This window comes from Microtus pennsylvanicus, chromosome 8 (assembly GCF_037038515.1).
Source record: "Microtus pennsylvanicus isolate mMicPen1 chromosome 8, mMicPen1.hap1, whole genome shotgun sequence".
NCBI lineage: Eukaryota > Metazoa > Chordata > Mammalia > Rodentia > Cricetidae > Microtus > Microtus pennsylvanicus.
Window position 1 is genome coordinate 103060565 of NC_134586.1, and position 288358 is coordinate 103348922.

General features: G+C 42.8%; 1 protein-coding gene and 1 pseudogene across 4 annotated transcripts; both read right to left on the reverse strand.

Annotated features, from left to right (window-relative positions):
• Positions 1 to 15550: 15550 nt before the first annotated feature.
• On the reverse strand, positions 15551 to 215506 carry Sntg2 (syntrophin gamma 2). 4 transcript variants are annotated; one of them, XM_075982095.1, is made up of 17 exons: positions 215349 to 215506; positions 151154 to 151291; positions 147281 to 147337; positions 147124 to 147181; positions 129510 to 129553; positions 129365 to 129406; positions 118905 to 118992; positions 111745 to 111836; positions 102759 to 102886; positions 89548 to 89677; positions 87821 to 87859; positions 73992 to 74111; positions 66071 to 66142; positions 63000 to 63206; positions 35996 to 36088; positions 28984 to 29094; positions 15551 to 16303 (listed from the first exon to the last, which is right to left on the reverse strand). In XM_075982095.1, exons 1-17 carry the CDS (start codon positions 215418 to 215420, stop codon positions 16172 to 16174), a joined length of 1623 nt encoding a protein of 540 aa, XP_075838210.1. In that variant the 5' UTR covers positions 215421 to 215506; the 3' UTR covers positions 15551 to 16171. The 4 variants fall into 4 exon arrangements, with proteins under 4 accessions (XP_075838210.1, XP_075838212.1, XP_075838213.1 ...); XM_075982097.1 differs by having other exon boundaries at positions 147281 to 147332; positions 215349 to 215488; XM_075982098.1 differs by lacking the exon at positions 215349 to 215506 and adding an exon at positions 214456 to 214521 and having other exon boundaries at positions 147281 to 147332.
• LOC142855731 (small ribosomal subunit protein eS6-like) lies at positions 195787 to 200056 on the reverse strand (annotated as a pseudogene).
• Positions 215507 to 288358: the final 72852 nt, after the last annotated feature.

Below are 288358 nucleotides of genomic sequence, written 5' to 3' on the forward strand. Positions count from 1 at the left end.
ATCCTATTAAGTAGCAAACAATCTTTAAAAGCCACAGAGCAGTCTTCCTGCCTAAAACCCTTGAACCAATCAACTTTAAAAATGTCAATACCTGTCACAAGGATGGTACTTGGTGAGCAGAATGTGCTATTTCTCTGATGCGCAGTTTCTGGACTAGGGTCAGATGGATGTGAGCTCCTTTGCCAAAGAGATGTGGATACTTATCATTTCTTTGACTCTATATTGGTTTGCATGGAAGCTGGTGATAGTTTAGACAAGGAAAACCTGTACCCACCTGTCAGGAAGAGAGGAACTATGAGTAGCTAGCTATTCAACTGAGACCATCTATGCATCCTTTCCATGTGGGGGCATTTGTCCAAGCACAAAGTTATCCTGCAAGGCTACCATTCCCAAGACTCAGGGAGTCTAAAAGGCCTGAAATCTGTGCACAGCCCTCGTAGGCCTCTCCTTAGGTTAAGGACAAAACATATTTAGGAGGTTTACAACACTAAGCTCTGCATGGCTGGTCCAACATTGGAACACAGTTTTGACACCCTATCTAAACACTCAGGTTAACACTACCACCAGGAAAGCTAGGACAGAATACCTACACTACTTCTTTTGATGCAGGAGACAATTCTCTGAGACAAGGTCTAATCTGGAAAAAATTAGCCTATCCAGGTAAGCTCTTAGACATTTTAATTGCTTTGAATAGAGAATTAACAATAAATTCTTTGCTCATGTATAAAATTTATGACATGATAATTTTGAACCATGTGGTTTACAAGGATAGCTTAGCAACCTGGGACCCCTATACACACACACACACACGCATGCACGCACGCACGTACGCACGCAAATACACACACCTGTCCAAACAAAACAAAACAGCTGATCACTACTCCCTAGTTCCTTCCTAGCATCCCATTAGGCACCTCCCATACATTCATTTATTTACTCATTTGGCAAACATCTGCTGGACTACATCCTGGAGCTAACATTTGTATGCCATTCAAGCCTAGACTTGTTGGTGGTATGTGCCCTAAAATGAATTCTTAGGGGAGGGATAATCCCCCTATTTCCACTTTATGCCTATGCACAATTGGCCACGCACATTATTAAAATCAGATGCATCTTGGGAAAGCCTATGAGCAGAGAAAAAAAGTCTTATGTAACCTGTCAGTCAAAACAGAAAGCTGCTGCTTCTTGTGACCAATTCCTCCAGGTCCCATGGAAAGAAGGCGTGTGAAAGGAACTCAGAGATCTTGAGCAAATCGCACCCAGGGCCTGGAGTCCTATCGCAGTGGTATCTCCTCCTCTTTTAGGCTGCTTCTGAATAAAGTCTCTTATTACTTTGCTATTTCTGTGTAATATTTAATTCTCTGAACTAGAATTAAGAACTGGAAATATTCATTTATTCAGTGATCACTGGGTAGCATTTCATTCGAGAGACACAATGTTTCAACCCATGATACAACACTGTGACACATGACGCCTAGGGCCAAGTTACACAGCTATCTCAAGGAAGTGATGGGCTAAATGGAGCTTTCACTGGGAAAACTAATCTTTTTAAATGTTACTAGATAACATGAGGAACAGATTCCCTTTCTTTTTATTTGGATTTTTTCTTGAGTACTTGTCAAAGCAGAATGAAACAAGGAGACAGATGACACATGTCCCTAAGAAGAAATCAACGTCTATTGTGTTAGCAACTTGTCTACGGAATGCACAAACAATTGAAGTAGAAGCCCTTTTCATTTCTTAAGGCAGGGTCTCACTAAATGACCAAGGCTGGCTTCAAATATGTAATCCTCCTGCTTCAGCATCCTAAGTGCTGAAATTATCAGGCACTGCCATGCCTGGTTTCAAAATTAAATTTTTAAGGAGTCAGGAGAAAATATTTCTCCAAGTTCAATAAAATAATAAATATATAACATGGCCAAAAGTCTTCTTATGGACAAAGTCAGAACCCACTTCATATAAATAAATTATTTCCAAGCTTCAGTATTTCATGCTACACATATAAGCAGAGCCATAAACATATCAATAGGAAGAGCCCTCTTCAGGTGGACATTTTTATGGAAATTCTAGGGGTGGTTTCATGCATAGTGACAGAAATCAACAGCAAGTGCAAAGAGCCACTGAGAGAGTTTCTGCAGCTTGGGATTCTTGGACTAGAAGGTAAACACATGTGGAAAGGACAGATAATCAGGAGGAGGACACAGGTTGATACAGTACCCAGTTGCAGGGCACCTAAGACCTTGCCTCATCATCTCCTGCTAACCCCTATGGCTTCCATTAACATCTTGGAGTTGGGATCCCAGGAAGAGGAAGTTATAGCAGTCCTGTGTATACTGTCCCCTTCTCCAGATCTCATCTGCCTGCCCTCACTTGGCTGGATGTACCGTCTGTGTGGAGTTTGAGCCTGTTCTCTCAGGTGTGATGGCGTGGACACAGGCATCATTTTCTTTTGGTCAAATACCTATCCCTTCTGCAAACCTGAGTGTACTGTGGATCATGGGTGGGGTTATATGTCATCACCTCTGATTCTTCATCAATGGCTGCATTCAAGCTAGCTGCCTGGGAAACCTTTTGCAAAAAGAAGATGAAGCCTGCACTTGAAAATCAATGGATAGCACACATGCTGATAGAACATGAGGTGCAGAGGCATCTGGGAGATGCAGAGATAAAGGAACATGGCTGGGAGTCTAGGGAAGGGATCCACAGAAACAGACAATAAAAGCAAACATGGCTCAGCACTGCGCCTTACTAATGTTTGCTACACCCTTCACACTAAACACATGGACCAATTTAAAATAGTAGACACAGCCATACAAGTGATGGGTGTCCTAAGTTTAAAGTTGGCCCTAAGAGAGACACACATGGATCCCCATGGGAAGGGGAAAGAGACAAGATCTCCTGAGAAAATTGGGAACATGGGGGGGGGGTGGGAAGAAGGGAGGGTAGGGGGAAGGGAAGGGGAGAAAAGAAGGTGAGGGAATGGAATGGCTGAGATGGGGGAAGGACAGAGAGGAAAGAAAGAAAAGAGATATCTTGATTGAGGAAGCCATTATGGGGCTAGTGAGAAACCTGGCACTAGGAAAATTCCCACAAATCTACAAGGATGATCCCAGCTAAGACCCTAAGCAATAGTGGAGAGGGTGCCTGAACTGGCCTTCCCCTGTAATCAGATTGATGACTACCATCATAGAGCCCTCATCCAGAAACTGGTGGAAGCAGATGCAGAGATCCACAGCGAAGCACTGGGCCGAGCTCTGGGAATCCAGTCAAAGAGAGAGGGAGGAGTGAGAATATATGCACAGGTGATGGAGGAAGGTCATTGGTTAAATAAAGAAACTGCCTTGGCCCTGATAGGAGAAAATTAGGTAGGCAGAGTAAACAGAACAGAATGCTGGGAGGAAGAGGAAGTGAGCTCAGACTCGATAGCTCTGCTCTATGGAGTAGACACGATGAAGCTCCAACCCAGGATGGACGTAGGCTAGAATCTTCCCGGTAAGCACACCTTGGAGTGCTACATACATTATTAGAAATGGGCTAGTCCAGGTGCGAGAGTTAGCTGAGAAGAGGCTAGATATAATGAGCCAAGGAGTGTTTAAAAGAATACAACTTGTGTGTTGTTATTTTGGGGCATAAGCTAGCCAGGCAGCTGGGAGCAGGGTGGCAGGAATGCAACCTGCGGCTCTCCTCAACAGAATGGTCCCCAACGTGTGGACGACTGTATCCACAGACAGCCTGAGAAGGCTTGGGAAAGAATGGAGCACAGCATGGCTTCTTGGTGGCAGCAATTTCTTGGTTCTGCTCTGATTGATAGAGGCAGGCAAGTGCTCTCATCTGGGAGAGGCTTCCCGACTCAGCTTTAGCTGCAAAACCCAGCAGCTGTTTTAACAGGTCCTGCCACGAAATACTTAAATGGTGTTGATAAAAGCTGACTGAATGCTTGTTTGTTTTCAGCTGTAGCAGGAAAAAAAGTTGTGCTGTTTTAAAATGCTGGAGTTCTGATCTGTCCTGCCAAGGCAAACTCTGACTCTTTCATGCAGGCGGTTCATGTGGTTTGCAAGCACATGCTGCTGAAGCTTGTTTGCTGGCAAGGACCTTGAAAACGCCATAGAGTTGTGGCAATAAACATGGCTACAGCCGGTACCTCTGCCATGAAGCTGGAAATCTAAGGAATAGGCTGGATCCAGCCGTCAAAGCCACGGCTTTAGTCCTACGGAGATTGCTTGGTAAATTAAACACTCATATGGTCAGAAAAACAGAAAGAGATACAGTAAAGAGAGCGTCAAAAACAAAGAAAACTTCTAAGTGATTTACAGTGTGTTAAAAATATATGCAGGCTAAAAGTTAAAGTTCTTAAAGTAAAAAACAAAACAAAAGGAAGAGAGTAGTTGGGTGTGGTAGGACACACCTTTAATCCCAACACTTGGGAGGCAGAGGGAGATTGACCTCTGTGACTTCTAGGTGTGGTAGCACACGCCTTTAATCCCAATGCCTGGGAGGCAGAGTCAGGTGGATCTCTGAAAGTTCAAGGACAGCCTGGTCCACAGAGTTATTCCAGGTCAAAGATATACAGAGAACCTGTCTCAAAAAGCAAAAAGTTAAAAGTAAAAATAAACAAAATAGAGGTTAAAACAAAGCGCACAGAGATGGAAAAAATACACAGAGAATCTTGATACTGTATGCTATTATGCTCTCTTTGAATTGTTTGAATGCTGAGGAAGGAGCAACAGCTGCTAAAAGATATTTGTTTAAAAATGCTGCTGAACTAATCCAAGACATATTTCGAAAATACCTTGACTTCAGAATTTGGATCTAAGGATATGATACTTTGGAAAAGAGATTCTTCTTTTGTTTTTACAGAGGATGAGACCCTGTGTATTGCTACTATTCCAATATGGTATGATAGACCACACCCTCCTGAACGGTTGCTGTGAATACCTTCAAAAAATTACTTCACTTAACTGCCGACTGAGATGAACCTGGCACACAGGTTATACCATGAAAGACCTAAATTACAATGCCCCCATTCATCAGGAAGAAGTTTGGAGAGAAATAACTGTGTCCATGTTCCCATATATTGTTTATAAATGTTCTTTTACATTTAAAGGGGGAGATTATATAGATGGGAATAATTTTCATTGATATGAATCTTGGTTTACTGATATTAATATAAGATCAATTTTATTATATGTATTTCTGATATTGATTAAGGTATTGTGATTGTGTAGTTCATTTAAAAATGTAATGTATATAGGTTGTTAATAGATAATCATAATAGTCAAGTTTGTAGTCATGTTAGTTAAGATTTTCTAGATGTACATAGATATATTTTAGATAGGCATTCTTCATATCTTTCAAAGATTATAGAATATGGCATTGTAAATGTTTTAATAACTTAGGGTTTTTCATGACAATGAGATACTCTGCTCCTGGCAGAGTATCTACTTCAGGAAGAAGATGGGCATCAAAGAGGATCCTTATGGAGTTTGATAGCCATTTAGGCAAGAAACTGCTCTTGCCTGGACTGTTGCATAAACTGGACACAAAGAACCTGCAGCAAGAGGACTGCTGAACTTGCCTAAAGGTGAGATGGTCTTTTGGGGTTTCTGATTCATCAAGCAGTCTGCGAGACATTCTGCAGGACACAGCAGATAGTGACTGAACTGCCTTTGAAATTTCCTGCTTTATTGAAATGTCTGCTGGAAACTATGGGCCTGTAGGCCGAAGATGGATGCCCCAACGGTACAGAGGAACTTTGGGTGACTGTCCAGGCAGCAAGATGTCTCTGTGATTTCTAGAGTTTTGTAAGTTGCTTACTTCTCATTTACTTAGGTCTTTGATGGAGTTGAAAAATAGATCATTATAGTTTTCCTTAGTTATGATAAAGATAAAATAGATATAAATATTGTAATTCTTACTTGATAACTGTTTTGTTATATGTAATTTTGCTATGTTAAAGTTAAAGCCTTCCTTCCTTTTTGTTTAAACAGAAAAAGGGGAAATGATGGAGGAAGGTCATTGGTTAAATAAAGAAACTGCCTTGGCCCCAATAGATTAAAATTTAGATAGGCGGAGTAAACAGAACAGAATGCTGGCTGGGATGAAGAGGAAGTGAGCTCAGACGCCACGCAGCTCTCTCCAGGGCAGACGCGATACAGCCAGCCACCAGGTCAGACATGCTGAATCTTTCCTGGTAAGTGCACCTCGTGGTGCTACATAGATTATTAGAAACAGGATAAGAGGCTGAAACTAACGGGCCAGGCAGTGTTTAAAAGAATACAATTTGTGTGTTGTTATTTCAGGGTATAAGCTAGCCAACCGGCCAGGAGCCGGGCTGTGGGAAGAGGCCCGCAGCTCCCACAACACACAGAGGTAAAGACCATGATGGGGTACCCACAGAAACAGCTGACCTGAGCTAATGGAAGCTTACTGACTCTGGACTGATTGTGGGGAAACCTGCATAGGACCAAACTAGGTCTACTGAATGTGGGTGACAGTTGTATGGCTGGGGCAGTCTGTAGGGTCACTGGCAGTGAGACCCTAGTGCTTGTACTGGCTTTTTGGAGCCCATTCTTTTTGGAGGGATACCTTGCTCAACCTAGATAAAGTGGGGAAGGCCTTGGTCCTGCCTCAAAGTGATATGCCAGACTGTGCTGAGTCTCCATGGGAAGCCTTACCCTCTCTGAGAAGTGGATTGGGTGGGGTGGGGTGGGGGAAGGTGGGGAGAGCAGGAGGAGGCGATGGAGAGGGAATTGGGATTGGTATGTAAAATGAAAAAAGATTGTCTTACAGAATTAAAAAAAGAGGTTTTAAATTACAACAACAACACAAAGTCAGTGGGGAAGGGTCCAGAGGGATTCATCATTTTCTCAGACTGTGCTGAAACAGGGCTAGCACCCCCTACAGCTACAGCTCCATATCTGCGCCTCCTTCCAGATGGGCTGATCTGGGGCAGTGAAACCTTTGGTAGCTTTGTTGCTTTTCCTGTTGCTATAATCAAGCACCCTGACAATAGTATCTTATGGGAGAAAGGGGCTATGTTAGTTCACTGTTCTTAGTTTATCATGGTGGGAAGGGTAAAGCAACAGAAGCTTGAAGAAGCTTGCTAGCTGCCAGGAGGTGGAGAAGCCTTTGTCACACATCCCTACTGCTGTGTCCAAAGGCATAGTCTAAGTTATCCTAGGCTAACCGCCCCCCCCCCAAACTGAGAGCCAAAGGAATGACCTGATTTTATGATGATTATACCTAGCATTTTTGGTCATGGCTATGCAGATGTCACTAGCTCCTCTCCCCTTGCCCCAGGATTCTGGGAGGAGCTATACACCGTCCCCAAACAGCCTGCAAAGAAAGCCTGCAGTGCCACGCTATCTTCCTTCCTGTTGATCTGCATGCAGAGCTGAAGAACAGCCCCAAATCTACCTGGAATGGGAAAGTCTTCCCTCTCTGTTCTGTATGCCAAGCCTCTCATTTGCTCTGAATCTCAGTTTTAGATGAGCAGTTCATCACAAGAGAAACATTCTTTCATGGTGGTAAATACATGCTGTTTAAATTTCCTAGCTGCTACTCTGGTGAAGATATAAGAGTTAGGAACCAGTAAAATCTTCATCCTTCAAGCAGCCCAAATCCCATGGAATGTATCTTACCATTTCCAAATATAAAACAGTTCTTCTAAAAGTCAAGTGCTCACCAAAGCTGTCTCCACGGTCTCCCATGCACTGTTCTTTTAATACTGTTGTCATACTGCCAAAGCTGTTGGGAGACTTATTTTTAAATTTATTTTTAAAGATTTATTTATTTATTATATATGCAATATTCTGCCTGCATGTATCCCTGTGGGACAGAGGAGGGCACCAGATCTCATTACAGATGGTTATGAGCCACCATGTGGTTGCTGGGAACTGAACTTAGGATCTCTGGAAGAGCAGCCAGTGCTCTTATCCTCTGAGCCATCTCTCCACCACCTATTTTTAAATTTAGAGATATGAATTTGGCTTTTCACTCACTTCCAGAACCTTTTAAGTTTCTTCAGTTTCTTAGAACGATGCTGATGCCATTATGTCAAGAGAGGCAGTTTTTCTGTTAGATATCTTCACTGCTGGATCAGTCAGGGTTCTCCACAGGGACAGCAACAATAGAACGAGTACATATTACAAAGAGAATTTATTAATTTGCCTTATACAAGGGCCAAGTAGGTCAACAAGGATGGGCTGTATGCTGGAAAAGCTGAGAACCCCTTAGCTGCTCAGGAAATGAGTCTCCTGAGTCTGGTACCTCAACTGTCTGGTCCCAAAAGATGGAGATTCTAGAGAGCCACTGGTCTTCAGCTCATGTTTGAATGCTGAGTCTGGGTTCTGATGTCAGCCAAGGGTGGCAGCCATGGTGCGGAATTGATTCCTCAGAGCTTCCTGTCAGGACGATGAGTCAAAAAAGTTTCAATTGTTTTGTCTTTTTCTGTTTCCAGTCTTTGTTGACTGGGGACGATCCTCCATGATCCAGATCAAAGTACCTGGACTTGGCCGCAGTTTGGAAGTGCTCTGGGAAGTGGGGTCTGTTGTCCTTCTTGAAGGTTATTCTGGCCCCCAGTCCTGAACATAACTAGTAGCAGATGGAGTAGAAGGTACAGGGCAGCAGAAAGGGGAAGGTGTGATGAACCAGCACACCAAGCTCCCACAAAATCAGGCTTATTGAAGAATCTCTTTAAAAAGGGATTTAGTGTGTGTGTGTCTATGTGTGTCTGTGTGCCTGTGTAAGTAAACATACACAGGGGTGCCAGAAGAGGCCAGAAGAGGGTGTCAGATCTCTAAAACTGCATTTACAGACAGTTAAGTACTGGGAACTGACTGCTCATCCTCTGAAAAAGTAACAAGTGTTCTTAACACCGAGCCATCTCTCCAGTCCCTACTTAAGGTTTTTCAAACACATCCTTCCTTTTTGAGGAGAAAGAAGTCTTCTACCATAGGCATAGGCACTCTATATCAACCATGCTTAAAAAGATAGCTGAACATAGAGGACAATGAGGAATACTGAGAACTCAAGAACAATCGCAGTGGGTTTTTGATCCTACTGCACGTACTGGCTTTGGGGGAGCCTAGGCAGTTTGGATGCTCACCTTAGGAGACCTGGATAGAGGTGGGCGGTCCTTGGGCTTCCCACAGGTCAGGGAACCCTGATTGCTCTTGGAGCAGATGAGGGAGGGTGACTTGATCGGGGGAGGGGGAGGGAAATGGGAGGCGGTGGTGGGGAGGAGGCAGAAATCCTTAATAAATAAATTAATTTAAAAAAAAAGAAAAAAAATGTAAATATAATGCAATATTATTAACAGCATAATATGGAAATGTATATACTATAAAATAATTCTTAAGAACTAATTAAAAATGATGAAAGTATTATTATTAAAATAACTCTAAGAATCCAAAAAAAAAAGATAGTCACAGGATGGAGCCCTGCTCCTACACTCCATGATTCAATCTAGTCTAAGAAGCCCTGCCCATGCCTGCGCCTTCCCAATCTCCAGGCTTGGGACAGGAGACACATCCTGTACCTGACCTACACACTCTGTCAGCAATTTTGCCCTAATAAACCTTTGTCATATTTACATTGACCAGCACAGCCCAAGCCAAGTGAGTTCATCTTCCTAATCCCAAGGCTCCTGTGCGTACCCCAATCCTCAGGTGGAGTCCAGGCCTCACACACAGTGCTTGGGTCTGCTTTGAGAAGCTGTGCCTGCCAACGATTCAAGTTTGGGCCAGGATACATATCCTGTGTGACATTCCAGCCTGTTGTGTCTACAACGGAACACAACTAACCAAAAAGTCCTCATGCCCAGGTCTCATTTCAAAAATACAGCTGCGTGAAAGGTCAAAATAATATGAATGAACCCACAAACAATCAGTCCTATAAAAAGTTCCTCTAATGAAAATTACCCAGGTGAATTTGAGGACACAAATATTAAAAGAATAGCCATAAACTTTATCAAAGACTTTAAGGGGTTTAAAGAAAACACAAACAACTCAACAAACCTACGGAGAATGAATTCAAAGAACGCCTGAGTGGTTCTCAAGAAAACACAGCCATAAGATTGGATGAAATGATAAAAGCAACCCAGGAGCAGAGGACTGATCTCGATAAAGAGATAGGAACATTGAAGAGAACTCAAGTTGAAATGAAGGTAGAACTGAAAAGATTCAATAACCCAATTAGAAACTCAGGAGAGTGGATCAAATAAAAGACAGAATATCAGGTCTCAAAGGTAAAGTAGAGAAATTAGACCACACAAGCAAAAAGTATGAAAAAAATGCAGAAGAGAACATTCAGGAAATGTAGGACAACATGAAAGAAAAACAACTTTTGAATTGCAGGCATAGAAGAGCAAGAAGAATCCAAGGACAATGGAATAGACCAGAACTTAGCCAAATTTAGGAAAGAAATTCCCACATAGATACAGGAAATACACAGAGCATCCAATAGATAAAAACATAAAAGAAACTCCCCAAGGCATATCGTAGTTAAAATACTAAGTATACAGAACAAAGAAAGTATATTGAAAACTGCAAGAGGAAACAAACCAAAAAACAAAAAACAAAAACAAAAACAAAAAAACCAACCCAGCAAACCATATGTAAAGAAAAACCCATGAAAATAGCTGATTTCTTAATAAAGACTCTGAAAGTCAGAAGAGACTGAAGCAATGCACTCCAAGTCCAAAAAGTCCATGCCTGCCAACTTAGGCTACTGTAAACACCAAAAACTATCTGCCATAGTTGAAAGAGAAAGAAAAAACTTTCCATGCTACAAAGAAGCTAAAAAAATTCATGTACAAAGCCGGGTGGTGTTGGTGCACAACTTTAATCCCAGCACTCGGGAGGCAGAGGCAGGTGAATCTCTGTGAGTTCAATGCCAGCCTGGGCTACAAGAGCTAGTTCCAGGACAGGCTCCAAAGGTACAGAAAAACCCTGTCTTGAAAAACAAAACCAAAAACAAAAAACAAACAAAAAACAAAAAAAAAATCATGTACACCAGAACAACCCCATGGAGAAACTTGGAATGAAGAGAGGAATAAACAGAGCCAACATTCCTAGAAAGAAACAAATGAAAATTACTGAAACAGTATGTCTAAGTAAATAGCAGAACTTAAGGCTTATTAAAAGGTACTAGTTGATTGAGTCACATATTCAAAAAGATGTTCAAAGCAATACTGAAGAAGTTTCTGAGTGACTTGCCATCATTCTCAAGATGATTTTTCTTTTATTTTCTGTAATTAAAAGCTATGAAGATACCAAAATGAATTCATAGGTCACCAAAATTCAGATCACAAAAAGAGAGTACTCATGTTGTATCTTTAAAAACCTATCACTATTTTCATCCATTTGCATGCAAAGTTCAAGACGTCATTGTTTTTTACCACTGAGTAGTACTCTAATGTGTATATATTCCACACTTTCTTTATCCATTCTTCCATTGAAGGGCATTTAGGTTGTTTCCAGGTTCTGGCTATTACAAACAATGCTTCTATGAACATAGTTGAACAAATGCTTTTGTAGTATAATAGGGCATCTCTTGGGTATATTCCCAAGAGTTTTATTGCTAGATCCTGGGGTAGGTTGATCCCAAATTTCCTGAGAAACCACCACACTGATTTCCCAAGTGATTGCATAAGTTTGCATTCCCACCAGCAATGGATGAGTGTACCCCTTACACCACATCCTCTCCAGAAAACACTATTCTGAGTGAGGTAACCCAGACCCAAAAAGATGAATTTGGTATGTACTCACTCATAAGTGGATTCTAGACATAAATAAAGGTCAGTGAGCCTATAATGCATGATCCTAGAGAAGCTAAATAAGAAGGTGAACCCAAAGAACAACATATAGTTATCCTCCTGGATATTGGAAGTAGACTAGATTGCCAGGCAAAAATTGGGATCTTTGGGGTGGGGGTAGTGTGGGGTAAGGGGAGATGGGGAGATGGGGAGAGAAAAGTGTGGAGAGGAGGATGGGGAGACGCTGGGGGAATGGGATGGTTGGGATGGAGGAAGGGTAGATATGGGAACAGGGAAAAGATATCTTAATTAAGGGAGCCATTTTAGGGTTGGCAAGAGACTTGACTCTAGAGGGGTTCCCAGGTATCCATGGAGATATCCCCAGCTAGATCCTTGGGCAGCTGAGGAGAGGGAGCCTGAAATGGTGCTATCCTATAGCCATACTGATGAATATCTTGCATATCACCATAGAAGCTTCATCTGGAGATGGATGGAGATAGAGACAGAGACCCACATTGGAGCACTGAACTGAGCTCCCAAGGCTCAAATGAGGAGCTGAAGGAGGGAGAACATGAGCAGGGAAGTCAGGACTGCGAGGGGTGAGCTCACCCACTGAGACGGTGGGGCTGATCTATTGGGAGCTCACCAAGGCCAGCTGGCCTGGGACTGAAAAAGCATGGGATCAAACCAGACTCTCTGAACATGGTGGACAATGAGGGCTGACTGAGAAGCCAAGGACAATGGCACTGGGTTTTGATCCTACTGCATGTAGTGGCTTTGAGGGAGCCTAATCTGTTTAGATGCACACCTTCCTGGACCTGGATGGAGGGGGAAGGACCTTGGATTTCCCACAGGGCAGGGAACCCTGACTGCTCTTTGGACTGGAGAGGGAGGGGGAGGGGAATGCGGGGAGGGGGAGGGAAATGGAAGGTGGGGAGATGGTGGAAATTTTTAATAATTAAAAAAAATAAATAAAAGAATTATAGTGAAATATTTTGACGATGATTATGACTAGAAAAATATTTATCTGAGATATCAATGCCTAAAAGTTTAACTCCAAAATTAAAAATAACATATATTAATTATATAAAAAAAAACCCTATCACTAAGTCAAGTCTGATCATGCAGGCAATAATATCAGCTATTTGAGAGGTCGAGGCAGGATGAATGTCATCCACTAGGATGACAGAGTGAATTCAAGGCCACCCCGGGAAAATTTAGTAAGGCTTGCCTCAAAATAAGATGCAAAAAGACAGCTGAAGACATGTTCAGTTGTTGGGTGCATTCCTAGAATGAACAAGGCCATGGGTTCCATCCTGAGCATCCCCCACTGCTCTGCAAAATTTTAAGTGTTCAAAACTATTTGCAGTGTATCTCATTCTTACTAAAATTTAACCCTAATGTACCAAGTATCAGTTATCTGAACCCACTATGAAAATAATATATTTCTCTCTTTTCAAATCTAGTTAATTCTCACTGAAACTTTGGTGTGGGAGGTCCTTCTGTCTATGTGTTGCTTTTATTAGTTAATGAATAAAGAAACTGTTTTGGACCTATAGCAAGGCATAACTCAGGTAAGCAGGGAAGGCCAGGCTGAATCCTGGGAGAAAGAAAGCAGAGTTAGAGAGATGCCACCAGAGGTAGATGTGCTAAAACTTTGATGGTAGGCCATGACCTCATGATGATCTACAGATTAATAGAAATGGGTTAAATTAATACAAGAGTTAGCCAATAAGAAGCTAGAGCTAATGGGCCAAGCAGTGATTTAATTAATACAGTTTATATGAGATGATTTTGGGTCTAAGCTAGCCAGGCAGCCAGGATGTACAAGTGACCCCTCCTTGCCACAAAACTTATTTACTCCTTGACTTGAGTGTCAAACTGAAATTGTGTCTTAACTGGTCTTTTTTTCTGAAAGAGGCAGGGTCCAGGAATATTTTTTCACTGTGACAGTGTTTAGTCACAGTCACATCTGCTAACTTCACTTTGTTAAATTCCAAGGTGCTGTGCATGAGCCACATCACCCCACTCTGACAGCAAGACACACAGATGGGTTGGCTGCCACCCCCATGACACACACAATGAAATACTTGTCACTTGTCATCTCACTTATTTGCCTTTTAGGGTCACTGGCATTCCTAGTCTTCCTCATTAAGGCTGTGAATAAAAATATCAAGATCAACAATTATCAAGAAATGCCACTAATGGGAATTATCTACTTGGAATAATCTTCTGACCATATTTGAATTGTAAATTAAACATGGGTTGATAATTTGGATTGAAATAATTTTCAAAATGAGATTCTTCACTATTACTCGCATTTCATTAATAGAAAGCTTTCTGTTCTTACTATTCAAATGAGACATAATATGCATAAATGATCATGTTTATAAGATAATTGCCGTTATTATTTCAGAGTCTACATGTTGTTTGGTAGAACTACAAACACCAAGTGGGCTGTGATGGGCACTGGGGATTCTGTTTTGCTCATTGCCAGCCTCATAAGCCTCAGTGTGTTCACCCTGGCAACGAGAGCCCAAGACTAATTTTACCTTCACCTAAGTGAGCTGTGAGCTGCAAGGACCCAGTGGGAGACCACAAATGGCCTCTACAGAGATCACAGCTGATTTTTGTAATTTTCTAATAGAAATATAGAGCTGAGGCCATCTTAAGATTAACTATATAGCCCAAATAAAAAAATCAAACAATTTCTGACCCCTTCCCCTTTGTGAAGGGCTGAGCGGAAACAGATGCTAAGATCCTGGAGGCATCTTCTTCTGAGAATGGTGAAGGGTTTGGCACCTGGAGGAGCCTAGGCTTACAATGTGCCTGCGGCCATTTCAGGGTGCAATACTTGGCACCTGTGTGATGTGCAGAAGACAATGAGCGTCTGCTTGTTTTTGAAAAATGGGCGTCTTTCAGAAAGAGCTGTGTGTTCACACAAATGTGAAAATATACTTCAGGGTATAATCTGCTGGGGAAATGCTGGGAGCTTCTCTGGTATCCAGTAAGGTCCATTTTTGATATTGAGATTTTTTGGTAAAAGCAAAATCAAAAATATTCCCCATTTCATCAATTCTAGTCCAGAACACTTTTTTAATTTTGAATGAGTTTGGCTTTTTTTTTAATAAAAAAAATCTATTCAACTCAGAGATTATGTCCCAAAAGAGGATTTGGAGAGAGGGAATTTATCATTCTTTTTCCCAAGTGAATGTTCACAGAACTCTTAACTATTGTTGCTGTAGACATGCATACTAACAGAAGCTTGAGTAGGAACATGAGAATCAACCTCTACATAGACAATGCTGTCTGGTCCTCCATGAAAACCACTTTTCGAGCAGAACGGGAGGACAACTCCACTTCCACTTGCGTCTGAAAGGAACCTACAGTGTTCAGAGGGTGTCAAGTATAACACATATTCTAGTTATGTGATGGATATACATTGGGTAAGGATGTTGTAATTTCAGCAAGAAAAACAATACAATATTTGATAAGTTAAAACTTTTTTGTTCCTCCCAGATGTCAGATAAACATGGGTGAAGGGCAGTCAGGGGGCTGTGGCTGGTTGCTGAAACCTTCCTTGCTTCCAGGTCTGAAGGATAGCTAGACCCCTGTGGTGTTTCACTCGGCTTCTCACAAGCCCGTGTGTTTCCTTAGGCTCCTGTGCTCTACAGTCTCGTGGTTTATGTGCACCCTTTTCTAGAAGCCCTGAGAAATGAGAGCACAGTCACACCTTTTCCTAGCCACAGCCTGAATTTCTGAAAGGAAACTCAATCACTCCATTAAATTGTTTTTAATAAGAAAATAGAAAAGTCCCAGATCAGAAGTTATAAACAATATGAAAGACAAGAAAACCAAAGCATGTGCTGTATTTGATTAATTAGGAAAAAATAGAATTCACATTTAAATGACATATAATTCAATTACATAATAAACATGTAAGCATTTAATATAAAACTAAATAATTCAAATTCCCTCATCCCCTAAGCCTTTCTCAACCCAAAGCCAGTCCCACCTGGGGCAAAGGGAGAGTAACCAACCTGCCTGTGGGAAGCCGTTCCTTCTAAGAAAGACTAAGCGGTGGCTTCTCACTCTTCTATCAGGCTCTTTGCAAAAATAAAATTTGTATTTCACGAACGCAAGCAGTAGACTGTGGCGTCACATCACTGTCTGTCTGAGACAGGCTGGATGGGACACTTTCCGAGGACCCTGAGTTCCCATCACCACTGCGGCTGGTCAGAGTTGTATCCCTTTGTCAGATTCAACAGTCTGACCCATCTGTGAAACTAGTGATGTCTTTATTGGTATCACAACTATAGGCTCATTATAAAACCACACAAAGTTGCAACATTGTGCAGGAAAGATTGGTTCCTTAAGAAAATAATTTAATTGCTTGTAGCACTCTCCGGACTCATTTTAGCTGTTGCACAGGTATCTCCTTGCCATACTCTGGCTGTCCACGAACCCAGGGTCCAAAGAGGCCACCTTGGCAGCAATAAAGGAGTGGATACAGTGGAGGACGGCCGTCAAGTCCTGGAACTCCAGCTCCTGAGGAGAAATGAAATGGGACTGTGGTCACTGGGAAGATGCCCTGTGGCAACATTTTAGCAAACTCAGCTCTTTGCCCATTCCAAGGCTCTTTCTCCAAATAAGCACAAATACACATTGAAACAGGCAATGTTAAAATTAAGGCAGCATAGCAGGATCCACACAGATTTAAAAAGATTAAAAACTGGGGGCTGGAGAGATGGCTCAGTGGTTAAGAGCATTGCCTGCTCTTCCAAAGGTCCTGAGTTCAATTCCCGGCAACCACATGGTGGCTCACAACCATCTGGAATGAGGTCTGGTGCCCTCTTCTGGCCTGCAGACATACACACAGACAGAATATTGTATGCATAATAAGTAAATAAATATTTAAAAATAAGATTAAAAACTGTCATTTGTATTGATACTCTGATGATGCAGGAGGTGTTTCCTTGATCTCCATACAGGGTGACATGCAATCCCTCTATTTGAATTCTTCCTTAGTTGTACTATGTCTTAGGCAGACCTGAAGATCAGAGTTATGATTTCTGTCTTCACCACAAGCTGGAAATGCCAGGGCTAACAGTGACATCTGGATGAGGGTTTCATGGCGGTAGGGCTGGCTGTTTGCTTACCCTGGTTGCATGTGTGCACGCTCCCATGTGTGATTTGGAATGGATATTTTTGGAAGAACAACTAGAGCCCTGCTGTGGGAGTAGCACACATCTGGAGAGACCTTGGTTCCTCTTCACCCAGTTGTCATGCCAATGAAAGGAAGAAATGATACTCAAGACCAAGGTTCTTTAGGAGATTATGGACATCACCACCATAGAGCATATGAAAAGTAACAAACTCCTAGGTCTTACTTCTACACCTTAAAGCTTTCAAATACCAATGGAGATCAGAGGACAAGTTTATGGAGCCAACTCCCTCCCTCTAGCATGGTATCCGGGATCAAATGCAAGTCTCCAGCCTCGGAGCCTTCCACTAGTCTCTGGGATTTCCTTTCCTTACATACCTCCCCAAATGAAGTCCCCAGCCCAAACCAGCAAAGTTGGCAATGAGTTTTTAAGGCTCAATGTAAGTTGAACAGTCTTCAAACGTCATGATGTTATTGGGAAAATTAATCTTAGTATCTTGGAATACAAATACATCCCAACCTGCTATCCATCCAACAGGCAGAGAAGACGTTCTGAACGCATCATTGATGCTTTTTTATCTCTTCTGTATTGGTCCAATGTGGTGAAGAACAGCACAATGCCCTTAAGATGACTTCATGTACTGATACCCTATTTATTCAGTTTCAGCAAAATTCTATCATAGTCTAATCTGCCGAGACGACACCACAGATTAAGCTTCTTCATTTCAGGTGGACAGCCCCCCAGTTGTGCTCCTTGAAGCCTGACCAGGCAGCACCTCTGGGATGGGAAGTCAGTCCCCTTCCCTACAGGAAGGATGGACGCTCTCCACAGGTGCTGAAGACCTTCTACTGCCACTGAACCTCTGTGGGTTTTACTCAGGCACTTCTCTCCCTAAAGCAAGGATTCCAAATGGCGGGGGGGGGGGAACCATCCTCTACCTTCCTTTACAGAAGACTCCACCCAAAGGCTGCTCTTGTTATCTTTTCCATTCCTTTTAGAAACTGCTCCTATACTGGGGCTCAGGACCTTGAAGCAACCAGAGAAAAACGGGAGGGTGATGCGAGAAAGAGGTAAGGAGATTTCCCTTGGAAATAACCAAGAAGTTGGGCTGATGGCCCATGGAGAGAGTGAACCAGCTGGAAAATGAATCCCATGGTGTCATCCCTGGCCAGAGACAGAAAGGACATGGGGATGGGGTCCCTTATACTTGAAAGCTGTCCTCTACTCATTATACCTGTGACCAAAAGGTTCTCTTTTCTGTCTGCCAATGTAAGAGCCTCCTTTGCATGCAGGTGAAGCTTAATTTTGATTCTACCTCCACGAAAGAATATGTTACTTTGATCTCTTTTTTTTTTGTCTGAGTAATTAACAAGACGCTTAGGGTTCCCTTTATATTCCTAAGGTTGTTTCACTGTGAAGCCCTGTACTTGCTGCACAGTGCCGCCATTCTGAGTGGTGCAGGATCCATGAGTTACCAAGTTCCTTTGCCCGACGCCAACCATGCAGAATCCACTTGTTCTCCACACACCATGAGATGGTGGTCAGGATTTTTTATTTGTTATGATTTTTCGCCAGAAGAAAGATCAAGTAATAGTCTAGAGCAAACACAAGATTCTTGCAAGCTTAGCAAAACTTGTTTTCAGTCTGTGCCTGCCTCCTGGTAGTTATCACCTTCTCAAGGGGACAAGGCGAAGGACGGAGCCACAAAGCCCACAGCATGTGCGCACTAGCAGCTGGGCTTTATGTATGGGAGCTGAAAATTGCTTTACAAATTCCTACAATTTACTCAATAACAGCACGGCACACTGGAAGCAGCAGCCAGATGGCCACTGGCATTGAGACACAGATCCCAAAGCAGACTTGGTATTTTTCTGGCATAGTAAATTGAAGCCACATCAAAAGATTTTGAGAAGGCTATCACAAGAGAGTGGCTCCATGCGAAATCTCAGTCAAGAGCGTTCCTATCCAGGAATCAAGTGTAAGCTTCTGGAACAGGAGTCAGTGTTGATCCAAATATAGAATCTGAACATGTCACAGAACACCCTTGGTTCAGCCAAGGGACAATCATGATACCCGCCGCTCTGCTTAGATCCTAAGCAGATGCTGCCAGCAGGGCCATCCCGAATTGCACCTTTGTAGTGTTGTTAGCCAAAGCCGTGTTTGGCTTCTGTTGAATACGACATCAGGGTGATCCCCGAGCTATCTCTGTGACTGCCTCTCCCTGCTGGCCCTCAAACTGTGTCACAGGTGGTGGCAGGCTGCCACCTTCTACCTGCGGAGGAAGAGAATCTGTACACTCGAATAGGAAGTCGGACAGCAGGGATATAGCAACCTCCTCCAAATTTGTCTGACAAGCCTAAGGTATATATGATAAAGATACTTCTTTTTTCTCTTAAAAAAAAAAACAAGTTTGGAGAAAAGCAGGGAAAGCCAGATAATATCTGTAACTATAGACTGTTGTTGCCCCTTCCCACATCAGCGAGGCTGTCTTCTCCAGGAGTGACATAAGTACTTTTCAAACATACTTAACATTGTAAAAATGGGGCCTCCAGATGACCACTGACCACCAGTGCAATGCAGCCATGAGAAGCCAAGATTAGACTAAAACCTCCTGATTCTTGGTGGGGTGTGATGTATTATACTGTTTTAAATAAAGGTACTTCTGCATTTAACCATAGCTCGTTGTCAGAGCAGCCCACTCTTCAGTATTGTTCAGTTTCCAAGGTGAAGAAGGCGAATCTGAAAAGAAGCCCTAACTGATGACTTGTGCCTGCTTACCTGTGCCAGGACAGGCTGGAGCTGAGTTGGTGGCTAATGTCTCTGACACAGAGATGTCACCTTGGAATTCAGACTCTGATTCCTCCATTGGCTGGCTGTGCAGGCGTGCAGTGGGACACTGTCAGTTGCTCCCAACGTTTCTGACTTTGGTTTCTTGCTCTGGTGTCAAGAATCTTACCATGATTGTCTTTAAAATATAAATGACTTACCACATTGTCTGCAAATTTGCTCAATGACTCTGGTGTGGTTCTGACTAAATATAGCGCATGGTTGAGCTGGGCAGCCAGGAGACTGTTATCCCTGCTAGTGAAACCGTGACCCCACACCATCCTCAGCATCCCTGTGCGATTAACTAAGATGGCAGAGAACAGAGGACCGTCACTAGAGCAACATCAGTATGACATGGATATTATTTCTTTGTCAGCATAATAAAATAATCAGCCTCAAAGCTACAATGTAAAATGAGATAAAAGTCGGAGCCTACCATTTCCAGTTTTCAAATGAGGAAATGGAGTTTTAAAGCAATCTTCCAAAGTGACAGGGGCAATTAGTTGCAGAAATGTCACTTGTGTCAGGGATCCAAGAAGCCCCATGGGCTTCTGTGCTGTCCCTGATAGAGTTTTAAGAATTTGGCACTGTAGTGTCAACATTACAAGCTGTCTGAAAATGGGAGATACCACAAGCAACCCTGCATCTCCAGGACTCCTGCGAGTGTCCCAAGGGCAGAGTTTCAGCTTTACTCAACCTCCTCACTCTCTGGCTGTCCCTGTCCTGGAAATACCCTGAGGACTGGATGTGCTGTTGAAGGGACACTCAGATGCCATCAAATGGGAGGAATAGGGAACAGGGCCAGTAACCCTGCAAAGGTGCCGAGGAATGGAGGAATGGAGGAGGTGATTTTGATGGTACGTTCCCATGCATATCAATCCTTGAACAAACAATTCTGCATTTGGGCAAGGGTATGGATGGAGGCATTCCAGAAAAAGACAGGAACTAAGGACCAAAAGCAGGTGGTAACTGTGGGTCTGTGTATGGGTAGCATTAGGGAGAAAACGTGCTGAGTAGGTACTGGATGTCCCTAAGCTCATAGCACAGAACCACAAACACCACTCTAAGGACAACCCTCCAGGAAGCACAGGAAGCTGTGGATGGAGGGTGTTTAGGAGAAAGACAGAACCGTGTCTGTAGGGCAAGGGCACTGGAGACAGAAGGGAAGGCTTAGGGATAGGAATTCCCTTCAGGAAAGGACAAGTGTCCACGAGAAACGATGAGGGCATGAGCAAGACCTAGAAAGGAAGGAAGTCAACTTGGAGAGGGCAGATATGCACAGGGATGGGGTTGGTGTTGTTGACACAACCCAGCTGAGAGACCCCCAAAGGCACCAGGACTGCACTGAAAGGGGTGTGCTCCAGAAATGATGAGATAACCAGTGGAAGATAGATAGATAGATAGATAGATAGATAGATAGATAGATAGATAGATAGATAGATAGATAGATAGATAGAAGATAGAGACAGACACAGAGACAGGGACAGAGAGACAGAGATGCACAGAGAGAGACAGATACACACAGAGACAGAGAAACAGAGACACAGAGAGTCAGAGACAGAGAGACACAGAGAGACAGAGAGATACACACAGAGACAGAGAAACAGACAGAGACACAGAGAGACAGAGACACAGAGAGTGGGAGGAAGGAGCAGGAAAAGAAGGGAAGATCAGCTCAAGGCACAGACTGGAGTTGGAGGAACTAATAGAGAGTGTAAGAACAAACCACTCTCCTTGAATGAGTCTCCTCTTCTCACTGCGTTTGGAATTTACTTGCCTCAGCTTGGGTAGACTGTCTTTGGTTTTACTTTCTGAGTCTTAGCTGCATGTGGTTCACTGCAATATAAAAATACTAGAGATTTCCAGAAGTGAACAATTGGTAAGTTTTAAGTTGCCCACTGATCTGTGTAGCTGGATGGAGCCATACACTGTTTCCTCTGTCCTAGCTGGGATGTGAGACATCTCTCTCTCTAGTGTCTACACACTGGCTACACTGCCTGCTGCTAGTCATTTAGGAATCATCTGTTATCAGATCAACTATCTTGGTACCACAGTGACTCTTATCATTATGTAATGGTGACGAGAAAGTAGAAGAATGGTGGAAATTGGCAATTCAGATATGACAATAAGAAGTCATAAAGTGCTTCCCTTAAACAAAATAAATTTAAGTTTATCATAAAGTTGTATAGAAATACTTGTATGCATGCACAGGAGGAAACACAGGTACAAAGGTTTCAGTTTTAAATTAGTTACTTCTCATCACTGTCACAGGGTATCTTCCAGAAGGAAGCACTCACATATATGGGCATAGATTCAAACTATCACAAATATTTTAAAACCAAGTGTTCATTTGTCAGGAATCCTAACACCTAGTTTTAAAATATTTGCTGTCACCTTCAATGTTGGCTCTGTATCTATGTCTTCTAGACTTTCCCTGGTCACATCCTTTTCTAAAAGGATGTTTATTTTTATTGTGTATTGTTGTATGTTTTATATGTTTATGCTGGGGTATGTACATGTGGCTACAGATACCTTTAGTGGCCCAAACAGGGAAACGGATTCCCTAGAGTTGAGTTATAGGCATTGCAAGCTACAGAGCATAGGTTCTTTAAATTGAACTTGGGTCCTCTACAAGAGCAGTTTGTGTTTTTAACCACCAAGCTATCTCTCCAGCCCCTCTGGCTCACATTCTTAATCTTTCTCCATTAGCTAATAACAGAATTACAAATTAATGTATTTTATTGACCATGGCAGGATGTTAAATAGTCAAACAAACTGATTTCTACCAATGACCCTGGCTCCATCACTTTTGCTGTTTCCACACATTTTAAGATGAATGACAACCGTTGGCAAGGCTGTTTTTAACTAATTCAGTTTTTGCAGTTCACAGGGGATCCAGAATAACTCAGACACATACTGAGAGCGCGAAAGCTGGGGAGGAAGAGTGCCCGCAGTTTCACAATTTTTTTCTGTGCTGGTAAATATTTTATTTGGAAATTTCCAAGTTCTGACAAAGATAAATAACTCTTGCCCATTTTATTCAACCAAGGTCAATATCTTGAAGGACAGTATAGAACATCTCTCATTTTTAATTTAATGCTGAAGGGTAAAATATTGATAAAGATGCACTGGAAAGATACCTTCGGGTTATTGGGAAGTTCAAATAGTTTACAAATGCAAGAAATCGGCACTTGCTCACGCCCCAGTATGTCCTTTGCCCCTGGTACATCATTAACCTCTGTAAGGCTGCTCGGTACAGCCCCTATCTTTCTTTCCTATCCTAGTGAGGACAGCAGGGTGATAACCTCCACCCCCCCTTTTTTGGGGGGAGGAAGGCATACCAGCACATATGCGTCTGTTTCTCCTTTAAAAACATAGTGCTCAGATTGACTTTTCGTTCTACCACTAACATGGATGAGGCTTCTCTGAACCCAAATCTTCAGCCCTCACTCATCTCCAGGGCCAGCGATCAATGAGAGCCACTGGCATTCCAACACAGGGATGGAAATTGGGTCCAGCTGTCTCTGCTTGTACAATCTGTTATTTAATAAACTATAATTAGAAGAAAAATGGTTAATAAAGTGGACGAGGAGTAGAAGGTATAATCTAGGCGGTTTCCTTGGATACAGATAAAGTGAGTCTACAGCACATGCCTGCAGGTGCAGCGAGGCCAGCCACGCTTCTGGGTGTCCAACACACGCATGTGTTGTTTGTCCATGGGGACAGGGTGGTCTTTGTACGTGGAGATCAATCCTTTGAAAAAGTTCCCAGGAACTCAATTAACTTTCTAGATAGTGCCTATTTCCAGGTGGAGCCTCATCTCTGTGATGCTTCAGCTTACACTCACTTCCAGTGATGGGGGTTCTCTGCCTCTCCCCAAACCGGACTGGTACACAGAGAGTGGTATCTGTCCTATAGAAGGGACCCTGGACATAAGAACATGACTAAGGGAACTCTCAGAGATTTCTGATAATCTAGCTGGGTAGCTTTTCCTTGTCACTAGTAAATTCTTTAAATTTTGATTAAAAATTAAATTTTAAACAGACAGCATGATTTATCATTACCTCCAAAAAGCTCATAGCTCATTTTTGATTTTAAAAAAAGAATCATTTCCAAAGGATGGGGTGTGCTGGCCCTGACGCACACTGTATGTGTGTCCTACTGAGTTTAACTGAAGGTGATGGTTACGAGCTCACCCTATGCTTGCCCACAGCATAGGCTTCTGCCTTGGAAAATGATGTCCATGTCAAGAACCAGGCGCGTGTGTGTGTGTGTGTGTGTGTGTGTGTGTGTGTGTATGTGTGTGTGTGTGTGTGTTCAAGGCCTCTGGACCTTGGCTCCAGTCGTGATTTTCAGCAGGATGTCAACTAGCTCTAAATGGCATGACCAAAAAGAAGCCTTGTAGTCTCTAGTGGGCCATCAGTCGGCTTGTTTCTTCACCTTCCTTATCCATCAGGCATGGTGATGAGAATCCCACTTGGCCATGCCTTGCTGAGTAGGGAAGACAGGCAGAAGAAAACAGAGCTCATCTGAGATTCTGTGCTCACCTCCAGTTCATGTCACAACCTAGACCGCTGTGATAGATGAACATGTAGGAGATGGTGGGGGTCACATGGATGGGGACCACATGATGGGATTTTTGTTCTTGTTTAAAAAAACCTTCCACTAAGGTCACAGAGAAGGTGGTATTTGTGAACCAGGAAGCCTCAGATACCAGAGGCCAGATCTGACTGGACCTAGGACTTGAAGCTCCCAGGACTGTGAACCAAGCAGTCCTCAAATCCAGCTTCATGCTGGCACATACCTGGTGTCCTCTGGTGCCTCGCTTTAGAAAAGCATCTCAAACCTCTTCCTAGTGTCTAATTATGCCAAGCGTTTCCTGATTTGGCCTTTTTTCTTCCTCCTTATAGTTCATGGGCAGAAGACTCATGGATTGCTTTGGGAACAGGTTCCGCAGCTGCTTGCTACCTTGCTGCATGAGCCACTTGTTCAGTTAGCTTGAGCTATGAACATCCACAGTGTGCCCCCGAAACCCCCATTGGTGACGTCTTAGATGGGGCAAATGTATCCTGTCACCTCTTCCGGTGTCTTCCTAGTGGAAGAAGACTTGCACACTTGCTTAGAGATCACATTTAGCTACGTGTTTCTGTTAATATGATAATTCTAATTCCATGGACAGACAGGATGCAGTGATTCTAATTCCACAACAGACAGGGCGTACTCAAAACAAAACAGAGCTATAGGAAGCCACGTGATATTGTGTGGTGGATGGCTAAGCTGTGTGAGCAAGCCAGACTGGGAACACTGGGGACTGGGCGCTGTACCCGAGGGGCACTGGATCTCAGAGTCTCTACTCTAATAGACCATAGAGGTCTCCACTCATCCTGCTGCAGACGGCACATTCAGCTCTTCCTGATTCCAGCTCATGGACTATGTTCCAACCTGTCCATGGTTCGGTTGGGTCGTCCGCCCCTCTTTGCTCCTTCTGGCTTCCCAGAGGGTTTTTCATTGTTACTAACTCAGCAACAGCGTCAGCGCATGCCTGGCATTGGGCTCTGCTGGAAGGCAGAACGGCAGTTCTGTCTGCTGCCTGCTGCTCTCAGCTCAGAGTTGCCTATGCCCGGTCTTCCTCACTGCATCTGATAGGCTTCACTGACTTCCTGATGATACAGGAATCGCTCTTAGAGGGTGAAAATTAATCACAATTGTTTCTCCCAAAGACAAAATTATTCTTCATTAAACTGTGCTTTGTTGCAGGGATACAGATGGGGATATTAAGAGTAAGAAGAGCTCACTGGCTGCAGTGGAGAAAGGCTTTCAATTGCATCATGGGAAGTGTTTCCTCCTGAGAAACCTGTAAAACTCTGGCAACCCTCCCTTTCATTTCCTCTCCTCCTTCTCCTCCTCCTCTCTTCTCCTCCCCCAGCATCTCTCTTCCTTGAGCCAGGATCTTATTTTTTCCAGGGTGGCCTTGAATTTGTACATAGTCAAAAATGACTTCCAACCCATGATCCTCCTATCTCTACCTCCCAACCTCTGGGAGCACAGGCATGTGCCACCAAGCCCAACAACCGACAGTACTTTGTGTACTAAGTTTCTCTTTCTTTCAGTGTTAATATATTAATTTAAAACATACTTATTAAACACACGTGCAGGGGACCTCATGCTGCAGAATAACCCATCTAACCTCCTCTGAGAAGCTCAGCCTCAAATGCAGAGGAAAACATAAGAAATTTAAATATAGCCAATGCTCCCCCAAACAAAGCTAGGACAGAGGGTCACAACACAGCAGGCGCTAGCTGCGGGGTGGGGCTTTTCTTCCACCACTATCCTGTGCTGTGTTTCCTCATAATCTCACTGTAAGTCACATAACTAGTCAGTTGAAGAGACCTCCGGGGAAAGCAAATACTTCACTTACGAAGGCCTTAGAAGTGGGAGAGGCGCCTCAGTTGGCAAAGTGCTAAGCAAGCAAGAAGACCTGAATGAAGACACTCAGCAACTGCGTGGAGCCAGCATGAGCCACCTAGCACTGGACAGGGGGAGACAGGTAGATTCTCAGAGCCCACTGCCTGCCAGCATAGCCGGATTAGTGAGCTCCAGTCCAGAGAGTCCTCATCTTAAAAAATAAAGCGGAGAGAAACTGAGAAAGATATCAAGCATTGACCTTTGGCCTTTACACACAGAACATACACATGTATGTACACCCACGTGCACACGTACACACACCTATGTAAACACACATACATGAACTGCATGAGAGAGAGAATGAATTGTGGCTGTGTGCTAATTCCAAGAATACCTAGGGGTCTAACTTGTTTTGCTGTTTCATAGGCTCTAGCAGATGCAGCTAGGGAAATTATTTCTGAGCTGAGCGGGCTATGTGAGCATCATCCCCGTGAGCTCTGGTCTGTACCTGCAGAAACCTCCAAAGCCCAGGAGGTGCCCCTGGCTCTTGCTTCACTTCAGTTAAAGCCTCAGCCTTTTTCTGCCTATTCCCTGCTTGGGTCCCAAGAGAAGCCCTGGTAGTCTGAGATCTGGGAAACATCAGGGTTGGGCTGCAAGTTTGTGCACTTGATTTTGTTGAGATGTATCCACACACCTCCCAAACATTTCTATGAGTGTATATTTCTCATTTTTTTTCTTAAAAAGAGCCTCACAGAATGTTTAAATTTTAGCATTATTGATCCAGTATTCATTTTTATAACCTATGTAAACCTTAGATCTTTCTCATTTATACCCACTAGGATGGAAACCCATATAATCTAAAGGCCACGGGGAAGTTAACTTCATTTCAAATTGCTACACACCAATTCAAATTCATCTCACACTGATACAGCCACCCCTCTCTCAACACCTTTAGCTGACACTGTACCTGCTGCTAAGGGGCATCTCAGACACCAGGCAAGCACATGCTGTTCCTTCAGCTTGTGCTCCAGGGAACAGCAGTGCCTTAAGCATATTTTGAGCTCAAATCCTCAGGGCTCTGTGACTCCCAGACTGGAGAAGTGAGAGTGACAGGACCCATGTGGGGAAGGGTGGCAGGTCCCTCCCAGCCGTGGGTGCCCCATCAACGCACAGACCTGGGGTAAGCAGAAATCCTGACTTGCATGCATTGCGAATTGATCTCTACTCAGTCATTCCCTCTCAGACCACAGAACATAGCTCATCGTGGAGCGGCAGGATGCAGTGTGCCGACAGTCTCATCTCCCCAACTTCTTTTTTTTTAAATATTTATTTATTATGTATACAATATTCTGTCTGTGTGTATGTCTGCAGGCCAGAAGAGGGCACCAGATGGTTGTGAGCTACCATGTGATTGCTGGGAATTGAACTCAGGACCTTTGGAAGAGCAGGCAATGCTCTTCACCACTGAGCCATCTCTCCAGCCCAACTTCTAACTTCACAAGAGTCTGCAGCCTGTCGTGACCCAGAGCTTCACAGTTTGCCCCACCCCCACAGTTTCACACCCTTCTGCCAGCTCAAGGCTCCACACTTCCTTCCCAAACTCAAGGTTCCACAATCTGTCTCCCTCAGCTTATCACCTCAAACCTCCATAGTCTGCCTTCACCTCAGGACTCCACAGCCCATCTGCCTACACTCAGAACCTAGAGCCTGCATGTCCCATCTCAGGAGCCCACAGCTTCCTACTTCCCTTCAGGGCTGTATATCCGAAAGTGTCCACAGACTACCCAGTAAGTATATATCCCACCAGCCTTGGCCAATTCTATCCATAAAAGTGTCAAGCAATTCTGCATAATTTCTCTTCTACTTAGAAAGCAATTCTGGGTTTCCCTATTATGGTCTTGACCCTTTTGCTCATAACACCACTGCTTCCTCTCTTTGATGGACTCCAGGAGTTTGGCTCAGTGCTCCGCTGTAGATCTCTGCATCTGCTTCCACCAGTTACTGGATGAAGGCTCTATGATAACAATTAAGGCAGTGATCAATCTGATTATTGGGGAAGGGCAGACCATAAGGGGAAATCCACAGAAATAGCTGACCTGAGCAAGTGGGAGCTCACTGACTCTGGACTAACAGATGGGAAACCTGCATGAGACCGAAGTAGACCTTCTGAATGTGGGAGACAGTTGGGAGGCTTAAACAGTCTGTGGGACCACTGGCAGTGGGACCAGGATTTATCCCTAGTGCTTAAACTGGTGTCTGGGAGAACATTCTCTTTGAAGGGATACCTTGCTCAGCTTAGATATAGGGAAGGAAGGCCTTGGTCAGACTATGTTGACTCCCCATGGGAAGCCTTAACCTTTCTGAGGACTGGATGGTGATGGGGTATGGTGAAGGGTGGGGCAGGTGGAGGGGAGGAAGTGGGAACAGAGATAGCTATGTAAAATGAGAAAAGATTGTATTTAAAAATTCTTAATAAAAAGAGAGAGAGAAAAGAAAGAAAGGGATAGGGGACTTTTTCTTATATTGTTTCTATAGGCATTCCATCAGACAATGCAGTTTGGAAAACTCTTCTATTAGATTTTGGCTTCTAGAACATTTTAAAGTACCGACTCCTTGCTACTATTTACTAAGCAATGTGTAGGTTTTGATAGAATTAAATACTTTGTGTCATCTGTCACCATTTCAGGACACAAACTCTCAGTGGAAAAATATTAGTCCTAGGTTTGCTGAGTTGACTTCCAGGTTTAGGATGAGTTTGTTTCCTTCTCATGCCTCCTTACCAGCTGACCCCTCTCTCTACTTGTCTCTGAGTACAGAATGTACAAGTTTTACCTTTGTCTCGATCTGTTTGGTGTCTGGATTCTGAAACAGCAGCTTTACTCGAGTTTTCCCATCGTCTGAAGATCCCTTAAGCTGAGAAAACTTGAATCTCCAGAGGACGTTCTGCAGAGAAATGATATGAATGAGTGATATATAAGCAATATTATATTCACTGAATGTCTCATAACGTAAAGCACATATCTGGGTAAATGCCATTTTTTATGACATGTCTGCCTTCTGTGCCCAGCCAGCTCAGGGTCGCATGCTAGCCTTTCTAGTCTGCACCCTGCTTTTACCCTCCTTGTCTTCCTGAACCTACCCTACAAATTTTTCAAGACCATTGCTTCCTTATTTGCCTGCAGAACTGTAAGTTCACGGAAGGCCAGTCTCTTACCAGTAGGATGCTGGCCACAGTTCAGTTCACATAGGAAGTTTGGATCCCGCCTGCATTACCCCACCATGGCTATATACTGTCATTTAGTCTCAGGTTCCCGAGAATCAACAGGACAGAGTGGGCAGTGCTGCCTTTCACGACGGCTTCAAGCTCGCTTAGCACTTGCTGACATGTTTCAGAGGCAAAATATCACCTCAGCTCTCAGGAGGTTGAGACAGGGGGATAACCACAAGTCTGGGGCGAGTCTGGTTCACATAGTGAGCTCCAAACCAGCCAGGGAGAACCTTCCTCACAAAACAAGAAAATAGAATCCTCACGTCCTAAGCATGGCAGTGCCCTAAGCACCTCTGGATGGTCGACACTTGTATAGCGGTTGTCTTTAATAACCAAGAGTCATTTGTTCCAAATTTATCATGCTTTCCCTCATGAACTCTAAATGTAATTTTACTTTATTTTTTTAAAGAAAACTATTTCTGAAAACCATGAATGTCATTTCTGCCTGTGGTCTAAATCAGCTACTTAATTTCCAGACTCTGAACCCCACTCAATAGGGGATTGAGCCTCAGTACACAGGTCAGGGTGGACAAGCTGGGAACTCAGAGCCCAGACTGGCTGCCGGGAGAGCATGGCAATGGCGGTGCTTGCTCGCTTTAGTTAAAGCACCAGGAGATGAATTTGAAAGGGCCTTGGGTTTCCCCCTGGAGTAATAAATACTGAAGGATCTCAACACTTGGCTCTCCATCATGGAGCTGGAAGGCACCTTTCTGTGGTGTTAGTGACTAAAGCCCAGATCTCCAGCTACATGGAACACATATATTAGACATAAGAGCTTCTGCTTTGACTTCCTCATTCGCAGTTTTGCTGACAGCCACTTCTCATTCAAGAACACTTTGGGCTTTTAAGGCACTGCAGGTGAAACATGACACCAATACTCTCTTTGGAGTGCCTGGTGGCATCCACAGGCACCGTGACACTGGAATTCTGATGTCTTGTTTCTAGCAGAGTGACCTCCGTATCTTCCTGTCTACCATTCACTTCCTTCTTCTTTTGAATTTGGTCTCTCTGTGTCTCTATATCCTGAAGTCTTAACTCAGCCTCCTAGAATTATGGGATTCCAGCCTGGGGATCAGACTGCATAAGCGCTATCACAGCGTCGAGCAAACTGGAGTATCGCCGCTGTGACGGAGGAACATCCACGAGGCGAGGAAAAGCAGAACTCCATCACTCTGAAATTCTCCAGTTAGTAGTACCAGAAATATTTGCCTCCTTTGATCTTGAGTAGCAGAAAATTCCACAGTGTGGCTTCTTTCAGAGAGGGATGAGAGCCCCGGTGTTGCTGGAAATCTGAGTGACCCAAACTCCAGATTCCTAGGCCCTGTACTGCTGCTATAATTTTACTAGAGACAAGGCTGGGTGTTCAAACTGTTCACAATAGCTGGTAAAGGCAGAAGATCTCCTTGTGGTTTGGGTCTCCGGTTGCTCATTTTTCCACACAGCCTATATCAGGAACTTGGAGTAAAAAGCAACAGTCTCTGTTTCACCTCTTCATTTCCAGCTCCTCTCCTACTTCAGCATACCACGACAGGACCAGAAAATCAGCTAGCATCAAGTCACAGAGCAGAAGAGAGCTGTAGTGGCTGTTCTAATGCCAGCTAGCCCGGAGACATGTCATGTGACCAGTGTTCTAACCCCAGCTAGCCCAGAGACATGTCATGTGACCAGTGTTCTAACACCAGCTAGCCCGGAGACATGTCATGTGACCAGTGTTCTAACACCAGCTAGCCCATAGACACGTCATGTGACCAGTGTTCTAACACCAGCTAGCCCATAGACACGTCATGTGACCTGTGTTCTAACACCAGCTAGCCCGGAGACATGTCATGTGACCTGTGTTCTAACACCAGCTAGCCCATAGATATGTCATGTGACCAGCATTCTAACTTCAGGTTTAGGACAAAGGCCATATATCTAGAATGGTGTTCTAGCTTATTCTCACTTTGATGATTTTGAAATGTCCTAGAAATGAACAAATGTGCTAGATTGTGGTCTTCTCGTTTAGTGTCAGGGCAGGAACTATGTTTGGACATGTGTGTACTTGCGCATGTGTACATGCATGTGTGTACTTAAGCATGTGGAGGCTAGATGGGTAACCTCAGTTGCTTCTCAGGTGAAGTCCACCTTAGTTTTAGAGACAGGCCTGTCATTGGCCTGGAACTCACCAAATAAGTAAGGCTGGTTGGACAAGAAGCCCCTGAGACTGACCTGTCTTTGCATCCTCTGGCTTCCTTATGCCGTTCTGGGACTGGATCTCATGCTTGCACTATATTGACTGAGCCATCTCCTAAGCCTTACACACCCAAATCTCAAATGTCCAGTCCATGAGTCTATTTGGTTTTCTCCAGTGACTTGGACAAAATGCACAGCTATTCATTAATATTTCACATTTGGTCCTTATTTAGATTTATAACCATTCAGTGTGCAGTAATAATTTAAAGCTCCTTATACGAAGCTTACATTGCTGCAGTTCTTTAGGGAATGAAGAATTGTAATTACAGTCAAGAAAAGTGTGCTCTGTGGACTCAGGACCTGGTCTACTTATTGCAGTTGTATTGGGGAAATTTTCTTGTATATAATTTATTGAAGAGGTGTCCATGAAAATGATGCGAAGAGAGGAAGGGAGTTCACCTTTAAAGAAGGCACAGTCAGGAGGTTGTGGCCCAAGCTCAGGTTTAGATAAGCAAAAAGAATCTTAGCTGGATCTTCAGGAAAACTCGTCAGCTATGGGATGAGGCAGTGATCAGGTGTGAGAAGCTGGATGAGGTAGTGACCAGGTGTGAGGATCACAGGAGAAGCTGGATGAGGTAGTGCTCAGGTGTGAGGGTCACAGGAGAAGCTGGATGAGGTAGTAACCAGGTGTGAGGTTCATAGGAGAAGCTGGATGAGGTAGTGACCAGGTGTGAGGCTCACAGGAGAAGCTGGATGAGGTAGTGACCAGGTGTGAGGCTCACAGGAGAAGCTGGATGAGGTAGTGACCAGGTGTGAGGCTCACAGGAGAAGCTGGATGAGGTAGTAACCAGGTGTGAGGTTCATAGGAGAAGCTGGATGAGGTAGTGACCAGGTGTGAGGCTCACAGGAGAAGCTGGATGAGGTAGTGACCAGGTGTGAGGCTCACAGGAGAAGCTGGATGAGGTAATGACCAGGTGTGAGGCTCACAGGAGAAGCTGGATGAGGTAGTGACCAGGTGTGAGGCTCACAGGAGAAGCTGGATGAGGCAGTGACCAGGTGTGAGGCTCATAGGAGAAGCTGGATGAGGTAGTGACCAGGTGTGAGGCTCACAGGAGAAGCTGGATGAGGTAGTGTTCAGGTGTGAGGCTCAGTAGTGGTGGGAGTTGTCTCCCTCAAACAGAGAGCCTCTGAGAACTGAGTTTAGAGAAGGCCCTTTTGGGTCTCATGGAAAACTATAGGCCAACCCTATCATCACCCAGAACATTCTGGGTAAAGAACAGCCCGTTTTGTCCAGCCCAAGTAGGTAATAAATGACTGACATAGATTCTAATGCTTAATGGCCAAAGTTTAATCTAATCTAATCAAAGGTCAACATCCAGAAAACCTGAGGTTAGCCTTCATGCCTCCACATGCAAAAGTACACACAGTCACCAAGAGTCCAGGTCCCAAAAGCTCATAGCAGTCATGTACAACATTAAGAAACAAATGATAGTATTTAAAAATATTTTAAGAGTAAATTTGAGGAAAAGATGGTAGATTCAATGGCAAGAAATATCTTCAGAGCCACACTTGAAACCTGCATTGGAAATCAGGGACATTTTCTAGGGAAAAGGAGAGAAGGAAGCAGGCCAGGACTCAAACGTGTAGGAAAATAGCTGATGTATGACTTAGTTGATAACGTAACATCATCAATTATAGCTGTCCACAAGTTCTCAACATCCAAGAGATCCCAGCACCCACACTAGAGGGAAAGTTTGTCCACTGTGGGTTCAGCCCTCTCACAGGAAAGGGGGCCATGTAACCACAAGGCTAAACACACTGATGGCAGCCAGTGTGGAGAGCTGAGAACATTCCACAGACCCTTACAGGAACAGGAAGGATGCAGCAAGAGTACTAGCCCCTTCTTCCAGGTAGCCAGGAACCAGAGTTAACATCCAAGACCTTCCCCGGCAGTGTTGCCAAGTCCTGGCTTCACACTGGACGGGGGTAAACATGGTACTAGCCTCTTGTAGTCACAAAAGGCCTCCTGCAGAATCTTGTGTGGACTGTGCTGACCCTTGGATTGACAGGAAGACTGGGTGAGTAGGAATAAACCAGAGACAGAAGCGCAAGTGAACCTCAGTGGGATCTCCAGCAGGCAGCAGGACTGTGCGCTGTTTTGCTCTTCTTTGGTAAGGATTTTGGATATGATCTATTCCAAGATGTTGCCACGTGCAGCAGAGGAGACACCCGGAGACCCCTACAGACTCTATGGAGGTAGACCATGAACACCTGCCCTGAAGGCAGGAACCAGAAACTCTTCAGATTCGTCATCCTGAAGCACCAGAATGTGTGCATCAGAGAGGAAGCAGCAGAAACGACACGGAGTGTTCTCCTTCCTCCAGGGTAAATGCTATGACACCCCACTCATCCCAGAAGGACATGTGGAGCAAGAGTACTCAGGTCTGGTTTCTTGTTATTAGTAGCAAGTACAGGTCATGTGACTGTGTACGTCCCATGGTCAACAGAAAGATACAATGAAGAGAACCTTGCCAAGGATCGGGAAGTCATTTGCTCACTGACTCTGGGCTAGAAACATAGTTGACCTTTGATGATGGATGTAGACTTAAAATCCATTCCTGATATTCAATTTTTATGCAACTACATTTTGTTATTACTGCTATCGCTGTGAGTCCGTACTGGGAATCATCATGATCATTTCCCTGGGGGGAAGAGAAGTGATAATGTTTGTATAAGGTGTTCAGGAGCCAGGATTGTGTAACAGAAGCAGCTTCCATCTCTGTCTCAGGATTTCTCCTCCTCTGCACACAGAGAGCGTGGACATGATAATTCTATATGGTTTTCTTGCCTATTCAAGGCAGGGGCTGAGCAGCACTCCGGGCCTCCATCATGGACTTTCCAGATGTGGCAGAAGGGCCCTTCCAGGTACTGGAAATAAAAAAAAAAAATCTCCAGACATCTCCATGTGTCCCCTAGAGGGCGGACTTGTCCTAGCTGAAATCTTTGTTCTGGCAGAATGACAGCAAGGAGAAGACTTCTAGACAAAGTCACCGTCTGTAAGTACTTATTTGGGTCACAGAAGAAAGTGGCCCAAGGGGCTTAGATATGGTAGTTGGGAAATAACTATGAGAAAGTGATTGTTGATTCTTGGGAGCCTTCCATGAGACTTCACATCGTCACGGTGGATCTGGAACAGGGACAAGTTGAAGCTGAGCCTTCATCATATATGTGGAAAGCAGGTTTCGGGAACTCTGGTTACGGTTAGTGATAGCACAGCAGACATTATCATGTGTGGGGATGAGCCCAAGCATGAAGACCCTAAGACCAGACCAGAGCGGCATCCCTCACGTCAGCTGGCCCATCACCAAACAGAAGCTCCCCAGCAACCCAATTTTCTTAAGTATGGTTTGGCAGCCATCAATCTGAAGGGATTCGGCTAGCCTGAATGGACAATAAAGACTTCTCTTCTGCTTTGTTCTGCAAAAGAAGCCGCAGGAAGCTGCTCCAGAGGAGCCCCCAGGTCCCATTGCTTGAGGCCCCTTGATCCTGCTCAATCTTCTCACAGACATCACTCTTCTGCCTTGTGAGTCTGCACACAGCCGGCTGCCAAGCTTTGCTCTTGCTGAGGAAAGCCAGGGAAATCTCTAAACCAAATCTACAGGCATCCCCTGTTCACAGGGACATTCATCTAGGTGTGCTTTCTTAGGCGTCACTCATTCTTAATTAGTGAAGCAGATTTTTATAAATATTACCCGATGAAACATTGGCTCTTCACTCCGGCAAACATTTTCTTATCGCTGACGTAATTGGGAGAGCCCTAAGATGAGGACGGTAATAACCCAGTGAGTTCCTCTGCTCACACAGGTAGCTTTAATCAATAAGGCTGGACTCGAGGGCAGCTTCTGCGTTTGGGAATACATTCTACCAACGTGTGGAGCTTACTCTCAGCAAAGTACTCAGGTTCTAAGGAATGGTTGGGATTCTTTTTACTGTGTTTTAGTGTTGCTTTTTCCTTCAGAGGGACCAAGAAACCCCATCCTGTGTTTTCCTTTCTTTCTTTCACCTCACGTGTGTGTGTGTGTGTGTGTGTGTGTGTGTGTGTATGTGAAAGAGAGAGAGAGAGAGAGAGAGAAAGAGAGAGAGAGAGAGAGAGAGAGAGAGAGAGAGAGAGAGAGAGAGAGAGAGAGAATCTTATATTTGCCAAATACTATTTTGTTGGAGTTTTCTACCTGGGCTCTAGAGATTGTGAACACCCAGGGACCTCAAACTAGCCAGAAGGAAGGCAGGTTATATAGGCAGACCTCTGACTCTGTGCACAGCTGGTGGGAGCCGTCTGCTCTCAGATTTCTCTGAGCAAGTGCAACGTGACATGTATAGTACCTGTAGGGGTTCTCTGCATCTTACCTTTGTTTTGCTGTCAAAGCAGGTGAATCCCAGGGCAAAATCCACCGTGAAGCACAGAGTCTCCCCTTGCCAGCTGCACAGATATGTTTTTGACTGGAAAAGAACATTAATTTTGAGTAAGTGCTCTACAATAGTTCTGTTTAACTACAGGAAGGTAGTTGGCAGATTAGCTACTTTAGCCAAAGTACACTGTTTTAAGTCTAAACACACACATTATGTAGGATAAAAGAAGGTTTGGGAGTTGCAGGGAACACTTTCTCGCTTTTCTGTTTTCAGACAGACAAAGATGTCTTTGAAGGCATCAATTAAACAAAATCGAATCATTAAAACATTTCAACAGACATCTGTTCTCCAAGGACTTGGTTTTCTGGCTCTGACATGTGTGCACACACACTCACATGTCCAACACAGGGAAGTCAGGAGGAGCTTATCACTCTACACAGGGTGCCCTGGACATCCTCTGCACGGATACTGGTTCTGCCATTTATCTCTTGTTATCTTAGATTCTTTTCTTAGAACTAGACAAACGCCTTGAACATCACTGAAGTGTGTCGAAGATCTCTGAGGAGACTGTCACCACGTCTTGGCTCTATTTTCTCCTTTATTTTTCCTAGGAAAACAGAGAGCAGGCCCAGGAAGTGAGGACCCTGTCCAACACGACTTGACAACTCTTCCTTTTGCTCAACCCTTGGTCAGCTTCCTAACATTGTCAGGAGTCCAGAACTGTTCACCAAAACCGTGCACAAAGCAGATGCCCACTGCATGCTATGCAGACTGCTTTGATGCTGGTGGGAATTGCTAGTTCCATCCCTGCCCCCAGGAGCTGTTCCCCTCGCTTGCTTTTTCTAACTTGACCCAGACCATAAGAGGTGCTCACATTCCTTTTACAAATCCATGATAATGGGTGCTCTCATTGTGTGGGAATCACTAATTTCTGGAATTTAAATGTAGTGATGATAAACTATGAGCAACAATTTCTAGGAGATTATTGTATTCTTGGAGCCTCGGTCTCTGACATCATGAAAGCGGCAGAACTGTGAACCCCGGTGGGGAGTGTCTGGTCTTTGGTGTGCAGGAGAGCACTGCTGCAGTGTGTTAGATACTCATGTGCTCAGAGACACAGCTGGGACAGGAGACAGGAGTAGAAAGTTTGGGCAGAGGCTGAACCCTGCAAAATCTTGCAGCAGAGTCTTCCCATTCAAATCTTCAGACTCTGGCATGTGGTGTGTGTGTGTGTGTGTGTGTGTGTGTTTGTGTGTGTGTGTGCATGTGTGTGTGAACTATCAGTACCCCCCATTGCACTGGATGTTTGCTCCTTATTTTCCTTAATATGTTGGTGGGAAAAACCCTCAAGTTGATGCCTGTTTCCCAATTCTCTGAGAAGAGACTGCCTCATGGTCCATTCAGTGGGACAAGGGTATCATAGGACTTGTCACAAACATGACCATGTTAGAAGCACCCATCCTCATGGACTGCTTACATTTCAAAACAAAATCAACCATTTAAACATTTCAGTGCAAATGACAGGGGAACTTATTATGGCACATTCTTGAAATTGCTGAAGATACGGAGGCTATAAGAATGACTTTCTTAATCACTTCTAGATCTACTGGTGAAAGCATGGATAAAAGTTACACACAGAACACCGCGGAGGAGTAAGATATGTCTTTTCTTGAGAGACTCTATCTGAAGCATGTCATACAATGACCCACAAAACAATGCTTAGTGGTTGACCGTGGCATTAGACACCTAACAACGCTCTGTGAATAAATCACTATGCTCAGGAAAGAAGTACTAAACGCCTCCTACAACAACTGCCCAGCGTTCAGAACAAATTTCCAGAGCGTTTTAGAAAATATTATATGGAAATGTCAGAGAAGGCTTAATAATAGCTCAGAATACATGGCTGTGAAGGTCAGCTTCAGAACAAAAGCAAAGGCGGTCAAAAAAAGAGCAACCAATGTTTAAGAAAAATATCAAAAACCTCAAGCACAGAATCACCTGGGGAGTTAAAAAAAAACCCAACAACCTAAGACAAAACCAAACGAGAATACTAATGATCATAAAACGCCTTCTCAACTTTGTTCTGGATAAAGAGCCTTGTTGCTTAGAGATGGTGCAGAGTTAACCCCAGAGCAGTTGCTCCAGTCCATGGAGGAAATTATGTTAAAACAATGAATAGTCAGTTGGGTTTAGTGCTTGCCAGATTTCAGGAGGCTGAGGCAGAAAGGTTAACCTGGCCTACATAGTCAGACCCTGTGATAATAAAAATGATGATGGTGGTGATGATGAGGATGGTGGTGGTGGTGATGATGATGATTATGGTGATGAAGACATCAATACAAGCAACTTGAAGAGGTCCAGGACTCCAATAATGAAAAGCGAGGAACAGTTCTGATCACATCCACCTTGGAGTGTTTGTGTTCATAAGGAATGTGACATACAGTGTCTTTGTGCCTTCCACTTCCTCGTGTGTGCAAGTGTGCTCACACATGTGTGCATGTCTTATCTGTCTCCCTATCCCTCTTTCCTTCCTTCTCCCCTTGATTATGGGAAAGCGTTTTCATTTTTTTTCTAAATATTTGGTAGAAATCTCAGGTGGAAGCCTTTGCACCAAATATCCCTTTCTTGTGGGAGACGATCTGCCTCACCTTGATGGAGTTCCCCTTGATTTCTGCCATCTACTCAATGAATGCAGAGTCTCTGTCTTTCCTCGTGCTGGGCTATTTACGTCCTTTCCTCTTTCTCTCTTGTGAGTCTTTTTGCTGGCTTGTCAAAGCTAAAGATATTTACAGAGAGTCAGCTTTGTGATTTGCCTTAATGCTTCTTTGACACATGGATGGCTTAGAAATTGCCGCCTTCAAGTATTTAAGTATGTTCCCATTATCTTTCAGTTGTTGATGACTGTTTCCAGTTTGGCTGGAGAACATCTTTGGAATGGCTTCAGTTCTTATCAGTGTGTGGTGGTTGTTTCATAGTCTTGGTATGGCTTACTTTGGCATATGCCCCACAGGCCTTGAAGATAATCTCCAGGAAGCTACTGTTCAGTGGAGCGCTCCGTAAACGCTTCTCACACATTGCTGTTGGTTCGTTTCCCTTGGCTCCGTCAGCTTTTACCATGCATATCTTGCAGTTCTATGTCTGGTGAACACATGCATTTGGCCAAGTCTCCTTGGCCAGGGAGTTGGCTGCTCATTCTCCCACAATCCCTCCTGTTGTAGCTTTCTCTTTTTTGAAGTCTACTAGATTTGACAACAACTACCCTCGCATTTCTTTGACCTGAGCCATATGGTGCAGCCTCTTCTGTCTTTTCTCTTCACACTGTGTGGTGATATTTGAGGTAGCCTTTCAGTAGACACTGTATGGTACTTGCTCTCTGGGTAACTCATTTATCAGTGGTATATTCACACAGCTTCCAATGGGTAGGATTTGTGATGTCATTACCTTCTATTTTCTTTTTGTCCTCTTAATGTCATATTACTTGGGGGAAATGTTAGCATTTTGTATTTGTCTGAAGGGTTTTGTGTTTTGTTGTGGCTGTGCTCACCCTAGAGAAGAACAGAAGCCTCACCTGTTTCCCCATGGCTTTTCCTCCTCATTATTGCTCCCTTGGTTTAAGCATTTTCTCTATGTACATTTGGATTCATATTGGACAATGGTATAGTTTTTGCTTCAACCATGAAATATGACAATCTCCTACCCCCTCTCTTCCCCTTTTCCAGAAACTTCTGGGTTCCTGCTTCTGTCATTTACTTTTTGTTTAGATAAAAGTCTCCATCTATTCCTTCTAGGTATGTCTGCCAAAGACAATTTATCTTAATCCCTCTTAATTAGGAAATGGTTTGAAAGACATTTTTCATTCCTGAAAGGTATTTTCAATGGCCGTGGGATTCCGTAAGCTAATGCCTTCCTTCTGGCATCAGTGTTCATGAGAGATCTCATCTAATCTGAATTATTTTGCTCTGTAAGCTTCTATTCTTCCTCTCTGACTGATTTCAAGACTTTTTTAAATTAGGTTTTCCGAGCCGTGAGAACCATGAGAAGTCTTGGGATGGCTTCCTGGGACATTTGTTTGTGGTTTATTCATTTCTCAGATGCACATGCTTTGAGCTTTGAAAGTTTGAGCCATAATTTCTTTGGGTATATTTGTCTTCCCTCCTTTCTCCTCTTGGGACTCCCGTTCTGGACACTACACTTCAATCTGTGGTTTGAGTCTGCTGTCCCTCCAATCTGTGTTCTCTCCATTACTCACAGAGACAATTTTTGTTGTCACGGATTTGACCACAGCTCCTTCCTCTGCCCTTATTTTACCTCCATGGCTGAGCTTTTAATTTGGTCACAATAGTTTTCACATCTACTTTTTCATTTTCTTTATTTTTATCCTGTTATATTAGATCTCTTTGTCTGTACTTACGATATTTCCACTTGTTAGAATATATTCATACTTGCCTTTTGAATCATGTATTTTAAAACTGCAGCTGCCCTTAAATCATTCCCAAATAAGTTTAACATTTCTGAGTTTCAATGTTGGCACCTGAGGACTGTCTGGCAGTCTCTAAGATTTTCCTGGTTTTTGGCATGACAGGTGGTTTTCTTTCGCAATCTGGGGAGTTTTGTATTATGAGATTTCTGATCTTAGGCAAACATTCCATTTTAAACAATTTTCTTGACATTGTTTCAGTAGGGGAGGGTATGTCAAATATGCTAGATACCCAGTTTCCCCTCTTGGCTTGCCTTGTTTCCCCTGGATGAAGGAAGATATCCTGGCCATGTACTTGGCTGCCGTGAACCCACTGAGGAGGGATGTTTGGACTTGGCTGACAAAGGTAGAAATTCTGACTCAAAGTAGAAAGACAAAGTCAGTGTCTCACTTAGCCGTAGTCAGAGAAGCTTCCTCCTTTAGTAGATGTGATCTGCTAATATAGAGGCCCATAGCTGGACGATATGCAGAAAGCAGGAGACCTTGGAACGCTCAGCCCTAAGTGGGGTGTCTCCATCAATTCCCTCCCTTCAAGGCTCAGAGAATCCTAGGGCAGAGGAAGTGAAAAGTTTTTAAGACCCCAAAGGGATGAGGTACACCAAGGAAACAAGGCCTTGTAAACACAGCAGGACGGATGCAGAAACAAACTCACAGAGACTGGCAGCACACGGGTCTAAGCGAGAGGGAGCCAGTGCTGAGAGGGGATGTGGGCATAAGCACCCATTCCTAACTTAGAAGCCATTTCCAATTGATAACTGTTCACAAATGAAAACTTAGTTTTCTCCAGTGTAGTCTTACTGGGTATACAAACCAGTCTTAAGGCCAGGTCCCATGCTCAGCAGTCAAGGGACAACACAAAATGAATTCAATGGCATTTTTGAACATTATTTGTCTCACAACGCTTTATCAAGTTTCTGGTTTTGTGTGTTTATGGTATTTGTGTGTGTGTGCAATTGTATGTGTCTTTCTGCATCTATATGTGTTTTATAGCTTTGGCTTTGTCTCTTTTTCTTGTTTACTTGCTCGTTTGGTCCTCTTTTGGTGTCTTTGTATTTTATCTAGTTTTTTAGGCACCTGTTTGTACCCTAAGGAGAGAAAGGAAGAATATGGACTTGACTGAGTGAAGAAGTGGAGAGGATCTGGGAGCTCAGGCAAGGGAAAGTCATAATAAAATACTTTGTGTTAAAAAACAAAAGAAATGCTGGCTCAAGAAATTTCCCCATATTGAAACCAGAATCATAAAACAGGTGCAAGGCTTCAATAAACCTGTGGCTCAAGGAATTCTGGTAAGCAGGCCGTACCCATAATGTGCCCTGGAGCCAGGGGTTGCAAAACAGCCTGAATTGTCTCTCACCTTGCAGCTCATAAAATAATAATAATAATAACAGCAGCTGTCATTTTGGGTCTGGCAAAGCCATTCCCTCTTCTGTACTACTCTCTGCACAAAGACTGATTCTCAGATCCTGCATGGCACATTCCCTGTACCCTCAGATACTGAGCTGCAGGTTTGTGGTCACCGAACTCTTAGGCCAATAAGACTCTTCTGTTTATAGCTGAACAGTCATTATATAGATGATTTCTGTTATCCAAGCTACTCTATATATTATGTGCAATGTCTAGGGTTTTAGGTCACTTAGTGGAACCAGAAAGGGGCCCCACAAGACTTTTTAGAAGTAGTAGCTTCATAGTAATATTTCCAAACATTTTATTTTCAGTTTTTGGTCACAACATAATACAACATTTAATAAAAGCATTGAAAAACAAATGTACTGTTATTGAAACTCCAGTGTTGGTTTTCTGTGACAATTCCCAGGGTTCTAAGTACTACAGGCAGTTTTGTCTGGAACAAAGAGAAATCACATGGCATGGCTTTCCTCCCTTCCCAGAGGCCACAGTGATTCTCTCTACTGTGAGCTTACGCAGGAGCCCAGGAGAACACACTAGAGCTCGGTGCATGGTGGGCTGCAGAGCCAGTGAGCTGGGCATGATTTTTTTCCTCCGAGTTATAGTCTGGGACAGTCCCAACCTCTTCCACCTGTCTCTGAGAGGTGTATGAGTCCTTTTCCTTTCCATTTCTCAGTTACTGGCTCCTGTGAAGGATTTACAGAGACCCTGCCACTCTCAGTGTGATAGGGCAGACCCTGTCCTCATAAAAAAACACAAGAGCCTGGATTTGGAGCTGGCATGGTCCTCCTTACTAAGTGCACATCAATTGCTAAGGCTGTGAGGACCCAGTGAATGGGTGTTTTCCACAGACAGCACAGCATGGAGAAACCAAACTGCAGATCTTACGATGCCCACTGTGCAGAACTGCAGGCTTTAACTGCTAGCTTTTCTTGGCACAGAGTGCTTTTTGCTAATCAAGACTTAAAGACCCTGGGAAGGCACAATTAGAAAGCTTCTGAATACCTACCTTTGCTTTCATCTCTGAACGCCACTCCAGAAAATTACATACGTGGTAGTAGCAGGAAAATCAAGATAATTAAGATTAAAATAGCTCTTTGTACGGTGGTGGGTAGCAAACTAAATCAGACTGTGCTAAAATGTAGTTTTAAATAGCACATTTGGGCTCATTTTCACATATTAAAAAATATTCACACTCTGGTACCATTAAATAAACAAAGGCATGAATATTAGCTTTTGAAATATCATAGAGAACATGGCAGAATGTTTAAGTGGCGGCTGATAAACAGCAAAGGAGCTGAAGCTGAGGCAGCAATTCTTTTCATTGAGAAGAGCAGGAAGCTGGGCTGTTTAGAGACACCAGGGCAGGGGAGAGCTCGAAAAGCAGCTGCAAGAGAAGCACGTCTCTGTGTGAGCAGAGACCAAGCCTGCACTCCCTTAACCCCGCTTCCTGCTATCATGGTAGAATGACACTTAATTCTGCACAAGCAGCCTAGGAAGTAGGTACCTGAATCACATCGAAAGGTGCACAGCTTGCCCACAGTTCAAGGAAATGCCCATTCTCCTCCTGCAGCAGGCTCCTAATCATGCTGCTTCCTGCACCAGAGATAAGAGCTGCAGCCTAAAGAGTTCACACCCTTATGAGGCTGCAATGTGGCCCACTGTATGCTGTTATCAGACATCAGGGAACACGGTGCTAAACGGGAGGTTTACAGTGACGAATGTGAAAGTAAAAAAAAATACATATTGCAACATAATATTAGCTTGGATGGACTAGAAAACGAAGGAAAGCATGGAATCAAGTTCTAGAAGAGGGGAGAAGGCAATCAATAGCAAACAAGGAATATAAGATAAAGGAGAAAATAGTAAAACAACATAGAACATTTACAGACTCAACATGTGACCTTAAAAAAAGACTTTTAGAAACTCCAAATTTTAGCTATATTGATGAAATATTAAAAAAAAAAACTCACATAGCCCAAGTCAAAAATCAAACAGGGCACATAGCTCTGATTTTGCAGAAAAAATACTGGAAGAAAACTTTAAATAATTTTGCACAAATAAATTAGATAAATTATATGAAATTGATGTGTCCTATGAGACACACAATCTGCTAAGGCTGAATCATTATGATGTAGCAAGTGGGAACATTTATTTACTTGCTAAGGTGCTGAGCAACAATCAATACCCCAAATCCAAAGAAAAACAACAGATCACATATTCTACTGGTAAATTCTACCAAATATCTAAGGAAGAATGAAGATCGCTGCTATGGGACAATGGCCTTGTATCCTGAAAGGATTTGTCACTTGTATTGGTTTAATAAAATGCTGATTGGCCAGAAGTCAGGCAGGAAGTATAGGCAGGGTGGCCAGAACAGGAGAATTCTGGGAAGAGGAAAGGCTCAGGCTGCAGTCGTCACTCAGATGCAGAGGGAGCAAGATGAGAATGACTCACTGATAAAGGTATCAAGCCACATGACTAACACAGACAGGATTTATGGGTTAATGTAAGATGTAAGAATTACTTAAAAAGAAAGCCTGAGCTAATAGGCCAATCAGTTTATAATTAATACAGACCTTTGTGTCTTTCTTTTGGACTGAATAGCTGCAGGACCAGGCAGGACAGAAATCTCTATGAACAGATCTCTTAAAAACTTAAAATTTGATGTTTTCAAACTGTTCTCTAAGATCTACATCTCTTAGTGCCAAAGCCAAAGAGACCCCCCAGGAAAAGAAAAGTAAAGATCAGTATTTCTGAAGGATACTGACCAAGTTCACCACAAAATGCAAAACACGAACAACCAGAACTCAACAGTGCATTAAAGGCACTGTATGCTATGACAAGTAGTATTTATCTATGTAAAGAAAAGATAACTTGACACCAGAAAATCAATCAATGCACTGCACTTTATATAAAAGGAAAGGAGGAAATTTTTTTCATTTTGACTGATATAAGAAAGGTCTTGGCAAAATCCAACACTATTCCATGATTAAAGCATAGAAATCACTGAGAGAAGCACAATGAAACAACCCCATGCATGTGAAATCCCACTGCTAACGTCAGTGAGAAAGACTGAAGGTTTTGTCTCTAAAGAAACAAAAGGCATCAAGCTGTAAATAGAAAAAAAACCTGTAAAATGATCCTTGCTCACAAATTACATGAGCTTATGTAAAGAAAGTCTTAAAAATTGAACAGAACTGAAAAGTATTTGAGCACAGAAAATTAGTGACAAAAGCAAATTATGCTTCTACATGCCGATCATGAACAGCCCAAGAACGGTGTTAAGGAAATAATCTCACTTATATCACAGAGGATAAAATAGATAGTAGAATAGTCAACTAAGTAACAAGATACTAACCAATGAATAAAACATTTAAATATTTAACCAAGGAATTAAAAGAATCTTAAACTTAAAATTTCAAAAGTGATCTTGTGTTCCCACATCAGGAGATTTAATGTTGAGGTGTCAATACCACTCAAAATTACTGATGAACTCGATACCAACTCCGTAAAAAACTCCAAAGACGTTTTCATAAGACTAGAAAAGCTGTTGCCATCAGGCTGTGCCCTGCTTTAAGTTATTGCAGTTGTGCAATCCAGTATTTTTCTTGCCTACCTTAGCAACAAAACAAGGTGTGCAACTTCAGTGCAAACACCGAGGCAGGGGGACTCCGCGCCTTGCTGTGAGCTTAAATACCATCCATCTACACACTCCAGGAACTGGCTGAGGATTTTTACATGATAATCATTGACCAACAGTGAAATGACCCTCGGGGATTAATTCTCTTGGTGCCATATTGTAGACAAGGAAACCAAAGCAAAGGCATCATTCTAAATTTGGTCAAAGTTGTTTAGCTGTTGCATAGTGAAGGCTGGTGTCCTTCTACAAGGTTCTACAGCTCATGGTGATGCCTGACTACTGAGTGAGTTTAATCCAGGGCTACGGAAAGGAAACTCCTGCTAAGACCATCCCCCCCCCCCCCACACACACACACCATGGAGTTAACTGCTATAAAATCCCAGCAAAGAAGATAACACTGCTGCTTTTCTTTGTCCAGTGGAAATGTCACAGGGCCTTTTCTTCACTTCACAGATGTTTCAGCTTGGCCTTTGAGGCTCAGAACAACAGACTGGTACTATGAGTATATGTATGGTTTTACTCACAGTGACCTTGGGCCTTCTTTTGAGTATCCCAAGTAATGTCTGTGAGGACGGTGATATTAATAGTGTTCTCATTTAGCTTCCAGACCAAGAGTATTTTATTGCTTCTATTTTCCATCCCACACTGATCACTCAGCCAAGAGCTGCTTGTTCCCGTCCCACTGCCTAAGACCATAGGCATTGTGGATACTGCAGCCTGAGCCTCACAGAGCTGAGTTCTCCAACACTGCTCTGTTGATAAACATTGCTATGAATGGATCATAAGCAGCACGCCCTATGAGAATAAGGTACATTGCTGATCGCCACCTTCTCTTGCTGCTGACTCCTCAGCAGAAGCCTGCACTTCCTGGAAGTACGCTATTCATGCTAACCAGCCATCGTACAAAATAAAACGTGAGAAAATTTTCACAATTTAAAATATTCTCCATGTTCTACACATGTGGAGAACAGAAGCTTGTTTGTAGATGAAGAATTGGAAATCAGAGGCCATGGACTCTCCCTGGTATCCTCAGTAGGAAAGGCTCATGGTGGCTTCAATGTTCTCTCATCCCAAGTGAGATTTCTATGACCTGTGTCTGTGGATCCCAATAATTTGGGTGTGGCGCAGTGTGGGTGTCTACTGGAAGGCGTGACTTTTGTAGCTTTTCCAAGCCCATCCATATCTGAAGCCCCTGACTCTGAGAAAGAAGAGAAGCCTGGTGAACAGGCTCGGGAGGAAGGGAACAAGGAAGGACAACATCAATAATAAAGGTCACTGGTTGACCCAAGCTAGAGTAATCTGAGATAATATTCTACACATTTTGTAAAAAATATTGCTGTAAGTAAACATTGAAAAGTAAACCATTTTTTTGCTTCATTCAGAGAATACACAGCATATTATTTTTTTTAAAAAAAGATGCACATACAAACTACAAAATATCACAGCTTGGAATTTATTACAAAAGAAAATGTAACCGCTTTTTTGGTTGCTTTGTAAGTTTTGGGGGTACCTGCTTTGTGAGAGAGTCCCTTGAAAATTTGGAATTATAGTGACAAAGAAAACAGGATGCTGGTTACCCTGAGATTGTGCTCTGGAAAACCATCTGGACTTGACATACTACCAGGTCAGTGGCCATCCCTTCCCACACCATCCACCAGAATGCGAAAGCTAAAACATGGAGGGCAGAAGCAATTAATAAAAGTTAATTTGGCAAGCTCTTCTGGAGATGGGAATGTTAATTGAAGGGTTGGATTAAACCATGAGATAAATTAAGTTGCAGAAATAAAAACAGTACCACTAGTAATCTAATTAAATTAAGCTATGATGGACTTTAGAGAAATGTCATGCCAGCTCTAACCCAATCTATGCTCCAACAGCTTTTTGGATACTATTCAGAGAGGCTGATTGTGCCAAGAACACTAAGAAGGAGTTTTTATCACCTCACATCATAATATATTTTGCATTTAACCACTGAGGCCCCTTACAACGACATTACCCTAGACTGACCTCAGCTGCTAGGCATCTGGAGTAGGGAAGCAGCGTGTGATGTCCCCAAGTATTGGCAAGTTGTCAGGGAGTATAACAGGGTCCTGAGCAAACAGGGAAGACTGATAAACATAAAATGTGATGAGTCTAACCTGCTGGAACGCAGGGCAGGACGGACTACCGAGTGGTATCATGGCAGAGAGGTCTTATCAGAGGACACACTCTGCAGGTCTGGCTTTGATCTTGGAAGAGAGCCTCATGGAAGGATGTTCAATGGCTCTGCAGGGACTCTGGCTCACAGATGGTGACATGGACTACTGAAATTCAGTTTGGAGTGGACAAGAGGCATACACCAGAGGAAAAGGTTCTTAGACATTGCTCAGCAGTGCTGATTGACGGATAAATCGCACCACACACATCCTGATCTAGGACATAGCTGAAGGTCACAGGGTCAACCAGTGGCAAAGGGGCACAGGCACAAACATGTCCTCCCTATTTTGCCTTTCTTCCTAAGAATGTGGGCTTCAGAATGGATGCTGTGCTTGTTGACTTAAAAACTGGCCCATTTACCTCTTCCTGTCTTCATGTCTATGTTATATGCCTCTTGATGATGCTTTGAACTTAGCACAGATAGTATATGCGCTTGTCTGCTATCACAGGATACCATCATGTGCGAGGGGAACTCAAATGGCTTCAACGAAAAGAACATTGTGGCTATGGGAAATGCAGAACTCTATTCTGACTCTGTCAGTGGCATTACAAATGGAGAACAGTGCTCTTGAAGCAAGGACCGAGGAACAGAGCAAAGCAGAATGTGTTGACTTAGCATGAAGGACAAGAGATGCCCCTGAGCGTGTGTATCATGAAGAGAGAGGATCATAAGACACAACAGATGGATCCTCTTGTTGGGTACATCAGCTGTCTATTGCTGCGATAACACAGAATGAGAGGGCAGCTGATAGAAGAATTTATTGGGGTTTATGGCTCTAGAGGGTTAGAATCCATTGTGATAGCATATTGGTGACAAGCATGATGCCTGGAAAAGAGTTGTGAAATCACCTCTTAAACTTTAATCAGGAGGTCGAGAGAGGGAACTGGGAATGACGGGTAGCATGGAACCCTCAAAAATCTGCTCCCAGTACATACTTTCTAGCAAGGCCCCCACCCCCTACACATACACAAACAGCACTACCAATTGGGGACCAAGAATTTCCCACCCAAGCCCATGAGGGACATTGTCATTCAAATCACTGGTGTGGGACAATTCTGTATTCTGTCAATCATATTTTAAATAAACACTGATTGGCTGATAGCCAGGCAGGAAGTATAGGCAAGAAAACCAGACAGGAAGTAGAGGTGGGGCAAGGAGTACAGGAGTATTCTGAGAAGAAGGAAGCTCTTTCTGCAGTCCTGCCCAGATTATGAAAGATGTGACCTGCCCCTCTGAAAGAGGTACTGAGCCATGTGGCTAACATATACTAGAATAATGGGTTAATATAAGTTATAAGAGCTAATACGAAGCCTGAGCTAATGGGCCAATCAGTTTATCATTAATGTAGACTCTCTGTGTGATTTTCTTTGGTACCTAAAGACTGTGGGAATTGGGCAGGACAGAAACCCCAACTAGCAGGCCCTCATGTCACCACACTGACCATAGCTGAGAAAACCCAACTTGGAGGCACTGAGCCATCCTGTATCTCAGCATTTTCAGAACACAGATAAATCTCTGATTTCAAAGCATGCAATATTCTCAGATAAACACCACTTCAAAGGAGAGAGTTGGAGTGAGCTCAAGAATGATGAATGAAGAATAAATTGAAAATGCTACCTTCATCCAATAGGATTACAAGAAAAGATACCTATATAAGTATATAATGCTATAGTAGCTACAAGTGAAAGATGGAACTTTTATATTTGAGTGTAATTCAGGTACAATGGAACTATATATTTTTAAAAAATAGATCCACATTTATATCTTTGTAAAAGAGGATCATGGGATCCTTCATAGTGACCAGAATGGGGTATGAAGCAAAGTTACTGAGGACATGTCAAGTCCAGTAAGTTGGGTGCACACTCTGATGCATGCACCTGTGAAATCATGATCATTATACTCAGGTTATTGCTGTAGTACATTTATCATGGTCTTCACTCAGTGCTACAGAGTAGTAACTAATAAAGAAAAGCTTTTGTATTTTTATTTTTTATTCTGTGTATATGTGTGCATATATGTACTTGTGCTTCTATGTTGGAGACCAGAGGACAACTTCAGCTGACATTCCTCAGGTTCTATCCACCTTCTTTGTAGATAGGGTCTCAATGCCCTGGGACTTACCAAGTAGTCTAGCTTGATGGAGGGAGCACCAAAGATGTACTTGTCTGTGTCTCTGCAGGGCTGGGATTATAAGCAAATGCCACTACACCCAGCTTGGCTTTAATGTGGGTTCTAAGCATCTAACTCAGGTTCTCTCATGCTTGTGATAGAGGTGCTTTTCATACAGAGACATCTCCTTCCACCAGAAAGGTCTGTAGAACTCATGATTTTGGAGATCTGCTGATCCAGGGATGGGGCTTATCTCAATGATGTGGGTGTCACAAACTCCCATAACTGCATACAAGCCACTGAGACAGTCTAACTGCTTTTCCCAACAGACCCAAAATCATATAAAGCATAAACCTCCTAACCTATCAATTTATTAATCCATGAACTGATCTGTAGTGATGAGGAGAGCAGGCCTGCTTTTCATACTGCCTGGCTCCCGCATGGCTAGCTTAGCCCCGGAAATAACAACACACAAATTGTATTCTTTTAAACACTGCTTGGCCCATTAGTTCTAGCCTCTTATTGGCTAATTCTCACATCTTGCTTTAACCCATATTAAGTAATCTGTGCAGTACCACTAGGTGGTGGCTTACCAGGAAGGATTCTAGCCTACGTCAGTCTCAGGTCAGAGAATCATGGTGACTGACCCCATGGTGGCTGCCTCATTGTCTTCTACCCAGCATCCTGTTCTGTTTACTCCACCTACCTAATTTTCTGTCCTATCAAAGGGCCAAGGCAGTTTCTTTATTAACCAATGAAAGTAACACATAGACAGATGACCCTCCTCCATCACTGATACTCTAATTAGTGCAGAGTCCTTATGACTCAACCACCTTTTAAATGTTCTTAGTCTATCTTCTTAATACCTGCCAAAAGGGATGATATACAAGACAAATTTTTGACTGCCCTACAATCCAGAAATAGAAAGTTCCAGCAAAGCTGTAGGATTTGGAGTGTGTATGATAACCAGATTGTCAATGGTTGGAAATCTTACTCCTAGAGAAACAATATCAAAAAGGGCAGCAAAGTCACAAGGCTGAGCCGTCTTGTGCTGGGAGTTGAACATCAAGGCTGCACAGGGAAATGAAGCGCTACACACCTGTTGCATGATTACATTTCGTCTACACACTTGCTCCTGAAGGTGACATATGCAGGACAAGCAAAGCCCCTGGATGGTGCTGTCAGGGCTTGGGCCAGAGAACTAAATGAATTTCCACTTACAAAATAACACCCTTCCTCAAGGTGCAATTTGCTCCTTAGTAAATGTAGACTGATATTACTAAGAACATGTTTGATTTCATAGCAGCCAGCATACTTGGAGTGCTGTGTCCTCGGGAGTTCTGCAGGACACTGTCTGGTGACCTCAAATAGCTATAATGTACATTGCTTTCACCCCATGCCCTCACGGATACAGAGTCCCAAAAAGACCTGTGCTTTTATGGTTTGATGACATGTAACAGCTCTCAGATGAGAACATTTAAATACCTCAAGAATGACTTCATGCTTGAATTCAGGAGAGAGTAAGAGGCAAGGGCCATAGGTCAATTTCCCTGCTCAGGTGCTATCTTGGGATCACGTTGTGCTATCAGACTTCGACCTGAAATGTCCCCCCTGGAGAAATACAGACCCCCAGCGCAAGGTGATAATTCAGTAAGTGTCTGCTGTAAGGAAAGCCTGCCCTGCCCACTGCAAACGCCCTGCTGTCTCTTAGAAGGAGGTGGATCTTGTGTAACTACCAAGCAGGTGAAAGACAATGAAAGGAAAATCAGCTTCTTTTCAAAGGCAGCAAAGACAAAGCAGGCACACTGTCCTCTGTCAGGTTGTAGCGGTCACTGGTCACTTGCTTCTCTGCTTGCAGCATGGCATCTGCTCATACCCCTTGTCTGAATGTACCTCTTAGGGCCTCCAACTGCAGGGGCACCATAACAAGATATCTGAGGATGAGGGCAGCCCTGTGTGTCTCTCCTGACTGACATGTGCCCAGAGTCAGGTTAGAGCCTGAAGATATTCGAGTTAGTATAGACTCCAATGCTCTTTTAGGTTACTCCCGAGCACATAGCCAAGAGCATCCTGCCAACCCTGGAAACATGTGGCAAAACTAGTGGCAAAAGGCAGATGAGAGTGCTGATTCCCTGAGGACTATTGGTTAAGAACGGTCCTGTCTTTCCAGTCTGATTCCTGTCATGTATTCATCCAACTGCTATGTTAAGCTACTTTGCCCATCCAGGACATCTGAAAGCAACCCTTAAATTCCCAGATTTCTCCTCTCTGGATAAAGTGCCTCTCAGGAATTTCTGTCATTACGCTTTAACCTCTCGTGTAAATGACAATGACATCCTCCTGTAATCTGTCCTTGAAGGATAACTGAGCTCAGCTTCCAGCTATCCACAGAGCACTGCTGATGTTGCTCAGAGAGAAGGCTTGCAGGAAGGACGTCGGAAAGGAGGTGGTTCATGTGCTTTCCTCCCCAGAGGCTCCTCTAATTCTCTTTAATGTAGTAAATCATTTTATGAGGACTCTGGGCCCCGTTTTAGGGCAGTGAGGTGACATTTAATGTGAACACAATCGTGATACATGGGGAAGTAGGACAAGGGAGGCAGAAGTTGAATCAGATCAGCCAGCGCTAGGAAAAGAAGGTCCAGGTTTCACTCAGCCCCGAGACTGCACGGACAGAAGCCACTAGGACAGATAGTATTTGGCAGGCAGCCAGGGAGAGGCTGAGGATCAGTGGTCTAGGAGAAAACAAGGAAGCTCAGCAGGGCTTGATCCAGACACTATCTTCCTACATCTGGAGACAGGGGCATGAGCTTCGAGAAGAGACACATTTAGATGAGCAACTCCAGAAGGGAAGGAGCGAAAGGGCTGAGGCAGCAGAGTAAGCAGAGGTGATGAGGGCTAAGGGACCAGAGACCTGAGACAAGCGATGATGGTACACTGAACTGAGGGTGTTCTCACCACAGCACTCAGGGTGTCTTCTGAGTCTCGCTGGAACGTGAGGGGCTGGGGCACTTTCTGGCTGTGGGCAGTCATGAGGCAGCCATGGAGCTTCCTAAGCCTCTACCAACCAAGAAGAGTCTAGGAAATCTGAAGAGGGGTTGCATTCAGTATACTTATGGCTAGCTTATTAAATAGCATCCCTGCTGTCTTTTGCTCTTTATGCTGTGCATGCCCACATGAGAGGGGACAGAGCAGGAAAGGGGCAGCTAAGCGTTAGTCTGAATGAAAAACTCATGTCTGAAAACAGCAAAAACTTAAAGATGGCCAATCAGCAGACAAGTGAAGTTTTAGAACAGTTAAAACTGTACTTCCTTCTTCAAGTCAGGTTCACGTTCCCATGGGAGTGGAACATCACCATCCATCAAGAAGCTAACACAATAACTTTGCTCAAGGGCCAAGGTCTTCTTAAAACTACTAACTTTGCTTCTCCATAAAGTTATAAGAAAAAATGTTCCAAACGGTTGCTCACTGGCACCAAGAGCCCAACTTGGTCACTGTATACACCTGGTTGGATCTGTGTACAACACACACACACACATCCAAAAGTATATATACACATATATAGCCATCTATCTACAGACACATATCCGTAAATATATATACACATATATCGCCCCCCTCATCCATCCACCCACACCCACCCACACCCCCCACACCACACACACATACACACACATCCAAATACTGGGTAGCCTCAGTCAAGCCTGAAACAATAAATACAGTGATAACCAAGCCTGAGAAGGTGCTCCAGCTACTGTCATGGTCAGCAGCACCATGACCTCCAAACATTCATCTAGCAACGCCTCAGACAGACTTCGGGCTGTTTGCTCCCTGAGGTGACTGAAAGGGTTCTACAGGCATGACAACTGAAAGACTTTTAGATCAGGAAAATAACCGGTCATCAATCAAACTACATGAACCCTCACCATGGAAAACCTTCTGCCAGAACAGACCTCTCCCTAGATTTCCAGATAGAGCAGAGCCAGTCCAGGAGTGTGGGGTGGAGTTTCTCTGCCAGTAGTGGGATGTGGCTCCATAAGCCCACCCCAGACCTCCAACCTACGGAACTATGGGAGAGAACACTCTAGTGCCAGGTAAGCCACAAAACATATGATAATTCTTGTGGCAGTCATATGAAGTTCTCGTGCCCAGCCTGTCTTGATAATACCTTATTTTCTGTGATTGTTAGCAAACCCATTATCCCATTTCACTCTTGAAGCTGACCCCATTTCCCAGGCTAGAGCTCTGTTGCTTTACATTTAGTATTTACCTTTTCCAAATAGTTTCCAAGGAGGTATTTGTGTTGGGCAAACATAAACACAATCCAAGTCTAACTTCTGTGTGCAAACATTAGGCAGGACAGCCACTGGTAAATGTTTTCGTAGATATGCATTCCCACATATCTCGCTACCCTGACAGGAAGAGCTGGTGCTGGATTCAGCTTTCCTGGGCTTTTCTTTCAGGAGCTATAGTCCTAGCCATCTCTGATGACATGACTTCTGAGTTAAGCCCAGCTGAATACAGACTGTCCAGAGAATGAGTGTGTGGTGCTAAAGGTGTGTTCAACATGAGGTCCTACATATCTCTGCCTCTTGAGAGTCTATGTCTCTCCAGGAGTGTGCCAGATAGCTGTGAATTGTAAATACCTGAGTTTGACCAGTTATCTAAGCTCTAAGATGCTTAGCGGAGACAAAACACTAGTGGAATTATAAAATTCAGCTATGTGTTTTAAAATCAAAAATTGTGAATTTTTGTGGGTACCCATGATGCAGGTTTGTGAACGTGCATATGCAAAGACCTACATTCAGAGACCAGAGGACATTTTATACAGTTAGTTCCTTTAGGTGGTATTTGGGGATTGAACTCAGGTCCTCAGGCTTGCATGGTAAGTGATTTACTCCTCGAGCCACCGAGTCAACACAGATTTTAAGGAAAAATTTAAGTGAATGTATTGAATAACATCCATATGAAGATACTTTTGAATTTATTGAAAGTCAATATTCCCTTAGTGGCTAAGAACATCTCACAGAGAATGTTCAAGCAAGTGAGCAGCAGGAAAAGCTTACTCTAACATGAATTTATATGGAAGAAGGAGGCAATCTAAGTGTCTGTCCTGTGCTCTGAGAAGCAACAGGAGTCTGCTGTCTTAATCTGCAGTCGTGACCCAGCCACAGAAGAAGCAGGGTGTCACTGCCTCTCCAAATAAGGTACCAAGCCACGTGGCTAACATAGACAAGAATAATGGGCTAATATAAGTTTTAAGAGTTAATAAGAAGCTTGAGCTACTAGGCCAATCAGTTTATAACTAATGTAGACCTCTGTGTGATTTCTTTGGGACTTAACGACTGAGGAAACCGGGCAGGACAGACTCAGACAACAGAACAAGATGCCATTTCAAGAGTAATGGGCACCACATTGATGGGTTTAAATTAAGATAAACCTGAATAATAAGCTATGTCTGCCAACATCTCAACAAACCAGCACTGTGGTTTGCTGTGTTGTGCACAAAATTAAAACAAGCTAAAACTTAATCTCTTCCGGTAGCAAAGCAGCAATGATCTTTTAATTCATTCATTGGTCTAACCCAACACTACTTAAAATTCCATTCGATATCTCATAGGTTCTCTGTTCTTTCAGAAGAAATAACAAACCAGTTGTAGTAATCAAACGGCATTCGGAAATCTCTCACTAACAGTGATTTTTGAAATAACTCCAACATTGAGATTTCTCTAAAAATTATCTGGAAAATTAACTGAAGCACTTAGGGAATTATGTTTTGCATATTTCAATGGGAAGTGTATTTTAAACATTAATTAGTTAAATTACTGGTATCACTCAAGAGATAAAACAGCAATCTCTTTGGAGACAACAAGCAAAAGGAAGGCGGAGATTGATTTCCTTTTCTCTGACAAACTCAAATGAACAAAGTAAGGTCGGCAACGATTCATTCACCCCAAATACCTCCATAGCAATGGTCCACTCACCCCCAAATACCTCCATAGCAATGGTCCACTCACCCCCAAATACCTCCATAGCAATGGTCCACTCACCCTGAATACCTCCATAGCAATGGTCTACTCACCCCCAAATACCTCCATAGCAATGGTCCACTCACCCTGAATACCTCCATAGCAATGGTCCACTCACCCTGAATACCTCCATAGCAATGGTCCACTCACCCTGAATACATTCATAGCAATGGTCCACTCACCAAGAATACCTCCACAGTAAAGGTCCACTCACCATGAATATCTCCCTAGCAAAGGTCTACTCACCCCAAATACTTTCATGGCACACTCTCTCACATATAAAACTATGATGTGCAGAAAGTACTTTCTGTGTAACCTCATGTTATTTGTGGTTATAAGAACCAGCCCTCTCTTGTCTGCACCTTTTGCTTACAAGGTGGGAATGCCTTTGATGGAGATGGTTCCCATCAGCTGCTGATCACTGGTATCCTAAACAGTGGGTAACTCATCAGGCAGAAAGGATTAAAGATTTACCACAGTACTCAAGACAATACAAACCAGACAAGGAACCTAGACAAACTAAGACTCCAGAATTAGCAGAGCAGCTCACACTTGGAACTCTAATTCCTGTACATCATCCACACTCAGATCTTCTGGGGTTTGTTTGCTCATTTCTGAACAATACTGACAGGTGTTACTGTTTTGTTTTGTCTGGTGATGGAAAATATGGACATCTAATTAGGAAGAAGAGGGTGGAAACAAGAAAAGAATTCATGCTTGAAGAATGAACAAGGACCTAGAAAATCCAAGAAACAAAGGGATGAACCAGGCAAGACATTTGGTGTTAGGTAAGGGCAGGTTTCACACCACATATCCAGTGTATACGGTACACATATCCCTGCCATATGGTACTATGGTTATTTTAGGAAGTTTCCCTAACTGAGAACATTTGAAGTGTCATAAAGGGGTGAAGAACATAAGATATTTGGAAACTTATCCATAAAAAATGTAGCTCTGGATTTGTTTAGAACAGAGATAAACGTCCTCTAGATTTTAGAAAGCTTTGACAGTCACCTGATGACATCATGGCAATGGTTGAATGATATTGAGGGGATTTGATGCCTCACCAGCATTGTCTCTGTGTCTTTCTTATCAGAAGTCTTAAAATGGGCCAGTCACATGTCCTCAGCAGATCACCTGATGCCTGCCTTGGTCCTGAACTCCTGCTTCATGTCTTCAGAAGAGGGGTTTCCTCCTCGCAGATTCTACTGTGTGCTACAGCCAGCTTCCCTGCACAATGTGCTTGGTGGCACCCAGCATGAGAGGTCACCATCTTCTCTCTTTGAAGGGAAGTGCCCAGTAACCCACCGAGTCTACATGAGGGACTACAATGAGGGACATTGTCAGATGTCATCTAATAGAGGAATTCTCTTTAACCCAAGAATACAGATATGAATTATCTCACATGGCTTTGGAGTGTTTGCAGATTTCAGTTGTTATAAATGCAGCTGTTTTGAGTGTTTTCCTGCACACGGAGGTGACCTATGGTAGGTACGAGTCCACACTGAAGACCCTGACACGCCTGTGGTGCTTTGCACTCTGCTAACAGAGCGGAGACTCCCATTTCTTCAGTCTTATAGGTAGAACCTATGCTGCCCACCTGCTCCTTCTCGAGTCAACTATTTGCCACCCACTCTCCTCTGAGAATTCTTGACAAGTGAGCTCGTGCTAATCACTCTTCCCAAACCAGCCTGCCCTGCTCTTAAATAGCTCTACAGTTAGAACACATTATCTGGTCACTGTCACAATGGCTTGGTCCTTTCCTGTGTACTGCTTGTAGAAGAATGGACAGGATGAGTAGCTCACTAATCTCTAGGCTATCCTCGCATGCCTCTCTGGCTCCACAGGGTCAGGTTTTATAAAGGGAACCACCCTCAAAGCATCTGCTGGATACAAAGGGGCTTGCTGGTCTCTATGCCATCCCTATGCCCTATCTGCAGGCACCCTGGGAAGAGTCATTCATCAATACAACTGGAGTTATGTGGGTCCTCAGAGGATGCTGAGGAGCTCTGGGAAATATGTGACCTTGCATTATGGGACCCACAAAAGCCACACTCCTTCATATGTGGCTGGCTATTTTCTTCCTGTTTTATATGGGACCACTGAGAACGGCCAAGTCCATGTAAAATAAATGACCCCATTCATCACATCACCCCGGTGTGGTGACACTACTGAACGTTCTTTGAAAACCAAGATGGATACACACAAATAATGTGTAAAGCACTGGAGGTCTGGGAGACCCGCAATGGCCTCTTCCAGAAAATCCAAAAACTGACCCCATGCAGTCATTTCCCGTGGGCAGCATTAAATGTCAAAACCAGGCCTTTGATCTTCCTGTACCATGAGCCTTGCTGCTTACTGTCCAGCGTAGACAACACAGAGGATCCAGCTACCCTCCATTCATTCAAAGGTGAGAGAGGTCATCTCCAGCAGGGAGACCTGGAGATTAGCCTGTTTCATCTGCTCTAGCGGGAAGGGGGCTATGGTGCAGGACACAAATTCTTTCTCAAGGGCTCTAATGCTGAGAGAGGCTGTGTGCTCTGAGTGAAGGCCGGCAGCTCAGTGCTGCTCAGACAAACCTCTTGGGCCTGCATCTCCATGCTAAGTTTCTCTCCTAGAGTCACCGGTCACTCGAGGAAACAGGGTCCTTACTGGCTATTCATCTGGCACTTATCTAGTTCCTACCCGCCTTTTAAATTGCTCGCACACAATTAAAAATAATTCCCTCTTTTCTTCAGTTTTCTTTTCTCTAGACTTAGTTATCTATACTCACTGTGGTTTCAAAATATTAAATAGAAAATGCCTGAAAAAAATTCACGAGTTTAAATGTATTGTTCTGAGTGGTGTAAGGAATTCCAGTCTCGTGTCACTCAGTTCAACACAAGACATGAATCCTCTCCTTATCCAGCATGTCCACACTGTGTGTCCTACCCTCCAAGTAGCTGAAGTGGTCATGTCCTCAGGTCACTGTTGACAGGTCATATTTCTTGTTTGTCCAAGTCTTTTATGGTAGCCCAAGCATACAACATATATTGCAATGGCTATGTTGGCACTGCCTTGCCTTCCATCATGTAGGCATGGCATCAGCTTACAACATCACTAGCAGAAGGATGAAGACAGTAGGGGAAGATATCGCAAGAGAAATGGGTCTCCTTCACACGACCTATGACATTGTCATTGCTACATGGCCTTGTGTGTGTTCATGTGAAGGCTAGTCCCCACAACTCATACCTTACCATAGGTAGACATGTACAAGTAAGCATCCTATGCAGGATTCAATACGTCCAAGGTTATTGGTACCCACGGGGGTCTTGGAACATAACCACAGATCTTGAATGTACAGGGGATGAGAAATGAAGACACAGCACTGTTTTCCCATTGGCTCTGAGATGGCATGGGTTTCAGTAATCTCTGGGAAAAACAGAGATTATGGTACTCTTGTCAATCCCCTTGTCCTTCAGAAAGTCTGCAGTGGTCCAGTTGTCTGACAGATATGCCAGAGACCTCTCTTCCTATAGGCTCTCAAAACTGAGATGCTTCCATACTTTTCCCACTGTGCTTCACAGGAGCGGGTGTTTTCCTAGTTCCCAGAGTGCAGGCTAGTGGCAGAGACCCTTCAGCAGATGGTACTTTCTATATAGCCTTTGGTCTGATGAATTCCTATTCTAAGCTGTCAGATCAGGCTGAGGAAGAGTCCTGAATTTAACCATTTGACCCTTGCCTACTAAACATTCATAAGAAAACATTTTGCTTTTGAGAGGTGGTCTGTAACCAGGAGGTTAGTTACCCAACAAATACATCCAAGTCTGAAGCTTAGCAGGGTGAAGTTTCTGGAGCCACCTTTTTCTGCTTACTGTTGATGCCGGTTTGAGTCCTGCTATTTGTAGCCAATCGAAACCTATTAGATATTTTCCACTTGCTGGTTCTATGTTATTATGAAAAAGATATTTTATTTCCATTTTAATTGCTAACCCAATACTGATGGCATAAATAAAACTTTGGAGAAACTGATGTGGAAAATACATAAAAATATTTCATACTTCAGAATAACATGCATAAAGTAATGGATATATGGTTTAATAAAATATTCAGGTATATATGTCAAAGCAGTTTGAAAGCTATGCACTATAATCTCAGCATTTGCATGTTATGGTTGAGAGGCAGTAATGGAGCAGGTAGATCCATGGGAAAAGTTAGATTTTTTTCTGAGTGACACTGAGATTTTAATAAATTTGGATATCTGTGATAAAGATATTATTTAAAACAATATCACACAGGACTATGAAGACTGAAGAGACTGCCCAGTGAGAAGCACTGGCATCTTTGCTTTGATATCTTAGGATTTTTCTGCACAAAGCCTTGGCCGCGTGGGCCATATATGGAGAATCTTATCTGTAGAAATGTGTCCTGAGTTTGAGGTAGAGTCCATGACACACAGAGGGCATCACTCAGATGTCTTTCCCTAGAGGTGACCATGCAGAAACTGAGCTCACACCTGCCCCAGGGAGAAAGAGCCCATGCTATCAACACTACAACCACGCACATCATCCAGCTTTAAAATGGTGAACCTTGTGTTAAAACAAGATCCAAAGTCAGTAAACATAAACCCAGCAAACAAGAAGTAGAAATGGAAGGTGAATTGAATAGACACAGCTCTGTTAAACAACAATGAAGGGTGTTATTGATTGTGTCTGAAAGACACCAGTTGTGGGGTGCTCCCCTAGAATTTCATTCTCTCTCCAGGAGGCTGTATGTTGTATTAGAATAGGACACAGAGTGAAGAAACTCTTAGACTATGACACCATAATGTCTAGATGGCCGTGGATAAGTCATAGAGCCCTCATGTGCTTATGAGAGGAACAGAGAGGAAATCAATGTTACCCACTCCCCACATTTAGAGGTCAGGTGTGGTGGGTGGAAAGGGAAGCAGGGAGACCAGCATGGCTTCCAGGACGGCTCTCGGACGCAGCTATGTTAGAACCTTCCATTTCCAGGAGCCATGCTGCAGTTTGGAGAACTGCCTTGAACAAGTCACTAAAGGAGGAAGCAGGAGTCCAGGATTGGTCTTGCCTGAAATCGAAAAAGCATCCCCTCTCCTGTCTGGGGGGACCATGGGAATGCAAGGACTCTAAGTCACTTTCTGGATAGAGCCTTGAAAATAGCTCCAGGGCTCTTCCTAGGTCTCTAGAAGGATCAAAACAGAATGGAGCCCTTGCCCACTGGGAGGAGGGGGAGAGGGTGGGTGAGAGGAGGGGTAGGAGGAAAGCTGTGGTTGTAATGTAAAATGAAACAAAACAAAACAAAAAACAACAGCAAAAAATAAGAATGAAGCCTTCAGACTCTACAGAGTCTCTCTCTCTCTCTCTCTCTCTCTCTCTCTCTCTCTCTCTCTCTCTCTCTTTCTTCTCTTTCTCCCCCTTCCTCTTTCCCTCTACCTCCCTCTCTCCCTTTCTCCCCTTCTTCTTTCTTCCTCTCCCTTCTCTCTTTCTCTCCCCCCAGGTCATCAGCTCCCATCTTGATCTCTGATTCTTCGTACATGAAAGGAAGGAAGGACTCCACCTGCTCCCATGACTGAACACTGTCAACCTCTGGAGAACAGATGTTGTTTGTGACGGTTCAGCTCCAATCCCCTAGCCGCCTCTGCCCTCTTTTAGAAGATGACACTTCTAAATAAAGAAGGACTTGTGACCTCTGTGGGAAACAGTTCTCCTTTCTATCAACACTACAGACACACTTATCAATCAGACTGAATCACCCACAGTGCCCACTATTGAGAGGAATGGCTACCAGCTTCCCACCAACCCTGAGTTCTGTGATGGAGCTTTCTCTTTATCTCAGGACATCTCCTGATTGTCCGTCACTTGTTTTTCAGGGAGACTGTGCTCACCTGACTGCATTGTCTCAGGTGCCCGACCTGAGCTCTGTAGAGCATTGACCGTGGCCACAAGATGGGTACCATCCTTGTGTCTCCAGCTTCCATGTTGGAAGCTGAATGTATGCTAAAATTCTCAGAGCAAAAATAGCTCCAATGTCTACTTCCTATAAAGGCATCACAAAGTTGCCTTCTGGTGGCATGGACTATCTGTTTAGATGATGTCTAGGTGGCTACAAGTCATCATATCCAGTAAGTGCTTGAGGAAGGATAGCCAATATTGTGAGGTTTCCTTCCAATGTCAGATCCTGAAAATGTGACCTGGTATCTCAGCTCCACGATGCTAATGAGGATCAAGGAATAAGTTACTTCATACATATATAGTGGCTAGTTCAGAGGAAGACTTCAGGGGATGGGTGGAGCAAAACATTCAGTTTCTGTGGACATCTGGATGTCAGGGCGTTTGGTGGTCTAACAGACTTCACATGCATTCTCAGGGATGATCAGCAGCCAGCGACAGCTCAGCCCATTGCAAAGATCACGTGGCTGTGCTGGCAGCCGAGAGACAGGTAAATGAACAGAATCTCTTCATACTGAAAATGAAGCAACCGTCTTTAGTTTTTATGCTCACGCTCTTAGAGTTATTACCGCCAGACTAGCCATGAACCCAGACTCTTGGCAAGGGGACAGAGCTCGTCTGACGCATTGCTTCATTGATTTTCCGCCATTCTTTTCCCCAGCAGGACATATCCTGTGACGAGGCCCATATTTACGATAACAGAAACCACAGTGCACCCTTCCTTATCCGCTCAGTGGATATGCGTTTAAATCTGTGGATGATTCATTTGCTGTCTTCAAGAACAGAGAAGTGATTCAGACACATTGCTGTATCATATTCTCCTTAGGACTATTAAGTCTGAGAGGAAAGCCCGTGACGCGCCATAAAATATTGCACATCCAGGTGATTCAGAGCTGCCCTGTGTCTACAGCGGCTGGTGAGTTCCTCAGCAGAAGGTGATTTGGCCCCTTTCTCACAGTAAATATGAATGCATATATGAGCTAGATGCACGATGTTGTGACAGACAGCTCCCCTCATCAGTGAAGGCCCTGCTCATCATGGAAGATTGCTCTGACACGGTGACTCAGATGAAAGACGTTCACCTTTCACGATTCGCTCTGCTGGAATCAACCCTTATTTCTACCCCTTCCCACAGGGGTCAGATGTTGCCCAAATCTGATAGTGAGAAAAGCGTGCATCCCATAATGCACTCACCCCAGTTCTCTGGACTTCCATGAAAGTTGCTCTTTGGAATGACTTCTCCCACACGGCCAGCTCACTGCCCAGCTCCACACTGAAGACATGGCTCCTCCCATGGCCGGCCAGGACACTGAAGCAGTATGGCCTGGGGTCTTCACAGTCAAAATCATGGAGACCCAGGTACAAGTTTGCCTGCAGCCAGTAGTTGTCCGAAAGCCAGAACTAAAAGATAGCATGGATTGGAAATGGGTCAGGATGAAGGCTGGGCCTAGAACCTAGCCTACCACTGGGGAAGAGGGTTGCATTTGCCTGGTCTGGTGCAGGTCACCTCTTCCTCACAACCACCAAATGGGATGAATAATGAAGCACAATTAATAAAAATTCAGAGACAGAAATTGGGTTTTAACCTGAAGGTCAGAAAAGCAAAATAGCCAGCTCCTGGATCTTACTTCTACCTCCGTCTGAAATGGCGATCATGCCTCCAGGAATCTCAGAAAGACACTGACCTCCAGGAACCTCAGAAAGACAATGAGAGTGAGCGCCATCTCCTCCCACTTTATAATCCTCTCTAGTTCTGGGATTAGGGTGTGTACCACTTCTGCCTGGTTTCTATGGCAAGCTAGTGTGGCTTCTGGGATTAAAAGTGTGTGTCATTGCTGCCGGGGCTGTAAGGCTGGCCAGTGGGGCTGTTTTACTTCTCTCACCCTTAGCTTTATTTGTTAAAATACAAATGAAATGCCACTACACTGGGCTTCAGCAACATTTTCAGAACCACAGCTGAAGCAAACAGAAAGAAGGAATGTTCTAGATTACATCACAGAATCACCTGACTGTCCTGTCCCCACTGAACAACTCGCAGCTGTATCTTCCAAATATGTTTCTGATGTGCTTGTTTAGGGGCAGCCGTACCCTCTGGGGATTTTCCGTCAAGGTTAGTTACAGGGACCAGATGCTGGCCACCAGCTGTTGTCACTTTCAGAGGAAGGGCAGAGAAGCAGGCAGCAGGGAACATTTGGAGGAATCTTCTGGTATAGGCCAGGGTTCTAAGAAGGAGTTCAGGTCCAGGGCTGCAGGACGGTAGCTACTGTAAAAACTCTCAGTTTTGAGGTGAATTGTTATCCAACAATAGGTCTCTAATGCAGAGGCAAAAGTATGCTCTTGTTCTTATAACTATTTTTCAATCATAAATTGTAGCGAAGGAGTTCATGACTGAATGAGTAAATCTTAAGTGGGGGGCGGGGCGAGGGACCGTACTTGGGAAACTGAGCTAAGCGATATGAATGAAGAGCACAATCATCCTCATTAATAGGTTTATCCCAGCAACTATGTATTTAAACTGTCTGCCCCAACAGCGCTGAAATGACAGGAACATAGATCACTAAGATGCATCTAGCCTGCTATCTAATAACTCTACACAACCGGCGAATAAAATGCAGTTTATAAAGGATTGTTTCAGAATAGCCTATGAAACGCTGCACAGTAATTCACAGATCTGGCCACATACCAACATCCCCAGGGACGTTTGTGTCAGGAGAACTCAGTTGTGAAACATCTCACAGCATGCAAAATTAGAGCTTTCGCCTTTGGTGAAGCTCCCTCCAGATGATCACAAGACAGAGAAGGTTGAGAATCCCTGCAGGGCACACCCCTGGCTAGAAAGACATGGAAACCAGAGTCCATGTCACAGGAACATGAGAGGTGTGGTGGCGGCACAACTAGCAAGCTTTCCCCACTGCACGGGCCCTGCCATCACCCTGCCAGATCTTGGTTTGAGACCAGTCTGGGCTGTGTAAGACTCCAGTAAAAAAGAAAAAGAAACCAACAAAACAAATAAAAGATCAAACAAAACTTGCAACAACATGACTAAAAGAATTCCCTCTAAGCCAAGCGCCCACAGAGTGGCTCATCTTGGTGGGCTATGCATTTACGGATCCTGTCCGTTATTCCAATGACACCTTCCCACTAAGGGGAACTGACTTCCTGCCTGTGGATCGGCTATGTCGAACTGTGCAATACACTGGACAATTCTGACAGCTTCATGTGATTACTGTGGATGACTCCCCCTTCATTATCTTTGAATACTTCCATCTAATTAGTTAGAATTACTTTACTCATTATTCTGGCCTACCCAGTCCAGGCTTAAGTAAGAAATCATTTTAGGTCACAAATTTGAATTTGATTGCTAAAATATTCCTCTACAGGGCGGAGATGGTGGCTACACAGGTAAGACTGATTGCTGCAAAAGCCTGCGGACCTGAGTTCAAATCCTCCATATGTGTAGAAAAGTCAGGATGAACCTGTGTGCTTGGAACCCCAGTGCAGTTAGGACAGAGAGAGGAGGATGGCTGAAGCCTGCTATCGGCCTACCTCCAGGTTCAGTGAGAAACTCTGTTTCAAGGGAATAAGGTGGAAAAAAATAAGAAACCTAGCAAACTCTCCTTGCCTCTGCATATTCAAGGGTGTAAGTACTTACACATGTATGCACCACACACACACACACACACACACACACACACACACACACACACAAACACACACAATCCACCGCCACCATCCACCCTAAATACCACCCATCATTTCATCATTCAGTCACCATCCATCCATCCACCCACCCATCCATCCATCCACCCACCCACCCACCCATCTACCCACCCACCCATCCATCCATCCACTCATCCATCTATCTATCCATCCATTTGTCCATCTATCCATCTATCTATCCACCCATCTGTCTATCCATCCATCTGTCCATCCATCCATCTGTCCATCCATTTGTCCATCCATCCATCCATCCATCCATCCATCCATCCATCCATCCACTCATCCATCCATTTATCCATCCATCCATCTGTCCATCCATTTGTCCATCCATCCATCCATCCATCCATCCATCCATCCATCCATCCATCCTCCTCAATAATCAATAGCATGATAACACAACTGGACTGGAACAGCTGGTGGAAAAAGAAAGGTTGAAGTTATTTTTCTATCTCAAAATATCCCTCAAAGAACATATTTCTCCTCATATGCTGTCAGCTGAAGGACATCTTTTCTCTTTGAGGCTTCCTAATGTCCAGGATACCCACCTTGTGAACTTTAAACAGCACCTCACAGAGGTTATAGGCATGTTCTGCTCGTCCCCAATCCAGTGTGCTTACCTGTGGGAGACAAACAGACGCATTGGGGCAGGAAGAGGAAGCTCCTTTAGCTATGAGCTCCAGCACTTACTGTTTCCACAGGTCTCAGTTTAGATGCTAAGCTTCCCTTGCCCTGGGTGACAATGGAACTTTATATCCTCATGTGGGTTCTGATTCTGTGTCCTCCTCTAGTGTGTAACAGGGATACGAAGGATACTTTATTGAGACACACACTGGTAATATGAGAACTTTATACTCCTGAGGATGGTTTTAGGGATCCATTTTTTTGTGGATTATCTGTCAATTAAATTTTAGTTTAAATGCAGAAAATGTAGGAAGAGTATGCACGTGGGACAGCATGACAATCAAGCAGACACACTGTTGACCAGCTGTCTGGTACTCAGCCCTCAACTCCCTAGACATTTCTGTCTCAGAAATGACAGGAAAATTTACCTCACCAATTTACCTGAATGTGTTTTTGGATGGTTAGGTACACAACAGCTCATAACTATTCATTTTTGAGTGATGTGTTATGATTTATAATTTACACTCACACATATGACCTCTGAGTTAAAATGCTTCTGGCAAACATGTACACATGTATTCTCAGCAGAGTGAGAGATTCAGGTCTCCTCTGTGGACTATGCACTTAGTCTTACAATCAGTAAACTTGAAGAAGAGTTTTCCGTGTTGTCTTTGAGGCATGAATCCCGATGTATTTAATCAGTAGGTGGTTTCTTAGCCATCATCCCACCACATAAAACGTTGCCAAGGTGCTGCTGAGGTCAGAGAACTAGCCCACAGTGAACGTGACATAGAAACAACGCCGACATGTTACCGCTTAACCTGCCATTGCTCCAGAACCCACTGCTACCGGAACTGAACAACAAAGATACTGGAAAATTGCACCTTGATAGAAAGCAAGTAGGATAAAAGTGCTGACGGGAAGCTGGCTTTTGGGTCAGCCTTCAGGCCTAGCATGGTTTCTGGGATCCGCAGATGCTGGTTGTTCTTACTGCATCCTTCAAATCCAAAATGTCTAAGACTTTTACACCCTTTTCCAAAGCTAACATGTTCAGGGGGCCCAAGACAGCATTGCCCTAACTCAAAGACAATGCTCACTGAATCGGAAGCTGCTCCTGCCCTCCTGTTCATGTGGATAAGGGAGATACAGATGCTTCTCAGGATAGAGCCCCAGGGTTGTTGGTATTACTAGACAAAAATAAACCATACATGGACAGGCACCATGCTCAGCATTCCCATCAGAGAAATGCTGATTATTTTGAGAGAATTAACAAAAAAAACCCCCAAAGAAATGATTAAACACATTATTCGGAGACCTGCTCCTTTAATAGCTGATGTGATGTTTAAATATGCATTATACATATTCATAATTTTGCCTTTCGAAATGTAGTTTGTAAAATAAGCATTTCCCATGTCATTTTTTTTCAGAAATAAAATTCAAATGGTAGCTTGAAATCTCAGTGTGTAGATTCATCATTTTTGTAAGTCTGCCTGAACTTTATGCTGGCCATTTTAGATTGCGGCTATATTTTAATCATTCTAAAAGTGCCCTGATTATCCCATTGAGGACATTATGCTCTGATATCCTGTTGTTATCAAATGCATCTTCCTCATTAGCCTATCATCAGTATATGGCAGAATAGCCTTCTTTCTGAGCTGTGTTCTTAAGTAAGGGCAGGAGGAGGTAGCAGCTCTTATGTTTTGCAAACTCTAGGGCTTCCTCTGTTGTATTCAAGGTATTTTCTGGGCACCTGCTTTCCTTCTGTTTCAGTGTTCTGATCAGGAGGTCATGCCTATCCTGTGGGGATGACCCCATCTCCCCTTTAGCCCCCAAGTTCCTAGAAGTGACTGATGCTCCCAGCTTCTGTTGTATAAATCGTGTCCTGCCCTTCATCACCTTGGTCACCGTGATGGATTCAGGGAAGAGACTGCTGCAGATTTGGAGATGAGGTTGAAGGGCTAAGATTTATTTCATAATTGGACTCGGGGTAAGCGCACCACCCGAGCATTGCTGGAAGTTACAATAGGACATCGGTTACCGATGATGTCTTGAGGACACCAGTTCCTTTGCTATAACAAGTTACACAGATGCAAAGTAACCTGAAGCGGGGATGTGGGAGGAGTCAGGAGTTATGTGACTGTCTTCTATTATCTGCTTTTTCTTTAAACCTCAATCTCTATAAAATCAGGCTCCTTAAAAAAAAATAGATCTTTTTCTTCATTCCCTTTCCCTGGGATTCCTGAAGTCTTCTTAAAGGCTTAGCTGAGACCCAGACCGGAAGTCTTTCTTCATATCCTGAGAAAAGACTCGGTAGTCATGTACCTGGGCCCTCACCCTTCACTCACCTAACACTGAATTCCCGTCGGCCTTTGCTCGCCCACTGTACCTGGGTCTGCTACCCAGTAGGCTCCAGGAGAGAGGGCATGGGCAACATGCTCAGAGAGGAGCATGTGTGCTCAGCAAAGCCCCCCTTGAGGCTGAGCCAGTAGTCAGACTTGATAGCTGCAGCCAGCCTGGTTCTAGCCTGCACAGCCTCCTCTTCCTATGTGACTCTGGGGTAGAGATCCCAGCAGAAAGGCAGACAGGAGGAGTCTTTCAATTTCTCCTTGCAGAAAATATTTGTCATATTCTGCTTGGTTCTTTTCACTTTTTATTAGTTATAGCTCTAAAACCTGGCGGTGAGTTCTGAATTCTGAATGTAAGTCTTTCAGCGCTTATCCTGATATCCGCATTGCTTGAGTAAAAAACAGTTGACAGAAAGAGCTATTTGACATACATTCACATATTCATAATAGAATATACATACAAAGTTCAGAAATGTCGCTCTGCCTGGTCAACAGTATTCTGACAAAAGTGACGGTCTAGTGAGCTCTGCAGGTTCCTGCCTTGGTGCTCAGGGTTGGAACCCGGGGTCAGATACCGCGCCTGCCAAGCTCACCAAGGCAGAAGTCTTTGGCCCTGCAGTGTTTCAGATGAAGCTTAGTGACCTCGGATTTTAGCTTCTAAGCAAACCGACACTGGCTCTCTAGTAGGGCCTGTGAGGTGGTCACCTCAGCTTCTACTGACACTTGTGAACCATGGAACCTAGGTGACCCTAGGACTAAGCATGGGGCACACTAATGAGAAGCTGCATGGGCAGCTTGTCTCGTGGATTTGTGAGGAAACTCAGAGACTCTCCAGCTTTTGAGAAGGAAAGAAAGACTAAGGAGAAAGAATGGTATTTTGGATAAAACACTATATTTACACTATAGACATGCATTTAATTATTGCTATCTTTACAAAAAAAAGTTCCTGATTTTGCAAACCAGGTTCTTAGTTATGTCATATCCTCAAGTGAAAGGGTCCCTCATACAGGAAGCACAACTTCTTTCTGCTATAGTACTTTCATGATGACCCTCTCAGGGAAGGGATAAAACCTCAAACAGAAAGAAGGAGCATGCAGCTCAGCACTCTGTACTATCATCTAGCTAGCTTCTCTAGACAGTGGCTTCACGTGTTATCACTGGCCTCGACAGTAACTTCCCCTGGTGATGTAGAATCAATGCAAGCAGAGACTAGGCCAATGGATTCCAGATCCCCGAAAAGGCGCATTGTAATGAAGATAACAAGCAGGCACTGGCAGGGCGGTGGTGGCGGGTGGCAGAGGCAGGCGGATCTCTGTGAGTTCAAGGCCAGCCTGGTCTAGAAGAGCTAGTTCCAGGACAGGAACCAAAAAAAGCTACAGAGAAACCCTGTCTCGAAAATCCAAAAATAAAATAAAATAAAATAAAAAGCAAAACAAAACAAGCAGGCACTCGGGGGAGAAGAGACTAGGGATTTCTAAATCACATGTCCCTGCTCCTCCAAACAGTGGCACTTGATGACTTTCTGACCTGTCTGGCCAGTTGTGGCTTTCAGCAGAGCTGTACTTTTGACGATAAGCCATGCTATGTGGGTTTCTTTTAGGGTTACCATGGGATTGATGCCAAATCATGATGATGCAGCAATTCTACAGTGGATTCATTCTGGCTGGCATTCTGCCAACTTTAGTCAGTTCAGTTCTTTCCAGATAAACTTTCACAAATATTAGAATATATCTGCCTAATGGCATTCTTAAAATTACTGCTAATATTTCCTGTGGGCACTAGGGCCTTCAACACTAATTTTTACACTAATGCTACACGATGTTGCTAAAATGATTTTGCAGCCTCACTTTTAACACCTTTTAATGGAGTTTGAAAACATGAAGAGTTGAAGCATCACCTTTTGGATTTGCATTTGCAAGTCAGAAATAAATATTCTATCACTGAAAGTGAGCAGAGCGACAAGCGGGGCTGAGGGTCTCAGTCTTCCACCCCCAACTGTTCAGGATCTCTGAGGGTTTTGGAGATGGGGGATAGAGAATGGATGGTGGGGTTCCTTTCTTTCAGACCCTGCTTCTTCCTCAACAGAACACCTCACTGCAAAGGATTTGACCCCCATATCTTCCCACCTCTTCCTAAAGGAACTCAGAAGGAAACTGTCCTTGATCGAAGGATATTATTTTTTTTAACCTCTTTCTAAATTTCCCATAATAAGAATCTTTAAGTCCTTCTAGGTTCTGTTTCAAAATTCTGATTAGATGTATTGAGACTATAGTTTAGTAAATATTTTGACTTTCCTGTATTGTCAAGGTTTATAAATGCTTATAACTGGCCTTTGGGGTGAAGGCTGATTGTGTTGTAATCATTTTGAAGACACTAGTGACAACCATTTAGGAGCATTGGCAGGGTTTCTTCTCCCCAGAAGTCACTTGAGTAGCTTCAAACTCCTGGAACAGGAGATTCTGCCTCCTTCCTCTAGGGAGGACATGCTGACTTTACTGAGATGAAGTCTGCACTATGGAGAGATGGGTGGGTTTCCCACTTGCTGCATAAAGTCTATACAGAGAACAGTAACTTGGGAGCTCCCATCTGAAACTCAGGCCACTGTATATGAGGGGACTATGAGCCCTGCTGGGCCCACACGCTGGGGAACCTGGCACTGGACATGCTGCAAGTCATTAACTGCTTGTCTCCAATCCAGGAGCTTAAAGCTTCATTCGGAGTTAAATAAATAAAATATTCATTAAAACTTAATGTTTTAGATTTAGGCAAAGTAAAAACTGTTATTGGAAATTATTAGCAATGCCAAGATATAAACCTTAGGCCCAGGAAACATATAAATATTTAGATGTAAATTTACTTACCATATCGTGTGCATTGCTATGGCAACAAAAAGCCGTCTAGTATTAGTAAGTATGATTTTCATCTTTTAAATTTTATGTGCTTCAGAGGCTTCAAATGACGTGCATAAGTAAACCATTCTGTGATCACTGAGGCCCAGTGGGACTTTCCAGTCGAGATTTATTATCTCTGACAGATAACTGGGGGGACTACTAAAGAAGAAATGTAAACAAGTTGCCTCATGTCCCTGGATAGTAAGCAGGACAATTATGCTGAGAACTTGTAGCTCCGAGTTATTCACCTGCAGCCAATTCCATCGAGACAAGGGGTGATTCTTCTTCATTGCTCCATGTCATCTTTCCTATCTTGCTTCAAAATACACTTTGGTTATTGTGGATAAAAGATGAATTGTTTAATAAAATATCTAATTTTGTCCAATGTCACTCTATTATGCAAGGCCAATTTTTATCTTTCTATTTAACATGTCGTAACGCGCTGTCTAGGCTGCTTGCAGCGTCTTACACTTTTATTTAATAAGGGGCTCGCTGTCTTGAGCACACTGCAAGTGAATGAACCTCCCCTGTTTGTCTCTAGAAACGGATAGGTGTTGAGCTATGTCAATGGGATACAAACAAATCTGAAAACCCTGGTTTTATGGTCTGACTTCTAAGCTGCTGTTCTCTGTACTTTTGTCTTCCGTCTTGCTGATGCTGTATAGGATGCAATCAAGGCTTTCAAATTACTCAGAAGCTAATTGTGACCTCCTTCCTTTGTTGCCCTTAATTATAAATGGAGTAACCATCATGTCTACTTTTAATGGTGTGTCTGGTTACTGTGTTTGCCATCACACTGTCTGACACTGTGAAGACCCTTGTCCTGGATGTCCCGGCTATGTGGGGTCCTTGTCCTATGGGACCAGCTAACTTGGCCAAGTGCTTGGATGGGCTTCCTCCATCAACCCTCTTTAATTCTTTTATAGAATAAAACAACTTTTATTTCCCCCTGGGGATTGCTTCATGTTGATTTGAGGGCTTAAAGAACAAAATACCCAAAGGTTGATTTTTTCCCCCTTAATATCCCATTTCGAGAGTTTTCTGACATTTCCAAATCTTTGAGCACAACTGTAGGGTTTCACTATCTTCCAATATACGGGATTACCCAGCCAGAGACCATTCAGCCATCAGAGAGCATCTACGTCAGTCACTTAACCTCCTAACCAGCAGTGACCTTATTACTCTTTTACAGGGACTGCAATGACAGCTATGTCACCAGAAAATTGAAAATTATCTGAAGACATAGGGACTGCAGAAATGAAACCCCCTACTTCAGTCTGACTATGGGCTGAATATTCATTCACATATCACGCTGTTTTCACCAATGGCTTCTTTCAGCATAATTGTCACAGGAAGAATGGAACTTTCCCAGGCCCAGAGGAAGCCTGTGGCACACCCATCACAATGGAGGATCCCTCCAGCCAGGTGAGCACCACCCCTGGAGTCCCCACTGCTAACAGCATCTGCTTGCTACTGACATCATCATCCAGGTCATACCTGAGCAGGGGGAAGACTCTAGCACTACTCAAAAGCACCCACTTACTCTGTTAGATAAACCCTGTTGTTCCACAACTTTAAAGAACATTAATTAGTTGACTTCAGGAGAATTTAATCAGTGCTTATGCAAATCTGTAGGTGATTGGAATGTGAGTAAATTTGCAAGAGTTTTTACATAACAAAAACCACTTTGTTGTCCTGCTCCAATTGTAGGGGTGGGGGAGCACATTCCTAGGGAGAGCCAGGGAAGCCAGCAGCAGGTACTCACTAGTGAGTACCTTTCCCACTGTTAGCTTTCCATTTTATACAGGATGCACACACCCCCAAGGGAAGTGGAGTAAAGGGTGCTTTTGAAAATATAATTTTTTCCCAAACATTCATGTTGCTTTTTCTCATCTCAATGGTAGAAATTTATCTCACTACTTTTGTGGCCCTTTCTGAATTTTCAGAGACATTAAACCAAGTTTCATTACTTTTTAGACCTAGTGGTCAGAATCTTGAAAGTGAAAATAAATAAATAAATAAATGGAATACAAAAATGTCCAAATGAGGAGCTTTTAGACAGAGCATTTATAACCCATTTGATTGACCTGAGAACAGTGTGGGTAGGAATCAGAAATTAGAAGTATAGAAAACAGCATCCATCCTTACAGTTATGTGATGGGCCCCACTAAAGCAGGCTGTTCACTTTGATCAAATCTGGAAATTGTGTGGGAAAGTATAACTTTGGAAATTTCATTATTTAGACATTTAGTTAGAAATATCTGGGGGAGGGTCTGTGTTTTGCTTTGACTGCCTCTTGGAGCTCCCAACCATGTAACTCAACCAAAGAGCTGTCTGCACCCCACCTCCACACCAGCTGATGTTTGGAGCAAAGAAATGCTACAGCCCTATCTCACCGGCTGTTTGAACTCAAAGACAGAAATGGATTCGCTTATGAGTTTGAAATAAGTCCCTGGTGGTTAATCCATAAGCAGGACCCATTACAACCACTGAGGTCTGGAGACAACCAAGGCCAGCCACCTGTCTCTGCCTCTTCCCAGGGCCCAATTGCATATGAATAACTCCAGCAACAGGCCCCTCACCCACATCAGCTGCAAAGACATTCTTACCGGAGGTGTGCTGAAAATGTAGAAGGATGAGCCCTTCAGGGCCAAGAACTTGGATCTGAAGTTCTGAGAGGTGTCATCAGCTCCCTGGAGCCTCTCATTTACCCAGCCCATGTGCACCACCTGCAGAGGGAAACCTTGGAAAATTAAAAGCCAAGCCTTAATGAGAGTGTTCTAAAAGCAGCTTACTAACCACACTCAACATGCAATGCTCTTTAACTTCAACCCAGTAGTACATCTAGAAAACAGTGGGAGATGAAAGAAGTCTACATGAATCTGTAAGTTCCAACTCAAGTAGACAGAAGTATAAGACAGTTTGTCATGAATACCAAGATCCTGTGGATAAGACTACACAGCAGCTAATTGTGGAGTCCTTGTATGTGTTAAAAATGTGACGCTACAAGACCTTGAAAGAACAATACTCCAAATGGAAAAAACAAAAGACCCAGGAGAGCCCAAACAATCCTGTAGAATAAAGAAACTCCAAGGGCATCACCATCACCAACATCAACCTCTATTATAGACTTACAGTAATGAAAACAGCCCGGTATTGGCATAAAAACAGACAGGTGGACCAATGGAATTGAATAGAAGACCCAGATATTAATCCACACATCTGTAAACACTGATTTTTGACAAGCAAGATAAAATTATACAATAGAAAAAAGAAAGCATCTTCAACAAATGGCACTGGCATAACTGGATGTCAGCATGTAGGAAAATACAAAGAGATCCATATCTATTCCTATACATGAAACTCAAGTCCAAATGTCAAATTTAAGACTATTAACTCCAACCACACTGAACCTGATAGAAGAGAAAGTGAGCAGTACCCTTGAACACATGGACACAGGAGACTACTTCCTAAATATAACACCAGTAGAACAGACACTGAGAGCAACAATAAATAAATGGGACCTCCTGAAACTGAGAAGCTTCTCTAAGGCAAAGAGCAGAGTCAATAAGATAAAAATACAGCCTACTGAATAGGAAAAAAATCTTCACCAACCCCACATCAGACAGAAGATTAATCTCCAAAATATATAAAGAACTCAAGAACTAGACATTAAAATACCAAATAATCCAATAAAAAATGAGGTACAGATTTAAACAGAGAATTCTCAGGAGAGGAAATGTTGGCTGAAAGACACTTAAGGAAATGTTCAACATCCTTAGCTATCAGAAAAATGCAAATCAAAACGACTCTGAAATACCATCTTACACCTGTCAGAATGGGTAAGATCAAAAACATCTATGATATCTTACGCTGGAAAGGATGCAGAGTAAGGGGAACACTCATCCATTACTGATGGGAGTGCAAACTTGTACAGCCTCTTTGGAAATCAGTATGGCAGTTTCTCAGAAAATTAGGAAACAACATCCCTCAAGACCTAACAATACCATCCTTGGGCACATATCCAAAGGATGCTCAATCATACCACAAAGACACTTCTCAACTATGTTCAAAGCAGCATTATTCATAACAGTCAGAACCTGGAAACAACCTAGATTCCCCTCAACTGAAGAATGGATAATCAAAAAGTGGTCCATTTCCATAATGGAGTACTACACAGCAGAAAAAAATGACATCTTAAAATTTGCATGCAAATGAATGGAACTAGAAAAAAAAAACAACTTGAGTGAGGTAACCCAGACCCAGAAAAATGAGCATAGTATAGACTCACTTATAAGTAGATATTAGATATAAAGCAAAGGATAATGAGTCTATAGCCCATGACTTTAGAGAAGCTAAGAATCAAAGAGAACCCTAAGAGAAACATACATAGATTTCTCTGGAAAGGGGAAATAGGCAAGATCTTCTGAGAAAATTGGGAGCATGGGGGTTGGAGGAGAAGGGAGGGTGGAAGGTGAGAGGAGGGGAAAAGGGGAAGAAGGAGGAGAACTTGAGGTAACAGAATAGTTGAGATGGGGGAGGGAAGGAGAGAGAGAGAGAGAGAGAGAGAGAGAGAGAGAGAGAGAGAGAGAGAGAGAGAGAGAGAGAGAGAGATACCTTGATGGAGGGAGCCATTATGGAGCTAGCAAGAAACCTGGCACTAGAGAAATTCCCAAGAGTCCACAATGACCCCAGCTAAGACCCTAAGCAATTGTGGAGAGGGTCCCTGAACTGGCTTTGCCCTGTAATCAGATTAATGATGATTTTAAATGTCATCATAGAATCATCATCCAGCAACTGATGGAAGCAGGTGCTGAAGTCCACAGTTAAGCACTGGGCTGAGCTCCCAAAGTCCAGTTGAAGAGAGGGAAGGGTGATAATATGAGCAAAGGGGTCAACTGTGTGATGAGGAAACATCCCACAGAAACAGCTGACCTGAGCTAGTGGGAGCATAGGTCCAAACTAGGCCCTCTGAATGTGGGTGACAGTTGTGTGTTTGGGGCAGACTGTAGGCCGCAATGAGCCCAGAATTTATTCTTATTGCTTGCACTAGTATTTTGGAACTCATTCTCTTTGGAGGGATACCTTACTCAACCTAGATATAGTGGAGAGGTCCTTGGCCCTGCCTCAAAGCAATGTGCTAGATTTTATTGACTTCCCATGGGAAACCTTACCCTCTCTCAGCAGTGGATGGAGGGATGAGGTGAGGGGAAAGGTGAAGGGAGTGGATAGAGGGGAGGGAGTGGGAACTGGGATTGGTATGTAAAATGGGAAAAGAGGTTATTTTTTTTAATTAACTAATAAAAAATGTGGTGTTATCGGAGACATGGCTCAGCTATTAAAGGCAAAGTGGTTACAACCCAAAGAACAAAAATGCAGTGTTAAATTACACTCTACTAGGGATTTTGCAGATGTAAAAAATAGCTATTTATATTTTCAGCATTTATAGTAATCATGTAGCATCATACAATGTGAAAAAAATGAGTAAGGCTTTTTTTACAGTTTAACTCCCTAACAGTGAAAATAAAATAAAACACAAGCTTCTTACAACTCAAATAGTTTCAACCTTAATCCATAAAATGTAAACTATAAAATCAGAATGTAGTTTAGGTGTAGAATGGAAATACTGATATAATTTGAGAGTTCAGTGAATGACATTGGCCATATTAAAAAGCAACTCCCATGCTACCTAAATTTACATATGATACACACTCTGTAGTGAATCATCTGAGTGACCCCAGTTCAGCTTTCCCATGTCCCCAAACAAAATCCTGATAAAAACAAATAAGCCCTAAATTAAGACAGAGTTCCCAACCAACCTCACCCTCATTCTCCCTTGACTAACTTTTAGGGAGAGTCTTACGATGTAGCCCTGGCTGTCCTGGTACTTGCTATGTAGCCCTACTGGCACCCAAATCATAGAGATCTGTTTCTGCCTCCCCAGTGCTGGCACAAAAGTTGTGTGCCACCATGTCTGGCTTTTCGGCATTTTAAGTGATATATCTTATTCACTATTTCAGTGAGCATTACTCAGGGTCCTTTGGGGCTGATGACCTTGTTCCAGAGTTTAGGACAGGGACAGAAAGCTCATCAGTAGTTCCCATGGCCTAGGGTAGAACAGCCTTGCAACGGTTTTTTTTGCCCAATAACTCTTGGCAGTATTCATTCTTACACATGATAGTCCTGCCCTTGAGGTCAAGATGTCAGCCGACAGGAAAAATACAAACAAGACAGAAATGGTTTCTGTTGATAGGGGATGTATAAGTAGCAGCCATGGCTGAACATAATTGCCATATGATGTATATTGAACACATAAAACTGCTATACAAATCTGTAATGTTGTTGTTTACTAGAATTTGCATGTATATGTATAAGCATTGTATATGAATGTTCAAGCATGTGTAGAGCATGTTTTTACACAGGTACATTTAATTTGTGTACACATACATTCATGTAAAGTCCAGAAAACAGTCTTGGCTATCATTTCCCAGGCATTGTGTTCCTTGTTGTTTTTATTATTATTCTTTTTATTGCAATATACAATTTTCTCCTCCCTTCCTTTCCTTCCCTCTCCTCTTCTACCCTCTTCCGTGAGCCCACACTTCTAGTGTACTCAGGAGATCTTGTCTTTTTCTCCTTCCTATGTAGATCCATGTATGCCTATCTCAGGGTCTATTTGTTGTCTAGGTTCTCTGGGGTTGTAGAATGTAGACTGTTTTTTTTCTTTATGTCTAAAAGCCAATTATGAGTGAGTGTATATTATATTTGTCTTTCTGAATCTGGGTTACCTCATTCAATATGGTTTAATCTAGATCCATCCATCTGCCTGTAAATTTCAAAATGTCATTAATTTTTTACTACTGAATAGGACTCCATTGTGGAAATGTACCACATTTTCTTTATCCATTCTTCAGTTGAGGAATGTCTAGGTTGTTTTCAGGTTCTGGCTATTATGAATAATGCTGCTATATTGTCCTTATAGTATGATTGAGCATCCTTTGGGTATAAGCCCAAGAGTGGTATTGCTGGGTTTTGAGGTAGATTGATTCCTAATTTTCTGAGAAACTGCCATACTTATTTCCAAAGAGACTGTACAGTTTGCACTCCCACCAACAATGAAAGAGTGTTCTCCTTACTCTACATCCTCTCCAGGACAAGCTATCATTGGTGTTTTTGATCTTAGCCATTCTTACAGGTAAAAAATGGTATCTCAGAGTTATTTTGAGTTGAATTTCTCTGATGGCTAAGGATGTTGAGCACTTCCTTAATATATTTTGGTCATTTTAGATTTGTCTGTTGAGTTTTCTGTTTAGGTTTATATCCCCCCCTTTTTTTTTGTTGGATTATTTGGTTTTTTGATGTCAAGTTCCTTGAGTTCTTTGTATAGTTTGGAGATCAGTCTTCTGTCTGATGTGGGGTTGATGAAGATATTTTCCCATTCAGTAGGCTACCATTTTGTCTTGTTGACCATGTCCTTTGCTTTACAGAAGCTTCTTAGTTTTAGGAGGTCCCATTTATTAATTGTTGCTATCAGTATCTGTGCTACTGGTTTTATATTTAGGAAGTAGTCTCCTGTGCCTATGTATTCAAAGGTACCTTTAGCTTTCTTTTCTATGAGGTTCAGTGTGGCTGAATTTATATTGAGGTCTTCAATCATTTTGGACTTGCATTTTGTGCATGGTGATAGATATGTATCTATTTTCATTCTTCTACCTCTTGATATCCAGTATACCATCACCATTTGTTGAATATGTTTTTTCCATTTTATATTTTTAGTTTCTTTTTAAAAATCAGGTTTTCATAGGTGTATGGATTGATATCTGGGTCTTCAATTAAATTCCATTGATACTTCTGTCCATTTTTATGCTAATACCAGGCTGTTTTCATTACTGTAGCTCTGTAGTAGAATTTGAAGTCAGACATGGTGATGCTTCTGGAAGTTCCTTTATTGTACAGGATTGTTTTGGCTATCCTGTTTTGTTGTTGTTGTTGTTTTTTTTGTTTGTTTGTTTGTTTTTGCTTTTCCATATGAAGTTGAGTGTTGTTCTTTCGAGATCTGTGAAGAATTTTGCTCGGATTGCATTGATCCTATAGACTGCTTTTAGTAAAATTGCCATTTTTCCTATGTTAATTCTACCTATCAAAAAACATGGGAGATCTTTCCATTTTCTGATGCTTTTAATTTCTTTCTTCAAAGATTTAAAGTTCTTTTCATACAGGTCTTTCATTTGTTTGGTTAGAGTTACCTTAAGATATTGTATATTATTTGTGGCTATTGTGAAGGGTGATGTTTCTCTGATTTCTTTCTCAGCCCATTTATCATTAGTATAAAGGATGGCTATAGATTTTTTTTGAGTTAATTTTGTACCCTGCTACATTACTGAAGATGTTAATGAGTTGTAGGAGTTCCCTGGGAGATTTTTTTTTGCGGGGGGGGTCACTTATATATGCTATCATCAGCAGCAAATAGTGAAAGTTTGGCTTCTTTTCTGGTTTGTATCCCCTTGATCTCCTTTTGTTGTCTTATTACTCTAGCTAGAACTTCAAGTATTATATTGAAAAGATATTGATAGAATGGACAGCCTTGTTTTGTTCCTTATTTCATGGGATCACTTTCAGTTTCTCTCCATTTAGTTTGATGTTGGCTGATGGCTTGCTGTATATTGCCTTTATTATGTTTAGGTATGTTCCTTGTATCCCTGCTATCTCCAAGACCTTTATCATGAAGGGGTGTTGTATTTTGTCAAAGGCTTTTTCAGCATCTAATGAGAGGATAATGGTTTTTTTTTTGTTTTTTGTTTTTTTCTGTGGTGGATTATATTGATTGGTGATTTTTCATATGTTGAACCATCCCTGCATCTCTGGGATAAAGCCTACTTGATCATGGTGGATGATTTTTCTGATGTGTTCTTGAATTTGTTTTGCCAGTATTTTACTGAGTATTTTTGCATCAATGTTCATGAGTGAGATTGGTCTACAGTTCTCTTTCTTAGTAGTGTCTTTGTGTGGTTTGGCTATCGGAGTAACTGTAGCCTTGTAAAAAGAGTTTGGCAATGTTCCTTCTGTTTCTATTGTGTAGAGCAATTTGAGGAATAATGGTATTAGTTTTTCTTTGAAAATCTTGTAGAATTCTGTGCTGAAATCATCTAGCCCTGGACTTCTTTTGGTTGAGAGACTTTTGATGACTTTCAATTTCTTTAACAGTTATAGGTTTATTTAATTTGTTCATCTGCTCTTGATTTAATTTTGGTAAGTGATATTTATCCAAAACATTGTTCATTTGCTTTAAGTTTTCCAATTTGGTGGAGTCCAGGTTTTCAAAGTATGACCTGATGATTCTCTATATTTCCTCCATGTCTGTTGTTATGTCCCCTTTTCATTTCTGATTTTGTTCATTTGTTAATTCTCTCTACCCTTTGGTTAGTTCAGATAAGGGTTGGTCTCTTTTGTTGATTTTCTAGAAGAACCAATTCTTTGTCTCATTGATTCTTTGCATTGATTTCTTTGTTTCTATTTTGTTGATTTCAGCTCTTAATTTGATTATTTCCTGTCCTTTATTCCTCCTGGGTGTGTTTGCTTCTTTTTGTTCTAAAGTTTTCAGGTGTTCTGTTAACTCACTAGTTTGGAAATTTTCTAATTTCTTTATGTAGGCATTTGGTGCGATGAACTTTCCTTCTAACACTGCTTTCATCGTGTCCCATAAGTTTGGGTATGTTGTGTGATCATTTTGGTGAATTTTAGGAAGTCTTTAATTTCTTTCTTTATTTCTTCCTTGACCCATTGGTGGTTGAAGTGACATGAATATTGTTCAATTTCCAATATAGATAATCAAGTGAAGCCAAGACAGAATCTACCTAATTTAAGTCAAGATTTCCTCATGAAAAAAATAAAATTCTGTAAATTATGATGCACAGCTGGTCCCCTATGATCTGCTGATACTGAAATACACGGCTGCTCCCTCAAGGACTTCATCCTCAGAAGCTACGAGGGTTTTCTGAAATTAGAGTTGCTGTTGAATTCTAACTTTAAGCCATGGTGATCTGATATAAGATACATGGGGTTATTCCTATTTTTTTTGTATCTGTTGAGGTTTGCTTTGTTACTGGGTATGTGGTCAGTTTTTGAGAAGGTTCCATGAGGTGCTGAGAAGAAGGTATATTCTTTTGTGTTTTGGTGGAATGTTCTATAGATGTCTGCTAAGTCCATTTGAGTCAAACATCTGTTAGTTCCCTTATTTCTCTGTTAAGTTTCTGTCTGGCAGACCTGTCCAGTGGTGAGAGTGGGGTGTTGAAGTCTCCCACTATTAGTGTGTGTGGCTTAAGGTATGATTTAAGCCTTAATAATGTTTCTTTTACATGTGAAGGTGCCCTTGTATTTGGGGTATAGATGTTCAGTATTAAAATTTCCTCTTGATGGGTTTTTTTCCTGTGACAAATATGAAATGTTTATACTTTTTAATTGATTTAGTTTAGAGTCTATTTTGCTAGGTATTGGGATAGCTACACCAGCTTGTTAGGTACATTTGACTGGAAATTGTTTTTCCCAAACCTTTACTCTGAGGTAATGTTTATCTTTGATATTGGTGTTTCTTGTATGCAACAGAAGAATGGAGGTCTGTTTTCATGTCTAATCTGTTAGCCTGTGTCTTTTTACAGGTGAGTTTATTTCTATTAAGGTGTATTAATGACCAGTGATTGCTAGTTCCTGTTATTTTAATTTTTGTTCTTGGTGGTGTTATTGTGTGTGTTTTCCCCTTGTTTGGGATTTGTTGCTGTGAAATCATCTATTTTTTTGTGTTTTTGTAGGTGTAGCTTTCTTCTTTGGTTTAGAGTTTTCTTTCTACTACTTTGTGCAGGGCTGGATTCATGGATAGGTATTGTTTAAATCTTGTTCTGTTGTGGAATATCTTTTTTTCTCTGTCTACGGTGATTAAAAGTTTTGCTAGATATAGTAGTCTGGGCTGGCATCCAAGGTCTCCTAATGTCTGTGAAATGCTTGACCAGGATCTTCTGGCTTTCATTGTTTCTTTTGAGAAGTCAGTTGTAATTCTGATAGGTTTGCCTTTATATATTCCTTGACCTTTTTCCTTTGAAGCTCTTAATATTCTTTATTCTGCATGAGTAGTGTTGTGACTATTATGTGGTGAGGGGACTTTTTTTTTTTTTTGGTCCAGTCTATTTGGTGTTCTGTAAGCTTTCTGTATTTTCATAGGCATGTCCTTCTTTAGGTTGGGCAAGTTTTCTTCTATGATTTTATTAAACATATTTTCTGTGCTTTTGAGCGGGAGTTCTTTTCCTTTTATCCCTACTATTCTTAGGTTTGGTCTTTCCATGGTGTCGCATATTTCCTAGATATTTCATGTTAAGCTTTTTCTAGATTTAATGTTTTCTTTGACTGGAATCTATTTCCTCTATTGTATCTTCACTGCCTGAGATTCTCTCTTCCATCTCTTGTATTCTGCTCTTTATGCTTGCATTTGTGGTTTATGATCATTTACCCATAATTTTCATTTCCAGAATTTTCTGGTTTTTTTCTTTATTGTCTCTATTTCTGTTTTCAAGTCTTGTTTTTTTTTTTATCTGTTTGATTGTCTTTTTCTTATTTTTCTTTAAGGGTTTTGTTGATTTCTTCCAATTTTTTGTCTGTCTTTCCCTCTAATTCTTTGACAAAATTTTTATTTCCTCTTTAAAGGCCTCAATAATTTTTCTAAAGTTATTTTTACGGTCTTTTTCTTCTGTTTCATCTGTGTTGGAATTTTCAAGTCTTGCTGTCTAGTTTTGAGGTGCCATTTTGCTCTTTGGGTTGTTGAGTGTATTCTTATCTTGTTGTCTACCCATCTTTTCCTCCAGTTGATGTAGTAGGGTCAAGGTTCAGATGGTCATTCCTTGAGGTGGAGTCGGGGTTTTAGTTCCAGTTGCTCAGTGCTCCAAGAGGTTGGTCAGTGCTTCCTTGATTTTTTTAAGACACAGGGTCTTAGAACTTGTCAAGTCTGGTAGGCTGACAGACTTGCAAACTCTAGGATTCTATGTGGCTTTGCTCCACAATGACATGTGCCACCATGTCAACATTATTTCCTATAAGCTACATGGATGAAGCTTTGGTCCTAAGGCTTGGGAGGCAAAGCACCTCACCAACAGAGCTATTTCCCCATCTTTGACTTTGTCTTTCATATGCCCAAGAAGGTGAGCCGTGTCAATGTTTCATATGTGACTTGGGATAGTTTTAATGGATTGGGCTTTTATTGTAAATGGGACTAGAACTCACAATATAATTGACACCCACGAGTATTTAACACATCTTAGAAAAGCTCCTGGCACAGTGTCTGCAGCCAAGGAAGGTGGTGTTCATCCTGTGGGGAAACTGCTGAAATGTCAGGCTTCCTTGAATGGCTTCAGGATTTGGCAACCTTTCAGGCTGAATGCGTGGCAGCAGCATGTCTTCCTCCTCTTCATATGACCGTAAACAAGGCAACGAACTTTGAGAAGGCATGTCACATGCCCACAAGGAGAGAGGATGCTGACATTCACAGGTGTGTAAATGAGTATGGATAAACAGAAGTGCACAGGAAGACACTGTAGCCAGCTGAACGGCACAGTCAAAGCGGAAGGTGTCAGCTTTGGATTCCTGGCTGAGATGAAGAAGCTGCAATTTTTTCCTTCCCACAGCAGCAGAATTCAAACAAGGGCAAACTACTTGGATTCTAGTTCATCTGAACGCCACCACGGGTCATCAGAATGAAGGCACTAGCTGGGAACCCAGCTCCACTTCTGAAGGTGGTACAGCCAGCGTTCGGCTCTCCTTGTCTTCTCCGCCCTTCACTCCATCAGTGTCTTGTTGATGCCTTCTCTCCACACTTGGTCAATACCACGCTCGGCACATATTCCATAAAAATTCCATACAGAGGAGTGACCGAGAAGCTTCTGCCCTTGCCACGGTGACAGCTCAGGTGAGGAAGCCTCCGAAACACCAATTAGCTGGATGTGAACTTAATTAAATCTCATGTGTAATTTAATTCTGCCTACATCAGTCGGCACCGAAGTAAGTTATAACTTTGTCATTATCCAGAACATTGGCGGCCTTGTGAATCTTATTTATGTATATGTAGCTAGTTCATAAATAATCTACAGAAATATAACCTTATCTTTTACATTATGAATTTTTTAATGACTTGCTGCATGTTGTAAGAAGTGTGTAGCACACTTTCATGAGTGCTGGCTTGATGGTATCACGTGACACCATTAACTGGGGACAAAGAATTCCACCATCTCCACAGAGAAGTACATTTTCATCCATCTTTTCTGGCACTGTTTCTGTGGAAAGCCCTGTTATTTGTTGGGTCAGAGTAGATACTTGGTTAAACCTATACCAGATTGTCATTATACATCTGTCTTTTCTTCCATATAAAAAGTCTGTTTCCTGTGCTACTTACACTATCCTTGGAGTATTAAGTCAAGGCATCATTATTTCCCTAAATTAAAATACAAGTTAGAAGAAATTTATTTCGGAAATAAATAAAGCTGCTTGCAGTTTTATTAGGTGAACACACCCTAGTTTTCCTAAAAGAGTTTTCAGTTTGTGCTTATCGTCATTAGGTTTAGGTTGGCTATGTGTGCTTTCGTGTGTGTGTGCGTGTGTGTGTGTGTGTGTGTGTGTGTGTGTGTGTGTACGCACATGCGCAGGCGCCTGTCAGAGGTCAACAATGGCTGTCATTCCTCAGGTGGTTTTTTTTCTCTTTTTTGTTTTGTTTTTGAAATAGGGCCTCTTGTTGGTCTGGAATTCACTAAGAAGACTTTACTGGCTGGCCAGTGAGCCACAGGGGTCTTTCCATCTCTGTCTCCTTAGTGCTAGAATTACAAACATGCACCAACACACTTGGCTTCCCCCCCCTTTTAAAATATGGGTTCTGGGAACCAAACTCAGGTCTTTATGCTTTCAAGACAAGTGAAGTATGTTACAAACTGAGCCATCTCCTCAGGCCAGCTTGGTCTTTGTTTTAGACAAGAGTGCTCCAGTTTGAGCGACAATTTGAGCAACAACACTTTAAGCAACTTCCTCGTTGAACACTGAGTATAAAATTCTATGCCCTGTGATTTTATTAGCCTTTATCCTCCCTTTTCTTTTTATTTTTATTTTAGCAATTGTTAGATGCCATGCTGGATAGTTTTGCATCTACTTGACACATGCTAAAGTCATCTGAGAAGAGGGAACATTAATTTAAAAAATTCCCCCATAAGATCAGCCTTAGGCAAGCTTATAGGGCACTTTCTTAATTAGTGATGGATAGGGGAGAGCCTACAACCCCCATCCTCTGAAGTGGGTAAGATTCATGTCCTGGAGATATGGCTCTCCAGTAGCACTCTGGAAACCACTAACCTCTCCCCTTCCAGAAGACTTGATGTTTCCACCTTGTTTTTCTGGAGCCATCTCTCCTGTGGTCACAGAGACCCCACCCCAGCAGGCAGCAGAGCCCTGTGATCCCCACCAGATCAGCTGGAGGAGCCAAGGACAAGGACCACATCATTCCTTGCCACCTGTGAAGGGTTAGCTCTTCAAGCACACAGTCTTGGAGATGTTTCAGAGTTTCTGAGCAGTTCACAGAGTTCAGTTTCAAAAGCAGTAAATCGTTTGTAGAAATAGACAATACAAATTCAGTTGGACATCCCACCAGCAACAAATAAAATGAGAAAATGTTTGTGTGTGAACCAAGTGGAGGTGTCTTAGTGGAAAAATTGGTAAAAAAAAAATTATCCTCAAACTGTGAAGTTCAGTAGGAATATAATAATGTGGGAAAATATAGAATGGATGCTATTCTAGTTTGAAGATGTTTATAGAAGTATTACTCATAAAATAGCTAACCCCTCATTAAGCTATGGAAAACACAAATAGCTGATGATTAATTTATAAAATATTGAAAGCAATAACTTATATTTAGAAGAGTTATATTTAGGAATTGTTTCTTTTCCAGTGTAAAAATGCTGGCTAACAAGTCCAGTAGAAGCGCCGAATGATTTTCTTGTTTTCTCAGTCAACATTTAATTGACAGAGAAATGTTCTCCTGGGTATATTTGTCTTGGATTGGGATTCTTTATTATGATTTTTTCTATTTACTTTACATCCTGACCAGAGTCTCCCCCACCCTCTCTACCCATGGACTTTACATGTGTTGGGTCAGCGCCTTCTGGGATCCCTAGCAGCTCACAGATATGAATGTCATCGACTGAATCCCACCTCTCTGATGAGGACTGAGAACTCAACAAGAATGATCTGGTAGGTAGAGTAGGGATGTTGCAGATCCAGAGCCAAATCAGCCTAATCTCTCTTTAGGTCCCTTAATAACCACTCACGACTCCTTCCATCTCTGACCTATTATCCTTGTGACTCTCAGGTAAATCCTTTTAGGATTGATGATGTAGGTGGGTCTTATTTCTATGTGTTGCTTTCATTGGTCAATTAATAAAGAAACTGCTTGGCCTGATAGGTCAGAACATAGGTGGGTGGAGTAGAGAGAATAGAATGCTGGGAAGAAGGGAAGTGAGGCAGACGCCATAGCTCTCCTCTCCGAGATGGATGCAGGTTAGAATCTTCCCTGAAAGCCACCACCCCATGGTGCTACACACATTAATAGAAATGGGTTAATCAAGATGTGAGAGTTAGCCAGTAAGAGGCTAGAGCTAATGGGCCAAGCAGTGTTTAAATGAATACAACTTGTATGTTGTTATTTCGGGTGTAAAGCTAACCATGCGGGAGCCGGGCGAAACAAAAAGCAGGCCTGCTCACCTCATCACTACAGATTGATTAATAGACCATGAGCTGCCACCAGCTCCCAAGCCAAGAACACCACTGGATAAGATGTGGAACCGTCAGTAGAGATTTCCCGACTTTGTTAGACACAACCTACATGATGTTCCAGCACCGTATTTGGAAAGTGCCTTTATCTATGAATTTCTTTGTTCTGTTACCATAGAAACTTCAAGAGACTGTTACCACACTGGGATACGGTATTTGTAGAGAACTTTTACCTAGACTTCCGGCCACGGTTACTGAAATTTGACTCCAAAGCAAACTCTCTTATTCCCTTGGAGATGAGAACTACGCTGTTGAGTCAACAGCATCACCTGACAAGATGATCCCAAGTCACACAGGCCTCTCTCCATCCTAAATCCCCTCTGGGCTCACACAGTCCTCTCTAAACACCTGCTCAAAGCACATTTTCTACTGGATACATCCCACAGACCACATTTATCTACATTTAAACACAGGCAATCAGAACAGTCCTTGAATGTGTTTCTTCATAAATAAGGAGCATTGAGTTCACACGTGGGTCAGAGTCTGCCGAAGTCAGCTTGACTCTCACTAGCATTTTCCTATCTAAATTTCACAAAAGGAAGCATCCACTTTGGCGATTTGTTATCCTACTAGGCTGAAGGCACACACCTACCTGTTCACAGGGAGAGCAGCATTTATTCGCCATCTTCATCTGTGGAGGGAAGACAGCAAGGGGTCAGTGTGCCACACACATCAATTCCTTCATTTTCAGCCTGTCTAAATGGCAGCTCAAATTAATCAACCCAGGACACTTCCTTGGAAGATTTTTTTTCCTTTATGTTGGGCTTATCTTCAAACCAGAGCAAACACACACTTGACCACAGTCATTCTTAAAGCAGGTAAATAATGAAACAAAAGGAAGTGTGGAGACACATTGATGTCATTGTTCCCAAGAGCCAGCCATTGAAGGGAGGGCAGCTGAGGGATGACAGATGCTTAAACACATGAGAAGAAAGAGGGAGGATGGCCTCTGTGCCACAGCATCTAACTACAATGACCAGTGACCACAGTGGATAGTTGAGTCTTTACTCCTTTTCCCAAACCCTGTAGATGTCACTTTCAATAATTTTACCAGTGAAGAAATGGTGTTCCTGAAGAAGATACACCCAAGACTGTGAGCCCACAAGTCTGCCCTGTCATGCAGCCCAGGAGTCACTTCAATAGTCATCCAATCAGGAGCACCCTGTACTGACCGATATTTCTTCAGATGCCAATCAAACCCCACCTGCCTATTTTGGCTTTACTTATTTGTCTATTTAATTATTTAATTGAAAAAAAAACTATCCATCTAGACCCTAGACCCTAGGGATTCAAAGTCTGGAATATTAAAACCAAGTACATAGGAAGGTGCTTTTTTATACATTAGTAGAAAGATGGCTCTTGTGTCTTCAGGATAGAAATCTTGCCCATCACTACATCCCTAAATATCTCAGATTATTCAACCAACTTCTGTCTAGCCACGGGCAGGACAAGGCAGGGGGTGAGCAATGTGGGGACAGCAGGCATGAGAGGGTGGCTCAGAGTACCACAGGTTGCACCAAGCTGAGGAATGGGACACAAACACACAGCATGGGTATTTGGAGGGGGTAAGGATGGGAGCTGGGCCAAGCCTTTGGTTATGGGGCCAGCCCTGCCATACCTCCATGGCTACAGCTTGTCATCCTTCACCAGAGACTTAAGAAGGAGCTGATGTTGTTCTTCTCCCACCCATCTGTGTGTGAGACACAGCATATGTTTTTGGATAGGTGTGGCCTTTTTATTTTTTAAAAATAAATGTTCATTGGAATAATGGCATTCTCCAGGGGGGGAAATGCTCATGATTTGTGTGTGTGTGTGTGTGTGTGTAAGTTTGTGCTCATGTACATGTGTATACATGTGTGCATATATTTGAGAAGCCCAGAGAAAATTAGGGTATCCAGGAAGTACGTATCATATTTTTATCCCAGTTAGTAGTTTATCCAAATAAAATTGCCACATTGAATTTAACACATTTGGATTTACACACACACACACACACACACACACACACACACACACAGAGAGAGAGAGAGAGAGAGAGAGACAGAGAGAGAGAGAGAACTGTATGTGTGTATCGAGAAGGATGGGAAGGATGGAGACAGAGACAGGGAGAGAATTAGCCTGAAAGTTTCCAAATGTCTATATCTAGACACATTTTAATAGCTTAAGTTTTAGTTATTTGAGTTGGATATTTGATCTGTTGAAACACGTATACGTTCTGCATGCAGACCAAACCTTGCAGTGGTTAATCAAACTTGGAACATTCTCATCACTACTGCTAATGGAAACATGGAGGGAGTAAGTCCTGGGCCAATTGCTCACATGTTGAAGCGTCAGGTCACTGATGTTGGCTGAGATTTCACGCAGCCAGTCCGCACAGTCCTGGGCAGTGGAGAACTGAAGGACTCCTGTGCTGGTTCCATCCAGGGCCAGCACCTCAAATGCACTGGACCTACAGCAGAAGAGAAGACACCAGGGAGGCTGTCACCTGGGAGAGAATGATGCTACTCCGGTCCATCCAGCAGGGGACAGGCGTTCCAGCCCTTGCTGCCCTAGGCTCAGCCGTGATACACCTAGGAAAGAGCAGACAGGCCTACTCTCCTAGACAACAGGCATAATAGGGTAGCTTTACCAAAACGAAAATCCACACTGAATTTCCTCACTAGGAACCATTTCTAATACAACAGGAACAAGGAAACAGGGCAGATGGGGATGAAGCCTTGTTCTGTCTGAAATCTCAGAGTTTCTATTTAATAGAAACTACAGCATCTTAGCTGTAGTTGCTTTGAAGCCCATTTACCTCATGGAACCTAGCATGACATCAGACAACACACTGAGTGCTGACTGGGACTGGAACTTCCCCGTGCATGTACTTAGGATGGACCGTAGGGCTCTGGAGAAGCTTCAGGTCCTTGCTTTGGTGTGAACACGGGGCATGACTGATACTAGGCTGACTTAATCCCAGCAACTTTCCTTATGGAGAAGTCCTTAAGTCCCATATTGCACATGCACAGTCTGCTCTAACCTGTGCTGTAACAACCTCTCAGCTATTGGTCCTGCTATGCAAGATGAGGGCTTAAAGGAGGAGGTGGACCAAGACCTTCCTGGGTGTGAGGAGCTCTCAAAACAGCTTCCCAGGAGTGAGCGATCTTTCTTTTTAAAATAGGTATCTCCCCTGCTGCCCCCACCTTAATTGGCACTTCCTGAATGAGAATGAAGCATCTAATTGTTTCCAGCTGACTTTTCAGCCTGGTGGAGTATGAAGGGTGATGTGTGTAGTTTTGAAAACCTTGCCAGAGGATGAACCTACAGGGAAGGCACGGGCAACCAACAGGACCAGGCATTTTTACTACAGCCTTTACATGACTGTTTCTAGTTGCTTCTTTCCCTTGTGTCTTCTTAGTTGAGCTATTTGTCTCTGACTTCTCTATTTCAAGGTTCCCTGTTCCCTGTGTAGCTGCCTCAGATATGCATGTTCTATGACAAACTATCACTTTCTCTATGTGGCACTGAACAGCATTAAAAATACGTCCTTGTGTTTATTTTGGACGTTGCAAGGACATGGACTTCATTCTAACTGCAAGAGGAAGTCACCAGTAGGCTTTGAGCAAAGAAACAGCATGATCGGAAATGGATGATAAATTGGCAAAGAAAGAGAAAAAAAATTGTATCAAAAATGGGCCGAAGGGACAGTGGGGAATGAGAGAGAACTAGTAACTGCTGGAGTAACCAGGCAAGGAGGATGCTTAGGAAAGGCAGCCTGGGGAGATGGCTGAAGACGGAAAATTAGTCAAGAGATTGGACTCAGATCATGGGAAGAGAAAAATCAACAGTGAACACAAGGTTTAGCTGGATGCACAGAAGCATAGCTGGAATGATCAGCAGTTGTGCCGGAGTAACTGGACCCAATATGTGAAGAACGCCAGACCAGGGACACAGTTTGGGCCATCTGTTTGCTTGCGATGCTTCCTGAGTAGAGCTGGGAGTGGGTGGTGGAACAGTCGCGTGTGGGCACTAGGGACGCGTCTTGTCTAGAAATGGAAAATAGGAGCTGTCCACCCTGCAGGGTCAGGCTGTGAGGAGGAGAGAGCTCACCAAGGAGCAACTTACACAGTGCAGCAGCTGGAGAGAGAAGCAACCAGCAGAGGGACCACCAAGACTGATGAGTAAACTGGAGATGCTAACCAGACATTCGTCCCTAAAAACCAGCACCCCAAGGAAGGTTTCTGCAACAGAAATAAGTGTTGGTGTGCTGATGTTCTCTGTACAGCCAACGTGAAGACTTGGAGTCCTGATGCCTCCCAAATATAGAAAATACTGTAGACCAACATATGTGTAAATCACAGCACAAAAAACATGTAGAAGCAAGGCAACCAGGCTCTTCCAAAAGACCAAAGTGCCTCAACTACCAAGCACACAGATACTAAAATAAGCAAAATGTCAGATTAATATTCTAAGCTTTCTTGTGAAAATGATTGAAAACCTGAAAATGGATACAAAGGTGATAAATTCAGTCTAGAACATGAAGCAGGTCTCAGAGAGAAGTGGAGCTGGATACAATCCCTCTTTATCCCTCAGACAAACAGCAAAACAAGCAGACTCCAGGGTTCTAGTCCTCATTTTTCAGTGGGGAGAGCACCATCCACCTAGGGTGATGTCAGAAGACCTTTGGGGATGGAGTCAAGTCTAGCCCTTGTCTGGATCTGAATAGAATCTTAGTAAATAGTGGCAATGGGACCAATAGAATTCGACAGGATTTGATTATGTTTTATGAAAGTATTATGTAAAATATATTATACATCAGAGGAAAACTCCAATGAAGGCTGTGGAAAGTGGATGGAGCCTGCCACAGTGTACTTGAGCTCTTCCTGGAAATAACAACCCCTGCCTCTCTTTCTTCAAGCTTCTGGAATGTCATACAGAGCTCCTTCTGCATCCAGGTATCCTGAGACCCAAAGCCTGTGCCTACTCCAGCAAGGTTTGAGATCCCCAAGATGCCCCTCCCCCAGGACAGGGTTGTTTCCCAGGGAGCTGGAGCATCCACCTGCATGGTCATCAGGCCTCGTATACAACTAACTGCTATTCACTCTCACTGAGCCATGCAAAGCCCATGTAGGGCTGAAGAGACAGTAGAATCTCAAGCAGCAACTCCTTCCTGAAGGCTCTGCATTCTCTGCTGCCGTCCACCCAATCTCAAGGCAACACCCATATCCATTTTGGTAACCACACAGAAAACTGTTTATGCCTTCCTCAGATGAAAACCTTTTAGACTGTCTCAAAGTCAGTTGAAGACAACGTATTGATTCTACAACAGAGTTCAGTAATGGGGGCAGGATATGCATTTGTCTGTCAATCAGAGTCTTCATTTTTAAACCTGCATCCTTATTTGCATCACAATTCCTAAACTTGTTATTTTTTAATGTGTTCCACTAGAAGTCTCCTTTTCATTGCAAGATCAAATGCTAACTGATGTTCCAAGTGTTTTCTGAGAAGATGTCATCAACAAATATATTGGTTTTCTGAAGGGTCTCGTGTACCGGGGAACTGCACTGTCCAGATGCTCGTGGAGCTGGGACAAGCTATGATTCATCCACACCAAGCACATTGCTCAACATAGAAACAAACCCTCTGGTCACTTGTGCCTTTCTGTTTCATGAGGATACTGGCAGGAAATTGCAAACAAGTTCCTAGCCACGTGGTGTTTAAATTCTGCTCCAAGGAGCCTCCGGCAATGTTTTCTGGCTGGTATTCTACTGATTTTTATAGAGGTGAGAAAATGAGGAAAGGTTTTCACTGAGCACAGTGGGCAGAGATGGGGGGGCAGTTCAAGGCTGGTCTCAGTTATAGATATGTCAGACCCTGTCTCAAGAAGAGAAGGAGAGGGATAGAGAGAGGGAAAAGGAGAGATGAGAAGAGCCCTCTCTTAGCTCCTGATAGTGAAGCTGTCTGATCTGGAGAAACTGTAAGATCCTTGTGCACTGAGAGGAAGAGGGGGGAGAGGGAGGGAGAGAGATAGAGAGGAAGAGAGGGAGGAATGGAGAAAGAGATGTAGAAAGAATCCTCAGATATTAAAAAGGCAAGAATATAAAATCTTATGTCCCTCTCCTATTTCTATCTTTTAAAGATTTAATAAATTCTTTTTCATATACATGTGTTCATGTACATGTGTGGATGGATACCCCTGAAAAGTAGAAGGGGGAGTTGGATCACCTGTAGCCAGAGTTACATGGGTGCCCTTTCGATGTGTTTTCAAACAGGTCAATAGCATGCAAAGAATTCTTATGCTTTTTCAAATGACATATTAATTCTCCCTGTATTTCTCTGTAAGTCTTTGAAGTAGAAGGTTTAATAATATGGGGGAAAATCTGAAGATGCTCACACATTCTATAAACAATCGAGGGAGCCAGCTAGCAGCGACCCTTCCTTTTGTAAATAAAACATGGTGCATCAGTTTTCGAACAGTGCAGTGGCGTTACCTTCACCGTATGAAGAAGGGGCCACTACTGAGATTTAGAAACTGATGAGTATGTGCTAATCACTTACCCAAGCTGACTTATCAGCCCAGGCTGGCAAAGGCAAGGACTCACAGTCAGGTCAGGAGAAAGGAGGGGCTTCTGACTCCAGTCCTCTCTTAGCTTCCTGACAGTAAGATGTCTGATCTGGAGAAACTGTAAGATCCCTGTGCACTGAAACCATAGCAACCGCTGTTTCCAGGGGCACATGGTTGATTCCTCCCCAACCTCACAATTCATTTGAACCTGGTTTCTGTTTTGGGTTTGGTTATACTATGTTGGCTACCATGGCCAATGGCTGTCAGTTTACTCTTTTCTTCTGGGGCAAGACCTCAGCTGCAGACTATAGATGCACAGGAATCAAACGCTGCCTGGGAAAATGGGCAGGAGCTTTGAACAGGACCTTATCTAGGTAAAGAAAAAGAACATCTCTATGCTACAAAACTGATACAGGGAGAACGCTTTATTTTCATAGGATTCGATCTAAGCTGAGCAAGAAGCAGAATGCATTTGCAAAGTGCAGCTTGAGGTTTCTCCTCTCCACTCTGCACAGGCAAGACAGTCTGTGCCAGAAAAGGAATCTGGACAGAAGAGTCTCCTTGGGAGAGACTTGGTCTTTGTGGGTGATAGAGGAAAGGTCTATAGACATCAGTGTCCTTTTAAAGACCCCATTGGGAGCTCTATTACCACTTCTTAGATGTGAGATCAAAGTGGGCAGTTCACCAGAGAGTTACAAGGACCAGCCACCATAGCTGATCTGGGACTCCACAGTCCATGGTGGAAGGCAGATTGCTGATGCTGTCAGGTGCCTGGCCTGTGCAGCTTTGAGTTCAGACTACACTGAAGGAGCTAGAGTGAGCCCTGAGGTCACTTCACACACTGGGACAGAGTCTGTGCCTCTAGAACCTTCTTCATCTCCTCTCCCAACCAAGGCTCTCTGGACCTGGTATTAACTTTCCTGGATAAGAAGCAGTGACTGGATCCCTTTCTTTACTACTGAAAAATCTCCTGTCACTGAGGTTCCTTAACTTTGTTGCGGAGATGGGGATGGGGTAAACTGAGGACAGACAGACAAGAAAATGACTTTGTCTACAGCAGTGGGTCAGGAGCAGCGGAGTCAGATGCCAGTCTGCCACTGACTGAGATGAAAGATCCGTGAGCACCGCGGGAGGCCAGGGGCAAGCTCTGGGGAGAAAGCCATGCCCGCTGTTATGCCTCTTTCATCCACTGTGAATCCATTCTTCCAGCTTTAAAACCTCTCCCTATTTATTTCCATTTCAGATCTTGAGAGCCAATTAAATTTCTACCCACAAAGGAAAGGAGAATCAACTCAGCCTTCAAATGGGAGGGGACTCAAGATGAGTTTTATCTTGCTCGGCAGCGAAGAAGCGATCTTTGTGTCTGAAAGTGCAGGCTTCAGGGTCCATCAGCACATGGGGCACTAATCCCTTGCAATCAAGATGAATCATCCTCAGAGATAGAAATGAAAGATTCTACATGGAGAAGCTGACATCGAATGCAGGCAGAGAGACAGACGCAGAGTTGGAGGGAGTCAGGCATGGAGGGAGTTAGGTGAAACGATTATGTGTGCATCAATCTAGAAGACAGATAACAGGTTGTATATAGCAGGAGAGGTGAGTTCGGGGATAGCTGAGGGGATAATTGTAGCAGCATTTTGCTTCTGAACCTATATGGGCGCAGATCAGGACAATTATGCACAAGTGGTCACTAGCCGAAGTAGCAGTGGCCGGAGCCCATCAGAAGTCTCTGTGGCTTCCGCAGACCACTGGTTCATTTATGTGCCCACTGAGCAGCTGGCACACAGCAGGTATCAGGAGCACATGTAGCGAGGCATTACCTCTGTCAGTCTTCTGTCTATAAAATGAAGTTATCTGTGAATTTAAAGACAGTGCTTCGAGAAAGCAACAGCAATCCTATCGCCTGCTGCTGCAGGCAAGGTTGTGGGGTCCCCAGGCAGAGAGGGGTCCTTCCTGGACAAGGTGGAGGAGAGACAAGCCAGTGTCCCAATGCAAAGGCATCCAAGACAGCTACCTGGTACCAACAGAAGATTCCCTGGTCCTGGGAAGGATTAAGCCTGCTGCTCCCCTCCTCTAGTTTCCAAGCTCCAGAATAAACATCGTGCTAGATGGTGCCCATTGGGACCCAGTACTGACCACTCCTTGTGCAGACCTGATCTTCGCTATCAGGGACTACACTCCTTCCCTCACAGCAGAGACCTGATCTTCGCTATCAGGGACTACACTCCTTCCCTCACAGCAGGCCCTCTTCCTGCTGAGTCCAATGGCTTTCAGGACTCTTTTCCTGCATACTATGTGAAGCTGGTCTTAGAGGCTCACCGGCGTTGGGAACACTGTTCTTCCTGCATACTATGTGAAGCTGGTCTCAGAGGCTCACAGGCATTGGGAACACTGTACTCTGAAAGACCTTGACTGACTGACACATTCTATAGAGAGGCTTTTTTAAAATTATTTTTGGAATGAGTGTTTAAACATGGCACCATCTTTTGCAAAACAGATCAAAGCATTTATCAGGATAATTATGACTTGCACTATCACTTTGCAAAACGTGCTTATCTACAACATGCCTAAACATTCTGCTTTGACTCCACCAAGCCCATCTGGTCCTCGCTGGTTCTTTTTATGTAAGGGGAGCACTTCAAAACAAATGGGGTTTTTCCTGAGTTATGAAATAAATCTTCATTGTTCTTCTCAGAATCTGGACAGATGAAGCAATGGGACCCAAAGTTGTTGTCTTCACTTCCTCCAATTCTCTTTCTTCCTTTCCTTCCTGCCCTCTTTTCCTGATGTGCAGAAAGAACAAGATCAATGGCTCCTTATTCTTTTCAAGGCCAGCATAAAACAAAAGGTGTGGAAATGGGTCCTCTGTATGGAAGGATAGGAACGGTGCCTTTTGGAAAGGATCATGTAACACAGGGTGGTGGGTGAGTGTGGGTTCCTGTACTGTTTAGCTTTATGCACTAGGGTTCTCTAGAGAAACAGAACCAATAGGGAATCTATCTAGTCAGTCTGTCTATCTATCTATCTATCTATCTATCTATCTATCTATCTATCTATCTATCTATCTATCTCCAAGGGGATTTATTAGATTAGGTTACAAAGCTTTGGCTATGAAGTCCAATGATGCCTGCATTCTGGACAGGCAAGGAACCTGGTAGCTACTCAACTCATAAAGATGGATGCCTTAGTTCCTGGTGTATTCCGGAGGATTCTGAAGAGCCACTGGTCTTCAGTCCACAATGGAAGGCTGAAAATGGGTTCCAGTATCAGTGAAGGATGACAGTGACAGCAACCGAATAGACACACTCACTAGCGGAGAGTGAAGGTCACTAGGTGAAGGGAGCAGCTTTCCCTTTGGACTTCCTTGTATCTGGGTTGCCACTGGAAGGTGCCATTCACTCAAAGGTGACTTCCTTTCCTGGTTAATCCTTCTAGGAATCACCCTTACAGACCTTCCCAGAGGTATGTCTCTTTGTAGACCCAGTCACCTTTATCTGCTCAAGGCACCTCCGCGTTCCTCTGCATCGTGGTTAGGCTTTACCTCGCTTTCACAAAACCATTTCAGGAGGCAGTGAAGTGTTCATCTTGTCTCTTACGCCTTTTGTTCAGCAAGAACAACAGATGGGAACACCTGTAAGCAGCCCCAACACAGACGGCAGCTGGGGCAACCCCAGGTTCCAGGCCATGCCTCCTTTCTAAAACCTTGACTCTCTTCTCAAACCATTGCCTTCAGGCTTCACAACCCCTCTGTTCAGTTTTTCTACACATTCTTCACTATCAGAAAGATTGTCTGTGTCTGCTGGCACACTTATTGCTCTTGTTTTTACACCTTGATGATTGGACCAGCAAGACCAATGCCTTGGTCTTTGCATGAACCCAGACAGTGACTATCTAAGCCAGGCTGGCTCCTAACTGAGGGTCTGTAAGAGGTAGTAACTGACATATGTCAGTGGCTATGCATCACTGATTTGTTCCACAATAGAAAATCAGTGTGGTAGAGCTAAGCAAAATGTTAGCTTCCCTCCACGAATAGCTAGCCTTCTTCATAGCGGTGATCAGCGGTCAAGCTGTGCTTGCGAGAGGTATCTTGGTAGCCAGCCCAGGATTCAAAATTGCAGTATGGGGCTGAGCCATCTGCAATGTGACATAGCTGTAGGGTCACAAGCATCTTCCTGCATTTACAGAGTTGAGCCTACTGTGCCCTCTGCTGAGACCCTCTGAGAACATGCTGGTAGTTGGCATGTATTAGTCTCATATCCACATATTCTGCCCTCAGATTCTCAGTCAACAACTACTCTCTGTCTTGTGTGGTATAGTTTTAAAACAGTCTTAACCCCCAAAGGACTTAATCACAGCCATACCTGGCACAGAACCTGTTTTGAAAACCATTCCAGCAAGGGAGGAGTCTCATGCCAGGGCCATAGAAGAAGGTTTGATCATATGAGAGTTTCCCCATGACTCAGTGTGATCCCTTGGCTGTGGGGCCAGCTCTGTCCTACAAACATATGGACCTAGGGGGAGACATGGCTAACTGTACCAGGACCTGCTCATAGCTGATGCTGAATGGCTCCTGAGTATTCCTGAAGGCTTTGGGGCTCTGGTCCAGGAAACAAAGCAATCCACATGAGACACCTACCTACTTCTGACATTGGGCCAGGCCTGGTGGTTTTAGTGTCCAGTAGACCTTGACGGGTCTGGAGCCCAGTTAAGCACCCCTCCTAACTCTAGTCATGGAGTAGCTATGCCATTTCCAGCCAGAGCTCTAGAGGGAGATATTCTGAAGTCTCTGGGCAGGCTTGTCTGACAGTATGCTGCAGTGATTCCTCTGAGATTTAAATACTTGGATCTCAGTTCCAGTTCTTTATGGCTATGCACCAAGAAAGGTTGGCCTGGATAAGACTGGAAGGAAATGTCTCCCACGGTGCCCTTGTAGTCTGGGCTCAGGTTCCTTTCAGCCACCGATCAGAGCAGTGTGACCCCCCCTCCCAGGAATCTTTCCAGCCTTTCATCAGTGTCCTCAGAGACCCAGAGGAAGATACTCCAGTCTACGAACCCAGCACCAGGTTTGCAGTGCAAAATCCTTCACACTACCCCAGAGAACTCAGTTCTGGTGCAGTTCATCCTATCCAGGATAAAGGAAGATGCATGCCCCTTAGAAAGCTCTCATCCATCAACTGTGGCTTCTGCTGCAGATGCAGTCTGAACAGTTGATTTAATCATGCAAGACAAATCAGTGAAGTCGAAACGCAGGTCATTTTAACAAGGCAATGAGTGGGGAAAGCAAGAAATCAGAAAGAGTAAATAAATCATGGTGAGCTGATAGATCATGATGGAAGTTCCAGATGGAGAGGGAAGAAGCAACAGGCAGAAAACAATGTCTGGAGATCTCATGAGTCTAGAGAGATCTGGATCCAGAAAGCTTGAGATATCCCCAGAGTAATCAATTCAAAGTAGCAGAGCCAGTCATATTAATCCAATTCTCAAGAGAGAGAATTCTGAAGCAGCAAAAGAGAACAAAGTATCATCTATAAGGGAACAGCCTTCGGATTCTTGGCCAAAATCTCAGGAGGAACCACACCCTTCAGGTGGAGCTGGAATGCTGCATTTACAGTATTAGAGGAAAAAAAAAACCAAGTGGGAATACAATGCCTGACAAGGCTGTCCTTTGGACTAAAGGCTGAAGGAGTTATCACCATGGTGATCACGGCAGTGCTCAAAGGATTCGCCAATCTGTTAGGAACAAAATGCTAAACAATGCACAGAAATGTATGAACACGAACTGGAAAGCTTATCAGTTTTGCCCCATGGTTGATGGCATGTAACAGCACGTGGCTGTGATTGAAGAAGAGGCTCGAGACAAGAGCAGGAATGCCCACCTCTACTTTATCCTGTACAGGGTGTGACTATCACTCTGCTGCCAACCTCCACTGACACCAAGCTCTATCTTCTCCATTCTCTCCAGGTAAGCTAGACACAGGTGACTTTGCAGGGAACTCCCAGGCTTTTGATGCTGGCTGGGACTTCTGAGGCCTCTAGCATCACAGACTGAACATCTACCAGGTGCTAGATCTCTCTAGTGTTTAGGCAGGCACTGGACTACCCTGTCCCCAGTATGTAAGCCAACCTAATAAATTCCATTTATCATACATACACACATATACACACTATACTCAAGATCCTCATAATCTATAGTATAGTATATTGTTACTATAGTAACAGTAACAATGTCAGCATGTGAGCCTATAGGGGCACTGTGGATCACCACCCCCCACCTTTTACAAAGCTATCTATAGACAGACTTGTCTCAGTTCATAGAGAAGAAGAACTGAAAATAATATTTGTGGATATGTGTGTGTGCATGGTGTGTGCAAGCATGTGTGAGTATTTGTGTCCATATATTTCTCCCCCAAACAAACAAGAACAATAAAAACAGATAAGACATAAATAAAGGCAACCAAAAGTATAATAAAACTATATGGTGATTCTTTGAAAAGATAAAATTGATAAAAATGTAGAAAGATTAAAAAAAAGAGAAATTGCAAATCAGAAATGAACAAGAAGATATTGGAAATAGCCTATAGTAACCCAAAGGATCATATGTGGCAATTGTGAACAATTTATACTAATTATTTGGATAATATAGAATATTAAGATAATCTAGAAGATAAGTTCCAAGAAACACACACATGACAAAGACTGAATCATAGTGAGAGAGAAAACTTTAGTGAGCCAAATCAAGAGTTTTGATTCTCATCAAAGAAAATGTGGGGACCTGGTGGCATTACTGAGTTCTATAAAACCTTCAAAAAAAGGAATACCAGCACTTCTCAAACTCTTCCAAAGAATCGGAGACGACAGAATACATCTAACGTAATTCCAAAAGACTATCATTACCCTTTGTCTGACCCTGAAGCCAGAAAGACACTACAAGAAAACACTAGTATAAGGAACACATGCACATTGACAAAAACATTCGACAGGACAATTAAATGATCATTCATGTAGCCAACTGGAATTAGTCCATGAGATGAAAGGATTATTAAGTACACACAATAAACATGACACATCATGCCAAGAGAATGAAGGAAAAGTCGCATGACCATTTCAATGGGTACAGAAGAAACATTTGACAAAATTTGATATCATCTCATAATAAAAAGCATTCTCAAAAAATTCGGGATGGATTATATCTCAACAAAACCAAGGAGTGTAAAAGACCACAGCACACATCATACTCTTTGATGAAATGGTGAATACTTCCTCTGTAACTGGGAACAAGAGAGGATGTCTATTCTCACCACCTCTGTTTGGCACAGCACTGGAAATACTACACAGGAAGTAGCAAGAAAAAGGGAACCTACAGATCTGTGCAGGAAAGGAAGAAATGAGATTGAGCTAATCTACAGAAAACACCAAAAGACTACACACACACACACACACACACACACACACATCAACACATGCACACAGCCATTCAAACGAACACGTGGGCTCACAACAGCTAGAAGATACAAAATTAACATGCAAAATCTGAACGCTGGGAACAAACTGTACAAAAATGAATTATAGAAATAATCCCTTTGCAAGATAATAAAACAGGAGTAAGTTTAAGGAAGTTTAGGGTCTGATCACTAAAACCTATAAAGCATTGATGAAGAAAATTAAAGGTAGATGTAGATACACTGACTTTTCATGGATTATGAACGTTATAATTATACTGGCCTGCCCTGTCACCTGGGTATCCTGTCCCTTTAAGAGACAAACTCTGCCCACTCCCAACCTCTTCCTTCCAGCCGCTGCTGGTACTCACACCCATTTGCTCCCACACCTTCCCTATAAAGAAATGATTTCTTTTTATTTGAAATGTATATTATGCATGTGGATAGTCTAGGGACATGCTCCTGTGAGTGCAGTTCCCTGTGGAAACCAGGATGCTGCTGGATTCCATGAAGCTGGAGTTGCAGGTGGTTATAAAATACAGTGCGGGTCCTAGGGACCAAATGTCAGTCCTCTGGATTAACAGTATAGGTTTTTAACCACTAAACCATCTCTCCACCCCTAACAATGACAACAAATCTTGAGGTCATTATCCTGATTCAGTTACCACATATTGTGTGTGAAATATCACATTGTCTCCCCATAAATACATAGATCACCATGTATCTATACAAAAGAAGCCTGAGAACACATACATGCTCACAGCACTCATCATACAGTGCAACTTTATACAACACTATACGCACACCACATGTCAAACAGTTCAGCCACGGACATATTTTAACACAGGGTTCAGTGGACAACAAGATGTTTATGCTATGCCTTTGCTAACTGAAACTGGTAGGAAGGTCACCGTTCCCTGCATCTGGCTTCTCTCGAAACTCAAGCAAGGAGCTCTGGACTCTCAGCCTCCCCGGAAATGTATATGAGGCTTCACGGATACTTCTTGAAACTACATAGTTAACATGACTTCCAAACAAGTAGCATTTATTGAACACACGAGCTGGCCTAACCCTCTTACTTTATTAATGAGGAAAATGAAGATCACGAAGGTTAAATGGCTTTTCAGTATCTATTTGCAATTTAGAAAAAGTATACAATCTTTTATAATTGAACCTATTCTGTTGATACTTAAAGCTGAAGACAGAATTTCTTCTTCTTGGACTATTTCCTAAGCATGGACAATTGCTCTTGCTAGAAGGGAAAATACCTTCTATTTAAAATAAAATAAAAAATAAAATAAAATGAAGATCAACCACTCAATTGCTTTTGCATTCCTTTCCTCTTGGCTTTTGATACCTCCTCAAATGCTACACTGCATTTGACAAAGCCCGCACTTGCCAACTGTGCTGTCAGACACGGAAGCAGTGGATGGAACTGGCAGAATGTGGGGTTTGCCAGATGTTCCCACGGTGATGAGTTCACTGCCTTTCTTTGCAGTGCCGGGTTCATCAGTTTTTCCCCACTTCTGACATCGGTCACATACCTGAGTCTTTCTGTTCCAGCTTTATACCTGGAGATCCGCGCCATGGACAAAGGGACTGACAGGGTGTCTAGCCAGCGCTTCTCATACTTTGGTTCATTAGCTATGGGTGAGGAAGGTGATGATGGAGCCTGTGTGAAATAAGCAAGAGTCAGTCGAAACAGAACCAGTCAGAACACTGATCTCTGGAGAGGCTTAAAGCTGAGGCACCCATCCCACAACACCCGGATTAGCTCACTTCAACTGAAGAAAGCCTACAGGATCACTTCCCAGAGATTCAGACAGAAAGCAGCACTCGTACTTAAATACAAAAGCTTTTAAAATAGATTTTAAATAGTATTTTTGCAAAGAAGGGGAGAAAGCTAAAGAAGAGGGCAGAGAGAACTGTATTTGGAGGAGAAACTCACAGTCACAATAGAACTTAACTTAGAAAATGTGGAAACTTAGGAGAAAGTAGTTTAAAATGAGCTGAGCTGATGGATGTCAGTGCCCCAGTAATATGGGCACAAATGGAATTGCTTCTACCAGCGTTAAATGAATCCCAGCTACGAGATGTATTTCTAGACCAACGTCAGGCATGGTGGGGCTTGCGTTTCTTTGTTAGACATCCGGAGAGATGTGAAGTCACAGCTCTTCTTGACCTGAGAGGCACGCAGTCGTTTAATGGGTGACTACAGCTCTTCCCACTTAAGGTTCAGGTTTTGGAGGTCCTGACCGTCAGGGCTTTCATCCTTAGTCAATAGACTGCTTTGAAGGGAACTGTGATAAAACTTTGTCTAATGGAATGGTAAGCGTTGACTCATAAAATGCCTGTGCAACACCAAAAGAATCATGGCATCTGCTACAAAGGGAATAAACAACAAAGTAACCAAATCCCTGGATCTAGAGAGGCAGTCAGACAAACCACTTAGTTGAGTGTGTTCAGGGCCAGATCTGAGGCTGTAGAGCAGGACTCTCAAGAGTGGAGACACTCCAGTCCAGGGCCTGGATGTGCTTGCCTGCCTATTTTAAAGTCACTATGGAGTGGGGGACTTTCTGCCTTCTTGAGACAGTGTTCATTGTGATCAATCTAGCCCACAACACGTGTCAGGTAAGAGAGAAGTGACTTCTCCGTTAGTCTGCTATGTTCAGGTGAAGATCTTCATTGAGAGTCATACTGAAACCTGACCAGGAGCCTCACCATATAGGTCTCATTTTGGTGAGGTTCCTTGGTCTAGTTGCCAGGACCTGAGGCTGAAGAGATCTATCCTTGAGGGTGTGGAGAGTAAACACTCTGCCAAGGGCAAGGCAGACTGTGAGCTTGCAGAAAACGTCTAATTCCCCTGTTCTGTGCACACATGTGTGTGTTCTCCCATGCGGGATAGGACTTGGGCATGGGAGCCTCACAGACTTAAATGATACTAACATTTTGAAAGCTCACCCTTGGGGACTGCTAACAGCCAGCAATCTCCAAGAACCTGGCGAGGAGAAATGCCAACAGTGTGTGCACCCTCCAGAAGACCAGACTCTGAATGGCCTCTGAGGCTAGCTGGCTATACTAAGCAGGTGGATGTATACCCCAGCCCATCCCAACTTGCAGATTACTTAGTGACATAAAACACTTTATTAAAAACTCGATAGCCAGAATAAGATACAAATTCACAAATCCCAGACATAGCAGCTGTGACACAATAATTATGAACGAACAATTGGATTGGCCCCCTCGCATTGTATCCAAAAGGGTCACACAGCAGAGGGGCCCTGCCAGACTTCCTGTTCTGCCTTCTGAATCAGATACCAAGCTCTGATAATTATTCAGGAAATAGGAAGCAGGTTTTGCTGGTGAAAAGAAGGACATGCTAACAAGAATAGTAACTAGTAGAAATGTGCTTTTCTTTAGAGCACACATGGATTAACTAAAATATTTCAGGCTTTGTCTCACCCCAACAATCCAGCAGACTAAACACTATGTTGATGGTTATGATGCTTTAGGCTAAATTCCTACAAGTCTCATGTACAACTGCATCAGGCTGAACCAGCCACCGAGTACTAGGTGAGATGGTACTCTGAACCTGATTCCTTAGTGGTAAAGGCATGTCTTTCATCTTTAGACAGTGACTTTGACTAGCAGTTGAGAGACACTTATCTACCAGAGGGTGAATGCCAACACCCCAATATCACATCAGAAGATGTGGGAACACAAGGCCTTCTGCAACTGTGACAAGAAAAGAAACAGATAAGGGTCTAGGGTGTCACCTCTCTGAATGTCCAGAGAGTCAACTGCACCTCCACTCCAAGCACAGGGGAACCTCAAAGCCATCCAACTTGACGGTGAGCACCTGTGTTTTCTCTGACCCCTAAGCAGCCTTTTCCCTGAGTGTTTGTTTGAGGATTCTGCTAGATAACAGAGCTTCTGGTTCTCCTGATTTCCTCCTGAAATGTGGCAGGTTATTTATTCTTTGTCACAGAGTCCAGCTAAGTCAGAATCTGCACCTGTCCCCTTGCCTTTGAAGTCAGAAGAATAGCGCATTGTTTCGTCTCTATTGTCCTAAAGCAGACCCCTAGAGGGGTGCTTTCCTGTGCCCTGCCTCGCTGTCAGGGCTGACAGTCTTCAACCACCTGGCTCTTGCGGTTTGAAAGCAAGGGCCTTGCTTTATCCAGCTTAATGCTTTTTTAACTGCTCGCTCCTGTCATTTGGGATTTTCTTGTCTGAGAATTATGCTGCGCAGGAAGCCTGGGCTGGCCGTTTAGATTTCCAGGTCTATGCCTGACAAATGCAGCCTATTGACTTGAGAACCTCACTGCGCATATAAATCACATAGGTAATTTCTCAAAGACAAGCTCCCAGTCCAGTTTCAATGAAATTTAGTTTACTGATAATGGATGTGACCCTGGACTCTGCTTTCAGGATCCGGGTTACCACGACACTGCAGCTTAGTCCCGCACCACGGAAGGCTGCCTTGGTGTGGCTGCCACTCCAGAGAGCATCCTCTGCTTATCTTAGACCTTGATGTGTTAAAAGAAAAAAACTCCCCAACTTCTCGTGTTTCTGAGTTGCATAAGCATACCTTAGCATAGCATTGACATCATTTTGTCAACAAATTCTAACTCAACGTTCCATTCATTGGAATAAAATGCAATGCTTGACATCGTTTAAAATAATTTCACCTTGGAGATGGACATCAAGTGATGTTGCCTGAAGTCTGGCTGGTAAAGCCACAATAAGCCAGGGACGTCTAGACCTTGCCAGTAACTCATGTCCTGCCCTGACTTCACCTGAGCACAATCTGTGACTTCCTGCCATACTCAGACGTTGGTGAAACACACTCGGCAATCATAGGGGAAGCCCCATAATCTCTTTGTATAATGTTTATTTCTATGAAATCAATTTTATAAAGCACTAGAAAAGTGCCTGAGGATTTGCTAAAGGTCTGGATCGTGGATATTGATGCAATATTCAAATTAAAATTCATTACTCGGTAGAGATTACCAAGAAGGGAGCATGCAAAGTGTCAGTTTGTATGCAAGCAAAATGTCCCCAGTTTTTGGTGTGGTGTGCGCATGTCTTGTATGAAGCTCATTATAAGGTGCTCCCATATCTTGATGTTGTTTGTAAATAACCATAGAATGGTTTCAGTCCTTAAAGAATGCTTTGATCAATAAATAATCACTAACCCTAGGACAAGAGTCTGTCTCTAACTGTGTGGACACTTCATGTTCAATTTAAAATAATAATGGCTCCTCAGCAGACAAAACCTGCCTGTGGGTCTCAGATTGCAATTTCTATCTTCTCGAATCCTGCTGGGGCTGCGAGTCCTAGGTAATGTGATTTTAGAGAACAAAACAGCACAAACATAATAAAAAGAGCAATATTTGACCAGAACAGAGAAAAACTGATGACCCAGGGAAGCCCTGATTGAAAGTGAAAGCCGTGTGTACGGTTCGTGCCATCCCCCACAGGGACTGGGGCAACTCTCTCCTCAGAGGGAACTCTTATTTATAAGGACCTGAAAAGTATTTTTAAAAGGCTTCTGTGAGAAGTCGCCACTGCTGCTATATTTTCTTTCTGTGGAGAAGTGTTGGTGACAGTGTCTGAGGTCTGGCAGGGAAACCCACAGCAAGGAACAAAGGAGATGCCTACTGGATTGTCAGCAGTTTGTATCCAGCCTTTGCTTCATGTGTGCACAGCCCACTCTAGCTATTCCGACCTCTAATTTTCTGGGATATAGCATCTGACAAGGAGAGAATAGTGGATGATAAAAAAAAATGGAGGAGTGTGGACAACCTTGTTCTACTATATTTGAAAACACTTCAAAAACATTTACTGCCAGGGAAGGGACGGCTGTCTAGATTCTTGCCCCATCGGTCCTGGCTTTGTATGTGCATTGCCCTGTGGATGCTAGGCTTTATGCACACCTGACCCTGTACACACCTGTCCTGTTAAACCTTACTCCATCAATGCTGACCCTTTGCACGGCTGACCCTTCCCGTGCCTGACTCCTTGGATACCTGGCTCTGCCTACTCTTTGACTATGGTGGGAGGGCAGCCAGGAAGGAGGGGTTCCAGAGCCCAATGGTATCCAGAGTCCCTACATCTGCAGTCTGTAGCCAAAGCTGCAGAGAAACAATACAGAGTGACTGCAAAGGCAAGGTCTTAATGAAGACACAGGGTTGTTTTGCTATTATGTTCTCAGAAGTATTTAGAGGAGTCTAAACTGTAAACTAGGCAGAAGGGGAACATGCTATGAACGGTGGATTTGCTGCCATCTCCAGCTGCCTCAGTAAATTCTCAGTATGCTCTGCTGCAGAAAACTAAGGAGGCACAAAAAATGCTCGGGGTTTCTTCCCACAGCTGAGAGGGGAGGTGTGTCAGCTGTTTGGTTGCTATGCTAAAACACCCAGGAAAAAGAAGGAGCCATTTCTTTTGTCTGTTTCGGAGCTTATGGTTCAAGGTTGGCTCCACTGCTGAGATGGAAGGCTGTGGTGCTGAGTATCAGTTACTTGCCTCAGAGCTGTGAATAATACCTGGCAGCTTAGAGGAGGGCCGATCATTTGTTTCATAGTTTGAGAGTACAAATCAGGATGGTGGAGAAAGCATGTAGCAGTTACAGCTTGCTATTGGAGCAGCAGGCCCATGGCAGCCAGCAGTTACCTGGTTAGAATCCCAGAGACCTGCATCTGCCAGCTATGTAAAAAAGGGTTCCATAACTACCCCAAATAACGGTACTATCTGGGGACCAGGTATGCAACTGAGCATTCAGGGTTATTTCAGATTCAAACCAGAACGTGGGAGAAAGCTGCTGACCTCAGAACATCCTGGAAGCTGAGGATGCAACAGGAAGGGGCCAGGACCAGATAAACCCTTCAAAGTCATGGCTACCACTTTCAACTAGGCACCACCTAGTGGCTTCCACCCCGTCCCGATATCATCATATTATGGCTCTGCTGGCGTACTAGTCCATTTTTCAGGTGATGATCAAATCACCTTTGATTGACTGGATGCAGCATCTGGAGTCCTTCCTTTAACATAGAACTGTTTACCTGGGAATATACTTTACATCTATACCATTAAAGGTAACTGATGCCTGCTTCTAATGCAGTGTATAAACTAAGCTTGATTCCTTGCTGTTTCTAGACTGCGCAGGAACTGCCATAAACCCAAGACTACTCCACAGCAGCTCTCCTGGGGCCACCAGCAGAGAGCGCTTGCCACAGTGCACATTTCATGACAGAGAAATGACATTCTGAGTAATTCTGTTTGTGTAAGCAAGGATATTCACACGTCCCTCTCTGTGGGGTTCTCCTAAGGTGAGCCCCACTTCTTTACCACGTGGGCTCCTGCTCTGAGACATTAGCCCTGAGCAGACTCCTCCCAGCACAGGCCTCTCCCAGGTGGTCACTACCACCAGCCTCCATGAAGGGTTACTTTGCCTGGACCGGCACAGAAGCTTGGCACAGAAGCTGCTCACTCATGCCATGGCAGCTCTGCCAAATACCAGTGCGTGGACTCTAAGCTGTCCTGGATAACAGCCGGCTGCTGAGTTAGCAGTCGGTGCTTTCGGGAACCTCAGCTGCAAGACAGCACGCACAAACCTCCAGTACAGGGCAGGAACCATCCTCCTCCTCTCTTCCTATGCAGGAGTGAGGATACAGGGGAGTTAAAGTCTGATAGCTCCTCCCTGCATTCCTGTGATCAGCAAGTTTGTGATTTTCCACTTCTGGACAGAGAATAGTGAGTCAAGAAATATAATTTCATTCTGAATTACTATGTCAGATAACCACCCCCCCCACAGCACATACACATTCTTCACCATCCCAGTACCCATTATTATCTGGGGCAAACCAGCCAGAACAGGAAGCAAACTGGAGAGTGGTATTGAAGGTGATTTTAACAGCTGGAGGAATTGGAATCAATTCAAACATAATTGCACCTGTGTGTTTACAACAGCGATGAGAAACAGGAAGCTCAGGGAGTTGAAGGGAGCTACCCCCACCTCTGGAGGACACTCAAAAACCCCGAGAATGGCTGTGGAAGGGTGGCCAGAACGTCCCTTCTGCTCAGCATCTGGACATCTGTGCGCTACGCCTCCAAACAAGACAGATTTTGGAAATGATCCTTATTAAAATATGGGCCTTAAATAAAAATTACAGTAATTTTAAATGTGAATTGATGCTGTAGGTTGAATATGAAATGCCCCTATAGGCTTCTACTTCAAATGTCAAGTCCCTAGCCTCTGGGCTATTTATAAAGGATCTGGAGTCTTTAGAGATGGGGTCCCCGGCAAGCTCTTTGAAGGTTACATCCTACAGTCTCTGTTTCTTGATCTTAATCGTGTAAGGAGCCCCTACCACTTGCACGGCTACCACAAACCCCTCTATGCCTTCCCATCAGGATGAGCTAAAATTCCTCAAAACTGTGAGCCAAATAAATCTTCTTTCCTTGGAACTACGTCTCTGAGGTATTTTGTCACAGTACAGGGAAAAGTAACTAATAAAATTTCTTAGACTATCATTATCTATATGACTTTCATGAATAGGTCTGATTTATGGGGAAAAAAGACACACATCTTTTGTATTTGTTTGAAAACAAATCCAATGTAGTATGAGGAAAGTATTTTTTTCCAGGAAGGTCTGTAAATAGAGATCAAGTATAGTCGTCTCTCAGGTTGGATCTCAGCACAAATACAATATAGACCTCTGAACTTTAAACTTCAAAAAGAGACTTACAAACAAATAGTCTTCAGGGTGCAGAGCTATAGGAGTGAGAGATGAGCCGCATCTAGACTTCAAAGTTTGTGCTGACTTCCCCAGTTTAGGAGGAACTATTTTTTTCTAAAGGAAGTGATTTTTAATAACCAGGTAATGAAGATTGCTGTCAGTATGTAATTTAAGGTAACTACTTGATGTCGGAGATGATGGGTTATTTTGACTGGAGCACTGCAGTCCCCTTTAAGAACGATTCATAGTAGATCTTACATATTTCTTATTTTGAAAACAGAGATTCCCCGCTTCGTCTCAGGGAAGAGGCGTGCCACCACTCCATCAATCTTGTCATTTTTCTCTCAGCTTTAGCGACTATGTTATGGCAAATTTTACAACGATAATTGTTCACCTCCTGGTTATATTGTCTGGTTGAATGTAATAACCATGCCACTGTCAGCCATAGCTCACTTCTTCCCTGCTCTTGTGATCCAGTGTGTCCAAACACGCATCAACCATGGCTTCCCAGATACAGGGAGAGTATGTTCCTTTCTGGGTGTCTTCTCTACCTTCAGGTGCATCTTGCAGGAAGCAGGACTAAGATGTGTATCTCAGGTCCTGTGTCACCGAGCAAAGCTTACAAGCCCCGAAGTATAGTCCACAGTGCAAGTGCTCTGTGGACACTCGTGGATTCTCTACTGTGAGCACAGACAAATAGCGCCTCATCATGATGGAAACACAGAACTGACTCTCTGAGCATCCCAGTTCACTGATTGCTCCTGCATCTAGGGTAATGCAGGACATCAGCCCCTAGAGCCATTTGCTTTTCTCTGCTGACTTGTCTCAACTGAACGTCAATATGTTACCCAGACTGACTTCATACTTCCAAGCTCAACAGATACTCTGCCCCTGCTTTCTAAGATGAGAGACGACAGGTGTGTGTCGTGCCTGAATCAACACTAATTTCTGAAGTCAAGTGAAGACCGGGAAAATGAGGGTGCTGTTTGTCTATGGACCCAAGACCAGGAGATGCGACCTGCGAGCATGCCGCTGATTCTCTGTTAGTTACAGAAGCCAAATTCTAAATTACCAAAAGCAATCAAACCGCTAAAGTGAGAAATTATGGTATTGTGAAATCACACAAACAAACCTGAATCTTTTCCCCTGAGTTCTCCCTGAACGCCAGGGTGGAAAAGGATCTACTATAAAATACACCCTAAAACCAACTGTGGGAAGCTAAGTCTCTGTTTCTCTGTGGGTAATGAGCCCACCTGCCCAGAAGGACGCTGATCCCAGCACTAGGAGGCAGACCCAGGGTAGCAGACTCTGGGGGCTGAGATCAGTTCTGGGATCTAAGGAATAGATAGGGCAAGTGAGGCACGGGATGGAGCCTCAGGGCAAACATACAGCGCTCATGCTTCCTTGATGTTTTCTAGGAATTTGGGGATAAATTCTCACTGTTACCCTGTCCTGTGAGTCTTCTGGAAATCTTGAGACCACAACAACTTGAGGCCCCATTGGTAAGGTTGCCCAAAACTCAGAGGTTACTTTGATTTCTACCTCAAAATGAAGAAAGGTGTTTACTTTCCTTGCAATTATGAGCTACTGGTTTAAGGTGTCTTCGTGGGTATAAGGATAAAGAGCCTATGTGGGAGTAAATTTTAATAGCACTGACTAATTCCTGTTTTCATTGCTTCTTCCAGAACATCTGCCTGTGCCTCTGCTGGATCACGGACAGGTTTGACCTCAACCCAGGGCCCTTGGGATTGAGGTTCCCAAGCTATGAGGTCAGGGGATTGCACGTGCTTACTGTGTGGCTGCAGTGTCCGTTCAGGTGCAGGCCACTGTCAAAGAGAGGCGATGAGGCCCTGCTGCTGTGGTCACTGGATGGCCCTGGGGACCCTGAAACGAAATGAGAGGCGATCACTCCAGATGCAGTGGTCAGCTACACCATACGTGACTGACTATATGAATGTGAGACAGCCAAGCACACCGCTGCAGCCAGCAGTCCGTTTCTAGGTCCCTCTCAGGGATGTGGAACTGAAGTTGGGGATGACTGTCTGTTCTACTTTATTAGCCAGAGGCCTTCCCTCCTTTCCTAGAACCTGGTTGCCCCATCAATGGCCCTAGTGCCATCATTTGCCTGTCATGTCATTGTGCACTCTCGGGATGCAGAGCAGGGCTGCATCTCCAAAAGGACCATGCGTCCTTAAGGTTTCTCATCCCACTTTCTTATTAGGGCATATTCCCTCAGAGCTTCTGCTAGTGAATGACACTGAGTTCTCTCGCTGCTGCAGACAGGCAGGATGAGTATGTAGACAGTGCAGGCCAAGAAGGGATAACCCGGCATCAGCCACACCACCTCCACCAATGCCGTCATCATCTATGAAGAACTGAGCTAAAACGCATTTGTGAATTGTTTACAAATGCAATGGATTCACTTGTAAAAAAATGTGGCACGTGGTGTCATTTGTTACCATCACTGTTAACAGGCTGGGTGACTGATAGATCTTCCTACTCCGTCCTTTGGCAGCTAAATGTCCCACTGTTATGCGAGATGATGTGACTCAGAAAGGTTTTCCTAGGGCTAACACGTAAAGGCTAACCATCCACATGTTTGACCCAGTCCAGAGAGAGCAGGTGCCCAATAACCTTAACTCTCTTTAAGAACAACCCTGTACCCAGCTTTCACACAAGTTCAGCAATCAAGCTAAGTTAGTAGCTTAATTAAGAATTGTTAAGTGAACCTTGAAGCCATTCCCAAGGCTTCAGGCCATTCACTCAAGGTCCCGAGGGCAACTCTAAGAAAAAGACTGTATTCTGCGACTGCTCTCAGCCCTGTTATTTTCTGCACAGACAGTAAGTGTGGGCAGATCATGCATGTCAGTTCTACCGTTTTTGTGGTGATGTCTCATAGAAGCAGATGACTAAGCACCATTGCCCGATGACCAGACTCTCAGAGAAACTGAACATCTGACATCACATAAGAAATCCCCCAGAATCCAGGAGCAGAGAGACGGACCTGAGGCTAAGCCTTCTGAGCCCTTGGAAAGCAAGCAGAGATGCCGAGGATAGCATAGCGGTGGGCTTATCACTGACTAGCTGAGAATCATGGTGAGGATTTAACACTATCAAGAGAATGAAGCAGGAAGGCAGGTCCTCTCCCTGTCAGCCACATGCAGGAAAGGACAGTGAGAAGGTAATCCTTCTCACTGTCCTGCAAGTCAGTGCTCGATCACGTCATCTCATTCCTAGAACTGAAATGAGCTGTCAGAGCTCCTCGGGGCATCTGGATAAGGGTGCCCAGGGACCAGAAGGCTCTGAGGATAACTGCTCATCTCCTGTCTACCTCTGCATCTCCCAACATGCAAAGCCCAGCAAGTCAAGGCCCCCAGCCCACCTACGTCATATCTGTTAGGACAAGTACTACAAAGCACTTCACCATAGCCCTACACGTGTTGGGAGACACAAGAACTCTCTGCCTTGATTTGAATGAACCATACTGACGAGTGAGCATCTCCCTGCTCATTTACTACCCCAGATACATACTGTTGTTACCTAGTGGAATCTAGCCCAGCCCAGGCTTTTGTTCCTTTCTATTACAGAGTGTTGTTTTTGCAAATAGCACATAGCCTGATATAGCCTGTTTCTTCTTCTTTTTTCCATGTACACTTTAGGATAGTCCATGCAATGTTTGTCAAAGTCTTTCATTTATTTCTAGAATTAACTTGTCATTATTTGCAATAAAGATGAAAACATTTCTAACTGCCTGTATACCCTCAAAAATCCCCCAGGTAATGCTTGTTGTTGCTCTGAGAAGCACATGATAAATGCCACCATAAGCACATGTCTGAAGAAGAAATGGATAGTAAGCTAATAAATTTAAGATTGATAGTCTTTTGTAGACATTGTATTTCTATGAACTAATTTCTCATGACTGTCAGCCTTTCTTCTGTACTTGCAAAGAAAAATTTGAATAGTTCCTATATTGCTTTGTTTACCACCAGAACATCCATGTTTAAAAGTTAGTAATTGTACTCTCCTTCCCTTCCTCCCTCCCTCCCTCTCTCTTTCTTTGTGTGTGTGTGTGTGTGTGTGTGTTGGGGGGAATGTGTTCATGTGTGAGCAAGTGCAAGTGAATGGAGAGCTACATGTACATGTGTGCACATGCATGTTGAAGTCAAAGGACCACTTCATCTGTCATTCCTCAGGTACTATCCACCTTGTATTTTGAATTGTGGTCTTTCACTGGCTTAAAGCTTATGAAGTAGGCTAGGGAAGCAACTGTGTCTTTCAACACCTGGCTGTTTTGATGTGGGTCCTGGAGGATGTTTTTAAGACAAGCACTTTATTGACTAAGCTATCACCTCAACCCAAGTATTAGCAATTATTAATTACATAAAGAGTTGTTCTTTAAAAAAACAAAAAATATATACAGTCAATACTTATAAAAACCCTTTCTGTCAAGGACTGGACTCTAATTTGTTCAAAGTTCTATGGCTACTTTGACTCGACTCAAAGCAGCAGATACATAGAGGGGAAGCATTCTGGAAGATGCTTGATGCTAAACATGGCATTACCATAGGACCCAGAATCCTCTTTTCTAGGTAGAGACTTAACAAAGATGTCTAAACAAAGCCGGCCGATGAATGTTCACAGCAGCAGAACTCATAACAGCCTAGAAATAGAAACACGGGTTCACTGGCTAAAGAGTGGATGGCGCGAGGCCCTACAACCATATAAAGCAGAGTTATGCAGCTTTCACAAATTCATGCTACCTCACCAGTTAACTTGGAAAGCAGCATGGCAAGTGGAAGCAACAGCAAGCCAAGGTCACAAACTGAATGACTACATTGATACACATTGCCAGAAAAGGCAAAGACACAGAGGCAGAAAGCAGTGGCTTTTAGTGGCTGGGGGAGGGGAATGGGGACCGAATGCCAGCTTCTGGAGGACCTCTGTTGAGCAGTAGAGTGTCAAGAAATTTAATCAGTGGTGATGGTGTATATCACAGTGAAACACTGCATTAATGTGCAAAGTCTATCTGTACAAAAACACCAAGTGTCTGAGAGTCTGAAAAACATACACAGGTCTGTTCACTCAATCTCACTGGGTACTTATTTTCCCATTAATATCAATTTAAGAAATGCTGAAATGGACAATTTTTTTTTACTGGTGGTATATTTTTATACATCGGCAATCATCTCTGTGGGACAGATGTGGCTTCAGAAAAACAAGCACCCCAAAAGAATCTACTCAGGCAGAAACAATTTTACCCCAGTGATGTGGATTCACCAGAGGTCATTTCACGTGGATTCATGTAATGATTATGGCCCCTGTGTTTAAATTTTTATAGATACTAGGATTTAACTGTTTTATAAGAAACCAAATACAAGGAGAATGGGCATTTATACAATTAATGGAGAACTCGGCATCTATCTCTGGAGCTCTGCTTTGCCCCTGAGCAATGGGGCTCATCAGAGTTCAGGGTGGATCTAGCCACAATGGCTGAGCTCTGCACTGGGGTTTCTAGACAACCAAAAGCTACAGGCAAAACTGTCAGATTCCAGTCAAGCATGTAAATGCAGTTACTTGAAGGTTCCTGGGTTTTAAGAGCTCTTTTGAGGAAAATGCCAGCTTCAGAGCTGTGGTGACCCTTCCTTTCCAAGAAACAGATGTTGAAATCCTTGTAGCCGTCGGTTCTACAGCTCCTATCATCCCAGTGTTGGAAGCTACCAAACACCATCTCTCTTTTCCCAGAAACGTTACTGACCTCTGATGGAAGGTGGGGATAGCTGTGTAAGTGTCCTGTTGTCTTTGCCATTCATGCCAGGCTATACCCATACCACCCCCCCCACCTTTGAATCTCACTGCAAAGGCTGAGACTCACGAGCACAGTTAGGCTTACGCAGGAGGTGACAAACATTCACCTAGAGGAAAGGTAGGCTGCTCTACACAAGGCTCTACTTATGTAAGAATAAGATAGAAACGTGTTTAGCATCACCACCAACCTCCTATATCCTGGGGAACAGGGCTGGGGTTGAGCACAGACTCCCTTTTACAGAGTGTTAAAAGCCCCCATCCCTTCCAATTAGGAAATTTCTACCATTCTTATATGGTTAGGATACATGGCTTCAAAGGCTGTGTACTGAAAGGCATGGTCTCAGGCTACTGATAGGCAGAGTCACTGTTAAGAAGTGGCATTTACACAGAGAGTCTAAATGGAAGGTATCAAATACCTCCTCTCAGAGCTTACGGAACCCCCTGGAAGAGGAGGCAGGAATGTGTAAGAGCCAGAGGGATGGAGGAAACCAGGAGAATAAGGCTCTCTAAGTCAACCAAGCAAGGTGAATATGAGCTCACAGTCCCTGGAGCAGAAAGACGGGGACTGCACAGCCTGTAACGAAGTCCTCTACATATGTACAATAGCCTTCAGCTTGGTGTTTCTGTGGGACTCCTACGTGTGTGAATGAGTGGGTCACTGACTTTTGTGTCTGCTCCTGGGACTCTTTTCCTTATTAGGTTGTCATGTTCAACTTCAAGATGATATCTTTTTTCCTTTGTTTTATTTTGTCAAAAAATCTTAGCCAAAAGAGAAAAAGAAGTGCCACTTAGTGGGAAGAAATGCAGTGACCTGCCCTTGGCACCCTAGGTCCTCCTGCAGTGACTCTCTCTTTGCCTCCTGGTCACCAAAGTAAGCAGCTGCTTCCACCATGCATCCCTGCTGTGGTACGCTGGGCTCCCGTAGGCCTGAAGCCACAGGGTCAACTGGCAATGAACTGAAATCTCCAACCACGATCAGACAAAGGAGAACCCCTCCATAGGGCTAGTCTCCCCAGTGTTTTATCATAGCCATAGGGTACTGAGAAGCATATGCCTCTTCTTTAACTGTCCCACTCCACCCAGAATTCCAGAGAGGGCAGACATTTTCTTTCCCTGATGACCCATGTGTCCCTACATCCATAGCAATGGGACAGCTCATTCTTGTACTCCACTCTGCTGGCCACACCTTCCACTTCACACCCTGTTACAGAACCTCAGTCTGCAGTCAATGGGCCATGTTTCCCGACTCAGCTTTTCCAACTACCAAGACCTGCTCTTGACCTCACTCTGAGTTGGGAGAATTGGTCAAGAAGAGAAAATGTTGAAACATATTATTTATTACTCTCTCCTCATTTTCTATATCTGTCTTCTTTTATCAATCTACTGTGTTCTTGTTCCCTTTCTGTGTGTGTCTCTCTCTCCTCCCCTCATTTAACATCGTTATTTCTTCCATTTCAAACCTCCCTGGTACACTGCTAGAATATTGAGTCCTCATGCCCTTCCCACACCATCTAAGCGACTTGTAGAAGAGCACTCATGCTGACGTGTGGTAACACAGGGAAGCTGGAGTCCACTGGTATCTCTCTCTGAGTGATTGATCACAGCAACACCACATCCCTGTCTCTGTGCCCATGGGAGCATTCTTAGCATCCCTTGTGAATTCCACAAAAAACTGTCACTTCCTTCTCGTCTTTGACCTGGTTTTGATATCGACTTTTCTTACGCTGGGATCTTCCCACCTACACATGAAACCCTTCCATGTCATCCTTGGCTTCTAAAGAACTTGTCACCTACTGCTTTCCCTCCATTTCACAGGGATGTGGCCCCAGGAACACAGGGCATGTAGCCACTTTGATCTAGGTGTCTGCACATAGGGTACCAATTACTCTCAGGTAACCATTCTTATCTACGTGTCTGCACATAGGGTGCCAAAGAGTGAATATCATGATCACTCCCTGTGGTCTCTTGGATATGGCAGGCTCAAAGGTCCCAGAGAGAAGAGAATAGAAGGAAGGTCTAAATCTAATGGCTCTTACGACAGAGCATGAAATGGATGCATGGTCAGAGTCTACAGCTGAGCAGGTCTCAGCACCCAGCAGCACCCAGGCCACTTCCACAGTAAATAAGGGAGACACTAACAAGAGGGTTACAATGATGAGCCAGGAGGAGGGTGAGCATGCAGGACAGAGCAGGGAGAAGGAGCCATTCTTTCCTGCAGGAAGAGGATGGAGAAAAGCGTCAGTCAGGACAGCAAAGGAAGGCAGGCTCCTGTGGCTGTCAGCTCTTCCTGTGCTACAGAAAGTTAGCTCTATGGAGGCTGAGCCCTGCATTGCAGACTTTTACTAGAAGACAGCTTCCAGGAGAGGGCCCACTGATATCCAAAATAAGGACAGGACCTTCTGTTAAATGTGACGGCTCTGGAGAGTACGTTAAAGACACAAACAACGGTCAGTGAAGTGCTTTCCTAGGCTGGATATTTGATTTGGCACAGTCTGGCTGGATCAAGTACAGCAGAGTCTCACAAGCTTTGCCCCATCTGAAGCTCGCATCAGCATGAGAGGACTGATGGGGCCCCATTGCATGTGTGACCATGAAGTTTCACCATCCCAGGCTCATGGACTATCTCCGTAGACCTTCAGCACTGTGTACTCCTGACGAAAGTCAGTGTTCTCTCTGCTCTCCAACACCTTTATACATTGCCCTAGTGATTCTTACTTATTAAGGACTGAATACTTAATATGAGGTCAATCTGGATATTATAAATACAAACTACTCTACATAGATGTGCATGAACATGTGTGTAGGTAACTGTGTGTGCATGTATATGTCAGTATGTGCTTGTGAGTATGTTATATGTGTATGAGTCTGTGCATGTATGTATGCTAGTGTATGTATGTGAGCGCATGTTAGTGTGTGCTGTGTTTGCAAACACAATAGCAGGGACTTCATGTGAAGGAAGGGTTATTTTTGATTATGATGTCTGGAGTGTCTTAAGACCCTGTTGTGTTCCTCTGTCTAAATCAATCTTCTCTCTGAGCATGCGCTTAGTAAATAATTTATTCCCGCTGTGCCAAAACATGTGTATAAATAATGTAGAAAGGAAGAGAACCCCATAACACCCTAAAAATCTCTCCCCTTCCTACTTACCTAATGGTAGCTTCAGAAACGAGGGCGCTTCCCTGAGATACTCAACAGTGATGGTGACGTCATCGCCAGCGTTTCTCAGAAGGTGCACCTGTTCAGAGGGCGAGAACAGCACTTCGCCATCACAGAAGAAACAGATGTAAGTGAAAAATAAAGTCCATGTGGATCTTTCCTGCTCTCTAAGGACTCATTTCAGAGTTTCCTCTGAGACACGGACACTCGGTTAGACTAACACGGGATAGAGACAATTGGCTAGGTAGAGCTAAGAGTGAGAGCATTTGTGCTTCATTCATGAAAGCATGGACATCAAAGCATCCTTGTTTCTTCACGTTATGACCAATGGTTTAACCCACCAGAAAGTAAGATCCCATGCACAAGAACTCAATTTGCTGGTACGTAGTCGAATGTCAGACACTGGCAAAAGTCACTCCAGCTGCGTAACTTACATAACCATATGATTCAAAGGTCAAATATCACCTTAACTTGGGAAAATGATAGGTATCATTAGTTCTGATGTGAAAGTCTCCATTCAAATCTGAAATTATTCACCAGAGTCACACATCCCATGTCCATTTCTTTCCTGAGGGAACCTAGAGTCAGCTTTCTGTACACTGTGTATCTGTTGTTAAAGTGGATTTTATTAAAACACTATTGGTCTACACGCTATAAATCTATTTATTAGCACTGATTGGGGCCCCATCACGTATGCAACCATGAAGTTTCACCATCCTAGGCTCATCAGTGTCTCCTTGGACCTTCGCCACTGTGTACTCCTGACAAAACTCGGTGTTCTCTCTGTTCTCCAATGTCATTATACGTCACCCTCAGCAGTTCTTGCTTAGACAGGTATGGTGTGGAATGTTGGTGTAAACTCTTAGTGGAGCAGGGGAATGAACCTAAGTGTGAAGAGACACAGTGGAAGGTTCTCTGGCCCCTAGCACCAACATTCTTCTATGTACTTCATGGTCACGGCTGCCTGTTTAACAGCTTCATCTGTCCACACCCTCTGAGTTGACCAGATCTTGGTTTTGCCAGACCTTCTATAAAAGACCAGACATTCCCTATGCTGAACAGAGCCTGCTTTAGGCCACCTCCTTGACATGATGGTTCCACCATGTCCTTAGGCCTTTACTGGATTGCTTTTCCATTGGGATTGCTGAAGCCCCGCCTCCACTCTATCTACTCTCGTCAAGTCAAGGATTTTGGATGCCCCTCCCCTTATCGTGGTCACTAGTGACCAGGTGCTGACAGTATCCTCACTGCAGATATGTCACGTGTCTGTTCTCCATGTAGCCATGTGGTCCTGAGGATTAGCTTGCCTTATACTTTCCAAGGTTCCATCCTAGGGTGAGGCTGAGCCAACCTGATCCCATCACCCCACAGCACTTCTTTACCTGCTGCTCAGAGAGGGTACACAAACCGAGCAAAGAGAGGGACATATCACCCCTCACACACACATGTGACATCCCCTAATATCTAGTCTCTGGCTTCAAAGTGGGTGAGAAATGCACAATTTATCTGCCCCATCTCTCTTTAGCAAAGGGCTGGACTTGTAAATCTCACCCGAGGGTGCCTTAATTCTGAACGCCAGATGCTTAACAGTGGGCAGGGGATGGCCACACAAAATCTTCTGAGTGGACAGTCACTGCAACACTCTGTGTTCCAAGAGCCCAGTGTAGGTTAGTCACAAAGAACAGAGACAGAAATTGTTGAGAGGTGTGAAACCCAGGTTGCCACAGCTCAAACCGCTCTGTCTACTCTACACAGCATAGTCAGGTTACAATGGTCCTGTAGATCTGCATCTTGGTCAGTTGTTCTCTCTCTCTCTTTCTGTATGTGTGTGTGTGTGTGTGCATGTTCCCTAATGAATTATTAAATAAAATGAAATTTAAAACTCTTTAATGAATTTTAGAGCCCTTCAGCAGAACAAGTGTGGCTTGAAGCATTAAAATCTGTGATTGCATATGATCACATTCATATGTATCTTGATAGATGATTTTGTTTGAGAGCTAAAGGGCCATATGGAAGGGCGCAGCCTGAAATGGTCAAGAACTTTATTTTAATTAAAGGGCAGAGACATTTGGTTATTTCTTAAGTCTCAAAATGCTCACATTTCTATGATCTTTTCGGATAATATTATGGTGAGACATAGGTCTCGACTCACTAGCGATCGTTTTCTTCTAAGTCAAAGCCTGTGTGTGGATCAAGAGAAAAATGGAATTAGCTGTGGATGCTGCCATCTTCTCAATGGCCTGCAGCTCTTCATCCCTTGGCAGATCACAGCCTTGCACTGACAGGAGCTCGAAGTCGCAACTTCTGCCAGCAGCAACCACTGCTGCCTTTTGTAATTGTTTCTGTTCCCTGGAGACAGCTGCTTCGAGCTCCATCTCTGATCGCAATACCTATCTTTCCAGGCCCACTGGTACAGGCTGCTGTTCTCACCTCTGATTTCCAGCCACGTCCTTATATGTATGCCTTCTTATAAAGGATTCCACATCTTCATTTGCCTATGCTTCTCTGCCACCCGAAACATTCCCTACATGTGATTACCTAGAGCCACCTTTCTAGATTATCCAGACCCACAGCAAACCGACACCAGAAATTTCCTTCTCGGGGTCTGGATCCTGGAGTTGGCAGTCTGAGCCCAGCGTGTTGGGAGGGTTGATTCCCATGCCACACTTGCTATCTTATAGCAGGAGAACATCATGATCTTATGGTCACCTCACAAGGGCCCCACCTCGCAGGGGACACAAGTACTCTGCCTGTAGGCAAGGACTGATGAGAACCCAAGCAAGGACTCTAGGGCCTCAGATCTGTAGAGACCCCCAGATTCCTGGGGACATAAGTAGGTGCTTGGTGTGGGTAGACACGAGGCAGTTTCAGAAGAGTAACTGCACAATTTTAGATACAAAATGATTTAAAATGCAGTGAAAGAATGCATATTTTCACCATCATTCCCGTCTCAACCTTTCAGGCCAATGTAAAGATGCTTTTATTTTCCCAGTAAGTCATCGTCAAGGCCTGTCTCTGATCTCAAGGGAGATTTGGCTTTACCTGTAAAAATTCATTGGTTCCCCCCATTTGTCTGGTGACCACCCAAGTGGACCCGCCAATACCTGTGCCATGTAGGAATGACATACCATGAGATTATTCACAGTGCTGTCTCAGTTCTCACATTCATGGATACATGCCCTGAACTCTGGTGAAGCATCACATGCTGATGGGTTTCTGGCTTTTCTTAGACTGTGTCTGATTCAGGAACAGTCCAGATTTGGGTTTGTAGAGTGTGTCTGTCACTAGGGTCTTCTCACTGATGCTTGGTTCAGAGGCTTTGCCTGCCGTCTTCAAAGCAGGAATCCAGCTAACAACAGCTGTGATTAACTGGGCTTCCCTCCGTGTCTCATATTTTCTTTTTTATAAACTTGGTCCTTCATCTTTGCCACCTCCTTGTTTAAATTCCTGTGTTAGTCCTGCTTTAAATCTCCAATGCGGAAAATAGATTCTTAAAAAAAAAACTTTCTTGCATGTTTAAAAGCTGCTACCTACCCAGAGGTATCATTTAGTCATGTCTCATAATTCTGCCATGAGAAATCTTTCAGTATTGTTCATGTTATTTTCTATGATTAAAAAATCTTTTTATATATGTTTGTTTCAACAGTTTATAGTATAGAAATGTGAAAACCTTTCAAAGAAGGATCATTTTGTTAGTTGGTTAGGTTTTTGTTTGTTTGTTTGATACAGGATTTCTCTTTGTAGCTCTGCCTGTCCTAAAAGTCTCTCTGTAGTTCAGGCTGGCTTCAAGCTCAGAGATCCATCTGCTTCTGCCTCCTGAGTGCTGGGATTAAAGGTGTTTGCTACCACCACCCAACAAAGGATCATTTTGTTGGCTGTGAAAAAAAAATCTATGCTAGGATTCCTTTGGGGGCTTAAAGTACTTCCATGTATTCTTAGTAACATTTGTACGAACAATGGAAGATTTTCTGTTGAAAAAAAAATGGGAAACAGGTAAATTAATTTAAAAAATAGCTATGTCCAAATGTGTGTATATGTGTATTAGTGTGTGTTAGTGTAAGTGTATGTACAAGGATCTACGTGCATAAGCATGAGTCCATGTGTGGAGATGTGTGTATGTAAGTATGAGTGTGTGTATGTATTCACCAAAAAAATTTACATCCTGACTAACTACGACAACTAAACTTTTAGTCTCTTCCATTTGTTGCCTCTAGCATTGCAAAGACTTCATAACATCTGTAGAAGAGGCAGAAGGGGCATCCATGATACTGTTCCCTTCATTCTGAGTACAGGACCAGATTGCCACAAGGTCTGGAAGATTCTATCACCCAAAGAGACAAAGCTCCATGGAGTCTCACTGGATAATACCCTAGCTCCCTTCATTGTAAACACATCACATTCTTGCTGGCAGAGCCCAGTGGACTGACCTGGATTTGAGCATCTCCCCTTTACCAGTGGTCAGTGCTCTTTGAGCACAGAAACCGAGGGTTGGAGCCTTACAGACATGAGAGCCGCATGCCAGCTTGGACCACAGCTGAATGCAAAGCCAGACTTCGAGCATCTCGCTCATCTTCACTCTGCACATCTGAGTGTGTGAAGGGCATGCTCACTGTGACCTGGCTACAAATTCTCCAATGATCCCACTTGCCAAGCTGATTAATTTCAGCCTAATTTCAACTTAAATTGAATTTATTTAAATTCAATCTTTTCTGCTCTCCCTCCCCCAATTGAGACACTAAAGTGACCCTGGCTATATAACCCAGTCAAAGAAAATACCTCGGATTCATCCTACTCTGAAATAGTGGCTGTGAGCATCTAGGCTCTCAGTAATACAGATGCTACAGAATCTAGCCCATTTTCTTTCCCAAGATGACGCCTCTCCTGCCTCCCCTAGCATCCAACACCATGCCCCTTCTTTTTACTCATTGGGCTGCCATGGAGATCTTTATCCCACGCGTATGTGAAAGCTGTGCCTATGTTCCCACCACCAGACTCGACACCTTGGTCTGGCTTCACTCTGTCCACCCATTGTTCTCAGAGGACAACCTGCCTTGGCTTCGTCTCCCACTGAGTCAAGCGTCAGCTTTCTGAAGACTGCACCATTCTACTCCATCCCTCAACACATTCATTCCATGCTGAGCTCCTCCCCCGGAATAGCACTACGTCAAAGAACCTTGAGGCAGAGAAACAGGCTCCAAGGTGTGTTCCCTACACACCCGTGGCATTTCTCCTCTTCTGTCCACAGCAAAACGCTGTTAAAATTTCGCTTGCCCTCTAATTCCTCATGTCTGCCCTCTCAGATCTCCCCACTATATCTAGTCTAGCCAAGTAGAATTCCTAACCCTCGGCTCATGTAAGTTGACCTACCAGACACCTTCAACCTGGTCGATCCCTGCTCCTTCCCGATCAGTTACTTCCTGTGTGTTCCAGTACCTGGCTTCTCATCTGTCTGCCTGGCTACCTCTGCTGTCAGTGCTGACTTGTGAATTCATGCAGCCTGAAGTCCTTGGGTGCTTCACCCTAGCAACCCTTGCTTTCCAAATACTCACTGCCAAGCCCTGACTTTCAAAAACAGACATACACTTGATGTTTTCATTTCCCACCTCACGGCAATATTTCTCTGCAAAGCCCTTTCTTCAAACACACACTTCTAGTCAAGTGGATATCTCCCTGAAGCCCAGTCCAACAGCAAGTGAAACGTGGCTATGGCTGAGACATCCTCCCGCCGCACCACTGTGGGACTTGACTGACATAAACACTGGAACCCAGGGCTCTCAGCCAGGGGTCTGTTACCCTGAAACTCACCCTGCCCTTAAATTTTGGACCTACTATCTTAAGAGTTTCATGTGATCATGGGAGTGCATGGGAGCAGTATGTATAAGCTTGTGTATGTGTGTACAAATTTGTGTTGGCAGGGAGGAAAGAGGCGGCACCGAGCTTCTGAGAAAATAGGGTAATGCATTTTTCATACAGGGAAATGCAATCTAATTTCCATTTAATGCTCCAGGGTTTTAATTTTGATCAGGTGTTAGATTGACCAGAGCATCAGAGAATGTCTCTGTTTCTTTTGTATGATCTCTTTGTTTTACTGACTCGCTTAGCTTTACAGTCTGAACAATAGTTCTCAATGCATCTATAAAAGTTAATGTTTTGTAATTTAATTTTCTAATTTAAGTCTGTATTATCTATCAATCAATCAACCTACCTACCGACCTACCTACCTATCTATCCATCTATTGATTTTTGAGACAGGGTTTCTCTGTGTAGTCCTGGCTGTCCTGGAACTCACTCTGTAGATCAGTCTGGCCTAGAACTCAAAACTTCACCTAAAGGCATGCACTGCCATCCCCAGCTATATGTAATCGATCTTACTGAACATCCACCTATCCATCTGTGCATCCCTCTATCTAGAGAGACATTTACTCTCCTCCCCACTGCTAAGAAGTCTTGCCAAGATTTGCACACCCTACAGTGTGCTGTGTGCTGTGTGGTTTGCTGCTGCTGCTCTTGGTGTGACCAGTTCTGGACTGTCTGATGCTCCCAAACTTTCAGGTACCCTCCCACACATCCCACTGCTTTGCAGCCATTTCTTTTAAGGGAAATATTCTCTCCTGGGGAAGAAGGAAGCTCTCAGACTCAGGAAACAAAGAAATCTTACAAGGCCCAGCAAGTTCAGAAAGGGACATGATTCAAAGTCCTGTCTCCAAGGCTGTAGTAAAGGGAGAAGATCTCTCTGGATGAGCTGACTGCAGATTGGGCACATCTGGTTTAGGAGTCACTGCCCATGCTGAGGTGGGCCTTACATGTGGCAGATGAACCTTGAACTACTCATGTTCTTTTAAGTAACCCAAATAAACTCATCGGCTCACCAACAAGACAGGTGAAAGAATTTTTGGGGTATGTCATGGCTAAGGAGAACAGATGTCTGTTCATGTCTTCCTTAACAGAACAAAGAAACAAACAGAAATCAGTTATACAACAGCCTTTCCCTGTGTTTTCAGTTGGGTTTCCTGTGGATTCAGCCACCCTCCTTCCCACTAGTTCAAGAAATCTTCCAAGATCCCGCTGCAACTGTGAAAATTTCCTGGTTTTGTTTAAATATAAATAAGATATAGTTAAAAAGTACCTTGAGTGATTTCACATCAGAACCAAGATTAGACCATTGTCATAACTAGTTTCTAGGATTTACTTAGCTTTTTTTTTTATTACCCTTGCTTATTTTAAACACAGGCCTCTACTTAGAAGCCACATGCTTGCTACAGCTACATCCTTGTTTTAGTAGCTACTCTAGCTGCTGCAGGCATAGGGGGTCCTACATTCTTAACCGTGTAGGGAAACAGATAAAATTTTAACATCCACCGGTGTTTGTTGCTTTCAATCAGATGCATTTTACTGCTTGATTTAGCTACCGTGTCTAAACAGATTATAAGTAAAACGTGAACAAATTCGAGCAACAGGAAAATCAAATATCTGACTTCTATGAATAATCATATAACTACATCACACCATTTCAATCTACTCATGTATGTGGACAATTGAATTTTAATCACCTAAGAAGGCATCCTTTAGAGTGTTCATCATTATTAGACATGAAATAACTCCATTTGTACATTTTAATATTTGGATTTATATTTTTAATTTCATATTTTCTTTACAACTCAAAGTAGCAGGTCCTCTTCTGATCAACTGAACAAAGATGGAACAGTTTGCAAGTGTGGCTATTTTCCTTTGCATATTTCAGCACTGCCGTTACAAACTCTGGCTATTCATAGCTGTCTGTAATGGTTAATTTGTGAGTCAATCTTGCCGGGCAACACCCAGTTACTCAATTAAATATTAATCTAGGTGTCACTAGGACAGGTTCTGCAGATGTGGTTGGCATCCATCCTCAGCTGACTCATGACAGTCTCCTATATAACAAGAATGGATTGAGCATAGAATCTGTTGAACCTCCTGGTTTTTAAAAGGTTTATCCAAGGAGGAAATTCTACCTATGACCGAGGATTGGCTTCTCCCAGCATTTTCAAAAACATGTCATTTGCTACATATTTACAGAATACACAGTTGCACATATATTATATGCTTGCACACAGAAGCAAGGCTGTTCATGGTGTAGTACCCATAACTACATAGCTGTGACTGGAATGAAGTCTCTTCAATGTTAGTAGCTGCTTCAAAGCATCTGTGTCTGGATCCAAGTCTCCCTGAGCAGTTGTAAGATATTTAAAGCAGCCAGTTATCTTGATTATAGCTGGAGGAATAGTGAGAAACATGGCTGCATGATTGACAGCTTTCTCCTTTCTTTCTGCTTGCTTGCTCTTTCTTTCTTTCTTTCTTTCTTTCTTTCTTTCTTTCTTTCTTTCTTCCTTCCTTTCTTAACTTTTTCATTATTTCCCATGTTCCATTTCAATAACTTCCAGCTTGATTTTCATTATTTTAATTCTTCAGGAAAACAGCAGCTCATTTTATAATTCTTTCAAATTTATTTTTAGCTGATAAATAAAAAGCTATTAACACGGACTCAAGCCTGAATGATGACAACCATCGGTTTTCTTTCTCTGAGAGGCCACATATCTCGGAGTCTGGACAATGGGAGTATGGACAGCTTGCTGTCTCCCACAGCTACTGCAACACTACACAGCTCTACAGTGGTAAAAAAGGGAAACTATCTGCTAAATCACATATTTATATATTTAAATTTTTATCAATCCCAACTCATAGATTTTTCAAATCAGCAGACGAAGATTCTTTTTTGTAGACATGTCACCTTGCAGATAGGTTTACATTAGAAAGATTATTTACTCTGAGCATAACTGACAATTTTTCTTTAAGAACTTAAACCAGAATTTATTGTAAGATTAGGAGGGCAAAACTGCAATGTATGATGTCTTTCACAAATGGGACAACTCTACAAAATTTAAAATCATGACAAAATAAGGTTACATATGTAATTAACAGTGCTCCTATAACTTACTTTGTATCACAAAATAATGTAGACATAAAATTAGATAAAGTATATTAGTGACAAATACTTCTTGGCTATAACAATATTTATAAAATCTTCATGTCATTTACTGAAGAAATTGTTTCTTGGGTAAATACTTTTAATTCTATTTACAATACTACCAGTGTTAAAAAGTGCATAGCCTTTATTTCAATTACATTTTCTCACCATTAAACTATCACACTTTGCAGAAGAAAGACAAACAACATTGTTAATTAGTAAGCCTGGAAACCTAATAACGAGTATGTTTCCCCCAAGTGATCTTAACTCCCAACGGTACATCTCTACGGACCAAGAAGCATATGCACCCATTTGTGAATCTCCCTCTAGCTTGGCACACAGGAAGCAGCAATAAATACGCCCTGAGTGAGGAAATTAATAAATAAATGAGTTGCTTGTGCCAAGCAGGTCATCATATGGGCACAAATCACTCCAAATACTCAGCTGGTTTCATGGGAACTCAGCTCTGGGCAGAGAGGGGACTCTGCATTAATTCAGAAGAGTTGACTTACCAGAGAAGCACTGCTGAGTGAAAGGGACGAAAGGAAGAATGCCCATTAGAGATGCTAACTAATTAAGAGCCTATTTGAGTTTCACAGTTGCACAGAATGAGACATGAATGGGGGTCTCCTCTAATCTCATCCTGCCTCCTGTTTCAATAACTCTCTGCTTCTCCTCCTTGCTGTTTTGCACCTCATTCCTGCTCAACCCCTGTGCACGTAGCCTGCCCTGCAAGCACCTCACTCCCCTCCTTCCTCATATTGTTTCTCAAGATTCAGCTTTAATGGAATCTCCATAATGTTCTCTCTCTCACACAGCAACTAGGACCCTTACTACACAGGCACCATAGTACCAGATTCTCTGCACTGTGGGGCTCTCTCTCTCTGCCCCAAAACTAGAGTTGATGCTTCAGGATGAGGTATCTCTTCCATCCTTATTGTCTTTTTAACCTAACTAGACCTGATCCCATTTCTTGGAGGTGAACTGTTTACAAATAACTTTGACCCATGTTATCTTAAGCAACCACCAAATGTGCCTATCAGTTGACCTGTCCACATGTATATTTTACACACTAAGATGCTGGGGGAGCCAATGTGTCAGAAACTGAAGACTCCTGACAGTGAGGGCTTATGGGGTACAAAGACCTGGGAGGGAAATCTGGTAGAGTCTACTTTTTGTCCTGAGGTGGCCCTCTAGGCAATGCAGTAAGTCAAATGCTTCCTGAATGTCTATGCCCTCAAATTTAAAATGGGAAAAATCTAATGTATTTTCTTCAGCGCTTGTGAAGACCTTCCGGTCCGGGTGTGCTGTAATTAGCTAACACACGTGCTCCTTTTCAATTCTAAGATTGGGTCTATGAACACTTTCAGATAAATGTAAGATAACAGAAAAAAATATTTAGAAGAAAGTAACACAAAAATAGACCCCTTCCCCATGTAAGACTTACCACTTCTTCATGAGTTGAATTTTCTACATTAATGCCATTCACCTGAACAATGACAAATGAACAATTTTGAGGATAATGGCTGACGAGAATAAGTTTAGAATTTAAAGATGCAATTGAGTTAAGGATTAACATTTATCATACTGACCTGTAGCACAGCATCTCCTACGAACAACATCTCTGTCTGGTCAGCTGCAGGGTTACAAAAGCAGCAATATCGTTAAGGGGCTCTTAGCAACCTTTCTTCACAGAAGTCTTTAGCTGGCATTGTATTTGCACAAACAGACATACACGTGCTTTCGTGTCTGCATATGTTTGTGCATGTGTGCCCAAATGTTTATGCTCTGATATGTGTGCAGATCAGTGTCAGTGTGATTGCAAGGGAACAGTAAAATAAGTGTGTGCTGTGTGCATGCTTGTAGGTAGGTGTGGAATGTGTTTTCATGTGCATGAATATGTCTGTACATGCCTGTGTGTGTCTGTCTATATTATGTGTGTGTTGTATGTGCATGAGTTTGTATGTATGTGTATGTGGGCATGAGTGCAAATGGGTGTTGGAAAATGTAAGATACCAGTGAGTTAAATGGATGACCAATTTTAAGTACCTTAAAGAGACTTGTGATGTGAGATACAAACACCACTCCCACTAACGATGAATTTGATTGATGTATGTGGAAAGTTGGTTCACACTTTTCATTAAGTCAACACAGACAATAAACAAGAAATTTCAGAAGCCATTCAGTATCTCCCTCTCCTCCACATGAATGTACTCAGATTGCTACCACTAAAGAGGGAAGGACTGTGTTATCAAGTTCAATGAAATCTCACACACATTTCCACTTGGCATCTCCCCCATCCCTGAAGAGATAATCCAACATGACTGAACTTATTTGCACTGTGTGAAACATTTTTCTTTCATATTTGATGAGAGGAAAGTCTGTATGTGAGTTTGAAGTTTTAAAGGTCTTTCATTAAATACTGGAAAAGAATAACTTTTTAAAATACTGGCATGCTCTTTAAACTACATGGACAGCTGGTTGTGGTGGCTCCTGCCTTTAATCCCAGCACTCATGAGACAGCAGGCAGGCAGATCTCCATCAGGTCAGCCTGGATTAAATGATAGCTAGAGGTACACCATGAGACCCTGTCTCAAAAATTCAACCAACCAACCAAAGAAACAAACCAATCAGAAAACACATAAAGATAATGACAATTGTCAAAGCTATTTCTATTCGTTAACAACATTAAATTACATTAAAAATGAAATAAACCTCCATATGTCTGAATCTTAAAGCAAGGATGTTCAGTAATCCACACGAGGCCCTCATCTCACCAAGGCTTACTACAGACAAGCTGCCACAACCATCCCTTGTTGCCACCAGGTCTCCCTTTGGTTCATTCCCGAGGCTCAAAATTCTCTTTCTCTCTGTCCTTAACTGCCTCTGTCACCATCCCCATTTCTTGCCATCTCAACCTCTCCATTTCTGTTTTTTTCTCATGTCTTTGCGTAGCCTTCATCTTCAGCTGTACCAGAGTGGGATGAGGCTCAATGAGAGTCATTGATCCTTTTGCACACAGGCGAGATCTAAGAGACCAGGTCTACAAGAGCATCAAAACCCCAAATCCATCAAAAGACATTGGGCACATAATGGTAAAGTATTTATAAACTGTAGGTGAGTTTCCAGGTAAGTCCTCATGTCAGAAACACATTGAGGAGGTCTTTGTGGTTCCTAGGATGGCCAGAAGCCACAAGCAGACACTGAGAGATGCCCTCAGGGAGAAGAGGCTCATGCGCAGTCATGCCCACATCTATATTCCTGTGCTGGGCCAGGCTTGCGCCTGCATCTCCATCTTCATCTGCACCATATGCTGTGCTATGCTTAGGGATGTTCCCTTCTGCCTTACTACATCCGCACCCCTGTGCTACACTGTGCTCATGCCCGCACCCCTTTTACATGAACAATGCCTACTTCCTGCCATGACATGTCAGTACCTTTATTCCTGAGACTCTTAATCTCAGGGTCATGGGTTCGTGCCCCACATTGGGCACTATTCTGTAGTCTGGAGGAGCGGGCTGCATCTGGCAGCCTGGCTAGCTTATCCCCCAATATAACCACACAGAAATTGTATTAATTAAATTACTGCCTGGCCCATTAGCTCAAGCCTCTTATTGACTAACTCTCACATCTTGATTAACCCATCTCCATTAATGTGTATTGCCACTTGACTGTGGCTTACCCGCATGAGTCTAACCAGCGTCCATCTTGGGAAGGGGAAGCGTGGCATCTGCCACACTTCCCTTCTTCCCAGCATTCTGTTCTGCCTACTCCTCCCACTTAAGGGCTGCCCTATCAAAATGCCAAGGCAGTTTCTTTATTCAACCAATGAAAGCAATACAAATACAGAAGGACCTCCTACACCAAGTACCTTTATTTCCATACTAAACTACTAAGCTAAGTCAAAAAAGCTTTCTCCTGCTATGGCATGGCCTATATCTATGCCCTGAGCTGCCTTTTCTGGATACAGTGTATTCTGTAACATGAGGGGGTTGGCTTGTTGGTGTTTTTGTTTTCCCATTAGGTCCCCACAACTGTTTAGCCCCAAAGAAAATCACACATAGGTCTCCATAAATTATAAGCTGATTGGCCCATTAGCTCTAGCCTCTTGCTGGCTAACTCTCACATCTTGATTAACCCATTTTTCTGATCTATGTTATCCATGTGGCTCTTTACCTTTTTTCAGTGGGGCAGATCACATCCTGCTGCTTCTGTGATCTGGGCAGGAGTGGGAGGAATCAACTTCCTCCTTCCCAGAATTCTCCTGCTCTCATTACAACATTTCTACTTCCTGTCTGGTTTTCCCATCTATACTTCCTACCTGGCCAATCAGCGTTTATTTAAAACATGACTGACACATTCCAGACAATTCTCCTGCAGTATTTTCCCAAGGACTGGAGAGTCATTAAATGACAACGGATTCTAGGTAAGACTAACTGTGCACCAAATCAATTCCTCTTAATGCATCTTGCATGGAATAAGGTTTGATTGGAAAGAAATCAGCTTTATTAAAATTTCTCAGGCCATGAGCTTTGCATGTCTGATATCTCCTGTTCTATATCAGCTTGCAAGTCACCAGAGCTTCCATCTGGGAGAAGCAGTCACTTCCTATATTCTCTGAAATGGACGGTGCTGTGTTCTGCAAGCTGTGCTGGGTTCGGATGCTCCATGCCAGCTGGGCAACAAGAGGATCGGTCCTAAGGAACTACTGCAAGCTTTGATTGCACACAGATCTCATGTTATAAATTACAAAGTAATGAAGTTAAAATGTCAGCAGCTACCTAGATAAATAGCAAAGCACTTGTATAAAATTTCCAAAGTCTTTGAGAACAAATGAATACCCTCAAAGAAAATGGGCAAATCTTTTTAAAGTAGAAGACAGTGGTACATGCCTGTTTATTGACTTGTGTCTTCAATGCCTCTCTCTTCTTGCCTTAAAAGGCAGTTCTTCTACCTCCACTGGGAGTTGAAGAAGTAGTGAAAGGAGATATTTGAAGAAGAGACAGAGGGACGTGAACGGTGCCTGCATGTCCTTCAGAAAGGAAATGAAGGCTGAAGCAGTCTTCCTTGCCACACTGTTTCTTTGTTGTTTGCTATTTTGTTCCATTCACAACAACATCTAGCTTTACTAGAACTACCACAACTTGAAATCACAGCAAACTAAGCTTTATTTCTGGAATGATCAAAGCTCTTACATATGCCCACACAAAAATAGTCATAAGACAATTTAGTTAAAATGTAATCTATAATTTCACTGAATGTCAAATGACTCTTGGTGCAAATTTACCTCTTACCAAATAATCCAATTTAAAAAACTGGATCTAAACAGAGAATTCTCAACAGAAGAATCTCAAATGACTGAAAGACACTTAAGGAGTTGTCAACATCTTTAGCCATCAGGGAAATGCAAATCAAAATGACTCTGAGATACCATCTTATGCCAGTCAGAAAATACCAATAGTTTATGCTGAGAGGATCGGAGTAAGAAGAACACTCCTGCATTGCTGTGGAAATCAGCATGACAATTTCTCAGACAATTGGGAATCAATCTACCTCAAGACCCAGTAATACCACTCTTGAGCATATACCCAAAGGATGCACTCTAATACCACAAGGACATTTGCTCAACTGTGCATTATTCATGATAGCCAGAACCTGGAAACAACATAGATGCCCCTCAAACAAAGAATAGATTTTTAAAAAAATGTAGTACATTTACACAATAGAGTACTACTCGGCGGTAAAAACCATGACATCTTGATTTGCAGGCAAACAGATGGAACTAGAAAAAGCAATCCTGAGTAAGGTAACCCAGATCCAGAAAAACATAAACAGTATGTACTCACTCAGAAGTGGATATTAGACATAAAGCAAAGGATAACCAGCCTATAGTCCATGACCCCAGAGAAGCTAGGTAGCAAGAACCCTTAGAGACATACATTGATCTTCTGGGCACAGAACATAGACAAGATCTCCTGATAAAAGTAGGAATGGGTAGGGGTGGGGGGAGAGAAGGGAGAGTAGAAAGGGAGGGGAAGGGGGAAATAGGAGGAGGGAGGAGAACATGAGGAAACAGGATAGTCAAGATGGGGGAAGGACGAAGAGGGAGAGTACGGAAAGATTGAGGGAGCCATTAAGGGGCTAGTGAGAAACCCGGCATCAGGGAAATTCCCAGGAATCCACAAGGATGACCCCAGCTAAGACCCTAAGCAATAGCAGAAAGGGTGCTTGAACTGGCCTTGCCCTATAATCAGATTGATGACTACCTTAATTGTCATAATGGAACCTTCATCTGGCAACTGATAGAAGCAGATGCAGAGATCCACAGTTAAGCATTGGGCAGAGCTCCCGAGTCCAGTTGAAGAGAGGGAGGAGCGATAATATGAGCAAAAGGGTCAAGACCGTGATGGGGATACCCACAGAAACAACTGACCCACGCTAGTGGGAGCTCGCTGACTCCAGACTGACAATGGGGGAACCTGCATAGAACTGATCTAGGCCCTCTGAATGTGGGTGACAGTTGCATGACTTAGGCAGTCTGTGGGGCCACTGACCATGAGACCAGGATTTATCCCTAGTGCTTGAACTGGGCTTTTGAAGCCCAATTTCTTTGGAGGGATACCTTGCTCAGTCCAGATATAGGGGGAAGGGTCTTGGTCCTGCCTCAAATGGATGTGCTAGACTTTGTTGACTCCCTATGGGAAGAAAGCTTTACCCTCTCTGAAGGGTGGGTGGGGGTGGGAGAAAAGTGGGAGGAGGGGAGGGAGTGGAAACTGGGATTGGTGTGTAAAATGAAATGATTGTTTTAAAAATAAATAAGTTAAAAATTTTTAAAAAGAAATGTAACGCACTCACGCCCCCTCTTTGCATGCATATGACAAACACTTATGCCTCACAGAGGCGACAGATAACATCAGAGCCACCGAGCCCCAAACAAAAGCAGAACTATTTTTTTCTTAAATGTAAATTTTCTATGAAAAATAAAAAAACAGGGTAATATTAAAGTTTGATTCTGTTAAAAGTAAACAACAAATGATATATTGGCATTGGGAATCTGCTAAAATAATCAGTTCTCCTTGAATCTTTTACATTTGTAGAATAAAGGCTGGAGCGCCATCCCTGAGGTGACCCAGGCTTTGAAACACGAAAGCAGCTCCACCACGCTGAACACTCAATTATCTCTGGTGACTTTAAAATACCATTTTCTCTCAGAAGAAGCCTGTACAAAGCATCCTCTTTTTCATGTGCCCTCCCCCAGAGTCTCAGGCAGGCCAATCCCAATTTCTAACCCTGAGCTGCCTTCCCAGCCCCTGATTGTATGATACAAACACGAGTGTCTGTCTGTGGGCACGTGTGAGCACACGTGAGCACACCAGAGCGCGTGTGAGTGTCGCAGAGCCTGCCTTATCAATTCCTGCTGTTCTCACCTCGGGCTTCTGCGGCTTTCACTGACATTTTGTTCCAAGGCTGCCACGGTAATAAAATGTTCATGCATGTTCATTGTTCTGGTGAATTGACGAAGGCACTACATCTGCCGAGGAAGCCTTTCCTGTTGCGTGGCTTTCACTAACTGCCTCACCAACAGAAACCAGTTACGCCTGCCATCACCTACTCCAGCTGATCCCTACAGTTCCAACCCTCCCAACGCCTCCTGTCCAGTTACATAGGACTAGGGTGAGCAGTCAGTCATAACAGTTCTCATTTAGTCATAAATAACCCTGGCTCAAAAAATATCAACTAAGATGGAAAAGGATGTCACTGCCATCAGAGATGGGGATAAGGAGGGCCAAGTGGCCTCCTGTTGGGAAGATGGCTCACTACTACCCACTTCAAGGAACGCACCATAACAGTTCAATAGCCAGACTCAGTTCATTTCCCAAATACTGCCTTTATTAAGTCTCTAGGCCTTTCTAGAAAGGTGTAATTTACCTATAACGGGGCCATCTTCACTCTCATAGTTTAAGGGCTACACTTTGAAGCATGATACAACCTACACTTACATGGTGATTTCTGTCTCCCAGGAGGCTTCCAGAAGCATAAGCCAAGGATCCAATTGGGTGACTTTAAGAGCAGAAAAAGATCACCCCAAACTCCATACCTGGGGATCTGTGCAGGTCCTGGACAGGCTCTAAGAGGTTCAAATATCACGTGCTTGGGAAATCTGTGTGGGTCCTGACTAGGCATAACAAGGTTCCAGGACACTGGGCTGGGCATCTGTGTGGGTCCTGACTAGGCATGAGCAGGCTCGAGGACACTGGGCTGGGCATCTGTGAGGGTCCTGTGTAGGCACCCAAGTATCTATCTAACCACCAGCGGCATCCTCCAAGCCTGCAATCTGGTTCTGACACTAATTAACAACAGCTGATGGTGTTCCTGCTCACCTTCCTTCAGTTTTGCCTCAACTCAGCCACTGGAAATGAAAATTCCTACACAGAACTGAAATTAAATCTGCAAGAGATTATGTGTGCTTCGGAGCTCTTGAAACAGCTCAAGATTCTTTGGGGGGTTTTTACATTTCTCATTCAGCTCTGCAGTCAATTTCATTATCCTTGTGAAGTTCTATTTACTCTGATAGCTTTAAAAGTGAATCTTTTCTTGAGGTTTTAACAGTGAAGGAAAGTTGATCTATTCTCCCTTTGAGTTGTGACCCAATTCAGGGGTGCAACCAGAGCTTCCTTTCTGTAGGTCTAAGAACAGGCTAACCTGAGACCAGAACAAAGCTTATTTGGCACAGTAAACCATGAAGGAAAAAAAAGTTAACATAAAAACTCCAAATTTGACTCCCCGTCCATCTTGCCAGGCAAAAGATGTTCCCTGTAATCTACTCTGGCAAGCACATCCTGACAAACATCCACACAGAGAAGATAGTAACTGTCTTTCCCAGTGGCCCTGAATGTCCACATTTTAAACTTCAAGAGCAATTTCCTTATAGCCTCAAAATGAAGGAAGAGTGATACCCTCTGAAGGGACAGCCTCGCACTTCAGAAGCAAAGGGCCAGAGATGGAGCAGCCTCCAACCCAGATGTAGGCAGTAACCATGATGGACACTCCAGGGCACGAATAGTGGCGTACAGACACATCCATGAAAATATAGATTATTGCTATTGAATCTAATGATATTCCATACTTAAATGGAAGTGTGGAAATCAGAGTAGTATAAGGGCTAAGGGAAAATGTTCGGTATTAGATTAAGCAATATAGATGAAAATATCAAATAGGAAAAAAACTAATGGCAAAAATGTGTCATGGAGGTATATGGTAGGACTCTGATGCCAGGTGACAGTTGTGGGGAAAGTTAGAATCTATCTATCTATCTATCTATCTATCTATCTATCTATCTATCTATCTATCTATCTACCTACCTACCTATCTACCTATCTACCTATTAACTATCATCCATCTGTCATCTATTCACCTGTTAATCTACATCTATTATATATCATCTATATATCTATGATCTATCAATCTGCTATCATTTATCATTTATCTCTCTCTCATCAACCAACCAATATTTGCCTGTCTGTCTGTCTATCTGTCTATCTATCTATCTATCTATCTATCTATCTATCTATATATCTATCTATCATCTGTCTGTCTATCCATTTGTCACCACCACCAAGGTAGATGTCCTGAGAGAATACAGGTGTGACTGGAGAGGGGCGGGGTTGGCACCAATGATACAAACAGGGTCTCTGAAGCTCAGCCAGCTATTTCCACTCATATAGCAAACAAAGATCATTTTATATGGGCAGGGTGTGACAGGGCCACATGGCAGAGTTAAGATCAAAGAAGATAAAGATAAGCAGAAAATTCACACCCCCAGTGTTAGCATCTCATTCACACAGAACAGCCCCGTTCTAATAAAGCTTACACATGCCCTTCACAGGTAGGTGTTCAGCCTGCGCCACTGGGGAAAGAGGGCATTTAGTGCTTTTCTTCTCAGTGTGACCCAGGTTCCCAGGCAGTCATCCTGATGAGCATGAAGCCCTGAATCCTGAACAGACGGCTTTTGTCGAATTCATTGCAGGGGCATCTCTAGATGGAAAAGCAAGTGTCCACGTTTGAATGCCCCAGGGTCTCAGCCTGACATCACAAGAAGCTGGCGGGGTTCCCTCTTGTGACATGATATTACCACTTTGCAGGGTGACAGCCACGTGCCCTGCTCAGTTCTAAGTGACTGATCGTTGCTATTCTGCAGTCGCTCTATTAGGAGAAATGAGAAAGCCTTCTTCCCATAGATGCTAACACAAATCCATCCTCAGCTTTAAGTCCTGTCAGGCGTTCACTGCTGCCTGTCTACTGCAGCCCTCTGCTCAGGATTCAAGCAGCGAGGTGAGAAAACACAGGCAGGGCATGCTACTCTTCAGAGCCATAGGCTGGTAAGAACAGCGATGCACCTATCAAAGGGAGGTGAGGCTTTGCCATGCCAACCACTCCTAGAAGACACAACAGGTCTGAAGAACTTCTGCAAGCCAGCGTAGCCACCAGGAACCCAACCCACAGCTCCCCAGACAAGTGTGGGAGATAGGTGTTGTGGCTGTTACTGAAGAAGAAATTTGGGTTCTTCAACTCAATTATTTTCTACAATGAGGACATGGAATCAAAATAGGTCACTGTCTTCCTCAAAACACAGGTGAGTTCTCAGCGTGTCTTCCCAAGGACAGGCAGGTTCTAACTAGCCCTGTAGAGATCACTTTGGCATCTGACAGAGGCCAGCACACCTCACATGAGAATCACAGGCCAACCAAATATACTGCATACTGCGATTGAAGAGCTATATAAAGTCCCATCATGTTAAATTTATGTTCTTATAATTATATTTTTGAGGCCTTTTAACAAAATACGTATTTGAAATGAACATTTATGTATATAAATGCATGTATATGGAAAGATCAAAACTAAAATGTATATATGTATACCTATACACAAAGATACTGAAAATATTAGATAAATAGTTGAGAAGGAAGTAGATTAATGGGCAGAAAGAGGGTGGGAAGATAAACAGAGACATAGTTTGAGAGACTAGAGACAACATGATGACAGACAGACAGGTTTTCAGTGACTCAACACAGCTTTCTTCACTATGCCCATGAGCTTCCCAGCCTAAGGATCTTGCGCTGTCCAACTCTGTGTCCCAATAGCTAGCAAGATGGTAGACACTCATGGTGGATCTCATGAACACAGAAAAAAGGAAAGGAGGGTGGGCAGGGAGGAGAACTCATGAGATTCCTGCAGTCTGCCCTGGCCCGTGTGTCCTTTGCTGTTTCTGCTCACTGTTCTTCTTTGTGCTATTAAAAACCTCACCAACTCCCATGCCAGATTTGATATTCCTATATGTCAGTGGTTCTCAACCTTCTTAATGTTGTGACCCTTTAGTGCAATTCCTCTGTAACAACCCCAAGCATAAAGTTATTTTCATTGTTACTTCCTAACTGTGATTTTGCTACTACTGCGAATCATAATGTAAACATTCAGTCTTAGGCAATCCCTGTGAAAGGGTTGTTCCACTCTCCAAAGGGGTCATGACCCACAGGTAGATAACCACTGCTATATGGAGTATGTGCTATCTTGTTTCCTATATGGAAGAGAGTAGGATCATGACAGGCACGGCAGTTTCTGAGGACCTTTATTTCTAGAGATTTATTGCAAGAAGATGCTGTTGCCTTACAATCTGAGCAAGGAAAAGTTTACAATTCTCTTTCTAATGTTTTCATTCTAGTTAGCAACAACTTGTAACTACAATTAATAAATAGGGTGTTGACACATCTTTATTTACCACTACACACTTTAACTATGATCCATAGTGCAGTAACGTGAAAGACACTCAAAGAGCATTCCCTATCTCAGTGTGTCAGCCCTTCTGCTTGTCTCCTATTTAATTGTGTATCCCCAGCTTCCAGATCTGGTTCTCAGATAGCTTCCCATAAGTCTCCAGTCAAAGACAAAGACCCCTTGCCTACTACTGAGCCATATTCTGAGGAAGGTAAGCTCGACACCTGCTCCCCTGTTCTCTTCTAATCTAGGCACAGCGCAAAACCACACCACGTTGTGAATCTTCCAAGTGCTGCAAAAAGACCAAAAAAGATCAGAGAGTAGAATAGCTTGAAAGATTGGGAATGAAGTAGATTATCTCTCAAAATGGGGAGAGTCACCAATGAACACAAGCACAAAAAAGATGACTCAGTTATATATAGGGGACACTGAAATATACGGGACAAAGGTGTTCAGGTATCTGAGAGAGCCTAGCTGAATGGCCAGAGCAGGAGAATTTGGATTGTAGAACTGGAAGGGATGGGTATAAGTCAGGTCAGTCCCTATATACTTATACACCGGCTACCATGTTCTCCATACTCAGTGTCAGAATATTCTTGAAAGGAAAATAGATCCTAAAGCTCATGGTGGGAAGAAAGCTCTCACAGGAACTCATGGCAAATGCATTGTCTCAACTCCTCAGAGGGAGAATTTGGGCTCCAACTCTAATCATAGAGGCAGAACGGAAAGAATATGGTAGGTTTCCCTCCCAGAAGATGGAAGTGGAGTTGCTTGGTGATTACCCACATTTCCCTCTTAGACCTGGAACGAAGACCTGCCATCTTCCAATAGAGTTACCCTACTGATGCATGAGACAAAATCCTGAAGGAAACCGCACAAGCTAAATGCAGGCACATGCATGCCAGCATTATCATGTGCATCCCATGTTCTCTTTGGTTGAAAAAGCAAACCTTCTTTCTTCAAAACCCTGGAGACAGAGCATATTTTACCACCAACCACTTCCCTACTAGATTAACTAAGTACTTGTACAAAGCGTACACCCAGAGCCACAAGCACAGAGGATAGAGCCTAAAAGTCTGGGCTCGAGCTGCATGAACAAAGGTCTTTACCGTTTTTCTTTTTAGCAAATGTTCATCATAGGAAAAACTCAAACTTTAGTGTAATGTATACACATTGAAAGTCTTTTGATTGACTAATGAAGTGTAAATATAAAAATGTTTGAGATAAGCGATTGTCTTAGCTGCTTTTCTATGACGAAGACAATGTTTAATCTGGGGCTCACAGTTCCAGAGTCTTAGAATCTGTCATCATCATGGTGGAGAGCATGGTAGAAAGGAACAGGTGGCAGGAAGGCAATGGCACTAAAGCAGCAGCCTAAGGCAGACAGAAAGCTAACTGGGAATGGTATGAAACTTCAAAATCTGTCCCTAGTGACATGCCTCCTCCAATAAGGCCACACCTCCTAATCCTTCATAAACAGTTCTATTAACTGTGGATTAAACACTCAAGTATATACGAGTCTGATTCAGACTATCACAGGGATCTAGTTAGAAACTGACTTGAGATAATCCATAAAATTCTGTGTTCAATGAAACAACCAACAATGAGAATAATCTATAGTAGGAATAATTTTGCTCTTATAACCAAGTTCATTTGAAATGTTGCTTCAAGCTTCTTTCCCATTGTCACTGCAAGCTCAGTATCACCCAGCCTTATGCAACAGCCACCCAGAGCAGGAGTAATACAAAGAATGTTCAGGAGTAAGCAAAAAAGCAGCAGAGACACTCTGACTCTGTGGTACCAACCTCAGAGTGTTGTAAAAAATGGGGGTGGAGGCAAGGGCCTGGAAGTGCCCTGTTCCTGCTGCTGCTGTCTATCATTAGGAAAACTCTTCCAGATGTCTGTCTCAGTGTCCTCCTCTGAAATATGGGGATGATCCCATCAAGAACTCATGGATCCTTAGAGGCTACACAATGATATGTGGAACACAAAAGTTCCAGCTCCGATGTATTGTGTTTTTCTTCTCCCTTTGTAATGTAGTCTACAAAAGCAAAACCATCTTTCTCCACAACTCCCATCACCAAAGTCTGTGCTTGTTATAAGGAAATGTTAAAAGGAAAGAAAGGAAGGAAGGAAGGAAGGGGGAGGAAGAAAGGAATGACAGGGGACTGCAATTATAGCAGTCATGGATGTTTTGCCTATTTGATGGAGTTTTGCAGTTACCAAATGAATAAGTTGCAGACATGTATAAAATTGATTTGAAGTAGGTGAAGAATCAAAGGAACTGAAATTTATGATGAAGTTTTAATGCTCTTAAATTATTTTCAAGATGTCTTTAATAAAATATGTGATGACAAATCTCCCCATCATGATGTCAAACATCACACCATGAATTAAAAAGGATCTGGAGACCAAGATGCACAGCTGAGCATCTGGTTTGTCGACAGTGTCAGGATCATCTGGTCCCTGAGCCATAAGAGGGACAGACCTGTAGGACTCTGAACCTTTGAGATCACAGGGCCAGGGTTGTCGTCATCTGAACCCTTGGGTGGATTTAAGTGTGTGGTGTAAATTCTACGACACCATGGCATTCCTGGGTGATGCCATTAGGATCTGCAAGCTGGTCAACTCACTAACTTACCTCCATGCTCCACAGCTGAGGAGACACGAAAGATCACTTCCCAAAGGATGGGAAAGCCAGACCTGAGACAGCACCGTCTTTCCCTCTCAACTTTCGCCTTCCCTTTTAGCACTGTTCTCAGCATCATCTCTAACCACTTGTGTCCTTCAGGAGTTCCCTTCTCCATCGATTCAAGTTAGATCCTCTTTTCTCCATTGTGTCCTCGGAACCCATGCGCATACACTTCTCTGCACAGATCACAGAATATTGTTTTCCTGTCCCTGCTGTCACCTAACTCCACAGGGCTGGTAGGTCACTTTATCAAGGTCATTGCCACTCCCCTCTTTCCAAAGGTGATGAACCAGTAGGCAGCGCTCAGTCTCTGCCCTCTTGCTACCACCGCTCACCATCAGCAGCCTGACACTTAAGCTACAAAGGGCATCTGAACTCTGCCCATTCACTCTTGAGCTCAGCAGAGCACTTCTGTGTCATTCATCCGGGTCTCTTTATCCTGCAAGGTGACCTGAATGGCTGCACCTGCACTTCCAGGATGTCCTTTCCTGAGAGTGACATTTAAAGTGCAAAATACCCTTACCCCTGGACTTTTCAAAAGTGGCTCCTCTTAATCATAAAATGACACCATCACCTATACAGCAAAAACAGTTTAAAAAAACAGCCATGTTTTCTTATTCAATCATCCTTAATATCTTACACATGGCATGTGGTCCCTGTTTTCTGAGTGTGTGTGGTGGGAGCTTTCACTGTCAGCCTGTCCTGCAACAGACAACTTCAGTCTCCTCACTGAATGCCCCAGAGAGCTATTTGTTGAAGAACGTTGGACAAATTCTTAGATACATAAGAGATTTTTCTTCTTTGATCCAACAGGCTACATCAGTCTTGTTCCTAAGAGTAAGACAGAAGGAATAGCCTGAGGGCCAGCTGAGGTGGTCAGAGAGTGGGAGCATAGAATGCCCTGCTTATGCAGGCCTTTTTCTTGGGGATGCTGCAATACCTATCCAACTCACAGTGAACATCTTGGAGTATCCTTGAATACAGGCAGTTTCTCTTGGAATAAGCAGGTATTCCCAACTCCAAGGTCTTATTCTTGTTTCTGATCTTCCTGCCCAGTTCCTAGACTGTCTGAAGACTCCATACTTAATTGGCTAACAGTGTGTGCTCTTTATGTCCACATCTGGGTGAGAAATGCAGGCTTCGTTTCTCAAGCCTGGGAATAGTCAAATGTCGGATGATTTCATGCATTAGTGATGAGTGTACCTGCTGTGGTAAGGTCCATCCTCCAGAGCTCCTGCAATGTTGGGCATTAAGTATTATACTCTATTCACCCACCATATTCTTCATGTAAAGGCATAGCCCTCTGTTAGCCTCGTATAGATGATGTGGGATTTCCCTTATGTATGCTGTGATTAACATTAATGAGTAAAGAAACTGCTTTGGATCTATAGTAGGGCAGAACTTTGCTGCAGGAAGGTGTATAGCTAACAACTACCCACCTACTGGGGCATGGCCTCATAGACTATTTACCTGGATGCGGAAGCGTGTCTGGCCCTCTTCTTCTCTGCCTTTCCCCCTGGACCCCGGTTTTGCTGATACAGTTTGTTAGGATCTCATCTTTATCCATCATTCATGCAGAGAATCCTGATTTGTGATTTGTAAGTTTTATCTATTAATAATACCTGTATATTTCTTAGTTTTGAGCTAGTGTGGGATTCCTTTTTTTTTTTAAATATTTATTTATTTATTATGTATACAATATTCTGTCTGTATGCCTGAAGGCCAGAAGAGGGCGCCAGACCTCTTTACAGATGGTTGTGAGCCACCATGTGGTTGCTGGGAATTGAACTCAGGACCTTTGGAAGAGCAGGCAATGCTCTTAACCACTGAGCCATCTCTCCAGCCCCGGGATTCCTTTTATTAAGCGCCAGATCTCTATGCATTCAGAACATAGGTAGGCAGGAAAAACTCAACTGAATGCTGGGAGGGAGAAGGGTGGAGTCAGAGAGATGCCATGGAGCCGCCACTAGAATCAGACATGCTGAAACTTTGCTGGTAAGCCACTGCCACACTGTGATACACAAATTAATGGAGATGGGTTAAATTAATATGGAAGAGTTAGTCAATAAGAAGCTAGAGCTAATGGGCCAAGCAGTGATTTAATTCTGTGTGATTGTTCCTGGTCTAAGTTAGCCAGGTGGCAGGGAACCAACAAGCAGCCTCCCTTCTCCAACAATATAGAGACTCAGGGTGAGCCAGCCCTCCTCTGTTTATGACTCTGAGACCATGTTATACATTAAGATATGAGCAAGTGAGAACAAGCCCTAATCCTAACTGTAACCGCTTACATTTCCTTCACACATTTTATGCATGAAACTACAGATTATCTGATGCAGAAGATTAGCATAATGAAGACATGAAGAGTGTCTCCGAATCACTCCTGTAAGAAAGGGACTGAGGCCAGCTAACACAATCAACACACTCTCTGGATTGGATGTCAGTGGTGGACGATAGATGGATATCAAGCCTGACTGGACTGGAGTTACATGAGAGGCTTCCAAGGAGCTGAAGAAAAGCATTCCCTCAAAGCACTCTGACAGCATGTCCTCACGCCAGGCAGCTCTGTCGGCAATCTTCTAAGTCCTGGGTCCTCTGACCACATACATTTGATTAGGGTAAGCAGGCAGAGGTGATTTCAACAAGTTCACACAGGGTGCCCTTCTCAAAACCAGTCTCACTCCCACTTCTGTCTGCACCAAGGTTTTCTCTCTCAGCTGAGCATGGAATTTCTCACTGACTTCTCTGCTGTTTAGCCTCGTTCCTTTCTGAAGCATTTCCTATCCACAAGTTTAAAAAAATAAGAAATGCACCAATGAAAAAGATCTGATAATGTTTACGAAGATGACCTCCAGAGACAGAAATGCCCACGAATAGTCTTCCTTCAATTATTAATCAGCCACGAAGAGGGCTGCCAGGGGCACAGAAGTAATTAAACACAGCTAACACACAAGGGAATTGATTTATTCCTTACTTATAGAATTTCACTTTCGATGCACCAGAGTCTCTGCTTCTGTAAAGCATGTCAGCTCCACAGTTAGCTCTGATAAACAACACCAAGCCTGTAGTCTGATTTAAGCACAGCATTTGTTTCTAAATGCTTTTTTAAAAATCTCAAAAAGAATTAGTATTTGATTCCGAGAACTATATAGGTCTTTCACTTTCCTCTTTGCCAAGGTTAGAGCTCAGCTCATATCTTCGGATCAAATGAAATCCTTGGTGCCACCAAGGGGTGGGGGATGGGATAAGTGTGTGTGTGTGTGTGTGTGTGTGTGTGTGTGTGTGTGTGTAGTAAGACGCATACTTCCATTTTTTCTATCAAGACCTTGAGGCAGTGTCTTCCTGCCTCTGGGAAGTGGGCACAGAAAGCTGCACCCCTAGGCTTATTGGATCTCAATCCTAACTAGATATGCTATCTGCTACAAGCAGGGTTTGCCACTGCGCTCAGAAAGGAGAAAAATGTCTCCAGGCATTGACTTTTAAACGTCCTAGACGATGACAAATTCTCATGTAGATTCCAATTTCACAATAAACTATGTGGACACTTCTCTCCTTCCCAAAAATTTATCCAAAGGTGTCATGGGGCTCCACAATCTCTCTGGAAATCTGCCTCTCATTTGAACTGTCTCTGCAACACAATTTCATGCTGCCTGTGACCTTTGTCAGTGGCCTGGATGGATCTATGGCACGGGCTTTCTGACACCTCCTGCCATTAGGGCATTCAGAGCAGCTCAGACCCAGGCAAACTGGACCAGACTAACTCTGGTACTTTGTCTGGTACGGTCAGACGAAATGGATGAGATGGCTTTGACAGACAGTTCAAGCTCGTTCTCCCCTCCGCATCCCTTTGTTTCCAACAGGAGCAGACTCAGAACCACAGGTGTCCGTGGTGACTGCCACCCCCAGTTATGGTCTCAGTTCGAGGTGAGCGAGCTCACCAAACTGACCCCACTTCCGGGTCCTGTCTTTCATCCTTTTTAATTTGAGGCCCTAGGATGCTTGTTAACCTTCCCTCCACCCTGGAAAAACAGACTGCAGGGGACTGCCCATATTAACCCCAGCACGCTGGCCTGTGGAGATTGAGATTCCCAGGCAGAGGCTGGGCTGGGATGGCAAAGCTGGAGGAAGGGCAGAGGAAATAGCCTGTTTGCTGAGAATTACCTGCCCCATCAGGAAGTCCCACCCTCACCTGTATGCACATATCCTGTCAGAGACAAGAGTTCTGCCATTCCTAACCATAGCTGGGGCTCCTCTCACAGCCTGACGTACAGCTAACAACATGATGCCCATGTGCCCTGGTTCCAAGCGGTGGATTTTCGTTTCCCTCCTGGGTCATTCTTGAGCATGTCTGGAGCTCTACAATGGGTAAGTTACTTTCATGCCCACAGACTCTTTCTAAATGCCAGTGGACATGACAGGGTATCATCTACATTTAAGTCTCCTCATGCTTAAGCCAATGGTAAGATACTCATTGCTCAGACTTGAAGCAGTAAGTGTTCTCTGTGGTACATGGACACATCACACAAGAAACAGTCTTGTATGGGCTGACAGGGTCAGGAGAAATGGAGAGGGGAAGCCAGCACATATCAGGGGACCAGACTCATTCTCTAAAACAACACATAGCCGCCATAGTGACGTTTAACTTAAAGCATGCAGCCAAAATAACTGTGTGCTCATTTTATCACTTCAAAAGCCATTTTCTCATAGTAGTCATTGGTCATGCCCGTCACCAGGGCCAGTCTTACCTGCTTGGTCTTTGAATATTTTGGATATGACGACAGGGACACCATGCTCTGCTCCCCCCTAGATGGCAGAGACAGGAGAAGGAAACAGTTATCAGGACTGACACTGAAGGCTTTGGGGCCTGATGTGCCGGGGGCGGGGGAGGAAACAAGCTCATACCTTGATGCTTAGGCCCAGGCCACCCACAGGCTGTCTCCGGACTGTAACAGTTCTGTGCTTTAGAAAATGTTAGGAAAAACACAAGTTTAGGTTACAATGCATTACCAGAGAATGAACAAAAGAAAAGAGAATGAACATATAACTTCCTAATTAAAACTCAAGCAATTTTTAAAATAAAATCTAATTTATCACTCTCCGACCCCTGCAGCAGCACCACCATAGCCAACCTCAACTGGTGGTCTTCCTACAGGAAAAAAGGCTGCTGGTAAAATCAGGTCCTGTTGAAGGCATTGCTACAGAGCTGGCTAGCTTGTTGTCTCGTCCTCACGTTGCTCTGACAACAGAGCCTCAGGTGGACAAGGGCCATGTCCATTCTCCAAGTATAGAAGCTGGCTCCCTTTTAACTTGGTCTCCTCCTGCCATCAGCAGAAGGGAGATCCTCAGCACGCATGCCTGTGGTTTCCCTGCGTTTCGTCTCTGCCGTCACCAGCGTGCATTCTGGAGGAATCAGTTTTTTCATAACCCCTAAATACAGATGGCTGATAACAATTAAATCAATATGATGATAGAAGCTAAAAACATAACACGCCCATAACTGGCAAGACTCAGAATCTTGTCTCTTTCATATGAAAGCATGGTCTTTCATCTTGCTGGGTTCTAAATACAATGGAAAGTTTTCCACAGGGACACAAGATGCAGGAATCATGCTGGGAAGGACAGGGAGATGACTGGAGTACAATAATAAGCAAAGAAAAGCTTTTCTTTTCCCTCGAAACACTATAAACACCATAAACACCATAAACACCATACTTTAACTAAAGAGTAATAGTGTTCAGAATGAAGGGCTCCAAAGAATGTTTGAAAAGCAAGGGCAGAGGCTGAGGACGATGGCAGGACACCCAGGGACCCCGCTTCTTTCTGGGACTTGGGTACCAAAATAATACAGATAGAAACAGCAGGCTGGTAGGAAAAGCTGCTGTGGTCCTTGGCGTGTGTGGTGTCTTCCACAGACCGCCATTTCAACCTGGAGATATGCTCTTAGGAAGGAGTATGTCGGTTATACTAAGTTTTAACTGGTTGTGGCAGCAAATGCCTGTGCTTCTAAGAGAGCTTCCCAGAAGAGCAGGACATGGAGGTCTGAATCCATCACTCCCCAACAAAGCTGATGCCTTAAACACATCATTATACTCAGGTGAAGAAACTAAAAAAAAAAATGAGAGAAAATAAACATACTACAGGGTCCATGGGTGAACACCCTGCTTAGCCTTGTAAGTAGAAGCATTATATTTTATGCATAGATCATATGTCTAAGTAATAAACCATTTTTAAAAACACACATGGAAAGAGGCACAGTTTAGAGACTATAGTGTGAGAACAGCCATTTTCATGTTCCTCATCTAGGCCACACTCAAGTGTACCTGGCTCTGTTTGCAGACACATTGTCACTCTTTATCTGAGGGACAAAGAGAGTTGCCATTCACAGGTCAGCAAGAGGGAGCAGCAGAGAGCAGCAGCATGCAGTTTAAGTCACATTCATCACAGCATTCATCACCACATCCAGGATCTCAAAACAAGCCGAGTATCTAAGGATGAATGAGCTGATTGAGATTCCACAGTGGGATACCAGTCAACCCTGAACAGGAGGGGAAGATACTTATCTGTCACCCCACATATGAACTGCAGAAGATTATTAATATACTGTGACAATTCAGGCACAAAGAAGAATATAGCGTGATGTCATCTCTCTGTTGGGTACCCGAGTTACAAGGTGCACATGTAACAACATTGGCCAGAGGCAAAAGGTGTGAGTTACATGATTGGTAATTTGTAGCTGGGTGTGCTGGTCCATGTCTGAAATTCTAGCACCTAGAAGATAGGGGCAGGAGGATCAGAAGTTCATGTCTATCTGTTGGTTACATGGGAGTTTGAGGGCAGCCTGAGACACAGGAGACTGCCTTAAGAAAATACAAACAAAAAGGTTTAAGTTCTGGGACTCTGACTTCAAGATGAGGATGATGGTTCACAATATTGTACTGTGTAGTTGAAGTTTGCTTGGAGGGTAAATCTCACACTCTAGTATCCCTGAGACCTCCACACACATGCAAACAATGTAAATACACACACACACACACACACACACACACAATAACTTTAGTTAGAGCAATCATTTCTATACTTAAATCAAATAGTCATGTTTATAAATCCAATCATCATACTCTACTGCTAGATACATGTGATTTTATTTGTCATTTATATCTTAATAGACTTGATAAAAGTCAAACTCTGCTGTAGGGACAGAAGATCTCCTATTTGGAAAAGAGCCTTTGGTAGGGTTTGTATTGGAATGCAACATTACGATGGAACTTGGGAGGCATATTTTAGTTTGTAGTTCCAATATCATAGTTCATCAGCCAGGGAAGTCAGGATCCTAGAGGCACAGATCTGAACACAAGTTTGAAGCTGTAACAAACTCTAGTCTGGAAGTTAAGAAGTGAGGGTTAGAGTGGGTAAAAAACATCCCACAGGAATGTGAAGGAGAATACAATAGGAGAGCTGCTTCTCGCACTTCAAAGCCACCTTTGTGCTTGATGAAAAGATGCATAAAGGTAAGAATTATCTATGCCGGAGAAGACATATTTCTAGTCAGGAGGAAAGGTGGAGAGAGCCAAGCATAGTTGAAGTGAGACCATAGCCAAGGTGTGAGTACCAGCTAATCTTTAGGGCAATGTGCTGGGCTGAATCCTAAATGCAATCTCTTCTAAAAGTCATTTCATAATCCATCGTGGGAGGGGCATGAAACAAAATCTGAGAATTCAGTGAATTGCCCTTCGGAACATATCTACTACCCAGAAACCATCATCAGTTCTCCATCTGTTCCTTAATTAGTGAGTGAGGGTCTGTGTGTAGAAAAGGGGGTGCCCATTTGAAGGAGAATGTCCAGACTACACATTGCCAGGGGTCAATCACCTCACCCATATTCAACTCCTTGCCCAGCTCTGAATGCTATGGCCTTGACTCTGATGGGTGGCTCTCTACATACAACAGATTCTGCCTTGATATTTCTCCTGACCACAATGATGAATTCCCCAGTGACTTGATCATGTCCTCTAAGTGACTCGATCCACCAGACTTGCTGCATGGGCTATGTGAAGGCCACTTCGTTCCAAACCATGCCCTAGTTAAATGAAAGTCAACAAAGGACACTTGGTGGTTGTTCTGGCTTTTTAGATAGACTCTTACTATGCGCCCCTGACTAGCTTTGAACTTGTTATGTAGCTCAGGTTAGCCTCAGACTCACAGAGATACATGACTTCTTCTGCCTCCCACGTGCTGGGATTAAAGATATGTGATATCACTTTTTGAATTCAGTTCCTATCCAGAAGTATCCACGCTAAAAAATGTGCAGAGATAGGCAGACCCGCTGGGCAGCCAGCCTAACCAAACTGAGGAGCTCTGGGTTCAGTGAGGAATTCTGTATCACAAGATAAGGAGAGAAACAGAGGAGGACCTGATGACAACCTCTGGCCTCCACACAATATACAAATGAGTACACCATACACATTACACGCATGCACACGCACACAATGGCCTCACCTTGCCCCACTCCCACATACACACACATGTATGTACCATACCTCTCTCACTCCTACATGCAACATTAAAAAGCCACCGTGGAGAAGGCATAGGCTAGAACTACCAAACGAGCATTTAACCCTGTGACGTCATCAGCCAGGCCTGGGGGATAGATGTTAGATGTCTTGCAGCATACCAACTTCTCACAGGACCTTCCTGGACAGTGGTGTTTGCAGGGCTCTTCGGAAGCTCCCGGACCTGGCTTGGCTTGAGCCATGCCCTGGAAGCAGGAGCACTTACATTCGCACCAGGAGGGGCTCCCCCGATGCAGACGACATCTTGCTTCTGGATAGTCAGCACCTCTTTAGTCAGCTTCAGCCGGACGTCGTAGGCATTCTCCAGCCCTTCGTCATACAGCAAGGCCAGCGCAGTTTTGGTCTGAGGAAGCAAAGCGGTGACATTAACAAGTAAGTTCAGTTCTCTGCAAAGAGAGGTGATAGGACTTCCTCTCACGCCACCTTCTACCCTGCGCACACATACGTCTCTTCATTCATGGCAGAATTGCGATGGATTTACAGATCTATCTTGAGTAGATCTCTCTGGAAAGCTGGACTTTCCTTGGACTCTACAAACACTGAGTGGGATTTTTTCCAACTTCCTGAGACATGCTTCCCCATCCTCAAATCAGAGATGCTGAGTGATCCTGGTCTCCATTTGCAACAGGCATTCAGGGTAGCAGGGCAACATCACCAGCTCTAGATGGGAAACTGCAGGACACGGAGAGTCCCTGGGGGCCAACACCCAGAACAATGAGAACCTGTCTAGCAGCTGCAGACCATGACACAGGGGCTGTCACCAAGGAAAACCACACAAGGCCTAAGAAAAGAGCTCACACTGTAGAGGACAAGCAGGACTCTCAGTGGACAAGGAAAGATGAAGTACCAATTCATGCAATGTCGGTATGTCAAGCCCACAGTCACATGGGATATTAATTTCAGCAAATTCATTGAGCCAAGCAGCTTGCACCAGTGAGTTGTCTTAGTGAGAGAAATCCCTGTGCCCAGAGACTCAGGAATGGAAACAACAGGAATCCATTCAGAAGAGAGAACAGTTGTGCAGGATGACAGCCAAGGAAAGGGTGCTGGCCCTTTAACAAGAGGCTATGATATTATAATTACACATTTTGGGATGGTTATTCTCTGTGGCCTGCTTGGCTGGATGGAGAAGTGCCTAGAAGACTCTAAGTGGAGTTTTCCTGAGGGTGTCTCTAGAGAGGACAAGATCAGGTCGTCTCTGAGGTGATCCGTGGTATAATCCACGGATGGAGCCAGAGCCAGAATTCAGACCACTGGAAGGTGATGGGACTGTGTAAGGCAGGTCCTCGTCAGGCAAGGTGGTTCCCTGAAGGCACATTATTGAAAGGAACATCTTGGCCTGTCCACTTCCTGTTCTTCTCTGTGTTCTGATGCCAGTAGGTCACCCACACGCCACAGCACCCAAGATACTCTAATTCATCACAGCCCGAAGCAACAGCATTGCCATGGAAACCTCTGTCATTGTGACTCAGTGTAATCCTCCTGCCTCATGGTGTTATCACGAACGTTCTCACAGCTACTGAGACTGACGAGCACACATTTTAATATTTAACACCATCCATTTAAAAGTTCATCAAGTAGATCAAGCAGGACTCAATAATAAGACCTGACATGGGCTGTTTGCTGCCTTCCTTTGCCCTATGATCCAGGTGACACCAGGAAATCCAGCTCCTCAAATGTTTAAAAAAAAAGTCAGGAACAAAACCAATTTGGAGATAATTAAGCTTTCTAAGTCAAAACTATAATTTTGCTCAAATCATTTCCTCCTATGAAAACATTCACTTACCCCCAACTATAATTAGCTTGGCAGACATAATTGTGTGCTTTGACACAACTTCCAGGGGGTGTGCCGGGAACTCCTTATTGCACCTCTGCAGACCCTGACCACTATTCTCAGAAAACTCACCAGTGTAGTCCAGATACCAGGCTGTGAGGAGGTCACAGCTGGCACCACATCCAGGCACAGTGGAAAAAGAAACTCGCTCCTTCCTGCCCAGTGCTAACCCAGCACTCTAATGTCTGCACCACGGCTCCAGCAACCAGCCTTCTTTAACGAGATAGTCAGGGACCTTTCCCTTCACCCAGTACCCAAAATTAAAGTTACCTTAATCTACTTCTTTAAAGTAAACTTAGACTTTCTCACTCATAAGGAAATTAAAAACCTAATAAAGAACAAACCCCCATCTCTTCTATAGTTTTCCATTCTAGGGTGGACAGTGTCATTGCCCAGGTGTATGTGGCCCTCTGACTGCCATGTCTGAATTTCCAACAAGCCCTTTGAAGCATGCCCTATATGGGAATACACCTAATTCTGCAGCCATAGAATCCATTATTGTCCTGAGCCTTCCTGCTGCCACCCAGGCCCCACATGCAAGCTTTATCATGGTGCCCAGGGAAGCCTGCTAAGATGGTCCATATGGCCTCATTCTTCTAGAAAAAAAACCCCAGGGGTCTCCACCTCACAGGAAATGCCACATTGCGTTCTGCACTGCTGTGGGCTTTGGTTCCCTCTGGTACCTCTTTGCTTCTACCTCAGCCATTCTGCTGCCCTGGGGGCCACCAACACTGCAGTCCCGGCCCACCTGTTCTTTGCTAATCCCATGCAGCTCCCCTTCACTGCCTGAAGGGTCAACACTAAGGTAAAAAAAATATCCTGACACTATCTATCTCCTGTAATGCCCCCAGTGTCCTGGTTCCCTTCTCTACTCTGCTTCCTTTTGGGATCTGCAGAAGGAGAGTTCTTGCTCCAGGAGGATCCTACTACTCTGCTCAAGGCTGGCTTCAGGTTCCTACAGTCAGAGTCAGTACTCCTAGGACAGAGAAATGTTCCTCTCCCCAGTGAGATCCAAGAATAAAATCTTTCCTTCCCTCCCTCCTCTTTTTCTTCCTCCTTGTTCCTTTCTCTCACATAGTGTAGTGTCCTGGGTTATCCTGACTTAAAAGCTGAAATACATTGATTCACTGCACAGAAATAGTCAACATTTCTATGACAAGAATACCATATACAAAAATGTGAACACACAGCAGACAATAGGTTAGTATAAATAGTCTTACTCGTCAGGGTAGAAAATGAACATTCTGTTAAATTGAGAAAAGAACTTGAATACAATTCCCAAGTGATCTAAAAATTCACTCCAGAGAGAGAGTAACTTGAACAATAAATGATCATAGATAACAGGAGAGTCATATTTATGTGTAAATGCAAGCTTGTGAGTGAAGGTAGGTATGCACAGGATTTACAAAGATGGGCTTTTTAAAAATCGTATTCCAAGCAGAGGCAGGCCATTTTTAAGGTTTGAGCATGTATCATACATTACTGCTGATCTAAATCTTCCAGATTATAGCTCTCTATGTTCAACCCTTGCCTGTTGAAGTTGATTTCCCTTCAAGGAATTTAAGGTAGGCCTCCATGGATTTAGAAAAATGATAGACATTGTATAGTTCTCATTCATTTGCGCCTCTGGGTGTATCTCTAGGGTACAGCCACTTACGGATGTCTCTGTCACAAGGGCACCCAAAACGTTTAGTAATTCAGAGGACATGGATGTCAGAGCCCCCAGGATTAAAAGAAGCATCTGTGGCCATCCCACTGTCCGAAGGATGAAAATGGGGACAAGTTAGAAGATTTTCCTGCTTCATTTAGAACTGAGTATGCCTTCAGTGCACTGCTGACATTAACTGAATGACAAAATAAACAACAGATGCCAAGGGAAACTTGAAATCAACCAGCTACTAAGTGAAGAAAGGAAAGGAACTCAACCAGTCTTCGTCCCAGGCTCTTCAGAATGGGAGGCAGACAAAATGTTCCTTTAGCTTTGGTTCTGGAAGTGTAAAACTGAGGTGACTCTAAGTGACACATTGTGTTAGAGAATTCTAAGGCCTTCATCACATTTCCTACGTGGTTAGGAAAGCTTTCTAAACGTCAAGACCTCGTGAGTGAAGTCAGCTCGCCAATTGTGCAGCCAGCCTTGTGAACGAGCTGCTGCCTATTAACATGTGCGTACGTCAGGGCAACATACAGACCAGTTTATTATGTTGATCTTATGGTTGTGATACTTCTGAGAACCAAGCACTTGGCTTCGGTATTTCTGTCCTTGACAGTGTAAGTCTCTATAGGTGTGAGGCCTATAGCTTGCCAACTGTGAAGCACGCTCTAGGCCCCCATGAAGCTACCAGCTAGGCTCTACGATTTGTTCATGGACATTCCCCTTCATTTTCACAACAGGGTCATCACCAGAGATCAACAGGTCATCGAAGCCTGACCCAGATTATCTGAAAGGTTCGCTCTGTGAACCTGAACATCAACACTACGTGTTCGTGCTGTACATACATCCCAACAGATTTCAGGGTTATCGAAAAATGGCTGCTTGGTGGTGAGGGTGGGACTTGTACAGCATTTAAAATAATTTTATCAGTCAACCTCAACCTAACCACAAAGCAAAGATCTGAGGCTAGGAACCCAACAGTGACTGAGTAAGAAGAGGGTGCTATCCCCCAACTGGGTGGACAGCCTCTGCGTTTCTACGTAAGTAGCTACCTCTGCGTGCAAAGCACCTGGAAGTTCTGTGTCTCTGGCAAATGTGCCGCATGGCCATGCCACACCTGCAGCCCAGGGCCACTTTTCACCAACGACTGTGCCATTTTCTATCCAAAAACTGCTTGGTGAGGTGAGAACTCCCTCAGGAACAGCATCAGATGGAGAGGGAATGTTTTCCTCACCTGCTTTACCCCTCCCCCACTCCAGAGCCCCAACTCAGGGTCATGGAAAAGTATGCAGAGGCCAAGAACTCTTAGCCCGGAGCAGGCTCATCACGTTCTTTCCTATTATCCCCAGCTGCAGATTATCCCAGTCCACAGCCACGCCACTACTCCTATTATAGAGTAGGGATCCCACCAGAATATAATTGTTTCTCCCATATTGGACAGTTTAGGCAATGTAAATTAGAAGATGTGACAATGATTCCTCCCCTACTTTTGTCCTGAATCCTATATATTATGGTGCCTTTGCTTGCTGTGAACGAAAGTTTCTGGAGGTGCCACATGTATGGTAAAGACCCTGCTAAGCAGAAGGAGCAGAAGGTAGCAAACCCAAGCCCAGTTATCTTGGGCTGTCTTCAGACCCTTAAAAGCCTTCATGGCCTACATCTGTTTCTGACTCACCATCTTTGATGACCATGTGATATATTTTGAGATGGATTGACTTCACAGCAGAGTAACCTTCACAACCTCAAAGCTAAGGGTATCATCAGACAGCATCTGAAACTCAGAGACTTCCCAGTTTTGCTTAACCTGCTTGCTTGATGGTTCCCCCAGTGTGTTTGAAAACTGCCTTGATTTATAATGTTCTTTTGTTCTGTTACTATAAAAACATTAGCAAGCTGTTACCACATTGAGGCACAGTATTTGGGGCAAGCTGAATGTGTGTTCCTGGGCTATCATCACTCACATTTGGCTCTAAAATAAACAGCCTCTTGCTCCCCCTGAGGTGAGAGCTATGTTTTGTATCAACACAACATTCAGCTTACAATAAAGTGACAGTTTTGTTGCGGAGATAAATCTGTATGTTGTTATTTCAGGGTTAAGGCATGCAGTCGTTTATGAACATTGAATTCAAGTTCCAATGTAGACACGGCGACTGTTAGACACATAAACATCCCCTGGCCTCACTTCACCACGCACTCCTCACTGTGAGGACATAAAGGCTCTGATTACACTTCTGAGCGTTAGACAGGACAAACTGTTCTTTTATCTTGCGTGTGGTATGCATGCGTGTGTGTGGGCACACATATGTGTGAGTGTGCATATAGTGAACAGCTTTGGGTGCTGTTCCTCGGTTGTTTGTTCACCTCATTTTGAGACAGGGTCTCTCACTGGTTTGGAACTCACCACTTAGGCTAGAATGAAGTTTGACCCACCACTTCAGTAAAATGTCAGGCATGGCAGCATGTACCTGTAATCCCAGCACCTAGCCGGGAGAGACAAGTGGCTTGCTACCGCTTACTGGCCAGCTAGTCTAAACTGCTTGGAGAGACCCAGGTTCCAGTGAGACACCCTGTCTCAAAAAACAATGCAGGCAGTATCTGAGGACTGGCATCAGAGGGTGACCTCTGATTTCTATATACGTAAGCACAAACATCACACACACACAAACACATTCAACATGCGTGTGTAAAAGAAAACAGAAGGAATATTCAAGTGCTGAGCAGAAAGTAAAATGTACTTTAATGAACACTGTGCATACAGGAGGAAACACCTAGTGTTAGCACTGACACGATGGTTAGCTGGTCACCAGATGAAGTTGTTTCTATTTAGTGTTATAGTAAAATCATTATTCCTGCAACTTAGTCATTGACCACTGGACACTATATAGTAAGATTGTTTATATGCGTAATTTCCATTGAAGTAGTTTTATAACCAATAGGATTTGTTCTTCAGTAACTGGGATACCAAATCAAATAGAAATTAGATTTCTCAGCATAAGCCAAACTTCTCATCAGTGACCTTGAGGGGATTTTGAAGGTTGTCCCAACTATCGTTATTTGACTGATTACCATGAAAAACCCACTATATGAACATGAGACAAAAAACAAGGGACACACAACAAATAGAAAACTCTAGGATACAGTCCAAAGCATTTCCTTACCATATCATACCGCATGACATCATAACATTAGAGAGCATTGTGCTCACATGCACGGCATGGTACACGTGGGGAAGTCAGAGGACAAGTTTGCTGAGTGATTCTCTCCCTCTGCCTTTACTTGGGTCCCAAGAGTCAAACTCAGGTCAGCAGGGTGGTACGTTAGATGCGTTTACCCACAGAGTTACATCACTGACCCACCCAAAACAGTTTTAAGAGGTACGCTTATAGCTATAAGTTCCTATATTAAAAAGAAAAAGACATCAATCTGATTACAGGGAAAGGCCATTTCAGACACCGTCTCCACCATTGCTAGGAGTCTTAGCTAGGGTTGTCCTTGTGTATTCCAGAGAGTTTCCCTAATCCCATAATGGTTCCCTCTATCTAGATATCCCTTTCCTTGATCTCCTTCTCTGTCCCTCCCTCAACTCAACCAGCCCTTTCCCTCCTGTCCTCCTCTCCAGACCCCTTAAACTTTCCTTCCCCTCCTCCCACTTACCCAATCAATCTTATCTATTTCCCCTTCCCAGGGGCATCCATGCTTGTCTCTCAGAACCTTTATCCAGTAACTGATGGAAACCCATGCAGAGATCCACAGCTAAGCACTGGGCCAAGCTCCCCAGAGTCCAGTTGAAGAGAGGGAGGAGGGATTATATGAGCAAAAGGGTCAAGACCATGACCCACAGAGACAGCTGACCCGAGCTAGTGGGAGCTCACTGACTCTGGACTTGCAGCTACAAAAACCTGAATAGGACCAAACTAGGCCCTCTGAATGTGGGTGAGAGTTTTGTGGCTTAGGCAATCTGTGGGACCACTGGCAGGGGGCCCAGGATTTATCCCCAGGGCATGACCTGGCATTTTGGAGCCCATTCCAAAAGGGATATATAGGGATACCTTGCTCAGCCTAGATACGGGGGGGGGGGGGAGACTGATCCTTTCTCAACTTGATATACTAGACGTTTACTCCCCATGGGAGGTCTTACCCTTTTTGAGGAGTGGATGGGGAACTGGGTGGAAGGAAGGTGGAGGTGAGCAGCAGGAGGGGAAGGATGGGGAACTGTCATTGGTATGGGAAAAAAAAAACCTCTTAAAGAAATTTAAAAAAGAAAAAGACAATATAAATATCTTTACATTATGCTTCAAGGATATAAAAAAGTGACAAACTAAACCTCAAATTTATATAATTAAAAAAACAGAACAAATTATAAAATTCACAAGGAAAAAAATGAATGAATCTAAGAATCAATTTTTAGTTTTCTTTGAGGTTAAATAATCCCTTTTCTAGATGGAGGAGAAAACGAGGGATATTCAAATATTGAGTGGAAGTACAAATGTGTATTTCAGCAGCAAGGGGAAGGAGAAACCATCACAAACTCATGACATATGGATAAGGTGATGATGAAGGAGGAACCATCACAAACTCATGACATATGGATAAGGTGATGATGAAGAAAAATATCAGTAGGGCTAAGGACAACCACAGACCAACAAGTTGGGTATCCTAGAGGAGGTAAACATCCTCTTAGGCTAATATACCATAACATGCTTTAACTGAGAATAGATGGGAACCCCTGGACAGAGCAATAGTAAACAGAATACTGACACACTAATTAAAAGATCCCCACATAGAGAAGACCACGTACAGGTGGCTTCTCGGCTGAATTCTATCAAACTTTCAAAGATGAATTAAAGTCAGCATTCCCAAACTCTCAAAGTACAGGACCAAAAGGAATACTTTGAAATATACTTTATGATGCTAGTACCTCACACCAGACTGACAAAGACACCACAAAAAAATAACCTATATGTCCAACATTGAAGCTATGTCCTCCATGAAATATCAGTAAATAAAATCAGTATTATATCAAACACAGTATGTGTTACGGCTAAGTAGGATGCATCCCTGGCATACAAGGATGGTTTGACAGATATAAAACAATGTAATACATCATGTTACCATAAAAGTTAAAAACCAAATAATCATCTCTGTCTACATAGATAAAGTATTTGATAATTCTATAACCTTCATTGATTAAAAAAAGAAACATCAATGTGGATACAGAAGGACATTTCCTCAACAATGGGAACATCATAAAAATCTCCCCACTAACATCACCAACTGTGGGAAGACTGAGGGTTTCATGCATCTGAGCTTATAGTGGACAAATAACAGTCTCTGTAATAATTGGTGCTGGTCAAATGGGATTTCCATGTGCAAAAGAGAGGAACTGAACTTGCATGTTCCATCATATTCCAAAACCCAGAATGCTTGTAAGATGCAGCCATAACTCCAGAACCAGGAACCTCTTGAAAGAAAATTTCAAAAGTTTCTTGATATTGGTCTGGCAATGATTTTTGGAAGGAGTATCACAAAACACATCAGGCTACATCAGCAAAACAATAATAGTAGGTAATAACAATAATAATAAAATTATGATAAATAGGATTGTAGTAAACTAAGATTGACCCATACCCAAAGGAAATAATAAGCAAAATGAAAAGAGAAGTCACAGACTGAGAAACAATGAAAGATATACAATTGATAAGGAGTTAACTTGAAATTCCCAAACAGCTCATACAATTTAATAGCCACAAATAAACTGACTAAACACTATACAAAAGTCCTGAGTAGATGCTGCCTCCAGAGAGGATGCAGGGGACCAAGAAGTGTGCAGAAAGATGCTCAACAGGTTGGAGAGATGGTTCAGAGGTTAAGAGCACTGGTTGCTCTTCCAGAGGTCCCAAGTTCAATTCCCAGCAACCACATGGTGGCTTACAACCATCTGTAATGAGACCTGGTGCCCTCTTCTGGCACATAGACATACATGCAAGTGGAACACTATGTACATAATAAATAAATAAATTTTTTTAAAAAAGAAAGATGCTCAACATTATGAGTACCAATTAAAGCCATGCTGCAATGTCACCTCTCACTCAGTAGAATAGCTATTATGAAAGTCAAGAGAGAGGGAAGGGTGTATTTAAGTGGTAGAACACTTGCCTGGCATGCCCAAAGCTAGGCGAAATCACAAACAATGGGGAAAAAAGTCAAGAGAGGGAGAATATAGTTGGAATAACCATTATGGAAAAGAGTATGTGAATGCATTGGAACACCGGACTGAAATCCCAAGGTCCAAATCAGGAGCAGAAGGAGAGAGAGCAGGAGCAAGGAACTCAGGACCGCTTGGGGTGCACCCACACACTGAGACAATGGGGATGTTCTATTGGGAACTCACCAAGGCCAGCTGGCCTGGGTCTGAAAAAGCATGGGATAAAACCAGACTTGCTGAACATAGTGGACAATGAGGACTACTGAGAACTCAAGAACAACGGCACTGGGTTTTAATCCTACTGCACGCACTGGCTTTGTGGGAGCCTAGGCAGTTTGGATGCTCACCTAACTAGACTTGGAAGGAGGTGGGTGGTCCTTGGACTTCCCACAGGGCAGGGAACCCTGATTGCTCTTTGGGCTGATGAGGGAGGGGGAGTTGATCGGGGTAGGGGGAGGGAAATGGGAGGCGGTGGCAGGGAGGAGGCAGAAATCTTTAATAAATAAATAAAAAATAAAAAGAAAAAAAGAAAAAAAAGAATATGTGAATGCCTCAGAAAACTAAAGACATATCTGCCATGTCACCCAGTCAATCCCCCCAACTGTGTACACTGAAACTTTAACAAATCAAATTATCACACCACAGTGACAGCGTCACCCCCATGTTTAAGAAACATCTGTCTCAAACTGTGAAAACAATCTACATTTCTACCAATGGATGAATGGATACAATAATTAGGTTATATGCATACATACCTGAAAATTACTCGAACTTAACAAAGGAAGAGATCCTATCATTTGTGTTAGCACATGTGAAAGACACTGTGATCAATTTTCTTAAGTAGATGCAGAAATGCAAGCGTGGCATGGTTTCACTTATGTGTGAAGTCTTAAAAATAAACACATGAAACACATGGACAGAATGAGAATCTATCAGGAGTGGGACAGGGGAAAGGTGGCAACATAGGTCAGAAGACACGCAAGGCTGGGCAGATAAGGGTCATCATGGAGATCAGATTTACAACGGAATGCTTTTGAGATTTCTGTTAAATGGGTGAATTCCAGCTGCTCCTCCAAAACATATGGGTTACTCGACAAGATGGTGGGTATGTTGCCTTGCTTCTCTGAAGTAACCATTTCATGGCTGTACCTTATAATCTCATGAGAAACACCTTTAATACACAGAGTGAGGTTTAAATATATTCAAATGCACACATCTGAGAATAAGATGAAAAATATAAGGTTCATGATTTGAAAACTACTGCTAAATTCAGAGGTAAAATAATTTGAATTTTTAAACTGCACAAATCTATAGCAAGCACATCACGGCATAAAAGACACATGTCATGGAAGGTAACTATTAAGCAAATACCACACAGGAGAAAACTAGCTCCCTGCATGCCATTACCCGAAATGGCCACATAGGTTGCATTGACACACCTCTGGGGGCACTGTACCTCAGTGTGCCTGGAGACAAAGCCAATTTATATCTTGTTTTAAAATAATTATGAGTGACTTCCCCTTTAGATGTTTGCACAATCACTTCCTCAGTGACCCAGACATGGGAGAGACTGTGTAAGGGGCCGTGAAGGAGGAGACCTGGTGTCCACTTCCCAGTGGACAGTGGTGAAGGAACACTGCAAACCCACGGGAGATTGTACTGTTCTCATGTTCAGGGAAGGAGGTTTTTCTCATGTTACTAAGGTAACCTGAAGTTTCATATTAAACACCTGGAGAGATAAGTCTCGTTTGTAGGTTTCACTTAGTGACCTTCCTACCACCCTCTTGATTTGTATGAAATCTCAGAAATGGCTCTCACGCTTGGTTTTGACCTGGAATGTCTTTTGTTTTCTCTTTTTGTGAAGCATGTTCCTTATAAACACCACACTGCTAAATCTCACCATTTATCAAAATTTTCAGCAGTCATTCTTTTTAAGGCCTTTTAAGGTAATACCTGGTATTATTTGCTTTAAATATACCATGGTTGGTCCTTGTTTTCTGTTGGAATCTTAATTTTTTTTCTTCCTCTTTACAGAAGTTATCTCTCTAGAGGCAGTAAGGTAAAAGGTAAGACTAAACTGGTATGCAAATGTTAGAACACAGAGATCATATTTTAATTAATAGCCAGGAGGCCACGCCCAAGCTTGGAGACCAAGAACACCTACAAGGTTGGTGACTGGCAATGCCAGTGGGGTTGACACGAATCAGTAAAACAATTCAGCAGCAGCAGCTGACAAGTCAAAGACAAGGAAACGAGGGCTTCAATGTGTGACTACTCACCAATTTGGGAAGCTAGCACATGAGCAGGTTTTGATCACCTCCTGGGGGACAGGTATTGGGTATGCGTGCATGTACTCAATTTCCTCAAACGTAATATCCCCAGAGAATGAAGCAATCTCAATAGGCATCATCTTGACCCCCAAGCAAGCAGTTCAATAGGTTCTTTCTCTCCTGGGCCCTTCCTCTCTAGGGAGTTTTTCTCCTTGGTCTTGATTACACTTAATACAGCTTGATCTCACTTTGCTCCTGTGTGGCCCTGGCTTTAATCATCATCAGTATGAGACAGTGAGCTGAAGAGCCAGTGTCTTGGGTTGATTTCGAGTGGTCATTGATTGGCCAGAAGCTGAGATTTTGAGTCAAGGACATCTGGGCTGGGAAAGGTTCCATCACCCTGGCCTTCTTTCCTTCCTTCTTGGAATGAATCAATCATGCCTGACTCAAGTTCATCATATTTACTGATTCCTTTTAGCTACACCTCTTTGTGGTACTTTTAAGAATTTCTCTAGAGATGAAAATGCTCTAATACCATCTCTGCCTTCTGCTGCTCCAGCAGCCACACTCATCAGCCTGTCCCAGAACCAAGGTAGGTAGTAGAGACATACCCTGCACATAGGGGCTTTTCTCCATGTTCTGTTCACAATGAGCAGAGTACCACATAACTGCAGAGGCAAGAAAATAGCATCTCCTTTCCCAGGTTCAAAACACAGAAAAGCTCTATGAACACTACAGGGGTGCCATTGTGAGGGATGGTGTTAGAAGCATAAATAATGTCTGAAAAAGTTGTAAAAAATCATATTATTAACTACCTCACTTTCTAATTAGACCTATGACCTGACCTGCACAACAAGAAGAAAATCGTCCTCGTAGTGGAAGCCTAGCCAAATATTCAATGTTAGTGAAGTCATAAATCACTTTACTAAACCGGCATAAACCCTAACTACATTCTGAATATTTGTCCTTTTCCTATAGATAAGTGTAGTCCTCATCCCTTGGGGTAGCTTGAATATAATTGGCACCCATTACCTCATAGTGAGTGGCACTATTAGGTGGTGTAGTTTTAGCTGAAGTGGGTATGTCTTTCTAGAAGGAAGTGTGTCACTGTGGGGGCAGACTTTGAGGTTTTCTCTACTCAGGATACTACCAAATGCATTAACCAACTTCCTGTTGCCTGTAAGATGTAAGACTCTTAACTACTACTCTGGCACCAAGTCTGCCTGCATCCTGCTGTGCTCCTTGTCATGATAATGGACTGAGCCTCTGAAACAGTTAGTGAGCCATCTCAATTAAATGTTTTCCTTATAAGAGTTGCCATGGCCATGTCTCTTCATAGCAATAAACCCTAAGAGAGCCCTCATCAATTAAACTTCTCTTTGCAACAGACAGAGATCTCTATAGAAAACCACTACCAAACCAAATGCAGAGTTGTGAAGCCCAGGCCCACAGGATACATCTATTTACAAACACAATTTTCTGCACAGAATGCTCAGGGGTCTTTGCAGAAAAGTGGGTAAGCAGATTTTAAGAGGCAGAGGGATAGATATAAATTTGGTGAGAGATTGTGTCCCCAAGAATGTCAGAAAATATATACCCATAAAATCTCTTCAGCGTGACAGTCTAAATATGAACTGAACAAGGATGGCATCAACAGACATGCTAACACAGACATGTAAAGTTCATGGAACCTCAATGCTAGATAAAAAAAACTACAAGCAGCCAATGAAAGCTGAGAGCAAGAGACACAGTCTTTTTTAAGAAAGAACATACCAACTGGTTATTCAGTATCAAATGATTATCTTTAAAACTACACACACACAAACACACATGTACACACACTCCACCACTACTACCACCAGCAACATCAACAAAGAGCTAAAAGAGGTCATGAATTTCAAAGAGAGAGGAGGAGTATGAGGATGTATAGGAGGGTTTAGAAGGAGGAAGGCAAAGGGAAGGGGAAAGTACTTATAATCTCAAAAAATAAACAATAAAAAAACTCACAGTCTTGTGGAGAGATACAAATCAAACCTGTAACTAGAGGTTTCTCTCTAGCTTGCCAGGTCTGAAGAACCTCTCAGAGACCTAATATTAATTACACTGTTTTGGCCTATTAGCTCAGGCTTATTATTAATTAGCTCTTACAACTAAATTAACCCATTTCTATATATTTTACTATAAAACTTGTGGCTTCTTACCTCACATCTTGCTTCCCTAGTGGCTGCTGGCATCTCCCTGACTCCACCTTCTTTCTCCCATGGCTCTGCTTGGATTTCCCACCTGGTGTTATTCTGCCTGGCTATTGGCCAAATCAGCTTCTTTATTAACCAATGGCAATAAATCAAATTTACAGCATACAGAGAGACATCTCACAGCAAAAACCAGAAAAAGACTGGGAGAAAAGAAAGGGGAGAAAGAGGAAGAAGAGGAGGAGAAGGAGGAGAATCTGCTGTGAACAGCTGAAAAAATGAAAATATATGCATTTTCCTGTAGACCTAGTTCTAAACCTCATCAACATGTCACAAACACTGCCCAAGTCTGGATTTGGGGATACCCTTTAAGTAGAGAGAGCCTCCATCTTTCCCTTTATAAACTGAGCCGATCCTTGTGGAAGACTCAAAACCCTTCACAAGCCCAATTGACTTGATGCATATTCCAGCACATTTTCCAGAATGAGAGGCTCCCACTCACAAGTCATGAAGACCCATACCATGTTCAACCAGGAGAAAAATAAGAGGCAAGGATGGGTATGTCTGAACGCATAGCAAGCTTAACCAAATAACACATGTGTAGGGCCACATTTAAAAGTGGCCATAAAACAAACAATGCTTCTCCTCTAAGGAGAAGACTGGACGAAGAGGACAGTGCAAACATGCTGATCTGGATCTAAGTCCATGGCACTTCCCCCATGCTCTTTTCTTTATCACAATCACATGATTCAATTTTACTTTCTTTGCTTTCCTAATTTAGATTACTTACCTGAAAACATACCTTTCAGAATAGTGAATAAAACACTTCTGTACAACCCCAGAGAACATAAGACACTATCACCTACTTGTCTTGGAAAAGATGTATTCACTACTCCAGGGGTCAGTTAATTCTTCTTATGCATTAGGACTCACAGCAATATCTGCCTCCAGCTGTTCACAGAACTACCACCTAGCACAGCAGGGTTTTAGGCTGGCTCTGGTGGCAAACACTTATCAGCACTACCATACCTTTAGGGAATGTATCTATGTCATGCCAGAAAGAGAGACACAATCCCAAAGCAGAAATTTATTTTCTCAAATCCTTAAGACTCAGTCAAAATTATACTCATACTCAAAATTTCAGCTGAATTAGAGTGAGGCAAAGAAAATGCTGGACTCTGGAAGAATCAAACATATCCTTGGCAGCAGTAAGATAGCCCCAAAGATCACCAAAAAATTACATGTAGATATTCCTCAGGAGAGGAGATATTATGAAAATAGAAATCCTAGAAGGTGAATTGAAATGAACAGAAATGAAAAAGAGGGAGTTTAAAGAAGATGAAAAATATGCTAAAGTAACTTGGATTAAACCACAGTGAAATATTTCTAAGCCAAATGACAACACAATAAGAAGCCTGGCCATGCTGAGTTAGCTTAAATGCATAATACAAATGAAATAAAAATGAAAGTGCAGAGAAGATGGCAGCAATAAAATAGCCAGGTAAGGATGAACCAGCTTGTAATTGGCATTTCCAAAGTAAAGGAGCATTAATGCCCATAAATATACCAGGAAAGTATCTTCATAAAAACATAGATGTGCCCATAAAAAAAACAAGGTAAGACCAGGAGGGTGGAGGTGGGACATTATCAATGACACCCATGTCACATCTTTCTGGAGCCACTACTTTGTATTAAAGGAACAATAAAATGATAGAATTTTTCATTTTCAATAAGTAGTAAGTTTGATATCCCTGATATTTTTCAGGTTTAAAGTCACTGACACATGTAGAATTTTGCACTGAACATGAAAATTTTCAAAATGCCCGAGAGAGAAGTCAGAGTAACCTTCCTTTCCCCTGGGGATTGGGACAGGAGTTAAACATCTTTAGAGCACTGTTAAATACTGTTAAGTCACTCTGAATGAAAACCTTTATTGGAAGCATATAGCCGATTCTTCCTTTAAATAAGTTAAAATGTTGCAGGCCAGTGTGAGTTCACTCCCTAATTAGCAATTGTTAGACCCTTTCCTGGTGGCTGGTTGGTTTAGTGAAGGTCTGTCAGCCAAGCAGCCAGCTTAACAGCTCTCACGGGAGCACCATTTTCTTCAGACACTCCGGATGTCTTGACAAAGCTTGCTCCTGAAGCACAAGTCTGTCTCCAGATGGCACACCAACCAGGACAGCTCCTGCTTAAAGTTTTGCCATAACAACCCTAAGTGGACTCTTGAAGAGCCTGTAGTCAATTGTTAAAACCAAACCAGAGGAGAATCACCTTCCCTGATGGCCTATCAGAAGACCTAGGACTGGTGGAAACATAGTAGTCCATTTGCATGACAGTAGTCTTGATTGGTGCAAACACCCCGGTCATTCTGTCTTTCTAGATTTGGAGCCAGGTTGCTTCAAGGATTACAATAACTGGCAAGTGCTTTCACAAATCTATAGCTTCCTACACTCATATCCAAAAGTCTCCTGAAGGCTAGAATGGAAATACATCTGTTTTTACATCTGTTTAAAGGGTTTGGGTCATTACTATGCTTTCACACAAGACCCTATGTCATTATTAGCCACTTCCTCCAAACATTTCTGTAAAGATAAACATGATACAAATTCCTCCAGAAGACAGGAGGATAAGAAACACCATGAAACTCCATCAGAAATACAAAACCCAGAAAGGATCCACATATGTGTGTCCACCTGTTTGTGGTAAGACAGCCTTTGCAGTGAAGTATGGAAAAAATATTTAAAACATTTGCACCTGATAGAAAAATGAAGCATGGCGAATAAAATCAAGTGCTGCTTAACTGCACAGCCACCTATGAAAGGCAAATCAGTAAACAATTTTTTAAAAATCTTCATTAACGTGGAGTGGATGAAGATTCCTTAAGCCTCACAGAATATGCTCTAAGCTGTAATTCAGAAATTGATAAGTTACTCTGCATTGCAACTGAAACAATTTGTTCCATTGAAGACATTGCTATGAGAAGAGGGAGGGACCCACATAGACAGCTCCTCTGCTTCTCCTGTGTTGGTCTCCTTTACCACACACAGTCAGGAGACCCATAAATACAACGTGTACAAAAGTCCTGCATCTATGTGCTTCTTTCCCTTCTGTTGCTGTGATAGTCACAACAACCAAAGAAACTTAAGAAAGAAAGGCTTTTTTACTTTACACTTGCAGGACCTGTTCACCATTGAGGGAACCCGGAGCATTAACCACGAAGGGATCAGGCTTACTGGTTGGCCTCACACAGCAGCTTTCGAATACAGTCCAGGCCCACCTACCTAGGAATGGCACTGTCCACAGCACACTGGGCCCTCCTATGTCAATTAGAAACTACAAGGTTTTATAGGCATACTGGCGGGCCAATCTGATATGGTAATTTTGCACCTGAAGTTCCCATAGTTACTGCCAGGCTATATGGTACATTGACAGCTGAAAATAACTGGGAAGGAAAATCATTCAGAATAAAAGGCTATAATTAGTAAAGCCATAAATAGGCATAAAAGAGATTACCACAATCCAATGAGGGTTGGGGGCAAAGCAGGCAATTGATCTGAACTGTCACCTCATCAGGAAGAGATACAGATGGCAACTCAGTCTAAGAAAAGGTGCTCGATCCTATCTTCCCAGTAAATACTACTGAAAAGACCGAGAGTTGTAGCATAACCTGCAAACACCTAGGAGGATGGGAGCAAAGGAATCTGTCACTCACAGATGGCAGAGGCAGCCCCTAGGAATAGAGGTTGGCAGCTTCTCACACACCCATATGTATGTGTGCCACATGCCCAGCAATTTTTCTCTTCAGTGTTTATATAGTTCAGAAATTGTATATACACAGGAATGTGTATGTGCAGCAGCTTTCTCTCTTGGAAGTAACCAGGATGTTACTCAGTAGACGAGAGAAATAACGTGTGTTTCACCCAGACCGAGGAGTTTACTCAGCACTAAAAACCAAAGGGCTATTAAGCCGTAAATCAGGCATGAAGATCCAAAACATCGCTCAACAAAATAAACCAAAGAATGTTTGGCCTCTCCAATAGGGTTAGAGTTTGGAAAGACCAAACTCCAATCAGTATGTGGAGTTTGTCTTTTTAAAAATCCATGTTGTTTTTTTTCTTTTTACAAAACATATTAATTATATACAATAGCAAATTTCAATATTTCACATTCATACACATATATAATGTACTTTAAAAAATAATATTTACCCCCATTACTTTCTCTTGTTCTCCTTTCAGTCCTGCTGCCGCTTTCTCTTCCCAAGTAGGCCACCCAGTCCTCATTCTCCTTTCATGGTGTGTGTGTGTGTGTGTGTGTGTGTGTGTGTGTGTGTGTGTGTGTGTGTGTGTGTGATACCCAATGAGGCTCACTGAGTTCACTTACAGGAGCCTGGGTGAGGGATTAGTTACAAGATCAAGGGCGCCTTCCCTACACCGCTCAAGAAAATGTCTCTTATTCCTCTAGTAAGCACTAACTGACCAGGGAGGTATGAGACCTCTTGCACCCTCTTCCGGTGAAACTTGCCTGTAGTTTCCCTTACACATATCTTTTCATAGTGCATTAGCATGAAGTGGAAGTGTGTTTACAATAGTTGCTGTCTCACGGGTCATAGACAACCTCTTTTCCTCTTTGTAGTATGTCACACAAGATAACTGAGTACTACTGTCACTGGATTCGTGGAATCCAAGAAAGACATCATGAAATTATAATCATTAGAACTCTGGGAACAAATGTTGTAAAGGTGAGAAAAAAAAAAACCAAAAATCTTGGAGGATCTTGGAGTGCCCCCCTGGTGCCCAGAAAACTGTTCCTCAAAGACCCTGCCACTCACCTGACATAGAAACTTGATTCTGGGCCTACTGGCTACATACAAAAGAGAAAAAAATCCAGCAGCAATGATCAAAACAAACCAATCATATTCTCCTGGCATGCTGGACATAAGTTGAAAGCCTCCTCCTGTTAGATGGAGGAGGGTCTTCCTATGTAGCCCAGGCTGGGCTAGTCTTGAAAGAACACGTGTAAACTACAACATCTTGCAATAAAAAATCATGTTTAAAAAAGTGTTTTCCTGACTGCTGTGACTTTGACAAGAGTTCCTTGCTGCACAAAAAGATAAAGATCATTTGGGCAAAGAACAAATACACCTTTAGATAATTGTTCTCACCTAAACACCAGACGTGATAGTTGCAGAAGCTCCATGCAGCCCATCCCATCTAAAGATGGACTATGTAGTTCATGTGTTCACTGGGCATGGGCTTTCACTCTTCCCTGAGTGGGCGATAGCATGCAGCTCCCAATTTGTTCAAGAGAGAAGGGATGCTGCTTCCTGCACAAGCCACCACACCTAAGTCACCATGACTTCCCCTCCAAAATCCACCCTTTGTCACTTGATCAAGAGTTGACAGAACACGCAACACAGATGAAAAGCAAACTCAGAAATCAAACCCCTCATTTGACACACACCCAGGCTCTGTCACACAAGTATATTTTTGAAGCATAATTTACATCTAATGTCAAGGGTGGTGGGCAGAAAGAACTTCACTGCCTACACTACCACGGTTGCTCAGCCTCTTCACAAATGATACTTTCCACCTCATTTTTAGGTGTTTTACCCCATCGTGTCTAATGTGAAGTCAAAAAAAATACATAAATTAGTTTTTATTTGGAGGGTGAATTCAAGAAATTTGTTTTTAATGAAGATACTTTTTCCTGTGCACCCATAGATGAGTGTATTTGCTGAATAGGTCCATGTGGTGTTGGGGAATGGCACTCAGGAACCACACCTTAAGGAGAAGACTGAGATCATCTCTAAGTTGAGGAACTTGAGAAATGGAGATCATGTAACTAGGAAAGGGTTAAGAGCTGGGAGGAAAGAGTAAGAGAGAAAGGGGAGGCAGACTAGAAGGCACCAGGCATTAGGGCTGTGAGGCACAACACAGTTGTAGGCAGGGATGGTGTCCTCAGTTTGGGGTGCCCACAGGAATCAGCTGGTGTTGGGGCTCAGTCACCTGGTGAAAGTCAAAAGTCATGGATTTCACAGCTACGTCCAGTTTCTGTTGGGGGAAACTGGGAACAGTTAGAGCCAAGGCCAGGGTGCAGAAGTGAGAGGCTGGAGGACACATGGCTGGAAACATAAACACAGCAGTGACAGGTTCCAGAGGAGCATATGATGGTGTGAACACAATGACCCATCGTGCTCCTTTAATTGTGAATGCCCTGTCCAAATAGCCAAGTCTAGAGCATCCCATCCAACAGTTAGGAATTCCACTATCAATGTCTGAACTGGACTGGGCCATCAACCAAATGTCCCTAGACAGACACAACTGCACGTCTGATGATCATTAGTGAAAGTCACAGGCATAGTCCCCAGTGGTGTCAACAGAAGTAGAGATTACGCTTTTCCATAATCCAGAGAAAATAAAATTAATACATCCTTGAAATTTTTGCTTTAAAACATATAGAAACCCAAACTTCAGACCAATGGTTCTCAACCTTCCTAGTGCTACAACCCTTTAATACAGTTCCTTGTGTGGTGGGGACCTCCAAATGTAAAGTTATTTTGTTGCTGTTTCATAACTGTAATTTTGCTATTGTTATGAATAACAAATAGCTGAGATACAGGATCTGATACGTATGACCTGCAGATTGAGAACCGTGGCTTTAGACAATGACACGGCTCTATAGCTGATACTAAGATATCTGCTGTAGAATATGGCATCAAAGAAAGCCAGCAGCATGTGAGTAACTGGACTTATGTAGTGTTTTCAAGTAAAACAGGTAGGGCTTAGGGTTATAAATGAGTTCTATTCCTACAGAAGCAGAAACTAAAGCAAGGCGCGATCAGCGGCTCCTCCAACATCAAGTTCAGCAACCGAGTAACAGAACTGGCTGTACACCACATTTCTGCATTATTTAAAATCTGTATCAATCCGAACTGGATTTCAAAACGCAATCTAATTGTGAGAAAAGTCTTGAGGAAAAAAGACTGTACATATATTCAAGGATTAGAAAGGCAATTACCCAATCCAAATACAGTAAATGGATTGCCACGAGAATCCAACTGCCAGCTCTTATGAGGATTACTGCTCATAAAATGCATATTTTTAGTAAAATGTTGCTACTGACTGTAAAATGCAGAACTAAAGAACTCCCCACCCTCACTGCGTATGGGATGCATTGTTTTAGATGTGAATCCATGTGAATTTTTACATACTCCACAGGGACTTAGAGATTCACCGAGAGTATCGTGCTGCCAGGACATATATTTTTAAGACATCCTTCTTTAGACTAGCTGAAAACAGAAAATGTGGCTCATTTGGGAAGAACAAACTGTTGCAGGTAGAAGCAAGGAGAGGAGTAATGTAAGATGCCAGCATCTCCCAGATGCCTGTGTGTCACAGATGTCACGTTTCGCTGTAAAACTTAATTAGCACAAGCGCCTAGTACTTTAAAAAATAACAGCTTCAGTTACTGGATTTAACAGGCTCATCCGCATCCATGTGAACATCCTGAAAACCTGTAACAAGGTTGAACTCAAACTTTCTTGTGTCCAAACAATGTTGAAATCAATCATACCTTATGGCTGAGTTCTTTAGAGGATGATAGGTCTTAGCTAATTGTTAAGATCGTTCTCATGTATATTGAATTAATTTATAATGTTGGATTAGAGTATTATAAATAATAATAATATAACCTGATAATTTATACAGTGCTTATTAGAACCAGAGGCAGAAGTATGACTAAAACTTTTCTTCAAGAGGGGTTTCCTTAATCCACCAGGGCTCCTCAGTATACACTGAATTTCCCAACACACATGGCATTCTCCTGAGTGCAACAGGGTCTATTCCATGCAGCATCCTTGAGTTCCACAGACCCTGAATCCATGGAATGCCTGCTTGTCCCTGTCCGCACGGTGTCCCCAGTCCATGGAGTAATGTCACCGTGCAGTGCCTCATCTTTGAGTCTCAACAGCTTTGTGTCCCATGCAGCCATTCTACAACTGCAAGGAAGCTCCACAACTGGGCCTTCCATGTTCACAGATCAGCAAGACTGCTCGCACGGCAGCAAGCCTCAAAGCTTACAAACAGATCTGACCCAAACTCTGAAACCATTTCAGCTGCATCTTTTGGCAGAAATTGACAAATCAATTCCCAGCTCTATTGGGAAAATCAAGGGTTCCAGATTATTCAAAAAGATTTTGGCAAAAAACAACAAAAATAGCAATCATAGTCCTCAACTTCAGAACACTGAAATGGTGAGGAGCAAAGCCCCTTCAAGGCGCCATCCTTTAGGCATAAGTACTAGTAACTAGATGGCACAAATAGAATAGAGAACCCAGATATAAGTCCTGAGAGTGCCCTGCTCTCAAGAAATGGTGCAAAGATTCAAGACATGGTGGTGCCTGACTATAATCCCAGTTCTCAGGAGGCTGAGGCAGGAGGATGATGGCAGCCTGGGCTACCTAGTGAGTCCCTGAGTAAAAATATAATAAAGAAAAGAAAAAGCAGGCAGAAAAGAAAGATGTATCCCCAGGATAAATGGACACACATACAAACAACACGCATGTGTCCTACATCACATCGTATACTGAGATTAGTTCAAGAAAACTTGAAAACTAAGGGTAAAGGCAGAGTGTTTAGTCAGGGTCCTCTACAGGAGCCTAACTGGCAGAATAAATAAATACATGTATTAGAGTGACTTACAGGCTACAGTCCCGCTAGTCCAACAATGGCTGTCTCCCAAAGGTAAGGTCAGTCTGAGACTGGCTGTCTCTCATCTAGCCTTCAATCCTCATCAGAACACTGAAGACATAGGCTCCAGTATCAGGGAAGGAGTGCCTCAGCAGCAGTATAGATAAACTTGTCAGCGAGAGCAAGAGCAAACAGGTAAAAAGCAGAATCTTTCTGTCTTCCGTGTCCTTCTGTTTGGGCTGTCACCAGACGGTGTGGTGCAGATTTAGTGTGGGTCTTCCCACCTCAAAGGATCCAATCAAGGAAATGCTCAGTGGTTTAGGTCTTAGTTGATTGCACACATAGTTGACAACCAAGATTAGCTACCACAGGTTGTATGTGTAAAGCTTTTATAAGCCTTGGGAGCAAGGATCTGACATTAGTTTCTTAGAACTGACAGAGCACAGATATCAAATATAAACAAAGTAAAGTAGAAGCTAGGTGCATCCATGGATCATATCCATAATGTTGAAAGAGAACTCACAAAATAAGACTGGCAAATTAGAAATAATATATAATAAAGATCTTCTACTTTTCATAAATCAACAATGGTTTTAAAAAAAGAGAAAAAATATGAAAAAAACCTTTGAAGATGTTCAACAACATCATTGGATACATCATGAAAATTCAAACCGCAGTATGATTCCACTTCGTATTCATTTAATTGGGTCTCAAGTGAAAACAACCCAAATGTCCATCAAGTAATAATGAGTAAATAAACACTGGTGCATGGTAAACAGAACATAGTGAATCCAAACAATTACCGTTTGACCGTAAAGGTAATGACGTCTTCATGCATATTAATTTAAAGATGGACCCTGGAAATATCCTAAAAGAATCCAGAGAGAAAGATCCAATCTCTGTGTCTGGGTGAATAAGTCATCTACAAGCCCATAAATGTGTTCCAGGATGAGGAGGGCTGACTTCTAACTGGCATGATGAAAGCATTTTAATCTAGGGATGGCTGCACAACTGTGAATGCAATACAACCCTGGATTTCAAAAGGATGAACCATTTGGCATGGGTACCCAATCTCATTCGATATTGAAGAAAACCTGGTTGAGACAGCATCATTGGCACTACTCTCCCCCAAGAGCAGCTACGTCCCAGAGACAGTGCTCCTTAAATGCCACTGTTAGAACCGCAAGATGTAGTGGCCGTGGTTCTGATGAGAAGTGGGCACAGATGCTCTCTGGCCACAGACCAGTATGTACTGATGTGGGACTCCTACTTAAAGCTCGGGACTAGAACCCCTTAATACCATGGTGATTGTTAGAGAGAGAGAGAGAGAGAGAGAGAGAGAGAGAGAGAGAGAGAGAGAGAGAGAGAGAGAGATATGGAAGGAATAAAAGAAGGGATTTCCTTGTTCTGATGTGTGAAACTAGACAATAATGAGGATGCTAAGAGAGACTTAGATCTAATCTACCTGGGAAGTAGAAAAAGACAAGATTTCTTGAGTACATTGGGAGCATAGAGACCTTGGGGGGGGGGAGGGTTGAAGGGGGAAGAGGAGACTCAGGAAGGGGAGCAAAGAAAAATGTAGAGCTCAATAAAAACCAATAAAAAAAAAAGAGTCTGAAGTATTTGCTGAGAAAAGCAGACACAGACATAAACAAATACAGAGACCATAATGTTTCTGAAGCTGTTAGACAAGGGGAGACCACGGAACTGCTCTAAGCACCCTACATGAGGGGGGACCGCAGAGGTGTTTCAGCCCCTTGACTGATTCTGGGACTTCCATTGAAAGGGGGGGGGCTCATGGCCCTGCACACTGTGGAGGAGGAATCTACTGGGAAGGTCCTACTGGTGTTGCTTGCAGGTAAAGGTGTGTGTGCATCTACCTCCAGCACTGGACACAACCTTAGAAAAGCTGACCCAATGATCATTGTGAGCTGCTTGCTTCTCCAGACACAGAATTATATTAAATTGATGTGTTTCATTCAGAATGGATTTTAAAGACACATTTAAAATTCTCTAAGCGTGAAGCAAAACAATACTGAATCTGCCCCATAAAAGATTATCCTCTGTTGCTTTTCCCAGATTACCTGACATTGTTTTGTGCTGTCTGGTCTCTGACTATGCAGGGTCTGATGAATGTCACCATTAACGAGTGTAAGAGAAGATTCTTATGCTACTTTATTGTTCAAAGACGCTTCGGCTGTACATTTTTATCTTCTTCTTATAGATAAACCTCAGAGCTAATTTTTCAGTTTAAATAGTCTTTGTGTTTTTCTTAAGAATCTAAACTATACTTCCATGGAGAGAATAGATAATGATATATTTACAATAATACTGTCCCACATAGTCTCTATGGAAATATTTCTATTTCTCCTCACATTTATTATTACAATCCTTCAGAAATGTATTTTCTCCTGTTTATTTTCCAAAGTCAGGTTCTGCCATGTGTGGTCACTGACATAGTGTAAGGGGAAGCTTTGTGGCATACAGTATTCATTCTCCTCTCTCTCTCTCTCTCTCTCTCTCTCTCTCTCTCTTTCTCTCTCTCTGTTCCTGTAGAGACCCACAAACTTTTACTATTCACATATTCACAGTTCTACTCTTCCAGACCAAGGTAACCCCTGTTCAAAGTAGTAACCCATCTGAATAGAACCTACGGCTGACTCTCAATCACCTGCAGCTATTCTGTGCTTCTCCTCACACTTCTAAAACTAGAAATCCTTTTCTCCTGTGCCGATCATCTAACAAGGAAGAGATGGACCAGAGCTGCAGCTTCTTCTCATGATCATTGTTTCGGAGAGAAGCACTGCTCTCCCAGGAAAGAGGAAACTTGCTAAGCTCACCAGCAGTTATTGTGCCTGACTGAAGGCTACTGACTCTGTAGGTTTAGGTTGTATCAATGCAGAAAAAATCCAGAGACTAGAGCTAATGATGAGAGCTCATCCCTGTGTAGGCTGCAGGAATTCTGGTGGCCAAGATGAAAGGGGGGAGAGGGACACAAAGATGTTCAGATTAGGAGAACTAGATGCTCTTCTAAGAATGAGTCATTGCCCACTTTATATAAAACTATGTTCTTGTCCTTTCACAAAATGATGCTTTTAATATTGTGCATGCTCCCTTGGGTGAAAAATAGCAAAGTCTTTTTATTTCTCTGGTCTCAAGACGACTACAGCATCTGTCTACACAGTGATGCCATCCACAACAATTCTCCCCGTTTTTCCACTGGAGTAGAGCAACAATGGGGCACTACCAAGTTCCCTCCCATCACTAGAAGAGGATGTCCGAGGAGGCCAGCAGCCAGGCCAGCCACTAACATCTCCATCCAGGGAAGTGACGCAGAGGCAGCCACTTTGCATCCAATGACACAATCCAGGTACAAAACAAATAAAACTCTTCTGTTTTGTTTGATTTGTTTTCATTGCAGGGCTCGGGTTGTGGGTAGAACCAAGCACCATATATATGCTAGGCAGGCACGGTACCACTGAGGCACAACCTGACTCTAATAAAATATAACTTTTTAAACTGCATGGCCATAGTTTAAATATAGAGTGAAAAATGATTCATTTCAACACAATAGCAACACAAAACAGGAAACCTCCCTCTGGCATCTAACTGGTCCCAGAGCGGTGGCTTGTGTCTGTCAGTGACTGCTGTGTTTCTGTTCTGGCTTCTTACCTTTGACTTTCTCCTTTTCTCTTTTGCCTCTTCTCTTCCTTGAGTGCATCTTTTTTTAAATTAATTTATTTATTTATTAAGGATTTCTGCCTCCTCCCCGCAACCGCCTCCCATTTCCCTCCCCCTCCCCCGATCAAGTCACCCTCCCTCATTTGCTCAAAGAGCAATCAGGGTTCCCTGCCCTGTGGGAAGCCCAAGGACCGCCCACCTCTATCCAGGTCTCCTAAGGTGAGCATCCAAACTGCCTAGGCTCCCCCAAAGCCAGTACGTGCAGTAGGATCAAAAACCCACTGCGATTGTTCTTGAGTTCTCAGTATTCCTCATTGTCCACTATGCTCAGCTAGTCCGGATTTATCCCATGCTTTTTCAGACCCAGGCCAGCTGGCCTTGGTGAGTTCCCGATAGAACATTCCCATTGTCTCAGTGTGTGGGTGCACTCCTCATGGCCCTGTGTTCCTTGCTCGTGCTCTCTCTCCTTTTGCTCCTGATTTGGACCTTGGGGTTGTAGTCTGGTGCTCCAGTGTGGGACTCTGTCTCTGTCTCCTTTCATCGCCTGATGAAGGTTAATACCCAGGAGGATGTCTATATGTTTTTCTTTGGGTTCACCTTCTTATTTAGCTTCTCTAGGAACATGCATTATAAGCTCAATGTCCTTTATTTATGGCTAGAAACCAAATATGAGTGAGTACATCCCATGTTCCTCTTTTTGGGTCTGGCTTACCTCACTCAGGATAGTGTTTTCTATTTCCATCCATTTGTATGCAAAATTCAAGAAGTCCTTGTTTTTTACTGCTGAGTAATACCTTGAGTGCATCTTAATCACTCATTCTCCAACTCTTGTTTTTCAGGGTCTAAAACCCCTGCCTCTACCCAAAGCTCAGGCCCTTAGCTGGAAGACAGCTTTCCCAGAGGAGAGTGAGAGAAAATGAGTCAAAGATGGACCATTTCCTTGCCCAAGGGTGTGTGGCAGACGTCCGAGAATCCTTTGCCCATCTGGAGCATCGCCTGTCACAATTACACTTAAACCTGTGTTGTTTTAAATTGTGTCAAGTATGAACATGCACTAGGCACCTGACCACCAAAAACCAACCAACCAAACAAAAAAACCCAAAACCAAAGAGCGGAGTACCTCTGATCTTAGCTGTGCATCATGCGATGACCAATAGCCATGAAGTTCAGACACTATTCACCTTCCAGGTCTAACCTGCGGCCTAGAAAAATCATTGAGACAATTTATCTAGACTACTAGTAGTCTCCCTGTCTGAGCTTGAGGGACACATACTTATGCTTTCTCTGGGACTCAAAGGAACCTGAGGGGAATCTTCACGCACTCACCAGTAGATTCTGTCATTTTCCTGACAGTTCTGTCAGAGATAGGTAGCTGAAGCACCATGCCAACAAAACTTCAGTTAGTCCATTTGCAAAAGGAGAGCCAAGGAAGGACCATAAGATACACGCATGTGGGGTCTTTACTTAGAGAACACAATATCACTTTCTCTATCATAACCATGATCGTTACAGAATAGAAGAACTCATAAATCAAGCTAGTAAAAAAATCATGGAAATTTGGTTTTTTTTGCGGAGGGGTGATGTTGCATATAAGGATCTTTCCCCATATTTAGAAGCAACTACAACCTACTGAGTTTCTTTATATTTTCCTTAATTTTAATTTTAAGGAAAATGTGCGTGTCCAAATACATTTGCTTTTCGAGCCTCATTTTATTCAACCTCTGTCAGCATTAACTTTGAGAATTGCAGTCAACCATTCCTTCTTGACATTTCACTGAACTGCCCAATAGCTCCTACATCAACCAAGGTGTCACCCACATCACTTCAAGATTGGATGCTTGACCACGAAAACCAGCCCCTCTGATGACCGTCTGTGGCTCCTCGGTGGGCGAGGGATTTATTTCATTCCTTCATGCGTTTTCTTGTCAGTGGCATTTCTTGGTGGAGATTATAGGCAGACTGAACAGGAAATGTGAGTAGCTTTTGATAACAGAACAGATGGCTACTCAATCACAGGGGCAGATGTGAAATCAAAGCCCATATTATGTCATTAGGAAACAGATTTCTGTGCTAAGATCATTCGCTACAAAGTCAGGGCAAGGGGCTTGGCTCTCTCCAAACACCTCGTGTTCCAGTGTGGTTTTCTAAACAAGTCCCGGTGTTATGTAATATTAATGATTATCTTATGCAACACAGAAAATCAAAAACCACTCAGTCAAAAGTCAATGGAATTTATTCATGTTTAATATGCAGTTGCAATGCATCATGATTTTTAATTATGGAAATGGCCTTTCTCTACTGTTATCATTTGGGCTTTAAAATAACAAGGGAGGGAGTGGAACTCAAAAGAACCACATCAATTTTCCATCATTTCCTAATGTAGAGAAATTAGTACCTAGTACAGATTAATATTTTAATGAAGATTTCTATAATTGCTTTAATGTGCCTCAATATCATTAGCGACTGTGAATTAGGTTCATAAATTACTCAGTTGCTCAGTTAATTATCTGCAGGGGAGTGTCTATATTGTAGCCCACAGTGTTGAACCCCTTTGGAAGTTTGTTCGTTACTTCGTGAATGCGCAGTTGACATCTGTATGTGGGGTACATGGCTAAGAACAGGTGCTGACAGGGAAATACATCTCTGGGGAGTCTTTCCATCTGCTGCCTTTGTGCCCACCTATTTCTCATAGAACAGCAGCCACCGAAGTCCTCGCCAAATAGAAGAGAACTCTCTGGAAGTTCACAAGTGATGATGTTCAACATATCTTTCAAGAAGCCTAAAAGGACAGCAGTAGAGTAGATGGAATTATCCACAGTCAGAATCCAGGGTGTACCATGGAGGCAGATCACGGGACACATTCATCCACAGGTGGAAAAGAAAATGTAGCGTTTTAATTTCTGCAACTAGAGTACAGTTTCCTGGAGTCCTGGCCTGAGAATGTCAGTTGTTTTAAAGGTCAAGGAAGAACTAGGGGACAGCCTGTAGAAGAGAGCGAGTCTTGTGACATGCAGTGAAGTACTCCCTGGGGGGCAGAAATTGTGTCTCAAATATCGCTGTACTTCCTACCTGACCTGTTACAATGCTTTGTAGAGTCCAGACTCAAGACATGTGTTCACTCAAAATCCATATTCCCAAAGACAGTGACTCCAGTGTTATTTGTATAATGAAAGACCAAGAATACTATGTTTCCTCCATGAATAGATACCACAGATACTCTTCCTATGAAATAATTTATAGCCATCAACAGAAATGACCATATTCAAAACTGATCCAATTCAAAATTCATTAAATTAATTAATTAAAACATTTATATTAGACATTACAATTAAGCCAATGGTATATCAAATCAATAACAACTACAGCAGAAAAAATGAGTATTTTGAAAGACTTTGCACGTGGTATTGATTTTTATATTCTTTGCCACAGATAAGGGTTAACAGTAAACCAATATTAGAGATTGCATCCTACAGACCAGGGCTAGTAATAGATCAATATTTAGTTAGGTTTACTGCTGACACTATTTTTCATTACAATCTCAAAAATACTGAAAGTACACAGAGGGTGAGTTGACACTGTTATTGAGGTCAAGATATTTATTCATTGAAGGAAAAAATCTCTCAGAAACAATTATAGATAGAACAAATATCTATAATGTAAAATTTGAGAAATCACCATTGATTTAGAGGTTTTTTTTTAATGCTTATTTTTATTCTGTCCAGGAAATGGCTTTATTAGTTTTTGGTTTCTAAATGATCAATTAAACAGTAGATTTTAGAAGTGCCTTATCTCCCTGAAAGGGAGGACACCCCATTTCTAGGTTCTGTTCTAAGGACTAGAATGTGTGATTTCTTTCTGTCAGGGCCCGTGTTCAGGTCAGCAAGATGCAGAAGCCAGCTTGCAGAACCCCATATCAATCATGCCTTAGAGATTAATCATAAACATAACAGTGACCATAACTGTACCATGCTTATGAAAGTCACAAATGTGTGCACACACTGATACAAAGTAAAGAGCAAGCTAGAGAGGGAAGCCTTGGTACCACCACACAGCAGCGGTCTCAGCACCACTTTTACTACGAAGACTCACAATTCAAGAGACAAAATTAGGTCTGGGTGAAGCTCAGTGTGGAACACACAGCAGCCTGGGTGAGCCCTGGTTCCATTCCCAGCAAAACGTAGGTACACACAAAGGATAGAATTAAGCACAAAGCTTTAATTTTTAAGAGAGACTACAGTTATCCAGAGCTGATGCAGGAACACTATTCTTTAGAGAAGAAAGGCTATTGAAGCAGAATAGAAAATTGTGCTTCTGTCAGATTCTGTGAAATAACCAATTCAAAAGGAGTTACAAAAGGTATAGCTGGTAGGAGAAAGAGTGTGATAAATACTATTTATGCTGGCCACAAGGACTACTTGACACAAGTGATAGACAGCTGATGATAGATAATAACAGGCTGATAATAGATAGATTATAGATAGATGATAGAGACACAGAGACAGAGGTATGGAAGCGGGGGGGGGGGGGGAGCCAGAGAGAGGTAGGACAGAGAGGGGTATAGAGAGGAGAGGAGGAGAGGAGGAGAGGGAGGGAGATGGAGAGGAAGGAAGAAGAGAGAGAGGAAGGAAATGAGGGAGGGAGTGAAAGAGGGAGAGAGAGGGAGAGAGAGGGAGAGAGAAGGAGAGAGAGGGAGAAGGGAGAGAGAGAGAGAGAGAGAGAGAGAGAGAGAGAGAGAGAGAGAGAGAGAGAGAGAAAGAGAGAGAGTTAAATGTGGGAAACCTGTGAGTGACTCCAAAGCAAATCACTCAGCACACAAACCCTGGTATAGCTTGAGAGAGATGCAAATGAAATGCTTAACATTTGCAAGACTTTCACTAGTTCAGCAGAAACAAAGCAAAACATAGAGAAAATACAATAAAAGCTTAATTTTAGGACATAGGCGATGGCAACACGGGTGTTTATTGTCCTATGCTTTCTATGTTCTGTGTTTTAGAAAACATTTATTGTTACAAATTGAGAGAATGGTAGTGGGAGTCGGCGCCTGGAGGGCATTGCCCGCTCCACATGAACGGCTAAGGACGGCTACCAGAGATGGGATAAAGCTTTCTTGCCAAGTCATTCTCGAACCCTGGAATCCCAGACATTTCGTCCACTCTGAGGCTCTATTGCAGGAGACCTCTCAATTCAGCTCGGCTGCACACTAAATGACCAGCTTAGGGTGGTTGGGGAGACAAGACAAAGTATGGGTACCGCTGCGACCCTCCAGCTCTCCAGAGTCTCCTTCAACAGAGCTCCCACCCTCCTGAGCCTGCCTGGTGCTTCTATGGTATCGTCAGAAGTATGGTTAATTGAGACGTCTGAGCAGTAAGCAGTCTGTGACTTTCCATCCCTTCCCAGGTCAGCTCTGTAGACTTTGCAGTTCAGAGTTACTCTGGCCCTACCTCCATCCACACCCCACATTGGTTTCCACGTTCAGCAGCATATCAGTGGCTTTTCTCAGCAACCCGCTTCTTGTATCTCAATTCACAGGTGAACTCATTTTCTATACAACTCCACTGGTGTCCTCTCTGCTCTGTCATGCAACCATCGTCAGGTGAGCATCACCTCAGACTACCAGATCCTGCTCTATACATGTGCACTATAGAGTAAAAAAAGAAAAAAAGATCAAACTATATCCTATTTTCTTCAAGGACCTCCGTGACAGGAGACCTGGCCATTGTGTTTTAGCCTCCTCTCCTACTCCTGAGGCTGAGACCATGCTAAACTGTCACGTGACCAATGGTCTCTGAAGCCCCCACAAATGCCTTGCCCATTGTCACCTTGCAAAGTCCTCCTCTGAGGTTGGCTTTCTGAAGTGTTGCTAGGCCCTGTAGAACCCACACAGGTTAAGTTATATTTTCTAGGTCACAAAACCGTCAGAGATGGTGATGTGTATTTCACTATTGTCTGAGCTCCGATCCCTGCATCCCATGCCCTGATGAGGATGAATTAAGGGTTTGATGTGAAAGTCAATTGGATTGTGAAAGCACACTGCACTTGGGCCTTTGCCAACGGCTTTACAGAATTCTCTCTGTCCCCCTGTGCCTGCTTTAAGACCCACACTGCCCCTGGCTCTCTGCAGCAGGCAAGCTGTGGGCAGCTTTCTGCACCCGCAGAGCTCACTCTGCCCGACAGGGTTTACACAGCTCTTTATTCCTCCCAGCTTCCTGGCTTTCTCTTGATGTTATCTATGATGGTCTCCCTTGTCAACTTGATGGGGCTAAGAATTACCAGCCCCCAAGGGCCTCCTTGTCTCTTGGCAAGACTGCCCATTTTCCTGGTGCAATATGCAATACTTGCGAGCCATTAAGATACTTCAGAAACCAGTCAGTGTTAATGAGAGCTTTAAAATCATTGTGAACTAATTTTGAATTATTGTATACCTGCTCATCACAAGTGGGAATCAAGAGATGCTCATTATTGCAACGTATAGTTTGATGAAGAACTCACTAACAAACATTCATTCATCTCTTATATGAACACCAAAAGGATGGGAAAGAATCAAAGGCCCTTGTAGAGAAGCCAGGATGCAGCTTAGGGCAGTGTGGGTGGTTCTCTCCGGGAGCTTAGGCCTCAGGGAGCATTTGGAAGCACAAATTGTGACACCGACACCGTGCCATATGAGCACAATCTCCCATTCACAGAGTATCAACTTCATAGCCTGAACTTGAAGGTTGGAGTGCTCTGTGTGTCTGATACACAACCATGTGTGATGACTTGCATTGGTTAAAAGCAGCTCACAGCACAGGAGCCAGGAAACAGAGAGAGAAGTCGGTCTTTCATGCTTCCTCCTTTTCCAAATGCTGTGTTCCATCTAAGGCCTCAGCCTATGAGATGATGCTGCCTGCATTCTGGAGAGCCCTCCACCTCTAGATAACCCTCTCTGGGAACTGTCTCAGACAGACGCACAGGTATGCTGCCCTAATCACTGGGACACTTGTCAGTCAAACTAAAGTGAGAAACATAAGCTTTGTCCACTCAACACAACAGTCTTGTGTTGGCCTTGAAAAACACATGTCTACCATGCACAGTCTTTTGCTAAGAGTTCATAATGCTAACAGTTCCAACACTGTCTATAAGTCTAATCTTAAACATCCTCTGAGACTGAAGATAAAGTCTTAGCTTTGAGTCCCTGTTAATCCTAAAAAGCAAGATACTTCTAGCATATGATGGTATCAACATTTCTATTTGAGACTTGAGGGCAGGCAACGGGGATTAGACTAAAGTAGGACTAAAACCCAGATGAGAATTATTCAATCCTACAGCTCTGAGGCTTTCCTAATCAGCAATTCCATGTCCATCTCCACACTGAGGGCTCTACTCCATCACCAGTGTCACCATCCCGGGTTCCCTTCCTGCTTTCTCAGGGGACGCCTTCAGGGGCTCCAACCTTACTACATTTTGTCTGCCCTCCTGCCAGGCCTCCCTTGGAAATCATGATGGATACAGTCATGAACCTGTGACTTTCGCATTCTGAATGTTTGCAGAGCCAACTTTGTGTGGACAGGGCCCAGCCAGCTCAATGACTATGTGGGTGTTTTGAACCATGGCTGCAGCTTCTGAGTTCCTAGGTGGTTGAGGCTGGTGAAGCATCTCCTAAGGAAAAATGTTCCCAGGTATCTCTGCCATCAAGGCATTCTGGTGGGGCTCTCCCTCAAGAGGAAATCTTGTAAATGAGTTTGCATATATACTCTTCACGACAGGAAACACATGTCTTGCCTTATAGTACCATTCATTTGGAAAGCTTAGCTTCAAGTCAGACAACCCATTCAACATCTTAAAATCTGTTTTCTTCCAGGCCCTCCCCCACTACTACTCACAGCATAAGATAAGACTCCGGCGGCAGTCATATGCTTAGGCTATATATAAACTCCATATCTGAATGAGTGTTGCTGTTCCAATTACCTCCCTCACGCCACAGAGTGAGGTGATAATTATGAGCCCAAATTGAAGCGACCTAACGTCTAAGGTCCTCAGAGGCCACATAAACAGTTCATCCGCAATTTCATAAACATGTCCACTCAGAAATGCTACTTATTAGCTATAGAAATAGCCGCTGTAACCCAGCACTGGCTCTAAAATTTAAACTCATGTAAACACAAACTTTTAAATATTATTATTTTTGGTGGCTCTGGGAACAGAAACTAAAATGCTAGATAAGTGCTTTGCCACTGAAATATAACTATAATCATTTTTGTTTTCTTTTTCTTTCTGTGTTTCCTGAGACATGTCTTTACCATGTAATACTGGCTCGCGTGGAATTCACAATGTAGTTCAGGCTGGCCTTGAACTTATATCAGCCTTGCTGTCTCTTGAGTTCTGGGATTACATTTGTGTGTCACAGTGCCTGGATCAATATTCGTGACCTAAGGGGCCTGTGAGTTATCTCTGAAATAGTGGAAACAACGCTGTATCTCCAGATGAACATCTAAGCCTGGGCAAGAGATCACATGAACCAGCAACCCCTCAAAGCAGGCAATTCCACGTCCCCCTCTCCATTCTTTTTTATTTTTTAATTTTTTTTTAGTTGTTGAAAAAAAATTCCCGCCTCCTCCCCATTTCCCATTTCCCTTCCCCTCCTCTCACACATTGCCCCTTTCCCCCACTCCCCTCCCTCTCTCCTTCTCCCCCCACTCTATTCCCCCTCCCTCTCAAGAATGAAGAGCAGTCCAGATTCCCTGCCCTGCGGGAAGTCCAAGGTCCTCCCACTTCTATCTAGGGCCAGGAAGGTGAGCATCCAAACAGGCTAGGCTCCCACAAAGCCAGTTCATGTATTAGGATCGAAACCTGGTGCCATTGTCCTTGGCTTCTCATCAGTCCTCATTGTCCACCACGTTCAGAAAGTTCGGTTTCATCCCATGCTTTTTCAGTCCCAGTCTCGCTGGCCTTGGTGAGCTCCCATTAGATCAGTTCCACTGTCACAGTGGTTGGGTGCACCCCTCGTGGTCCTGACTTCCTTGCTCATGTTCTCCCTCCTTCTGCTCCTCATTTGGATCTTAAGAGCTCAGTCCAGTGCTCCTATTTGGGTCTTTGTCTCTATCTCGACCCATCGCCAGATGAAGGTTCTAAGGTGATATGCAAGATATTCAGCCTCGCCATTCTAAGCACCCAGCAGTCACAGGTATGCTGGCTACTGTTTGCTGCTGGGTACAGGGATGTGAGAAATACAGCACTCTCCCACATTAAGGACGGGAGTGGAAAGGAGATCCTGAAACCAGAAGCATTACCCATTTCTGTTTGCCCCGCTTCCTCTCTGCGAAACCCTCATCCTTTTGAAAGCCTGTCTTCTTCTTGTTCAAAAAACAAGACTCTAAAAAGAAACCCTTCCAACGCAGCCGGCTGCACGCAGACACCAAGCCAACAGGGCACCAGGATTATGGCCCTGTCATTATTGAAGCATACACCGTGACTACAGGTTTTGTATTTATCAGGAGGTACGTTAAGGAAGTCTCTAGTCTGTCGTGTGCATTGATAGCAGATCATCTTTCTGGAACTGGTTATGTATTTTTAAGGAAATACATCTATCCTTCATTCAAAGGGACCACAGCAGTAGACCAGATTTGTTAGGAAAGTCCATGCATTGCTCTCTCACGCCCCGTCATTGTAGTCTTGGGGTTTTCTTTCGACAGTGTGGGACTCAGTATCTGCCCTCCGCCTCCTCCACTTCCCCCACAGCTCCCATTAGCATACTATTTTTAAGACACGCATGACTTAGGAGTTTGGAGCACCCTGGAAGCTCATTAGAAATTAACATCAGAGACAGAGCTTCAGGAAGCACCAGCTTCAGAAAAAGGAAACTGTCCCATCTGAGCTGGAGCAGGTGGATGCAGACGGCCAGCCACCAGCTCTCCCTTTGGTGATGTGCAAAGACCATCAGCACACAGGATATCTAATTTATATAATTGCTGTGTATTGAGGAGATGGGAGACATAAGAGGATAATGAATTACAATTAAGAAAGAAAACCACTCATGCTTCCTTCTGAAATGATTCTCCCCACCTGAAAAAATAAAATCAGTGGCTTTTAAACACGAATTTCCTTGTTGTTATTTTTAAGTTTTTTAATTTTATGTATTTGAATGTTTAGTCTTCGTATGTACACCACATGAATATTGAGGGTCTGGTGCCTGCCAAGGTTGGAAGAGGGCACCAGATCCCCTGAGAGTAGTGGTTGTGAGCCACTCCATAGGTGCCAGGAATTGAACCTGTGTCCTTGGCAAGACAACAAGTGTTCTTAACAACTGAGCTATCCCTGCAGTCCTTCCTTGATAGTTCAGAAAAGGGGCACAAACTCTTTCCCTTTCATTTCAAAATAAAATATCATGCAAAAGAGATGCTGATTGGAGACTGGAGAGGCAATTTTATACTGTACATTATAGAGACAATTTTCACTTCAGATTGCATAAAGAAATCTGGAGTTACATGTTATAAACAGCTCAGTGGGTTTATACCGTAAGCCTCGGAGACAAGATGACCACCGGACCAGAAGACATGACTACATTTTGGAATCATAAATTATTATTTGTTCCCATCCTCTGAAGTCTGCTACAGGTGATGGGAGGGAGGCAACTTTTGGGGATGTTAATCCTGTCTCCCTAGATTACCAGAAGGCTGTTTAAATGAAGCGCAACTTAAAGATTCAGTTCCTGACTCTACTTGCAGACACGACCAGGCTCTCTGTATTCCAGTTACAATACTAAACACTTGTCTTTTTTAATTATTTGCCTCTTAAACTTCGGTTATTTTAGTCAGCAACAGCAACTCTGTCGCCAATAGTGGTGGGTGGCTAGGCCGCAAGAGTTGGGGCCTGAAAAAATTCTGTTCCCTCAAGCACCGACTCTCCCAAGGCTACTAAGTGAACTTATCTAAATCTCTGTCCCGCTAAAGAACTCAAGATCCAAAGGCTGAGGGAAAAATCATGCTTCCCAGAGAGGCTAAGAGCAGGCAGCTCACCTAGGCTGCCTCACCAGTCTCCCAAGAGTCCTTGAGCTGTCTCTCGCCTCTCCTTCTAACCCTTCTCCTCATGGCTCCTCCCTACCACTTCCTGTCAGCTCATCTCTGTGGCTCCGGACCGCAGGTGAATTTTATTTACTCAAACACATCTTTGCATCATTAAACAAACATCTCAGAGCATAAACAAAAGTCACACACCTTAAAATCACTTTCTACAACATACACTGATTTAGTAGAGCTTGGTCACGTGCTTTATCTTCAATTTTGATAAACATATTGACATCAAAATGGACGATTATACAGACAACAGTGGAAGAAAATGTTCACCACTTATTCTCAAGTGTTATTTGGGGTAAAGGCTTACACCCTCCAGGACTCACGTCTAACCATGAAGCGATGGCGGCCAAGGTCAGTGCCTCTGGGAGGGGATTGTGGTTAGTGCCTCTGTAGGGTACCTTTCTCATTTTTCTTCAGGCATAGACAACGATAGAGACTTCTGTGGCCTAGGAAGCTCCTTGGTCTTGATCTCCTTGTCTCCGAAAATTACGAAGAATGAATTTGTCAGTTTAGAAGCCTTTAGAAGCTAAGGGTCATGGCACCTTCAATCTGACCTCCGGCATCTGCAGAAGGAGGGCAGCCTCCCTGAAAGCAGGCAGAACTATGAGCTTTTGTATTCACAACGAACACCAGAAAAAGATGGCATCAATAAAATCAGATTAAGTAGAAAACTCTCAAAGGTCAAAATAAACTCATGCTGAGCGAGAGGTAAGATGGTCAGCTACGTGTCTGAGAGCCTGGGACCCAGGGCTGGCAGCAGGAAACATCAATGAGATTTTTATAAGAAACTCACTGGAGAAAACGTACTTAAAAAAAAAAAGTTGCTTGAACAGTTGGAGAAGCAAGTTTAAAGAAAAAGTTAATGACAGTTTGGGGGAAATAAAGAGAGAAAGGGAGGAAGGAAGCAGGGAGAGAGGGACAGAGGGTCAATGAAGAAGAAAAAAGGCAATCTGCCTGCTACAAAGTTTCAAAATGTATATTCTACAAGAGATATTTTTTCACCGAGACTGAAAAACAACTGAAAAAAAGGAGAAATACAATTATATACTGAAAAAATCCCACTCCAAACAAGAGTCACCATAGCCATTTTTCACATAGGATTGGGATGGACATGTTTCTGGGGGCAGCAGTCTTGCTTCTGCCGCTGAGATGTGACTGCCTCCTTCTCAGCTGATGTGTGGTCACCTCTCTGGCTTTAGCCATGTACCCTTACCCTTACTTCCGGACCTGTATTCCACAAGGCCTCCATCTCCTTTCAGCACCCACAGGATACAATGACCTTCAGTGAGCAACTATACCTTCTACTGGCATTTCTGTTGCCACATTTTCCTGTTCAGGAAGGCAGAGACTACTTAGAAGGAAGCATATTTGCTGTACCTTCTGTGTCTTCTGCAGCACTTGGCTTGTACAATACATAAAATCATCACTTCAAAAATCGTCAGGTCAGAGAGTATGTGATTATGAGTGTGTGTGTGTGTGTGTGTGTGTGTGTATCATACATATATGTGATACTCATTTGTGTAGTGCCAACAAAACAACATTCAATTTAAAAAGGTTATGAACAGAAAGCTATTGTAGTGTGTAACAGTCTTTCTTTTGTGCCACCAACCAGCTCCCATATCATGACACGGAGACATTATTATTTATGAATGCTCAGGCTAGTCTTATGCTTCTCCCTCTAGCTCTTAACCTGTTTCTCTAAGGATAACTTTTAAAATTATTTTAAAGATTTATTAATTCTATGTATATGAATGTTTTGCCTACATGTATGTGTGTCATGTGCATACCTGATGCCCATGGAGATCAGAAAAGAGCATCAGAACCCTTTCAGTTAAGATGGTTGTGAGCCATCATCTGGGTGCTGGGAATCCAACCTGGATCTTCTGCAAAAACAGCTGCAAGAGCAGCTAACCACTAAGCATGAGTTAGAGATTTAACCTTCTCATCTCTAAGAATCTCAGCATTGCTGAAAGCAGGCCCCAACTTCACGTTCATCCTGGTAGACCCCTTACGTGATCCCACACCAACTTACTTAGTATCTTCTTTCAACAATTAACTATGAGCATCTCATTCATAACATACTGATACCACCTTCTGCACATACAGCATCTTTAAACTGGCTGTTGTTCTGGTAAGTATCGTTTGACTCATGCAAAATACAGTTTTTCAGGGAAAAAGGAAAACAAAACTGACTTCTGAGCTTCTCTTTCTCAAAGGATAAAGTTGCTTGGGTTACCACACCCAACAGCCCAGTGAGCACCATAGAGGAGAGGGCCCTGTCCATAGGAGGTCTGTGTCTGTGCTCAGGTTATGTGAGGAATTCAGTGGCTAAGCACCTTGACACAATCTCAGCCTACCTATGTGGAAGGAAAAGGGGCACTTGACAAATATGAAATCCATTCTTCCTCCTTCCTTTGTATGAAGACACAGTACTTGTAAGAAAAAAATGTGGGTTTTCCTTGAAAAAGAATAAAAGCAAATAGGATAAAAAATTCCCTTTCCCTCTTTTATTTTTATACATACTATATATGTATGTGTGTATATAATGTGTGCATATGTATGTGTGTGCATTTGTGTGTTGTGTAAGTGTGCATGTGTGCATGTTTATGGTGTGGGGGGGTACGTGGTGTGTGCGTGTGTGTGTACGTGGTGTGTATATGTGCATGTATGTGCATGTGTGTGTGTGCATTTAGGAACCAGATGTCAATGTAGGGTGTCTTTCTTAATCGTTGTTCAGCTTAGGTTTTGAGACAACATCTCTCGCCAAATCTGGATCTCACCAGTTTGGCTAAGGTGACCAGAGAGCCCTGGGGATCCACCTGTCTCCACCTCTTTAAATCATTGCACTGAGATTCTCCAAAGTTATAGTGCAATGGCCCTGGGGTAAGGGTATCGGCTCTAACTGGTAAGGCCATCGTGGTCCTGAGTGGAGTGACCTGGGAAGCAGACCCAGAGCAGTGATGCTCAGAGCAGCATGTCTCAAGCCCACATTCAGAGCTGCTTTGCTGACTTCCTGCAAAGAGGAGACCACTAACGGGAAAGACTCAGAGGAAGGGGGGATCTAATTGCTCAGCGTGACATGTTTTCTTGATTGTCTCTACATTTGCCAAATGGAAAAAGCAAAGGTGAGCTTGTTTGTGTATTTAACGAGCATAAGCATGCATGTGGCATGTTCTCTAGCATGTACATGGCATGTTCTCTAGCATGTATGTGACATGTTCTCTAGCATGAATGTGGCATGTTCTCTAGCATGTATGCGGCATGTCCTCTAGCATGAATGTGATATGTCCTCTAGCATGTATGTGGCATGTTCTCTAGCATGAATGTGATATGTCCTCTAGCATGTATGTGGCATGTTCTCTAGCATGAATGTGATATGTCCTCTAGCATGTATGTGGCGTGTTCTCTAGCATGAATGTGGTATGTTCTTTAGCATATATGTAGCATGTTCTTTAGCATGTATGTGGCATGTTCTCTAGCATGTATGCGGCATGTCCTCTAGCATGTATGTGGCATGTTCTCTAGCATGTATGCGGCATGTCCTCTAGCATGTATGCGGCGTGTTCTCTAGCATGAATGTGATATGTCCTCTAGCATGTATGTGGCGTGTTCTCTAGCATGTATGTGGCATGTTCTTTAGCATATATGTAGCATGTTCTTTAGCATGTATGTGGCATGTTCTCTAGCATGTATGCGGCATGTCCTCTAGCATGTATGTGGCATGTTCTCTAGCATGTATGCGGCATGTCCTCTAGCATGTATGCGGCGTGTTCTCTAGCATGAATGTGATATGTCCTCTAGCATGTATGTGGCGTGTTCTCTAGCATGTATGTGGCATGTTCTTTAGCATATATGTAGCATGTTCTTTAGCATGTATGTGGCATGTTCTCTAGCATGTATGCGGCATGTCCTCTAGCATGTATGCGGCGTGTTCTCTAGCATGTATGTGGCATGTTCTTTAGCACATCTGATGGGAACTCACTGGCAGCTATGCAGACTCCAGGGAGATGGTAATTTTCTTGCTGTCTTTTGCTTTAGAAACCAACTCGTGTCTAAGAACAAAAGTGATTTTTATGTATTTGGTCCTCTGGAATCATTTAGGGCCTACAGTTTGATCTGGACAAAATACAGTTACTTGTTTTGAAAAAAAAGAAATAAAAAAGAATAGTTCTTGGCAATAAAAATGACATAAAGCATACTTATGCAGAGAAAATTATGTAGTCTGTAACAATATCATCATTTCTGGTGTTGTTGAAGAAACATATATATATATGTATATAATACATATACACATACATACACACACATATATACACATAAACACACACATATATACACACATGCACACACACATATATATACATACATACATAAATACATATAAGAATTTGTTGCCATCTTAAATTAAAATAACAACACCCACTGAGCCACACCTGAGAGGCCATGTGCCCACTGGTTACTCAGGTCTTGATGCTGGCAATAGCCCCAATTACAGCAGTCCCACAATGGCCATCTCACCTGGGAGACCAACACCTGGGAGATGCTCAGTCCACTAGACTCAGTGTCTTAGGAGTTCCATTCTGGTACTGAAAACTGGGATGGTTCCTGGAGAGCTGCTGGTCCTTACTACAAGACGGAGGCCTGAGAATGTGGATCTGGGAATCAGCTGGGAACTAGCAGCAGCAAGGATGAGTCACGTCAGAGGCAAGAGGGAAAGCTAAGCAAGGCAGTGGGTGAATCCTCCTCTGCCACAACCTTTCCTTTCTGGAGTGCTACCAGAAGGTGCCACCCACCCTGGGGAAGGACCTTTCTGCATCAATTAAAGCAATCAGGATAGTTCTTCAATTGAAGCTGCTTATGCAGGAAATTCTAATTTGTAGCGATTTGACATTAAAACAAACCATAATAACGTCGACATTGATAAAATTCAGAATAAAATGTCTTCCTGCATATCTGTTCAGGAAATGAAAAGCCGATGTGTTGTTTCCTGCTAATCCAAGCGGTGGCTCTGGGTGTTTCCTACCTTATAGCAATTGTGTACTCTTCGCCCTCTGCATCCCGCTCAGAACTTCTTCAGTCACTATTGTCCTGGGTGGAGAGGCCTGGCATGCATTTTTAATGCTGCACTCCACAAAGGAAGTGCTCGGTTCTTCTGTGATCCGTGCCTGTGCAATGGAGGTTTAGGGTTCACTGAAGAGTATAAGTTCCATGGGCCGGGATGCAGGACCAGTTAGCACAGTCCTCAGGGGACTTCACAAAGGAGCCCAGTAAGTACAGCACTGAGCTCAGCAGAAGGCAGAAGTCTCACCAAGGCTGATGCAGGACAATTCAGCACAGAGCTCATCATAGAACTTCAGAGAAGGATGCAGGAATAATACACTTAGCAGAGAGAAGTCTCATAGATGAGAATGCAGGACAAATCATCATGACTTAGCAGAGGTTAGGGACCTCACAGACAAGGATTCAGGACAAGTCATCATAGTGCTCAGAAGAGGTGGAAAACATCATGGACAAGGAAACAGGATGAGTAACTTGAGCCGTGTCTCCAGTGGAAGAGGAAGAAGAGAAATGGGTCAGGTGGGTGACATCTGCTAGAGGAAGGGAGTGTGAACAGAGAGAGGTCCCTCCAGCACACAACAGGATTTTTGTTTGACTGTGGAGACATTCACTAAGGAGAGGAGTCTTGTCCTAGTTAAGATGCCACAGAGCCCATTTCTCAGGACCAGGGCCACACACTTGCCATTTCTAACCCTGGATAAAGGTTTGTCTTCGGTTTGATCTCATTCCCTGTGAGAGGGGATGCTATTAGTGAAATAAAGCTTGGTTCGCTCCATGGTGGGATGCAGTTGGTAGGGAATGGTGCGTTTTCCTCTTTCTTCCAACAGAAGGGAAGCAGTAAACTCAGCATTTGAGACGAGTCTTTAATAGCACAGATTTCCAATGAGCTCCCTGAGATCCAAATTTCAGCCAAAGGGACTCTCTAACCTTGGGTTAACTTCTTTTTACCACTGTTTCTCACATGCAATCCGGTTCCCCAACTGGGCTGTCACAAAGATTGTTTACTTAGCATCTATAAAGCTAACCCAGACCCTTCATGTTTGCAGTGGAGTGCAGAGGCCCCAAGCTTAGAAAATTACTAGACCTAGCATTTCCTTAATGCGTCCCAAGGGTAACAAAGTATTGTCCCTTCTGTGTGTGGAATGGCAAAGATGAAAGAAGTTTTCCCTGTGTGCATTTTCCTTGTGTGTGTATTCATGTATGCTTGGGCTTACGTAGCTGCATATCTATTTGCATGTGCATATGTGCACATGGAGAGCCAGAAACGAGCTCAGGAGCCACGATTCAGTGCTCTTCTTCTTCTTTTTCCCCCTTTTGCCTTCTTTTTCAGACAGGGCTTCTCACTGCCCTGAAACCTACAAGTAGGCCAGGCTTTCTAGCTCTCTCGCCAGCATGCCTCAGGAACCCACCTGAATCTGTCTTCCTAGAATTGGAATTATAAGCACACACTATCACCCTTGACTTATTTATGTGGGTTTAGGGGATTGAACAATTCAGGGCTTGTGCTCTATGCATCAAAACATCTCTCCATTTTCTGAAGCACATATTTTAATACCACTCCTGTGCATTTATTATGCACGCTAGATAGCACATGATGCTAAAATTGCAGATAAACATCAGTAGTGAAGAGTGAGCTTTGTAGGAGCCATTGTATTCTCAGCAAAACAAGTGATAAACTCAAACTTCCTCTTCTCTTCAATTTAAATATAAAATGGGAGAGAAATGTGGGTGTTCTAATCTAAAATTTATCATCTATGTGCTTCCAGCAGTCTCTGTGACTTGGAAACACAATATTTCCTATGCTGATACCAGATAGTAGGAAGCAGGATAGAGCCCATGAATTATTCATCTCATATGCCCAAGATGTCCTGGAGGAGGCCATCTCCCTCCCACTGCTCACTGGAAACCCTCTTTTCTGACCTGTCCACCTACAAGGAGAAGAAGTCCTTCAATGCGCTGACATGTCAATAGTTAGGGGTGTGGGACTAAGAATCCACTGTAGAACAAGGCATATGCAAATCTCTAAGTGCCACGGAGACATGGTAGCATTATATAAACTCATCTAGCATCTAAAGGAAGTCTTCCATGAGAAATGTTGGATGATAATTTATCTACTGAATTCTTTCTCAAGATCTGATTATTTGTTACTCTTAAAGACTTATTTTGGACAGCACCCAGAGACCCAGAAGCCTCTCTCAGTGAGGACAGACTAGTCTCTTGCGATCTGTCTCTGGTGTTTTTCTTTGGCATGTTTCATTCTCTTGACCAAAAGGTTAGCATATTCTGAAACCTCTTCCATGTTTTCCTTAGGGAGTTGTTTCTTCAGAACAATATGTTGGTATTTGGGTTGTAGGACACACAGAATCATACAGGCTGAAATCTTGGGTTCTTTGACCCTGGGCTTTTCACCTTCTTTGCTTAAGGGGTTTCTGACAAGATAATTGGCAGATATCATCTTCTTTAGAGATATTAAAAAGCTTTCAGATTCTTTTCTTTGGAGCACAGTAGTCCAGGAATCAATCAATCAATTTCTCTCTCTCTCTCTCTCTCTCTCTCTCTCTCTCTCTCTCTCTGTAATAATCAAGTTGAGAAAGTTGAGAAAACTCAGATTAGAATCCATGAATAGTACTTCTTTCCAATTCTCCTTGGTCTATAACAGGAATACCCCTTATTCAGTATCATACACAATCCGCCATGGGTTAAGATGCACTGATTCATGGGAAATCCTTGTTCATTTCCACTGATTCGGACCACATAACCCTTGCATTCTTTACCCAGAGCAACAACAGCTACTTCCGTGGTCATGAGCTTCTCATAGAAATTCTAAAGCTTGTGTTTACCTTCCACTTCAGGAAGTTTCTGACAACTGGTGGTTGGGAAGGAAATATTAAGCTTAATTTTAACGATGCCAATTGCCTAGGAGGTGACACACACACACACACACCATACTGTGTCTGTAGCTAATCCCAGGAACACAAGAACTACCCCAAACTTGGGGCAGGTCACACAGAACATCCTTTAATTTGTGAGCAAAAACTATGGAAGGTGGAATAAACTCAAACTTAATTCTGTTTATAACATCCACAAAAACTCCTTTCTGTTTAATTTAAGATGTTTCGTATTAGACAAGAGTTTAAGTTCTCAGTGAGATGACAAGAAAATGGGTGACTGTCCTTCCTACAATCAGGAAATACCCGAGGAAAACATCCTGGAAGCAAACATTTCTAGAATTATTAAGAAGTTCCTTTTTTCAAGAAATAAGAAATTATTCCTTTCCATTCGAGATTAGTAGATAAATGCTATCTGATATTTTGGGGGGACAATACTGAGGGAAGACACCCAGCCTCTAGGAGCCCTGAGGCGGGCCTACTGTGATCACTCTTCCCAAGGATCACAGTAGCATGTGACACAGTTGTGATGCTTCCACCAAGGCCATGCACCGGAGCACAAACAGCGCAGGTTCCTCTGTGCTCATCCTGCAGAGTTCTCCAGCTGGCACACACCAGGACTCCAGATCCCAGGAAAAGGTGGGTTCTCAGCCGAAACCACATCATCTGCCCAAACTGTACACCAGCTCTTGTTGGGAAGAGGTGTGTGCACACAGTTCCAGGTCCAGCCACAGGCCATTTTTACAAATAGACCTCCATAATAGATAGACGTCTAAGTTCTATGAGGATAAAGCTTTTGCAAAGAATAAAGGAATGATGTTGAGAGGCTTTTGGAAGCAATGAAGACACTGCCTGGTAGAAATGCAGAGTGTCTAGTGTTTGCTTATAAATAAAGGGACGGCTTGGGTCAGCTGTATCTAATACTGTCTAAAGTATGAGAAAGAAATTAAACAAAATAAGCTCCAAAATAAGGAATAACCAGAAAATAGTAAGAAAAGAGAAAAAAACACAATAAACTTCAAAACAAAACAAAAAACAAAAAATAAATGTTGAAACTGGTAATTCACTAGAGAAAGCTTGAAGGAGAAAACAACAAGCAAATAAAAGGAAGAAAGAAAGAAAGAATGAAGAAGAAAAGAAAACAGGACTCACCAGAATGAGGAACCCCCAAAGAGCTCATGGATTTTAGATCCATGATGAAGAATATTGTAAAGGATGGTTTTTGCGAAGTGTGTTAGTATCATAGACATACACCCTCCCTCTTACACACACACACACACACACACACACCATATTGTGATTGATTGAAATTTGGCCCTTTCACCCTGGAATGTAAAGTGGTTTTGATTTTCAAAAAATCAATATAATTCATTACATTAATAGACTACAAACAAAAAAAAAGCCATACTATCATCTTAATAGATCTGTAAGAAACATTTCACAAAATTCAACATATTCTAATACAAATCCTAGGAGTGCGGTTGGCAAGATAGCTCCTCAGCATATAAAGGCACTCACGGCTGTGTCTGACAACCTGAGGTCAATCCCAGCAACACACGAGGTAGAAGCAGAGAAACAACACCTGCAAATCCTAGAAGGAAATCTTCTTTAGTTGAAAACGGCATTAAAAAAACATACTTAACAATACTTGACAATGAAAGACCAAATCCTCTCCTTTAAGATCTGAAACAAAGCAAAATTATCTTTCATTTTTCTCTGTGCAATACTATACCTGAGGAGCTACAATTTATAATAAAGCAAAAATAAAAAGACAGAAGAAAAGGACAATCTGCTGAGAAACCAATGCCGTATCCACAGGGAATACAGTCTTGCGTTTTAAAAGGGTCCATAGAACAACGAGAAAGATGGCTTAGTGTTTAAGGTCTTGCAGAAGAGCTGGGTTCAGGTACCAGCACCCATGTAGCAGTCCACAGCCATCTGTGACTCCAACTCCATGTCTTTCAACATCTTCTTCTGGCCTCCCTCAGCACCAAACATACACACACACTTGCAGGCAAAACATTCATACTCAAAAAGAATTTTAATTTTTTAAAAAAGCTTCCATATAGCTGGATCTGGTGATGCAGGTCTGCCATCCTATCTACTTGGGTGGCTGAAGCAGGAGGGTTGCAATTTCAAAGCCTGCCTGGACTGCATAATGCCTCCAAGACCAGCTTGAGAAAATTGGTGCAACTCCATTTCAAAATAAAAGCAAGAGGGGGGCTGTGGATGTAGGAGCTCATTTTGCAATGTCTGGGTAGCATGTGTAAGGCTCTTACTCAATATCCGATGTTAATTTAAAGCTGACACCACTGTGGTGACAGAGGCAGTGTCTGATCCCTCTCTACAGGATGTCACAACACTCACACTGACAGAAGTTTACACTCACTGCAGAGGAAGTGACAGAAATTGGAGCCTGGGTCCCAGCCCCAGTCTATCCAACCTGGGACTCCTGAGTCATCTAGAGGATACAGCAACTTGGAGGTACAGCTATGCACCTAGCTAGAAAGAGTTCCTGGGACACGAGGAGCTGGCCTCCTACAGGAAAAGAGGATATCACCAGCTCTGCCATATGGCACCTGAACAGTATTCTTTAGGACAGGAAGGAGTCCAGGTAACAGAAGGTTGTGACCCTTCAGGAACGTAACCACAGTTCCCATGGCACTGCAGGTGGGAGAATCAGCATGCTCACAGAGGAAAAGAGCTGCAGGAAGATCCCCTTGAAACTTTGTATTGCAGAACTGGGCACTAATACTCCCAGGTCAGGTACTAGCTGTAAAAACCAGATCCACAATACAGATGACCATCTCGGTCATTAGAAGGAAGGAAGTCATAGGCGTCGCAATGGCGCTATGAGACTTGTACTTGGAGTCCAGAGCATGTAGGAAGACAGGGCCCTCTAAGAAACCTTCTCATAGCATACTCTGTGGCAAGGACACAGGGACCGAGGGCTCAAAGATGCAGGCAGGAGTCCAGGGGACTAACTTGGGGGTCCTAACCAGCAGAGCAGCAAACTGAACAGGAGGGAGACCAGCTGAGTGGACGTTCCTGAATCCCTCATGCGCTTTCTTGTTTAGGCTTTCCTGAGGCAGTCTGACAGCCCATTGTCATTGTGAACTTGCTGGGATTATAATTACCTAGGGGACATTTCTGAGGGGATCTGAAAAGGTATTTCCGGAAAGATGTAGCTGGGGAGAGAAGACCCACCCTGAATAGCACTATCTAATGTGTCCAGTCTTAAATAAAGGGGGACAAAGAAGAAAGCCAGGGAGCTGACTACCAGCCCGTCAGCCATCCCTCCCTCCCTCCCTCCCTCCCTCCCTCCCTCCCTCCCTCCCTCCCTCCCTCCCTCTCTCCCTTCCTCCTTCCCTCCCTCCTTCCACATTGTAGCTGTAAGTCACTAGTTTTCCCCTGCTCCTACTGCAGTGGACAATCCCCCTCCCCAATCAAGACTAAACACACCCCAGTCAGGCATTTTGTCACAGTACAACTAAAAGTCACTGAGGCGGTCAGCTCACAAAAAGCCCAGACACTTGAAGCCAGTATCAGACTCTCTGGATAAAGTAAGGTCTTGCAACAGCTCACCTTCATGTACCTCAGACAGTCCCCAAACAGCTCCTATTGTAACACTTGAAAATGTAACAAAAGCACCCTTATTATTTTTGTGGGCAATTAATTACAAGAAGACTTGTTTCAATACAGCTTTCTTTTCTAGAAATGAGCAAGTTATTTCTCAAAAGTCACAGGCACAATGTAGTTATTCATCGACTCTGAGCATCATGAAGAGATAATAATGCCCAAGAAAAGCTGGGTGCAGGGACATGCTCGTCTCTGAACACTGCAAGGGACAGAGTAAGGCCTCAGAAATAGGGTGTTTTACCCCCAAATTCAAGGAAACTGATACCGCCCTAGTTAAAGCAAGACTCAATTTTAGAATAAAACCAGGGTAATGAAGTGAGATTTCTAAGAAAATGCAGCAGGTTTTCCTGGCTGTGAGTCTTTTTTCACAAAACCCTCTCCAGCTGACCTACAGTAACCAGGAAAAACTCAAATACAGCTTAAAAAATTCCTGAAGTCAGTTTCAAGTGGAGATACTTGAGTTTAGCATCTGCTGTTTCCACAGGTACTTTCCCGGCATCTGTGGAGCCGCCCACTGTTGCAGGCAGTAGAAAAGAGTGTAGAAAGAGACACCCAGGCTCAACTTAGTGAAATGAATATGTAACTTTAAATACATTAAATCCAATATTTTTGTCTGCCCAGGTGTATTCCTATCAGAAGTCAATCCAGATGCATTTGTTATTAATAATTAATGTTATTAATTTAGTTGTGAGCACAGCTTTCAAATATCAGAGTGAGGCAGATTCAGGGTCAAATGAGTTCCACACAAGTTCTTATAAAATTTAGGTAATGTGAAAGCCACCTGCTAGCCTTTTTGGAACTTTGACCAAATGTTTTTTTTTTTAATATTTTCAAATTTTAGAAAATCATGTATCGTGTAAATTTAAAAAACCTCTTTGAAGCATGTTGCTTCTCTTATCTACTTTAAGATAAATGTCTGTTTCTATTTTAATACAACTTGGAATTTCTTACATCATTCTATTTCAATTCATGTGTAGCAATTGTTTTCATTTTCAGTGTGCTTACTTTATAAATAAAAGGGGTTAGATTCATGTCGGTGCTGAACACTTCTCAAATACTGAGGTCTATCTGTGGGTGTTTGAAAATCTCAAAACACAGGGAGGTAAAAGTTGCAACTTCAAAATCTCTGAGCTCAAAAACAGTGACATGAACCAGGCGCTCAACTCAGTTTCATAATAACAGAGAATAAGAATCACGTTCCAAGCCAAAATCAATATTCACCTGTCTCTCTTGTCCCAAATCTCCGCCTGCTGAAGGAGTTAGGCCATGGACCAGGTCAGAACAGGCAGACTCCTGTTTGAAGGGAGATGTGCTTACTCTCTGTTTGGATTTAGCGTTATCTTTTTCTCATTTTTCATACAATTATATAAAACTTTTAGTTTTTTAATTTAATCTTAGTTTTCTCTCCCCAGTTAGATCAGAGGTCAGGATAAGACTCCTCCTGTCTCTTTTATATAATTACCCGATGTTTTTTGCTTGGCTTCATTACTTAGCATTGTAAGTAACTGAAAGAACACAACCTATCCACCCACAGACGGGCTGAGCCTCTGCTTTGTGCCATAGGTGAGACACTCATCTCAACTGATTACTTCTGTTGCAGAATTGATGCCGTTTCCAGGGAGCCAGCATCCAAACCCCACTGTTCTACAGTTCAGGGTGATGTGGTTAAACCCATCATAATTAAGTGGAGTATAGACAAGTCAAAGATACAAGGCAGCAGCGTGCCCCAGCTGCCCCCCAGAGTCAGGGCTTTTCTGGGGTGAGGAAACCCTCTGTCACACTTAGCTGGCCATGCTCAGCCCCTGCGACAGCCAACACTGGATGGCAGCTTCACTCTGAAGCAACCACTACAGATTTACACTTCTTCCCTGGGAACGTGCCTGCATGAAGAACTAGGCGACCTGAACTAACAATGACATAACTCCCAGGAAACAAAGGGACTACGCCTAAAACTTGGGAACAAGGGAAAGATGTGTGGAGGAGCTACAGGAAGCTGTAACTCAGAATTCTGTTTGCTAATCCTCGCCATTGAGCAAGGAAGCAAATCATCACCCAGAGTCATGGTGACAAACAAAATTCCAGCAGTCCCACTAGGTCCTTTTCTTGCCCTTGTGAGAGAAACGACATAAGGAAGGAAGGATTCAGAAGACACTCTAGGGAAAGTGGCTCATACTGTAACCCATGAGCCTGATTGAGAGGTGACAGACAGTCGCTGAAGCCAGAATCAGGAGGTAATTAAATGAGAATGAGAAAATACTAAAACAAATTGCACAGAGATAGCTGAAGTAGTTGAGGACATAAAACTCCATTCTAGTTCATTCGGGAGTCAGAGCAAAGTGAGAATTTTCTTTCTGCCTGCCAAAATTCCTTATCACTCCAGAAATCCCAGCAACAGAAAGGGAGGAGGCACTAAAAACCGCTGGGGGTTGCCACAATCAACTCTATTTAAAATTACTACAGCCTCCACCAGAGCTGAATAGAGTGGGCATAGGAGTGAGCATTGCTGAATCAGGGGATTTTGAGGGACACTGGCAAAGACCCTTCCCAGCAGGGACAACAGATCCTTGAAGATGGTAACACATGCACCGTTCCATTTTTTAGAGCAACTGAGGGGCACCCCAAAGCTGCTGGGGTTGTCTTGAGAAACCTCCAGAATGAAAACAGGAAACGGTGTGCACAACCTGGATCACACCAGGAATTCTCGGTAGCTAGCGCTTCCAACTGGACATTGCCAGAGAAGAAAGACAGGAGTCCCTAGGACATGGTGAGTTTCTACCAGTCATCCATTTGTAGAGTCATAGACGCATGGACAGTAAATGTGTGTATGTAAAATGGGCTGAGTTCAGTCTCAATCTCAGGCCAGGATATTAGGGAGGTTAAGTACAGTGTGAAATCCATCACCAAGGCACGGAGTGGATACCACCCGAACACTCATGTGTGCTTCCCCTCTGAATGCTGTGAATACCATTGATTAATAAAAAATCTGCTTTGGGCCTATTGTAGCACAGAACAGGGCAAGGTGGAAATTCCAAGCAGACAGAGGAGGAGAGAGTAGGCAGAGTCAAGGAGAAGCCATGTAGCCACCAGAGGAGAAAGACATGAGTCTCCAGCCAGAACCTTGCTGGTAAACCATGAGCCTCGTGGTAAAATATAAAATAATAGAAATAGGTTAATTTAAGATATAGGAGCTAGTTAGAAATATGCATAAGCTAATAGACCAAGCAGTGTTTTAATTAATACAGTTTCTGTGTGCTTATTTTGGGTCTAGGCGGACTGGAAACGAATAAGCAACCTCTGCCTACAAAACACCACTCCTTGTTGTGTTCTCAAAGTTCAATGTGTCATAAAAATGTTAGAGGGACTAGAGAAGCCATTTTCTGGAAGGTATTTTTAGACAAACCTGGGTCTTCAGTACTCAGTAACAAAAGCATCAGGATATGCTGTGCCAATACAGAGCATAGATTGTTCTAAAACCCACTCTGAGAATTAACTCTCACTTGGGACAAGTTAGCCTAGAATGGCTCAGTTAATCAGAGAGCAGGTCATGTAACCCTACACAGGGGATCAGTTAACACAGGTGTAGGCCAATTAACCTATACGGAAGTCAGTTAATCAAAGAGGGATCAGTTATCCCATGCGTGATGCAGAAGATGACTAACTGCTACTCCATAAATTATAGGCATTTGTGAGAAATAAAGCAAAACACTCTAAACAAGAAACAACTAAAAGATACCCTTAATAAAATGTTCTCAACTTACAAAAACAGATGAACCTTATAGATTTTAGGAACCACTTTTTTGTCCCAGCCAAACCAAGTAAAAGGAGCCTACGAACTCTTTCCTCTCAACACTCTTCAGCATTTCATGCACGTTCCATACTGAGGGACTGTTATGTACGACCCACACAGACCTCAGAAACTTGAAGCCAGTCAGACCACAAAGGGTGCCATGAAAACAAGGTTTGCATCACTGGCGGGTATCTTGGACTCTACCCAGAATAGCAGTTTTCAGAGCCGGCCTGGCCATCTTAAGATGGCTTCTGCATGGACCCCCGACCTGTCATCTTGTCCCTCCCCCTTCTCAACCTAAGGGCTTAACACAACAGTCAACAGTTTATCCTAGGGCACCCACACAGAAACTCCTGAGTAAACTCCTCTACATCTTATGAACAACAAAATGCCCACCTAGATGCCATGCTGTGTCTGCGCTCTGTGCGCTGGCACCCAGTTACCGAGCTTTGGGCAAGGGGCAGGAGGTTAAAATACACAGACACACACAGACAGAGAGACAGCGACATGGGTCATCCTTGAGTTCCCCAAGAATGCCCCCTTTATTGTGTTCAGGGGCAGATTATATAGAGATAGCCATGTCCCAGCCAAACCTACTAGAAACCACTCTCCTGCCATCAGGAACTCCTGAAGGTCTCGTGCTCAGAGCAGCTGTAGGCACTCAGATCAGGGGATTACAAGAAATTCAGGATCTGGGGTCTCACTGCTCCCAACACCTAGAAGTGCTTATTCCTACCTTAATAAGAAAGCAAGATTCTTGGTGGCTATAAGGGAATTTGGCCGAAGTGCTGGAAGGGACTAACAGAAATACCCAAGGCACTTAGAATTTTCAGAGACCTGAGCCAGCTCTGGCCTTTCCTATGTAAGTATAATTACACAGAGAAGCACCCTTGCTAAGAGGCAGTCACTTGACAACTTTTTCATCTCATTTCCTCCCCCACCAGACATGTCATTTACAGCTAGCAGCTTCCCATTCACCAATGAGACTGTTTTTAACATATAGCATGGTGTATCTTCATACCAAAGGATGTTTCTGGTTTGTAACATTGACCAACCTAAAAATACTTCCTATCTATCTATCTATCTATCTATCTATCTATCTATCTATCTATCTATCTATCTATCTATCTATCTATCTATCATCTATCTACCTACCTACCTATCTATCATTTATCTACCTATCTATCATCTATCTATTATCTATCTATTTACCTACCTACCTACCTACCTATCTACAGGCTTGGGACAGAACTGAGGGACTCCTCCAAGCTATGCAAGTGCCCTGTTATTCAGCTATTATCCTTAGCCTTCTTTTTCCCTTTTTTCTTTGAGATGGGATGTTACTACTCCTTTTCCCATTGAACTTTGAACTGCCCTTGAACTTTGAAACCTTCCTGCCACAGCCTCCTAAGATGCTGGGATTGCAGGTTAATTCCACCAGGCCAGCCGTAGAGATTCATTTATATTATCAAACCTGAGTAACGAGCATTCTTCATATAGTATGAGATGCTGTTCCTCTTTCTTTTGCTAGAAAGAGCAACCTGTTTTGTGTACAGAAGAGGGGGCCAGCCAGTGTGCACGAGTAATCATCTCATTATCGTTGGTTATTAGCATTTTCTGAATTGGAATCTAATTTATCCAATCTTAACCTAGCTTGTTATCTCTAAATCCCAAATGTCAATTATGCACATTTGATATCAGGACTATATGAATAGCAAAGTATTTTTAAGGTTTAAGAAACTGCACGTTTTTCTAGCTTTAAGAGAGTTCAAATACAAACAATTTTGGAAGTTCTCAGTACTTTTTCATATCTGTCTGGGTTTTAAATGAACAAATATATTTTAAAATGCCATTTTTTACATTATAACATTTTTCAGTTATAAATCAGTTTCTACTGCATTTCAAACCCTAAACACCAATTTAGACAATGTTGACTTTAGGTTTTTTTCTTCCAAAGCAATTACAGGAAATTTATAAAAGCTAAGTCAGTTCAGCTTCAAAGAAATGTCATATCTTTTTTTTTTTTTTGAGACAGGGTTTCTCTGTGGTTTTGGAGCCTGTCCTGGAATTAGTTCTTGTAGACCAGACTGGTCTCGAACTCACAGAGATCCGCCTGCCTCTGCCTCCCAAGTGCTGGGATTAAAGGCGTGCGCCACCACCGCCCAGAGAAATGTCATATCTTTATAAAACTTTTAAGTTGCCATTTTAACACGAAAATATTGCTCTCCATAATTATAGCCACCAAGAAATATAAAGTAAGAGACAACCTGCAGGAAGAGCCAGGCCTGGCACTTCTCTCCTGGTAAGCCCTTGGGCAGGAAGAGTTCACGTTCAAGGCTAGCCTTGACCATGTAGTAGGACTTTAGACCCCAGCTCCACAAAACCAAAATAATAAATAAATAAAATGAGCAGCAAAAATTTATAAACATAAGCTTAATGTAGAATATGTCCCAAGACAATGTTCTATTTTACAAATGTATTGAACCAAGTATTTGCTACTATGAACTGAATTATAAAGTATGTTTTATCAGTTTCATTCTTCCAGATTGTAAAAGAATATTAGAAACAATTTGTTTTTTGAGTAAACTCAAGAGGGAAAAATCTTCTTTCTCAAAATTGACAGCCACAGTTCTAGAGCTAGAAGCCTCATTCACGTTCTCACACTCACGGGGTTGCTTTTTCATGAAATTCCACCAACACACAAAGCTCAGACAATCTGGCACACGGCTTTCCTTATATCCCCTCCCAAAGCTTACACAGCGAGCTCTGTGCACAGCGGCACCTTCCCTGACCTACCATCTCCAGACCTTGTGGAAGTAAGCCAGCACTCAGCGGCCACCTTCCCTGACTTGTGAGCTATCTCTGGATCTTGTAGTGAGCCAGCGCCCAGCAGCTACCTTCCCTCACCTACCAACTGTCTCCAGTTTGTAGTAGTGAGCCAGCACCCAGCGGCCACCTTCCCTCACCTACCAACTGTCTCCAGACCTTGTGGTAGTGAGCCAGCACCCAGTGGCCACCTTCCCTCACCTACCAACTGTCTCCAGTTTGTACTAGTGAGTCAGCACACCAGCGGCCACCTTAGTGAGCCAGAGTGGAAAACACGTGACTGACTTCAAATGTGGATCCATCCCTTTTGTGTCACTGTAACAATATACGGGTCAGAAATAGTCTAGGGTTGGGAATCTTTGTTCTGGCTCACAGTTTCAGAGGATTCCATTTATTGTGGCAGAGAATGCACAGTGGACAATGCTCTAGCCTTAATGGTGGGAATATGAGGCAGTTGCTGTGAGTAGCAGAAGGAACCAGGAAGAAGAAAGAACAAAATCAGATCCAGGAGTGAGTGCTTCCTTCAAACCCTCCCCAAACATCATTAGTCTCTGGAAACAAGCATGAGACTGTGAGGACAATTCAAACTCAAAGGAAAACAAAGGGGTCCCTCCCTCCTTGCTGGTTTCTGATCCTCTTATTCTTATTGATCCTGATGATCATTTCTTCTCAGGTGTAGAATGTAGAGGGGCCTTCTGTAGCCACACCCCTGCTGATGCGGCTGCTGGCTGGACAGGCAAGGACATTTTGTCTAAAGCATCAACCATGCCCACCTGATGGGCTGGTGCTAACTAAAGTCATGAAGTCCTCCAAAAAGTCCTTAGAGCATAACTCTCGGTACACACTGGCAACTATGTAAGTGCATGTGGTATTCATATAACAAAGATCACACTGTATACACATTGTGTCAATCAAACACTTCAAAGTTATACATAAATCATATCTCAATTGTACCCTCTGGATAAGACAATATTAACTACATACACTTTCATGATTGTACAAATCCAGATTTGGCTTTAAGTTTAGGAGACCATACTTCTACTGCCCACGGAAGACATATGGAAGGACAGAGCTAAAACCTTCCCACATACATTGAATATTTTGTCCAAGAAGCCCTCCATGGGGAACCTACCTCAGTCTGTCAGATCCCAGCTGACTTCAGCAGGAACAGGTCCTAGGCTCGCCTAACTGTGTGGCGTTAGCAGGCTCTGGACTGTTTCTGACAAAGGAGTGCACTGATGACAATGACCTCACACACAATGCCACAGGCGGGACATGATTCAATGAGGACAAACCCTGTCCAACTGCAAAAGACATGTTCTTAGGAACTCACCCCCCCCCCCAAAAAAAAAGTGAGAATCAAAACTGTGGAAGTCCTGACTGGTTAGTAAGAATCTGCTTGAGAGCAGTTTAGTGAGGTCACTACAATGGACCTCTGCCACCTTCTAGGAGCGCCCTGTCCTTTTTAGCAGGCGCTATGACCCTGAATCCCTTCCACTATGGATGTGCCAAGGAAATAGAAACATTAGCTCTAATAGCCCCAGTTCCACAGAGACAGGTAGACGGCGCACACACATGTGTGCTCTGCATAATGTATGGGCAAATGTGTTGAATAAATGTGTGTAATACACTTCTGTGTTGCCTACATGTGTGTGCTAGACTGCAAGCATGTATGCAGTGCACATGAGTGCTCTTTGTGCTGTGTATGTACGTAACTTGTAAGAATGTTGAAATGCATGTTTATGGTATATACACTGTGTGTATGGGTGTAGGTGCTTTGTACATGCACAGATACAAATAAATGAATCTGTTATATGCAGATGTGAAACGTGTACATGTACACATGTTATATCCATATATATAGCATGTGCATTTTATACAAATGTGTGGCATGTACATTTATTTGAGGAATGTATCGTGGTATGTACAGGTACAGCATACATCTGTAGCTACTATGTGTGATTTATGTGTACCTGTGTGGAGCATGTTGCACATAAGCAACTCAGCTCTATCCCTGCCTCTGAAGAGGCATGTCTCTCTGCCTCCTTTCCAGTCCTGTCTCCTCTCCACCCCCACCCCCACCCCACACCAGCTGTTCCTTCACCTCTGCTTTTTAAGGGATTGACTGGGCTCATAGACTCCTCTACCCAAACAGAAGAGGCTACCAAAGGGGTGGAGCCCCTCCTCTATGCCTTCTTGATCAGTGCAATCACTAACCTGGTTGAAGGACAGGCTCCTGCATCATAAAGCCTTCCCTCACCATAGACATATTGTATGCACAGCTTCTGTCTTTCCATTCTTCAAATGTAGACCCCTCTCAACGGCCTCTGCTCGTATCCCTGATTATACTGGTCACCAATACGGAGAAAGGCTCTGTTCATTTAGAGCTTCAGTCTTACAGGAAGCCGAACACAGTGACCTACGCCTGTAAGTCTAACACTTGGGGGGATAAGCAAGAGAATACGATGTTTAAAGTCATCCTTGGCTACGAGGTAAAGCCAGTGTCCTAAAACAACAAGGATAAATGAAACCTTGGAGTCAGGCAGAGTCCCCAGACATATCTGTATCTACATCTCAATCACGACACTGGTATCTCTAGTTCCCAGCATAATGAGTGGATCATAAGTACCTCAGTTGTATATGGAACCTATACACGTGTGTCTATGGTCACATTCACAATCGATCCCATGGTACTTTCTAAGTGAGATTATCTTTAGCATCACAATGTCTCATTTTCCAGAGATGGCGGTGGTGCTGGTTACCATGCACACTCTCCATCCCTCTCGTGGAGCACAGAACTACAGTCAGTGCTTCTAGTGATGCAAGAAAAAGATGGCCTCTACTTTGCTGCAAACACAACAGTGTTTTCAATGCTAGAATTGAATGAAGTCTTACTGTGAAACAAGTAATATTGCAAGAAGGTGGCATGGCCTTCTGAAATCTCCAGTGCCAGCCAAGACAATGCTTGGGGGAAAGGGACACAGTGGTGCCATAAGCAGGATGTACTTCTATTAGAAAGATGGCATTTTCCCCAGTCACCAGGAATAAACAAGAGAATCTAACCAATGTCGACAACGTCAACACCAGCATGTGCTTCTAAATAGGCTGCTTCCAACCGCTGTGGAGTCTGAACACCCCGGGTTTCAGGGAAGAGAAGTAATTTCACTTCACTAGGGACATAATGAACACTCCAGGTAATTACAGTGCAAAAGTCAAACTGATAGAGCCATTTGGAAAAGCATAATTACCTGAAGAAATCACTAAGACAATCTTCGGCATTGGGAACAGAATAAATTACATTTAACTATTAATGGTTATGCTCGCATGTAAAATTGAAATTTAGCTACTGTAAAAATAAAAGGACATAATTTATTGAAATATAAATAAGCTAATAATAAGTTAAGATAAATGATCAAGAATCAGGAGCGGAGCTCTCTCCCCTCACTCCCGGCAGTGGCAAGCCATGAATAAACACAACGGAATTAACCGGCTCTGGCGTCTCAGAGTACAAGTGATACCACAGCCTTGCCTCCTCCTCAGAAAAAGGGCACGATTTCCACTCATTTAGAGATAATACTGCTACCAGAGCTGGGACTGTCCCTGCATAAGGTACAGGCACACACACTGCTCTTAAGGAAGGCACAGGACAGCATGTGGGCACAGACAGGAGTGCATTCAAGGTGGGAGGCCCTGGTTGAGACAGCGACTATACCGAGCCCGTGATAGGGAAGCTGGAGGAAGGGAAGGGTAGCATGACTGCTGAGGAAATGAGCCTATCCAACAGAAGTGAGAAAACCAGGAGGCCAGGGGTTCAACGAGGAGTCCAGTGGGCCCCATCTAAATAGTCAACACAGGCCTGCAGTTGACTCTGTGATGTTCCGACATGAGAGCATCAGAAAGGAAACCCAGTTCAGAGTTATCGTAGAAGGTAAGACTTGGGAGTTATTTTCTCTGAACCCTCAAGCAGATTTGACCCAATCAAAGTGGCTTCAAATAGCTTTGGGGTCCATGGAACGCTATAGTGGCTTAATTTGGGGAGGCCCAGGACCAGGTCAGTAATAGGCAAAAAGTTATGCAAAATATATGGAATAGTGGCTATCCGGTATACCCCAGTGTAAAAACGTGATTGGGGCAGCCACCCTACTCGAAGGACAGTTGACAGCACAGTCCGAAGCTGAGAAAGGCACAGGGGTGTGGGACTGGGGCGATGGAGTCACCCCATCCTCAGTGGGGCAGAGGACACGCCCAGCAAGTGAAACACAGCAGGACACTTCTTGCCATTACAGAATCATAGAATCGGGGACTCAAGTTGGGGGTGGCCCGTTCCGTCTCCTTTACCTCATCTTGGAAAGGGCATGAGGAGGAGGAATTTTTTGTTCAGCTTCTAAAAGCTGAGTCAGCCAACAGTGTGGGAACCGCCCTAGATGCGAAGTATTTGTTTCCCATGGAAAGCAACATAGATTTTTCTGGCATTCCTGGCAATTAGGCCACACTTCATAAATAAGGACTGCTTTTGCTAAATATTTCAATGGTAACATCAAAGTTTTATTATCGAGTTGGGTGTGATCCTATGGTTACATTTTGTCTATAATGAAGTACTACCATTTAAATCTCTGCTTGCTAGAATCAGCTCTAGGAATGGGATTCAACTTTGGTAGGTGATTTGCCATCCACTTATTTCAATTAAAATAGAAATAGATACATATATTCTGTCTTCATTGGTGGGTGCTTCAGTGACATTACTACTGTCTGGAGTGAGGGGTACATTTGTTCCTGAAGCTGGGGTCCAAGGAAGACTGATAAGAGAAATAAATCCACAGAATGGAAGTCAATGGGCACAGCCATTTCAATATCATGTGCGATTGTATTTATCGTAATACAAGTCAGTGCTATAATCTAGTGGGATCTATCCAAATGTCAAATGGATTTTGGTGCCTGTCCCAGCTGGGTAAGTCAAAATGCTGACACTTTAGAATCAGCATCGTTCTTCCACAATAAAAACATTACTGTACATAATAAGACAGATAAGATGTAGGCAAGCAAAGGTAATGGAGATAAAACAGGAAAACGGAGTGAAAATTCAGCAGTTTTGGAGTAAGCAGTCTCTGAAATTAGAATACCTTATGTGTTAAGAATATAACCTGACATTTTTATAACTTTGCAATTACAGCCTTAAGTAAGCTAAAAGGCATAGTCACTTTCCTTAAATCTTAATTATTTGCCTAATAAAAATGTAACGGGTGAATAATAATTCCAGATCTGAGAAGAAATATTAAACAAGGAAATGCAAACTGAAAAGGAATGACATAATCCTCGCAGCACTTTTTAATAGCATGTGTTGAAGCGTGCCGGATGGTAGTGCTAGGAAGTCATTGTCACTGGCAGGATAGGATTGCAGAGATGCCCTGTGTGTCCTTGGGGTAGAGAAGAACAACAGCAGATGCTCCCAGAGGAAGCCAGGAATGTCTGCGAGTGGGGATCAAGTCAGCAAGGGCAGCTTAGTGCAGAAATAGAAGGGCTAAGCCGGCTTCCGAGGTCTGAATGGGACGCCAATGAGGAGACAGCGCCACCTCCTGGTGACAGGAAACAATGCAAGTTTATAGGACCACAGGGAAAGAGCTCAGGGGCACAAAACCCAAGTGCCTTCCCCGTGAAATTATGAATGTCTTTTCCCTGGAAGGCCTTTGAAACCTTCTTTATTTCATTGTATGCAACAAAAATGCTCAGCCTAACTGTATAGCCAGTTTCCGCGATACTGGAATACTGTATCTATGTATGACTAATGTATGTATTTGTCATGGCATCACCATGCACTACACTGATCATATGGAAACTGGAAGTTTTAAATGACAGTCATTTGCTAAGGGTGATTGGTGTCAGAATGCAAGTGACCTGCTACACACTGTAAGTACAGCGCACCCACTGGGTGCCCGCACAGCATGGCACAAGGGAGCAGGAAGGACAGGGAGCTCACCTTCCCTGATGTAATTAACTACATATGTAAATAACTACAGCCAAGCACAAAAGCAGGCTCCAGAGAACGTAATCACCTAACAGCAAAGAGTCGGGGTGCCATGACGTCTCTCTCATTTTGTGCTTCAATGTTGTCCCCCCCAGCCTTTCTTAATGGCGGTTATGTGAGTTGTCTTGGAATATACATCTATATGAAAACTGAAAACTATGTCAATATGTAGATATAAGAGGTTGTCACATATTTCAGGAAAAAAAGGAAATTTAATTTCTGGTATTTTTTGACAAGTAAACCCAGTGTTCTAAATTAGGTCCTGTTCAAATGTTCACTCTGAGACAAGTATCCAGAGCCAGGTAACTCTTTGTTTTAAAAATACATGGGTTTGGCTTGTGATGTCACAGGCACCAAGTGGAGATCGAAAGTGTCTGTAAGAAGGAAGGACACATAACAGCAGCAGGAAACGAAGGGTCATACAGTGCTTGCCCAACTTATCTCTGCAGCAATGGCAGCTCTGGAAAAATGGCTAAGTGATAGCATTACTAAGTGCGCCTTCCCATGGGCAAGGCATGCCATCCTATGAAACTGTACTTTACTGGTTCACACTGTTATGAATTGAAGGATGACCACTTAAAAACAGAAAAACAAGTCCTGCTGAGAACTGCAGACTCTCAATCTATGAGATGGTTGATCCTTGGAGCAGAACTTTGTGAACTGACCTAACTTAGAAGAGCGTGTGAGACACCAAATCCAATTGCTGTGATTCAAACAAGCAGCCATAACAAGGAATATATTAAGCTTTTGACTTCAGACAAAAAATTAAAAGTAGGAATACAATAGTTTCCTTCATTTTTGTTTTATAATTATTTTTCTAAGTAGATGCACTAAGTTCTGCTCTGAAACAATTGCATAGCTAGGTATTGCAAGCTCGGTAATATTACGCAGAGCAATTGCTAAGAAATTGAGGGCTTTTTCGATGACTATGCACCAGTGATTAACATGGAAGCACCATCCATCAAAGGTTCAAGTGCGGCAGTATGAATGTTGTGTTGCTAAGAATGTGTCAATGTCAAACTTGGCAGATTTTCTTTGACTAAGAACTCAGGCTCCACTCATTGGGGTTTAGCACTCATCCCAGCAAATCTCATGTGTGTTCTGCGTGATGACTGAGGTACGTGGCCTCAATGGTGGCGAAAGTTTCCTTCAAGTACAGTTCCGAGGGGCCATCTTACACCATCAAGGCTGTTGTCGCACATGAGCGGGTCTTGCACTGTCTAGCCACTTCAGTGACTGACAGGAGTTCAATGAGCCTCTTCGAAGGCTTTTAGGTAATGCATGCACCTAAAACTGAAGTCTGCCAAAGCTCATGGGGAGGTTCAAAGGCAAATAAACCAGTTCAATTCCTCCTCTAATTATAAGAGTTACTAACAAGACCTGTTGCAAGACTGCTTCCCAGAATGCACCATGGGAGGACGCCTTATTAAAGTCCTGAGAATACTACGACCGAAAGCCAGTGACTCCTGAGCCTCTGCGCTTTTTTCCTACCGTTTCCAGGCAATCCAAGTGTGTTTTCTAAGGTTTGAGTCACATTTGCTGTAGCTGGGTTATTATTCACATTACAATGTATGAAAAAAACAAAACAACCACGACAGAATCCTACCACATTCCACCAAAAGCGTGGAAGACGTCGACGGAATTACTAGAACAACAGTATGGTTTTCAAAGCAGATACATCGGTCTCAACGCATTAAACATGCCACAGTGCAATACCTGTTTCAGAAGACTGGACAGCCACTCTTGCCTGCAACCTCAGAAACCTTCGTTACCCTAAAAGGACTTCCATCTCTTGTAAGGCTGAGGGTCTGGACTCTGGGGCGAAGTTAAAGAGGAGGTGTGACTGCACCCCAGGACACGCATGCATGCACAGTTTCCCAAGGCCGTGATAAACAGCTGCCGTCTTGCACCCTTACCAGAACACTCGGTTGTGCTGTGTGGGTGGCAACTTGAAGGTTTCCAAGAACTTTCAGTTTTTGTTTAAGCCAACAATTCTGGATTTTGTCAATCAATAGTTTGTTTGTTTGTTTAAAAAAAAATAAGGATGGGGGAGGAGTGTTGGGTAGGCACTAAAATAGACTTTTTGAAATAATGTTGCAAAGTTGACCCATCAGCGTTCCCTTGGTTTCTGGAGGTCCTGATCTGGGAGACCGAGAGTCAGGCAGTGGCAGTTGGCACCACACCCCATCAGGTGCACAGCAAAAACCCCTGCATAGTGCCGGAGTTGCTGCAAGAGCCACTGCCTGGGGCCAGAGGGACCATTCCTTGGAAGAAAAGCTGGGCAAAGCCCAAACCCCACGTTCTGGAAGACCACAGTTACCACGCAGTAAAGGAAAGCACCTGTGCCCCATGACCCAGATGTTCAAGATAAGAAAATTAAATCCTGCATGCTGGTAGCTGTGATGTAAGAAAGACGAGGTTGCGGTGCCCAGGGGCTAGTGGTGTCCACTGTGCCCAGGGCCCAGCGCCAACCCCCGCCCACAAGAGCCACCCGGATAGTGGGACACAAGGACGCAAAGAAAGGAGGGGGCGCTGGAAGAGGAGGGAAAACAGGGGGACCGAAGGGACTCAGGGGTGGCAGAAGAGGGCCTCCAGGGGACCCCACTCACCCGCGCGGGCACCAAAAGGTGACTAGGACGCCCGCGGGGGGCGGCCAGGGACTGCGATCCCTCGGCGCTCATCGCCGCCCACGCGGCTAGGCGCGCGCTTCGGGCTCCGGAGCTCCCAAGTCCAGCGCCTGCACGGCGCCCGAGCCCCTCTCTGGATGGGCTGGGGTGGACAGAGCCAGCAGCCACTGCGCTAGCGAGCCGGGGAGGCACGGAACCCCGCCCACCTTCTAGCAGCCCGGCCCCTACTACCCTGCTCACCGCCCACCAAGCTCCTCCCGTTACCATCAAGCCCCGCCTTATGCCTGGTAACCCGGCCCAACAGCTCTGCCCTTCCACCTCCAGTCAGAGCTGGCGGGACTAAATTGTGAGAGCAGCAAGGAGGGCTCCCATCTTCTTGCAGAGACCACCGCTTTCCCACCTTGGCAAGCAAAGTGAGGCAGGGTCAAAAGGCTAAGAGGGCACCTGAGCCAAGAGAGACTAGGAAGCTGTTCCGGGTAGATTCTGGTGATACCACCATTGGAACTTATGGATGCCTTGGGACCACTTTCCACTGGCAAAGCTTCTGAGATTCTGAGGGTGGCAACGCTTTGCCCTGACGACAGTCTTGGGTCCTTTTGGTCTTTGTCGATCCCCACACCATAACCTAGCCTGACAACTCTCAGGACATCCTCGGGAACCACTTTCTGGAAAAAGAAAGCATACTAAAGTACCCACTCCTTCGACCACAGCTGTCTCCATTCCTGGGTGCCCACTCTTGGCGTTTGCTTAGACCCCAGTACCCAATCACTCTGAAGACTCCTTCTGATGTACAGGACTGGGACCTGATTCCATCTTGCCTCCCAAACTTTCCAAAAAGCCTCCAGTCTCAGTTAAGAGTTTCTCATGTTTGATCAGGTTTATGTCAAAAGAAATATCATAAAAGAGATACTAAGTTCTATAGATCCACACCATCCTAGTATAAATGGAAACCTGTTGGGAGCCGTGCGGCCGAGTTTTGAACCATTTTATGAGTGCTTGTCCAATGAGGCAAAAGCCCACGGGGACACTCTCACTTGGCAAGGACCAGAAGACTTCAGGACAGTGTAGAAAACAGCCGGACCACACAGCCTGCATGGTCTCTTCTCTCTTGTAATATTGATGATTCTCTTGGCGGTGTTAGTGTCATTTTGTCAATCATGCATGGGACAGATATGATCATTCCTGGACACCCCCTTTTTTTCCTTGAATATCCCCCCCTAAAATTCTTTGGGAGCTGATGCTTCTTAGGTTTCTTGCCTGGGGATGTCAGCTGTCACTTCAGACGCAGGAGCTGTTCTAATTCAGTGTTGACAGGATTGGAGGCCGGTTGCCCCTATTTCTGTAAATATGTTTCGAACAACAGCATTCTTGCAAATGAGCGCCTATGTTTATCACCTTTATTTTTATAAAGACAGAATCTACCTGGCTTGGTATTTGGCCAAGCTGGCAAAATGATAACTGTTGTTTTGGGTTTAAAGATGTTCTGAAGTAAAAGTTGGGGGGAAAAACATATTTGACATATTTGTTTTTGCTATAGGTTGGAAGATGGGAAAAACTTGTTAGTATGAGAAAACATGCTTGTTTTGATGTATAAACAAAGATGCCTGGAGTTATTCAGGGCTGGCCACTTGTGGGAAATTCATCTGGTGATCAAACAATTCATTTCTTTGCACTGATGCCTCTTCCCTGTCTCAGGACCTGAACCCAGTCTGTGGCTGGGCCAGCAGATACTAGTCTGAGCTAAAAGTCTGTGCCTTCCTGCACCCTCACCAATGGGCTTACAACACCTGAGAAAAGCCCCAGTCCACAGGCAGGCATCCTGAGATGCTCATCTTGGCTTTACTGCTGCATAGGCAGGGACACTTGGAAATCTAATATGTGGTTTTCATATGACCAATGATAGACAAGCAAATGTGGCCATTTACAACTGGCCACTGAGCATCCCCAGGTTTGTGACCCAGAAGCGCAGGAGCAAGGCAGTTCAGATTTCTGAGTCTTCAGCCTAGAATTCTACAGCTTTGGTTTATGGACAAAGGCTTACAGAAATCCCTTTATGATTGTCCAGTATAAAATATATGCCTTACGTGACTGGATGAGGAATATTAAGCAATTTGTATTTGTAGAATAACCTAGCATAGGCATGAGATCACATAACTCATTTGAAGTTGCATTTTGAAAAGCACATGAGTTTAATCTCTGAGAAATCAGAGGTCTAAAGAGACTTTTACCCAAATTACAAAGGGAAAATTCATCACATTGTCTGAAGAAGGCACAAGCATTTGGTTATTCATTGTGTTACAGTTGATAAACTGGGTATTAGTTCAAATATTGCAAGTAAATAAACATGGATATCTTTTGATCAAATCCAAGCTAATTATTAATTTGGTTTTGGTTATTCATCATGTTAGACTTAATAGACTGGGTATTAGTTCAAATACTGCAAGTAAATAAACATGAATATCTTTTGATCAAATTCAAGCTAATTATTAAATTGATAAATACTTTGTCTTTCTTGGTGATTACTAAAGCCCTTTCTGTGATCATCCCATGATCTTTGATACAGGATACTTTGCTTGCACTAGGCTGCCTTGGTAAGCTATACAATTCAGGTTTTGCTGTGGGACAATGGTCTTGTACCATGTAAAGTTTTGCCAGTTGTGCTGGCTTAATAAAATGCTGATTGGCCAGTAGCCAGACAGGAAGTATAGGCGGGACAATAGAACAGGAGAATTCTGGGAAGAGAAAAGGCTCAGTCTGCAGTTGTCACCCAGACACAGAGGAAGCAAGATGAGAATGTCTCACTGATAAAGACCTCTGTGTGTTTCTTTAGGACTGAATGGCTGCAGGACGAGGTGGGACAGAAACCTCTGTCAACAAGGTTTTAACTGTAGTAACTCATATTTTGAGCATTTGGTGCTCATAGAGTTGTATTACTGTTCCTATGTTTTAGGGATTCACTTCATAAAAGTAACAGTGAAACACGGACTATCCAAAATCCCAAGAGGGGCTATGTGATGTGAATTTCTCGCAGGTTGGCCCAGAAGTTTCCATGGTACATGTAGAGTTCATTCTGAAATGTGCACCAGAGAGAGTCAGTGTCTCTTTAATTATTATCTTAATCCCACATTAACAGAAACATTGTAAAGGCAGCACATAGCCATCAAGGTAAGGAGGCCTTGACAGTGGGAATTTGGGTGCAGCTGGTACATTGTATCTAAGGAAGCAGATCCAGATGAATGTTTTTTACCCAGTCCAGGACTCCTGCACATGCCTTGGTGCCACTCTCCTTCAGGGTTGTGTCTCCCCACTTCTCTTAAATCCATCTAGAAACTCAATAACGTGCCCAGCTGTCAGAGTCCAGCTCAGGAATGGAGTCCTGTGAGAAAAATTCTCACTGCGGCTGCTAATACTCCAGGGAAACAAGGCAAGTGTCTCGTGACTTCCGTTTCTTCAGAACAAGGACTTGTTCTTGGAATGAGTTTTTGTGCTCCTCCCAAGTGCAGAGGACAGAAATGGATTTACTTCAGATTACTCATTGATAGATGCTGTTTTTAAATTCAATGTTTATGCCTCTATGAAAAAAAAACATGTTTTTGTCCCATGTAGTTTGCCCCTGTGATTGTAGACAGCTTGAACTCATGAGAACTTTACTCTTGTGACCTTTCTTAACCCTCAGAGTATAAATTGTCTGGGACTCTGAATAAAGTTGGCTATTGCATGAGGCTAGTTCACCCCATTTATTGTCTTTGTTCTTCCGGGTCCTACTGTCTCTAGAGCAGTGACACCTAAGTTGTGTCTCTTAGGTTGACATTATTAACTGTAAGATATGATCAGCCTATTTCTAGGAAGCAGAAGGGAAGAGGCTGTCAGGCGGCTTAGGCCTAATTGTTTATATCAGAGGGATACAACAAGTAGCTGAAAGACCGACCATCAGTCCTGCCCACTAAAGGGAAAGGGCTTTGTGTGGTGCCACCCAGGGACATAGACCTCAGAGAATATTCAAAATGCCTCTTTGACATATAGACCTGGGGAAATATTGAACATCCAAACTGTGGTCCTATCCTATCCAACAGAATTTTTTGGTAATATAATAAAGATTAATTCAAATTATACAGATTTTCCTAGTAATGCCCATTCTCTTTTGCTTTCTTTGTCTTTAGGTTCAGTTCAGAGTCATGTATTACTGTGCCAAGGACTGCTTTAGTCTTGATATTTTGAGATTATTTGAACTCTCCTGCTTGCTTCATTAATATATTATTATATTTTATATATTAATTATATAAAATTTATATAATAATTATATATTAATATAAATATAATATATATTTGGGAATATATATAAAAATATCACAATACATCAGACTAGAAGGCATGATGCTAAATCTTCACCAACTCTCATCATGTTAATTCAATCACTTGGTTAAGTTAGTGACTTCAGACTTATCCACTATAAAATAAGTAATACATATTATAAATACTAAGTAGTACATTTCTAACCATAAACATGAATAAGTTACCTACTTCTTGAGGGGCAACACCTCAAAAATGAGTAACTGTCACACATAGTATTTGTGACTCAGGAGCTGAGAGTCTTTTCATGAAGGTCTTCTGAGATCAGGGAGCCCTGTAATCATAATCAGGTCTCAATCCTTCTCTTCCACTTACCTCCAGAGAATGAATGTACAAGACAGCTCATCTCTCTCAGAACAAACAATAAGATAGAACCTCTAACTACCCTGTGACATAACTTCAGAGAGTACAGAAATATAAGTCCCTGTTTAAAGAAAGACACAGGGATATGAGCATCAGCACGAGTGGATCTCCTAATAGGGGCTGGGATGTCACATGTGTGATAGTTGAGATGTCCATTGATGATCCTTGACTATGTCTATCATTGCTGTGACAGCTGACAAATGGCAATTTTATAACTTCATCGTGTGTGTGTGTGAATGCATATGCATGTGAGTGTGTGTGTGTGTGTGTGTGTGTGTGTGTAGGGGCTGTGTTCTTGAAAAGTTTTTTTTTTTGGCTTTTTGCTCATCCATTTTATTATTATTTCCTTCCACATTTTACAGGCTTAATTTTTTGAGTTCTTTATATTTATTGGGTGTAGGGCCATATTATACAGGCCCATATTTCTGCATTTTTTGGCTGCCAGACTTTAAGGCCACAGTTTGCACTTGCCACCCAGACAAACTGACGCCATCCTAAACAAAGGGTCAGGATGTGCTAATGTCACTTGGCTCTTTCTTTGTAATTGTGGGAGATGGAGCTCGCCTGGGGAGAGGTGTTAATTCAGTCTACATGACATTGTTGTGGATGTCCTGCCACCCCGGAAACAGAATGCTAATGAACTTCCCCCTCGGTTTACCTTTTGATATAAAAGCTGTTTGGATAATAAACACGGGTGGGGGGGTTCAGGATTTGAATGAATTCTGAGACCCCCTCCTGATATTGCTGTGTGAATTGTGCCTCAGTTATTCCCAAGCCTCCCCTCTGGTCAGAGAAATAATTTATAGTCTAGGCTGGCCCTGGACCATGACAATTGGGAAGAATATTCAGCACATTAATTTAATCCTTCTATTTTCGCAAACTGTCTTTTCATGCTATCACTTCTTTCAATCTTAGTTTTGGTATTTTTATAACTTCATTAAAATATTAATTATGCTTATAGCTATTTTAATTAATAATCATAGTTTTAATATGTCAAATTTAAGTTGACAAAATTTCACTTACCTTTTTTTATACTTAATTCTTTTCAACTAAATGGGTTTTATTGGTTTTTTTTTTAACACATCAAAACTCAGTCATCCTTGTCAATGCTCAGTCTTTCTGTCTCTAGCCATCTTTTATATGATTATCTTATATTATACCAAAAGGTATAGCAAGGTTTCAAACCCAGTTTTGGTTCTGTGATTTTGGAATAACATTATTTTTCATGAGATAGTTTATGATTGTATTGTTGCCCCCACGAAGTAGCATGTGGCATGAGCTTACTCAGAGAGACAGAGGTTGGTATAACTCCCATTGGGAATGCCACCATGGGCCACAAAGGGGATGAACATTGGTGAAAGCAGATCTGTGAGTTAGTAGTACCATGGCAGGAATTATGCCTTGGGTCCACAACAAATCTGACGAAGCTCTAGTGTGGCCCTAGAACTCCAGAGATGGCAAACTAGAGTCTTAATTGTACATTTTTCCATAGAGGACATGAGCAGAATGTCTTTTGGTGGGGAATGTTATTTTCAGGTGTGTGACTTTTGTTTGTGCTGCATTTGTTTAACTCTGTGAAGCTGTGACTCTTTGCTTGTCTAAAACACCTGATGGTCCTAATAAAGAGTTGAACAGCCAATAGCAAGGCAGAAGCAAAGATAGGCAGGGCTGGCAGGCAGAAAAGATAAATAGAAGGAGAAACGAGGAACAAGAGAACAAAAAGAGGAGGACATCAGGGGCCAGTCACTCAGCTCTACAGAAAGCCATGGAGAAAGAAGTAAAGAAAGGTAGACAGAAATAGAGAAAGATGAAAGCCCAGAGGCAAAAGTTAGGAAAATTTAAGTTAAGAAAAGCTGGCAAGAAACAAGTCAAGCTAAGGCAGGCATTCATAACTAAGAATAAGCCACTGTTTGTGGTTTATTGAGGAACTGGGTGGTGGTCTTCCCCAAAATCTAGAAGAGGAAAGCGTCACACAACAGTCCCTGGCTGTGCCGAATAATCAGATAGCAAAGAGAGACTGAAGTACGGAGGTGACCCATCTTCTTGAGAACTTGTGGAGATGGGTCGGGGAGGCAGAGATAAGTTAGCAAAGGACAATGACTTTATGGTCTCTAGCTCCAAGTCTTCAGATGCAGGTATATAACAGAGTAACTGCAGACATAAGGAAAGTCAAAGGGGGTGATTGGCAGTAGAGGGGGGAATAACAAGAGGAGAAGAGTTCTAAGGAGTAAATGGGAAAAACAGAGGAGAGCTTTAACTAGGGAGCAGGGAGAGAGGTAAATGCAGAAGGAAGAGAAAGGCTGGTAAAACATTATTAAGACTGTCTAAAAAACTCAAACGGAATTGTACTATTAACTAGCTGAAAATATCAATAATATATGTCGTATATGGTAATTATATATGTAATTTATATGTATAAATGTACATATATAGCTTTAACAAAACTTTTTCATTTGATAATGACCCCCCACAAGGGCCACAGACTAACAAAAGCCAAACACCGGCATTAAGAAGCCCTTTCTGACTTTTTGGTCAGAGTTGTCCAAGAGACTGCCTGAAATTATAGCCCATGACTATTGCCTTTGTTGCCTCTGAGGGGTGGGAATTAAGTCCCTGTTACTGAAGCCACCTTGTATTTTGGATACAGGACCCAGAGGAACCAAACTGGAACTGACCTGAAAGTCTCCTTCCTGAGAACCTTAACTTTTACAATACTGGAAGGAACCAAGCAGGCTTCCAAGGGAGGGAAGCAAAGATCTGTCCTACCCAGCTATGATACACGACATTGACCAGCATGACATGACAACCCTAAGGGTGCAATATTGGCATGCATTTCTTCGTGGTAGCCAACAACTCTCAAATTAGTCTTAAGGATCATTCAACAAGAGAGAACTATTCCCTGCACTGGGAAGAGCCAAATATTCAGGGCTAGTAAAATCATAGATCTTGGAGGAAAACCTCCAACCACCACTTTACTAAACCAGCGTAATTTCTAACTACATTTTATTTATTTATGTATTTATTTATTTTTGGTTTTTTGAGACAGGGTTTCTCTGTAGCTTTGGAGCCTGTCCTGGAACTCCCTTTATAGACCAGGCTGGCCTTGAACTCACAGAGATCCGCCTGCCTCTGCCTCCCAAGTGCTGGGATTACAGGCATGCGCCACCACCGCCCGGCTTCTAACTACATTTTAAATATTTATTCTTAGACCCACAGATAAGTGGAGCTCTTACCCCTCATCAAAGAAAATTTCCTTTACAACAGATGGAAACCATTACAGAAAACCACAACTGATCAACATACAGAGAACAGAAAATCCTGTGGTTCCCAGTTCCAATTGATCAGTGTGTAACAGAAATCCTGCACCCGAGGTTCAGGGATCATTGCAAAAGAGAGGGTAAGCAAAGACTGTAAGAACTAGAGGGGCAGGAAGTTTGCTGTGTGATTGTGTCTCCTAGAAATGTCAGAGAATCATTACCAATGAAGTCTCATAAACATGGCTGTCAAACCAAGACTTGAAACAATGGGCATGCTAACAAGAAAGGGGGAAAAGCTCAAGAGGCCTCAACCATTGACAAAGAGATGCAGGTAACTGGGCAACGTTTAAAGTGGGAAAATAGTCTTCCCCAAGAAAGAGGTTTTATTATAATTTCAAAAGTTAACAAGAAAGGGAGGGAGGGGAGGGAGGGGAAGGGAGGAAGGGAGGGAGGGAGGGAGGGCGGGAGGGAGGGAGGGAGGGAGGGAGGGAGGAAGGAAGGAAGGAAGGAAGGAAGGAAGGAAGGAAGGAAAGAAGAAAGAAAAGATGGAAAGGAACATTTAAAAAACACAACTTAAGTCCACACAGCACAACACCCTTCAAGTCAGGAGTGTATTAGGGACAGGGGCTCACGCCACAACTTCTTCTGTGAAGCAGCTGAAAGATGTTTCCTTCTATGTTACAGGCTTTGTGTGCACAACAGTCTCCTTTAGCCATACGTTGCTGTGCACTTATTCTCAGGCTGTCTGACATTCTTTGAATCTAACTGGAGTCTTTCTTGGAATCTTTCATCAAGATTGTTACATATGTAGATTTTTATCTTCCATTTTGCTATGTCTAATATGTCTATTTTTTCTTTTGAATGTTGTCTTCTTCTGAGCCAATCATATTTTGTTTATGAAATTTTTAGTTGTGTTATTTATTCAAAACTTCCTGCTTGTCTTTTCAAGTGTCGCCCCTGAAGTTCATCTTCATAAACTGGCTTTATCTTGCTACCTCTTCACTTCCCAGATACTGTGAGCTTCTTTGAGACTTCTCCTACATACCTAGGCTTCTGTTGGCTTACATTTTAACTTCAGTAGGGACAATGTAACAGTTTGCCTCTTTATAGAATTTACTGCATCCACACAGTGTTGTATGCTCTCTCCTTCCTCTCTCTTTCTTTCTGTCTCTGTCTCTCCTGGCCTCGTTCTTTCCCTGACTTCCATTAAGTTCACTCTTCATTCTCCAAGTGCTACTATATCATGAGATTGGAATTCTTGGGAAGACCAGTGAAGGCAGACCAGAAGAATAACACTTTAAACATACAGAATTAAAAACAAAACAGTCACAAGGAAACAGGACAAACAACTTGAAGCTGTGATTCACGATGCATGAGTGATTTTCTCGAAACCTCCTAAAGACAGTGTTATGAAAATGTTTGAGCCGCTGTGGTTTGCAGTTCCTGCTTGCGATAAAAAGGAAATGTTGGATTTTAGTTAGGGATAAACAACAACAAACAAAAGCAACAACAGCCAGAGGTGGCTCTCCATGTTTTCTCCACAGGATTAGGTTCTCTAAGTAATCAGCTGGACTTTAAGACTGATAATTGAATTGTTTTTAATTTGGAGGTTTCATACATTAGAACACATACATTTGTATTATGTTTACCCCCTTCCTTCTCCAATTCCTGATTTCATACTTCATGACCCCTTCTTCCATCCATATAGTTTATCCTCCTGAGTCCAGTTCAAGATCTGTTATTTGCATTCATTTGGGGTGATTGCTGAGGAAAAAGAATGAATCAAGGCCAGATCCAGTAGATGGGAAATTTACGAAATAAAAATAAAAACTACAAAACAATGCAGTGAGTCAATGAATCTAAGAGCTTCTTTTTAAAACAACAATAGAGAGGTTCTCAGACCCTTAATTGGATTAACCAAAAGAGGAAACCCAAATGAATAAAGTTAGATATGAATAGAGAAACAGAACAAAACACACCAAGAAATTCAGAAAAAAAAACATAAGGAATCCTTTTTAAAAAAATCTATACTCAATTAAACTTGAAGATCGTAAAGAAATAAACTATAAACCAAGAAGAGATCAGTGACTTCAAGACTCATAACAAATAAGAAAAGTCTCCTGACTAAAAAAAGTCCAGGTCCAGATGGATTCAGAGCTAAATTCCATAAGACATTTAAAGAACCACAACCAATACTTCTCAAAATATCCCCCCAAATTAGAACTGTAAGGAACACCAAAGCACATACTGGAAGAAAGACAGCACCTTCAACAAATGATTCTAAGAAAGCTGGATGTCCAGATGTAAAAGAAAGAAAATGAGACCCCTCCTTATCACCTTGCACAAAATCAGCTCTACATGGATCAAGAGCCTCGGTGTGAAACATAAACTATGAAACTACTAAAAGAAAAGTAGAATAGAGATACTCTACACAATATAAGGACAGGAAAGGACTCTGAGCAGAATTTCATTTGCCCAGCAATGTTTCTTGGCTCTGCTCTCAGACAGGAACATTCACAGATGTTCTCATGTGACAAAACCCATAGATTGTCATGGAGAATGGAATCAGTAGGACTAGTTGAAGAATGTTCATTCTTTCTAATTTATGCTGTAATAGAAGTAATTACAAGACTCTCTTTGATCTGATGCACTTCTGTCTCCATAAATTGAGTTAGGATTATATAATGGTGTGGAGCTCCTTCTGTCTGTGTGTTGCTTTTATTGGTTAATGAATAAAGAACTGGCTTGGCCTATAGCATGGGAGGAGGAAGGCAGAATTAGAGAGACGCCATACATCCGCTGCCAGAGATAGACGTGCTAAAACTTTCCTCATAGGCCACAACCTCATGGTGATACACAGGTTAATGGAGATGGGTTAAATTAATATGCAAGAATTAGCCAATAAGAAGTTAGAGCTAAGGGGCCAAGCAGTGATTTAATTAATACAGTTTCTGTGTAATTATTTCAGGTCTAAGCTAGTCGGGTCTCCAGGAAGAACAAGAGGCGCCTCCCACTATAGTATAAAGTAAGTGGATTATAAACAGGTTGAGGTTCTGATTTTTTTTCTTATAGGAACATTTAATTCAGAGACTATAGTTGGGTTTTCCCAGAACACCCAGACACAGCCGAGGAAAGCAGGGTTCTTTTACTATTATTCCTTAATCAGGGCCACATATCTGTCTCATTTACTTCTTATTTCCTCAGCATTGTATTGAACTTGCACCGTGTGCCAGGTACTGTACTTCTCAAGCTCTTGCTCCTGAAGACACGCATTTTCAGCTCCACAAAATCTTTGACCCCATGAGCCAGAGCAGTGGGCTCTGACATCTGAGCCTCAGGCATCCTGCTCTCCTGCCAGATCGTGCCCACAAGCACTTATCTGCCCAGAACCAACAGGCAGCCATGCGGTCTTGTCCAACATATTCATAAGGTACAAAGATGTGTACCTAAAATATAAATAATCATTAAGAGAAGAAATAAAGACCATAGAAAGCAAAGGAAGTGAAGAAAATTAGAGGTGAAATATGATCATAGCATTAAGTAAGCTGAGAAATACAGGAAAGGAGATCAGACCTGTGAGAAAATAGAAGATACATAGTAACATTGCTGACTGAAGTGCAGTTTATCAGTTACTTTGTTAAAATGGAATAGATACACACAAGGAAAACCAATCTTTGAGGATGGGTAAAACCACAGCAGGTGTATACTGTTTACAAAAAGCACAGAGGCCGCCAGGCAAAGGCTGAAATGGAGGAGAGCAAGGTTGGAGTTTTAAGATGCACCCGAGATAATCCTTATCTGTCCATGTCAGTATTAGGCAAAGTAGTCTTTCAAAGAAGGCATCAAAGGGCGCCTTCATGACGACAACAGTGCTTTATCACAAACTAGCTTTCTGATATCGACACTTCATAACATTCAAAAGCTTAGCGACATAGCCTAAGAAAATTATGTGCTAAAAAAATAAACACTTTCAATACGAAGAAGTCTAATATGTTCTTAATATATCCTCACTTAAAAACTGAAGGAGATCACAGGCTTGAATCATGTCTTAAAGAAAACCTGTCTTCTACATTGCACCCACAAACTAGAGTGGTGTTTTTATTTGGGTGCACATTGAACATTTAAATAAATACAGCCTTCTATGGATGAAAGACCAAAGGTGTCTTTCAAATGACTCTAATAGGAGTTTGTTCTATCATAATAAAGGAACTAAGCTCAAAATAAAATTTCAAGTATTAACTATTCAACGTCATGTATTTAGATGTTAAAGATCAATTTCTAAATAACTCATAGTCAGCTGGACAATTACAGCACAAATTCATAGATAATATGAACTCAATATGAACGCCATGTCTTTCGCAACAAAATTTGCCACTTACCATTAAATCATGCCTTGAAGAAAATTTACAGTCTTCAAGTTCTAATTACAAAAAGAAAAGGTTAAAAAAAATCCGTGAGGCAAACATCTGTCTCTGGCAGTTGGAAAAGGAAGAATAAATTAAGCCAATAACTAGATGAAAGGGTGGAACAAAGGAGAGAACATAAATTAGTTAAACAGCAAATCAAACACAGTAAGTGGATCAAAGGGAAAGCATGCAGCCCGCAGAGCCTGCAGAGCCAGCGTGAGAAAAGCAGAAGGCTCTCTCACCCTTCCAGAGGGGCAGACATTAAACTAGAGAAGGGTGGTTAGTCACTAGTTTCTTGGAGACTAAACCCCTCATAATCTAGAGATTAACAAGTTATTTGTTGTTCTTATTTATCTTTTAAATTTCATCTCTGTGAGATATGAATATATATACACTTATGTATATATGTGTGTGTGTGCATATATATATTCAACAAGTCTTCATGTATATATGTATGTGTGTGTGTGTGTGTGTGTGTGTGTGTGTGTGTGTGTGTGTGTGCATGCAGGTGCAAGTGCCTGTGTATGTTGAGGGGAGAGGTCAACACCAGGAATCATTCCCAATCATTCTCTACCCATTATTATTATTATTATTATTATTATTATTATTATTATTATTATTTTGAGAAAATAACATGGGGACCCACCAGTTCCTTTAGCTTGGTTCCGCTGTGAGCACCAAGAATCCACCAGATGCTGACTCTCCGGTGCTGGTATTACAGATGTGTGCTCCACACCTGGCTCGAGATCCAAACTCAGGTCTTCATCTTTCACAGCAGGAATCTACTAACTGGGTCATCTCTCTAGTCTCACAGCTACCTCCTGTTAAGGCAGGTGAAAACTGCTGTGTCTATGATCTGAGTACTGAATAAAAGTTACCTGCTGTCTTTATTTTAATACTTTTTTTTTTTGAGACAGCAGCTCATTCTTTAGCACAGGCTGGGCTTGAACTCATAACAACCCTCCTGCTTCAGACGCCCAGCTGAGATTACTGGTGTGTGTCACTACTTATAGCAAAGTTTATGTGATTTTTGTGGCTGTCTTTGGAATCATCGGCTGAGGGTCCCGTATAGGAGACAGAAAAAATGTTTCCTCACAGTTCTGGGAAGCTAGAATCAGAACTGGATATCTACAAAGTGCTCCCTCTGAAGCCGGATACCCTCAGCTCCTGGAAATGCCGACTGTCTCAGCTGCCTTCTGGGATTCTGGGTGAGCTGCCCCAAGTTTCACCTTTGTAGTTACATGGTACTCTTTGTTAGATGTTCTCACGAGGCTGTCTTCACATAAGGACACTAGGATTATCTCATCTGAATGAATTGTTCAAGTATGTGATCCAGACAATTCTCTTTGGTGTTAGGGCTCATCAACAAGAATAATAATGCCCCCCACTGTGGACTCATTCATGTATTTGAATGCTCAGTGATCAGGGAATGGCACTATTTGAAAAGGATAAGGAGATGTGGCCTTGTTGAAGACTGAGTATGTCTCTGAGTGTGGACTTGGAGGTTTCAAAAGCCCTTACCTGTCCCTCTGTCTCTGTCTCTCCTTCTCCCTCTCTATCATTGTAGATCAGAATGCAGCTCTCAGCTACTGCTCCAGCACCATGAGTGACACCATATTCTCGCCATGATAATAGACTAACCCTATAAAACTGTAAGCAAACCCCCCCCCCCATTAGATGCTCTCTTTTCTAAGAGCTGCCTTTGTTGTGGTGTCTCCTCACAGCAACAGAACAGTGACTAAGACAGGGCTCTACTCAGAATTAGCCACTGCTTAGAAGTTTCATTGTAAGAATGGTCTCCGTTTCTCAGAAGGGATAGGAGATGGTCTCTGGCAGTCTGAGATGGAAGAGTGGGCACTAGAACTTACTGGACCTGGGACCAGCTGTATCGATTAGAATGACAATAGCTTCAATTTTCCAAATCACTGCGATGGATTTTCCATTTCAGTGGTTACAATTTTCCAAATGGCTGAATTTACTCAGAACTGACAATGTTAAGGCCTCTTGATAACTGTTGATTCCTAGTTTGAGAATGTATTTTATTTTGGAGGTATTATTAAGTGATGATCTAGTTTCTTTGATTTAATCAGCTGATAGAGTTCAAATGCCATGTTCATCTAACTGTCATTTCAAAGATTGGCATTCAGATGAAGCAGGCTTTTGTTGTCCTTGCCTGCAGGAGTGGAATTGAGGCTCCTTCCATCACTTAGGACTGACTGATTCAGTGTGTGTGTGTGTGTGTGTGTGTGTGTGTGTGTAAGTTAGAGATCAAAACTGAGTATCTTCCTCATCTTACCTTTTGAGGTAGGATCTAGCATCGAACCTAGAAACCACTGGCATCCCAGTCCAACATCAAGGAAGGCCGAGAAAGGAGCTCACGTCAGGAATCCAGAGGCAGGAACTGACGCAGTGGCAATGAAGGAATGTTTCTGAGTGGCTTGCTCTCAGGACTTGCTCAACCTGCTTTCTTATACAATCTAGGACCAGGTGCTCAGGAGTAGAACCATAAGCAGTGGTCTAAACCCTCCAACATCAGTCATCAATCCAGAAAATGTCCCCAAAGACATGCTCACAGGTCAATATGACACAGGCAATTCTTCAACCAAAGTTGCCACTTCCCAGGAGACTCCAGTGTGTGTCCTCTTTACAGAGTCTTAAGAACATAATCCTCAGGATGAGAGGATGAGGGGTCCTTATTTTGATACTATTAGCATCCTTGGCCGTTCAACACTACCTCTGAAACCATCAGCTTCTTTCTTCTTCTACAGGCTTCCTGGGAGCCTGTAGCTGGATCTGTGTTGGGGATACGGCCATCCTGGAAGTGCCCATCGAGAGGACTAATCTCTTACCATTGACAGCGGAATGTGACCTTCTCAGTCTTGTATTCCAGATCGTAAGGATCAGGGTGTCAGACACACTACCAACAGGATCCCATACTCCTTTTTCCCAGGTCCCCTACCTGTGTGCAGAGAACAATTTTTGCTCAATGTGCTCTCAGTCTACTGAGGCCTGAGTCACAGTCTTGTTTATATTGTGGATGCTCCTTATGTGCTGATTTCTTCTGTCTATAAGGCCATCAACTCTTCCACACATCTTCATAGCTACATTAACTAGCATGGTATGGGCCAATGAAAAAATTTCCAGTGAGTATCTGTTAAGTATGAACAGATAGATTTTCTTTCACTCCCATAGTTTGCTAAGACACTTTCCTAAATCCTGTTAAACTAAGAGAAATAAATGTATTCAAATGTTTAGAAAAACCCAGAATTTAAATGATGTATTATTTTGTCACACATTTTTGAAGTGTCTATCATGTCTGGGAACTGTGAGACCAGATACAAAGTCCTTTATGGGGTGATTTGACCTTACCAGGCAGGGGTGAGACCTCCACCAGAGGGAGGAGCAATACAGCAGAGTAGGGGTGGAGCGGGGAGGAGGCTGGGCCCTGTAGAACTTGCCTGGATTGTCCTTCCAAGCAAGGTATTCAAACACTCATATTTCTTCCATAAATATAACCTGGAAAAGAAACTGAACTTTCATATCCTTTGTGAGGAAGACTGGTCGAGACTCCCTAAGACACTGTTCATCTTCTTGTCTGGACAAAATCTGCAGACAACTCCCCTAAGTCACAAGTGTCACTCCCTAACTGTCCTGTGGACCTTCACCTCAAGGTGATTTTTCTACCTCTTCCATCTCAGCATTCATGAAATGCACTGGCTAAATCTTACCTGACCAAACTGCTTTGGGCTGGAGTAGGTCTCTGGTTTATGAAGCTCAGAGCCCAGCATGTGGGGGCTTTGGGGAAGAGATCAGGTTAAATGAGGTCATGAGTCTGAAGACCAGATGATGCTATCCTGAGAAGATGAGACCAGATAGCCTGTTCTCCTCACCATGAAAGCACAGAACAGGCCGGCAGTCACCTACATCTTACCATGGCATGCCTTGTCTCAGGCTTCCAGATTGCAGACCAGGGAAAAAACAAACTTTGTTGTTAAGCTGCCGGTCTGTGGTAATTTGATCTGAAACTCAGCCTGGGTTACTGATACAGCTGTTGAAAAAGCGTCGGGCCGCTTCCTGCCACCCAGCTCTCGGCCACCTGGCTAGCTTATGCCCCAAAATAACAACACACAAATTGTATTCTTTTAAACACTGCTTGGCCCATTATATCTAGCCTCTTCTTGGCTAACTCTCACATCTTGACTAACCCATTTCTAATAATGTGTGTAGCACCACGAAGTTGTGTCTTACCGGGAAAGATTCAGCATGTCTGACTTGGCGGCTGGCTCCATTGCGTCTGACCTGGAGAGGAGAGGTATGGCGTCTGACCTCACTTCCCTTCTTCCCAGCATTCTATTCTGTCTACTCCACCCACCTATGTTCTGACCTATCAGGCCAAGCAGTTTCTTTATTAAATAACCAATGAAAGCAACAGATAGACATATGACCTTCCCACATCATACAGCTAGTTATTTTGGGGTAACACTTTAATTTGTTATGTCTACCATTGTGGGGGTTATATCTGAATTTTTTATAATTCATTTGTCTTTATACAAATATTATTGTTATTGATGATAATAAATAATTTCTCTATTTTCCCCTTAAATAACCCAACATATTAGAAGAATAATTTGGAAAATCAGATTTTGAAAACTTTAGAGAGAGGCTGGGAAGACTTCATTCGGTAAAGTGCTTGTTACCTGAGGACCTGAGTTTGATCCCCAGAACCATGTAAAAATTCTGAATATGATGGTGTATACTTATAATCCAAATCCTGGGGAAAACCCTGCAGGCTTTACTGGGCAACCAGTCTGTTCTGATTAGTGTCCTAATTGTCCAACAAGAAGCCCTACCTCAAAAGAAGTAGACAGTATTTCTGAGGTTATCTCCACACTCATACAAACATATGCATAACTGCACACACATGTTCACCTGAACACACAAACATCCACATGCATATGCACTAACTAACATTAAATGAGTAATAATTAAAGAAATGTTCCACAAGGTTTATTTGCATAGGTAACCTATTTGTGTTAAAAGTCTGTCTGACTTCCCTCTTGCATGTGAGTCTGTGACTGGCATAGGCATAATACATATGTAACAGGGGTGGCAGAATACACTGCCATTCACTCTCTGCTATGCTTTCTCAGCATTAATATATTCAGGATTTATCTATATACTTCTATGTTACATCATTTTAATTATTCTATAATGTACTCTTTGGGGTGTAGCGTGAGATATTTAACTTTATATCTTTGGTACTATAGTTGTTATCAACTTGGCTGAGCTGTTAGTTGTTAAGATATGTGGTCAAATGTTATCCAAGGTGCATTAGTTACTTCTCTATTTGTACATTAAAACCCCATGACCAAGGCTACCTATAGAAGAAAGAGTTCATTTGGGCTTGTGGTTTAAGAGGAGCAAGAGCACACAATGGCAGGAAATTGTGGCGGCAGCCTGCACGGTGGCATGAACTGCAGAGGGTTCATATCTCAGACTTCGAGCAGAAAAAGAAAAATCACATTGGGAATAGGAAGAGTATTTTAGCTCTCAAAGCCCACTACCAGGGACACACTTCTCAAAAAGGCCACACCTCCTAGGTCTTCCAAATAGTGACTCTAACTGGTGACCAAACATTCAGATGCCTGAGAGGATGGGGCTACCATTCAATCCAGCACACTAGGGTTTCCGGGAGGCTGGCTGTGAGCAACAACAGCCCTGGGATCTGTCACCCCACTATTATCCCTAATGCTGATGACCTCATCCATTAGGTTCAAGCCTTTACGTAAAGCCTTCCCTGTTTGGAGGACACTCTGCTGCCCCAGACAAGCTGTGACATCCATTTCCTGGCCCTTACCCAAGAGTCTTGGGACTTGTCAAGTTGTCTCAGTGATGCGAGCCAATATCTTAGAGTAAGTTTCCGCACATACACACCCATAATATTTACGTAATTTCTCTCCAGTTGCATATTTACAATACTTATATAATTTCTTTCCAATTATATAGACAGATACTGATCTCTCTCTATATATAAATAGGTACAGATAAACAATCATCACCATATTGTTTCTGTTTTTCTGTGATCTTTGATTAAATAGTAAAAACATTTCCAGTCATTTTGAAATTTAAAAGGTACTACAGAGAGAATCTCTATTGCCTTGGGTGGGATTCCTAGCAGTGAGATTGCTGATTGTGCCGAGTATGTTTGGAAGTGAAAGACAGGAGATCATTGTAGAGATGGCACCTGCTTCTCCTCCAGCCGTCTAGATCTCAGCTTCTCATGTTGCCTCTCTCCTCACTGTCTCAAACAGGCAGGGAAACACTGAGTTTTATTTTTACTTTATTTGTTAACCGTCATCTCAACTTTGAATTGAGGTTGGAATTGCTCTCGTTAATTAGCTGGTCATCATTCTACCTATGTTGGTTCATATGTCTTTCCTGTGTGCACACTACTCACGGGATTCTCAGTTCATGTGTCCCAATGGGAACATTCTGCCACAATCCCAGTGCATGTACCCAAAAGCTCCCAGTGGTCCTCCCTCTTAGCTCACTTTACCCAGAAAGACATTTTTGTTCTGCCCTCTTTCAAATGGAGCTCTTTCTGATTCCCTTCTTATTGTGACTATTTGAATAATTATTTATAAACACAAATCTCTACATTATGAAACCTGAAAGAAGAAATCTTGTCTTTTTCGTATCCATCAGGCTAAATAAAGTGATCTGCATGGTCAGGGCTCAGACACTCTCACTGAAGAGATGAACAAAGCCTGCTCTAAAATGCAATACGGAGAAGTAAAGAACTAAAGATAAATAAGAAAGATACTTATTTTTGAAGAGATATCTCAGGGGTAGGACTACTTTAAAAGGGAGTTGTTATTTTACTTTGAATAAATTTATCCTTGACAGAATAGCATCTTATTTGTTACCACATTTTAAGTAATGTGTGAGCCAAAAATACAGCTCCCAGGAGGTTTTGTCTGAAAAATATCAAAGGCAGACACAGGGTAAATTTCAACATCTTTTCTGGTGCAACTTCTACACTGCTGGTGACAGCGAAGAGAGAGAAGTTTTGGTTCTATGGAAACATGTTGCTTACATTTGCTTCTTGCTGTTTTTCTGCCATAGGAATCAGTGGTAGGGATGCCTGAGCACCTGGTGGTCAGCTGCGCAGGCTCTGTGATGCTGTGCCCCATCAGTGCTACCTCAGTTGTGAGTTTTCTACTCTGAGATCTCCGACTCTCCTATGTCCAGAAAAATTGTTAGAATAACTAGTCTGGTACCCAGAACCATGGGAAATGCAGCAGAGTACCCCACCCCATATCTAAGCTTACTTTGTGAGAAATTTATGATTTTTTTTTCTCCCATGGGTCTCCACAGGCTCTGTTGTAAGGTTCCTTAGTTACCAAGTCTCCGAGAAGACTTCCTTAACTGAAAAATATTCCCCAGTTCCTTGTTTGTCTTCATATTTTACTTTTCCTATCTCTAATTCTGACTTTGAGTAATTTTACCTCAGCCCAGCCTTTCTCAAACAAATAGGGCTACCATCCTTTGCTTTGTTGATGCCTTTGATAAGTACATTTGAGTATTTTTGCAAAAATAAAAGCCATGAAATAGTGACATATTAATAAAACTTTAGTTATTGGAAACCGGAGAAAGGAAGAAGAAATGTTTGTTTGTTTGTTTTCAGGAGGAAGGAAAATGCCTGCTACTGAACTTTGTCCCCGACCTGATAATACACGTCTTAATTAGCAGGACCCCATGAAGGGGTGAAAGCTCCCCATAGCACCTGATCATAAACAAACCAGAATCCCAGGAGATGATAGCATCTAAGATAAAGAGATTCGCTAAGTGAAAAGGTCGACACTGGGCATTCTCAGCTCTCCCCTGATTCCAGAGTGTACGGAATCAGCACCACAGACTCACAAGGAGCTTGCCCTGGTCCCAGCAGGGCATGCCCTTGCTCTGCTCAGAAAGTATATAAGACCCCTAGTATCATCGTGCACATAACAAATATATTTCTAAACATAAGGTTCTTTTTAAATGATCTTAAAATTTACAACTTTAAAGAAAGAATGCAGCTCCCTAAGTGTTTCAAGCAAAACCTGCATGGGCAAAAGAATCAAAGCGTGCCTGAGATAAGTCATTGTCTGTTCATTTTTAATATTTCCCAGAACTTTCCAATAACTGCGAATCCATTTTTATGCAGCTGAGTGACTGCATCAGAGTCAATCACTGTACTGAAAATTGTGGTCAGAGAAGATCCCCTATAGAACACAGAGGAAACTTCCTTCCTAGTCTGAGTTCTTTTCCACATGTCTTTTGGATAGTGCCCAGCAGGTGTAGCATCTAGGTAACCAGCTTTTAGTTTGTATCCATGGTTGGTCTGTGTCTGATCCTGCGACCCTGACCTCTTCTCCCACATTCCAAATTCCTAAACCCTCCTGGTCACATTGCTTTTGAGCTTGTACTTTTTAAAATGGAGGTTTTCCTTTGCTCATTCTTCATGATTTTTCCGAGTGGATAGCAGTACCACCACCTTTACAAAGATGACCAGTTAGGAGTCAGAAACACCATGCATTTTGATTCCAGTAGTTTATCCCCTAATACTTGGCCCCAGATGTTAGTACATGACAGCCCAATGCTATGCCCACATCTCACTTAAGATGGAAAGTTGTCTGCTCTCTAGGGCTCATCATCTCCGGGGATCATGCTCATCTTGAAGCAAGTAAACTTCACAGTCCACCTGCAATGCATCTGAGTCCTCATCTTTATTTCTCTATCCTCAGTCAAGATTTCCCACCAGTTAGGCTGACTGAGCATCAGCTTCTACATTTCTTAACATAGGCTCAGATATCAAATATGCACCCTGGTTCAGAGTTGAGTGGGTGGGTGAGATACCCACTGTTTCTGCATGGAAAGAACTCTTGGAAGAGGGTATTCAGACAGATCTCCGAGCTGTTGACCAGTTTAGATATCACAGTGCGCACTGAAGGGTTGTTTGTGGAACCCCTAGAACAGTGATGTGCAAATTTGTTATCATGCAGTGAAGCAGTATTTCAGGAGAGACTATTGGAGCCCTGTCCTTGGAGGCCTGTGGTCTTGTTGCTGAGTAAAATAAACAGGAACTGAAGAATGGTAAAGAAAGTGGTGAGGTCACACAGCCCCAGTGCATCCACACCTGGAACGAGGGACAGAGCTCATGGCCGAGGCTCTCAGTTGACCTGGTTCTCACTTTCACTGGTGTCCTGTAAGCCAGAATGATGATGAGATACCTGAACTTCAAATTTTACCATCTCTCTCCTGTCTTCAAATAAAGGGATGACATACAAAATATAATTTCTTCCCCTTTTATAAAGTTAAGCTCCATAAATATTAAGTTCCCAAATCTTCCAAGCATCTGCTGTCTCCTCCTGGTGGGCCCAGAGGGTTATACATCCAAGGCAACGTTTTCCTTCGCATGGGCTTCCCACCATAGCTAGAGGTTCCTATAGAGGCCTTTTTGTAAAGAGAAGGATGGATGGACTGTGGTCCATCTTGTTTTGCTGTCCTCATAGTGAGGGTTCTCACGGGGTGATGCCCACACTTAGACTGAGAAGCAAGGAGATATTGGGACAGCGTAAATGCAGTGTGATATGGTCAACAACTACACTTTGGTGCTGGAGCAGCAGGAGGGTATGGAGCTACCAGCTCAGGGGTACAAAGCCCACTAAGAGACCCCCATGTAGCTTGTTTGAGACCCTGCCAACAGGCAGCTTTCCATGCTGCGGTTTCCGGATCCGTGGTACTCATGAATATCCAGACGGTGGAGAGAAGCACAGTTTAACTAAGGACTTTAACGTGCAGCCTGTGTCCGTCTGCACAGAGGCCCACAGTCAGCCCAATGGCACCGCTTTTATGTCATCTAAACAGAAACACTTGCAGGGAGGATGCCAGTATCCCTGGAAACAGAATCTATGATGCATCTATGAATATAGCAATGTTATGCGAATGTCTGCAGATGTTTCCAGGACATATTTGTACAAAGGTCAGGATGGAAGAGGACTTGGCAGCATTAGACTTCAGCCCATAAGTCCAGGCAAGGAAGTCCCCCACCATCCTGAAGCTCTTCACTCAAGTGCCAGCTTTTTGCCTGAGGGCCTCCATTTCAGCTGAGACGACTTAGTTTTCATCAATCATCTGTCCGAAACATGGATCAAGTGAAAGGAAAAAAGAGAAAATATCAGATTTGGCCCTCCTGATAGGCAGCTCATCTTTCTAAGGAGCTCAGAGTTCCTTCTGTTCCAATTTAAGCTCGGAAGTAAGATGTCAGCCCCAGTGCCAGGCTTCCAGTGACAATTAGGAAAGATGTAGAGAGTGAAGAGATTTTTCTCAGTGTCAAAGTCAGAGGCATCAAATACGGTACCTTCCACAACTCTGCAAGCTGGCTTTGCTATCGAAGAGGGAACCCGTGTTCACTTCTCCTCTTTGAATTCCCGCCTTAGATCCACTCAGCTGGGAGGCAACTCCTGTTTATCAGGTCTGGAGGCTGTCTATACTTCCTGCCGATAGGAGGAACTTGCTGCACATTTATTTATTTATTTATTTATTTATTTATTTATTTATTTATTTATTTATTTATTTTTAGCAAGAAACACCCCAGGAACTCGTGTTGTGTAATTACAATCTCTTGCTAGCATCCCAAGAAGCCGCTGTAACCAGTGTGCACTCTGGTGTAGATAAAGCGCTCACTCAGTTTCTGGAGGCATTTGGGTTTTCCAAGCCTGCTGGAACTTCAACTACATCATAGGGTGAAAATATTCCTCCCAGGCCATAAGTTACAATAGCAACACTCGCCTCTCACTGGCAGAACTGGCATTCAGAGTGTAGGACTGTGTTGTCCTTTCAGTGCTAGAGCTTCGCGTTATTGTCTCTGTTTATGCACTTCCATTTTCTTTCTTGTGATATTCATGCCCAGCAATCTGTTTTCTAGTGGATTCCAGGGATCTGCTTTCTAATGGATTCCAGAAAGTTATTTGTTTCCTAATGGATTCTTGCGAATCTTCTCTAACACAGTTGAATTCAGACTTAAGAACATGGTAGGATCACCCAAAATCTTTTTCTCAGGTCTGTTGTCTTGGCTACCATACTCTTGTTTGGGAGGTATGGAAGGTTCAGAATCAGTTGATCAGAGCAGTTGAATTCTACATCTGTTCTGTGTGCTCAAGAGTGAAAGATTATCCTGGGCATCCTCCATGAGTTCCTGGGTAACCATTCACAGCTTAGTAGAGCTTCTCCTGCCTTTCTCCACATACCAGTTCTGAACCTTATCCCCAAACAGTTCTTACCTAGGAAGCCCCTTCCAGATCTTCACAATATATACTCTTAGAAAATCTGATTTTAAGTAGTTTCGATGCTTCTGATTTTTGTTGGTCTACAAGTAAATCATTAGTGAAATCAGCTGTTAATTTAGCCATAAATTTTTTATAGAATGGCAGTCTATCTAGTTCAGGTAGACAGTACAAAATTAATCTCCAGAAGCAGAATTACTTAAACCAATGTGTCAGAGACTCTCAGAGTCAGCGGTAAAGAAGTCGCCTGCTTTCTGTGGTTCCTCCACATCCATTCTCTCTTGTCTCCCTAGCAGGACCACTTTTTATGAGGCTGTTTGGAGGATTGCTCTGCTTTCTGGCTCTTCTGGACTGGCCATCTTTAGAATAATGCATCTATTTTTATCTGACCTTCCGTTGTGATGTTGGCCGGTGCTGAGTGTCTTTAGCAAGGTCTTTGCCTGCTGTGCTACCGAACAGACCAGACCGAAGCGAGTGCAGGAAGGCAGACACAGTGTCTCCAGAGCAGTAGTGGGAAGATTTCACATCACTGATCATTCATGGTTCTATATGAAGACTGAGGGATGAGACCAAGGGCCCTTGGCTCTCTGAGTGCTGTGATGAACTCCACCAGAGACCAGGGCAGAGACGCTTCTGATCCCAAAGTTCATTAAGAGTTAACTCTGCTGTCTTGCTGTCAGACTCTAACACATTGTCATAGGCAGCTAACCCCAGAGCACGCAATCATACCATATTTCCAGTGCCCTTTGGACCAAATGCACAACCTAAAAACGTTACTTACCCTGAGGTCAGAAGGTAGTTTACTCTCCCGGGCTGGCTATATGTTAGCCTGTATGTTTGCACATTTTTACATGTGTACATGCAGGATGAATGTCCATATAAAACCTAAAGGGTCAGTGAACTCTGGGGACTTTGGAGAGATAGCTTAAGTCAATGGACTAGCTATCCACTTAGACAATATCAACATTCTTAATACAAACATATGCCAAGGAGATAACCCCATAAGTCAAAAAAATGTGATTCAAACTCCAGAATGATAAATATTCTACTTGTTGATATTAGAAGTACTATAAAACAATGCTTGGAAGATCAGGGATAAAGGATAAATAGAATTGTGGTTTTTTTCCTGTAGAAAGCAGAATTATTGTGCTTCTTGACTGGGAATTGGCTATAGGAGCAGAGAGGATTCTCAGACTGAAGTAAACGTCAGTATGGTTTGGCAGCACTGAACTGGCCTGATGGCCTAAATGCTTACCCACCCACCCCACTTATGCCTTTCTGTGTCTCTTGGGTACGTCAATGGGGGTTCTCTTCTATTCAACAGGGCTCCTACTCTGACCTGTTGGATAAAAGTGCTCACTGATGACGATTGACAATGCGCTAATGGCGCTTTTGGCTTGGTGTCTTTTGTGCACTAGATAAAGATGTCACTGCGTTCTCAGTAAGACCTTTGCAGAAGCCAAAAAGAAGCCTTGAAACTCTCTATGGAACCCCAGAAGGTACCTTACTTCAGTTACACCTTTACACACCTTGTCAAAACATATAACTTGATCAAATTGCTTCATCGTGAGGTCAAACAGAAAAAGTCCAGGTTTTGGCAGTTGAATGAGACATTAAAAAATTAGCCAGTTCTTAGAGTTTTTCAACCTGTAACACCTGGAGACAACAACTCTGTAATAAATAAAACAGGAAGAGGACACAGCACATGTGACTTGACCATAGAGTGGCATGTGTCAGGCACTGACCCATGGTGTCCCATCCTAAACTGTCTCCAGCGACACTGTACTGCCTCCCAGAAAGGCAGTATTAAGGTCACTCGTGGTTCTGGAATATAAGAAAAGACTGGCTGCCAGCCAAGTGTGAGAGCTCGACTTCTAGCTAGGGAAATGTGTCTGAGATGAGCCAAGATGATGCTACAGAGGATTGTTGAGACAATGATCCCTTCATATACAAAGTCTATTCACAGAATTCATGCCATTTCACAGATGATGCTGAACCATGAGGGTCAGTATGCCTCTTTGCTCCGCAGAGCCTCCTGAGTATAGAAGAATGGACAAGTATCACAGTCTCACATAAGTGTCCCTCACATAGGTGTCCCTATTGTGGAGGCATGGCATGGTGGCAGCAGGGATGGCCGGTGAAGCTGCTTGATATTGCATATGACAGAGCTGTGGTCCCTGGTTCCAGGGTTTCATGTGGTGACCAAATAGCCCACATGAAGCAACTTCGGAAAGAAAGGGTTTATATTGACTTATGGTTCAAGCAGATAACCCCACCCCACCCCCAGCATGTTGGGAAGGCTTGTGGGAGAAACTCCAGGGTCATGTTGTACCTTCAGTGAGGAATGACAGGGACGGGGGGAGAAATATTGGTATTCAGTTCTCTGTCTGTCTGTCTGTCTGTCTGTCTGTCTGTCTCTCTCTCTCTCTCTCTCTCTCTCTCTCTCTCTCTCATTCAGTTTGATACCCCCAAACCATGGAATAGTGCCATCCACGTTGGGGGTGGATCTTCCCACTTCAATTAACCTACCCCAGGGCATCTTTCGCAAACATGCCTAGAGGCTTGTTTCTAGATCCTGCCAAGCTGACATTATTAACCACCTCAGGATATGACATACAGAACACATCCAGAGTGAGGCGAGGGAAAGAAAATCACTAAAATACAAAGAAGACCATGAAGATGCAGCCAGACTTCTGACCCAGGTGTGCAGGTGGGGTGAGTGTGGACAGCATGGGGAACTTAGAACAGCAATGGCAATAGAAGGAGACCACTTCCAAGCTCCCAGGACAGAGTCTCTCCTAAAACAGAGCCCAAAGTAGAAAACCTCAGCTTCCTTCCTTTGACAGCTGAGAGGCATCATAATGCCCAAAACCTTGGCAATAAGCCCACATCAAGGACACTTAGCTTTGACTATGATACAACCTTGAAGATTTTAAAGACCGGTGGATACTCTGTGCTCTAACCTACATTATTTTCCAACTTTTGAAAGTAAATGATAACATCTGTCATCTGTGCTGTCCTCTGTTGAAGGTGACTAAGGCTCTTCTATTTAAAGAGCAAATATATTAATTTTCTAGATTGCCTAGGATGATGGTCTTAGCTTTCAGCTTAGAGATTCCCTGGAATGTGTGTGATGGGAATCTGTATCTTAAAAAAAAAAATCCAACAATAACCACAAGTGCTGTCCAGGGCTCTCAGCACAGTCTAAAGGTGGGCAGTGGGCTTTAAATGACTGGGGTGACTCACAGCAGGCAAAATGTCATGTAGCAAATAGTTGGTGTCTTTTTTCTGTAGATTTAGGGTATCATGTCTTTAACAGTAGGTCTTCACTCCCTTTCGGTTCTTTTGACACCTCCAGAATCCAGCTAGGGTCCAGGCAGCTTCATGGTTCCACACACCACATTTTCCATGCAGATTCTGGGCCATTTAACAGGCTAACTCCTGTATTCCTTACTCCAAACTGCTCTGAGAGTTTTCTCTCAGCTCATGGCCATTATGAGCCAAACTGCCACCTGGTAATTTATGCTGGTATCTTTGATATAGTACCTCTGAATGTAATTAGACTGCAAACAGGATCTTCACAGAATTCCAACGTCAATTAGTGGGATGAAGCTTGGTCTCTATTCCAAGGCAACTTTTGTCTTTATCCAAAGGGATGGGGCATGCTGACAAGCTGACAGCAGAGGCACAGGAAGGTGCATCCACAAAACTGGCCTGAAGCAAATACTTTCCTCTTGAACTCAAAGGAACCCAGCTCTGCTGACCCCTTAACTTCAAGCTTAAACATTCCATTGTTTGAAAGTCCTTAACTGCTGCACTTTATGATGTGGGTCAGCACACTAAATTGCCCTCTTATGCAAGCTATCTCTTCTCAAATCTTAGCATTTGATCTGTTCTGATTATTTGATCCCTGGAAGTTGACCTCAGAATAAAAGCCTTTATGAAAACTTTGGTGCAGAGATGAGTCTTACAAAGCTAACTTAGAGCCAACCCAGGCAGGACCAGTAAGTATCTGTCTATCTGTCTGTCTGTCTGCTTATCTGCTTATCTATCATCTGTCTATCTGTCTATCATCTATCTATCTATCTATCTATCTATCTATCTATCTATCTATCTATCTATCATCAATCTGTTTAATCTATCATCTACCTATCTAATCTATCATCACCTATCTATCTGTCTGTCTGTCTGTCTAATCTATCATCCATCTGTCTATCTATCATCTATCTATCTATTTATCTATCTAATCTATCATCTATCTGTATACCTATCTATCATCTATCTGTCTACCTGTCTAATCTATTTATTTTATCTGTCTATCATCTATCTTTCTAATCTATCATCTATCTTTCTATCTAATCTATCATCACATTTATATCTATATATCTAATCTATTATCTATCTATTTTATCTATCTATCTATCATCTATCTATCTATTTTATCTATCATCTATCTATCTATCTATTTTATCTATCTATCATCTATCTATCTATCAATCTATCTATCATCTATCATCTGATCTATCATCCATCTATCTAATCTATCATCTGTCATCCATCTATCTATTATCTATCTATCATCTATCTTTCATCTTCCTACCTATCATTTATCTGAAAGTGCTTAACATTGGGCAAAGTGACCTATGTTCTGATCATAGACTTTAAGGGATGTGAGGTCTGATTTGAAAGCTCTTCTTGTTTGGCAATACAGCTGATCAACTTGGACACTTTGGATTGTGTCTCTAAAGTGCCTCCATGCTTCCATTGTCAGTGTAAGCACCATACAGGACACAGATGATTCTAAGATATAGAGGTGAACAGGAATATCTTCCAAAACTCTATGGCACCCTGAAGTAATTATATACTGTTTATTCTTCTGGAAGGACTATAGGTTTTCAGAGACTGGGTGAGCATTGATCTTGATCTTATTGGATCTGCTACACTTGCCCTCATGACAGATTTTATATTTAGAGTTGTTTAAAACATACCAAAACATCCGTTTACAGGGAAAGTAATCCATGTAATCACAAAGTTCTCTGTAAACATTACATCCCTACAAATACTATTAAAAAAATCAAACTTTGATCTAAAAAGTAGAAAATGAAAAGAAAAGCACATACCAAAGTTAACCAGACCCACAGACTATATAGCTCAATGAATTTCTTTTTTAATTGAGTTCTATTGAGCTCTACAATTTTCTCTGCTCCCCTCCATGCCTCTACTCTCCCCTTCAAGCCCCCTCCAGGTTCCCATGCTCCCAATTTACTCAGGAGATCTTGTATTTTTCTACTTCCCATGTTGATAAGATCCATGTATGTCTCTCTTGAGTCCTCATTGTTGTCTAGGTTCTCTGGGATTGTGGTTTGTAGGCTGGTTTTCTTTGCTTTATATTTAAAAATCACTTATAAGTGAGCACATATGAAAATTGTCTTTCTGTGTCTGGGTTACCTCACTCAAAATGATGTTTTCTAGCTCCATCCATTTGCCTGCAAATTTCAGGATGTCATTATTCTTTTCTGCTGTGTAGTACTCCATTGTGTAAATGTGTACCACTTTTTCCTTATCCATTCTTCGGTTGAGGGAGCATTTAGGTTGTTTTCAGGTTCTGGCTATGACAAACAAAGCTACTATGAACATAGTTGAGCACAAGTCCTTGTGGCACGGTTGAGCATTCTTTGGGTATATACCAAATACGGTATTACTGGGTCTAGCTCAATAAATTTCTGCACAACTGGAGTAGCCCTGCAGAAAAGAAGCCGTGGAACTTCACATTGGATTTTATATTTCCACCATTGAATATATTTTATTCACCTACTCATCACAGAACAGTAGAGTTGTAAGTAGAAAAACAATTTCTTTATACACTTTTTTGTTACTCATATTCATTGCCACATCTGGTCCTTCTGGTGGCGGAGGTCCCTCTGTATATGTGTTGCTTTTATTGGTTAATGAATAAAGAAGCTACCTTGCCCTGTGATAGGGCAGAATAGAGCTAGGCAGGAAAGATAAACTGAATGCTGGAAAAAAGTAGGTGGAGTCAGTGAGAGCCATGTAGCTGCCAGAGGGAAAAGATGCTAGCACTTAATTTAAAATAAGAGCTAGCTAGAAAAATGCCTAAGCTATTGGCCAAACAGTGATTTAATTAATACAGTTTCTGTGTGGTTCTTTCAAGTCTAGGTGGCCAGGAATGAACAAGTAGCCTTCTGCCTCAGTCTTTTTTCCAATACTCAGTATTTCTTATTTCTTTTTGTATATATTATGCTGTAAAACATGCACATTTACTAAATATAACTATATATAACTGACTAGACTGAATATATAAGAGAGAAAATGTAGTTTTTCTTTCTGAGACTGTGATTTTGTTTAATATTTTTGATTGGCAGTTTTATTTTTTGATAATTCTGGATATCAGTCTGCAGCACACCTGATAAAGATTTATCTCATTTTGGGAGGTGTCCATTTGCTGGTGGTTGTTTCCTTTCATGTCAGCCCACGCGTTTAGACTTGGGGTTAAGTTCTCTGCTACTGGTGTTCTCCCCAGACAAGACTTTCTTTCCCCCAATATCTAGAAGGGTATCTCCTATGTCTCTTTCTAGAAATGATAATGTTTCCATTTTCAAATGAAGGTCTCTGATCCATTTTTAATAGACTTTTGTATAAGTTGAAAGATAGGAATCTAATTTTATTCTTCTGCAGGAAGAAATATAGTTTCATCAGGATCATTGTTAAATACGCTCCCCCCCCCCAACTATATGTTTTTGTCTCTTTTGTCATTAAGTGGGCATAGGTCTGTCATTTTATTTCAGGGTCCTCTACTCCATTCCGTTGATCTTGTCTATTTTTATACCACAATGAGGCTGTCTTTATAGCTGCAGTCCTATGGTATAATTTGACTGTGTATCGTAACATCTTTAGCTGTTTCCTCATGCCTTAAGATAGCATTAGCTATTTGTGTTTTTTTGTGGTTTCATATTAATTCACATACTGCTTTTTTTCTAAACCTGTAAAACATGGTGTCAGAATTTTCATCGTAAGGTCATTTTCACATGATTAGCTTTTGCCAGTTCAGAAGAAGGAAATGTCTTCCTATTTTGTAGTATTTTCTGTGATTTCATTTTTCCGCTTTGAAGCTTTCAATGTAGAGGCTTTTCACTTCTTTATTTAGATGTAAAACCCTGAGGTATTTGACTGGAATATTTTTTCCTAATTTCTCTCTCTGAGAGTACATTGCTGGAATAAATTAAGGCTACTCCTTTTTTGTTGTTATCTTCCACCTTTATTGTGTTTGTTGGGTACAAGAGTTTTCTGATAGTGTCAATAGAGTCTTTTAAGTAACGAATCATGTGAGCTGCAAATAGGGATAGTTTGATGTCTTCCTTTCCTATTTTTATCCTTTTTATATCTTTGTTTTGTCTAATTATTATAGCCAAGACTTCAAGTATTATACCAAATAAGATAGCAGGGAATGGACATCCTTGGCCCATTACTGATGTTAGATAAAATGCTCTCAGTTTTTTTTTTCATTTAATATGATGCTGGCTATAAGTTTGTCATATATAGTCTTTATTATTTTGAGACACATTCCATCTATTACTAAAGCCTCCAGAACATTCATCATGAAGGCAGGTTGGATGTTTTCAAATGCCTTTTCAGCAGCTATTAAAATAAAGATACGGTTTCTGCCCTTAAGTTTATTTATGTGGTCATGATGTATGATTGTAACTTATTCTTGAATTCAGTTTGAATGCATTTTTGTGGAGATGTTTTGTATCCGTGTTCAACAAAGAAATTCATCTGTAGCATTCTTTTCTTTTAATGTTTTGGTAGTGCCTTTACCTAGTTTTGGTATCAGGATAATGCTAGATTCATACCATGAATTTCTTAGTGTTCCATAACCTTCTGTTTTGTGAAACAAATTAAGAAGAACTCACATGAATGAGATATTGCTTGGAAGTATGATAAAATTCAGAAGTGACTCTATTTGGTCCTGGACTTTTCTTTGTGGGGAGGCAGTTCATAACAATTTCATTATCATTGATTGTAATAGATCTGTTTGATACATACAAACACAATATGTAGTTATCATTATTACATATATGTATGTATAGATGCATATATTTCTAAACATAACCTGCTCAGTCTGTATAATGTTACTTTTATATATGTTTTCGGGGCTGACCAATTGGTATTGAACAACCAATTAGTGTGTTCTTCCCTAGGGAAGACGATTTCTCCAGCTCTCAGCATTCCTTAGTTGCCCGTAGTTCTTCCTAGTGCTTTGCCCTGGGAAGAGAAGGGAGTTCAGTCTCCTCTTACTGACTGTGCTGATTCAGTTACTATTGCCGAAGTCCTGGCTAATGACATTTTCCCAGGATGTGACTGCAATTCTTCCTGGGGGATATGTTGCCAGCTGATTCACTTTCTTAATATATAAAGATAAATGTCATGCCTCGCTAATGGAGGAGATCATTCATATTTATGAATTTCTTTCCAGAGAGGAAGAACCTTTAAAAATCTTTCAAGAACTACACTGAACTCAATATTTTACTGAGGGCATATTCATGACCAAAAATTGACAATTGAATAGATGGCCTTGGATATTTTTCACAAACTGCTGGGGGCTTCGTATTACAGAAGACCAAGGACCTGTTTACAAACATGCATCTTCCATGGTCAGATTATACCAAGTTAATCATATTTTTAATGAATAATTGATAAAATAAAGTAATCTTTTGGAAAATTGCAGGAGAAATTAATTCCACAGTTGTTGAAATCTGGATTTCAGCACTGCATGAGTATTGTTCAAAGTAATATAACCCAAACTTTAAGCCTGAGCAGTATGAGGCTCAGAAACTCAGCCCTACACTCCTAGAATCCTGCTCACATTTTACAATAAGATATAATTCAAAATTATATAACCTTTTGTGAAGACACTAATAGAAAAGGCCTTAAAGATAGTCACTTACAATTCCATTATCAAATGGCAAAAGAGATTTGTACTACGTCATATTTCTTCCAGCATTAATCTCATTACAAGTTAGGATTGGAGATAAAGTCACTTAGCGGTGCCCCCAAATGAGCTGGGACCCTTGATCATTTTTCCTTTTGTGAATTTACTGTAGACTGTTCTGGGCTATCATGACTGATGTCTTAAGATGAGAGAGCATTTAGTAAATTTTTTTTTGAGAGCAGAGCAATGTTAAATCAAATAACACCTTAGAAATGCATACAATCCCATTAGGATTTCCAGGCATGTAGAACATAGCATGGATCAAGTGTGGAAGGATTCATAGGAAAAGCCAAAAAATGCCATGACAGTTATGTGAGGTGAGTTTGCTCTACGCCAGACAGTATCATTCAGTGTCTGTCACCTTATTAACAGTCCTTCATGTCACTGTTAGCTTGTAAGAGAAAAGGAAATGAAAATGAATGGCTCAAAATCTTAAAAGTGAACTGTGAACTTACTGCAAATAAATGAGTAGCGGGGTGATCAGCTATGTGATGATCAATCCATGAATTCTGTGGAAAGGGCAGGATTACAGAGGTCCTTTCCTCTTTGTGGACGTATGCATCTGCTCAGGGGTGGCTGGTATCTCAAAGGACAGACCAAGAAGACGTGAATTCCGTTGCTCATCAGGTACAGGGAGCCTAAAGCCTAACCTACGTTCTTACAATCCTTCCTGAATTAGCACACAAGGCTTGCGAAGAAGAATTCCTGCAAAGACTGCTTGATTAGATCTGCAGTGATGTAAAGAGTTGGAATGTTACAGATCCAGAGCCAGCTTTGACCTCTTGGATATCCATGTCTTGCCTGCCTCTGTGTTAGAACTGCTGTCCTGTGACTGACAAATAAAGCCTTTTGGAATCTGTTAATCTAGCAGACTGCTAGCTTCCACCAACCCCAGAGCTAAGAATGCAATCAGATGGTAGCCGAGCCCATAGAAAAGCTTTCTCCATCTCACTGTGCCTTCCACTGTGATGCATCCAACAATGGATTTTAAGCTTGCTGTGATTAGCAGCTTTTTCATTCCATAAAACTATAAACTTCATGATACTGCTTCCGTATTAGAACATGGAACCTGTGTAACCTAAAGCTGTGTCCCTAGGCCATGGTCACTTGAATACTTCAAGAATAAACTATCTCTTTTCTCCCGTTTGAAATGAAAGCTCCATCTTTTGTTGTTTTGTGATGACAGGCTGCACTCCAAGGCACCTTGGGTTTTTCCAAATCCACAAGATGTTCTCGGATTGGTATACATTCTTGGGTGTTGAAAAGCTTGAACAAAATCCCAAGTGGGTATGGGTCAGTGAGTTCCCACCAGTGACAAACAAGGACACAGCTCAAGGAGTTACCCCTTCTCCACTCTCAGGTCGACTGCATGTTGATAAGGACTCTGGACCACTGCCAACCTGATTTAAAAATCTGGTGAGTGACTGCCAGTAGAGAATCCCATAATTCTGCCCCTGAAGGGAGGAAATGTTTGTTCACAGCCCCATTTATTTATTAGCCACTAAATCTATTATGCAAATGGGGGGGCCCACTGTGTTTATCCTTGTGGGTGAAACACTTATGGAAGAGAAGCCATTGAATATTAAAATACTTGCCACTTTGTAAACTTACGCTATACAGGCTTAAAAAGTCGGTAAATCTATTTGTTCAAAGTGTGCTAATGGATGGATAACCAGTTAAAATAGGCAAATGTTTACTTGCACCAACTGCAAGCAGTTCTTCTGTCTAAGGTCCCGGAGAATGTGTGGCACTGACAAGAGACCCAGGCATTGTTCTGAAGACAGAGATCTTAAAAATAGTGGGGAAAAACCCTTTAGAAGCTTATTGGAATGTGAACAAAATTATTACAAGGTTTTTGTGCAGTAGAAAAAAAGGTTTTACAGGAAAAAACTGGATGTGATCCAGGTAAAATCACAGAGTCTGTCACTTCTCCTGCAAGGTAGAAACAGGATAAGCTTCTGCAGGTGGGACTACCTGGCAGGTCTTTGTGTGAGGAGACTACAGGGGGCAGGTCAAGGGCAAAGGGGGCTGGGCAAGACAAGATGTCCGTAGTCTGTTCTGGGTGATGATGGGCTTAGAAACTGTGATCCATTGGCTTTCTCCCATTTTCCTTCTGCTCTTTTCACACATCAATTGCTCTTATGTGTCAGCTCCCTACAGACATGACCCTGTACTGGAAGGCAGTCAGGGGAGAATGTGTATGAGAAGATGACACCAGCTTCAGGAGTCAGGGAGTAGGGTTCTCATCATTCTCATCACACAGGTAAATGGCGAGGATAGAATCTACTAGCCAAATATTTGAGAAAAAAAAACCAACATAAGAAATGACGTTTAAAAGACATTCAAGGTATATTGGGTAGCAACTGGTGAGCTGTGATGACACTTTCATCTCACACCTATGAGACCTAGGCTTCCTTCTCTGGATCTGTGTTGGTGGTGGGCTTACAAGAACCTCTGGTGCAGAAATCAATCATGGACTTACGGTGGTCAGCAGGAGTCTCCTGCCTAGAAGAGAACGAGCCCCTGTGACTGACTAAAGAGTTTGTTCTACCCCGGTAGCTGTGTTTCTCAGCTATTCCTGTTACTCACAGATGACCAAGTCATGGACATAAGGATGCATCTTCAAAGATCATGCCTGGGACTCCTCAGCTGACACTGGTAAGAGCCAGCTCTGCTTCCCTGTACAGAAGTGGAGAAGTGCATGAGGCACAGCACTACAGGTCCCAGCGTGTAAGTCCCTGGTGTTCTTCCTCTTCTTGGGATGTTCCACATATCATATGCCTCAACCTCCATATACTGCGTTCCTAGGGAGAAGATGTGGTCCAGAAGGTGAGATGCCCTTTGTCAGTGGATAAAATAAAGATAATACATTCCCTGCCTTCCGTTTTTCATTGGTAAAGTATGAGACAACGCTCCAAAATTAAAATTAATTACAGTATAGTAAGGGGTCTCCTGAGCCACGGATATTATCTTAGTTCTTGGAAAGTCCCAGGCCTGAGGGTAACTAAGAGGGGAGCAAGAAAAACAACACCCAGTTGACGTTGAAGGTCCCAAAGTTTCCCATCCACCTTTGAATCCTTTCCTCTTAGGTCAGTCTCTGCTTTATCCAGGCTTTCAGTTGAGAGTAACCCACTTAATCCTAAACTTAACAATACACATGGCAATAAATAAAACATCTGAACAAAAATCTGGGTACTTTGTAGCTAAGCTAAACTGTTAAGTGAAATTAACCATCAAATGAATAAAAGAAAAATAAAAATCAGTGAAATTGTGGAATGCAGCTATATACATCACTAGAACTTAAAAAAAACACCCAGAGGCAAGGTCTAATGAAGCTATAATCACATCTTTTCCATGAGCAAAGATGAATTGGAGCCATATATTACAAGGACCTACTTACACCTGTGGGAATGGCCTGGAATATTTAACACTAAAACAACACAGTCCAAAACAAATAAAAGAATTTGGAGAAAAGAAGATGCCTCCTAATGACCGCGAGTGAAATAGCACACACCCCACCTGATCAGAGAAGGAAGATAACCCCATTATGTCAGGAGCATCCCCGAAGCCGGGACACATTGGAGCTGCTGTGCCAAAGCCACAGGGAGCCTGGCCACCAGGGACTCTATAGCAAGAGTCACTGTTCTCTGGGCATCAGGGTCATAGACAAAGTCACAGGCATGTAGGCAACCATGGGATGTGCCCCTGAGCTCCCTTGGGAAACTGATTCTTGCAGGAGCATTCTGAAGCCACTGCAGCCATTGCTGAGCTTGCTCCTCTCTCCAGCTGGGTCCTGGTCCTCGGGAAGAGGCATTTCCAGTGCCTGAAGATGGGGCTTACATGTCACCTGGCAGTCCAGTTATTGACTTCAGAAGGTTAAGATTGTCAGGTTACCTTACAGCTGGTGAAGTAAGTCAACAGTCATTACTTTGCTAAACTAGAAAAAAAAACATTTTAATTTCTTCTTATATATTTTAAAACTGTTTTTCATTATCTCTTTACACATCTGAACACTAACAGATGAAGCTTCACACAAAGCCCAGAGTTGACACTGCACATTCTTTGGAAATTTAAGGTAATAGATTTTACTTCTTTGATGCTGAAAGGGATGATACAGGTAATTCTTTACTAAATTTCAAGCAAACTAACAATACAGCCTCTCTCCATTTACATGCGGCTCTAAAAATTTTCTACATTCTATTTGGCCTCTTCCTCACTGCATTGTTAATGAATATCATTGGAAGATGTTATATAATTCCAGTTTTGCCTTTTTATCTAGCTGTCTTGGTAGAAATGATACTTCTTAAAAGGGCTCATGTCGTAAGTATTCTTGGCAGTCATTTTGACATGCTTGGGAAGAGAGAACCTTAAATGGGGAATTGCTTCCTTTCAGATTGACTTATAGGAATGCCTGCCAATCATTTATCATTTTCTTGATTACTAATTGATGGAAGAGGACCTAGCCTACAGGTGACAATCCCAGATGGGCCGTACTTGGTTGTATATGGCAGCAAACTGAACAAAAGTGAGGAACAAACAGGAAGCGGGATTTCTCCAGTGCTTCTTTGTTCACCAGAAGGCTTCTGCCTTGGTTTTCCTTCATGATGAACTGAAATGTGTAAACTGACTAAACACTTTCCTCCACAATTTAGTTTTGGTCTTGGTTTTTAGATCTAAATGACAAGCAGAGCAGGAGAGCTGTGGTGATTTGAATAGGTACGGGTATAGACCGAAGTTTCTATCCTGCCAAGTAACACAGCCATTCAGTCCCAAATAAACACACAGAAATTTATATTAATTATAAAGTGTTTGGCCTATTACTTATGCTTATTACTAACTAGCTCTTAGAACTTAAATTAACCTATAATTATTATCTAGTTTAGTCACATTGCTTGGCACATTTTCTCATTAAGGCATTTTCATCTCGTCTCTTTTGCATCTTGTGAGCAACTGCATCTCTGCCTTTCCTCTTCCAAGAATTCTCGTAGTCTGGTCATCCCTCCTATACTTCGTGCCTGGCCACTTGTCAGTCAGCTTTTTATTAAACTAATACAAGTGACAGGTCTTTACAGTGTACAAGAGCATTATCCCACAGCATTTCTCCCCCTTTTTTCTTTTCCAAACAAGAACCCCAAATCTAATCTCATTTGTTTAACTTTTTTTCCTGACAATTATCCATAACAACTTGTAACCAACACTGTAAACAAAGGCAAACATACATAATCCATTTTTTGGGGGATGTGGGCATAGTTTTCTATGTTACTTCCTGCTGATTGAGGGACACTAGTAAGCCTTGGAAGACCCTGTGAAAGTTTATAAGATTATGGTCAAATCCTGACTGGAGTATTCTGTGAGGCTGTATCATGTATCCAATCACCTTGAAGATATTCTAGATGTAGAATTCAAAGGGAGCTGCAACAACGACACTCAGATGTTGGATCATCTGCGCCATCCGTTCCTATTAGAGATTTCTCAGGTGGTCTTCCTTTTTTATTACTCTATTTCTTTTTTAGGACTTTCTCATCCTATTATTTCATAAGCTTATATATATTTAAAAAAAACTGTAAACCATTTAGAGTTTTTTAATCTGAATCTGTCTTTAGTGTATTTTGGGAGAGGCTGCTTGTTTGTTTCCAGGCTGCTCAGACCCAAAATAACCACTTAGAAACTTTATTATTTAAATAACTGCTTGGCTAATCACTTAAGTGTATTGCTAGCTATCTCTTTGGTTAAACCATTTTCTATTAATCTGTGTATCACCACATGACTGTGGCTTACTGGGTAAAGTTCCATCCCACATCCAGCATCTGTTTCTGGTGGGGCTACATGGTTTCTCCTGACTCTGCCTTTTTTCTCCCAGCATTCAGTTTAATTTTGCCTGCCTAGCTCTATTCTGTCCTATCGCAGGCCAAAGTGATTTCTTTATTCATTAACCAATAAAAGCAACACATGGACAGCATAACTTCCTATATCAGTTGTATATCTCTATCTTTTTCTGACCACATGAGTCTTTAATCTGCTAAGTGAAATGGCTAGGATTAAAGTAGTGGCTTTTAGTGGCTGGTTCCACCTCATTCATTGGCTTCATGAGAGTCTAGCTTAATAGAGGAGGTACTGGCAGGAGCCATATTTATTGCCACAAACTCTGAAGTTTCTAGGTGCATGCCACTGGCTGTTCATAAACATCATTTAAATGTTTGGTAGCAGAGCCTCTTAAAACAGCTATGTAGTTTTGCTGCTAACACTAAGTAAGGAAATCTCTCTTAAAGGAGCCATGCCTCTAGCAAACAAAGGCCACCTGAGAAAATGCTGCTACCAAGAAGATGTGCTTGACTCTGTAAATTTGTGTCTATAATTCCTTCCCAAGCTCTCTCAGGTTTCACATGGATGTAGTTGCCCCATGTTGGGTGTCATTTGTAGATGAAAGTTTTGGTCCCTCTGGTCCTATAGGCATTCAGTCCCAAATAAACACATAGAAGTTTATATTAATTATAAACTGTTTGGCCATTACTCCCTAGCTCATTATTACTAACTAGCTCTTACAACTTTAAAAGACCCATAATTCTTTTTTTGTTTTTTTTTGTTTTTTTTTTGTTGTTGTTGTTTTTTCGAGACAGGGTTTCTCTGTGGTTTTGGAGCCTGTCCTGGAACTAGCTCTTGTAGACCAGGCTGGTCTCGAACTCACAGAGATCCGCCTGCCTCTGCCTCCCAAGTGCTGGGATTAAAGGCGTGCGCCACCACCGCCCGGCATCAAGACCCATAATTCTTATCTATATTTAGCCACATGGCTTTGTACCTTTTCTCAGTAAGGTATTCTCATCTTGCTTCCTCTGCATCTGGCTGGCAACTGTGTCTCTGCCTTTCCACTTCCCAGAATTCTTCTACTCTGGTCACCTCCCTATACTTCCTATCTGACTATAGGCCAGTGTTTTATTAGATCAATATGAGCAACAAATCTTTACAAAGAACTAGAGTATTATCCCACAGCATATGGGACCCCATAGATTCATGATTGGCCCATAAAGAGTGGCACTATTATGAGGTGTGGCCTTGTTGGAGGAAATGTGCCACTGTAGGGGCAGGTTTCAAGGTTTCATATGCTCAAGCTGTGCTTAGTGTGAGACAGTTGCTCCTGCTGCCTGTAGATCAAAATGTAGAATTCTTAGCTCCTTCTTCAGCACCATTTCTGCCTACCTGCTACCACGCCTCTTGCCTTGATGATAATGAACTAAACCTCTGAAACTATAAGCCAGTCCCAGTTAAATATTTTTCTTTTTAAGAGTTGCGTTGGTTCTGGTGACTCTTCACAGCATAAAAACTCTAACTAAGGCAGCAGTGTAGCCTGGTTAATAAAAACCCAGAGACAGAAATTGGGGTTCAGCCTGAAGGTTAGAAAAGCAAAACAGCCAACCACTGGCTCTTACCTCTGCTTCAGTTCAAAATGGTGATACTGCCTTCAGGAATCTCAAAGTAAGACGGTGAGTAAAAGCTATCTCCTCCCATCTTATATTTCTCTCTAGTGCTGGGATTAAAGGCATACACCACTACCATCCAGTTTCATTGACAAGCTAGTGTGTCTACTGGGATTAAAGGTATGTGTCACCACTGCCTAGTCTGTAAGGCTGATCGGTGTGACTGTTTTACTCTCTGAACTTCAAGAGAGATTTATTTATTAAAATACAAATAAAATATCATTACGCATCAGTTTAGAATTTGTCACAGGGTAGAGACCCCAAAATTGGTAGACTACTATTTTCTTTATCCTTCTCAAACATTAGGCCCATGATGCCTATAGAATTTCCTGCAATCAGAGGGTTAAATAGAGGTATTGAAAGACAGAGCAATAAAAACATGGGAGCTGCCACATGGGGTCAGAGTAACAGAGGGGTTACTGGGATGTGAGAATCCTCTTTAGGAGGTCAGACTAGCTGAAACATACAGGGGTCAGAGTGACAGGGAATGTGTGAGTCCTCCAAGGTCATCAAGTCTCCACATAACATCAGAAGGCAAACAGGGTTTTGCACCCCTCATTGTGTATCTCATGCCATTTCCCAAGGACTTCATATACTGTATTATTAATATGTGTACTGAAATATCAAGAAGCAATGTCATCATGACTATTAGCCACCATAAACAAATATTTTAGATTCTAAATGAAGCATCTTCATTATGTATAAGAATACTTTCAAAAGATGCATAGTCTTCCATTCAGATGGCCATGTTTCTCAAATACTACAAATTATAAAAGATTTTTTTACTATGAATCAGATAAACAATTATTGCATTATAAATTATGTCTAAATATAGGTTCTTTGGGAAAGCAATATAACAATATTCCAGGCATAAATTTTCATTTAGATTTGATTAAGAAGCATTTATCATGATTCTTTTAAATTCTTATCTGAAGATGCTAATGGTGACAACTTTCACAAAAAGGTATTTGTAGACAAATGCACACAGTACAAATTAAAAATTAATATAAAAACAATTATAGTTTTATGTTAATTTAAATGCCTTTCAAAAACGTTTTATTGTATCAAAGAATTTAAAGTGCACTTTTAGACTTCACTAGAAATTTAATTTTAAATCCTCAGAATCTCTTGAATGATCCCTTATTAGCACTGAAACTATTTCCACTGCTCTTTTGTAATGGTTCACTACCAGGTCATCTGTATTGAGAAATAGACCTTGGTTCTCATGGTGCCTCACTGAAACCCCTGGGTTACCACAGTTTGCAGCTCTGGCGCTGACGATGGACATTTCCTTTCTCCCTCTACTCTCCTCAGTACATAGAACACCAGGAGCAGCTGGCAGGGCTCCAGTCCTCCTAACCTTCTCTTGGCTAACTATGGACTAGATTAATACACTGGTCTGTGTCAAAGAACTCAACTCAGTGCAAAGTAGAGCATGAGAAATGTGTGATCATTGGGCATAGCGGCTGACCTCTACTCTGCGGAGTGTGACAAGGCTGCCCCTCTCTCCTCAGCAACCAGGAGCAATGCACTTAATTTCTGAATTATCATCTCTTCTAGAGGATGAGGGCATTGGTTCTCATTGGCTGCTGTACCCAGGCAGAACATCAGAGGACAGCTGTGCACAAGCTTGGCAAATGGCTCTATAAGATTTGTTCATCTGATTTTTTCTGTTGGTGGTATCTGTGTAGAATCTACTATTTATCTGTTACAAACAGCAATGCAACGAACACTTGCATTTATACCTCACAGAGCATGCGCACACTCAGTTATCTTGGAGCTCACAAGCTCAGCGCTTGTTCATCCCCTTTTCCCACGTGGATCCTAGGTGCATTGCTGTCCGTTAGACTGTTTTGCACAGAACTGCTACTGCTGACTTTGACCATGGCATGGGGCTTGGTGCACATTGTACTGCTTGACATGTCTCTGAGTACAAGTATCTTCTCAGAAGATTAGCTTTCCTTTCCCAGGTTTTAAACTAACCTGTTCCCGTGAACTGCCCACGTTTGGTTGACTTTACCTTGCTCCTCTCAGTTCTGGCAATACTCTCTGTCTTATTACTGGATTCTTCCATGATGATGTGACCCCAATTCAGGGAAAGCGATCCCCCTGGCTGAGGGACATGACTCTACAATATAAAAAAGCTGGTCTCTTCTGGTGTTCAGTTAATATTTCCACAACTATATCTACAGCTGACAAATGATTGTGCCTTTTTTTTGTACAACATACATATTTAAATATAAATATATGCTTTTTTAATTACAAAATTAGAGGGGTTTCTTTCATCTGACTTTAAATAATATCTCTAATATTAGGAACATTAGGAATCCTTCTATAAATTCTCCTGAGAAATTATATTTTTGGTGAATTACTCATTTATCTCTTTTCTGGCCAGTTTACATTTTCTGCTAAGTTGGGAGCTTAGTTTGCATAAGCTGTATTTACTCCATTTCATCCAGAGCTCAAATATATTTGCATTGGGGTTGATGAAGTATTGCATCATCTGGCTTTAAATCATCATTAATGTACCCTCTTCTAATTTCTATACATGTTTAACATATACAACATATCTTAGCACGTGTGTGTGTGTGTGTGTTACCTTTGGGCCAGGAGTGTCCTCTAGGGACTCTGTGTTTAGAAACTTGGTCCCTAGATGGTGGCTATCTTTGGAGTTGTGTTACCTTTAGGACTGTAGGCATGGCTGACAAAAGAAGATCCCTGGAGGCTGGACTTCCAAGGTTGTGCCAGCCTCTGCTTACTGTCTCTCTATGTCTTGATCAGCTACAATGTAAACAGCTACAAAAAGCTCCTGCCACCAGAGACCAAGACACTCTATTTGCCTTCTTCTTCGTGAAGCATTGTAAACCTTAAGTTACAATAACCGTCTCCCCAGTACGTTGTCTGTACCAGGCATTTTGTCATCATATAAAGTTCAGACACAGTGCATTGCTTACTCAAGTCACACCTCCTCCTACCTCATTAAGGTTCCTTTTCTCTGAGGTAAGAGAAAGAGCTGGACTCCTCTCTTGGAAACATCCTGTGCTCAGGCCAGGATGCTGACACAGGTGCTTGCTGTGAGCTCATCACCAGCCCCATTCTGCCTCCAGCTCCCAGCTTCGTATTTGCGAGCCACACCTCCATTCCCTCCGCCCTTTCTCACAGAAACATTTATGTCTTCCCCATTTAAAAGAGGCATCACCTGTAAGAAAGGATTGATTTTGCATCTTGCAATAGTCCCTGTTTTGCTTGGCTAGTTTCCTTTCTCCTTTCTCTGTTTTGCTATTGCAAAGACCAAGATTTAGCTTTTTGATGACGTCTACTGTTTTTATCAGTTCATCACTAAAACACATTTTTCTTCTCTCTCTTTTCACTTTATTGATCTTTTTGTAACCTCTGACTGGACCTTTAACTGAGAATAAATTTTATTTTCATGCTTTTGTTTTTACTGATGTGAGTGTTTAAAACTGCGACATAGCAGAGCTTCAATGCCTGAGATTATTTTGCTCTTAACCTTTGGCTTTAAAATACTTACAGACAGCACAGCAAAGTTGTGACCATTGCCTCAGAACTGCCATTGTGACCTCCATCCTACTTCTTCATCCTATTAGCTTCATATATGAGCATGGGCACTTGTCCAAACCCAAGACACCTGGATTGGAGCAGCTATGCTAACCAGGAGGCAACTGCTATGGCCTCCCAGGTCTCTCCACACAGTGCTGCTCCTGGGGCCTCCTTCTGTATTTGTCATCCACATTCCCGCTGCGATGTAAATCTTTGTCTGCTCTTAGCTTTCACGGCTTTGACACTATAGCAAAAGTTTTTGTTGTTGTTGCTGTTGTTTTGTTCTTTGCTTTTTCCTGACATCTACACACAGTGGATTGAAGCCATGGTTATTATTCCAGGAGAGTCACAGGAAGAATGTGCTTTTTCCAACATGTCCTGTCAGGAGTAGGTGCTGAAATCTGTCCTTCCGGGTACCTGATGCCGCCTTGTATTATTATATCTTATGGCCGCCAAACCCAATGATTTCCTCTTTGAAACTGTTTACAGGAAGCCAACTTCATTTCTGGGCTTGAGTTTCATAGGCTGACAATGCATCAAGGTGAGCCCCCAAAGTCAAGGTTCCAAAGGCCCCAACTCTCTTCTAGCCTCTCCAGTGTCTCTCTGTGGGAAAAGTTTCCCAACCTCCATATCCACTCATTATCTTTCTGTCCTTTAGTTTGATTTATTCAAGACTGCCACATGATCAGAAACTTGGGGACTTGGTCCCTGTCATGGTTCTGCTGAGAAGACAGAGCAGCCTTTAAGAGGTAGGGCCTAGTGAGAGCCATTAAGTTCTTAAGAGTGTGTCCTGAGGAGAATCATAAGACTCCTCTTTCTTTCTGTCCTGTACTGGCACCAATTTTGTTTCATGACTTAATGTCACCATCATTTGACCTGCAGCCCCAAAGTTACCTTGGGTCTATGTTTGTTTTCTCATCAAACACCTTTGTGCTAAACTGATGAGGATAGCATCTACCTCACAGAGTTGACACCAGGGTTAAATAGCCTTCCTATAAAATAGTTTAGATCTTATTTAGCACAAAGTAGAATTACTTAAGAGGCAGCCCTCTACATTCATCTGTGGGAGTTATCTTGAGTACATTAATTACCTCTGGAAGATCCATCCTAAGTGAAGGTGGGACCGTTTGCTGGGCTTTGAATCCTAGATTAAATAAAACGAGAAAGGAAACTGAGCAATGTGCCTTCATCCGCAGCTCACTGCTTCCTGACCGTGGGTGTCATGTGACCAGCGACTGAAGCTCCCACCATTGTGACTTCCCTACCCTGAAGGACAGTGAGCCACAGCAATCCTTTTCTCCCCTAAGTTACATTAGTCAGCGTTTTTCTTCCCATCAAGAGGAAAAGAAACCGGACAAAGAGTGATTCCAAAAGTTGGTGTTTGTCTTTGGATTCACCTTCTTATTTAGCTTCTCTAGGATAGCGAATTATAAGCATCCTCCTGAATATTAACCTTCTTCAGGCGATGAAAGGAGACAGAGACAGAGACCCACATTGGAGCACAGGACTGAAATCTCAAGGTCCAAATCAGGAGCAGAAGGAGAGAGAGCACAAGCAAAGAACTCAGGACTGCAAGGGGTGCACCCACACACTGAGACAATGGGGATGTTCTATTGGGAACTCACCAAGGCCAGCTGGCCTGGGGCTGAAAAAGCCTGGGATAAAACTGGACTCTCTGAATATAGCGGACAATGAGGACTACAGAGAACTCAAGAACAATGGCAATGGGTTTCTGATCCTACTGCACATACTGGCTTTGTGGGAGCCTAGGCAGTTTGGATGCTCAACTTACTAGACCTGGATGGAGGTGGGGGTTCCTTGGACTTCCCACAGGGCAGGGAACCCTGATTGCTCTTCGGGCTGATGGGGGGGGGGGACCTAATTGGGGGAGGGGGAGGGAAATGGGAGGCGGTGGAGGGGAAGAGACAGAAATCTTTAATAAATAAATAAATTAAAAAAAAGTTGGTGTTTCAGGGCTGCTTCCATTGTAGACATTGGACAAGGGCTCTCAAACAGCAGTCTGTAGAATACAAATAGTGGAAGGGATAGAGAGGGCTCCTCGGCCTCCCACGAACTGTTCGGCTTACTAGCAGAACCAGGGCAGTCCTGAGACCCAAGATTCTGAGTTTACAGCAGCTTCTTGCTTGTTTCAAGCCATCAAGTTTCTGCATACAAATATTCTCAAATATTCTTCCCCTTTAAACAGCTGAGTTATGCTTTGAACAGCTTAATTAGCATATAAAGGGTGAGTTTTCCACCTAAAGGCACCTGAGGCATTTTGGATTCGAGTCTCTGGAAATGACCTTGCTTTTAAGGTATCTTCAAATCAAGACGCTCTCACTCCTCCCGTGAGCGCTTTGCTCTGGAGATGAAGGGGAGGAATTGTTCCAAGCACAAAGGGGCCCTCACACCAGCCAGGCCCGGCTGACTCCAGGGTGCTTTTATAAAATCCCATCACACAGCAGAGGTGGTGGAAGTGCAGGATGCTGGCTCTCGGCTCACCACTGTTTACTACACCTTCTACCCCTCCAAATACGGAAGAACAGTTGTGTGAAGCTGCTATGCTTGCCACTTGCAGGTTAATTTCCATATTGCAAACATGCACATTGACCCTTCCTCGCACTACAAGACTCTCACAGAACTTGGAAGATGTGTGCAGGCCCAGGTCTTGACTGGTCGTTGCTGGAATAGTGACTGAATTGGCAAGTGGTAGACATAAAATTTCCCAACTCTTGGCATAGCTGCCTACAGTGACTAGCTTGTGGCTACAAGCCCTAAGTTCTGGTTCCTTGGGTAGCAAAACAGTAGGGACCCCTCTCCTGTCTATAGAGGTACCCAACCCTTGAGGTTTTTCATTACAAAACATTAAAATATGAACTCTGAGCTTTCATTGAGTCTGAGGTTTATTTTCTTTTGTGCTTCCCCAATTCAGGAGCTTCCTTGGTTGTTCTGAGGGAACACAACCACCTTTAATCTCTTGTGGTCTTTCATGGTCAGTAGGCAATAGGCTGGTGAGGCTTTGAAACCTGACAGGAATGACCAAGATTTGAACTAACTTTTTTTTTTCTATTTGCCTTGGGAACCAATGAGGCTAACAGTGATAGGAATGAAGGGCATGGTGGTGCCCAGGTTGCGTCTAGGTTACACGTTATTTATAGGATATGCCAAAGTTCTCATTTCCTTGGCATCTGTCAGCTCTGCTTGATGGAAGAACGCCAAGCAGGAGAGCAGCGGTGAAGGGCTTGGTGGTTGTGGTGCTGAGGTATCTGCACATATCAGGTCTGTTACTGTCCACAAGTCACTCTGCTGGTTAATAGCATCCACTCCACTGTTGGTTTATTTCAGATTCAGACACTGGCTTGGCCAAGGCACAGTGAGAACCAACACTTTGAGAGAAGAGCTTTTTCCAGCTGCCAGACACAGAGCGATACCTTTGAGAAGGATGGAAGAGAGTAGGCATGTTGAGAGCAGGCAATGCTCTATTCTAAGTTACTCCATGTTATATAAAATGATGATTTTTCAGGATCCACCTTATACTGGAAGACTCCATTTACAAGCAACTTTTTACTTTATTTTTGGGAAGAGAGCAACAGAAGACCCTGGGTGGGCTCAGAAACATCTGTAAAGCACAATCCATTGAATACAAACTAAACAGCTTATTCATGTGAGTAGAAAGAGGGCTACCCAATAAGTTTATTTGGGTGAATTGAGACGAACAGAGCACATGGTGTATTAAATAATATCAGGGAAAACAGGTCTAAGAACTAATTGGATACTCTAGTGTAAATGGAAACCGGACTTTTGCTTTCTGGACACCCAGACCCACATAATTACACAAAACTATATTAATTAAAAAACTGTTTGACCAATGGCTCAGGCATATTCCTAGATAGCTCTTAAATCTTAAGTTAACTCATTTCTATTGTTTTAGATTTTACTACAAGGCTTGTGGTTTGTTACCTCACATCTTGCTTCTTGGGTAGCTACATGGTGTCTGCCTGACTCTGCTTTCTTTTTCCTTGCATTCAGTTTAGATTTTCCAGATAGCTATATTCTGCCCTGTCATAGGCCAAATCAGATTCTTTATTGGTCAATAATAATAAAATATATTCACATCATTCAGAGGGGAATCCCACGTCATGTCTGCTTTTGTGTCTAAATAAAAAGAAAGGTTTAACTAACATAGCAAAATTATATGTAACAAAACAGGTATCAAGCAAAAATTATAGCTGCAATATTTAGGCTATTTGTGTCTGGCAAAATCAAAGAAAATAGTCTATCACTGATTTAACTTTGTGAGTTTAAAGGTTCATATCTAATTTATCTTTTATCATAACTAAGAAAAACTATAACTATTTGTCTTCAACTCCATCAAAGATTCCAGAAGGATATAATATTACCTAAGTAAACAGGAAGTGCACTGTAAGCAACTTCCTAAGATCTAGAAATGATAGAGACATTTTGCTACCTGGATAGTCACCCAAAGTTCTTTTTTAATGTTGGAGCTTCCATTTTCAGCCTACTGGCCCATAGTATCTGGCAGACTTTTCCATGATGCAGGAAATTTGAAAGAATGTTTTGCCTATATTGTCAGTTTGTCAGTCACTTTTTTCTGTGTCCTGCAGAATGTCTGGGAGACTCTTTCAGGAAGCAGGATGAGTTTCTTGCCCAAATGGCTAGCCTTGTCACACTGAAGGCCAATTTTATAAAAAGATTTTTCAGTGCCCATCAGCCTCTCTGAAGTAAATGGTGCTGCCAGAAGCAGACGTGTCTCACTGCTGAGAAAAGTCTAAGTTCTTAAAACCTTTTAAATGCCATATTCTATAAGTCCTTGAAGTGCAGAAGATTATCTAATTGAAATACATACTTGTCTTACATGTCTGTAGTTCTAGAAAACCTAACTAATATATTAAAAGTTTGATTGTTAAAGGTGACTATCTATTAATCTGAATTTCTCAATTTTATATTACAGTTTAAATGAGCTGTATAAACATAACACTTAAACAATAGTATATATACATATATATACATATATGCCTTAAACTTGTATCAATAAACCAGAGTCCATACAAATGTAAATTATTCATTTCTATATCATATCCTATCATATCTCCCACCTTTTTTTAGAAAGAGAGTGACTGTGACTATTAACTACTTATAATCAATCCCCTTTAAATGAAAACAAATATTTATTTTTAAATAATTGGGAATTTGGGTATTGTTTTCTCCAAACTGCTTCCTGCTGTTTGTTGGGTGAAGTATTTTTAGGGTTCATGGAGACCTTTAGGGGTTCTTGTTCCATCAAACCACATTAGACTAGAAGGAATCTATAGTTCTCATCTTCTGTGAAACAAAAGCAGAACTTCTTTTCCAAAGTAACATATCCTTAGACTCAAATTTGGAAGTCAAGATACCTTTAAAATATATATGTTGGCTTAGCTTAGTAGATCCCAGAATCAAATATTTTTTTTAGCAGTTAACTCATTAACAATTAAAAAATCCAAATAAAGCAAACAATACACATAGTTTAGAATCTCTGTTTATATTCCATCTTTACGTGGCTTATTTTTTGTTAAACTCTATTACTTTTTAATATTTATTTTATTATCGTTACTCCTTTAATCTACGACTGTCTGTAATCTTTCATCTCCATCTAAATGCTTATCCAACACTGTGACCCATTCAGAGTTCTTTTTTGTGTATCTGTAATCATTTTCTATACAAAAGAGATTCTTTTTTTTTTTTTAAAAAAAAAAAAGATGGCTTAGCAGGCATGGTTAGGACTAAAACTGCAGCTTTGCATGCTGGCTCTACCCTATCCATCATGGCAGAGGTATGTTCACCACCTCTGCAAGCCATTCTCCACCCAGCTCTAGGAACCCAATGAATTTATGTCACCATTAAGCAGTTTGTATCACTCTGCTCACACCATTCAAGTGCTCTCTAGCAGGATCTCCCAAAGAGCCAAAGCCATTCCTGCTTCCAGTTAGAACCAGGAAGCTGCCTCTTAAAGGAGCCAAGTGGTTTTCACTGCCAATGCTGAGTAAGGAAGCCTTCTCTTAAAGGAGCCACATCTCTGCTTGCTGCCAGCAAACAGAGTCTATCTGAAAATATGTGATTACCAATAAGCCCCAATTGATTTAGAAGACCTTTATTTTTTAAACTTTTAAAAACTTTCTTAGGCTTTATATAGATATATATTGCTAAACATTGAGCACCATTATGTAAAAGGTGGCTGGGCTTTTGTTTTCTGGCCATCCAGACCCACAAAAACTATATCAATTGCAACACTGTTTGGCCAATGGCTTAGGCATATTCCTAGCTAGCTCTTACATCTTAAATTAACCTGCTTTTATTATTTTAGATTTCATCATAAGGCTTGTGGTTTGTTACCTCACATCTTGCTTCTTGGGCAGCTACATGGCATCTGTCTGACTCTACCTTCTTTTTTCCCTGCATTCAGTTTAGTTTTCCCACATAGCTATATTCTGCCTGCTATAGGCCAAAGCAGCTTCTTTATTAACCAATGGTAATAAAACATATTCACAGCATACAGAGGGGAATCCCACATCACTCTAGATCAAGGAAGGGGAGTAGCTTTCCTGTCTGGGTACAATAAAATTTTTAACATCAACAGTGTGATGCTCCCACACCAACCTATCATCTAATGCCTAGTGTGTGCTCTGAGCGCTGATAAACAGAAGACTCCCTGTCTGTCCCTGGAGCTTTGGTCATCTATTGGCATGGCCCACTAGACTTCCTATTTGTTCACCAGTCACCCATCAGGACCTGAATAAAAAATCCTCTATTTCCTGATCTTAGATGAAAGTTTGACCTTTCACCTTACAGCTGTAACATCTCTGCTCTCAAAGCCTGACTCCTGACAGTTCCTTACTAGCATTGGTGTGGTTCATTATCTTCATACTTTATCAATACATTTCTGAAAATTCTTTAATTTTACTGTGTTCTTCTGAACTTGTATTCATTTTGTAATGAATACATATGTGCCTAGAGATACATAAATTTACTTACTACATGTTGTGTAATATGTGATGAGAGTTAATGTTGGCAATTACAATAGAAATAAAAGAACCTACATTTGCTTTGGTTAGGATGCCAAGATATGTAGGATTATATAACAAAATGCTGAATCTGAAACATCCAAGCTTTGTGAATTTATCTTGATTCAATAGATTTTCTGCCATTGTGGAAATCTATAAACATGTTCATATATGTTCCGAGCACAGTTAACTAGCAGCACAGAAACAGAAACACAATAGAAGTAAAATCATGACTGAAGAACTTCTTAGACTTTGAATTATTCTGGGAATGTTTTTGGTACAGTTTGGCTGGTAGAGTGTGGCTGCTGGGTTAGCTTCACAGGATACCTACATATTGGGATACAGAAAATGATGCAGAGCTTACTATCGTATTGTGGAGTTAACTTTAAGATACTGTATGACCTAGAAAATGAATATATAGACTACTTAACAAATAGTTAGCAATCTATGAAAGTAACAATCTATGCCAAGGCTTGTGTGTAGAGTGAGTGGAAGGCAGGAATATTGATTTCCCACTTCAGCATAAGTTAGCTCAGGGCTCCTGGACCACATCCTCAAGTCCAGCAATCTCAAGATATAGAATCTGAACTTATGGTTACTTGGTGTGACAGTTGACAAACTTTGTGCCCTTCCTCTTAATGTATTTTGCTCCATGGCAAACCTGATATCCTACAAGACATCTACCAAACAGGTGACATGTTGGGTTTCTCTAAATGTTGTTAGATTTTTTTCTTCCATATTTGGCTTCAAAAATGTTGAAAATTATGTATTATGATGAATTTCTTGGGTTTTATCCTGACTGGTGCTTGTTCAGCTACTTGAAACTATAGGCTTACGTCTTCTCGAAAATTTGTAGTTTTCACATGTAGTTTCTTCAGGGTCCTCAGCATGAGTCTCTCCTGAAGTGATAGTTGTATGACAGTTGGAACCTCAATTCCATGGAACTTGAGAAGAGTTCGGTGTGGGAGGTCTTTCTGTCTGTGTGTGCTTTTGTTGGTTAATGAATGGAGAACTGATTTGGACCTATAGCAAGGCAAAACTTAGGTATGCAGGGAAAACTAGACTGAATGCTGGGAGAAAGAACGGTGGAGTCAGAGAGACACTATGGAGCTGCCAGAGTCAGACATGCCAAAACTTTGCCGGTAAGCCACTGCCATGGGGCAATACACAGATTACTAAATTAAGTAATAAATTAGTAATAAGGGATAAATTAAGATGTAAGCGTTAGCCAATAAGAAGCTAGAGCTAATGGGCCAAGAAGTGATTTGATCAATACAGTTTCTGTGTGATTATTTTGTGTCTGGGCAGCTGGAAATGACCAAGCAGCCTCCATACTACAGACTGGCACCCACATGGCCAACTAAAATCCATGTAAAAGCCTGAGAAAGCTTAAAAATTATTCCCAGTCTTCCTTATCCCTCTTGTTCATTTTTATATTGCATATATTTTGTATCTATTCTTTCTTGATCAAGTGTGTCTTCCTTCTGCTTCAGAAGGTTGTTGTGTGTGCAGTTATAGTTCTCTTTTCCAAGATGTTTTCTTATTTGTTTCCCATTGTTTCTCATGGCTCAGTAAGGGTCTTAGACCATTACTATATTATTGTTTTCTTGCTACTATTAAATCCTCTCTTGGAGACTCAGGACACAGTCAGCATATTCAAGTTGAAAGCTAGCAAGTGAGTCACTGGCTCGCTCCCATTGTGATGGTGCAGGAGTAGCAGGTGTGTATGCGAACTCTTGATTCTGCTCTTTGTTCTGCCAATCACGTTCCAGCTCGTTTAAGATGTCCCACCCCAGCTAAAAAGGCCAAGGGCATGCCTGCCTCTGCCCAGGGGGCCAGAAAGCTTATCAACCCTGGAACTGCCTCTTCTTGACTCCAATGTGGAAGCAGGAGGAGTTAGACAGCCCCCCTCTGCTTGGGTTTTTGACCTATCCCAGCCTATGAGGATACAGATTATGGTTCTCTCCCGTTCTTAATAGTAAGAAATGCTCTTCCTAGCATAAGTGAAAATGGGGAAACATTTTGGCTGGTGAAATACTCTTCTTGCAACCATGTGGACCTGAGTTCAATCTCTGAAACCTAATGGATGGGGGGAAAAGGATGAAGATGGTGGTACACGCCTTACCAGCACTGAAGAAGCAGATATAGTTGGATCAGTGGGAATCTCTCGTCAACTAGGCCAATCTACTTGGTGAGTTACAGGTCAGTGAGAGACCCTGTCTCAAAACCAAAGTCAAGTGACATCTGAGGAACACCACCTGAGGTTGTCCTATGGATGCTACTACACACACAAATCTGCATACACATGTTCCCACACAAACACACATACACATTAAATTTTTTGTTATTTAGTTGTGCTTGTGTTAGCTTCTAACCTAGATAAACAACATTTTTCAAGATTTAGTTTTTGTAAGGTATCTGTGTTTGTATGAATAAATATCATAAATGTGAAGGTGTCCATAGAAGCAGAAGAAGATGTTGGATCCCTGCAGCGGGAGTTACAGGCAGCTGTGAGCTACCCAATGTGGATTCTGGAAATTGAACTCAGGTCCTCTGAAAGAACAGTGAACAGTTTTAAGAACCAAAAGATTTCTCTAGCATCAACAACAAGAAAAATTTAAGAAGGTGTTCTTTCTTTCTTTCTTTCTTTCTTTCTTTCTTTCTTTCTTTCTTTCTTTCTTTCTTTCTTTCATTTTTTCTTTCACTTGCTTGCTTTTTATTTGTGTGTTTGTATGTGTATATGGAAGAATGGAGTTGGTGTTATAGGCATCTGTAGGGGCAATTGGCTTTCTATATGAATGCTTGGATTTGAAATCTGATCCTCATAATTGAGGAGGAAACTCTTTTAACCAATGAACTCTCTCTCCAGCCCTAGTAAACACATGTTGATGCATAGATTATTTTCAAAAAACATCTAGTCATTAATTCTCTTCTTTGGGAGAAATCCTAGACTAAGGAAGAGAGACAAAAACCCAAGTCAAAGGCCAAGTGAAGCATTTTAATCTGAGATCTTGTCTCCATCCACCGGAGCACGAATCTTAAGTATCTGTGTTCAGTTTGAAGTCATCCAATAGCAGTGTCCTGAGGTGTAACAGATTCTGTTCATAGTAGTACATCCACTAGCCTGTGACCAGTATGGGCTTCAAAGGTCCTGTGAAGACAGTTTAGAACCTGAAAGATGACCTAGAGAAGGAATCTAGGAGGCTCTGCAAGTCTAGAGCAGAGCCCAAACCACAAACAGAGAAGAAAAAAGGGAAAGAAGTAGAGAAGTGAGGAAGAAGAGGATGGAGAACTTATCCAGAGGTGTGGCTGTTGTGAAATGCACATTCCTGAGCACTTCCCTGGCTGGCAGGTAATGTTTAACTGCCTCTCAGAGGATGGACACCTACTTGGGCATTTGTTGGGTCAGAGGGAGGATTCTGGGGCTGAATTTACCTGAACAACGATGAGGCTTGTGGGGTTCCAGGGCTCTCTTCAACATGCACAAAGAAATAGGTTTTCAGCTAAAGATAAACAAATCCTCCTGGTGGGTTTAGTAAGCTGTATTATCTACCTGATGAAAGTGGGAAACATTAGCAGTCTCTTACAAAGCAGCCAAATGCCACCCTATTGTTCTCAGATTCTCCCATGGTACAAGTAGAATTGTTAAATTTTCTAAGTCCTTATTTATTTATTTATTTATTTATTTATTTATTGCATTTCTCCTGAACCTAAAAAGGTTTTCTAAATTCCTTGGGGCTCCTTTGAGAGAATGTAAATGTATTTCATCACTTGAACAAAATGAAACCAATAAAGAAGCTGCTACGGTGGAAGTGAGAGAATTGTGACTGCTCTGACTCAGAAAGGTTGATGCAAAACACTTTTCATGTCTGATGAATTGCCGGTGCTGGAAAGGAGTGGCGATATCAGTCAGTTTGTGCCTGAGGTATTGCCATTACCCTCCGTTCAAGAGGAAAGGAAGAAAGACCTTTCCGTTGCCTTCTTGTTAAAGATGTCTTCCCTGGAAGGTCTGTGCTGGCGTTAGAATAAGATGTCACATTGTAACCAATAAAATCTGGAGTGATCTGAAAATAATGAACTTTATGAAGCATAGGACTGCCCAGGTGCTTTAGGTCTAACACCTAAACCGCTCATCCAGTTTTCTTCAGAAAGGCACGCAAATGTATGTGTTAAGTTGCAGCTTGACTCTAGAGTTGGACCTGGGATCCAGAAGGGGACAATACGGTGGGTGCATGTGTCATTTGCCAAGTTCAATGGCATAAAGTGTGTAGAGCCCTTGGAGTATGGTAACTGCTACAGGAGCCATAATTACGGTCTGGGTGAGCAGGAAGGTTAGCGGCTGGTGCTCTGGGCATAATTCCCTGGGTAGGTTAAAGGACAATCAGACAGGATATGCCACCAAGCACCCTCTGAGACAATGAAACTTTCACAAGATCAGCTTCACTTGGTCCTCATTTCAGTCTTTGGTTATCTCCTGCCAATATGGGAACTGTCCTTCTCACCTTAGGCTGGGAGTGAGGGAGAGGCTGGGCCAAGGTGCAGACAACAATTGGCCTAAACACTGAGTTATTAGGCCTGCACTGCACTCTTACGGAATTCTAGGTGTAAAGTATACATTCTGTGTGTAGTCGTCAACAGCCTAGATACCCGCTTGGCCTAATTAGGGTTGTTAATCCTGCTGTTTTACTCCTGGGAACATACCCAGATAATTCATGCCCTATGGCAGAAATATTTGCACTCTCGATGTTTATTGCTGCTTTATTCAGTATAGGAAAGCGTTGGAATCACCCTAGCTGTCCATCAACACATCAAGTGAATGCATAATGAGAATGTGTATGTGTGCTATTCAACTCGGAGGGAAAATTAGATCACAAAATTGGCTGGAAAATGGATGAACTTAGAGTGTATAACAATAAGCAAAGGTCACATAATCACAGATAGAAAAAAATCTATAAGTCTGGGTTCCTCACATGAGGAACCGAGACAAAAAAAGGTGTGTGTGTGTGTGTGTGTGTGTGTGTGTGTGTGTGTGTGTGTGCGTGTGCATGTGTGTGTAAACAAATGTATATTTTGGTGCAGTCAGTGTCATTTGGAAAACAGAATAGAAAGGAATAAATTTTAAAGAATGAGGGAGAACTGAATACAGCCTACAAACACAAATTATGAGAAGATAGAAAGATTCGGTTTTTCTAATTTTAATCATGTGTCTTCGTTAGATTTTTTATTGCCATGATTAAGACCCTGCTGAAAAGCAACTTGGGGAGAAATGTGTTTATGGCTTAACATCCACCATCCAGGGAAGTCAGGTCAGGAACTCAAGGCAGGAAAGTAGAGGCAGGAGCTGATGCAGAGGTCATGGAAGAGTGGTGATTACCAGCTTGCTTTTCCTGCCTTGCCCAGACTGCATTTTAAGAAATACAACCCAGGATCAGCTTCCCAGGGGTGGCATTTCTCGCAATGGACGAGGCCCTCCAACCAGTAAGATAAACAGGAGTTTAACCCCAGGTAACTTACACCAGGCTCTTTCCTGACACAGGCTAAGGAAAATTCTCAGAGACCTCAGGGCAGCACAGATCACCTTGGAAGACACAGATAAGCTGTGGCCTGGACCAGATGCAGCTGTGCTCCAAGTAATCCAAAGTAGGTTTCTCAGGCAGATGGATGGTCTAGAGTTCTTTTTTTCTTTTATAATTATTATTATTATTATTTTAGTACTTTAAAAATATACCAATCCAAATTCCCACTCCCTCCCCTCCTCTCATTCCTTGCACATACCCTCCCACCCCTCCCCTCTCTAATCCTAAGAGAGGGCAAGGCACCCTGCCTGTGGAAAGTTCAAGGCCCTTCCTACTACATCTAGGTTGAGCAAGGTTCCAAAAAGAATAGGATCCCAAAAAGCCAGTACATGCAGTAGAGACAAATCCCAGTGCCAATGTCAGTGACCCCTCAGTCTGCCCCAACTGTCAACCACATACAGAGGGACTAGTTTGATCCCATGCTCGTTCACTCCCAGTCCAGTTGGAGTTGGTGGGCTCCCATTAGCTCAGGCACACTGTCTCTGTGCATGAACCCTTCCTGGTCTTGACCTCCTTGCCCATATTCTAACTCCTTCCACTTTTCATCTAGACCTTGGGAGCTCAGTCCAGTGCTCTGATGTGGGTCATTGTCTCTGTTTCCATCTGTTGTTGGATGAAGGTTCTATGGTGATATTTAAGATAATCATCAGTCTGACTACAGGACCAGGCCAGTTCAGGCACCCTTTCCTCTATTGCTTAGGGTGTTAGCTGGAGTCATCCTTGTGAATTCCTGGCAATTTTTCTAAAACCAGGTTTCTCGCTAACCCCATAAGGGCTCTCTCAATCAAGATATCTCTCTCCTGGCTCTCATATCTGTCCTTCCTCCATCTCTACTATCCCATTCCCTCAAGTTGCCCCTCAACTGAAGAATGGATAAAGAAAGTATGCCACATCTACACATTAGAGTACTACTCAGTGGTAAAAACAATAACATCTTGAATTTTGCATGCAAATGGATGGAAGTAGAAAACACTATCCTGAGTGAGATAACTCAGACCCCCAAAAATGAATATGGTATGTACTCACTCATAAGTGGATACTAGCCATAAACAAAGGACATTGAGCCTATAGTTCATGATCCTAGAGAAGCTAAGTAATAAGGTGAACCCAAAGGAAAACATATATAGACCCATCTGGGATTGGAAACAGACAAGATTGCCTGACAAAATTGGGAGCATGGGGGCAGGGGAGTAGAAGGAAGGGGAAAAGGGGAGGGTTGAGGAGAACTTGAGGGGATGGTCTAGAGTTCTAAGCAACATGTCTTATTTTAGACACTTGCCAGAGGGGACTAGAGAAGTGTGGGCTTTGGCCTTGCCGCTCTGAGAGAAGCATCACTGAAACGTATCCCATGTAGTCAAGTTCCTTGGATTCCTGGGGATGCTAAATGGAAACCAAGTCAAAGCTAGAAAGCCACAAGCCACAAAGACTAAAGTCATTTGGGTTCCAGAGCACAGTGGCATCAGGTTACACTGAAGTCTGGGACTGAGTGGTAATGGTGATGGTTTTTAAATACTCTAGAATACCAACTTTACCAGAAAAGAGACTTTATCTAAGTAGTTCCCAGACATTTAAACTATCCGAATATTTGCATAAATAATTACTTTCAGTAACTCCCAGTGGTGGTACTTTCAGTAATACGTTCACATTATTTTCCAGCGGTGGTTGCTAATGAACGTGAACTGCATTTATGAATATAAATTATTAAGATTAGCCGACTGATATGCGGAAGCTAATTTTCAAGATACTCTCTGTAAACACATAAACTTGTATTAAATATTCATATAATCGTTGTGATAATTAATCCATAAGGCAATTATAGCTGAAATTAAATTGTCTTATAAATAACCAAATAAAGTAGGACTTTAAAAGCTGGGAAGGTAGCACATCAGATTTTTACAAGTTAACACAGCATCATCTTAACTCTGGTACTTCCAGCCACACACAGCAAGCCAAGTCCCCACTGTATTCACAGGTGTGTAGTGAGACTGGGAGGGGACAATGTGACTCTGTAAGAAGATTTCAGAAGCAAGCACATGCCTCCTGGCCAGCTGTTCCCTGGTGTTCAGTCTGGAGGCTTTGCCTTTCATACCTGTCTTGGTCCAGGTGAGAACAATAGTCCCCTCACTGCCCACTGAGACCATTGCTCAATGCCACCAGGAAAGGAAGGGAGGGGGGACCATCAAGACCCAGTTGTTTTCCTCCAGCCAAGATTCCCCGGGATGGGTCAGGTGGCTTAAATCCTTAGAGGCACTGTGCAGTCCTGGTCTTGATGGGAGGGTCTCAGCATCCCGACCTTCCTAAGTAGGGAGACTCCAGATGGAAGGTGGAGAATATGATGAAATGTTTCTCCATGCGGTGTGACTCATGCTGAGTTTTGGCTGTGTTCCCACTCCCTGCCCCTGATATTCTGCTCATGGGTCAGTCTCTTGTGTGGACTCCTGGTCTCTCTCCTCTCTGCCGGTTGAAGCTCATATAGTCTCCCTCATTGCTGGCAAATAAGTGTCTTTATGTTTCTGGATCCTCTTTCCAGAAGCATTTCTATCTTTCCACAGGTCCTGGTGAGCTTTCGCCCATGGGACGTTTCTGGGCAAACAGTTAGTATTTATTGTTCCTTATAAAATTTGGTAATACATTGTTATATCAACGTGGTGATGATGATACTACCTTTCTAGTCGAGGATAGGAGATTTAAAGAGACTATGGTAGCATGTACTAGAGATAATTGATGGAGCAATGAGTTAAATTCAATTCAGATATGTAAATTAAACTCCATGCTTGGGTTCTTTTCTTCGCTACCCGCCCCCATCTTTCTTCTCCAAGTCTCTGGCTTGTCTCCATGTTTTTCTGTTTGTGTTTCTCTTTAATCTCCTTCTATATTTCATTTTGCCAGATGTATTTAAAGCTTTGATTTGTACATACATGTCATTCACACACACACACACACACACACATATATTAAAATGAATATAGGCAAGTAAGTGGTTATAGCCACCACCCTTTGGTGTTTGGTAAAAACAGCCAAAATTGGCTCTATTAGCATATTTTCAGCATACAACACAGGGTTATTAATCCTACACATTAAATCTCTAGACTTATCCACCCAGAGGAAGTTCACACCCCTTGTCTCCCTCCCTGTAATCCAGCCCTAGAGCATGTGGCATTTTCTGTCCTTCCCCGAGCCCTGACCACGGCCACTGTTTGCCAAGCACCCCTTCTTCTGTAATGCCAAAGAATTTTAACTTTCATTAAAAAATATTTGACTAAGTAGACTTTTAGGAAAACAAATAAACAAACAAAAAACTCCTGTAAATAGCAGAGACTTACCATCTATTAACTCTATCGTGACTGGAGGTGGGGTCAACACGGTGAAGCCGAGCTTTGCCTTGGAAGTAAAACAGCTTCATCTGTAAAGAAAAATAAAATCATGATATTTGTAAGAACACAGATGCATGAATGAAAATGGAATAAAACATTAAGCTATAAGCCAGGCATGGTTGTGAATAATGCAGTCTATTAATTGGTAAACTGGCTAAAAATTAAGAAAAAAAACCCAGACAACTGAATATAGTACGTCTGATCTTTAACTTGCACCCTTTCTTGACGAAGAAATTACATAATCCTTGTCAACTCCTCCTAGTCAAAATTTACAGGCACAACATTGTACCATGCTGCCAATTCTGTATAAACTCCCCCAGGAGAAGCTGCTAACTTAGGGTGCTCTTCAGAATCCATCCCTCCCTCTGGAGCTTCCCTTTTCATGCCGTACCACATTTCCTCCCAATTCCTCACCACGCCTCCTTTCTGAGCTTTTGCTATACTAGTGACAGGAACCTACAAATACTGGATAGAGGTCTCTTTCATTCTTTTTGTCTCAAGGAAGCCCCAGACTTCACTATGGGCAACAGGCTCAGGAGACTAGCACTGTGGCAATGGAGACCTACGCACCTCAGGATTAGGACTGCAGTCCAACCACGCTACTGCAGAGCCCCCAGGGCTCCTAGGATCTCACTAAGATCACATCCAACCTCACTTAGTGTTCTCACAGGGACATCTTTGGTGAGGAGAGAGGACCTCAGAGAAATGAGGTGCCTCAGAACTGGCCAGAGGTTCGCCCCACGTCTGGCTTCTTGAGTTCAGAAGAAGGCACAGGTATTGTGGTTATACCCAGGTATTATAGCATCAGAGTAGGTGAACTGCAGAGTTGCAGTGTGCTAGGCCTGTGGTGACGTCACCCAAACAATCTCTTCTCTCAAACATCTCTTGCCTCAACTTGGGAATGTGACTCATATTGGGAGCTTAATTGCTAGGTTACTTAATGTAACAACTCCTGTCATTGGTCACTGATAGCGCTAGCCCATCTTGTCATATGCAGGTCCCTTTTGTTCTTCTCTGACATGTGTAATTCTGTGAGGACACAGGGCTGTCCTTTGCAGAGTACCACACATGAAGTATGAAAGGTACAAGGGCTGTCCCTATGAAGTATGAAAGGGAGCTATGGGACTATGGGAACGGTACTCAGGGACAGGGTGGAATTCTGGTCTCCAGGGCATGATGGGCTGAGAAGCAGAGCTGAAGTGAATCCAGGGCATTTGCACCAGGAAGGGTTCCCTGGGTGACACCACACTGCCTTGATAACAGACCCTCCCGTCTTTGCGGCATGATCCCTAAACCACCTCTGATCTTCAGAAAAAGCCTATGACATGGGTAACCGGAATCAGCATCTGGTCATAGCACTGGTCAACCAGTACGGACTCAAAACCTTACCTACCATATCATCAACACCTGGCTGGTTCAGACAGCCCACTCTGGACTTCTGAACTAGCTATTTTCTGGAGCTGCAGCCATGGAAGCAAATATAATTCTGCCTTTTAATGCCCAGCTCATATGCTTTCATGAAGACACTCGGTTCTGTTTGGCTGCTTCAGCTGCTGAAGTTTGCTGAGGAACCACGAGTAAAGCCTGGAGCCTTGAAGCCCAGGATCAAGTATTTACATGAAGGATACTAAGGAGGAAGACCCAGCAGAGGAACCCCAAAGATCCTGCTAGTTAGTCCTAGTCCTAGTGCTAATCTGTGCTATTTACCTGAGCCCCGAGGGGGAGACAGAAGTTTCTCTATAATGATAGCGAAACATGGCAACTCTTAAGGCAATAGTAATTTTGTCTTCCTTGACAAGTTCCTGTGCTCAACCTAAACCACAATGTGCTTTTCAGTTTTAAAACCGCACAAGACCCATTCGGCCTGAACCACTTCACGCACAAATACTCACTGCTTTGAAAATGCCAATTTTAGAACGCAACTGGAAAAAAATTGTCATTGTGCATCTACAAAGAAACAAGCCATTAAGCCTTTTAACTCATTATGAAGTAGGAGCCGTAAAAGCTGATTGGAGCCTTGCTGACAAACATTTTTCTCTTTGAGAAAACATTTCTGCTTAGTGTCTTCGGAGAATGCCAGTGAACAGCTGGTCATATGTCTGAGCAGGAGTTGAAAGGAACAAAGGAAATAGATTTGTGTCTCTCTGTGTGGTTGTAATGCGGGCATAGTAGAGTGCTCTTCCTTACTTGATTTCCTAAAACAGGATGCTAGCCCAGAGCACAAATTATTAAATGAGACACCTTCGCATGTGACATACTTTGTGGGAGGATGGCTTGTGTGCACCAAGCCTTTCTAAGGTGAAGTCTGCAGACTTCACGGTCAGTGTTAAATGCAATCCTTTGAAGTAGAATAGACCCTGAATTCCAGATGGCAGTGTCTCGGGACCCTGATTATCACAGGGACAGTGACAGCAAGTCACACACTGAACATGGCTCCGATCAATCCTGTGCAGCAATCTGAATTTGGACACACAAGTGACGCACAGAGGATCTCTGCTTGGAGATGATCTGAGAGAAAGAACCAACGAGAACACAGAAAGAGCGTCTGTCATTGCGTACCTCTTAGCAACACCCTTCAGAGGCTGAGGGCTTTAAAGTAAAGCCTGCCAGCTAAGGGCTAACGGCACTTTGCTTCTTTGAATTTGTATGCTGCCTTACATTTTGATGGGCAACTGGGATTTTTTAAAAGATGAAAAATTTACACAAAAGTAGGTGAGGTTTTTTTTGTTTGCTTGTTTTTAATTTTTTTAAAAAAAGAAACCAAACTTTTTTTTTAATTTTAAATACCAATCCCAGTTCACACTCCCTTCCCTCCTCCCATTCCTTCCACCTAGCCCCCACCCCACATCCACTCCTCAGAGAGGGTAAGACACTTTGTTTTGGGCAAGGTTCAAGGCCCTCCCTACTATATCTAGGCTAAGCAAGGTATCCATCCAAAGAGAATGGGTACCAAAAAGCCAGTACATGCAGTAGGGATGAATCCTGGTCCCACTGTCAGTGGCTCTGCAGTCTGCCCCAGCCATATGACTGACACCCACATTCAGAGGGTCTAGCTTGGTCCTATGCTGGTTCCGGCTGGAGTTGGTGAGCTCCTATTAGCTCAGGTAGACTGTTTTCAGTGGGTGAACCCATCATGGTCTTGATCTCTTTGCTCATATTCTCACTCCTCCCATTCTACAGCTGGACTTTGGGAGTTCAGCACAGTGCTCTGCTGTGGGTCTCTACCTCTGTTTCCATCAGTTGCTGGGTGAAGATTCTATGGTGACATTTAAGATATTCATTAATCTGACTACAGGACAAGGTTAGTTCAAGCACCCTCTCCATTACTGCTTAGGGTCTTAGCTGGGATCATCCTTGTGGATTCCTGGGAATTTCTCTAGTGTCAGGCTTCTTGCTAGCCCCATAATGGCTCCCTCAATCAAGATATCTCTTTCCTTACTCTGTTACTCAACTATCCTGTTCCCTCAAGTTCTCCTCCCCATCCCTTTCTCCTTTCCTTCTCCCCTTCTGCCCTCCGTTCTCCCCCCCCCCCATGCTCCCAGTTTTGTCAGGAGATCTTGTCTAACTTCTTTTCCCAGGGGAGATATCGATATAGTTATAGATACGTTTTTCTTAAGGTTCACCATGTTTCTTAGCTTCTCTGGGGTTGTACACCAACCCCTATAGTATTATAGGCTCATTATCCCTTGCTTTACATCTAGTATCCACTTATGAGTGAGTACATATCCATCTTTCTGGGTCTGGATTACCTCACTCGGGATGTTTTTTTTTTTCTAGTTATATCCATTTGCATGCAAATTTCAAGATGTCATTGTTTTTTACTGCTGACTAGTACTCCATTGTGTAAATGTACCACATTTTCTTTATCCATTCCTTTGTTGAGGGGCATCTAGGTTGTTTCCAGGTTCTGGCTATTACAAATAATGCTACTCTGAACATAGTTGAACAATGTCCTTGTTATATGATTGAGCCTTCTTTAGGTATATGCCCAAGAGTATTGCTGGGTCCTGAGGTAGGTTGATTCCCAATTTTCTGAGAAACTGCCATACTGATTTCCAGAGTGGTTGTACAAGTTTGCATTCCCACCAGCAATGTTCCCCTTACTCCACACCCTCTCCAGCATAAACTATCATTGTTGTTTTTGATCTTAGCGTTTCTGACAGGTGTAAATGGTACCTCTGAGTTGTTTTGATTTGCATTTCCCTGATGATTAAAGATGTTGAATATTTCCTTAAGTGTCTTTTGGCCATTTGGGATTCTTCTGTTGAGAATTCTCTGTTTAGATCTGTACTCCATTTTTAAATTGGATTATTTGGAGTTTTGATGTCTAATTTCTTGAGTTCTTTATATATTTTGGAGAGCAGTCCTCTATCTGATGTGGGATTGGTAAAGATCTTTTCCCATTCAGTAGGCTTCCCTTTTGTCTTATTGACTGTGTCCTTTGTTTTACAGAAGCTTCTCAGTTTCAGGAGAGCCTTAAGTTGAGTGATCATTGCCTTGCCACAGGAAGTTTGGCCCCTACCTTTATTTTACTGGTCTATACTCACATAAAAGAAGAATGTGATTTCTAACAACTGTTTCCACTCCAATGGTTTTCTACCACCTGAACCCTACACACAGAGAAAAGAGGGATTTCCTTACCTTACCCCAACACAAAGGATGCTGGTTAGTTTTAGGTCAGTTTGATCCAAGGTAGAGCTATTGGAAAGGAGGATGCCTCCACTGAGAAAATGCCTCCTTCATGTCTGGCTATGTGCAAGCCTGTAGGGCATTTTCTTAATTAGTGACTGATGTGTAAGAGCACAGTACCTTGTATGTGTGGACACTCCTGGGCTGGTGGTCCTGGGTTCTAAAAGAAAGCAGACTGAGCAAGTCAAGAGGTGCAAGCCAGTAAGCAACATTCCTCCATGGCCTGTGTTTCAGCTTCTCGACTCCGGGCCTTATTTTGCTGCGCTGTTTGTGTTCCCATCCTGACTTCCTTCAGTGATGAATCATGATGTGGAAGTGTAGGTTACACAAACTCTTTCCTCCCCAAGTTGCCTTGGTCATGATGCTTCATCTCAGCAATGATAAGCCTAACTAAGACATATGACTTCCTGTTTCCCCACCCACAGGAAAGGCAAGGCTTCTCAACTGTTTCCTTCCAGGGTAAGGTATGACTTCCCAGAGGGTTTTCCTGTAAAGGGGCCGAGATGTTAGTCAAGTCTCCTGTTGACATCGTCTGCCTTCCACAGGTTGATCTGAATTTATTATTTCTGATTCATGAATGGCTTAGCTATTATAATTTACAGAGACAGACTTTGTATTGGCTTATAAGTTGCCAAGCACCCATCTGTCTTTGTGGGAAGAGGAGGCTTGTAATTATAGATGAAGTGAAAAGGAGAAAGAGAGGTGGGGGACATTGTGGATAGACTGGTTCAGACTACCACTATTCTGGGGTACCGGATGTGGTCAGCGCCATTCTCATAACGCTGTCTGGACCTCTCAATGAGCAGATCACACATGTTAGCATCTCAGTTTCTTCACAAGGAAGCTGAAGTGGAAGGGTGGTCTGGTTTTTGATGCTCAAGTCTTGCTTGGGGTTCAGACCAGAACCGGATTATAGCTCTGCTTGGGTTTCAGATGGGAACAGGATTATGGCTTTGAGTTCAAGCCCACAGTAGTAACCCTGTGGTCTGTCCACAGTGACACAGGCTTTTTGGATACTTTCCAGACTGACTGAGGACACTTTACCTACCCCTGACCTAAGAACACAAGGTGCAAAAAAAGTGCCATGCGTCCATCTTCTTCCTCTTCACTTAAGAATAGACTTGAACTTCTCACTCTGATTCAGAGAGGCTGTCTGGGGTGATTGCTTATAGCTCTTGGTGTTGACAACTTAACTGATGCCGACATTTTTCTTTCAAGAGAATGAAGTAAGGTGGACTCTTTTTCTCTTTCTTTTTTTTCCAAATCACACCAGCATCTGAGGAAATTGGTTTTGTGTAATTGTGAATTGTAGACACTGCATGTCATGTTGGAATTTAATGAAAACCTCAGGAAAGATGTATTCAACATTCATTTTAACAGTAACGGTGCCCCCTGCTCATTGAAACAGGAAAATATTGTGGAGAATCCAGTTCTAGTGAAGGAAACAGACCTTCGTTGTGATTCTCATGGGTAACTTCCCAGTCCTCAGGCTAGCTCAGGACCCCTTGAGCTGCCAGTCCAGGGAACCCCCTGCCTTACTGTGCTCTCAACCTTCTATTTGCTACCTCAACTCCCGAGCATCCTCTTTATGGAGCCCTTGGGTGTTCATTCGCTGGAAAATAAAACAGAAAGCAGTTTCAAGTCGAATAGCACACCGCACAGTTAAAACCCAACATGTGTCTGAGTCGGAAAGCAAGTAGGGTCAAGCTAAGGTCGCACTCAGACTGAGGATCGGCCTAGAGGTGGTTGGGGCAAGACTGCCTAGAAGGAAGGAGTGTTATCCTGGGGCTGAGGTGGCAGCGCAGGGGGTGGAAGGGGACATAGAGCATGTGGTTGTGACAAGAACACAGGGCACAGCAGAGCCAGCACAGGGAGGCCGCGGCAGAGAAGGACCATGACCGTTCAACCCACAAAGGTATGTGTCATCCTCCCTCCACCTATGCACTCCATTAAGAACAAGTTTTGTGTAGTTATCTAAAAATGTGCATAAAATCCAGTTGTCAGACCATGTTTATAGATACAGTGGCAACGTGTCTTCAAACTGTTTATGGCACGGATGGTCGTTTGATAGTCTTTCCTGGGGTAAGCTAAAGAAATGTCTCATAACCCCAGACAGAGAGAGAACAGAGAGACCAGAGTAAGATTTCTATCCAAATCCAGCTTGGAGAGCCGGTGAGTTCTTTTCTAGTTACTTATAGGAGTGTGGACACTTCTCACTTCTCAGGTATCTACAGTACTACCAAGCAATCGTTTGCCTTCATATAACCCACAGAAGGGGTGGGGTCAGTTGAGGATAAGTATCTCCTGAGATACATGAGACTCCCTTTCAGGGAGGAATGTGGGCTCCTGTGGGCTCCTGTGGGCTCTCACAGGAGAACATTCAAGATGGAGATGATCGGGCCTAACCCCAGGAAACAGTCAAATTCCAATGGTCTAAGGAGACACCTGCTTATACATCTCATGCATGGTTGTTCACCTCACGTCACAGTGACAAGCCTTCTCTTGACTGATCTTCTGTGAGTCCTACACCCCACTAGAACACTCCGGACCCTGTCCTGCCTGGGCCAGTTAATCACATTAGCATGGCTCCTGAGAGGCCTGCATGGGGCAAACCCTTTTTGTAGACCACCTTCCTCTGCATAAACACCCCACATCTCTCACCAGTGCCAGAGCTGCCTGGTCCCCCACTGACTGGCCCATCTCTTCTTCCTCAAACTCTCGCAGGACAAAGATCCCATTGTCACAGCAGGTGAAGAGGAGGCTTATACAGAGGTCAAAAATTAGAGTGAACTTGGACCATGAACCCCAAGGCAGCCTGCAGGAAGAGCACCACTTCTAAAGTGAGGGTGTGTGAACACTGAAGACTTCTGCTCTACTTGTGGGCCTGAGCCTTACAGGTCCACAGGTGACCCCAGTTCCCTTCGAGAGACTTGTTTCTGGAAAGGGTGGTGCAGGAGGGTTGACACACCTGGAGACACCAGGCTCATGCTGTGGACAAATCAGACCGTTCCATTTGGATCTGTGCCCTTGTTCTTGATATTACCTCCTGCTAGACAAGTATTTGACCTACTGTCCATAGGAAATAAAGGGGACCAGTAGCACATATGAAGGAAGAAGAGATATGGAAGAAAGAAGGGGGAACTCTGGGAGCATCCTGTGTTGTAGTTTGCCAGGGACAAGCGCTACACACCTCTGTATTCTGCATAGCTCAGCAATTATTTACAGAGATGCAGGCAATTGTCACCGTTTCCAAGCAAGGTACCCTGTGGGAAGAAGACCGGAAGCCTGGACAGAGGGTGAGGGAGGCTTCTGGAGAATGCTTCCCTGCCTTCGTGTCCTGACGACTTTATGAGGACATGGGATAGTAGCAGCCGAGTCTTACTGTTCTGGGATACTGATTTTGCAGCAAATCCTTTGGGGCAGGGAACATTTACCATACACAAGGAGAGCAGTTGTTACATTTTTCTTCCTCCTGCCAAGGTGGGTTTGGCAGCTTTTAAAATGCTACCCGTTTCTGACTCAGACGTTCCTCTTCATGATACCCCTGTTCTCAGTATTACCAGGAAGGCATCTGTACTGCCTGGGCGGGGAGCTGGGTTGAAATTGCATGCTAGAAGAAAAGACGTGATGCCCTCTCTATAGGAAGTGTGGCGTGAGAGAACTGGAGGGTAGTGGTGATAGGAACAAGAGGAAGTTTGCGATTATCCTCATCTGCTTATCTGTGTAGAAAGAGCCAGAAGGCCTCGGAGCACAACAGAAGTTTCGGGCTGATAGGATTCACTGAGCTTCTGTGCCTACATCATGCCTGCTGCTCTCTCAACCGACTTTCTCTGCTGGCTGCTCGGACTGCACGCAGGTCAGACAGACTGCTGCCAGCGCTGGTTTGTAAAAACATCTACATATTTCAGTCCTTCTGGAATATTGAAAATTACTTGGATCCAGGGGAAAGAGCATAGTAGGCAGAGACGAGAGCTAGCAGAGACAAGGCAGGGAGGGCATTGTGGACACACAGAAGGGTAGATGCAGGCTGCCATGGCCTTGGAATCACTGACATGTTTAGAACTCAAACATCATAAGCATAATTGCATATTACAACTATTCTTGTTAGCTTGAGAAAGGGGAAGAGGTTCACTCTTCAAAATCTTCTGTAATCAACCTCTGAGCAGGGAGCACACACGGCTCAATCATTCCCCAGTTTCCACTTCCCCATCCTAGCCCACTGAATGTTAGAACCTGACATATGGGATGTAGGAAAATACAAAGAGAAATCACAGCAGCCCACCAGGAGAGCCAGCTCCCATCAGAAGGCAGAATAAGGAGATCCCTTTGCACTGCCTCAGGTAAAAGAAAGGCTGGGAAAGAATCTGGTATTACTGGTTAGAATCTGAATGTGTTCCCCCCAAAAAATCTTAATGCACTTTTGTCATTATGGTCTGGATTGGGGTAACCAACCATAAAAGCTCATTTATTTAAGGCTTGGTACACAGCAGGTAGAGACAGTTTAAGGAAAGACAGACCTAGTTGGAGGAAGTAGGTCACTGGGGGAAGGCTTGGAAGATGATATTCTGTGCCTGGTCTCATCCTTTCTGTGTTTCTGCTTCCTGGTCACCATGGTGTGAACAGATTTGTCCCGGGGTATGCCACCCACCCTTACAACAGACCCAGACATTCCAACTGTCATCTGTGATGCAAGTCTTCCCTCTTGTTTTCTCAAGCTTGGCAAAGCAAAAAAGGATGACTGACCTAGAAGGTGAAGCCTAACAGAAGAGCTGGAGGTTAGCCCCTGGCATCTGTATGCCTTTCCGTCACGTGAGGACAAAGCACCACAACACCATCTCAGAAATAGAGAGCAGTCTTTACTTGATGTCTCTGCTGCCATCTTGGCCTCAGTGTTTCTGGCCTCTGAGAAATGTGCTTCTGCTCTTTATAAAGCGGCCTGTCTGTAGTTTTTAGGATAGCAGTGTATAGAGCCAGGGTACCACCCATTCCACCTGTACACCATGCTCCATTTGTTGTCTCAAGCTTCCTTACAGAAACGTCCTGATGTGCGGATGCTCCCATGCCTGCATCACAGGTAAAAGCCAATGGCACCATTGGAACTATCTGTGGCAACACTTTCCTTAACAGGAGTCCTTGGCTGGCCTGCACAGGTGGGATGGAGGCTGGATAGATGGGGTGACAACTGAAGGGTATACCAAAGAGCAAGTGTGTTGGCACATGGAGGACACAGGTACACGCATATGCCCTCAATGTACAATTTCTGGAAAATGACTTTTTTTTTCTTTTCTGACCTGTACATCTACAAAAGAAATGCATTTTGATATGAGGAAATCTATGACATTTCAACCCAACAATAAAGTATAAGAGAAAACTTTATAAAATCTCATAACCAGAGGAAGCTCTGTGTCCAAGGGAGAGAGAACCTTGGGCCACAGGATGAGTTTGTTTGCTGAGCCAAGATGTAGCCAGTCATCTGTAGTTCCACAGAGATTTAAAAAAGCCGTACTTCCATTATAGCATGGACATTTGACTTATAAAAAAGCAACAGCTTCATTGCTGCACCATGTGCGCTATTAATTTAAATTGCTTAAATGCATTTCTCATGCATTAGTAATAAGGCTAGACTAAATTACAATCCTTAATTTTTTGCTGATGTTTTTATTGCACTATGATATATGGAAATTTGCAGCTCACTGAGAGTTTCAATTCATAACTTTCCTTTGTCAGCCTCCTGGGACAGGAAAAATCACAGTAAAATCAAATTCTCCTGGCACCTTAGAATGACAAGCCTTAAGAAGTCAACTTCCTAGTTTGTAATCTTACAGCAAAACAAACAAGGGGGATTTATAATTTCCAGGGGGCTCTACAACAACTTATATCTGTAAAATCCTTCATATCCTGAAACATCTTTCAAAATAAACATTTTCTGATATTTTAAAATAGTTTCAGACATGAAGAAAGGCTACAGAAGAAGAGGGGTGAGTTTACACAGACCTCGCACTCAGTTTCTCACACTACTGATAGCGTTAATATAGGACACACAACACCCCGTTAGTGAATTAGCATTGAGATCCCTGTGAACAGACGACCAGACCATTTCAGATTCCATTAGTTCTATCTAGTGTGCTGCTGTGTTCCAACACCCTACCCAGAGCCTCCGAGGTAGGAAGCTCCACTCTCTCTCCTGGCAGCTTCCTCCTGTTTTCAGTGAGCGCTGCTGTGGCTTGGATACAAGTGTGCTCATTCCCCACGGGTTGTGGGCTGAGATTTCAGCCCTGGTTTGGGGTATGAAAAGGTTTGTGATTGAATCTGACTCTAGTGGGGTCACTGTGGGTGATCAGGACTATTTGGGGTCATGAAGGAAGCCCCATGATTGCATCTTTGTAATGATGGAGATCACATGTGCATGCCCATGCTGCCAGTCCCTCGTCAGGTATGACCCTCACCTTCTCGTGGTTCTTCCAACAAAAAGTCATCGCCAGACACTGCCTTTAACCTGAGACCTTTGGAAGCTTGAGCAGAAGTAAACTTTCATTAATAGTATTTCTATGATATTATGTGGCAACAGAAAACCGATAAATGTACCATTTTAAGTTTAGAGATGCTGGTGATTTTGTGTTATGCCTCTACATTAGATTTTTTCTGAATTTTTTTCATGACTCATGAGTGGGATCGTGAACTTTGGGGGTGAAGATGGAGGAGATAATATTCTATTGAAGACAGTATGTCTATTGAGTCTCAGTGATGACACTGACCATGCCCCTTTCCAGAGTCACCCTTGTAGGTTAACTATGGTGAAGTCAGGCCTCAGCTCATGCATCCAAAGGGTAATGCAGAGAAAGTCTGAATGAACAGTTAGGAGCGGAGGTTACTGTGTGCAGTGACACCTGTGGGCAGAGCATCTGCATTCATTATACAGAGTCTTTCCTTTCTTCCATCTAAAACTTACATGGTATGGTATAGACACATTTCACACACCACACACACACTCACACACACACAAACAAACACACACACACACCCTGTGCCACCCTGAATGCTTCTCCACAATAATTCCACTTGCAAAATGAAAGTGCTCAGGTTGGGAATGAGCTGAGCATGTGTTCATCCAACCTTCACTTATTATAGTTTTTAATACAAAAGAATTCAAGCGTAATTGTAATTCACACTTAAGCTTTCACTTCAAAACAGAATTTGAATGCTTATGCAGAATGAGGGGGCCCATAATGGATGAGGTGGCGGGGATGAGCAAGAAGACTGAAAATTCACTGGCTCTGATTTGGCATTGGAGGTTCCCTGGGGGTCTGAGCATGAAGGGACCAGTGAGGGAGGAGGTGAGTCTTCTGAGGGACACTGGTACAAGCTTTCCAGAAGCGCACTGGGCAGGGCGCCAAGGATGAGTGATAGCTAAAGAGAGAGAGGGAAAGGGGAAACAGAAGTGATTAGCAATCGGGTTGAGAAACAAATATGCACAGGACGGATACAGCTATGGCAGGTTAACTGTTCGCTTTCCCTGTAGCTCGCCTTGCTGCGGCTCCCAAGAGCCCCTGCCCGGAGGAGGGATCTGTGATCAGTACCTCTGTAAGTCGTCCTGGGGCCTCTGTGTAGGAACTCTTAATGAATCTACACACTCTGCGTTTAAACAAGCAAACAGCCGCGTGTAAACAATGCCTCCCTAGGAATTTCCAGTCCATCTAGCTGTGAGAGCATGAAGCGTGTTGACACTCAGTCTGTGCTGTGTGGTGTCCCTGGGAGACACAGCCAGTGTGGTACAGGATATGACCAACATGCTGGGAGGCATCTGACAGATTTGTGTGACCAGAATGTAAAAACGAGGAGCTGCCAAGCTCAACTCAAAGAATGGAAGTCAAAAACGAGCCAAGGTAAAGTTTCACATCAGGAGGGAAATACGGGTTTCGGAGCCCTGAGTAGGGAAGGACACAGGGGAGACAGAACTCCCAGGAACCTTTGCAGGTTAGAAAGGAATGAACTTCTGCCTCCTATAGGTTTCACGGTGGAACCTCTTACCTCCTCACAGAGCCATTCCTTCTTCATGAGTAGGTCCCAAAACAGCAAACGTTCATTAAATGCTGTTTTTGTTATTGTTTTCTCAGACTTGCCTAGAATTAAAATGTGACTCAATACAGAATTTTCTAGAAAACTCAAAAAAAGGGCAAGATTTATTTCTCATGGAAATTTGAGCTTGGGAAGTCAAACAAAACACCTTTGGCTTCTGGATTGATGAGCAGTATGGCACCAAGATTAGGGAAATTTCTGGCATACACAGCTTTCCAAAATTTGAGCAGCTAGAATTGTGGAAAGGTTTCAGGATCTGATTCCTAATTTATTAATTTCAGTAATTTCTGCCTTTAAACATTTTTTCTTTAACCTCATTTAATGAGAAACAAAATCAGGTATGCTATTTTCTAAATGGAGATGGGAAACAAAATAACAAATTTGTACAAAGAAGAGTAATATTTAATATAACCATGTAAAATAAGAATTTTTGTAAATGATAATGATTTTGGATGCAATTATGTAAAATA

Coding starts and splice junctions, on each gene's coding strand:
- Sntg2 (XM_075982095.1), bottom strand. CDS start 215,420: ATGAGCGCCGAGGGATCGCAGTCCCTGGCCGCCCCCCGCGGGCGTCCT. Junction 111,837..118,904: donor GTTTCTGAAGCTACCATTAG/GTAAGTAGGAAG, acceptor ATTTCGTTTCAG/GGTCCCCAGGGCCATCCAGT. Junction 87,860..89,547: donor GTGACCTGACGCTTCAACAT/GTGAGCAATTGG, acceptor TTCCCTCCACAG/ATGAAGATGGCGAATAAATG.